This window comes from Polypterus senegalus, chromosome 16 (assembly GCF_016835505.1).
Source record: "Polypterus senegalus isolate Bchr_013 chromosome 16, ASM1683550v1, whole genome shotgun sequence".
Classification (NCBI taxonomy): Eukaryota; Metazoa; Chordata; class Cladistia; order Polypteriformes; family Polypteridae; genus Polypterus; species Polypterus senegalus.
In genome coordinates, this window is record NC_053169.1 from 57,139,442 (window position 1) to 57,399,896 (window position 260,455).

The 260,455-nt window shown below is 39.9% G+C and overlaps 2 protein-coding genes across 2 annotated transcripts; one reads left to right on the plus strand and one right to left on the minus strand.

The window, feature by feature from the left end:
• Nucleotides 1-31,026: 31,026 nt before the first annotated feature.
• On the minus strand, nt 31,027-102,320 carry pno1 (partner of NOB1 homolog). Its single transcript, XM_039737891.1, has 7 exons — nt 101,977-102,320; nt 98,390-98,539; nt 94,256-94,339; nt 80,891-80,951; nt 65,671-65,788; nt 39,594-39,664; nt 31,027-31,487 (listed from the first exon to the last, which is right to left on the minus strand). Exons 1-7 carry the CDS (start codon nt 102,172-102,174, stop codon nt 31,420-31,422), a joined length of 750 nt encoding a protein of 249 aa, XP_039593825.1. The 5' UTR covers nt 102,175-102,320; the 3' UTR covers nt 31,027-31,419.
• A 136-nt stretch (nt 102,321-102,456) lies between these two features.
• Nucleotides 102,457-207,418, plus strand: dnaaf10 (dynein axonemal assembly factor 10). The gene is made up of 8 exons (XM_039737890.1): nt 102,457-102,927; nt 127,140-127,240; nt 138,769-138,899; nt 163,318-163,419; nt 175,710-175,825; nt 194,111-194,245; nt 195,310-195,407; nt 207,030-207,418. Exons 1-8 carry the CDS (start codon nt 102,742-102,744, stop codon nt 207,235-207,237), a joined length of 1,077 nt encoding a protein of 358 aa, XP_039593824.1. The 5' UTR covers nt 102,457-102,741; the 3' UTR covers nt 207,238-207,418.
• Nucleotides 207,419-260,455: the final 53,037 nt, after the last annotated feature.

Consider the following 260,455-nt stretch of genomic DNA (forward strand, 5'->3'; position numbering starts at 1 on the left):
TTCAGGCTCGCACATCTCATCTCACATCTGCACGCCTGACGCATTATCAAAATGTTCTTTTAACTTTAGCTAACGTTACTCTTGAGCGTTGTACTACTTTGAACCCTGCCACTTTGCTTCCTACGGCAGATGATGGTGAACCCCATGATTGCGGGCAAGCCATTTTTCATGTTACTAAACCTCGTTCTGATTTAGCCGACATTCCTCTTGATTCAAGCCATGTTGTGTTTGTTGATGGTTGTTCCTTTTGTCTTCCAGATGGTTCTGCCTCTGTCAGCTATGCTGTGGTAAGAGATAACACTTTAGTAGAAGGTGCCAAGCTCCCTCCCTCTTGGTCTCCTCAGGCCACTGAACTCGTTGCATTGACACGTGCGTGCCAATTGCATAAGGGGGAAGATGTAACAATTTATACAGATTCAAGATATGCCTTTGGGGTGTGCCATGATCATGGCTCACTCTGGAAAATGAGGGGATTTAAAACAAGTACAGGAAAACCTATTCAACATCACACATTGGTTGAAAACTTGCTAAATGAAATTATGGAACCAAAACAAGTTGCTGTGGTAAAATGCCAAGCACACACAAATGGACAGGATCCTGTAAGCTATGGCAATGTGCAAGCAGACTACTGGGTGAAAGAAGCTGCATATAGGCCGAATGCACCAGTGCTTCCTATAACACTAGCCACTTCAGCGCAGGCTGCACCACTAAATCTAGATGTGACTTTTTTACAGGCTAAAGTGTCTCCTGCTGAGCACTGGATGAGGATTCGAGAAGGAGGACACCAGGATTCCAATGGAGTGTGAAGACACACACAGACTAACAAACCTTTTCTTTCAAGGTCTTCTTTTCCAGGATTTGCAAAAGCTGCACATGGTATTGACCATGCTTCTAAAGATGCGATGGTGGCATGGGTAGAACAATTCTGGAGAGCTCCAGGCTTCCAGCAACATGCAGCAGCGTACTGTCAAAAGTGCGTGATCTGCACAAAGTTTAACATGGGTAAAAGCATACTGGTAAGACAATCTGTTATCCCTCTTCCGGATGGCCCGTTTGACCATTTGCAGATAGATTTCATTGAGCTAACCCCATCAAAAGGTTACAAATATTGTCTCGTCATAATTGATGTGTTCTCTAGGTGGGTGGAAGCTTTCCCTTGTAGACATGCAGATGCAAAATCAGTGGCAAAGGCCTTGGTAAGGGAGGTGGTGCCCCGGAAACTACACTCAAACAATGGGTCACATTTTGTTAATTCAGTGATCCATCATTTAGCCGAATAGCTACAGACTGACTTAAAACACTATTGTGCCTATCATCCACAGAGTGGAGGCATGGTGGAAAGGGCAAATCAGACATCGAAACTGGCCAGCTGCCCTCCCACTGGTTTTGACTGCTATTCAAGGGCGAACACATTGACAGTTAGAACTCTCCCCTTTTGAGGTTCTGACAGGAAGACCAATGCCTGTCCTACTTCCTGGTGGGAGAATTGAACAGGAAACCATTGATGGGGATTTTTCTCATTTTCTTTCAGGGTTACCGAGGATGCTAAAGGGTGTCCATTCCCAAGTAAAGGAGTCCTGGCGAGTAGCCCCATCTGATGACACTGAGAATGAGGAAATCACCATAAGTGATTGGGTTTTGGTTCGAGACGCTCGACGAAAGCACTGGAACCAGCCCCGGTAGAGAGGACCGCACCAAGTTCTTCTGTCAAATCCTCACGCTGTGAAGGTTGAGGGCATCAATTCCTGGATCCATCTTTCTCATTGCAGAAAGACTTCCTTGTTAACAACACCATGAAAATCCAAAACTTGAAAAGACGTACCCACAGTGCTTATTTCTCTATTTATGGCATTTGTCTTGTACTGTATGAGGCTCTATCTATGGTCATACAATCTATTGACTTTTGCTCTCTGGGGAAAGCAACAAATTCCTCAGATGACTGTGTCCATTTTAATGTGTCTAATGTGCATCGGCTGAAGCGCTCTTTATCTTTTCAGGTGTCACCTTGGGTTCAGACAGATAACATGTGGTGGGCTCTTATGAACTATACTGTCTGTAAAATGAGAAATCCATCATGTTGTGTTTGCTCTCAATCATGACCCGATTTGCGGGTCGTTCCCCATGTATACAATGATGAGACCTGTAATACATTTTATAGATGGCTACAATCCCTAGACTGTGGGAATGATACCTCTACTAAGAATGTTACTGATTGGGCATATTATGAGTGTTTAAAAAGGGTTTGTATAGATAAGACTGGTATACCAGACCCTGTGTCCACAAACCTGTACACTTCTTATGGGAAGTTATTTGTATCAGCCCCATTTCTCATTACGATGTGATTATTCCCGTATTTGGCCACAAATTGACACCCCTACCCCGTAAGTTACTCAGATAACTCTAGGTAAATATAAATGTTATCAGAGGAATGGTACAAATCCGGTCGGAACATTCCCTGGAAACTGTTCCTCTATTGTTTCATTGAAATACAGGAATGAAAGTCAGTGTGATCCTGGTAAGTCTAAACCCACTACTTGTTCTCTTACTTTTCAGAATCGCTCATTGGCAGACAGCTTTTGGGCCTGTGGTCGAATGAGGGGGGCACTCTCCTAAGGGCAGGTCTTCCAAGTGACTGGCATGGGATTTGTGCTTTGGTAATGGTTGCTCACGACATTCTTGTTGCTCCCATTCTAGGCCCTTTTTCTTTACTTCCTTATTCTTGACCGAGACGATCCGCTTCTAGTGTTTCTGAGTATGAGTCTGACCCTAAAGTATACATCAATGAGATAGGGCAACCCAAAGGCATCCCACATGAGTATAAGGCTCGGGATGAGGTGGTTGCTGGATGGGAATCTCTTTTCCACCTCACAACAATCAGTGAGAATGTTGAATGGATTAATTATATATATATATATTATATTTAGCAGCGCTTCATTAACGTTAGCAGAAATGCTTTTAAGGCACTAGGTGAACAGCTTCATGCCACTGCTCAGATGGCATGGCAAAATCGTTTAGCATTAGATATGCTTTTAGCTCAGCAAGGTGGTGTGTGTGTTATGTTTGGTGAAGCATGTTGTACTTTTATTCCTAACAACACTGTCTCTAATGGGTCCTTTACTAGCACACTAGATAGATTGGAAGGTCTAGCTCTTGAACTTAAGGCTTATTCTGGTTTTGCCCCCTCGTGGTGGTTTCCTACAAAATGATTCACTGATCTTTTTGGAGAATTTGGTAGCTAGTTTGCTCAGATTGGGATGGTAATTCTTGCCGTCCTTTTAATTGTTGGTCCCATTTTTTGCTGTTGTATTCCTATCCTGCGTAATGTAATGTCAAATATGATGTCTAACACTATGATAAATAATATGGTTCTCTGAGTCTCCCCTACAAATCCAACTGTCCCTTCTCTGAATGATCTTAATGATTCTGAAGCTTTTCTTTTCCATATTACTGATATTGATGATATGTAAGAAAAGTGAACTGTGTCGGTTCAAAGGGAGGAGTGTTAAGTTTGAACCCTGCGCCATGTGTGCACCTGGCATGTGTCTGAGTCTCATATCCTTCTGAGCTTATGCTTAAAAGCTGAAGCTGTTATTTTATTATTCACTATGATAAAATGTATTTCTTGTTATTTATATAACCCCTTCAGAGAAATGTTATATTTATGGCATAACCATTCTTCTATAGTACTAAGTTTCCTGTTTTTTGTACCAAAGCTGGATCATAAAATGAATGAGGCCATTGTTCTTTACTTTTTGAAAAACAAGATGTATGTGGTGAAGTTCACACATCTCCTAATATAAAAATAAGAATGAAAAATATACATTCAAAAAGTCACGTACGTCCTAAACATTACTACCAATCAAATTGTGGTCATCTAAGATATCAACATCTGCCATGTCCTGTTAGCAACTAGGTGTAACCAATCATGTTAAAAGTTTTCTGAAAATGTCATGAACTCCTTTTAAAGAATTGTAACCTAATCAATGACTTGTATAAACACAGCGCAGAGGACACTTTTTTCTTTGTACCTTGTGATTAACATGTGGCTAACATGTAATACACTTGTTACATCTTTGGAGATTTAGATAAAGAATAACGATTGACGCTTTCTCCTGCCTGTGTTTTATTGCTTAAATGGGGGCATTCCAGTGAGGGGGTGTCTGTATTCATAATTTTCTTCCACAGTTTCCACAGTGTGCTCCAGTTTCCTTCCAAAGATATGCAGATTTGGTGACAGTAAAATGACACTAGTGTATGTGTGTGCTTGTATTCATTCACCTTGCGATGAGGTGATGCCTGTCCAGGGATTGTTTCAGCCTCGTGCCCAATGCTTGCTGCAATGGACAAATCCATGGATTGATGGATTAAATTAAACATCCTTTTCAGAGATATTGTGGTAAGGTGTCATCGGAATTTAATGGGCGTTCCAGGCAATTCACAACACAGCAAAGCCAAACCTGTTCTCACCGTGATGCTATCTCGCACTGCCACCTGGTGGATTCCTCCAGATTTCCGTAAAGTACATGCGCAAGTATAAACGGTAAAACGCTTGCGTAGCAGGAGCGTCCGCTGCAGCATGTGTCGCATTGTGTGAAGTATAAACCCAGCCTTAGACCTCCTAGTGGCAGTTGTTAATAAATGCTCCCATTTATTCCTGCTCTCAAGTTGAATACAAGTATGTTTAATGAACTCAAATGAGATTTGTACACTTTCAGCCATTCTTTTTTATTTCCTATATTGTTTCAACATACATTTTGCCTTATTAATCTATAGTATCATTTTCTCTGTTGCCTTAGTTATATATCACTTGCTATATGATTCTCAGAAGCAGTACGTTTGGTAGGTACTCACCACTGCATACTAGCAACACCCCACAAAACCTGTCATATTGGAGATATTCTGGCCTGGTCGTCCAGCTATTACAATTAGGTCCTTATCAAAGCTGTTCAGATCCCTACACTTGCCCATTTTTCCTGCTTCCAACACATCTCCTTCAAGAACTGAATGTTCACTTTCTGCCTAATATATCCTACCCCTTGACAGGTGACATTGAAACAAGATAATCATTGTTATAAACTTCACCTCTCAGTGGTTTTATTGTTGTGGCTGATTGATGTGTACATACATATACACACACACATACAGGTTTCTAAGCTCTTTTGGGGCTCCCCCCAATGGGATGACATGCCAAAGAGCGCCCCAAAGTGCGATTTTCTTGTCTATGGAAGACAGCCTGTCAGTTGCCGGGGGAACTGCGGGCTCCCACTGCTGTGGCAGCTCGCTGTGAAAACAAATCCGAAAAGATCGCGGTCACGCTATGAGCACCTGATGTCGATGGGTGATGCATGGAACCTTGTAACTGCAGAGAACAATATTACTTGGCCACTAACCTGGCCACGGCCCTGCCTGTCTGCTGTGTATGGTGTGTAGTAGAGTGGTAGATCCCGCTACAATACCATACAAAACCATGCTGTTCCTGTTTCAACCTGAATAAAGTTTGTTCTTCTAAAGTACTGAGACTCAGCCTCGTGTTTTGGGGTGTAAGACAGGGACTCACATGTCACATCATACCAGAAGTGGGGTCCTTGCACTGATGGATCCCCAAGAAATACAGCAAAACCCAGAGCAACATGAGGTTCCAGCAGCCACTACTGCTGATTTGGGGCAGCCATGAGATGTGCTGCCGAAGATGGCTCCTTCAGACGACCCTGAGTGTTTCCTGTTCTGCTTTGAATGTATAGCAACATTAATGCAATGGGACAGAGGAGACTGGACAGCTATTCTAGCCCCATTTTTAACTGGAGTAACCCTCCAAGCCATACAGAATCTCCCTCCTGAAAGACCCGATGATTATGACTACCTGAAACAACAGATCCTCTTCTGCACGGCTGCGAGTCCGGTGGTCAAGGGGTGCCAGTTTCGGCTGTGGCATATTGATCCGGATCGCCCCGTATGAGGACAGATCCAGGATTTAGTGGATGTAATTCAAAGCTGGAGCCGCGGAGACCCTTTCGAAAGCATGTGGAGAAGGTTGCTATTGATGCAGTTCTGCTGGGGATAGACAAGAACCTTTGAGATGAAATGCTACAAAATAATGCCCACTCGCTGCTGGATCTGACCTGCAGACTTGTGGGTGCACAAGCCACCTGGAAACAACAGGGTTACGCAGGCTTGACACCAATGTCAGTCCAGCCAGCACAGGCCTTCAGGGTTGCCAGTGTCGCGAGTAGAAGATGCCAGAGGGTGAACACCATAGTGCGGACTAAGCGCAGCTGCTTTCGCTGTGATCAACTGGGACACCTGGCTCAGGAGTGTCACCTCCCACCTGTTCCAACAATGGTTATTTGTCTGGCTCAGGTATGCGGCTCACAAGTTCCCCCCAGAATGTTAAAGGAGGACAAATTTAAGGTCTCTGTTACATTGGCTGGACGGGAATCTTTGGCGCTATTGGACTCTGGTAGTGACCTCTGCGTAGTCCATCATGACTTGCTCCAGCAGATCCCTTGTAAGGCCACAGACAAAGTGAACATCCGCTGTATTCCTGGGGACATTAAAACATAAAAGACTATAATACTCCCCCTGAAATTTAAATGGAATAACTTTAAGGTGTCAACTGCTGTATCAGACACCTCACCCTGGCCATTCCTAATAGGAAAAAGGAATGCCCTCTTCCCATGGGTCTTGGGTACCTGCAGAACATCTACCCCCATAGTGGATAGAGAGGGGCTCACTGCAGACAATGTCGGTCAAGGAAATGGATTGGAAATTGGACCAGAGATGTCCAGCGAGCTGGAGGACGAATCCTCAAGTGAAGTTCTGGGAATAACTGGCAAACTTTTCCTCGCCGTCACACACACCAACAGCCTCCATAGACCAGAGACTCAATATGGACCCGGACGAAAATAAAATAGCAGTGGGAGGTGAGTGCGATGCTAAATCAAACACGGAGGAAGAAAAGACTGGCATCCAGATGGAGTTTGCTCGCCGTCAACGAGCCGATAACAACTTGGATTTTGCATTCAGACGAGCCCATGTTGCAAATGACTCTTACTATCTGGAAAGAGAGGACCCGAATTTTAAAACACCACATATTTTGCTTAAGGATTGCTTTCTGTATCAGGTGATTTCTGATTGCATGGGTGAAGGACATAACAAGCAGTTGGTAGTGCCAAGTGAGCTTTGGGAGAAGGTTTTAAAAATTGCTCACAGTCACGTTTTGAGGGCGTCACCTCGACGCGAAGGCGAAGGAATGCATTTCGAAACGCTTTTATTGGGCGAATATGGGCCAGGACGTGGAACGATTTTGTAAGGCTTGTCCCGACTGTCAATTAGTTTCCGCCCACAGACCAGCCAGGGCACCCCTGGTACCGATGCCTATTTTACACGTCCCCTTTGCGAGGGTGGGATTAAATACTGTTGGCCCACTTCCCAAGAGTAAAAGAGGCTTTCAGTATATACTCGTGTTAATCGATTACGCCACAAGATATCCAGAAGTAGCAGTGCTGCGATGGGTGGACGCCCTAACTATTTCAAAAGCACTCATGGATATGTTCACACATATTGGTATCCCACATCATGAAGCAGCTATGCAAAAGTTTTGGAATTAAGCAGTTACACTTCATGGTTTATCATCCTCAGACAAATGGCCTGACTGAACGATTTAATAAGACCCTTAAACAGATGATTCGGCGGGTAGCCCATTATGATTCAACTTCCTGGGACACTGTAGTACCTTTTCTCCTGTTTGCTGTCCCGGAGGCCCCGCAAGCTTCCATTGGCAAAAGTCCTTGCAAACAATTATTTGGCCAGCAATTGTGTAGGGTGTTGGATATTTTTTGGAATGAATGGATGGGGACTCGTGAGGCAATCCCCGGTGGGAGGTTTGTTGACTTAATTATTTCGCTGCAAGAAAAGATTGCCAGATTGTCCTCTATTGCGGTGGAACATCAGCAGCGTGAGCAGGTAATGTAAAAATTTAATTATGACAAGATGAGTAAACTCCACGAGTTTAAGAATTGGGATTACGTGCTGGTGTTGATCCCATCCAATCCACAAAGATTTCAGCCGAATGGCAAGGCTGGCAGTAATAGAAGAGTGTATGTCCCCAGTGAATTATAAAGTCAGAATTTCCGGGTGCCAGAAACTGGTACAGATTTTGCATATTAATCTTTTAAAGGAGTAGCATGACCAACACAAAGTCCTGGTCACTGCTGTAGGGGTCTCCCCGACTAAGGTTGCCATTACGGATGATTTGACTGACACCCACAAAATGTAATTGCTATTGCTGATCGCAAGGAACATTTTTTTGACGATTGCAGAACACAAGATTGTTACTCTACCCGGTGTTACTATCCAGGTGCACCCGTATCGCCTACCGGAAGCAACAAGGAAAGTAATACATGAGGAAGTCCAACAGATGCTCCAATTAGGTGTTATTCGGCAAAGCAACAGAGAATGGCAAAGCCCAATTGTACTTGTCTCGAAGTCCAACAGTTTGGTTTGGTTCTGTATTGACTTTAGGGATTTGAATAAGATTTGAATAAGAGTTTGATGCATACCTAATGCCACATGTGAATGAGTTGTTAGAAAAGCTTGGGCGGGCTTCATATATCTCCACTCTTGATCTCACAAAGGGTTATTGGCAGATCCCCTTGGAGTAGTCTAGTTGTGAGAAAACCATGTTCGCCACTCCGGACAGGTTGTTTGAATTTATAGCCCGCTCTTTTGGTCTCCATGGTGCACTGCTGACCCTTCAGCGAATGATGGACAATCCTGTGTTCTCATTCACCGTACGTGGGTGCCTATCTTGTTGATGTGGTCATTTTTAGAAATGACTGGGAATCTCATCTCAACCACCTTGGGGCGAGGTTGACGGTCAACCCTAAAAAGTACAAGTATGTCAAAAACCCACTATCTGGGATATTTCATGGGGAAGGGTTTGCTCAGGCCTCAAATGGACAAGAATTGGGAGGTGCTTGCATATCCCCATCCCAAAACACAGAGGCAGGTTCTTGCCTTCCTTGGGCTCACAGGGCATTACAGGAGGTTCATTCCCAATTTTGTGCATTGGGCTGCCCCACCTTACGGACTTGACAAAGGGCAAAAAGAATTGTAGTGTTGTATGGACTGATTCCTGAGAGCTTTCGTGAACCTAAAGGCCGCTTTATCATCATTCTCGGTTCTGCTCAATCCTAACTTTCCGAAGGAATTTATTCCGTAAACAGATGCTAGCGCTTTTGGTTTAGGAGCAGTGTTCTCACAACATTTTGATGGGGAAGAGCACCCCATCACATTTCTCAGCAGAAACCTACTACCCGGGGAGCATAATTATTCCACTATTGAAAAAGTTGCGTGGCCATTAAGTGGGCAGTGGAGGCCCTCCATTATCATCTGGGGACGACATTTTACCCTGGTGACTGACCATGGCCCACTACAATGGCTGTACAAACAGAATGATACGAACATCCGGCTCACTCTGTGGTCTATTAGTTTACAGACATTTGCTTTGATGTCCACCACCATCCTGGGGCTGAGCCCAGCTTGGACAGTCATTTTGCCCACACCAGTGTGGACAAAGCTGAGGGGGGAGATGTAAGGTTTCTAAATTCTTTTGGGCCTCCCCACAATGGGACGACATGACAAAAAGCATCCCAAATTGCGATTGCAGCATCTATGGATGATAGCCTGTTGGTTTGAAAAGTTTGCGTGCATTCTTCTGAACTGTGCTTCTCTAGTCTGTCTGCTACAACAGACATGTATTTCCATGATGTAGCCTTTGTTAAGGAAATTTGCTTCCTTAGTTTGCTTTTTGTAAAATGAACATTAGATTGATAAAATTGTTCAAAATCTATTTTAAAAGAGGTCTTCTATATCTCTTTCATATCTACTGTGCCTCCTTTCCTGTCACACTGGAGGGTACACCCATCCATGGTTGAGCCTGTGGTATGGTAATGCATGCCCCTATCTGCTGTTTGGAAGATAAATAGTGGTGGTCTTTCCTCTTGGTGAATCAAGCACATTCAAGCACAATTGTTGATACTTTTAGACCCAATCCAAATAAAAATAATAGTATCTCGCAAGGCACGTGCAACAGTGTGACCTAGTGTTTAAAAAAAACTGTTCTATGGCACTTTGTTCTGTACTGTCTCATTAGAACAGTCTAGATGAGAGGAGGCCATTCAGTCCAAAAAGCTTGCCAAGCCTATCCATATAATTCTTCTAAAATAACACTGTCTTGTTTTAAAAGCCCCTAAAGTCCTACTGTCTACCATGCGACTTGGTAGCATATTTCATGTGCCTATGGTTCCGAGTTTGATCTTTTCTGTGGTAATCTATGGTTGCGAAAGCTGGACATTAAGGAAACAAGACAGTCGACAAACTGATGCATTTGAAATGTGGTTCTGGAGAAGGATTTTATCAATACCATGGACAGCAAGATGGACAAATAAATCAGTCATGGAACAGATCAAGTCGACAATGTCACTCAAAAGAACGGATTACAAAACTACAGCTTGAATACTTTGGACATACTATCAAAAGACAACAGTCACTGGAAAAAGATATCATATTTGGCAGAACAGAAGGAACAAGGTGACGTGGAAGGCTGGCAATGCAATGGCATGACATCATTACAGCAACAACAAGGCGGACTTTGGCCAAACAATCAACTAACACAAGATCGAGTTTCCTACAATTTATCCATCAAGTCGCAATGGTTCTGGATTGAGCCAACTGTCTGTAACCAACTTTAACTATGGTTCTCTGTGTAAGGAAAAACTTTCTAACGTTTGTGCAAAATTTACCCTTAACAAGTTTCAATCCACTGTGCTAATTCCCTTTATAATTTTCAACACTTCAGTCATGTCAATTCTTTATCTTTGTTTGCTTAAAGGCTCAGCTCTTTTAATCTTTCCTCATAATTTATCTGTCGCAGCCCTGGAATCAGCCAAGTCATACTTCTCTGAACTTTTCCTAGCACTGCTGTGTCCTTTCTGTAATCTGGAGACCAAAACTGCACACAATACCCTAGATGAGGTCTCACCAGAGAGTTATGATGCTTGAGCATAACCCCTTTGGACTTGTATTCTACACATAGCCTTCTTAATGGCTTCTGAACAGGGTCTGCCATTTGATAATGTTCAGTCCACTATGACTCCTAAATTCTTTTCATAAGGTGTACTCTCGATTTTCAGACCTCCCATTGTGCATTCAAACCTAACATGTTTGCTTCCTACATGAATACTTTACATTTACTGACATTAAATTTCATCTGCCACAGATCTGCACTGCTGTGTATGGTGTCCAAGTCATTCTGTAATGAGTCCACAGATTCCAGATTATCTGTCATTCCACCTAGCTTGGTTTCATCTGCACATTTAACCGGCTTGTTACTTAAATTCTTATCCAAATCATTTACATATATTAAAAATATCAGCGGCCCCAACTCTGATCCCCTGAGGAACACTACTATTAATGCCAGCTGATCCTGATAGGGTTCTCCATCACCCTCCGTTTCCTGTGTCCTACTCTGTCTGCCGGCGAGGCACTCATTTCCATAGCTGCTTCCTCCTCTCAAAAATGAAACTTTAAGAGTGAGGATTTAATACTGAAGGATGCCAACATGATTTCTTTAAAGCTGTTTGTTTAACGTATATAATAAGGAAGATATCTTATTATTATCCTCACATTTTTATTTTGACATTGAAAAATATTAATTGAAAATATATTAACAGGTGAGAAGCATTCCACAAGTTCTTACGTTTTCCATCAAACAGCTTGAAAATAATTATTGCTTTACTCATTGTTTTCATCATATATTATGACATTTATGAACGCAGTGCAGTTTATCTTTTGAGACTTAACATATTTTTATCAGTTAGCTTAACCTAATTAGTGTTGCCAAGTTACAGTATAAGTGATAGATTTTATTAATATATTTTTTCTGTTGCTTGTACTTGAGATCACTGGTACAAAGACTGAGGCAGACTTGAAACATACACTTTTGCACAATAAACTATTATTATGAATTGTAAGTTCTTGAAAACAGTCCAAGGTGCAATTTCCCATGAAGGGAAACACTAGACAAAGCTGCTTTTTACTTCCTGAACTCTGTTGGATGTACCTTACTGATTGTGTCCTGCTGACAACAAAAATAACCTTTAAGATTTCATATCACATACACTACTTGCTGATGGGATTCAATATTTTTCTGATTTCCTCTCATAATTATACATACACCATGCAACAACTACAGCTGAAACATACGTGGTGATCTTACTGGCACTACTACTAGGAAAGCAGCTCAAATATATCAAGTCCTGGGGATTCAGAGTCTGACACCTTATATTCCAAATCGTAACCTCAGATCCTCAAATGAGTATCTGCTTAGAATTCCAAGAGCAAAACTTAAAAGAAGTGGTGAGGCAGGCGGCCTTCTGCTGCTATGCACCTAAAATCTGGAATAGCCTGCCAATAGGAATTCGCCAGGCTGATACAGTGGAGCACTTTAAAACACTGCTGAAAACACATTACTTTAACATGGCCTTTCTATAACTTCACTTTAACTTAATTCTGATGCTCTGTATGTTCAATTATATACATAATAACTATTCATGGTGGCTTTAAAATCCTTACTAACCCCTGCTCTCTCATCCGCTTCTTTTCCCGGTTTTCTGTGGTGGCGACCTGCGCCATCACCACCTAATCAAAGCACCGTGATCTTCCTACATTGATGGATTAAAAGCCGGAAGTCTACGTGCCCATCATCATCTAGTCCTTCCACGAGAGCCCTAAATACAAAGAGGACTCTTTCATTTATGTTAGGTAGGATTCCCAGAGGGGGCTGAGCGGTCTCGTGGTCTGAAACCCCTGCAGATTTTTTTTTTTTTTCTCTCCAGCCGTCTGGAGTTTTGTTTTTTTTCTGTCCCCTCCTGGCCATCAGACCTCACTCACTCTTATTCTATGTTAATTAGTGTTATTTTAACTCTTACTTTTTTTTTTTCTCTTTTCTTCATCATGTAAAGCACTTTGAGCTACATTATTTGTATGAAAATGTGATATATAAATAAATGTTGCTGTATTTGTAAATAAAACATCCCTGCAAAAAATATCATTAGGATAAAAAGAACTGGTCACTGTGTAAGCATTTGGTTTCGGGGCAGAAAGGTGTGGCACGTAAACTACTTGTTGAACTAACAGAGATATGTTTGCATCTTCTTCACTGTGATATATGGCCAGCAGTTTATCCCGACCAATACCCCCAAACCGCCAGATGGATCCATCCCTGCAACATGGAGGTGCCCCGAAATCCAGCAGGGCATCATGGACCTTGGAGTTTTTCTTCACAGCCCTGCTGGGTAACGTGGGGGCCTCCAGGGGATGCTGCAGGGAGGTCCAGAGACTTGTATTTTCCATATAGCCTGGAAGTACTTCCCATTCGAGGGGATGGAAGAAATGATGTACTTCCGGGCTGAAGAAAAGGAGAAGTTTTCATCTGACCTGGATGTGCTATGAGGGAAAAGAAGCATTTCTGGGTCAAGGACTATAAAAGGACTGTGGGAGATCCCAGCAAGAGAGCCGGAGATGGGAGTTTGGTTGACTAAGCTGCTGGGAGTGGAGGATTGTGTTATTGTATTGATTTATTATTGAGAATAGTGGAGGTGGAGGTGCTTTGTGCACAATTTATGAAATTAAATTCATTACTGAAGTTTTACCTCGTGTCTGACGTGTTCTCTGAGGGTTCAGGGGTCGACAGCGCCCCCATCTGTCACATTCACATAAAACTTGCACTGATAAAAAAACTTAATGAAAGCAATGACTAAGGAATGAACTTTTGTTGGTCCACGAACCAAACATGGCAGAAGATATCACATGGAAGGCATTGAAGTGGATTGTTGAGAATTGTCATGTTTCTTTCATCTTAAAAATGTTGGGAAATTAAGGCATTTTCTAAATAAGCAGGATTCTGAGAAGTTCATTCATTTATTTCTAGTAGGATTGACTACTGCAATTCAGTGTTCACTGGCTGTTCAAACTGTTCTTCTTACAGCTTCAAGTAAATCCAAAATGCTGCTGCAAGAATTATTACAAGAACAAGAAAATATGAACTTATAACTCCAGTTCTTAAATCCTTACACTGGCTCCCAGTTAACTTTTGGGCAGATTTCAAAATCCTCCTTTTAACATATAAAGCCTTAAATGGCCAAGGTCCGGCTTACCTGTCTGAACTTATCATGACTTACAAACCAGAGCGCACATTAAGATCTCAAGATGCCGGTCTGCTTAGGATTCCAAGGATTAATAACAGTGGGAGGTCGAGCTTTTAGTTACAGGGCCCCTAAACTGTGGAATGGTTGGCCTGCTATTATAAGAGATGCCCCTTCGGTCTCAGATTTCAAATCCTGGCTAAAGACTCACTACTTGTTTAGCACAGGGGTCTCCAACACGTCGCTCGCGAGCTACCAGTAACTCGCAACCTCTTTCCAAGTAGCTTGGGAAAGGGTTAATGAATCCAACATAAATTTGAAAACTTAGTCAAATTAAGGGTGGGCGATCTTCTCATAAATTCATATCCTGATCCACAATCTGAATTGTAATCTATCTTTTCAATGTGGCATACACTTAAGAGAATATCCTCCAATTCATCAAGACCTACAGTAAGTAACACTTTATTTTAAATATCAAACAAAGTTTAATTCAATTGTTCTCTCATTCACTAGCTAATCGGAGTTAAGGAACGCGCCCCGAAGCTGACAAGTGAGTGAGGAGACTCTGCTAAGCTCCAGAAATGCTGTTGAGACTTGAACTGCACATTATTTTGAACGTTTACTAATATATAAAATGCAAGGTCTGTATGTCTGACCACTTTTCACAAAAGGAACTACTTAACGGATTTAGATTGGGCTGTTTTCTGTAATTTCTTTGAACATTCCGGTTGATTTTGGGACTTCATCCATTTCTCTATGTATCATAATTCGGCCCGCTGCACGTTTCTTGGCTCTGAGCAAATAAATCGGTACTGCAAGAAACTGTGATTGGCTATTAGTAAACCTTCAAAACAAAGTGTGGTTAAAGTCTCAACAGCATTCTCAGCATTTCTGGAGCTTAGCAGAGCCAGATAACTAGAAGACTCTTCAGCAAGCAGCTCTGAAAATGTCTGCTTTGTTTGGGTCTCCATACCTTGGCGAGTCTGCCTTTTCTGACATGAATATCATGAAATCAAAGTTCAGAACAAGACTGACAGACGGACATTTAAATGACTCCATAAGAGTAAACCTTAGTGGCTCCACTCCACCATACACCTCTCTTGTTGACTCCATGCAGTGCCAGTCATCGGACTAACTAAAAAATACATCACACATGCAACTGGACATGTGAATAAAGTGAAAGAGTGGCATGGAACAAAATTACAAACTAATAAGAAATACCTGTATATTTGTAATTGCATTGTTTTGACAACATTCATGTTTTAATTCAATAGTGTGAGATACTATGAAGATAAAATGCATACAGACATACAAAATGCACATGCAGGTGAACTAAATATTTATATGTGATATTTTAATACAAAATGTGAGTTATGGACACCAACATTTTGTAAATGTTCAGGCAAACAAACTTATTCAGTTTGTTCGGGTTGAAATAAGCTATGAGAATAAATGATACAAAACATAAGTAGCTCTCAGCCATTTTCATTTTGTAAAAGCAGCTCTCAGAGGGAAAAAGGTTGGAGACCCCTGGTTTAGCATATCCTGAGTAGAGTTGCTAATGAACTGTGCAGACTGCATCTCTGTTGTTAGTCATTAGCACAAAAACATAAGTAATATGATGGTTATAATTTGCTACTAATCCTCACCCATTCTGTTTCCCTTCTCTGTACTTAAATGTGGCACTTGGTGCCAATGCCCACCTGCCAAGTTGTTCTGCTTGCCTAAGGAAAAGTCATCTCTGATGGAGGATGGCAGGAATCATCAGGTAGATATACTGACTCAGCAGTGGAATGGCCAATAGGGGTCTCCAGGACTCTGAACAAATCCAAATCGTATTATGTGATATCATCTGCTTTTGAATACTGCTCTGTACTTGTAATATTTCTATTGCATTATTATATTGTATTGAGGATTACTTGTGTTCTGTTCGGTGTATTGTATTCTTTTTGACACAACCTACCTGGAAAGGGGTCTCTCTTTGAACTGTCTTTCCCAAAGTTTCTTCCAATTTTTGTACCTACAGGGTTTTTTTTGGGAGTTTTTCCCTTGTCGTCTTCTTAGAGAGTCAAGGCTGGGGGGCTGTCAGGAGGCAGGGCCTGTTAAAGCCCATTGCGACACTTCTGGTGTGATTTTGAGCTATACAAAAATGAACTGTATTGTATTTGCTGAATGTTGCAATGTTGACTTCCTCCCTCATTTCATCATCCTCCTTAATAAAACCCCTGTGTGCGTCTTCTGGTGAGTGCGCATGCACGGGCCGCACCACACATTGTACCGTGCCCCGCCCATGCGCTCGGCACGTGGACGCACACACACTGGAAGCTGGGCACACAGTGAATGGCCTTGCCACGGCCGCGCATGATAAGATATAAAGGACACCATTACTGGGGAGAGTGCTGATTGGGTAGTCGCGGCAGCGCACATAAAATCCGTTGTTGGGGAGACGCCACGCCACACATACAATAATCAGTTGCACGCCCCCACAGATTAAAATACTTGCTGGGGAGACGCCACAGGCACGATTATCAGCTACACGCCACACATTAAATCAGTTGCTGGGGACACTCTGCTGATTGCCCAATGTTGTGACAGAAAATTAAAGTCATATTACGGACAACAAAGCAAGTATTACTGTCAGAGAAAATGAAAGACATATTAAAGGATGCATATTACAGCCACATACAAGCCAGTATTACTGTAGGAGAAAATATTACGGACGTATCTACTAACAACATGCCACCCAAAAAAAGGACACGTCAAGTAGGACAAAAGACACGGACAATCAAATCCTATATAAGCAACATCTCCTGGAAGAACGGTCAGCTCAACAAGTAAACATCAACCAAAGAAAGGCGGAAAGACAAAGAAAAATACGAGCAAATAGATCGATTGAAGAAAAAGAAAATGACCATCAGAAAAACGTTAAAAGAGAAACTTAGAAGAGCAAACCTTAGACAAAGTTGGCATTTACTTGCCAGAACGAGTATTCAGCCACAGTCAGTTTTATGTTGCATTATCAAGAGTTAGAAGTTTTCCAGATGCTGTTGTCAAGGTTGTAGATGGTCCTGATCAAGGCAAACTGTTGCCAAACTCAGACAGAATATTTACAAGAACTGTTGTCTGTAATGAAATTTTATAGAAACATTTCATGAGGTAAAAAAATAGAACATTTTACCTAAATATCATCTTCAGATATTGTGTCTTACAGATTGTTACAAAGTTTTAAACTAAGGCAATATTAATTATACTTACTGTATTGTCATGTACGTTTCTACTTTATTTTTATTATTTTACTTTAGGCTTCTTGAAAAGATATTTTTGACAAACAAAAAATGAAGACAAGAAACAGAATGAGGTCAAGGTCCCTTGCCATTTAATACAGACTGTTCCTGCTAATGTTTATGCACTACTGTTCTGTCAAGTTATATATAATAAAGTAACCTGATCTGATTTATCTGTAATGGCAACTGTTTATTTTGCTTGGTGAGAAGACGAAATACTCTACTCCATATGCTTTATTATCTTTTTGGATTGAGCAACAACTGACTTTGCCTTTCTCTGAAGACTCAAACCACAAATGTATGTGAACAGAACAAAGTGAGAAAACATCGCCCGTGAATACAGCAATCCACTGATAACTGATTAACACATACCTGTATACTTCAGGCAGCCATGACAGTGCAGTGTCAGTAGCCCCCTCTCATCCATGCAACCCAGGAAACTGCTTGGTTAACCTTCCCAGGATTTACTCATTTACATCTGCTAGGGTGACCTGAGAATGTTCCAATGATATTTCTCATTATTTTTCTCTTTTTTTTTTTGTTCAAGTGCTACATTCATTCTTACTTAGTTATGTTCAATACATGAAAATATAACGTCATAAACTGAAAACCAGAACAGCCAAATACAAAGCCTCAAGTATATAAAGATGAATGCTGCTCAAGTTTATAGGTTCCAGAAAGCTGCTCCAAGTGTGGCTTCTGCGAGATGAATGCCGCTAGATTCATTGCTAAACGTGCTTTTGGGAAGGAGGGTGGATGCACAGATACATCTTGCACAAAACTGTTAAGCCCATTTATTTATCAAGCTGTTCACCTAAGAATACATTTGACAAAACAATGATAGGAGTCTTTTATAACTGATTCACTTGTATGGGCGTCAGTCTTTGTAAATCCTAATACTCCCAACTGTTTTGGTATTTTACTAGGAAATATTCTGTCTAAGCAGATCAATGCCAACTGGAAAAATTCCTTTGAATTATTCTACATCTCAATGTGGGTTTGTTCAGATCGGTAGACTTCTACGATGTGCATGTGTGAAAGTACTGTCCTAGAGTTTTGCATATGAATGACTATATCCAAAAACAATGCTGTGAATGATCTAATGACAAGTGATCTGTGTTAAAATAAGGAGAATTTGACTGGGTTACTGGCAGTAAGAAAGCCATTCCTAAAAGCACAAAATAGGATCTTGAAATATTGGATATGGACTACTAGAGACTGGACAAAGTCTCCTCTTCACAGCAGAAACTGAGACTTGCCTTTTTTTTTTAACCACTGTTAAGATGTGGTTGAAGCTGTTGTGCTATGAGGCGCCTATCATGCAAGCTAGTGACCCTCAGAAACCCGTCTTCTTATTGGGTTGTGACTTTGGGTCTGTCAGATCTCTTCCTATCAGAGTTTCTTCCATTATCTAATTTTTGGATTGTGTAGAACACTGTACTCTGACACTTTGATTTATTTTGCAATTTCTCTAAATGAAAGGCCTGCACTTTTAACATTAGAATTATCGAAGCCTACAAAAAACTCGTAATCCCGGCCCACTTTAAATCCCTTTGTACCTCTCTGTCAGTGTCTTCTGAGTTGTAAATGTGTCAATCAGTACAAGCACCCTGCTAATCCATCAACACTTCCTCCCAACTACCGCAACTCAAGTCACAAAGAAGACTCTCATTGCTCAAGTGGTTTATCTGGGAGTGAGGTGCCTAGAATTGCACAGGGTAAATAATATATCGTCATTTGGAACAGATACATTTCATGTGTGTTCTGTGTCTACAACAATCTATGTAATTACATCGCTAAAACAGAAATGTTTATGTTTTAGTAATCAATGACAAAATGTAGACATGAAGTGTATAATGTATAAAGACTGAAGTCCAAATATCAAATAAACACTTTCACAAAAGGTGTAACAAAACAAGTGTGCTTTTTATCTATACTAATAAAAGGCAAAGCCCTCACTCACTCACTCACTCACTCACTCACTCACTCACTCACTCACTCACTCATCACTAATTCTCCAACTTCCCGTGTGGGTGGAAGGCTGAAATTTGGCAGGTTCATTCCTTACAGCTTCCTTACAAAAGTTGGGCAGGTTTTATATCGAAATTCTACGCGTAATGGTCATAACTGGAAGCAGTTTTTCTCCATTTACTGTAATGGAGATGAGCTTCAAAGCCGTGGGGGCGGAGTTTCGTGTGACATCATCACGCCTCCCACGTAATCACGCAGTACATAGAAAACCAGGAAGACCTCAAAAAAGCGCTCAAGAAAACATGCATTATATAATTGAGAAGGCAGCGAAACAATAAGAAGCGAGCGAGTGACATATACAACCATATTCATGAGTTCTGCTACTTCGGAAACAAAGCACGATGTAAACCTACACTTTAAATTAAGTTCATAGACAGGCTGCCGCTGGCGTTTGTAATTTAGTGCCTGCCCATATAAGGCTGTCCGTCAGCGGCAATCCAATAGCAAACTGCCACGGGTAAATATTCACGGGTGAAGGACTGTGCTTATGGAGAGGAAGATGAGATGGTCAGGGTGGTGTTTGACACAAACTCAGCGAAACTGCGAGAGAAAGTTTTAAGTGCCAGGACTAAGGTAACATTAAATACAGCCATGGACATAGCACGAGATGGCACCAGCACAGCTGGGAACCTTCGATGCAAGTACACCGAGTGGCTCACGTGAACTGACGCAGTGCACAGATAAAAGCAGCAGTTCCAAAGAGCTGAACAAAAACTGAATTACACAATTGAAAAGGCAGCAAAAATATGAAGCGTCTGATAAGCATATTCATAAATGCAGCTACTGTGGAAACAAAGCACACGGTGGAAAAAGTCAATGTCCCGCTAAAGGAAGACAGTGTAAAAAACGTGCATGCAGTGTGTCAGGTCTCAGATAAAGAAGAAGACGAGCTGTTTATTGATGCAGTAAGAAACGAATCGATGAATGAAACCTGCCATCTTTACAACGATTGACAAACACGGAATGTAACTTGAACACAACACATCCTACAAATACGAACCTGATTGAAAGAAATAATGATAATCAAATCCTTGATGACAGCAACACTCAGTAACACTGACAAAAATACTGTATATTGACAGTCATGTTACGTTATTTTTAAAATGTTTCCTTTTCTTTTTCATAGCTTTTTTAACACACTACTTTTCCGCTGCGATACGCGGGTATATATATATATATGTATATATATCTCCCGATCTACATACTCGAATAATGGATACTTTATTCGCCATCAATGATTGTTTTGGTAAAGCCATACTCAGTGTATTCATTAGATGAACGGTAAAAAGTAAGAGCGAGGGGAGGATGACTTATTGCGGCATGCAGGCTGTAGTCTTGCGTCAACTCTATCTGAATTGCGATCACATTTGAAAAAATATATCTTTTCAAGTTCTATTTAGTCCATATGTGTCAAACTCAAGGGCCGCGGGCCACATCCGGCCCGGCATGTAATTATATCCGGCCCGCAAGATCATTTTATATACTGTATTATTGTTATTAATGGCCGGGTATATGAAGCGCTGGTAACACAATAAACTACAGATCCCATAATGCAGCGCTTCAGCTGCCTTGCCGAACACTTACCGCGTTAATCAAGTCTACCTTATGATGCTGCAAGTTATTGTGAAGCTAGAGTTATTGCGCACTGAGTTTGCACGGCGCTTTGGTGACTTTGAAGAACAAAAAAAGTCCGTCTACATGCGGCTCGAACCTTGTGCATGTTTGGTAGCACATATCTGTGTGAGAAGCTCTTCTCAGTGATAAAGACTAACAAAACAGCACACAGGAGTCGCCTCACTGATGAGCACCTGCAGTCCATCCTGAGAATCTCCACAACACAGAACTTCACACCAAACAGAAACGAACTTGTGGCCAAAAAAAGATGCCAGGCGTCCAGCTCTAAAATGACATATGAGCAAAGACAACTGAATGATTTGATTTGTTATTGCACGTAAGAGCGGGAGTCAACCGTTTTAACAAACAGCGTATTGCACTGATACGAAATAGCTGTATGTGTATATATGTAGATATGTATATGTATGTATATATGTGTATATGTATAGATATGTATATATATATATATATATGTTTATGTGTGTGTGTGTAAATATATATATATATATGACAACGACACTCATTACTCACAACAGTGACAAAACAATTACATTGACAATCATGTTACGTTATTTTCAAAATGTTTCCTTTTCTTTTCATTGCTTCTTTAACACACTACTTCTCCGCTGTGAAGCGCGGGTATTTTGCTAGTTCAAGAATATAAGTGAAGAAAAAGAAGTTGCTTTAGGGCAAGTCAATGACACAACTGCTAGGATAGTACAGCGGTAAAAGTTACTGACTCATAATTAAGAGGTCGCCGGTTCAATTTCCGAGTCCACCAGTTACTATTGAGTAGTCATCTACTATTTTTATCACTATTATATGATAAAAACATACATTTGATTTTAATCTGTAGAAGCCAGTGTAAATGTATGGTACTTGTAAAAGTTAGCTTTTTTTTTTCCCCCACTTTTATTCCCTCAGTCCCAATCACAATACAATCCGACCACCACAAGATCTGAGGCTGTTAGTTTTTAAATGAAATTGGTAATACAGTAATCCCTCCTCGATCGCAGGGGTTAGAAGGTAGATAGGTGAAAATCCGCGAAGTAGAAACCATACGTGTGTGTAGTTATTTTTATATATTTAAGCCTTATAAACTCTCCCACACTGTTAACATTATTAGAGCCCTCTAGACATGAAATAACACCCTTTAGTCAAAAGTTTAAACTGTGCTCCATGACAAGACAGAGATGACAGTTCTTTCTCACAATTAAAAGAATGCAAACATATCTTCTCTTCAAAGGAGCACCGTCAGGAGCAGATAATGTAAGAGAGAGAGCGCTTACTAAGAAAAGCAAACAATCAAAAAATCAATACGTGCTTTTAAGTACGCTGAAGCACCGCGATAAAGCGGCATTTTGTAGAGGAGCGTCCGTATCCTCTGTGCAAACAGCCCCTCCGTCAGGCAGAGAGAATGTCAGAGAGGGTGAGAGATAGAGAAAAGCAAACAATGAAGCACCGCGCGAGAAGCATATCATTGAGGAGTTTTAGTTAATATGTAATATGTGCTCTGATTGGGTAGCTTCTAAGCCATCTGCCAATAGCGTCCCTTGTATGAAATCAACTGGGCAAACAAACTGAGGAAGCATGTAACCTAAATTAAAAGACCCATTGTCCGCAGAAATCCGCGAACCAGCAAAAAATCCGTGATATATATTTAGATATGCTTACATTTAAAATCCGCGATGGAGTGAAGCCGCAAAAGTCGAAGCGCGATATAGCGAGGGATCACTGTAACTGGATGTGAGTATTGTTTGAGACAATGGAACTGGAAATTCTCTGATCTGAAGGAAATGCGGTCATTGTTTACAACCGAATGAAGGTATGTGAATGAATATGAATAATGATGCATCAGTGCCACAATGTTTTCCAAAATATACTATACAGGTCATAAAATGAATTATTCCAAATATCATATATACCTGTGTCTTTTGTCAGTGCAGCTTTGACATCATGGACCATAAGGTGCATACTAATTCAGCATGACCAGGGACACTCAATAAAACTGAATAAAAAAATTCAAGTGACAATGAGATACCAAAAAGGCAGATTCACCAGTGTTTGTGTGTCAGCTATTATCCCTCCAGATCAGAAAATTTTCAAATCCATTGTCTGAAAACACCACTCACATCCACAGTTGTTCCCAGTTTCATATAAAAACTAACAGCGGCAGATCTGTGGTGGTGGTGTGGGTTGTATCATGATCATGATTGAAAGAATAAAAATTGGTTGGGAGAATGCTAACTTTTATAACAACCATGCATTGTATCTTGTATCACTCCTGTCCCAAAGGTATCACGTCCTAGTGAGTTGAATGACTTCCGGCCTGTTGCTCTGACGTCACATCTGATGAAGTCCATGGAGCGGCTGCTGCTTCACCACCTGAGGCCACAGGTCCGCCATGCCCTCGACCCTCTGCAGTTCACATACCAGGAGAAGGTGGGAGCGGAGGATGCCATCATCTATATGCTACACTGATCCCTCTCCCACCTGGACAGAGGCAGTGGTGCTGTAAGAATTATGTTTTTGGACTTCTCTAGCGCCTTCATCACCATCCAACCTCTGCTCCTTAGGGACAAGCTGACAGAGATGGGAGTAGATTCACACCTGGTGGCATGGATTGTGGACTCTCTTACAGACAGACCTCAATATGTGCGTCTTGGGAACTGCAGGTCTGACATTGTGGTCAGCAACACAGGGGCACCGCAGGGGACTGTACTTTCTCCGGTCCTGTTCAATCTATATACATCAGACTTCCAATATGACTCGGTCCTGCCACGTGCAAAAGTTCGCTGATGACACTGCTATTGTGGGCTGCATCAGGTGTGGGCAGGAGGAGGAGTACAGAAAGTTAATCAAAGACTTTGTTAAATGGTGCAACTCAAACCACTTACATCTTAACACCAGCAAGACCAAGGAGCTGGTGGTGGATTTTAGGAGGCCCAGGCCCCTCATGGACCCTGTGATCATCAGAGGTGACTGTGTGCAGAGGGTGCAGACCTATAAATACCTGGGAGTGCAGCTGGATGATAAACTGGACTGGACTGCCAATACTGATGCTCTGTGCAAGAAAGGACAGAGCAGACTATGCTTTCTGAGAAGGTTGGCATCCTTCAACATCTGCAATAAGATGCTGCAGATGTTCTACCAGACGGTTGTGGCGAGTGCCCTCTTCTACACGGTGGCGTGCTGGGGAGGCAGCATAAAGATGAAAGACGCCTCACGCCTGGACAAACTTGTTAAGAAGGCAGGCTCTATTGTAGGATTAAAGTTAGACAGTTTAACATCTGTGGCAGAGCGACGGGCACTAAGCAAACTCCTGTCAATCACGAAGAATCCACTGCATCCACTGAACAGTGTCATCTCCAGACAGAGGAGCAGCTTCAGTGACAGACTTTTGTCACTGTCCTGTTCCACTGACAGACTAAAGAGATCGTTCCTCCCCCACACTATGCGACTCTTCAATTCCACCCGGGGGAGTAAATTCTAACATTAATTTTATTTTAATTCTTTTCATTTTTATTACTATTTAATTTAATATTGTTTTTTGTATCAGTATACTGCTGCTGGATTATGTGAATTTCCCCTTGGGATTAATAAAGAATCTATCTATCTATCTATCTATCATTTACACTGGCTGATACTGATTCAAACCAAATGTATGCTTTTAATATTTATAATAGTAATAAAAATAGCATCTTACTACTACAATATGGTAACTGGTGGACCCGGGAATTGAACCGGCAACCTCTTAATTATGAGTCAGGAACTAGCAGAATACCCGCGCTTCGCAGAAGAGAAGTAGTGTGTTAAAGAAGTTATGAAAAAGAAAAGGAAACATTTTAAAAATAATGTAACATGATTTTTAATGTAATTGTTTTGTCATTGATATGAGTGTTGTTGTCATATCTATATCTATATATATATATATATCTATATATCTATCTATATATATATATATATATATATATATATATATATATATATCAAAATACGAGCTTGGCAGCGGAGAAGTAAAAACAAAAGGAAACATTTTAATAATAACGTAACATGATTGACAATGTAATTGTTTTGTCATTGTCATGAGTGTTGCTGGCATATATATATATATATATATATATATATATATATATATATACATACATACATACATACATACATACATACATACATAGATATACAGTGGTGTGAAAAACTATTTGCCCCCTTCCTGATTTCTTATTCTTTTGCATGTTTGTCACACAAAATGTTTCTGATCATCAAACACATTTAACCATTAGTCAAATATAACACAAGTAAACACAAAATGCAGTTTTAAATGATGGTTTTATTATTTAGGGAGAAAAAAGTCCAAACCTACATGGCCCTGTGTGAAAAAGTAATTGCCCCTGAACCTAATAACTGGTTGGGCCACCCTTAGTAGCAATAACTGCAATCAAACGTTTGCGATAACTTGCAATGAGTCTGTTACAGCGCTCTGGAGGAATTTTGGCCCACTCATCTTTGCAGAATTGTTGTAATTCAGCTTTATTTGAGGGTTTTCTAGCATGAACCGCCTTTTTAAGGTCATGCCATAGCATCTCAATTGGATTCAGGTCAGGACTTTGACTAGGCCACTCCAAAGTCTTCATTTTGTTTTTCTTCAGCCATTCAGAGGTGGATTTGCTGGTGTGTTTTGGGTCATTGTCCTGTTGCAGCACACAAGATCGCTTCAGCTTGAGTTGACGAACAGATGGCCGGACATTCTCCTTCAGGATTTTATGGTAGACAGTAGAATTCATGGTTCCATCTATCACAGCAAGCCTTCCAGGTCCTGAAGCTGCAAAACAACCCCAGACCATCACACTACCACCACCATATTTTACTGTTGCTATGATGTTCTTTTTCTGAAATGCTGTGTTCCTTTTACGCCAGATGTAACGGGACATTTGCCTTCCGAAAAGTTCAACTTTTGTCTCATCAGTCCACAAGGTATTTTCCCAAAAGTCTTGGCAATCATTGAGATGTTTCTTAGCAAAATTGAGACGAGCCCTAATGTTCTTTTGCTTAACAGTGGTTTGCGTCTTGGAAATCTTCCATGCAGGCCGTTTTTGCCCAGTCTCTTTCTTATGGTGGAGTCGTGAACACTGACCTTAATTGAGGCAAGTGAGGCCTGCAGTTCTTTAGACGTTGTCCTGGGGTCTTTTGTGACCTCTCGGATGAGTCGTCTCTGCGCTCTTGGGGTAATTTTGGTCGGCCGGCCACTCCTGGGAAGGTTCACCACTGTTCCATGTTTTGCCATTTGTGGATAATGGCTCTCACTGTGGTTTGCAGGAGTCCCAAAGCTTTAGAAATGGCTTTATAACCTTTACCAGACTGATAGATCTCAATTACTTCTGTTCTCATTTGTTCCTGAATTTCTTTGGATCTTGGCATGATGTCTAGCTTTTGAGGTGCTTTTAGTCTACTTCTCTGTGTCAGGCAGCTCCTATTTAAGTGATTTCTTGATTGAAACAGGTGTGGCAGAAATCAGGCCTGGGGGTGGCTACGGAAATTGAACTCAGGTGTGATACACCACGGTTAGGTTATTTTTGAACAAGGGGGCTATTACTTTTTCACACAGGGTCATGTAGGTTTGGATTTTTTTTCTCCCTAAATAATAAAAACCATGGGCGGCACGGTGGCGTGGTGGTAGCGCTGCTGCCTCGCAGTTAGGAGACCCGGGTTCGCTTCCCGGGTCCTCCCTGCGTGGAGTTTGCATGTTCTCCCCGTGTCTGCGTGGGTTTCCTCCCACAATCCAAAGACATGCAGGTTAGGTGGATTGGCGATTCTAAATTGGCCCTGGTGTGTGTTTGTGTGTGTCCTGCGGTGGGTTGGCACCCTGCCCGGGATTGGTTCCTGCCTTGTGCCCTGTGTTGGCTGGGATTGGCTCCAGCAGACCCCCTGTGACCCTGTATTTGGATTCAGCGGGTTAGAAAATGGATAATAAAAACCATCATTTAAAAACTGCATTTTGTGTTTACTTGTGTTATATTTGACTAATGGTTAAATGTGTTTGATGATCAGAAACATTTGTGTGACAAACATGCAAAAGAATAAGAAATCAGGAAGGGGGCAAATACTTTTTCACACCACTGTATACACACACACACACACACACACACATATACATATCTACATATATACTGTATATACACATATATATACAAATGTACATATATATCTACATATACTGTATATATTAGGGGTGGGACTCGATTAAAAAAATTTATCTAATTAATTAGAGGCTGTGTAATAATTAATCTTGATTAATCGTATGTAATCACACATGAAAATTTGCCCCAAAACGCAAATATTTTTTTTAAATTTAAAAGGGTTTTAGTGGGCGACAGAATCAAATAATAGACATGGACATAAATATTGTAAACTCAAGCTGTTTTAATTTCTGAAAATAAAAATGCTTTTAAACTGCATTTGAATTCAAAACAGAAACAAAAATATCATCCCTGGTTAAAATTGGGCAGACTTAAAAATAAAGTGGTAGTTTAAGTACTTTAAGTACATTTGCAGAATAGTATTGTCTTTAAATAATAATAACCAAGATTTCAACATAAAGTGCAGTTTTTCTTCTTAAAATAAGTCAGAAACATAAAAGGTAATTTGACCAGCTTACTCTTTAAACTCTGAGTAACATTAGCCAAAATTATTTTGTACATTAGGCTAAAACAGTGTGATCATTGAACATTTTGTAATTAGATGTATTTAGAATTACTAACGGTCACGGAAGTCCAATGATCCCCAGTAAGAGCCACAAAGTCCGCTTTCTGTAATGCATCTAATTTTGCTTGCTTTTCAGTGTGCACAAAACCATGTTTTTATCAAGGCTTCGCTCGGGTAGTCGAAATGATCAGTCGTATGAACGCGCTTCATTCCGACTCTAACATTTTTGTAGCTGTGATGTGTGCATCAGTGTAATGGATGTACCAGGAAATCATGCATTGACAAAAGTTCCCGTTTGCTTGGAATTGAAAGTGTGATTAAATGCGTTATTTTTTTAACGCGTTATGGAGTACATGCATCAAAGCTTCTCAGTTGTGCTTGTGCTAAGAAAAGGAAACATTTTAAAAATAACGTAACATGATTCTGCGTTAACCGCATATTTTTTCATACGCCCCAAACCAAGGAGATGCGAAGGTAAAATGAATCAGTAGCGCGCGTACATAGTCAGTGCATCCATTCTCTGGAATCGAACCTCGGATGTCGGCGCTAGAGGCGAAGCCTCTACAATTGCACCACGGCATGTGGCTTGTTTATTTGAGAGTATGTAGATCAGGTATATATATATATATATACCCGCGTATCGCAGCGGAGAAGTAGTGTGTTAAAAAAGCTATGAAAAAGAAAAGGGAACATTTTAAAAATAACGTAACATGACTGTCAATATACAGTATTTGTTTTGTGAGTGTTACTGAGTGTTGCTGTCATCAAGGATTTGATTATCATAATTTCTTTCAATCAGGTTCGTATTTGTACAATGTGTTGTGTTCAAGTTACATTCCGTGTTTGTCAATCGTTGTAAAGATGACAGGTTTCATTCATCGATTCGTTTCTTACTGCATCAATAAACAGTGCGTCTTCCTCTTTATCTGAGATGTGACACACTGCATACACAGGTTTTTTTTTTACACTGTCTTCCTTTAACGGGACATTGACTTTTTCCACCGTGTGCTTTGTTTCCACAATAGTTGGATTTATGAATATGCTTGTATGTATGAGACGCTTCATATTGTTTGCTGCCCTTTCAATTGTGTAATTCGTTTTTTGTTCAGCGCTCTTTGGAACTGTTGGTTTTTGGCTGTGCACTGCGTCAGTTCACGTGAGCCACTCGGTGTACATGCATCGAAGGTTCCCAGCTGTGCTGGTGCCATCTCGTGAAATGTCCACGGCTGTATGTAACGTTAGCTAAGACCCGGCACTTAAAAGTTTCTCTCGCAGTTTCGCTGAGTTTGTGCCAAACACCACCCTGACCATCTCATCTTCCTCTGCATAAGCACAGTCCTTCACCATTGAATATTTAGCGGCAGTGTTTCTATTGGATTGCCGCTGATGGACGGCCTTATATGGGCAGGCACTAAATTATAAACGCCAGCGGCAGCCTGTCTATGAACTTAATTTAAACTTTAGGTTTACATCATGCTTTGTTTCCAAAGTAGCAGCACTCATGAATATGGTTGTATATGTCAGTCACTCGCTTCTTATTGTTTCGCTGCCTTCTCAATTATATAATGCATGTTTTCTTCAGCGCTTTTTTGAGCTCTTCCTGGTTTTCTACATACTGCGTTGATAGTCAGTTCACGTGATTACGTGGGAGGCGTGATGATGTCACACGAAACTCTGCCCCCCACGGCCATCCAGCTCAACTGCATTACAGTATATGGAGAAAAATAGCTTCCAGTTATGACCATCACGCGTAGAATTTTGAAATGAAACCTGCCCAACTTTTGTAAGGAAGCTGTAAGGAATGAGCCTGCCAAATTTCAGCCTTCTATCTACACGGGAAGTTGGAGAATTAGTGATGAGTCAGTGAGTCAGTCAGTGAGTCAGTGAGGGCTTTACCTTTTATTAGTATAGATTAAAGCGCACTTGTTTTGTTATAGGTTATACATGTAGAGGGTTAATAATACATTGTCATCTGGAATACAACTCCAGGCACTTTACTACAAGATAAACACAGAACTTTTTTTGCGAATTGAGCTGCAGTGGTGGACGAGGAGATGGGATAGCAGGCTGGTTACGCTGATCAACACATTTACAGCATAAAAGATGCTAACAGAGAGGTGTGAAGGGATTTAAGGTGGGCCGGGATTACGAGTTTTTTCATAGGCTTCAGTAATTCTAGTGTTAAGGGTAATAAAGCTCTGTCTCCTTTCATTTATTGTCATTTTACTGCCATCATCACTGGAATTTACAACTTTCTACAGTGTAGTATTTTCCAAGAAGTACTTCAGAGGGTATAGTCTATTCTAACTCTGCTTTAAGGCAGACTGAGTGTTTTTAAGTAATCAACAGAAGTTGGGACTACTGTGCAAACTGTTTGCTTCAACATTAACTGCTGCAGAACATCTGTAGGTTGTAACCTATTAGTTGTTCCCTAAAGAAGGCCCATTTGTAACATTGTGATATTCCATTTTTCAGATTTTGCTAACCTTAACTTTAAATGTAATCCTTTGGCAGTTTACCACTTATCTTTTCACCATTTTAGGTAATTCATTGCATTTCAAATTATTAAAATTGAAGAAAAACCAAAAATAATAAGGCAGGGGTCAACAACGTTGGTCCTGAGAGGTTGTATATACCAAATATATCTCATTCTTAAATCCCAAATACATAATTTGTAGCCTGAAGCAGATGGATAAATATCAAGCCTTTGCATTTTCTTTTCAGTTTTCTTCCAAAATGCTATTAAACCCAGGTAGTTCAGAATGAACACACAAAGATGTAAATGGAAAAATGGTAGATGGGAGAACTGCTGGTTCCTTTGTAATTTGTAATCTTATAAATAAGGTAACTGAAAAGAGTAAATTCATCTGTATAAGACTAAATTAAGTAATTAAGGGAGTGTAATCTTAACAAGTGAGACAACTAAAATGAAGCATCAAAATTCTGCTTGAGCAGTAAGTGCTTCAACAGCAATAATTGATTCTCATTATGAAACTGGGCTCGACCAAAAACTTTCAGCTGCTGTGGTCTTCCAGGGCTGAGTCTGCAGATGCTTGGATTAAGGCATGATCTAACATCAGACAAAAATCAAGGGAAAAGACTTTTTTACTAGTCATTTCCATGACAATTTGCAGAATAACAGAATATACAGTAGAGGACTGGATCTCAGGAGGACAAAAAAAAAGCTTAGCCACAATAAATGCATGTTTATTGATTTTGTCTGTACCAGTGATAATTATACTGCAACGAATATCAATTATGATTCACAAATTTAATGCCAAATCACATGTAATTCAGCTTGTAGGACTCAGTAACAGTAAGCATAAATGACATATCTTCTTTGATTTTAGTAGTTGCCTTTATTGTGCCTTACAGAATGTTATGCTTTCATGTTGTTCTGCATACTGTACACTTTAAAATTTTAAACAGAATGCCTTTCAAAAATGCATAGATTATGTTGTATTTCATCACAAAATAAACCTAATAATAAGCAGGCAGTTAACATTTTTACAGGTGCCTAAACTATGGATTAGCAGAACAATTGCCTTTCCTTAAAAAACAAACAAACAAAAAAAAAAGACATTTCAGAATCGCTCTGATGTACGGCTTGCCACTGCTCGAATGCTCCCATAAACCTTTGATGGAGGACTACCTGTTAAAGAAAAAAATGAAAATAACTCAATTTAGCAAAAGTAACACAGCAACACAACAGATCTCATAATACACGCTTCACTCAATTTATTTAGGTCAACATTCTAATATAATTCACAGTCTCCACATCCTTGGATTCCTCTACAGGCCTGGCACATTTAAGAAGCAAATCTCTGACCCAATTCTGAAACCAAAATAAGTCTACAAGACAAACCCTCAAAAAAAGTTTTAAGGAGTTCTGGAGCATCTTTTAAAGTTTTTGTGCGAAACCAAGAGCTTTGCAATTTGTACTTTTGTAGCAATCTCCAATTAAATTCTACTTACTGTGCAAATTTTTTTTTTCCAAAATTCTTAGATTTCACTAACATGTTAGGATACGATAATACTGTGTTACCTGGATTTGTATTATACAGAGTGAGGTCTGAGTGACTGTTAGCTATTTTAAGCTAATCGGTTTTCAAATTAATAAATGGTTTCAAGACCATTGGTCAAGAAAGACTAAATATAAGGTGTAGCATTATACCACATCAATACTGGACATTATTTAAGATTATTTTTGTCATCCTTATGTTAGGTCCAGATATGAGGACTAGGCTCTAATTCTCCTCACAAGAGAGCCATGTCTTGTGCTTGAGACTGAGGTTTCCTTCCTAAATAGAGAGAACAGACTGTAAGACATTCCATTTCACAGTGATGTCTTGTGCGTTTCCTAAGCTGGTATGTACAGTGAAGTCCAACTATAAAACTATTCTATTTTTTTTCATAAGTCATGTCATATTGGTAAAATTCCCACCTTTGGAAAAAAAAATAATGTTAAATGTAAAAAAGTTTACCCAAGTCAAATAGTACATAATCAGATGGACCAGACTTTTCATTAATACTCAATAATGCTTGGTGAAATATAATCAGCATTATTGTATACAATTTCTAAATTGTTAAATACCACCTTGACATTGCCTGTCACTGTTGATGATCAACGTCTTCACTCACACAGACTTCAGAAAATTGTTAATCAAAGTAATTAATTATTTTATTGTCTATATGTTTTATTTGTCCATTATCATTTCTCATACTCCATCTTCTTCTTGATGATTCTTTGACTACTAAAAGAATCTCTTTGGGTCACCTTTTTGTCTTTCTTTTGGTATTGCTTTCTACCATATTAGGAAATCAAATACTGTTTTTAGCCAATACTCTCAATATACACATGGCTTACATTGGAATTATGTGGCTTATACAGATACTTTTTCTTTGAAACCTTTTTAGCTTTTATTTATTTGCCATAGGACTCTCCTTAATTTCTTTTATGTAAAAATCTTTTAAACCTGATTCCACATTAAAAGCTTATCCCAGTTTGTCTTTTCTTCTCTTTTGACTTTTCTTCTGCTGAAAATTTGCCCCTCCAAAGTTAAACTTAACAGTCATAGGCTTTGCATATGCACCCTACAAAACTCTACTGTGAAATGTATAACATTATGTACACAGGAGCCTAATGGTGTAACCATCTATTTTATACTTGCTGTTGTCCTCCAGATATAACCTATAACAACAGCCTATAATGATGTTCTCAAAATCATGCCATTGAGACAAGCAATTTTTCATGTATTACTTATTTTGCTTTAACTTTTAGCTGTGGACTACAAAATGTTTAAGCCTATTTACTTGTTTGTTGCTGTTAAATTCTCCTGAAAAGCATTAACTTGTCACGTAAACCTTTTGATTTTATAACTTTATATTGTCACAAGCTTAGCTTTCCTGTTGTATTTGGAAAAATAATTTTGTTGAATTAACACACAACAGCTGGTTCCAGTTTCATAAAGTGCTTCAGACAGTCTGTGATGTCACATGCATCTCCAAATAAATAACATTCGAGCTATAGTGCATCTTTACGTGATCCAAATCAATAACATTCGAGCTATAGAGCGTCTTTATGTGAAAACAGCAGTGTCAGATGAGGAGGGGGGGGGGATCATGAACACAACCGAGAGAATGGAAATGAATTAAAAAAAAAAAAAAAGGCTAACCTTTACAATTTTCATGCATTTACACTGGCTCTTACAGACTGACTGAAATCAAATGTATGTTTTTATTCTAAAATAGTTCAGTACATGCAATATTATTTGAAAACGAACAGCGTCAGATTGGGTTTGAATACACGCTGACGCTGTTACAGAAGGCGTCAGCTTATTCAGTGCAGCAGTTTCAACGCACAGTACATGCAATATTATTTGAAAACCAAACAGCGTCAGATCAGGCGCATATTCAAACCTGATCTGACGCTGTTCGTTTTCAAATAATATTGCATTAGTGTGATGATGTTTTCACATATATTGTCTCTTTCTTTCATCTTGCAGTTTGCGGATTTTTCGCTGCTTCGCGGGTTCTGTGGACAATGTGTCTTTTTACTTCCTGTACATGCTTCCTCAGTTGGTTTGCCCAGTTGATTTCATACAAGAGATGCTATTGGCGGATGACTGAGAAGCTAACCAATCAGAGCACGCAGTTAAGTTCCTGCGTGCTGAATGCAGTGTTAAACAGGAAGTCTCGTCTCGCTCATTCAGCATCAACGTGTTTCGCTGTGTAAAGAGTTGTGCTCTTTTGTGTTTATCTTTGTGCATAGTCAAGCCCTTCATTATGGCTCCAAAACGATCTGCTACTGCTTCAGGGGCCGTGCCCAAGCAAAACGGAAGATGTTAACAATTGCCGAAAAGGTAAACGTTTTGGATTTGTTGAAGGCTACGATTACTTTTATTTAAAAAGTAGGAAAGGAATATAAGATCTACGGCCGCAGTGTCCTTTTAACCAGGGTGCAAAACGAGTTGTAAGTGGATGTAATAAGGCAGTAGTCTGGATGGAATCTGCTTTAGGGATTTGGATTGAAGACTGCCAGAAGAAGAACGACAGTGCTACACAATCGCCTTAAGTGGCTCCTTTGGAACAGCTGTAACGCTCTCCTTTGTTGTGCAGTAAAATTAAACTCATTGTTATCTGACAAGTCATCGTGTCATTGTTGGTGAGTAACCATAATTAATTTTCTACTTACAGTACTTAGTACATGTACATATGTTTACTGTCACTGTACACACATTTACTGTATACTACTTTTCTTGCATTGTACGTATTTATTGCTGGTGGCCTGTCTATCGTAATGGCTGTAACATATGTGATATCGGAGACACTCTATATCTTTAAAATAATATTTAGGTTTTACTGTATATAAATACATAATTTCAATGAATCTTACCTAATATCTAAGAGCATCACTTTTCCCACATTTTGTTGTTACAGCCTTATTCCAAAATGGATTAAATTCATTTTTTCCTCAGAATTCTATACACAACACCCCATAATGACAACGTGAAAAAAGTTTACTCGAGAAATTTACAAATTTATTTAAAAAAAAAAAAAACTGAGAAATCACAAGTACATAAGTATTCACAGCCTTTGCCATGAAGCTCAAAATTGAGCTCAGGTGCATCCTGTTTCCCCTGATCATCCTTGAGAGGCTTCTGCAGCTTAATTGGAGTCCACCTGTGGTATTTTCAGTTGATTGGACATGATTTGGAAAGGCACACACCTGTCTATATAATGTCCCTCAGAGCACAAACCAAGCATGAAGTCAAAGGAATTGTCTGTAGACCTCCAAGACAGGATTGTCGAGACACAAATCTGGGGAAGGTTACAGAAAAATTTCTGCTGCTTTGAAGGTCCCAATGAGCACAGTGGCCTCCATCATCTGTAAGTGGAAGAAGTTTGAAACCACCAGTACTCTTCCTAGAGCTGGCCGGCAATCTAAACTGAGCGATCGGGGGAGAAGGGCCTTAGTCAGGGAGGTGACCAAGAACCTGATGATCACTGTGTCAGAACTCCAGAGGTCCTCTGTGGAGAGAGGAGAACCTTCCAGAAGGACAACCATCTCTGCAGTAATCTACCAATCAGGGCTGTATGGTATAGTGGCCAGACGGAAGCCACTCCTTAGTAAAAGGCACATGGCAGCCCGCCTGGAGTTTGCCAAAAGGCACCTGAAGGTGCTGACAAAATTCTCTGGACTGATGAGACAAAGTTTGAACTCTTTGGTGTGAATGCCACTCATCACCAGGCCAATACCATCCTACAGTGAAGCATGGTGGTGGCAGCATCATGCTGTGGGAAAATTTTTCAGCAGCAGAAACTGAGAGACTAGTCAGGATAAAGCGAAAGATGACTGCAGCAATGTACAGAGACATCCTGGATGAAAACCTGCTCTAGAGCACTCTTGACCTCAGACTGGAGTGACAGTTTATCTTTCAGCAGGACAACGACCCTAAGCACACAGCCAAGATATCAAAGGAGTGGCTTCAGAACAACTTTGTGAATGTCCTTGAGTGGCCCAGCCAGAGCCCAGACTTGAATCCGCTTGAACATCTCTGGAGAGATCTTAAAATGGCTGTGCACCGACGCTTCCCATCCAACCTGATGGAGCTTGAGAGGTGCTGCAAAGAGGAATGGGCGAAACTGGCCAAGGATAGATGTGCCAAGCTTGTGGCATCATATTCAAAAAGAGGCTGTAATTGTTGCTAAAGGTGCATCAACAAAGTATTGAGCAAAGGCTGTGAATACTTATGTACATATGATTTCTCAGTTTTTTTATTTTTATTTAAATTTGCAAAAACCTCAAGGAAACTTTTTTTCACGTTGTCATTATGGGGTGTTGTGTGTAGAATTCTGAGGAAAAAAATGAACTGAATCCATTTTGGAATAAGGCTGTAACATAACACAATGTGGTAAAAGTGATGCGCTGTGAATACTTTCCGGATGCACTTTATGTATATGTGTGTGTGTGTGTGTGTGTGTATATGTGTGTGTATATATAAACTGCTCAAAAAAATTAAAGGAACACTTTGAAAACACATCAGATCTCAATGGGAAAAAGAAATCCTCCTGGATATCTATACTAATATAAACTGGGTAATGTGTTAGGAACGAAAGGATGCCACATCGTTTGATGGAAATGAAAATGATCAACCTACAGAGCCCTGAATTCAAAGACGCCCCAAAAATCAGAGTGAAAAAATTATGTGGCAGGCTAGTCCATTTTGCCAAAATTTAATTGCAGCAACTCAAAATTGTATGCAGCACTTTGTATGGCCCCTGTGTTCTTGTATACATGCCTGACAACATCGGTGCATGCTTCTAATGAGATGACAGATGGTGTTGTGGGGGATCTCCTCCCAGATCTGGACCAGGGCATCACTGAGCTCCTGGACAGTCTGAGGTGCAACCTGGTGGCATTGGATGGACCAAAACATAATGTCCCAGAGGTGTTCTATTGGATTTAGGTCAGGAAATTGTGGTGGCCAGTCAATGGTATCAATTCCTTCATCCTCCAGGAACTGCCTGCATACTCTCACCACATGAGGCCAGGAATTGTCGTGCACCAGGAGCCACTGTACCAGCATAGGGTCTGACAATGGGTCCAAGGATTTCATCCTGATACCTAATGGCAGCCAAGGTGTCTTTGTCAAGCCTGTAGCGGTCTGTGTGACCCTCCATGGATATGCCTCCCCAGACAATCATTAACCCACCACCAAACTGCTCATGCTGAATGATGTTACAGGCAGCATAATGTTCTCCATGGCTTCTCCAGATCCTTTCACTTCTGTCACGTGCTCAGGGTGAACCTGCTCTCATCTGTAAAAAGCACAGGGCACCAGTGGTGCATCTGCCAATTCTGGTATTCTATGGCGAATGCCAATCGAGCTGTATGCTGCTGGGCAGTGAGCTCAGGGCCCATTAGAGGGCATGGGGCCCTTGGGTCACCCTCATGAAGTCTTTCTGGTTGTTTGGTCAGAGACATTCACACCAGTGGCCTGCTGGAGGTCATTTTGTAGGGCTCTGGCAGTGCTCATCCTGTTCCTCCTTGCCCAAAGGAGCAGATACTGGTCCTGCTGATGGGTTATGGACCTTCTATGGCCCTCTCCAGCTCTCCTAGAGTAACTGCTTGTCTCCTAGAATCTCCTCCATGCCCTTGAGACTGTGCAGGGAGACACAGCAAACCTTCTGGCAATGACACGTATTGATGTGCCATCCTGGAGAAGTTGGACTACCTGTGCAACCTCTGTAGGGTCCAGGTATCGCCTCATGCTACCAGTAGTGACACTGACTGTAGCCAAATGCAAAACTAGTGAAGAAACAGTCAGAAATGATGAGGAGGGAAAAATGTCAGTGGCCTCCACCTGTTAAACCATTCCTGTTTTGGGGTCATCTCATTGTTGCCCCTCTAGTGCATCTGTTGTTAATTTCATTAACACCACAGCAGCTGAAACTGATTAACAACCCCTCTGCTACTTAACTGACCAGATTAATATCCCATAAATTTCATTGACTTTATGCTATACTCTGATTAAAAGTGTTCCTTTAATTCTTTTGAGCAGTATATATATATATATATATATATATATATATATATATATATATATATATATATATATATATATATATATATATATATATATATATATAAAGAGAGAGAGAGAGAGAGAGAGATGAAAAAGTTTGGGAACCCCTCTCAGCCTGCAAAATAATTTACTCTACGTTCAACAAAAAAAGATAACAGTGGTAAGTCTTTCACTTCCTAGGGACATAGTGGAGCAGTATTTAGCTGTATGAAATTAAATCAAATGTGAAATACTGACTGCGCAAAAATTTGGATACCCTTGTAATTGTGCTGATTTGAATGCATGTAACTGCTCAATACTGATTACTTGCAACACCAAATTGGTTGGATTAGCTCATTAAGCCTTGAAGTTCATAGACAGGTGTGTGCAATCATGAGAAAAGGAATTTAAGGTGGTCAACTGCAAGCTGTGCTTCCTTTTGACTCTCCTCTGAAGAGTGATAGCATGGAATCCTCAAAGAAACTCTCAAAAGATCTTAAAACAAAGATTGTTAAGTATCATGGTTTAGAGGAAGGCTACAAAAAGCTATCTCAGAGGGTTTAAACTGCCAGTTTCAACTGTAAGAAATGTAATCAGGAAATGGAAGGCCACATGCACAGTTGCTGTTAAACTCTGGTCTGGCAGGCCAAGAAAAATACAGAAGCGGCATATGCGCAGGATTCTGAGAATGGTTACAGATAACTCACAGATCACCTCCAAAGACCTGCAAAGTCTTAAAAGTTCAAATCAACAAAGTGCTGCAGAGAGTTGGTATATCAGGAAAACAATGCTGAGGATAGAACTGCCAGGCCAGAGGAAAAGAGGAAGGACAAACAGGAGGTTTATGGATGTAGTAAGGGAGGACATTAAGGCAGTCAGTGTGGTAGGAAAAGATGTTAAAGACATGCAAGGATGGAGAAAGTTGATCCGTTGTGGTGACCCCTAAATGGGAGTAGCCAAAAGAAGAAGTTACATGAATATAGATCCGCTGTCTCAGACAGTGCACAACCAGTGTTGCAGGTCTTTAGAATAAGCAAAAATCACTATTTGTTTGTAATAACTGAAATACTGTGATACCTAAAATAGATTTACATTTAATAAAGTCAGAAAATGTGGATCAATAAAGCAATCCGATTACCAGGTGAATAGGGGCAATAATATATAATAGAGCTTTATTTTGTTAAATCTGCACAGTACATAATTTTTTGTGAGAATCAATATCTTGATACAGCAAACCTATCTATAATAAAACATTATAAGAAAGTCGAAGTGCACGTGTTTGTGCCAGCACAGACACGCTTGGTCAGAAAGAGTTATTATCGGCAAAAACAATGAACTGGTCATAGACTTTAGAAATATGGAAGACCACCATGCTCTTTGAACACATCCCAAAAAAAAAAAAAGTTTTATTGGGAGCGTAAGCAGCTTTAATTTTCTTTGACAGACCATATTCATTTAGTTTAAAGTGGCTACAACACATTTCGGCTATGGTATGGAGGCTCACCATTTCCTATTCCCACACACATTCACAGAAAGCATGGATTTATCCAACTGCCCTCACTAACGTCTACAGGGACAGGTAGTAGGTATTAAAATAATCTTGAGATTGTTTATAAAAAAAAAAATATATAAAATAAATAATAATTTCACACAAAAGAAAAGTTCCACATAAAATTAAGACATTTTCTTACCTAAAATTAGATTACAGATTGCTGTGCGGGCCATCTTAATATTCTGAAACGATCCTAATATGTGAATTTTCCTGAAAAACAAAGTCATAGTGATAAGACCTAATAATTTTTTACAGAAACAAGATGCTTTTAAGCAAAAATCATTAAGTTAAGCGCTACGTGAAAAACAGACAAAATAATACAGAACAATATTGACCAATTGGACAGTGTTAATGAGAACATGCCATTCAGCCCAACAAGCCCACCAATCCTACAAAACTGCATTAAGGCTAAATTTGAAGTCCTACTACTACACTACTTGATGATTTATTGTACGTGTCTGTGGTTCTTTGTGCGAAGAAACCTTTAAGATTTGTTCCAAATTTGCCCTTTATAAATTTCCAACTGTGTCCCTGAGTTCTTGCTGAAGGCATCATTATAAAGCAATACCAGGTATCCACTGTACTAATTCATTCCATAGTTTTAAACACTTCGATTAGGCCACCCTTCAATCTCGGGTTTACTTAATCTGAAAAGGTTTAACTCCTTTAAACTTTTCTCATAGCTCATAACTCTCAGTTTCAGAATCGGCCCTGTGGTTGTCCTCTGGACATTCTCTAGTGCTGTGGTATCTTTTTATTTTTTAAATACGGAAATCAAAACTGTGCACAGTACTCCAGATGAGACCTCATAAATGTTTTACACAGGTAAGCATAACTTATAAAGATAGCTAACAGAATGTTAAAAGTATAACTTCTGTTCTCTAGACTATTGTCAAGTCTGCTATGACTCCAAGGTCCTTCTCATTAGGTGTACTTTTAAGTTTCAAACCTTAAACACTATACTCATATCTAGTATATTTTTACTTCCTACGCATAATACTTTAAATTTACTTACAGTTTCTCTGTAAGGATTCCTCCGACTCTATATTATTCACACTTCCACTTGGTTTTTCATCATGTGCAAAATTGGCCAGCATGTTTGTATGTTAATTTAAAAGATCAGTAAGCCACAGCACTAATCCCTGAGCTGCACCACTTCAACATCAACTAATTCTGAACAATAAAAGAATGATGACTAGCCAGGCAGAACAAAATGCCAAACCCTAAACCTGTGACTAGCAGAGCCACAATGTACAGCTGTACATATCTTTTTACTCATAGAAATAAAATGAAAAATACATGAAAACAACAAAAAATAAGCAAATGAATGCCATAGGTATTCTTAGAACAGAACCATTGACAAGGCAACAGTGCAAAATGCAAAAGACACTTTCTGTTTTTCATTGCATGTCAAATTATTTTGAGGTCTGCTACTCTGGTGAAAGTTTTCTTGTAGTGATTTTGTGTTAAAAGGCAAAGACATCATTAATAAATGAATTTAAATATACTGTAGCTCAATGGAGAAAAAAAATTAACCATTGTTTTCTTTGCTTTTTATCAGCTTCTTCAATCATGAGAGTGGTTCTTCTGAAAAGGTTTCACTCACCAAAACCCTTTGTCCCTGGTTTTTAAGCCAACTTGTATTCACCTACATGCAGTGCCATGCATTTACAATTTTACTTCGATTATTAGCCCCTCATATGGTACCTTATTAAAAGCTTTTTTGTAAGTAAAGGTAAATAATATATGCACTTCTGCAGATGCATTTTTTCACGTTCCCAAATCAAGCAGCCACTGAGTCGGTAAGGTAGGATCCAGCATGAGTGAAACACGTACCAAAAGAAACTCCACAGTCCAATAAAATGAATTAAAGTTTAGTGAAATTAAAAAAAAAATTCAGAAAAAAGTTTACACACAAAGAATAAAAGGCAAAAAGGGAAAAAGATTTCTTTTCCATTTCATTACAGTCTTAGCTTTCTCATGTTAAACTTCAGTTACTTTATACTTAACAGTTGTGTTACTTTTCTATGGCAACCTTACATAGGTTTCACTTCAGTATGTTCAATACTGCTTTAAACTGTTTGCATTCCATGCCTAACCAATTGTCAGGCAGATCATAGACTGAACCCGGCTCTAGTCAGAATAACAATAATTAGAATATTCCATTTATAATTTAGCTTGTAGGGGTTATAACAGAACCTTCCTCTGACAATATATAGGCAAATGCTTTAACATAACTAGGTAAACACTTCTATCAATTTAACTTAGCCTAACAAACTAACAAATGGTTCCTAAAACTTCTGATCATATGCTTTTCTAACTTCCAAATAGATTTACTGCAAATTAGAGAAACAAATGCCTATGCACCCGCAACCCCCAAATCTGATCCATGCTATCTAGCTTCTGATACACCTTTTATTGACAGGATACGATATTTGATCTTTTGTTTAAAATAGTTTCCATTAATTTGCCAGTGATGCAAGTTAAGACTATAAGCACATTAGATGCTTGGATAAGCTGGAGCACTCTTTTAATATAATGTATTAAGGTATTATTTGCTAGCTTCCATTTCTTAGGAATGTCCTCATTGTAAAAACAAGCATGAAAAGGTTTATATATGAACGTACTAGCCTTGTTAAACACTCTAGGACAAACATATTTTGGTCCTGGGGCCTCATGTATAATATACATTGCTTAGAATACATTTGCTTTTGCCATAAAGGCAAATAAGTGCATACACCAAAAACAAAAATTGGACTTATAAAACTATGTACACCAGGTACCACATTTCCAATGAACTTAAGACTACAGTATGTATGTAATATATCATCTACGAGAATATCTTAATTGCTTTAACGATATGCGAGTTGACATTATTGAGTATGCCACTCACCATCAAACATAGCATGAGAGTCCAAACATTTGCTGCGTCATGTACCCTTGTATTCTCAATTAAGAATAATGTGTGGTCCCATGAGGCAAGTTTGGGGACAACTATTTAAAAATAGTGAATAGTGGCAAAATCCTGCACAGCAAAAGCTTACATACACAGGGCTTTTTCCTAAACACCCTCCCCCAGTTTCTCTAGCCTGTGACTTTTAAACTGCTGGGGCTCAGGGAGAGAGCAAAAGATACTGAACAAAAAACTCAATGCTGAGAGAAATTTAAAAGCTAAAATTTCTGCTCTTGATTAAATAGTACAAAGAAACTAATTTGCACATTTAAATAAGCACTGTGCTTTTGTCTGCTATGGTATCTTTGATACGGGAGTATTGAGAACTGAAATCTGCATCTTCTGCAGCTCATTTTATTAGCTCTCTTAATAAGTCTTTTCACCTCCTTCTGTCATTGTGTGAAATCGTTTATATTAAATGCATATTTTGTAATTAATATTTTCACAAACACAACAGCTCAGTAATCAGAAGCTTTCTCTCTGTCAGATCAAATTAATAAGAGCATCTGAGCTCTTTCAGTTTAAAACCACTGCCCCTACTTTGACTGCTATCTTCATGACACATTGGAGTGCTTTACTAATGTGATACTCAACGAGACGTCTAATTGTTCTGACCAAATTTTAAGCAAAATTCATTCATGGTTGTCTCCAGACACATCTGATACAGCGAGACTACATGTAGCCTAGTAGGACAGACTATTGCGCATATGCACCGACAGCGCAAGCAGTATGCTAGCATAGGTGTACATGGTGACCGTTCCTCAAGGTAAGAGCATAATTAAAAATGAGTGAACACACAAAACACAGAAACCATCAGCCTCCCAATCCACATTATTAGATTTAACTGCTAGAAGTGGATCATCCTAACTTGCCTGGAGGTGGTTTAGCTTTGAAAAGACAAATGTTGCTCAAAAGACGACAACCTGCAAACTATGTTGGAATCAGGTTGCTGTTAAAGACAGCTCGACAAGTAAACTTATTTCACCATGTGCGAACGAACCACCGCACAATCTATGAAAAGCTTTGGCAGTTAGCTGTCCATAACATTGCACCTAAATATTATACTTTTTTTAAATACTACTCACCCTACGAAGTCTGTAGTGTTGGCGAGGAAAACGTTTAAATCTCATGGTTTTGTGGAGAAATTAAATATTGAATAATTAACTCAACAGTGTAGATAAGCAATCAATGCAGTACAGTGTCAAAGGATGCAAAAGCAGTCCTTGAAAAAAGGAGAAACAATTCTCACGTAACTCATGTCTTACTAGGCTGACCCTCCTTTTAAGGCGACCGACTTTTAAGTTGACCAATTCTTAAGGCAATTCAATATGTAGCTCAATTTGATATTTTATACAAAACTCATTAATTTGGTTATATTGCATTTGAGCGGTATTACTTTAATACTCATAGTTTGTTATTTTTGTGATGAAATTTAAACTTTTTTTCTATATTGAGGTCGCCCTTTTGAACCCCCTTGATATTTACTAGGCGGTGAGGCATTTGTACTCCATCAACATTAATTATTTCCAGAGACATAATTTCGTCTATTTTTCCAGCACATCGCGCACAAAAGCAAGGGAATGATGGGAGCACCAGAATTCTGCTCACATCATGTCGCTTCGTACCGCAAGCTGCAAGTAGTAAGTCTGTGATAAGCGGAATACCGCTACACTTTCCACTCACGGGACGGAAGGACAATCCCGACCGCTTTTATATAGTAAGAAAGAAGAAGAAGATGATATCGCACAGTCTGAAGTAGAAAATCATCTTTTACCTGGAAAAACAAAACTACAAATCCCACTGTGCATTGCAAAATGGATAGGGAGTGTGTGAAACTCCGCGCCTGCGTAGCACTCACGGGACGTTAGGACAATCCCAACCACTTTTATATAGAAGGATAATCCGTATGTCAAACATCCATATATATGGTCAAAATGTGCAAAATGAGCGCATTCTTTGCTAAAATACTATTAACAGTTGCTTCATGAAAATGGCTGTATCAAATGTAAAACACACAAGACATAATTTTCACAATACTGTGTGCTTGAAACAAAGACAGTTTTCTTCACCAGTGTGTGTGTGGGTTAGAAGCACCTTTTGAAAGTTCATGACCTAATCACCATATAAATTTGGACTTGTTGCCGAGTGACATTTTTACTTCCAAACCATGGGAGGAGAATGCAGCTAAAATAAATAAGTTGTTGGGGGTGGACTGGGTGTACTGTTTTTCTGAAAAAAGGCTCAAATAATTGGTACTATTGCTCAATTTTTAAGGCCACAGTTAATGTAAATATGTTAATGATCATTGAATTAGGCTTATGTTGACAAGAGATATAGCGATTCTGTCTCATAGTAAGCAGTTTCTGAGTCGTGTCCCAGGTGCTTTCTGTTAACTTTAGACAATGATACCAAGCCTTTAACACTAGAATTACCAGAGCCTACTAAAAAGCTCGTAAATCCGTCCCACCTTAAATCGCTTCTTAAAATCGTTCACAGCTCTCCACCAGCGTCTTTTGTCATCTAAATGTGCTGATAAAATCAGACAGCAAGCAGCCGGCTATTCCATGCCACCACCGACTTAGAACGTGCACAAACTTCTCCCAGCTCATGCTTTGATTGATTTTCTGGGAGTGAAGTGGAGTTTTAGAGTGGAAATAAAAGATCGTTGTTTGGAACACACGCATTTCATGTCTGTTCCGTTTCTACAGTAATCTGTGTAAATACAGTATATTGTTAAAACAGAAATGTTTTTTATATTCTACTAGTAGATGACAAAATGTAGGTATAAACTATATAATGTATGAAGCCTTTAGTATCAGAGAAATACTTTCACAAAAGGTACAAATCTAACACAACAATTGCGCTTTTATTCAAAAATATAACTGCAGAAACAAAAAGCCGCCTTAACATGGGACATTGACAAACATTTATTATGACTGCCTCCGTGGCGCAATAGAATCAGCTGCCGACTGCGAATCAAAAGGTTGTGAGTTTGATCCTGCACCACTCTGTTTGGAGAAGTAAACTGCTCTTAGTCTTACTATTTTAGAATAAAAACATACATTTGATTTCAGTCTGTAACAGCCGGTGTAATTTATGATACTTGTAAAGGTTAGCTTTGGGTTTTTTTTTTTGTCAGTTTTATTATCTCATCCGCGTTCACAAGCCCAAACACACCCCACCCTCGCATCTGACACTGCTGTTTTCACATAGACGCGCTGTAACAGAGGTAAACTCAGCTCCCTTCTACATTGGAGCAAGAATGCACATACTATTGCTTGCATACTAAAGTGTCAGCAGGCACTTTTCATGGCATTACACACATTTTTGAAAGTCCCCTTTGCACACTACTTGTGACTTTAGGCTTTAGGAAGTAAGTAAATAAATAAAGGTAAATCTTTAGGTTAAGGTTCTTGTGCGCACTGAATAAGAGACAAATATACAGTCTGACTGAGAGAATCAGACTGAAAAAAGCAAACATTTTGAAATGCCATAGTTTTACAGCTGATCGGACGCTGTTCGTTTTCAAATAATATTGCATTTGTGCGATGATGTTTTCACATATATTGTCTCATTATTTCAGATGTGTAATAGAAACCACAGCATAGAGAGAAGTGTGTACAACGCTTCTTACAGGAAAAGGCGATGGAAAAAAAAAAGATGATGCAGCATCAACAAGCTTCAGTTCTTTATTTACCTTTAGTTACCTTTATTTATTTACTCACTTCCTACAGCGTAAAGGGCACATGTAAAATGCGGAGCTTCCCATCATTTTATGACACGATTTACAGTAATCCCTCGCTATATCGCGCTTCGACTTTCGCGGCTTCACTCTATCGCGGATTTTAAATGTAAGCACATCTAAATATATATCACGGATTTTTCGCTGGTTCGCGGATTTCTGCAGACCATGGGTCTTTTAATTTATGGTACATGCTTCCTCAGTTTGTTTGCCCAGTTGATTTCATACAAGGGACGCTATTGGCGGATGGCTTAGAAGCTACCCAATCAGAGCATGTATTATATATTAACTAAAACTCCTCAATGCTATAAGATATGCATCCCGCGCGGAACTTGATTGTTTGCTTGTCTCTGCCTCTCTCTCACCCTCTCTGACATTCTCTGCGCCTGACGGAGGGGCTGTGAGCAGAGGTGCTGTTTGCACAGAAGCTGTTTGCCTAGTGGATATGGACGCACCTCTAAGAAATGCTGCTTTATCGCGGTGCTTCCAAAAGCACACTTATTGATTTTTTGATTGTTTGCTTTAATCTCGCGCTCTCTCTCTCTCTGACGTTCTCTGCGCCTGAAGGTGGAGACCGCGGCAAACTTAAAAGCACACGTATTGATTTTTTGATTGTTTGCTTTTCTTTGCGAGCGCTCTCTCTCTCTCTCTCTGAAATTCTCTGCTCCTGAAGAGAAGAAGATATATTTGCATTCTTTTAATTGTGAGAAAGAACTGTCATCTCTGTCTTGTCATGGAGCACAGTTTAAACTTTTGACTAAAGGGTGTTATTTCATGTCTAGAGGGCTCTAATAATGTTAACAGTGTGGGAGAGTTTATAAGGGCTTAAAATATATAAAAATAACTACACAAACATATGGTTTCTACTTCGCGGATTTTCATCTATCGCGGGGGGTTCTGGAATGCAACCTCCGCGATCGAGGAGGGATTACTGTACCTTTATTTCTTTACTTACTTCCTAAAGTCACAAGTAGTGTGCAGAGGGCATGCTCAAAACTGTGTGTAATGCCACGAAAAGTGCCTGCTGACACTTTAGTATGCAAGCAATAGTATGTGCATTCTTGCTCCGATGTAGAAGAGAGCTGAGTTTACCTCTGTTACAGCGCGTCTATGTGAAAACAGCAGTGTCAGATGTGAGGGTGGGGTGTGTTTGGGCTCGTGAACGCGGATGAGATAATAAAACTCACTAAAAAAAACCCCCAAAGCTAACCTTTACAAGTATCATAAATTACACCGGCTGTTACAGACTGAAATCAAATGTATGTTTTTATTCTAAAATAGTAACACTAAGAGCAGTTTACTTCTCAAAACGGAGTGGTGCTGGATTGAACTCACAACCTTTTGATTCGCAGTCGGCAGCTGATTCTATTGCGCCACGGAGGCAGTCATAATAAATGGGTGTCAATGTCACATGTTAAGGCAGTTTTTTGTTTCTGCAGTTATATTTTTGAATAAAAGCACAATTGTTGTGTTAGATTTGTACCTTCTGTGAAAGTATTTCTTTGATACTTCAGGCTTCATACATTATATTTTATGCCTACATTTTGTCACCTACTACTAGAATATAAAAAAAACGTTTCTGTTTTAACAATGTGTTTACACAGATTACAGTAGAAACGGAACAGACATGAAATGCGTGTGTTCCAAACAACAATCTATTATTTCGACTCTAAAACTCCACTTCACTCCCAGTTAATCAAACAAGGCATGAGCTAGGAGAAGTTTGTGCAGTTTCTAAGTCGGTTGGGGGATGGAATAGCCGGCTGCTTGCTGTCTGATTTTATCAGCACATTTAGATGACAAAAGACGTTGGTGGAGAGCTGTGAACGATTTTAAGAAGCGATTTAAGGTGGGACGGATTTACGAGTTTTTTTCGTAGGCTCTGATAATTCTAGTGTTAATGTTAGCCACAAACTTATTACACTTCCTGCTCCACACACTGCGACAAGCAAACCCAGAAAAGCCCACTTCCTTAAAACCCCAGCAGTACTACTCCCAATTGGGATGCAGTACCGTAATACTAAAAATTGGAATGTACATATAAAACATAGAACTTAACTTAAATTCATCTTTTTTTTTTTTTTTTAGAAAAAAATGCAAAACTTGCACTAACTTCAACTTACATGCACAGTAGAATAATACCCAAACTCCAAAAAACAAGTGGTTATACTAGTTACTTAATATGCCATATTCCTTCTTTAAGTGCTTTTCAAAGTACAAAAGGAGATGTCCCTTTTTCTCTAAGTCAGTCATTAAGCTGCTCCTTTGTAGGCAACCACAAAACACATTTGACATTTTTATCTTGAATACGTTTTTATCCCACTAACTTCAGACAGTCTTTTCTCTGTTACTGACTTGGTGGATTGAATTGCCTCTACCAGTTGTCTGTAACACAAATGACCTGAAGAGTATTTTTTCTCCTACCAAAGTACTACATACTACTCTTCTAATTCTTTTTGACTACTAAGCGATGAGAACTTCCCTACTTATCCTACCAAGATAATGAAGTGTCCTCCATGTGCGCCACCATCAGGAAGGTTCCCAAGTGAGGAGTCACTGAAAACAAGTAATCTCAATGACTGTTCTCCTCCTAGGTATTGAAACTTCAAGTCCACTTTCACAGAATTAATTTTGATAATGACCTTGTTGGCTTCATGGATTATTTGTTCAGTAGCAGGTTTTGTGCTGAATACAAAGATACAGGCATCAAACACTGCTGCTTCAAGACAGTATCTGCCATATTTTTGACTTTAGTTGTTTCAGATCAAGTGCAGTGTAGATATCCCTTTTAATGGCTCTAGAAAGTTCTTCAACAAAGGGTTGAAGAGTCTGTGTAGGTTTACTGCAGTACACAGATTACTCCATAGTGATTTACAAATTCCTTTACCCACATAATCAAGGTGATCATACCCTTCATGCCCAGTATGAAAAGCTGATCTGAGATATGTGTAATGACTGTGATAGAAAAGTTGTCAGTAACTGCCCATATAAAACCATCAACATGGCATGCAAGTATTTCAGCAACAGTACCATTTTCATCCAGGCAGTAAAAAAACTGCATGATTCATTTGTGAAACCTTTCTATCTGTCTTCAGCATCATCTCCCTTACTTTATTGTTCCAGTAAAGTGATGCATCTGTGAGACCATGCACATTTTCTGTAGTTTTCCTACACTTTTAGTTCCAATAGGTCAGGTGTGTCCAACTCCGGTCCTGGTGGGTCGCAGTGGCTTCAGGTTTTCATTCCTGCCCTTTTCCCAATCAGTGAGCAGCTTTCACTGCTAATTAATTTCTTTTCCCTTCATTTTAATAGATAGATACTATCTTAATCCCAAGGGGAAATTCACATACTCCAGCAGCATACTCATAAAAAAACAATATTAAAGAGTAATAAAAATGCAGGTAAAATAGCAGTTTTTAAGGTTTCAGTCCTCTGAAATGATTCGTCCTTTCATTAAATGGCAGCCAAACAGAAATGAGATGTGAAACAAGCTGACAGATGACCAGCTAAATTGGAATGTGAAACGCCAGCCAAATTCACTCCAACCAGTTTCTTAATGAGAAGCCAATTGTTGCTGTTAATTAAAGCTGTTATGGAAAATAATAACTTGCTGCTACAGCAGACTGCCGATTTTGTGTTTTTTCTAAGATCACCGTCAAGATGTTTTGGTGACCTGAGCAGACCGACATGACCGAGACCTTCACCTTTCTTTATTTTCAGGTGAGCTGGTCATGTGACGGCTTGTTTTGTGTCTCACTGTTTGGCTGCTCATCGAGGAAAAAGAAACAACTAAGGAGTCTGAGTCATGTCAATTAAAACTAAGACAAAACAATCGGCGGCAAAAACAGCACACTAATTAAGAAGATGGTTAGAATGAAAACCTGCAGCCACTGTGGCCCACCAGAGCCGGAGTTGGACACCGCTGCAATAGATGGATGAAAATACAGTAATCCCTCGCTATATTGCGCTTCGACTTTCGCGGCTTCACTCTATCGCGGATTTTATATGAAAGCATAACTAAATATATAAAGCGGAATTTTCGCTGCTTCGCGGGTTCTGCGGACAATGTGTCTTTTTACTTCCTGTACATGCTTCCTCAGTTGGTTTGCCCAGTTGATTTCATACAAGGGACGCTATTGGCGGATGATTGAGAAGCTAACCAATCAGAGCACGCAGTTAAGTTCCTGCATGCTGAATGCAGTGTTAACCAGGAAGTCTCGTCTCGCTCATTCAGCATCAACGTATTTCGCTGTGTAAAGAGTTGTGCTCTTTTGTGTTTATCTTTGTGCATAGTCAAGCCCTTCATTATGGCTCCAAAACGATCTGCTACTGCTTCAGGGGCGCCCAAGCATAAACGGAAGATGTTAACGATTGCCGAAAAGGTAAAAGTTTTGGATTTGTTGAAGGCTACGATTCTTTTTATTTAAAAAGTAGAAAAGGAATACAAGATCTACGGCCGCAGTGTCCTTTTAACCAGGGTGCAAAACGAGTTGTAAGTGGATGTAATAAGGCAGTAGTCTGGATGGAATCTGCTTTAGGGATTTAGATTGAAGACTGCCAGAAAAAGAAAAACGACAGTGCTACACAATCACCTGAAGTGGCTCCTTTAGAAGAGCTGTAACGCTCTCCTTTGTTGTGCAGTAAAATTAAACTCATTGTTATCTGACAAGTCATCGTGTCATTGTTGGTGAGTAACCATAATTAATTTTCTACTTACAGTACTTAGTACATGTACATATGTTTACTGTCACTGTACACACATTTACTGTATACTACTTTTCTTGCATTGTACGTATTTATTGCTGGTGGCCTGTCTATCGTAATGGCTGTAACATATGTGTTATCAGAGACACTCGATATCTTTAAAATAATATTTAGGTTTTACTGTATATAAACTGTGTTTATATACATAATTTCAATGAATCTTACCTAATATCTAAGAGAATACAAAGGGATTATGCTGTATAACTGTGCGGGGAATATTTATAAACAGTGTGGGAGAGTTTATAAGGGCTTAAAATATATAAAAATAACCATACAAACATATGGTTTCTACTTCGCGGATTTTCACCTATCGCATGGGGTGGAGCTTGGGTCTGGAACACAACCCCCACGATCAAAGAGGGATTACTGTACAAGAAAGTGTCATACCCTGTAGAAAAGCACTTTTCATGTCCTTGGAATGAACTTTCCATTGTTTTGTCTTGGTAGAGTCCTATGTGACTCTCCCCTTTAGTACTCTTTATTGTGTAGACTTTATCAGAATGTGTCAAAACACATTGACTTGCCACTGTTTACAAGATATTATAATTTAGCACTTCTCCCTACCTTCCTTTCGACATCTATAGCCTCAGGAAATTAGCTACAGTAAAAGGACAAGCAAAAGTTAAGTTACAATTTCAATAAATTCTTATTGATAACATACATAAAATTATAATAATGAAGAAATTACATGTGAATATTGGCAACTATACAACCTGATAAATGCTAGATGTGAAGTTTCAGTCAGCACACAGACTTAACAGTTGTTAAAATTTCTCTGGTCAAATCATTGATTCTAGTCAGCTTTCTTCAGGACAGGCAGCATGCCTGCCTTAATACGGCTGCCCAGTTTTGCTCCACACTGTGTTCTCTTCACGGCTATGACGTATGAGAGACAAAGGGAGGGGTAAAGTGACCAACTTTATACATGCCTATCCACATCCTTTGGCCAATAGGGCACTGCGGTAAAGAAAGGCCTCAATATCACAACTAATCTCAAATTGCCATACTTTGGACAAACGGGTAATACACTGCCTTTTCACTCTTGCCCTCAAGTAGCAGATACCATTTGTTCAGTTGAAGCTTGCCAGCTAGGTAGTTTAATAGCTTTTGTGTGTGTGGGGGTTTGGAAATGTCTCATAGTCTCCAAGTCCAAACACAGTCACCCTTTCCAAGCTGGTCTGATACTACACCCCCTTCACCATAAACTCCTCATCTTAAGTCATTTGTAAAGATTAGGGATTGGTTAGGTAAATATCAAAGCACTAATGTTCTCATCAATGAAATATATTAGTGTTTCTGGAGGCATGTTTTAACATTTGGTTTGTCCAACTTGCAAATAAAGACACACCAAATATTTATCAACTGATATACTAGAAACCAGTCTACCACATGTATCTTTGACATACGACAGCTAAAAGACGACAGAAATTCTGATGAACATGTTGGTGAATCACTTTTGAGCTCATTTGTATCCTGCTCCTCAAACCCTCTTGCCATGCTTTAGGCACTATTCCTACTGAAGCCTTTTTTAAAGTGCATATCCATCTTGTGGAAATACTTTTCTGACCAGTGTTTTCAATCTCCTCAAAAACATCATTATTTTCCCAGCTGCTTATCTCTTCCTGCTTTGCTGACTCAAATGATATATCCTTGATTTAAAATGTGTTTTTCACGCACAAGTCACATAGTTGCAATTGATTTAAGTTAAATGGTTCAGGTTGCAGACTATCCACTATTGACATGTCAACAGACCCTTCTGTATTAGCAATACTGTCATGATCTATAAACTCTAAATTTCTATTTTTTCCTGATTCTTTACCAGCCTGACCCAATTCTTCAGGTGTATGCCACTATCTCAGAGGTTTTTTTTTGATACAATGACTCTGTCTAAACCGGCATATTCTATAGGGACTGAAGAGTTTAGAGTCTCCTTTTTGTCTTTAGTGTCTTTATTATGGGATATAGTGCTAGAGAAATCTCTTCATCTCCTTCACCGTTGGGTGGAGTGGTGGCTTGGGATTTGCATTGGCAATTGGAAGGTTGCTGGTTTGAATCCTGTAAATGCTAAAAATGACTCTATTTCGTTGGGCCCTTGAGCAATACCCTTAACCTGAAATTGCTCTGTGCTGGGTATGACAATAATCTGCATCCAGCCCTGCATGTAGGCCCTCCAACTTGCAGGGAAAAACCTGGGGGTTGGTGGCAGAATTGGCACTCCAGCCACCATATATTTAAAAAAAATCACACTGGTTCCGTTCCAACTGAACTAGTGTAGTGCCGAGGTGTCACCCTTTGCATGGCTGCACTCAGGTCCTAATCTGGGATCTTGAATTGGTTCATCATGTGGTGGGTGTGGCAATGCGCTGTATCAGCGCATACACCTAACTTCCTCCTCCTTCACTGTTGGTAGTATGTCGATTGTCACCTTTATCAAGGACTTTGTGTAGTCTAGAATGGTGTACTATTACAAGAGTACATCCATGTCTGACAAATATCACAACTGTCCAATGAGAACTCCAGGTCATTCTGCACACTCAACTCTTTTGTACACCTTTACGACATTAATGTGTCTCTGAAGTGTTCTCCGTATTCTGACTGAATACTCTGCTTCAATAAATGCTCTTCTTGAAGCATGCAGCACTGAAATATGTTCTTCTACTGACACATTCCTAGTGGTATCTTCTACAGGGGTGATCAGTCCATGAGAACAGAAGATTTGGATTTTGGCCAAACACTAGCTGTTACCAAAAAATATTGTATATTGTCTTTTTTTGCCATTAGTGTACAACCAAAAGCTGTTTCCTAATCACATCCAGTATCCTTTCTCACTTTCAGTATAATTAACTGAGTGTCAGATTATGTCTCTCAACTAGTCCATTACTCAAGGGATTGCATGCAGCTGCGGTGTTTGTTTCAATGTTAAAATTCTCTGCAATATCACTGATTTCATCATTATTAAATTCCCTACCATTACCACTAGTTTCTGAGGAACTCCATGTACAATAATCCAAGAATAAATCTTTCTGATGGTCTCTTTGTCTTTCCTGCACTAAAAAGTGTAAATGTATCAATCATGTAAAGATACCATACTCCTGTTTAATGTTCACGTAAGTCTACAGTCACAGTGTCATTGTATTCTTAGGCTATCAACAAACAGCTGGTCTGGTTTTGAGTTTGCCATATTCCAGGCATGTCTCACAATTCTCAATTTCTTTAAGGAAGCATACTCTGCATCTTTGTTTCCTAAGGAATGAGGAAATTTCTGTAATTTATTCACTGAAGCATTTCCAAATTGCAGGTGAAGTCTTGACAAAACCTTTTGCTTCTCTCCTATACCCCCATTTTCCGAGACTGTTTGACACTGGTCATCAGTTTTTTCTTAAAGTGAGATTTTATGATATTTGTACAGTAGAGACCAGGGGCCTCATGTATAACGCCGTGCGTAGAACTCGCACTATAACATGGCGTAAGCACAAAAGCCGAAATGTGCTTACGCACAGAAAAATCCAGATGCACGAATCTGTGCGTACTCCAACTTCCACATTCTTCCGCTACATAAATCCCGACCAGCGTGAAAACTAACGCTCGTGCACGCGCATTATGTAACGCCCCAAATCCTCCCAGAATTACGCCTATTTGAATATGCAAATCAATATAAATCTCCCTTAAGCGCAGCCTTCTGTGAAAAGACAATGGGAAAAGCACGGGGAAAATATAAGAATTTCAGCGAATACCAAGTGGAGGCAAAGGAAAAACATACTATTTGTTCAAATAAACCGTGGTATAATCAACAAAAGGAAGTTGATCGAGTGACATAGCGTGTTGGAGAAACTTGAAAGCTCACATTCACAAATCGCACAGTGCCGGAAATAAAAAAGAAGTCACATATCAAAGTCGCCGTGAAATGCCGAGTTGTAAGCCCACTGTCTGAATGTCATATGAAAGCTTATTAGGGTACAGAGAAAAAAGGCACACAGTGAGGAAAAAGCACAAAATGTCAACTTCAATCTCGACATTTCCACTTTAATCACGTAGTTTATTTTGTCATTAAAGTAGATCATCATAAACTTCATCTTAAAATCGTTTAATTAACCAGTTTCTCAAATCACATCGTAATTAAAGTAGCACGTTAAATGCTTTGTTTTGTATTTGATCTTCTATGTGTGTGAATCACTACTTGCTTTTTAAACCGGCTCTCTTCCTCCAACTGGACACAGAATCAATTACATTCGTAATATTACAGTTCTCTGAATAACTAAAACACTGAGATGTATACGTGATATCATTTTCATGATGATAGGAGTTAAAGCACGTTATTAAACATGTGTTTCACTTCGATGAAATAATTTATTGCAGCAGTACAATCAGGGGCGGCTCTAGGCTTGTGGTGGCACTGGGCAGAGGAAGAATCGGTGGCTCCTTCGCCTGCCCGTCAGTAAGGTAGCTTATGCACAGTGGATGGCTGCATAGCCGCCTCGTGCTCATGACACAAGCATTTAACTTTTGCCGAAATTTGTCGCTGTGTTTTTAGCTGTGTTGTTATTTTCTCTTTCTGTTTTATATTCAATATATATTGGCGTAGCCGTCACTGCAGTCAGTGCTTTTTTTTCTCCAAGTAACCGATCGCCATACAATCAGCTCTGTAATAGACGTTAAGCCATCTGTAAGCTTAGAGCCGATTCTTCAAAACGTTTAAAGAACATTGAAATGTCTTCGTAGTACATGTTTAATTATTCTATCCTTAATGACACTCCCAGTGAAGAATATAGATTATTTAAATGAAGTTAAAGTTTTATCTGTATAATTTAATAAACATATTTTGCTGAATTTCACCTTATAAATGATATAGTTTCTGTACTGCGAGGTCCGTACAGGAAAGGCTTTAAAACATTTTGCAGTGGCTGAGACAGCGTGTCCTTGGAGCTGTATACCGATAATTCCCTTTCCGATCAGCTGCTGCTGTGATTCACACTCAGATACAGTGATATAAATACTCTGAGTGGTGCAGTGAGAGAAATATTGAAAAAGATGATCCGCTGTGGCAACTCCTAACAAGAGGAGCTGAAAGAAGAAGAAGAAGAAGAATTAGAAGTGAGAGTAACAACGCTAAAGCAGTTTTGGTATTATAATAATCACTGGCTGATTAAACACCCTTGCTTTATGATTTTCCATGTCTGGACAAGAACAGGCCATTCAACCCAACAAAGCTCACTTAACACCAGAATCCCTGAAACATAGGACTTTTTTTCTGTTGCCCTTGACCTCCTTAAATTTTCCTGACATAACCCAAGAAACTCTAGCTCCTTATCACTAAGAGTCCGCTTTTTGTTTAGCAAACATGTTTTTTTTTGTCTTCACACCTTAAAGCTTATCCCAGTCCAAGCCCCTCAGACTTTACCATATTTGTTCAAAATTTTCGCTAACAAAATTAAACTTCAATCAATCACCTCTACACACTGAATTCTATCCTCATTATTACAAAATATTAAATCTAGACAGGCTTCCCCCTGCGTTGGTGCTTTAACATACTGCGTTAAAAAAACAGTCATTGATAAGTTCTAAAAACCCCTTTCCAGTTAATGATTGGAAGTCCCCCATGGCTATAATATCTCTATGTCTAATATATAGACTGAAAAAGATTTTAAAAACAGGATTTTGTTTTAATCCAGCAGTGTCCAAGCTATTTTACAAACAAATGTCTTGCAAAAAAAATACTTAAAAGTCTAATGCAAAGACACTTGCAAAAAGAAAAATTAGTGCAGGTGTTACTTATAATATTGATACGGGTTTCCAAATCAAAAGTAAAGGAAAGAACAAAAACTCTTCTACCTCCTTCGTCCAGCTACAATATGGATCACGGAGGACAGGCTTAAAAAAATAAATCAAAAAATAAAAAAATTACAAAAAGATTAAAAACTAAACACCTACTGTATACACCAAAGACAGTTGATATCTCCACTACTCAGTTAAGCAAATCAGTAATACAGATCTGCATTGAAGACTGAAGACCCGATCAAAAGACGACCCCTGGGGCCTCATGCATAACGCTGTGCGTAGAATTCACACTATAACATGGTGTGCGGAGAAAAACGGAACTGTGCTTACGCACAAAAAAATCCAGATGCATAAATTGCCCACATCCATGTTCTTCCACTACATAAATCCTGGTCAGTGTGAAAAGAAACGCATGAGCACGCGCCTACTGTCCTGCCCTGTCTCCCACCAGAATTACGCCTCTTTGAATATTCAAATCGATATAAATAGCCCTTAAGCTCAGCGTTCTGTGAAAAGGCAATGGCAAAAGCACAGAGGGAAATAGAAGAAGTTCAGTGAATACCGAGTGGAGGCAAAGAAAAACATATTATTTGTTACTAGTTTCTCAAATCCCATCGTAACTAAAGTAGCACGTTAAATGATTTGTTTTGTATTTGACCTTCTATGTTCTCTATGTGTGTGAATCACTACGTGCTTCCGGGCTTTCTCTTCCTCCGACAGGACACAGAATCCATTACATTCATAATATTACAGCTCTCTGAATACTGAGATGTACACTTGATATCATTTTCATGATGAGAGGAGTTTGACGGCGCTTAATACAAGCTAAATAAGTTCTCAGACTGTTGAGGGCAGGTTTGGATGTTGCATGTCCTGCAGTATAAGTACAGTTTGGGTTTTCAGACTGACAATACAGACAGCTTCACCTGCCAAAAATGCACAGTTAACTTATAGCTGGTCAGGAAAATATGCGATTTGAAGAGATAGTTAGGAAGCTGATAATGGTTAAACAAACCAAAATCTAGACTGACCATTTGTTTAGACAATTCAAAAACTTCTGATTCATCTTTAGTCTCTACAGGCCACATTGAAGTCAGTGTGAGGCAAAAATCAGCAGCATCAATTCAGCTAGAGGGCATGTGGGGAACAGTGAGACGGGGTCATAAAACGTAATTTAGTCCCTCAGAAGCTAAATTGGACATACAGTCCGACAATGAAATATCTACCTTAATGTTGCATGTTAGCATTAACAATATTTGCAGCAATCTAAGATATGAGAGGAATTTCATATCTTCAGGGAACAAAGCTAACAGAAACTGCTTGAACCTGTGTCAAGCCTAAGGCTGGGTGATATGGACCAAAAATGATATCTCAATATTTTTTAGCTGAATGGCGATATACAATATATCTCTCAATATTTTTTCTTCAATAAAGTATTAACAAAAAAACTGTTCTGAGTCAAAGCCACACGTCCCATATGTCACACAGACACTTTTATTAACCTACAACTGTAGATGTACATGAGAAATGGCTCAAAAATAAACTGCTGGCATATATTAAATAATAAGGCTCCTTGAACAAAATGATGTTCTTTTCCTGCATAACAAGAGACTCACAGCTGTGCAATTAACAAAATATAAACAGAAAAGATACGGAGCAAAAATAACAACAGGCTGACTTGTTCTTTAAAAAATGGGTTTCCACTGAAGTAGAGAGTTTTTTTTTTTAAAAAAGTGTTTCCTCCTGTGTGAGTCCTGTACAAACATCTATGACTTTGTGCAAATAACAAAATATGTAACAACTGACAAAACAGAACAAATGACAACTTTCTTACACAGAGAAATGACCCGGGTGATGCAGGCATCATCCATACCAGGTCCTGTAACACACAAGTACACAGCGCATGCTCCCCTTTACATTCATGTTTCTTCTCAGCTGGGGCACTCATTCAGTGTCACAATCCTCAATCTAATGCACACACACTCCATTAAGGCTGATAGTTTATGTAACAAATTTTCAATTTCATAAGTGTCAGCTGTATAATCCTAAACATTTCCAATAGATTGCCTTGTGGTCAATAGGCATATTTTGCTCTGTAAGTGGTTCTATAAAACTTTTCAGTTAACTCGTTTAGGGTGGGAAGAGGGCAAAAAAAGCTGCAAATGTCGATAAAACTTACCATTGAATGGCATCGACATTAGGCGAAAGAGTGAAGCCGGATACTCAGTGTATGACATTTTGTGTATATTTTATTATTTTGAATTGGACTCTGACATGTTGGACTATGATTTGGTGCAAGTGATCTGGAGATCAAGATCTAAAAGAAAAGTGAGGTACTGGCATCAGCTGATCAATCCCCAGCTGACGTGCCCAGCTGCTGCAGCTGCCAGATCTCTAACGCACAGTGACAGCACACTGCATGCAGCAATAAATGTTGATGTTGATTTATATGAGAAACTATGGCCCTGTGTGCTTTTTAAAAGGTTTTACTTATTTGTTAAATTCAGTAGTTTTCCCAGATTGCCAATAGCCTGACTTATAGTCATAATCATTAGAACAGTCCTATCCACTCTTAGAAAGTTAAAAGTTTTGAGTTAAATTCATATTAATGTTTTCTTAATTTGAATAGAATATAAATTTCTTTCATAGTCATAACTTATTGTATAGTCTTTTCCCCCTATAAGTTAGCTAAAGATAGAACCTTCTTACTATAATTGAGATACAGTGTGATAATAAGCTTAGTTGTGGTAAGAACAAGTCCCAGTAAAGAGGGACTTGAAAGACCCATTTTCATGTTAGAAATGGGATAAACATTCAGTTTTCTGACCGTTTGAAAATGTTTCAGAAATGTTAAGTAAATAGTAATGATTTCAGATGTAACAAGATGAGCTTAGAACTGAACTATTCTTAACATTAATTTTTCCCTTTTTGCTATTTTAATTATTTTTTTTTGTGTGAACTGTTTTACTTTGAAACTTAACTAAACTTTTATAAACGAAGATATTTTGTCTGTGGAATCATTTCTGTGCGTCAGGCTTTTGTTGAATCCCATTTTTTGAGTTGAAGCTGCAGAACTTTGGTAATTTTGTGAAAACGCAGCTACACACTTATTTCTTCCACAAAAACATCAAGTCAAGTCTTCAAAGACCCTAAAGTCTTACTGTCTATCACACTATTTGGTAGATTATTCCAAGTGTCTATTGTTCTTTTTGTAAAGAAAAACTTCCTAGTATTTGTGTGACATTTACCCTTAACAAGTTTCCAACTGTGTCCCCATGCTAAGTCCCGATCCACTGTACTAATTCAATTCATAATTTTAAACACTTCAATCATGTCGCCTGTCAATCTTCTTTCGCTTAAACTGTAAAGGCTCAGCTCTTTTAAATCTATCCTTATAATTCATCCCCTGTAGTCCTGGAATCAGCCTAGTTGCTCTTCTCTGGACCTTTTCTAGCACTGCTGTGTCCTTTTTGTTGCCTGGTGATCAAAACGGCGCACAGTACTCCAGATGAGGCCTCTCCAGTGCACTATAAAGCTTGAGCATAACCTCCTTGGACTTGTACTCGACACATTATGCTATATAACCTAACATTCAGCTTGCCTTCTTAAAGGCTTCTGAACACTTAAGCGAAGTTGATAGCTTGGAGTCCACTATGACTCCTAAATCCTTCTCATAAGGTGTACTCTTGATTTTCAGACCACTCATTGTGTATTCAAATATAACATTTTAACTCCCTATCTGTAATACTTGTAATACTTCACATTTACTGACATTAAATTTCATCTGCCACAAACCTGCCCAAGCCTGTATGCTATCCAAATCCTTCTGTAATGATACAACAGATTCCAAATTATCTGCTAATCCAACTATCTTGGTACCATCAGCAAACTTAACCAGCTTATTACTTATATTCTTATCTAAATCATATATATATATATATATATATATATATATATAAATATACTATATATATATATATATATATATATATATATATATATATATATATATATATATATATATATATATATATATATATATATATATATATATATATATATATATATATTAAATGTACTGGGTTGGATGGATGGATGGATGGAAAAATAGCAGCAGCCCTAGCAGGGACCCCCGTGGAACACCACTCTTAACATCGGTCAAATCTGATCTGGTTCCTCGCACCATCACCCTCTGCTTCCTGTGGCCAATTTTGCCCCCATGTAAAAACAGCACCCTGAACTCCCACTTATTTTAGTTTGATGCCCAACCTCTTATGTGGCACCTTATCAAATACTTTCTGAAAGTCAAGATAAATATCACATGCTTCACACTTTGATCCTATCCTTTTGTTGCCTCAATGCACAATTCCAGCATGTTAGTAAAACACAACCTCCCTCTTCTGAACCCATGCTGACTGTTCCTAAAAACTCCTGTCCTTGGTGTTGCTTGATTTTATCCTTAACAATTCCTTCCATTAATTTTCATGTGATGCATTTTAAGCTTACTGGCCTACTGTATAGTTGTTTGGATCTTCCCTGTCACTCTTTTTATATAATGGGATTAAATTTGCCATTTTCCAATCCTTCACAATCTCTCGTGTGTCAAAGGTTTCTATATGTACTCACTAGACTCCTTAACAACTTGAGGGTAAATATTATCTGGCCCTGGTGATTGATTGGATTTCAGCCTATTTAATCTGAGCAGTACTTCTCCTTCTACAATTTTCAAATCCCTCAGTATCTCCTTAGTAGTCCTGTTTACCTCTGGGAGGTTATCCACTTGATCACTTGTGAAGACCTCAGAAAAATTAAAGTTTAAGGATTCCGCTATTTCATTATCTGTATCTTTTAATTCCCCTTTACAATTTCTTATGCACTTGACTGCCCTCTCCTCCTTGACTGTTCTTTAACTACTAAAAAAAATGAAGGAATCTCTTAGCGTCTTCTTTTGCCTTATCTGCTATATTCCTCTCCAAATGTCTTTTAGCCTCCCTGATACCCTTCTTAATGGCTGCTCTCATGTTCTCATACAGTGTACCATTCACTTTGAAGTCATCAGTCTTCTATGCCTTATAAACCAGTTTTTTCATTTGCAGCTTCTTTTTAAAATCTTTATTAAAAACACTGTGGAGTTTTTTTTTTATTTCCTATTAATTCCAATTTTAGGTATGTATCTGTCCTGCATTACAGGTAAAACACTTTTAAACCTGTTCCACTGCTCTTGGACTGTCTCCACATTTAAAAGCTTATCTCAGTGTATCCTCCATAGACTTTGTAGCATGTGCTCAAAATTTTCCCGACTAAAGTTCAACTTAAAAATTTTAGTCTTTGCATTTGCACTCTTACAAAATACCGAGAACTGTATTATATTATGGTCACTTCACCCTAATGTTTCAATCACCTCTACACCCTCAATTCTACCTAGACAATTACAAAATACTAAATCCAGACAAGCTTTACCCTGTGCTGGTGCTTTAACATACTGTGTTAGAATACAGTCACTGATTACTTCAAAAAAAAAAAAAACTCTTGTGCTTCTCCATTTTTGAGGTTATCCCAGTTAATATTTGGATAATTTACGTCCCCCGTGACCTTGCCTTTTTGATATTACTAAAATGATGTTGAAATTACTGTCTGAATTGGGTGGTCTAACACACCCCTAAAATAATGCCCCTTTCCCTAAAATTGTCCAGGTGAAGCCACATGTTCTCACTAAGATGGGGCTCATCGTCCAACTGAAGATGACTTGCATTTAAATTCTGTTTTGACATAAACAACAACTCCACCTCATTTTCTGTTCTGTGTATCCCTCCATGTTACACTCATTCCCATCTTTGTTATACAGCTAGGTTTCCTTTATTGCTATATCATAATTTTGCTCTGCTACATACAGCTCCAACTCACTTACCTTATTTTTGATACTTCTAGTACTACTTTGGAGTAAAGTTGGACAGTTTAACATCTGCAGCAGAGCAACGGGCATTAAGCAAACTCCTCTCAATCATGAAGAATCCACTGTATCCACTGAACAGTGTCACCTCCGGGCAGAGGAGTAGCTTCAAGTGACAGACGTTTGTCACTGTCTTGCTCCACTGACAGACTGAGGAGATTGTTCTTCCCCCACACTGCATTTTTTATTACTCTTTAATTTAATATTGTTTTTGTATCAATATACTGCTGCTGGATTATGTGAATTTTCCCTTGGGATTAATAAAGCATCTTTTAAGGTAAGCTATTTTTAATATGGTACTCCTTCTACAGTCTTTTCAGACTGTTCAGCTTTTAAACAGCACGAGAACATGAACAAGAGAATAAAACTGAGATGTGTGTACATTGCAACAGGTACACATGTCGTAAATGTAGAAAGGACGGTCCTTGGGTGTGTGAGAACTGTTAACATTTGAAATTGATGATTGCATACAGCACAGAACAGATCTCTCTGTACTATTCTTTCCTCTGTATGTCCAGGAGTACAAAAGAAACACCGCCATGCACCAAAATGTGGAGACAGGGCAAGATCAGGGGAAAAAAAAAAAGTGGTCATCGATTAAAACGGCAAGATAGTATGCGAATGAATATGAATAATGTTGCATCCATGCCACAATATTTTCCGAAATGTACCGGGTGGTCCAGATGTAATTATGCAGATCCAGATCGTCTGGATGACTTTGATTTATGTGGGGATGATTCCAGTTCAGCGTGAAGATGATTCTACTGTATATGTAGTCAGTTTTCACACTTCTTGATGGTCTGGGATTTTTTGGGTGATTTTCAATGTAATAAACTTAATAAGTTAAAGCGTAATGAAAATTGCATAATTAGATCTGGACCACCCTATACTATACAGGTCATAAAATTAATAATTCCAAATATCATATATATCTGTCTCTGTTTTTTGTCAGTGGGCTTTGACATTATGGAACACAAGGTACATACTAATTCAGAGTAAGCAGGAACACTCAAAAAAATTGAATAAAAAAAAATCAAGTGACAATGAGATACAAATATGGCAGATTCACCAGTGTTTGAGTGTCAGCTTTTATCCATCCAGATCAGAAAAATTCCTGTTCCATTGTCTCAAAACTCCACTCAAATAAAAACTAACAGCGTCAGATCCCTGGGGTGGGGCAGTAGTATGTATCGTGATTGTGACTGAGAGAATAAGTGGAAAAAAAAAAACGCTAACTTTTACAAGTACATAAATTAACACCGGCTGTTAGATGCAAATCAAATGTATGTGTTTATTGTATAATAAACAATAAGAGCAGCTTGCTACTCAAAACGTTCGAACCTGGGGACTCTTGATTACAAGTCAGCAATTTTTACCGCTGCGCCACCGAAGCAGTTGTATCATCCTTGAAACTATTGTGAAAGTGTTTATTTGATCTTTGGACTTCTGGCTTCATACATTATATAGTTTGTCTACATTTTGTTATTTATTATGAAAATATGAAAAACTTTTCCGTTTTAACGATGTGTTTACACAGATTATTGCAGAAACGGAACACACATGAAATGCATGTGTTCCAAATAACGATCTATTATTCCCCTACACAATTCTAGGTACCTGACACCCAGAATATCAAGGCTGGAACTGGGAGAACTTGGGGTGGTGGGGTGATGGAATAGCAGGCTGCTTGCTGCTTGTCTTGATCAGCACATTTATAAGACAATAGACACTGACAAGGAGGTGCGAAGGGATTTAAGGTAGGCCGGACTTACAAGTTATTTCGTAGGCTTTGGTAATTCTAGTGTTAAGACAGGTAAGAACAAAAATGTAGTATGGAGGGGAGAAAGTGCAGCAAAGGGAGTGTAGGAGAAGAAGATGGATTTTACAGAAATGACTTGTGAAGTTATAAATAAGGACAGGATAAGAACTGAGACAATCATTAGTACAAGAAAAGTAGGAGAAACATCTAAGAAAATACAGGAAGGTAGGCTGAAGTGGCATAGACATGCGATGAAGACATACAATGAATATGTGAATAAGAGAGAGGTGGTAACAGAAGTACAGGGGAAGAGAAAGCCAGGGAAGTCAGAGCAGACATGGATGAATAGAGTAAAGGAAGACTTGAAGGAAAAGGGGTCTGACTAAAGAGTAGGTACGGAACAGAGCTGTCTAATGAAGGATAATCAAGCACCCAACATACCTGTGGGAAGGATTAAGATAAATGGCATAGATCTGCAGTAATTAAGAAGCAAGTAAATTTGCCAAAAAAGATCTTAAAACTGCTGCAGGTACAAGAGTTGATGTTGTATACATTATATTGTACTTCTGTCTATGCTTCTATTTATGGTGTTGGATACTTTTGTCATCCACATTAATAAAAAGTGTCTATATGTCCATCCAGTTACATTGTCGGTGTCATTCCAATAGATGGTACATTTCATGCATTAACAATACTTTTTACAAATAGCACATAAAATGCCATATAACAGAGATATGTACTACATGGTGCACTGAGGTCTACATTGATTATTTAGCACCCTGTTTTAGATGGGTAATAACAACTAGTATTGAATATGCCAACAATCCCTGCAGTGATATTTCCCGGAGGGAAATAAGATCTCATTAATTATTTGCAGGTTAGTACAGGTGAGACGGGATGCCCTCAACAGGGGCAGTCTTGGGTGAAATAGCACTATATAAGCAAGGTTATACCCTAGTGGAGATGGTACAACTGGCAATACTAGAGTCAAGCAAACTTATTTTCTACAGAAGTTCAATTGCTGAAATAGAATACAGGCTATCATGAAAAGTAACTGTAATTTGTACCATTTATTACTTACCATGTATTTTAAAAAGTCACACTCAAATTTACTTCAAAGCCCCATAGAGCAACCAAAATCAACCCCAAACAGCCCAATACCCCATCTGAGGTTGCAAAGGTTAATTAGTTTGCAATATTACACATATAACTGTGAAACACTGGCTGAGAAGGCCAAAGACAGATACATATAAACAGAAAATGATGTACTTACGAATCTGCAAGGACAATTCTTGTCCTTGACACATTTTCAATTGTAAACTTTGTTTTTCCTCCTTTTCCTGCTATTCTACCAATAGCCCTGGAAAGGTGATCTCCTTTTAGAGGCTTAACTGAAAAACAAAAATGTCAAGTTAAATGTCACTTCATAGTTAAACAGTTCCTTAAATAAACTGTCCAAAAACAAGGTTCACTGGTGAATCAAATTTATTTTCCCCCCACCGGAATAAACAGAAAACATAACTTTACAAATTTTGCCAGCTCCTCTAACTCCCAGTCAACCAAGGAATGAGCAAAAAAGCAAGAAAAACTCTGAAACTTTAAGACGAGGCTTACGACCAAAACTATAACATGAAACAACAAGTGAAGGATTGTGCAAACTTCCATATTAAATAAACAATGTAAGCAGCACATTTTAAAGTAAGCCTGCACAAGTAATCAAATTGAAACATACTGTAAATCAGAATTTGGCCATTTGCGATTACTATAATGGAAGAGACTGTGACTTACAGATACACCACAAAATATATAGCTCCAGTGTTGTACAAGAGCTGCCAAAGTCTGCACTTTTAAGAACTTTGAAACTCACCAGTTCATTTTTAGACAGAATGTGAACTTAATACCTCAAAGCAGGAAATGAACATGTATTTATGTATAAAATAAAAAAAAATACCAGTTCATAATATTAAAAATAAATTAAGTTATTGCAAATGCATTTTACTGTGGCAGTGTTCAATGTTCTGATTGAAAGAATCAGTTATGTGACTTACACACCTGTACACAAAGGTCATAGTAGCATGAATAATAATTTACTGTGCCCTCCATAATGTTTGGGCCAAAGACATCTCAGGGGTTTGTGATTATCCAGGTGTGCTTCATTAGTGAAGGCATAAGATACCTAGACTTGATTGTACCTATAGACTATCTTTGGAGTCTGTAGTTGCCATTGTTCAACATGAGGACTAGAGCTGTGCCAATGAAAGTCACAGAAGCCATTATGAGGTTGACAAGCAAGAGTAAAACATTTAGACATCAGTAAAACCTTAGGATTACCAAAAACAAATGTCTGGAATGTAATTGGAGAAATAATGCACTGGTGATCTCACTAATCACTAAGACCAAGGAAGAGCTCCAACTGCTGATGACAGAGGAATTCTTCTTCACTATGTTAAAGAAAAAATATATATACAACAAAAAAAAAGACAAGATTTTATTCAAAACCAAGAACATATCAGAGCAAATCAATGAAATTACTAGAGGAGACCAAGAACATGCCAGGTGTCCAAGCGAGGCTCTTCATAGGAAAAGGAAGGCTCTGCATTCAGAATTCAACCTCTTGACATCTAAAAAAACAGAACAACTCATCTCTAAATCAAGACATTACGAACGTGGAGAGAAAGTTAATAAGATCTTAGCTCAACAAATCCACAAGCAATAGTTCGCAATGCAATCCCAGCAATCACCAACACAGAGACAAAAATCATAACCTATTGAGTTTAAAGAAGACAAGACACAATCTTACACATTTTTGGAAGCATTACAGATACCACAAATAGATACTCTCAGTGCAGAGGAACTAGATAAACCTCTGGCGCTATCAGAATTACTAGACGCTATAAAGTCACTTCAGAGTGGGAAAGAAGCAGGCCCCGATGGCTACTCTGCTAAATTTTAGAAGAAATTCTCCATTAAGCTAGCTCCCCTCTTATTAGCAACATTTACAGAAGCTAGAGACAATTAAATTCTACCTCAAACTTTTCACTAAGCATTAATCACCATCTTTCCTAAATAAAATAAGGACTTATTATAATTTGCATCATACAGACAAAATTCACTTCTGAATAATAATGTTAAGATACTCTCCAAAGTCCTAGCTAGAAGGATGGAGAAAGTGCTTCCCTCAGCAATATCATCAGATCAAACTGGATTTATTAAAGGCTGACACTTAGCTTCCAATCTTCGACACCTGTTTAATATAATATATTCACCTGCAAAGTCAACCATCCCAGAGATATTATGGATCAAACTACTGTACACCAATCCAGAAGCTTCAGTTTGTATTAACAACATTAATTCAGACTACTTTAAACTAGAATGTGGTACCAGACAAGGATGCCCCTTGCACCACTGCTTTCTGCAATCGCCATTTAGGCGCTGGCAGTTAACTATAGAAATGCTTATGAGATAAAGGAGATTATCAGTGAAGGACTTGAACAGAAAATTTCTCTATACGCAGATGATATGGTACTGTATATATCAGACCCACAAAATACTGTGCCTGCAGTCCTAACAGCACTTAGAGAATTTCAAAAGATTTCTGGTCTCAATATTAATTTGACTAAAAGTGTGCTCTTTCCAGTGAATTCTCAAGGACACAATGTTAGATTGGACAGCTTCCCTTCATCATCGCAGATCAGTTTAAATACTTAGGGGTAAACATAACAAGTAGACATAAAGCTCTCTATCAACAAAATTTCATTGTCTATATAGAAAAAATTAAGCAAGACTTGCATAGATGGTCAACCCTTCCTCTCACTTTAGCTGTAAGAATTAACATTGTTAAGATTAAATATCCTTCCTAAGCTTCTCTTTTTATTTCAAAACATTCCAATATACATCAATAAATAATTTATTAAGAAATTAGATTCAACCATAACCTCCTTTATTTGGAATTCAAAACATCCATGTATCCAAAGAGCAACCCTACAAAGACCTAAGGCAGAAGGTGGCATGGTTCTACCCAACATTCAATTTTATTATTGGGCAGCAAATATACAAGCTATAAAAACCTGGACAAGGACACAAATAAGATGAACATACACAGGCTTGGTCGGCAAAATAAATAAAATACTGCAGTAGATCTTTATATTCTTTACTTTGTACCCCTATAAATGCAAGCTATCGTCAATATACTAACAACCCAATTATGCTTCACCCACTCAGAATATGGAACCAATCTAGAAAGCGTTTTAAGATGAAGCTTTTATTTGTGGCATCTCTTCACGAGAACCACCTTTTTCCACCCTCTCAAACATGCAGTTTTTAACGTCTGGAAAACATTTGGGATTAAATCAATTAGAGATCTGTACAAAGACAACATCTTTGCATCCTACGAACAATTACATTCCAAAGGTAACTTCGCAATAATACATTTCTTTTACTTCCTTCAAATAACAAACTTTGTTAAACACAACCTGCCCAATTTTCCTCAGCTCCCACCTAACTCTATGCCGGAAAAAGTATTGGTAAGTCTTAGGACTCAGACAACATTTCTGTAATATATTAAACCATTTTACAGTCCTTCCCTTTCAACAATCCAAGAGGACAGTGGGAAAAGAATCTCTCATTCAATAGTTCAGAAAAGGAGTGGAAAGTAGAAATGCAGAGAATCCACTTGAGCTCCATATGCGCAAAGCATATAATTATTATCTGTCTCACTTAAAATTGTCCAAAATGTTTCCGGGGCAAGATCCAACCTGCGAACGACGTAATCAAGTTCCAGCCTCACTGGGCCACATGTTCTGGACCTGCACCAAATTAACATCAGACAGCTTTGGCATCACACTCCCTCCTAACCCATTAACAGATGTGTTTGGTGTACTCTCTGAGGGGCTTAAAGTGGAGGACGACAAACAAACTGTAATTGCCTTTACTACACTAATGGCACGCAGACTCACCTTGCTCAACTGGAAGAATCCTAACTCTCCTATTCTATGTCAGTCTGCATTATTTGAAACTGGAAAAAATCAAATTCTCACTTAGAGAATCTGTGCAAAGCGTCTTCTTGTACGTGAATAGCAGATGGTGTGTGGATGTACAGGTAGTCAAAAAATTCAGTTTTTCCGATATTGAACTGTTAATGGCAAAATGCAGACCTCTTTACCTACTGAGGGAGTTCAGTGCTGTTGTATCTACTGTGTGTTTACATTTCACAGTGGGCGGACTGTGCAACTGCACTTGGGGCGCTGCATGATGTCATCAGATGACACGAGTCGCTCCACCCTGATGCAGTTTTCATTGTGGCCAGTGATTTCAATCACTGCAACTGGAGGAACACCCTAACCAAATATCACCAGTATGTATCTTTGCAAACAAGGGAGTGTAACATTCTTGAATAAGTTTACAGCAACGTGAAGGATGCTACAGAGAAGTGCCATGCCCCCATTTCGGTCAGTCTGTCAGTGTTCCTGTATCCAACCTACAGACAACTCCTCAAGAGAGCTCTACCAGTAAATAAAACAATCAGGATATGGAATGAAGATATTGAGCAAACTCTTCAGGACTGCTTTGAGAGTACTAACTACAACAAGCCAGGCCACACTGCCATATGAGCTTAATGAGTTCTATGCTCATTTCAAGGAGCTTAACACCAATTGCCATGGGTTGGCTACCAGTCACTGGTGGCTCGTATGATACACCATTGTCAGTAACACCAGCAGATGTAGGTCAGATTCTCAGGAGCTTAACACCAATCAACCCACTGGTGGCTCGTATAAGGCAGTAGTCCCGCAGACTCAATCTCAGTCGGGCAGTAGTCCCGGACTCAGGGCCTCTCATACTCATAGGAGTTGACCGGGGTCCTCATGGACATATTCAATCTGTCCCTGGCACAGGCATCCGTGCCCTCCTGCTTCAAGACCACTAACATCGTGCCCCTTCCAAAAAAATCCCAGGTGAGCTGTCTAAATGACTATCGTCCCATTGCGCTCACCCCTATTATGATGAAATGCTTTGAGAGACTAGTCATAGCACACATTCAGAAGTCAATTCCAGCAACCCTCAAGCCCTTACAGTATGTTTACCTCCGAAATCGGTCCACTGATGATGCAGTCAATGCTGCCACCCACAAAATCATCACACACCTGGAGAAAAGGGACACATATGTAAGAATGCTGTTTAATGACTATAGCTCAGCATTCAATACAGTTGTCCCATGGAAACTCTGCAATAAACTTGTCTCCCTTGGACTGACATCATCCCTCTGCAGCTGGGTGCTGAATTTCCTTACAAACAGACCCCAGCCAGTCAGAGTGGGGAAACCAAAAATCAGGTACAAGAACAATCAGCACCAGCTGCCCCCAAGGCTGTGTACGGAGTCTGCTGCTCTACACCCTATTTACCTATGACTGTGTGGCCTCATTAAATTTGCTGATGAGACTACAGCCATAGGGTTGATTACTGGGGGGATGGGGGCAGAATATAAGACAGAGGTGGCAGGACTCGTGGCCTGGTGTCAGGTAAACAACCTCTCCCTGAATACAGATAAAACCAAGGAAAAGGAAGCTGCAGCACACTACTTTACATCGGTGAGGCTGAGGTGGAGAGAGTAAAAATCTTCAAATTCCTTGTAACCCACATCAGTGAGGACCTGACTTGGTCTTATAATACACAACAATTCATTAACTGAGCACACAAAAGACTGTTCTTTCTGAGGAAGTTGAAGAAATTTGACATGCCAACCAAATTTTCACCAATTTCTACAGGGGCACAATAGAGTGTGTTATCATCTGCTCTAACTGTGCCTTGCAGTAAAAGGTGGCACTCCAGCATGTAATTAAAACTGCACAGCACATCTCTGAAGCATCCTTCTCCTCCCTACAGGACATCTACACCAGTAGGGCCTTCAGGAGGGCATGCAACAAAATTAAAGACAATACTCATCCTCAACACATGCTTTCACACAGCTTCCCTCAGGGAGGCACTACAGGAGTGTGAAATCACGCACCACAAGACTGACGCATAGTTTTTTTCCCCACAAGCAATCAGACTCCTCAACAATGCTAAAAGTTAAAGTCAACCCAAACCACAACTCATAGCCTCATAAATGGTACTGACTGCTGCAGTATGTCATCAGGCACTGTGCACCTTATTTTGTAATCTTATCATTGTAATTGCTATTTGTTTTTATAATTCTTTGGTCTTTCTGTCTTTGTATATGAAGGTGAGCAAACAAAGTAAGAATTTCATTATATGGTTTTAACATGCGTTTTTACTGTGTATATGACAATAACCTTCTTGTATCTTGTATATACAGTCATAGCCGAAATTATTGGCACCCCTGGAATTTTTCTAGAAAATGCACCATTTCTCCCAGAAAAGTGTTGCAATTACAAATGTTTTGGTATACACATGTTTATTTCCTTTATGTGCATTGGAACAACACAAAAAAAAGCCAAATCTGACATCATGTCACACAGAACTCCAAAAATGGGCAGGACAAAATTGGCACATTTTCAAAATTGTGGGTAAATCGTTTTATTTCAAGCTCGTTTGAACTCACCTGTGGCAAGAAACAGGTGCTGGCAAAATAGCAATTGAACCTGAAGCCAGTTAAAATGGAGATAAGTTGACTCGACCTTTCTGTTGTGTGTCCGAGTGTGCCACACTAAGCACGGAGAACAGAAAGAAGAGCAGAGAATTGTCTGAGGACTTGAGAACAAAAATTGTGGAAAAATATCAATCTCAAGGCTATGAGTCCATCTCCAGAGATCATCATGTTCCTATGTCCACTGTGCGCAAAATAATCAAGAAGTTCGCGGACAGAAGAGAAAAATTGACAAAAGACTGCAACGAAGGAAAGTCCGAATGGTGGATAAACAGCCCCAATAAACTTCAAAACATATTCAAGCTGTTCTGCAGACTCAGGGCGCAACAGTGTCAGCTCGAACTATTCGTCGACATCTGAACGAAATGAAATGCTATGGCAGGAGAACAAGGAGGACCCCACTGCTGACGCAGAAACATAAAAAAGCCAGACTGGAGTTTGCCAAAATGTACTTGAGGAAGCCAAAATCCTTCTGGGCAAACATCTTGTGGACAGATGAGACCAAGGTAGAGCTTTTTGATAAAGCTCATCATTCTACTGTTTACAGAAAACGGAAGGAGGCCTACGAAGAAAAGAACACAGTACCTACAGTCAAACATGGTGGAGGTTCTAAGATGCTTTGGGGAGGTTTTGCTGCCTCTGGCATTGGATGCCTTGACTGTGTGCAAGGCATCATGAAATCTGAAGACTACCAAAAGATATTGGGGTGCAATGTAGGGCCCAGTGTCAGAAAGCTGGGTCTGCGTCAGAGTTCATGGGTGTTCCAGCAGGACAATGAGCCCAAACATACCTCTAAAAGCACCCATAAATGGTTGAAGACAAAGCACTGGAGAGTTTTGAAGTTGCCAGCAATGAGTCCGGATCTAAATCCGATTGAACACTTATGGAGAGATCTCAAAACTGCTGTTGGGAGAAGGCGCCCTTCAAATCTGAGAGGCCTTGAGCAGTTTGCAAAAGAGTGGTCGGAAATTCCAGTTGAGAGGTGTAACAAGCTTGTTGATGGTTATAGGAAGCGCTTGATTTCAGTTATTTTTTCCAAAGGGCGTGCAACCAAATATTAAGTTGAGGGTGCCAATAATTTTGTCCAGCCCATTTTTGGAGTTCTGTGTGACATGATGTCAGATTTGGCTTTTTTCCTCTATTTTTTTGTGTCCAATGCCCATAAAGGAAATAAAACGTGTACATTTGTAATTGCAACAATTTTCTGGGTGAAATGGTGCATTTTCTGGTAAAATTCCAGGGGTGCCGATAATTTCGGCCATGACTGTATACACATATACTGTACATACATATATAAAAAGGATTAGGTAAATTGTGCAACCTTTCTATGCAATACTTAATTTTCCTCGACATTGTATGTCATATAGTATACATCTATAAATATTTGTTCGTCTTCATTAGGAGAATACAACAATGATACTCTTGTGTTAATTAAACCAATTTAACGTGCATATGTCAAACAAAATATATTGCCTACATCCGCTGCGGTAAGAACAGTAGTGGTAGTTCACTTGTGTAGAGCTCGTTAATTACCCCGATTAGGTGGCAAATGGGATTGCAACTGTCTCTCAGTAAAAACACAAGAGGTGTGCATCGTTGATCCTACTCTTGTGAAAAGTTTTTTTTTCCCGTTCCTCCATTTAATAAAAAAATTCCACCTTGGACCGATAGTGAGCTATAGAGGGAAGGTCGGGCCAACCACACGCCCCAAATTATATTGTGTATGTAAAGAGTTTCACTGTAAAATATAATAAGCTTCATATATGAGTGTTTGGAGACCCTGGTGTCAATTTGTATGGTAGAAAAACAAACTACTGCCCAGGAAGCTTAAATGTGCCCTTTCGTTTCTGATCTCTATAAATAGTTTCAGCCAATTAGTGCCTTCCAAACATGCAGCAGGACAGTGTGAACCTTCATTGTTAGCGGCATGGCTTCTTAGTTTCATTCACTTATATTTAATTGTTAGACTATTTACTGTTAAGTGCTGTTTGAGCTACCATTTACTACAACAGGAGGCTTACTTAGTTCTTAACTCAATATTGAAATGCACAAACAAGTCTCCTAAATTATTTATTGAAATGCCTACGTTTACAGTGTTCGTTTCAGGAAATCATAGTTTTTACTAGTTCCAATTATGATTTATAATTTCTCAGTGTCACATATTATTCGTTACTACTCACAATTCCCACTTCATTGCTATTCTGTTTTATATACTGTATATGCCAACATTTTAAACAGAGCGTTCATTGAACTGACTATAGCAGACTTTTCTTACAATGACTTTATTTATATGATATTAATAAGGTCAAAAATCAAGGAGACTAGAAGTTTGCATTGACTGTGCCGTTTCTTTTTTTATCATAACATTGTGTCAGTAGTGTGTGTGTGTGCGTGTGCATCCTGTTCTAAATGACAGCACCAAAGCTTTTTGATATTTCCTAAAGGCCAATGTGTCTTAGTTTGTTCATCAACATATTTTGACAGTGTATGTAAATCAGAACTATTATGAACATATTACCCATATTCATCTCCCATGTAGATATGTAACGTTTGACGAGAATAAATAAAACAATATATACAGTATAACAGTTATGTTGCATTGTTTACAGTCATATGAAAAGTCTGCGAACCCCTCTTAATTCGGTGGATTTTTGTTTATCATCGGTTGAGCTTTCAAAGTCTTATGGAAACAGTAATATTTCAGCAGAGACATTAAGTTTATTGGATTAACAGAAAATACGCAATATGCATCATAACAAAATTAAAAAGGTGCATACATTTGAGCACCCCAACAGAGATATTACATCAATACCATGTTGAGCCTCCTTGACACCTCCTATAGCCTTTGAGGAGTATCTGGATTATGGATGGAGATATTTCTGACCATTACTCCATACAAAATCTATCCAGTTCCGTTAAATTTGATGGCTGCTGAGCATGGACAGCCAGCTTCAAATCATCCATCCATCCAATCATCCCATAGATTTTTGATGATATTCAAGTCAGGGGACTGTGATGGCCATTCCAGAACATCGTACTTCTCCCTCTGCATGAATGCCTTTGTATATCCAACCCCTGCATAACTTCAACTTTGTGACTGATGCTTGAATATTATCCTGAAGAATTTGTTGATACTGGGTTGAATTCATCTGACCCTCAATTTTAACAAGGACCCCAGTCCCTGAACTAGCTACACAGCATGATGGAACCACCACCAAATTTGACAGTAGGTAGCAGGTGTTTTTCTTGGAATGTGGGGTTCTTCTTCCGCCATGCAAAGCGCTTTTTGTTATGATCAAATAACTCCATTTTTGTCTCATCAGTCCAAAGCACTTTGTCCCAAAATGAATCTGGCTTTTCTAAATGAGCATTTGCATACAACAAGCGTCTGTTTGTGGCGCAAGTGCAGAAAGGGCTACTATCTCATCACCCTGCCATACAGATGTTCTTTGGGCAAATTGAGCTGAATTGTAAAACGATGTACAGATACACCATCTGCACCAAGATATTCTTGCAGGTCTTTGGAGGTGATATGTGGGTTGTCTGTAACCATTCTCACAATCCTGTGCATATGTTGCTCCTGTATTTTTTCTTGGCCTGCCAGACATGCTGGGTTTAACAGCAACTGTGCCTGTGGCCTTCCATTTCCCAATTACATTCCTTACAGTTGAAACTGACAGTTTAAACCTCTGAGATAGCTTTTTGTAGCCTTCCCCTAAATAATGATACTGAACAATTTTTGTTTTCACATCTTTTGAGAGTTGATTTGAGGATCCCAAGCTCCACTCTTCAGAGGAGAGTCAAAGGGAAGCACGACTTGCAACTGACCACCTTAAATACCTTTTCTCATGATTAAACACACCTGTCTATGAAGTTCAAGGCTTAACAAGCTAATCCAACCAATTTGGTGATGCAAGTAATCAGTATCGAGCAGTTACATGCATTCAAAACAGCACAATTACAAGGGTACCCACATTTCTGCACAGCCACTTTTTCACATTATTTCATACAACTAAATACTGCTTCACTAAAAATCTTTGTTCGGAAAACACCCCAGTACTCCAATGTTCCTAGGAAATGAGACATACCATTGTTATCGTTTTTGTTGAGAATAAATTATTATGCAGGCTGAGAGGGGTTCCCAATCTTTTTCATATGACTGTATAATTAACAAAACTCATCGTTTACCTGAAATGTTCTACTTTGTATTTTTACGTTTGGCAATGGAATGCTTCAGTATACAGTCGATTTATTCCACTTCTGAAGGTGTACATTGTTAGTATTCTCCATTGCATTTGCCCTCAGTGTAACGTGTGCCAGTGTAACTGATGGGCGGCAGACAAGCTCATGTAATGGGAGACAAGGCATCTCCTCACCCTCATGCCCAGGCTCTTCTCATAAATATTCCTATCTTGTGCTTTTTCTCATTCCTGCCAGTTTACTATTATTATTGAGCACGTATGTAGAGGAAATGTGTGTCTTATTTTATGTGTATGAAAGAAAGGACGGTAAAGCCTTGAATTAAACTGAGTGATGATGCTTTGGGTAACAAGACAGGTAAGGAGCAGGAAAAAAATTGTCAGTGACTGAAGGGGATTGTGTAACTGGAAGATGGCTTAAGAATAAAGATATGTCAAAAGCTTAGTGTTTCAATAATTCTATTTATGTAAATGATTTACTTTGTTGTGCTGCAGTTTGGAAGACTACTTGCTATCGAGCCAACCCCAGCCTTTCACAAGATGCATTCACAAGGAAAGGATGGTGCTGACAAAGTCTGGTACTTTTTTGAAAGTTTGGCTCCAGATGTGCTTATTCAGCTGTTCATTCTTGTCAGTACTTGAGTGATCTTTATGGCCACCTCTGGATGAATTCGCAAAGTTTCTTTAAAACAGAATCAGTGCAATTTAGGGAAAGCTTCGGGATTTCTGCATTAATGGGGCAAAAGTTGTAAAGACAGTTGTGATTAGTTATACAGCACATGCTTTTACTCGCATTGCTTTTTGGAAATCAATAATACATATCGGCTACAGATGTGGGCATCACTGAATACTAAAAATGTTTAATGAGGAGTGTCTTGCGCATGTACTGGTGTAATGACCACGTAGTCTTTAGTGAAGTGTTTCTTAGCCTCTCTGATATGATCAACATGGGGTAGAACTGATTCTGGATTGTTATAATACATGCTGCCTTACGCAAAATATGCTCATGAATTTGTTACAGATTCTAGGTGGATGCAATTATACACCAAGGACCGAGGTGCCCCATGTGAATCGTTCATAATGTCTCCGAAACGTAGTGCTGGGCGGTATGACCAAAATTATCACTGTATTTTCCAAAATAATACTGGTTTCACAGTAGTCTACGGTATTTTTTTTCCCATGCAGGAGTGGATTTTCCACTGCAATTACTGCAGTAGACTGGCTAAGAACAACCTATTCCACTGTCATGAGAATTGCACGTTGTTTGTTTTTTTTTTTTTTTTACATTTTAATGTGCACACAAGTATTAATACAGATTTACATGGCCCCATAAAGTGATAGTTTTCAAGGGGGTGGCACTAATGAAGAGAAGGAATCACATTGCATGACAGTAGCAGTCAAAATATAGAACCTTTTTATTGAACAAATTTTGCAAACAACTTAAACTAAAATTGACAACATATTTTCAACAATCCAAAGAGGCATTTATACTTGGTAAAATATCCAGAGGTGCTTGTCAAAAGTTGTATCACACTGAACCTATCTTAGAACAGGAATAAATAAATATTTTTTGAAAACCAACTACACTTTCTGTTAATGTTAACAATCTCTGTCCAAAACTCTGGTTGTAACCCGATTTGGTTGTGAACCGAAGTAATTTCCCCCATAGGATTGTATGTAAATACAATTAATCTGTTCCAGACCGTATAAACTATGTAAATATATATTTTTTTAAGTTTTTAAGCACAAATATAGTTAACTATACCATAGAAAGCAGAGTGTAATAGTAAACTAAATGTAAAAACATTGAATAACACTAAGAAAACCTTGAATAACAGAGAAAACTAACACTGCACGAATTTGCGCTATAGCCTTATGACCCGCTCACTAAAAAGTCTTTTTTTAATGATTTTTAAGCACAGGGGAAAAAATGAACATTTGAAAAATCTGTAATTTAATAAACAACCAAGAAAAGTAACATTGCAACAATGCACGTGTGTGTGTGTGCCTGTGTGTGTGTGTGAGACGCACGTGTGCCTCTGTGTGTGTGAGACGCACGTGTGCCTTTTACGTGTGCATGACCCCGCGCGCGCCTGTGTGTGTGTGCGAGACCCGCGCGCGCCTGTGTGTGTGTGCGAGACCCGTGCGCGCCTGTGTGTGTGTGTGTCTCTCTCTCTGCACAGGAAGAGACTGAACACGTGCTGTGTGGCCCCGCGCATGCACACTTCTCCAGAAGACACACGGACACCGCACACTTGTGTGGCCCCGCGCATGCACACTTCACCAGAAGACAAACACACACGGACACCTGGACGCACACAAGGGTTTTATTAAATAGGATGATTCTCAAACTTTGTTCTCAGACTTTTATTTAGACATCACCACATTTGGACTCAGGGGTCACCAACTCCAGTCCTAGAGGACCACCATGGCTGCAGGTTTTCATTTTAACCCTTTTTTTTTTTTTAAATGAGGGCCCTGTTTGTGCTAATTAACTTCTTGTGAAGTGAATTAATTTTAATTGACTTCTCTTTTAAGATTTGTTCCCCCTGAATTTCTTCATTGTTCCTCTGAATTGCTTCATTTCTTTCCTTAAATGGTACCCATAGACAAAAAAAAATGTGAAGTGAGGGAGCCAAGAGAAGACTAACTAAGACAGGACCTCAAACTCCAACCAATTTTATTCCAACCTGCTTCTTAATGAGATGCCGATTCTTGTTAATTAAACCCGTTCTTTAATCCTGTGGCTTGTTGCTGCTCTCATGGTTCATTAGCCTTTACTGATGAAGCTGTTATTTTTCTCTGTTCTAAGAGCACTGTTAAAATGTTTTGTGGACCTGAGCAGATCAACATTCCTGAGACCTTCGTCTTTCTTTATTTTCAGATATTGTATGATGGACACCAATTGTTCTGTATCTCATTGTTTGGCTGCTAATTAAGGAAAAAGAAACAAGGGGTCTGAGTCTTCAAGAGCAAGTCAATTAAAATTAATTCAAAAGAAGTTAATTAGCAGCAAAGACAGGTCACTCATTAAGAAAACGGTTAGAATGAAAACCTGCAGCAATGGTGGTCTTCCAGGACCGGAGTTGGCGACCCCTGCTTGGAAGATTAACAGGGTCCTCATGTAAGTAAAGATGGAGTTTAGGCCCAAGAAAGCATGTGCACACTCTGCAGTCTTTGGGGTAAAAGAAAGGAGTACTTTAACAACCTCCAGTATACTTATTAGGAGCCCAAAGTAATGTATCAGTTAATAATAATAAGCACATCACTTTTAATGAGATTCCTCTTTGTGATATTACAAGACCAAGATCTGTTTGAAACAAAGTACTGTAGTCCTCTAATTTAGACAGGCTAATGTCCATTTCTAAAGGACAAACACCTGAAAAAATCTGCAACAGGAGCATTGTTGGAACACTGAAGCTATTATTACATGTGAGAAACAAGCTGCTGAACATTTTAGGTCATTTTCTCAGTGATAGTAAAGCTTCTCCATTGAAAAGAGTTACTTGCTACATCAATGCACATTGTTTCCAAGTTATATATTTAATGACATAATTCAGCACTGTATCACCTTTTGTTAGATGCCGTTTACTATACTAGTCAGACTGCACTAAAATATTAAATCACTTTCTAACCTTTTCAATCCAAAAATTAGGTTTGCATAAAACAAAAGGACCACGTTTATAAGTGGTTCCTGAATGCTCGCCGCATAAAGCACAATACATTCTTTAACTTGATTGGAATCCTGTCCTCTCTCTGCAGCTACTGCTAAATTGCATAATATCCTAGAGTTCCTTCTGTATTTTGAAAAATGGCTGTGTTAATCTTGTCATAATACTGATTGATATTGTACTTCCTTTCACTTGTAACTGGTATTGGAGAAGTAGTGGAAAGGTTCACCTTGTCTTCACCCATTTTTTCAAATCTGTAAATATGTATGTGATTATTTACTTTTTTTGTATTATGGTAAATCATGAGCAGATATTAACTTTTGCCATTCTTGCCCTTACTGTTCCAGCTGCTTTACAGCTAAAACAGCTATTGTTCCTCTTGTTTGCTTTATAGACTGCACAATTTTGCTACATTCCTCACTAGTGTGTGTGTGTGTGTGCACAGACCCATTAACCCAAAACAGGGATGAGAGGGTGAGAATAATATTCTCATGAATTTTTTTTTTAACAAATTAATTATTTATTAGGAAAATATTGCATGGATCAAAGATCCAAAATATACAATAGTCCACCAAGCTGCGGGAGTCTACAGTTTGGCCGTCTGGAATTAAAACTTCTTATTCCCTGGTGTTCAGACTACTGATATTTCCGTGGTTTATGTGAAAGAATGAAGAGGTGTACTAAGAAAGGGGGTGGCTGAAATACAACTTGAGGGAGGGGACAGCTTATTATTTGGCCATTATTATCTTACATCCCAAAGACCACAGATTGTCAAGATAGATAATTTGGTGTCAGCCAACTAACCAATTTAAGTGACATGCAGAAAAATTTGATGGCATGTTACTGCTAGATGACCGTCTGTGCTGTTTGGGTCAGATAACATTGGCACTTCAGTATTTAATACTGAGCTTTCAGCACAGTTAAAATAAAAATGTCCAGTAAGATTAACACTGCATCATCCTTCAACAGTGCAACTCATTTGTTTCAGTCAGGCAAGCACTAATCCTCATTGACACTTACCATCTGTGACATCGAATGTTTCAAGAAAGAGATCATCCAGTCTAATAAGAGCCAGAGCATCCTACACAAAATTAAAAAGAATTTAAAAAATTGTAAATATACAAAACATATTTGATAACTCTTTTATCTGTAAATCCAGCAAATTACCTTTCTAAAGTACTAGGTTTTCTCCCAGTAAAATATACTGAGATGTTGGAAGTATTTACTGATGCCACATGCACTTTTCACATAATCAAATTTCAATTTAATCCATAAATCTTATGAAATTAACGACTCTCTGTCAAACTAATTCAAAATAAAGGAATGTTATTTCTTAGGCACCAAAGATTAAATTTACTTCAGGCAGCTCAAGTTACACTGATAATTGATCAGTCTCATAATTTATCATCTTTACAGTCTGCACTAAACATTTGCAAAGTTAAGCATGGATTTCTTCATTATTGTACTGAGAAGGGTACTTATAATATCAAGTTAATTTTTTTTTTTTTTTTTTTAAAAAGGTCAACCCTTAACATGCACACGTACCGGTCCCGGTACACAACAACGATTTTACGACGTCACAATCATGTCACAGCCATGTGTGCATGCCCCTCTGTCATGCACCTCGACATACTACACATCAAATGAAAATTCAGAGTCTCGTCTTTCCGATGCTATAAACCATTTTGACACACAACAACCACAGCACTGACACTAAATCCTTTTTTTACAGAGAAGTAAATACTTTTAAGAGCGGACTTTTCCTACCTTTGAAGGCTCTCTGCAAGTCAAACATCAATATTTCCGAGCAATATTGATCTCATTCTGTCCGTAAGGCTCCAGGAATATAATCCAGTAAAACGATTAGGTCCAAAACACACGATAGATCCTCAAAGGGACAAAAACTCCAGAAAACGTTTTTTAACTCGAGACTAGCTCCGACATTTTCTTTCATTACTATTGGTCATATCAGACGTAATTTGTTTCTGTCGGCAATAACCATGCTAAAGCATGTTACACGGAAGTGTTAGCTTCTGATTGACACCGAAGTTGGCCAATTACGATGGGTCTGGGGGGTGACTGGAACCTCGTATAGCCAACGAGTGTCACAAACAGCTGAAAGATGACTCACAACTCCAAACCCTGGTAGAATCTACCAGTTTGATTGGACGCTGTGAGTGTCACTCCAAACTTACAGCCAATGAGCAGCTGAGCACGTCGATATGTAACTTGCCATACCAACTTGTAAACAAAACCGATCGAGCTGCGCAAGCTGGCATTTGTGCCAGTCTGCAGACTTGGTGCGTGGTTGTTTATTGTGATTTCACCTAGTTTTTTTCGCATTTTAAATATGGATAAAAGTACAGATAAACGTAAATATACTCTCGATGAAGTAGTAGAGGCATGTACGCGGCGTGACAGTTATCGATCGTACCAGGAGACGTCTAATGGCAGAGAGCGACATGTGACACGCCCTTGTGCTTTCTGCCTGCTAACGATTGCTACAATCAGTGGCACATGGAAAAACGCTGAGCTGTATTGTAACAGTTTGTAAAAAAATGTATATAGTTTGTGTGCATTTTATTAAAAAAAAGTAAAAAATAAAATATATATTTTTGGCCCATAAGACTTGTTTTGACTATTTTTATATTGAAATGTGTATTTTTTATTGTTTTTATTATGAATATGAATTTCCATAACTAATAGAGTGACACTGTATGTAGATATAGATTCCTTTAGGTGTAAGCTTTCAGTAGAGCCCTCATTGATATCTGTGGGTTGAAGCATTCAAAAGTTATTACACTTTTTCCATACGTTCCAAAATGTGGATAATGGATAAACCATAGGTCCCTCTAAAAAGCACCTGGACATGTCCACATAAAAACTGGTGTAAAAATGTCATTTTTACAGGTATTCTTTTCAAATTTGAAATGTGAGTAGTCAACACGTTATTCTGTTGGTACATAGTGTGTTTCTGTCCCCACCTACCTACTGCAGCTATAGAGGCCTTTATTTTCACAAAAAAAACTTAGGCGAGAACAAAAAAATTCATTTTTTCCTGTGAGATCTAATGTGCATAACTTTTGGTCAGTCACACCTAAAGTGATTCTGACTACTAAGGGTGAAACTAGAGAATGTTACCTTTACAAAGAGACCAAACGTGTTTATACTCCAGATAGTTCAATAACAGCAATGATTCTAATTTGGAGAGGTCAAATTACAAGCGATTTAGCAAAAATGACCCGCTTGATAAGGGGTTTTAACAGTGGATGCAGGAACAAACGAGATTGCAAAATCTTACTAATTTGGTGCAATACAAGTTCTGTCTTTTCTTTTCAAAAGAAAGCAAATTAATGCTTTCAAACCAGAACGTTCCTTTAAAATCATAAACTGAACAAGTGCCAACTATAAAAGTGGGTGTACAGTGCATCCGGAAAGTATTCATAGTGCATCACTTTTTCCACATTTTGTTCTGTTACAGCCTTATTCCAAAATGGATTAAATTCATTTTTTCCTCAGAATTCTATACACAACACCCCATAATGACAACGTGAAAAAAGTTTACTTGAGATTTTTGCAAATTTATTAAAAATAAAAAAAATTGAGAGAGCACATGTACATAAGTATTCACAGCCTTTGTCATGAAGCTCAAAATTGAGCTCAGGTGCATCCTGTTTCCCCTGATCATCCTTGAGATGTTTCTGCAGCTTAATTGGAGTCCACCTGTGGTAAATTCAGTTTATTGGACACGATTTGGAAAGGCACACACCTGTCTATAGAAGGTCCCACAGCTGACAGTTCATGTCAGAGCACAAACCAAGCATGAAGTCAAAGGAATTGTCTATAGACCTCCGAGACAGGATTGTCTCGAGGCACAAATCTGGGGAAGGTTACAGAAAAATTTCTGTTGCTTTGAAGGTCCCAATGAGCACAGTGGCCTCCATCATCCGTAAGAGGAAGAAGTTCGAAACCACCAGGACGCTTCCTAGAGCTGGCCGACCATCTAAACTGAGCAATCGGGGGAAGAAGGGCCTTAGTCAGGGAGGTGACCAAGAACCCAATGGTCACTCTTGTCAGAGCTCCAGAGGTTCTCTGTGGAGAGAGGAGAACCTTCCAGAAGGACAACCATCTCTGCAGCAATCCACCAATCAGGCCTGTATGGTAGAGTGACCAGACGGAAGCCACTCCTTAGTAAAAGGCACATGCCTGGAGTTTGCCAAAAGGTACCTTAAGGACTCTCAGATCATGAGAAACAAAATTCTCTGGTCTGACGAGACAAAGATTGACCTCTTTGGTGTGAATGCCAGGCGTCACGTTTGGCAGAAACCAGGCACCGCTCATCACCAGGCCAATACCATCCCTACAGTGAAGCATGGTGGTGGCAGCAACATGCTGTGGGGATGTTTTTCAGAGGCAGGAACTGGGAGACTAGTCAAGATAAAGGGAAAGATGACTGCAGCAATGTACAGAGACATCCTGGATGAAAACCTGCTCTAGAGTGCTCTTCACCTCCTTCCCGGGTGCGTCTTAAAAAAGAGCCAGCCGCCAGACCAGAGTCAGAAGGAAGAAGGACAAAGCCTGAGTAGAGGACTGGAATCAGAAAGACTATACAAGAATTGTTGCCATTAATTTGTTCGTCCCCCCCCCCGGTGCTGCTTTGACATCATGCACCAGAAGGCGTGAGCTTATTCAGTGCTAGCAGGAACACACAAGGGGCCGGTTGCTTGTACTATAACAAGCTTGACCTGGCGGTGATCAACACACATGAACTGTGCCAGGCATGTATGGGATCCACTGAGAAAAGAAAAGTGTTTATGGCTCACCTTGTAGGGGAACTTTGTCGTCACTTCTAAAAAGAAAAGGAGGATGCAACATTGGCAAGCTTCTGTTCCAAGACAGCTGCTTCTCCCAGGAAAATCAACTTAGTCCGTCAGTGTCATTCGCCCCTTCAATGTAATAGGAACCACAGCATAGAGGGAAGTGTGTACATTGCAACGGGTACACGTCGTAAATGTAGAAAGAATGGTCCTTAGGTGTGAGGCAACTGTTAACATTTGAATGTGATGATTGCATATGGCGTGGAACTGACCTCGCTGTACTATTCTTTCCTCTACATGTCCTGGAGTACAAAAGAAACAGCACCATGGGGAGGTTGGGAAAGATGGGAGGGTGGGGGCCACACACTCGGTCACTGATTACAACAGTAAGATGGTATACGAATGAATATAAATGATGTTGCATCCGTGCCACAATGCTTTCCGAAATGTACTATACAGGTCATAAAATGGGTGGCACAGCGGGTAGCGCTGCTGCCTCGCAGTTAGGAAACCCAGGTTCGCTTCCTGGGTCCACCCTGCGTGGAGTCTTAATGTTCTCCCAGTGTCTGCGTGGGTTTCCTCCGGGTACTCCCGTTTCCTCTTGCAATGCAAAGACATGCAGATTAGGTGCACTGGCGATCCTAAATTGTCCTGTGTGTGTGTGTGTGCTGGCACCCCGCCCGGGGTTTGCTTCCTGCCTTGCGCCCTATGTTGGCTTGGATTGGCTCCAGCAGACCCCCCATGACCTTGTAGTTAGGATATAGCAGGTTGGATAATAGATGGTTGGAGGTCATAAAATGAATAATTCCAAATATCATATATACCCATGTCTCTGGTTTTTGTTAGTGCAGCTTTGACATTATAGACCATAAGGTGCATTGCATACTAATTCAGCATAAGCGGAAATGCTCAATAAAATTGAATAAAAAAATTCAAGTGACAATGAGTTAGCAAGAAAGCAGATTCACCAGCATTTGTGTGTCAGCTTTTATCCATCCAGATCACAGAATTTCCAATTCGATTGTCTCAAAACAGCACTCACATCTACGGTTATTCCCAGATTCAAATAAAAACAGTGCCGGATCCTGGGGTTGCAGAGGTAGTATGTATCGTGATCAAGTGAAGAAAGAAAGAAAAAAACGCTAACTTTTACAAGTACTATACATTTACAGTGGCTGTTACAGATGCAAACCAAATGTATATTTTTATTGTATATTAAACAATAAGAGCAGCTCACTGCTCAAAACGGCCAATCTACGAGGCAGTCAGGATCGAACTGGGGGACTCTTGATTACAAGTCAGCAATTATTAAAACTGCGCCACGGAAGCTGTTGCATTATCCTTGAACCTCTTGTGAAAGTGTTTATTTGATCTTTGGAATTCTGGCTTCACACATTACATAGTTTATGACTAAATTTTGTCATTGTTTTAACGATGTGTTTACACAGATTATTGTAGAAACGGAACACACATGAAATGCATGTGTTCCAAATAACAATCTATTTCCAAAACTCCAGCACTTCACTCCCAGATAATCAAGGCATGAGCTGGGAGAACTTTGTGCCCGTTCGGTGGGGAGGTTGGGGGGATGGAATAATAGGCTGCTTGTCTTGACCGGCTCATTCACAAGACAAAAGACACTGACAGAGAGGTGGGCCGGATTTACGAGTTTTTTCATGGGCTTTGGTAATTCTAGTTTTAAGCTTAATGGAATAGTGAGACCAAACTATATGTGCAGTTTTGGTCTCTGTTGTAAAATAACTTAAAGAAAAAAAGCAAAACAAATAGCAGCACCAGAAAAACGCCAGAGAAAAGGAGCCAAGCCAATTCCAGGACTACAGAGTACATGTTAAGAGGAATGATTCATTTGGGTGTAAATCAACGAACCAACCAGAGTAAATGTATGCATTGAATGACAGTGTATGTAAATTCAATATTTTATCAAATAAACCTTTATTCTTTGTTTCTCTGATCATTCTGACCATGCTGCAACAGACTGCTTTTGAAGAATGCTCCCTCTAAGGCATTTTGCCGAGGAGTAATTAAAAGATACATTGAAAAGCTTTTCTCCTGCCTGCTAACTGATTTGTTCTGTTAGGGAACGTTTCTTTCTTTAATAAGATGTTAAATTTGTACCACATTAGTCAACGGTTTGTAATTTGACAACACGCAGAAAAATAAGAAAATCTACAGACTGAAGCCAATGAAGCTGTTGCATAGCAAGTCATGACTGTGTTTGGATATCAGGGTTTGTGGGAAGTACTCAGGATAGAATCACCAAGAAACGTTTACTATTGTCATAAGACAGTGGATATGCAGTAATGATATGTTCTACAAGCTGACATGAAAAATTTGCATGACATAGTTTCACCAGCTTTTTGTTTGTATAGGATGAATGCATTCCAAATGCACAGTTCCACCAGATCATACAGGCTTTGTGAAGTGAATGTGAAAGGAGAGCCTCAAAGCAGAGATCCAGACCGGGAAAGGCGATTTATAGCACCAATTCAGTAAACAAAAACAGCAAAGAAAATGGTACATTTAAATCACCACAACAGAAGGTTCGCTTGCATGCCTATAGCTGGACAGCGTTGAACACACGTGCTGCACCAAACAGCACACTTAACACCACTTGCGAGTGCAACACACAACATCCCTGCTGTGCCATCTGACAACGTAGCACTCCCAAACCCTGCTGATGTGCCCTCAATACCCACTGCATGACAAAAGTGGGAGAGAAGACCACTTAGCTGTTTTGACAAGTCTGTGCACTGTTGGAAGGGGCTGTCGGAAACAGTGACTTTGAAAATCTTTATGGCATTTGTTAAGTTGCCTTTGCCCAATGGGATAGAAAGTGAATTCTTGATCCGCACGATCTACGCTAAGGTTTTGTAACTGACTTTTTGCCTTTTGCTGCACTTTGTACAGTGCTAAGGCAAACTTCATTCTTGTCATTCCATTTCAGTTCTAGCAATTTACTCTTTTGCCAAGCAGCTAGTGCACCTCAATGTAATTTAGCTCTGCCAAAGTTTTCAGGCGTACCACGACGTTTGGATGCTCTGTTCATATGCGTCAGTCATTCTTTGCAGAAAGATGTCAAGTATCCCCTGGTGAAGTAGGGTATGATCCAGAAGAGCATCGATCACAGCACTTATGACATAGCAATTGCATACTGATTGTATTTCAGATCAAACATTGTCAATTTCTTTGTGCACAGAACTGAATTCCAAATTTATCTCATTTTAGATTCACAAAGCTCATAAAACTTGCCACATCTTTCTCTTTTTTACACGTTATACTGTATCCATGACAGTCTACCCTTATAAGCCATGAGACTGTCATTGATGCCGACTTCACAGTCTGGAATGTAAACACTCTGAAACTGCTACAACTGTTTGGTATATCTCCCAAAGTTTTTTCAGTTTGGGTGCTGGATGGGTATTCTCAAAGTCTTCATTGTTGGTACAGTGCAGATTTCATAATTAATGAAAACCTATACTCGGACATAATGGCTCCAAAGAGCAGCAGCACTTTTACAGCACGAGTGATTCTTGGTTCTAACGCTTGCACAAGACACATCTGTACAGTCGTCCAAGTGGTATACGGGACTAACGGTTTTAGCACGATTTTTGCTCGGTCTAACACTAACACTACTGTCAAATGCGACAGCAACATTGTCAGCTTCGGTCTACTGAACATCCGCTCACTCACGAGCAAGGGATAGTTCATTCAGGATCTCCTCATTGATCGTAAGTTTGACTTTCTTGGTAGCAATCTCAAGACTTTTCACAACTTAATGAATCCACCAGTGTTTGTTTACACTGGTCAACCCCGTGCCTCTGGCCATGGAGGAGGTGTCTCGATAATTTATCGCAAGAAGTGGAAAGTGCTGCTGTTGCCTGCAACTGCTGTTAGCTCTTTTGAATCAACTGTGCGTTAATTGTCTGAACCAGTTCCTACCATTATTGCAACTGTCTACCGTCCTAAATCAAACAAGGATTTTTTGAACGATCTTGCTACCTTTCTTACCCATTTATCTACAATTACTCCAAATATAATTCTGCTGGGGGATTTTAATATACATCTGGACAATATAAATATCCATCTCACTAGAGACTTTTTATCTTGCCTGGAGAGTTTTGGATACCAGGCAGCACACTGATGTTCCTACCTATTGTAAAGGACATAACTTGGGTCTGATCTGGTGCTCTGGAGTTGTTCCTCTCGCTCTTACAGCAGATGAACTCACTATAACCGATCATTTTCTCCTTTCATTCAATGCTAAACTTACTTTTTCTGTTAATGAAGCTCCCCCGTCGCATAGATTTTCGTAACATTAAGAATATTAACTTGAATTTGCTGTCTTCTAGAATTGATTTCCAAATGGCACATCTCCCTGCCTACAGAAAAGATGCAAAACGTGTGCCCACATCTACAATACAGACCGTATAATTATACCAAACTCCCGACTTGAACATTACATAAAGGGATCATTTTCCTGCAGATCATTGAGTGTTGTCTATCTAATTCTCTGCATGAAATGTCCTGACACTACACTCTATGTGGGAGAAACTGGACAAACACTCCGCCAGAGAATGAATTTACACAGATTCCACATTAAACATGGCAACACAGATGTTCCTGTAGCGGCCCACTTCAACAGCCATGGACACTGTGAGAGGGACTTTAAAGTCACAGTGCTTATGGGCAACTTCAAAACGCAGCAAGAGAGAAAAGAATGGGAAGTTAAGCTCATGTTAAAATTTAATACATTACAGCATGACTTGAACAGATACAAGAGTTTTATAGCCAGATATGAAGACTGTTTGCATCTCTCAGACTGACACAGACAACCTGACTACAGATCTGCATTGTTTTGAAAAACTTCACAAACTTCAAAGGACTTTATTGGACAGTTATCTTATCTAAAGATCTTGACCATACATTGTTCTTCTATCTCCTGTTAAATTAATCTTAGCCTGAATGAACCTATTAATTTTTTACATTTAAGAGTTTTCATTCAAAAATTTACCATTGTTGTTTCTTGTCCTAGTGTGTGGATATGAACACAGGAAAATTCAGTTTCTGTATTACATCTTGCCTGAAGAAGGGGCCCGAGTTGCCTCGAAAGCTTGCATATTGTAATCTTTTTAGTTAGCCAATAAAAGGTGTCATTTTGCTTGGCTTTTCTCTACATTCATAATGGCTAACACGGTACAACAACCTAGTACTACAAATGGACTTTTATAATTTATCCACTCCCATAGAACTGGTCTCATATTATAACACTTGTCTTAATTGTATTCCTAATTCTCTTGCTCTGCTAAAAACTAGATCTGTTTCTTTTTCTGCCCCCTGGTTTACGCCTGAACTTCAGCTTCTGAAAGCGAAGGGCAGGCAACTTGAGAGGTTATATAAAAAAGCTGGACTCTTTGTCCACAAAGAGATGTATAAAAATCATGTACTCTACTACAAGGATTGTATAGCCCAAACCAAATCAAACTATTACACTCAGTTAACTACTTGTAATACAGGCAACTCCAAGTCTTTGTTTTCATTACTTAATAATGTTACACAAACTCCAAATTCCTTACCATCTCACCTTTACTCAACAGCTTTCTGTAATTCTCTTATGTCCTTTTTTAATGAGAAAATCCAGAGGATACATCAGCACCTCGGTCCAGATCCTCTCTGTATTTCTTCTGAGCTACACTAGTATATTCACTCTTTTTCTTCTTTCCAGCTTCCCACTTCCTCGGAAATCTCAAATCTCATCTGTAACTCCAAGTCGTCTACTTGTCAGCTGGACCCCCCTCCCTACAGTTCTGGTTAAAGCCTCTTTGGTCCCTCTCATTTCTGCCATCATTCACTCTTCTCTTACTACTTGTATTATTTCCTCATCTTCTACTACTAACCAATAATTTCTGCTCTATTTCTAATTTGCCCTTAATCTCTAAAATTCTCGAAAAAATAGTGGCTATCCAACTCCACTCCCACTTATCTCATAATAATCTATATGAAAATTTCCAGTCTGGTTTTCACCCCCTTCACAGTACAGAAACAGCACTTGTTAAAATTACCAATGACCTTCTTATGGCTATTGAGTCCGGTCTAATTACTATTCTCATCCTCCTTGATCCGAGTGCGGCCTTTGATACTATTTGTCGTACTACTCTCCTTACTAGATTATCTCCGATTGGAATTATTCACACTCCACTTGATTGGTTTAGATCCTACCTCTCAGGCCGCACTCAGTTCATTCAGCTTAAAACCTTCACATCCCAACCCTCCACTGTTACTTCTGGTGTGCTCTAGGGCTCTGTCCTGGGGACTTCTTTATATTATTTACCTTTTTCCCCTTGGAAATGTTTTGTAAATATAACATTAATTTTCACTGTTATGCTGATGACAGCCAGCTCTACCTTGCTAGTAAACCCACCTCTTCCTTTCCACCACCTTCGCTTATTGACTGCATTGCTGAAATTGAATCCTGGTTTTCTTCGAATTTTCTTACATTAAACAGTGACAAAACTGAGATTCTCCTCATTGGTTCAAAATCATCATTATCCAAAGCCAACAAACTTTCTCTTATTATTGAGAACTCTGTTGTTTCCCTGTCACCTCAGGTCAAGAAGTCTCTTTCCAATCTCACATTAATAACATCACCCGGTCTGCTTACCTATGTAATATTAATCGCATCCGCCCCTCCCTCACTCCCGATACCACTGCCATTCTTGTTTTATTTACTTATTCTTTGTTTGGTGTCCTTGAGCTTTCAGAAAGGCGGCTTGTATAAATTAAATGTAGTATTATTATTATTTGCAGAAATTGTCAGATGATTCTACACTTTTGAGGTATATTGATAAAGGGGGATGAGACAGAGTACAAGGTTCAGAGTATTGTCTACAACTTTACATCAGCAAAACCAAGATACCAGTTGTTGAGTTTTGCTGCACCAAAGAGACCCTGTATCTGGTCACTATTCATGGAGTGGATGCAGAGGTGCTGCACTCCCATACGTACTTGAGGGTTCACATTAATGACAGGCTGTACTGGTCTGATAGCACACAGAAACTACATATGAAAGGGCACAGCAAGCTCTTTGGTCAAAGCAAGCAGTGACAACTTTCACAACTCTGTGATGGCCAGCGCACTTTATATGCTTTGTTCTGCTGAGATGGTAACATTTCAAGAGAGACCCACTAAATCAACAAGCTAATTAAAAGTGCAGGCTCAATTATGGGACATACTTCGCACCACCGAAGGTAGTAGCAAAACAGAGAATTAAAATAAAATTGAGTGCCATTATTAACAATGCTGAACATCTCACTGAATACTTCCAGCCAAACCATACCATTCAGCAGAAGCGAGGCAAGAAACACTACTGTGGCTCTTATACCAACAGCAATATATATGCCTGCATGATGCCTCACTGTGACTGCCAAGTCAGACATTTTTCTTTTTTCAGTTTTTTTTTTTTAGTAATTCTGGTGCGTGTTTAAATTCCATTTTGTGTGTGTGTACACATTTACCTATCTATTTAAAGAGCTTCTGAAAAAGCTAAAGTTTCACACAGGCACAAATAAAGTTCCATCTTTATGCACAGAATCAGATTCTCATCACAGTTTTGACTTTATTGAGAACAAAACATTTGCTGAAGGACTTGATTTTTAAGTACTGCTTAGTATAACTTTGAAGTGTTGTGGCATGTAGTTTTACAGCACAAGCATCATGGGGTCAATTAAAATACTGGTGTTTGCTGTATATACTGCCTATGTTATTTTTCTGGGCAGTGCTTTTAATCTCAATTTTAGATTATCTGCAAGATATTCTAATGTACCAATGAATAATTTTATGCTGTACTGCACCTTTTGGAAGTTTCAAGTGAAGCTTCGATGGAATCTCACTGAATCATGCTGCTTGTGTTGAGAGAAAGAGAGAAAGAAAAAGGGGGAAAAAAAAAGCTTCGTCAATTTGTGACTTGACCATGGTTATAATCCCTCCTGCTGCAACTCCCCAAACCCCCCCACCCGTTGAAAGGGTGGACAGGACAGTGCAATATTTTGAAGAGAGTGTGAGAAAAAAAATGAAAAAAAGTGATCGATGCAGGTGGGATTAGACCTTAAACATGTCTCATATGTTCACAACCCAAGTGTCAGAGAAACACTGGTTTAAGCAAGTGTGTGACTAGCACTGGGGAAGTTTAACATTATAAAAGGATTTGGTGCAGTGGATTGCACCTGTTAACTTGATAAGGAATTTCTCAAAAAGAAAATACTGACAGACAGAAACATGTTAAGGGGAAGTTTCACCCCAACATTAGACAGTCTGTCTTCAGAAAGAGAACCACTTGACCACCTGGACTAAATCATCAAATAGTGTTTATAGACATTAGGCCTTTGGGGACTTTCCAATCTGGACTCAATGTTATTTGGAAAATATTAAGTGGAAAAGATGTTGGTAAGACTTGTTGGACAGAATCACTTGCTCTCATCAAAATTGTTCTAAAATGTAATACAACTGTAAGAATACCTTGACACAGTCGGTTAAAATTTATCTGAAATAAAAACCTGCATCCTTACTTTCCTATGTTGCTGCTGTAATAATATTACATCATATTTCTTTAAATCTGAAATGGCCATACACCAAAATCTGGTGGGCTGCCAGAAAACTTTAAGCCATGTAATCCCAATAAAGTCCTGAAACATGACATTATCTTCTAAGGTGAGAAAAAGTTAAAACAATGTTGTGTGCAAAGTCAGGATGGACTCTACCCATTTGCGATGGGAAAAGAAATTTTCACTGATGACACTAGAACAGTTGTGGGTTGAAGATCGTTACCATGAAGAGTAATTCTCGCATGGCAATGTTTTATCTATTTATGTGTGGATCAGCTTTTCCAGTAGTATAGTATGCTATGTAGATAGTGAATACAGCTTAATGCATTGGTACCCAATCTCAACTGAATCGGTGTTAAATACCTATACCTCAAAATGTGGCCAGCCAGCCAGCCACTTTATTTTATATACAATTTGAGAAAATGCTACAAGCCAGAAAATCTCAGGATACTTGGAAAGGCCATATGTTAAAAGAGTCTATAGGAAAATGAAGACTTGTGTATCAGGATGGAAGAAACTGAAATGGAACTCTAAGAAGTGAGTTTTCCAAATCAGTTTAGTTCCATTCTGCAAGTACCTGTATAACATTTGCCAAACTTGGTGGTAACCCACCAGAATGAGCATGGTAAATTCACATGAATTACTGAGTAACCAGAGGTACAAACCTTCAAACACATGCTCCATTATAAAATGCCATGTATTCCTTTACCAAACATACATGGAATAAGTACATTTTTCTATTATACCAATCACTAATATTTTCATTAAATTAGGCTTGCTTTAAAAATATTATGTTGTGAACATTCAACAGTAGTCCTTGTTAAACTGTAGTATTAGCAAATAACAAAAGGAGACTCACTGATAGATTAAAATATATCATCCACTTGACCGGTATATCATTTCAAGAGTACTGTAATTTGCTTTTTTCTTTTACCAAGGCTAATACGTACCTCAACCTGAAATCCCAAAATAAAGGCTTTCACAAAGTCTGCAGCTTTTGTCAGTGAATTTATATCCTTTGTTTCAGTGCATGTCTGTTGAAAGAGAACATAAAGGCAGCAATCTTAGAATTTGCTATGCTTTGTAATTTTCTACTAAATAATTTGGAATATTACTCTTGCTTCCCTATTGGTCTTCTTGCACGAGCGCACACACACACACATTCATCTCCCATGTAGATATGTAACATTTGGTGAGAATAAATAAAACAATATTATATAATAGTTATGTTGCATTGTTTACAGTCATATGAAAAAGTTTGGAAACCCCTCTTAATTCTTTGGATTTTTGTTTATCATTGGCTGAGCTTTCAAAGTAGCAACTTCCTTTTAATATATGACATGCCTTATGGAAACAGTAGTATTTCAGCAATCTCGCTTCGGGATGCACTTTAGCATGACGTTCCCGATTTTCCCAAAAGAGTTCAGAAACCTCACAAATGAAGAAGAAGAAGAAGAAAAGGATTATTCGGCTTCTGATTGATAACTGTGCTGCCCACAACATGCTTCCGCATTTAGATAATGTCTGCGTTGAATTCTTCCCGCCCAATTGTACAGCAGTGCTCCAGCCATTGGGTTTGGGCATCATTTGCACCCTGAAAGTGTATTATCGCAAGGAAATGCTGAGAAAAATTCTCACCAGCATAACTTGTAGATAGAAGATTAAAATTAATGCGAAAAAAGCTATTGAAATGATTGCAAATGCCTGGACGCAAGTTAAAGAAAGCACTATAGCAACAAATACAGAATCTCATTACAACAAAATATTTTTTAGGTTCCTGGCAGTTCGTTGTAATGGAATTTTACCTGTATTTGCACTATAGGCATACAGGCACTATTGGGCACCCCACCTTTACCCACTCTGCAGACTCAGTGTCCAGCCAGGCTGGAGGAGCCCGAGGAGGAAAATCTGAGGCAGCGGTGGAGTGGCAGCATGTGGGGCTGAGGCAGAAGATACCCGTTGTTCAAGTTGGCAAATAAAGTGGTTGCATTCAAAGCCAAACTAGATTTATGGGGCAGACGCGTGGACATTGGGATTTTTTATATGTTTCAAACGTTACCAGAGGTTGTTAAAGATACCAAGCCATGGCCTGCTTTCTCCCATCTGGTGTATTATCACCAATCTCAGCTTTCAACAGAGTTTGAGCATTATTCCCAACCACAAAAGACCCCCAAAATGGGAAGGAATGGATCCGTGAACCACTTGTGAATAAGCCAGGTGAAATCAACTTTGTCTGTGCTTGAAGAGGATCAACTGCTTGAGTTTGCAAATGATGATGGCCTTAAAAGTATGTTTGAGACAACATCAAATCTCCATACATTTTGGATTAAAAGCGGAATATCATGAGGATGCCACAAAAGCACTGAAAAGTCTGCTTCCATTTCCAACAACCTATCTTTGTGAGGCAGCATTTTCTGCAGTGACATCAACCAAAACGATATCATGAAGTAAAGTGAACATAAGCAACACACTTCGCGTGTCACGGTCTTCCATCGTCCCTAGATGGGATCATCTGGTTGAAGGAAAACAAGCTCAGGGCTCCCACTGATTCTGCATTAGGGTAAGTTGTATAATTACTATTACGATATTATAACTTAATAATAGAAATGTAAAGTAAATTGTGTATAAAACTGCCGTCGCATTATTGGCACACAAATTAGCTATCTGCACAAGACAGAAATGTTGAAGCGAGCAGTATCAGATACCCTAACTACATTGAAAAAACTAAAAACACAAGCTTTAAAGCAAAATTGAGGGCACAACAATATCCTGGCAACTTTTACAAATCTGGACAACTTTTCTGCAAGTTTTCCCAGCATACCATGGACCGGACACGAAAAAGATACTTGCAATGACCATGTCAAATCTAAAATCCATCTCAAAAACAAGGAGAAATTAAGATCAAAAAGTTCTTCCCTTTTGGTAACAATAGAGGAAATGACAAAATTGTCAGATGCAAGATGTGTGTTTAGGGCGTCTAAAACGATCTGTGTAAATAGGAAATGACAGAGGAAATGCGAGGCAAGAAATTCTGAACACGCAGTTAAAACAGAAAATGCTTTCATATTGAAGTGTAGGATATGTGAAGACTGAAGTCCAAATATCCAAGAAACACTTTCACAAAAGAGTTAACAAGTATGCTTTTAATCAAGAGTAAAAGCAAAGAAAAAAGGAATTACTCAATTGACATATTGCTGAAATTCAACAATCAGTTGGAACAAAGTAAAAGACATTTGCATACATGCGTTTGCAGGTTTCATTTTCAACCAGTTGCCACAGTGGTAATGCTGTTCTGTCTTTGATCTACACAGATGGTGCAGTGGAAAAGCTACTGCTTAGCAACCTTGAGATAATAGGTTTGAATCTCTCGTTATCCCAGCAATCAATGGTTTGAGTAGTGAGCTGCTGCTATCATTATCATCATATAATAAAAACAAATTTGATGCAAGTCTGTAACATCCTGTGTAAATTTATGGTACTTGTAAAAGTTAGCAAAAAGGATAAAAGCAGACATACAAACCCAGCTCAATCATTTGTTCTTGGTGTCTTGTTGAGCAACATACACTGCAATGTCTATGGTAGATGTTACTTTTCCCCACACACTGACATTTACATCAACATGCCGAATGATTTTTTGGAGACACCCTTCAAATTAAGTGTTACTGAAATTCATCACACTTTAGTGTTCTGAGACATCAGTACCAATACCCAGCCCTACTAATATCTGAAACTAGAAATAAAACTCAAGACTCTATCCTCATTTAAATTTCAAAATACTACAGCGAGGGACTTTTAGCTATATCTACAGATGAATATTTCCAATAGGTCAGGAATAGGAACTCCGATTAGCTGAACTGGTGATGCTAAATTTTCCTCTGATGTATAGGTGTTCATTCTTCAATGACTTTGTGCCCTACCCGGGAATTGTTCCTCACTTTTGCCATATGCTTGCTGGGATAAGTGGGTATAGAAAGATGGAATTATTATTTGCACATTTTTGTGCAGTACTGTGTTTTTGGGGAGGATTTTCGTGGTGTAATAGTGCTATCAGACAATACAAAACATAATAGGGAGTCTTTCATGCTGATGTACTTGCCCCTGTACGTCCTCATCATGAATGCTGTCAAAGTATAAAAGGTTCTTTACAAATGGGTTAATCATGTCAATTTCTGATTAAACCCCCATTTGCAGGATATATATTTTTATATGAATACATTCATCAGTTTGGTCTCTCACAATAAAATTTGCCATATCCTAATGAGTATTCTGCTTTATTTAATCACGACAAATTTTAAGTAAATAAGCACCTGGAGACATAATCCCAGACAGATTGAAAATCAGCATTGTAATACTGGTAAGGAAATAACTTTGGTTTTCAACACACTAGTCTTTGTGCATAATGTATATTTGAACATGCAGTTGCTGGTATAATTAAACAGGTGAGGTTGAAAAATTAGCTTAAACATGAACATTTGATTTGTGCATGTCTGCAAATATCCCTTGCTTCAGCAGTCAGAATTTCACTGTCAGTAGCTCTATTCCGTGGACTTCATTGGTCATTTTAGCTATTAGTTTTCCCTTTTAGAACAGAGAGTGAAAACTGAAGCCAATGTGCATCTTTCGCCAAATTAGAAGGAAAATGTGCTTAAAATTTGTCATTTGTTCCTTAGTCAGAGATAGCCCAGTAGTTTTAAAATTTGAGCCATGGAGGATTTATCATGCTCAAATATTCAGCCCATCTTAAAATTCAGTGTCTATTTAGATTAGGGTAAAAAATAAATTTCGAAATGTGGTTTTGATGCACTAAAATAATCAAAACTTGTTAAAATTAACTTCATACTGTACACACGGGAAACTTTCAAATGCATTTTTGTTATTAACATAATTCAAAAAGTGACTTCAACATTATTTTAAAAAATAACCCAAGTACGAATTCCCTGAGGAAAATACACACACAAAGTTTGGAAATACACAGATGACATACACTCCGCAAAATAAGAGAATAACTTACACAACACACAAAAATCAGTGACAAGGCAATATGATCAAATAAAGTGAACATACAAAACCTATTTCATACCAACCTTAATTTCAACATTTCTTGTTTTCAAGTTGAATCTTATCTGGAGATGCAAATACTCCACAACTGGAGAAAAAATTTTCATCCAATTTTCTTTTAAGGGAGTATAGCGATGCGATGGTACAGGAATTCGACGCATATCATCCAATCCACCCTAGGTAAAAGCATTATAAAATAAACAATTAAGTATGTAAATACTTTTATTAGTGTTTAAGAGAATTAATGCGAGACCAAGCTCTTAAGCAACTGTACAGTTGTGCTTGAAAGTTTGTGAACCCTTTAGAATTTTCCATATATATTTTTGCATAAATATGACCTAAAACATCATCAGATTTTCACTTAAGTCCTAAAAGTAGATAAAGAGAAACCAGTTAAACAAATGAGACAAAAATATTATACTTGGTCATTTATTTATTAAGGAAAATGATCGAATATTACATATTTGTGAGTGGCAAAAGTATGTGAACCTCTAGGATTAGCAGTTAGTTTGAAAGTGAAATTAGAGTTAGGTGTTTTCAATCAATGGGATGACAATCAGGTCTGAGTGGGCACCCTGTGTTATTTAAAGGACAGGATCTATCAAAGTCTGCTCTTCACAACACATGTTTGTGGAAGTGTATCATGGCATGAATAAAAGAGATTTCTGAGGACCTCAGAAAAAGAGTTGTTGATGCTCATCAGGCTGGAAAAGGTTACAAAATCATCTCTAAAGAGTTTGTCTTCACCAATCCACAGTTAGACAGATTGTGTACAAATGGAGGAAATTCAAGACCATTGTTACCCTCCCCAAGAGTAGACAACCAATAAAGATCACTCCAAGAGCAAGGCGTGTAATAGTCGGCAATGTCACAAAGGACCCCAGGGGTAACTTCTAAGCAACTGAAGACCTCTCTCATGTTCATGAGTCCACCATCAGGAGAACACTGAACAACAATGGTGTGCATTGCAGTTTGCTAAAGATCACGTGGAGAAACCAGAAGGCTATTGGAAGAATATTTTGTGGACGGATGAGACCAAAATAGAACTTTTTGGTTTAAATGAAAAGCATTATGTTTGGAGAAAGAAAAAACACTGCATTGCAGCATAAGAACCTTCTCTCATCTGTGAGACATGGTGTTGGTGGTAGTATCTTGTTTTGGGCCTGATTTGCTGCATCTGGGCCAGGACAGCTTGCCTTCATTAATGTAACAATGAATTCTGAATTCTATCAGGGAATTCTAAAGGAAAATGTCAGGACATCTGTCCATGAACTAAACCTCAAGAGAAGGTGGTTTATGCAGCAAGACAACGACCCTAAGCACACAATTCGTTCTACCATAGAATGGTTAAAGAAGAATAAAGTTAATGTTTTGAAATCGCCAAGTCAAAGTCCTGGCCTTAATCCAATCGAAATGTTGTGGAACGACCTGAAGCAAGCAGTTAAGGTGAGGAAACCCACCAACATCCCAGAGTTGAAGCTGTTCTATACGGAGGAATGGGCTAAAACTCCTCCAAGCCAGTGTGCAGGAATGATCAAAAGTTACCGGAAACGTTTAGTTGCAGTTATTGCTGCTTGGGGGATGGGTTACACCAGATACTGAAAGCAAAGGTTCACATACTTTTGCCACTCAAATATGTAATATTCAATCATTTTCCTTAATAAATAAATGACCAAGTATAATATATTTTTGTCTCATTTGTTTAACTGGTTTCTCTTGATCTACGTTTAGGACTTGAGTGAAAATCTGATGATGTGATTATGTTTTAGGTCATATTTATGGAGAAATATAGAAAATTCTATAGGGTTCATAAACCTTCAAGCACAACTGTATATACTTTGATAAGATTACTCCTTCCTACATAAAAGAATATTACAGATAAATTACCAATTAAGTGTCATTTAATATAAAATGTCACTTAACATACAGTATACAGAGAACTATTAGCTTCCGGTAACTATTTCAAATAAAAGGTTCTTTATTTTAATGCCGGAGTAAATGAGTCTACCGATTAACAATATAAACTACTCGGACCTGTGAAAGAAATTGTTTATTCTAATTAGATAAACACTCTGATCTATTAGTAGAAGTAGACAATACTACTGGGTGTACTGTATAAATCACCAGTTTGCTTTTTGTGATTCAAATGGTCTTGCAGTTAGGAGCACTGTAATCAAAGGACATTTACGTAAAAAATATTCTTGTACAGATTAGAATTTGCATCTTAACTATGAGAAACAGTCAGAGATTTCTCCCAAAGAGCCTTTAGTGTTGTCTTGGCTGTATGGCTTCAGGGTAACTGCTGTACTGAAAGGTAAACCGTCACACCAGTCTTGTGCCCTTTGGACCAGGTTTTCTTCGTGGACCTCTTTGTAATTAGAAACATTCATCCTTAATGCAATTCTGATCAGCCTCCCTACCCAATTTTGCCCAGAGAAATCAATTTTTGCATCATAAGACCAGAGAATTAAATTTTCCTTAGGCTTTCAGAGTCCCTTAAACTGCCACACTACCAAACACCACATGACTCATGAAGCACTGCTGATAACGTCATACTCCCGACTGACTCTCTCATCTCAGTTGAGGATTTCTGAAGGTCTCTGACCAAGGCCCTTCCTTTCCCAGTTACTTAGTTTAGCCAGATTACCAACTGTAGGAAGAGTTTGGATAGTTCCAAACTTCCTCCTGTTAACAATTAGAGGCCACTGTACTCCTGGGAACACCCCAAGTTTTTTTTTTTTTTTTTAAATTCCCTTGTCCTGACCTATTCCTTGGACTTCATGGACATTTTCTTGTCAGGACATGCAGTGCCAGTTGTGGAACTTGATATACAAAAAGTATGTGCCTTTCTCAACTATGTCCCAATATTTAAATATGCCAAAGGTGGACACCAATCAAATGCAAGACAAATCAAGAATAATTAAAGCAAACAAGATTCTCCTGACCACAATATGAACGAAAGATCTGTTTTATACATTTTAATACATTTACAGAAAGATCGGAAATGTGTGTGGCCGAGTGTATATTAAAGGGCTAAATGGCTAATTTATCCATTTAAAATTATATCTACAACACAAGAAGTGTACAGAATGCGAAAGGATTTGAATACTTTCGAAAGCCACTGTACAGTATAGTTTATATCAGATACGCATACCATTATGCTTGCCATTCTCAAATTTACACAATCTCTATGTCCCTTGACAGCAGTCGAGACCAAGTTAAACGGATATTTATATTATCTCAATGCGTTACAGATATGATTAAATAATAACATATCCACGTAGACAGTAAAAACTTGCTTTCAGCGAAAAGCACAGTAAAACAGTAACTACGTACTGGTGAAGTCACGAAAAGCCCTTAACTTCGACAATATTTAAAAAAGTAAAACGTAGTACGAATTAGGTGGCAAGACTTACAAAACGTGGATCATATTTACAATTTGACTGACAAAACCTTAAAGTGCATATTTACTTAATAATTAAACTTTATTTCTACTGTTACGTTCTTCGAAGAGTACGCGGAATAATATATTTTGAGCTGCTGAAAAAGTTTTTACCACCAACAACAGAAAAATATCAAACCACTTACTTAACTACTACAGATTTTCACTTACCATTAACTTATCTCCTGAAAGCGGTGGAAAATCTGGCCTTTTGCTTGGGCCTTGTGCATCGGTTTCCATCTGGACACGTTCTAGTTTACGTTTACGACTCTTTTTTTCACTCACTGTTTTAAAGTTATCATTTTGACATTCACTTTCCAAGCTAACGTCTGTAGTATTTCTTTCCTTGTCAGTAATGTCCGGATCCATTGGTAGCTACTTAAGAATAACGTAGCAATCGTACTTTATTGTTTATTTAAAAATACAGAGAGAACCCTTTAAAGGTACTTACAATCGAATAATCAAAGTTAAGGCATGGAAACGCAAGTACCAAATTTTCACACGAGGACAGCACGCATATCGGGTTGCGACATACGTCATTTAAAAGCGACGGACCCACTGATTTGGTGCTATTACAAGCTTTTGCCCGATGTTATTCTACCAAGCGAAATAATATATACTTTAATTAATTATATGATTTACTTTAAATATGTCAGTCATTGAAAATATCCCTTTTAGAAAAAATAGTTAAAAGAGAGCGTAATCAAGGAAGAATTTTAAGTTTGTATAAACATTTGAGATCTGCGAAATGCCAGAATGTAAGCTAGCATATACAATAACACAAAGATGCGATCCTGTTAACTGTAACAGGCGCAAATTAGACAGCTAATATCTAGGGGGTCCTCGTTTCACCGTTTCTCCAACCTAATACACGTTGTGGTTACCTATTCCCGTGCTCCATAGTGGATAGTGTGATATTTTGAATACATTGCCTCAATGTCAGTCTCCTTGGACAAACCGCAGATTATTTCACATATTCAGAAAAGTCTGAATTATACAGTCTTTGATACTAAATGGATTCCATGTAGTGCTAAGTTTGTCTGTATGGGCAATTTCGCAAGGGGCACCGGCGTAATACAAGTGTACGAAGTTCAGCAAGGGGAGGTGCTGCTAATCAAAGAGGTATGCTATCTGATGTTTTAATTATTTATTTGTTTGTGTGTTTGTTTATTTGCTGATGTTAACATTTATTAAATTGAGTCATGACTAAGGTGCTTTACTGATATTAAAACTTGGAAGTGTAGACCGAAATGTTTTTGATAACGACATAAACGAATGGTTACCATGGTTACCGTAGTTGCCATAACTTTCCTTACATTATTTGGTGCAGCAGCCCCCACGCTTTCCCATATAAATCACTTTATTTTACTCTATGATTAACCGCTACTAGCCCTAATAAATCAGGCATTTTTTATGAAAATGTATTTGTTTTGTAGATGCAATTCTTGAATTTAATGATATTTGCTTATACGTCCTTGGAGAAAGTAAGCTAATACTTGCTTAATTTGTAGCTATTAGATTCGGAAAATGTTTCATAGAATGACGAATATTAATATGCCCGTTCAAATGTTATATGCACGGAAAAAAATTATACACAGCAAAGTAAAGCGTGACACAACAACCTTAACTCTGTATCTTAGTATTCTTAAATCTACTTATTTTGGCTATTATAGGTCGCAAGTAATTGTATTATATCTGTTTAAGGAGCTAGGAAATATTGTTCCACTATCTAGAAAACATAAGAGGGCTGAACTAAGTAAGCAAGAAATAGAGCATCCATCGCATTGCAGAAACAAGTTTATCAGTATGGATTTTGTCAGGGCAGATCATATCTTTCTGATATTCTGGAGTTTTAGGAGAAAGCAAAAAAAAGTATATATGATGAAATATATACACCTATTATTTATTTTGAATTTCAAAAAGCTTTTGATAAGGTACCTCGTTAGGGGCTTGTAATTATTCTAAATAAAGTGGACAGTAAAGGTGTATTGTAGATATACTATTGGTTAATCACCGACAGTGGATGACTATGGTGTTGGAGACTTTTTCATAATTAGGGGATGTTAAAAGAGGGGTTTCTGTTAACTGTACATAGTTGTATGCAAAAATGTGACACCTCTGGCCAAATTGTATACATTGTTGACATTTAAAGTAAGAAAATTGTAAATGCTACTTAAACAGCAAATAACCTTAAACAATGTAATTTCATTAAAATTTAATGTGCGGTTAAGATTAATTTGATGAATGAAAAAAATGTAAATTAAATAAAAGAGTAAAAGGCCTTCGTAAGACTACTAGCAAAATACCCGCGCTTCGCAGCAGCAAAATACTGCCTTAACATTTTTTATTAAGAAGAAAATTAAACCTTTTTAAACTGAAAGAAAATATGCCAATAATTATTTAAGGATCTCTTTGTATACCACATTGTGAGTTCGGCCCTCCGGTTGTAATATGACCAAGCTGTGCGCTGAGCTTACTCTTGAGCATGCAGCGTACAGTTGGCCATGTGAACAGTAATCTTGTTTCAAATCTCACAGCTTGGATTGCTGCTGTTATAATCGGTTTGAGTTTCATGGTTTGCTTCAATTACGACAGTATTTGCAGGACTTGTGTTGAAGTGACATTCGGCAACTGTCAAGCGTTGTAAGCATACAACCGGTTTCATCGATAACTTCACATCCAGCTTTTGAGAGTTTAAACATCCATAAACATGAAAGTGTCCATTACTGAAATCGTCACCTTTGAACCTAAGATGTTTAAGAGGCATTGGCAGTTGTCGAAAGGTGTAAAATATTTGGCCATTTCGGTACACTTGAAAGCGACAACCGAACAATTCAGCGGCAGCCATCAACTCACATGCAGAACCGTAGGTGAAGGGCTTCAGCATTTCACTCTTATAGTGCTCCTGTGTAGTATAATTATCTCCTGTACCGTCATCAGTCCACACCTTGAACCTGTCCCAGTCATTCAATACATAAGACACAATGTTCCTCCGGATATCAAAAGTGAGTAACAAAGAGAATGGAAAAGGTGGGTGCCATCTCTGGGCATGGAAACCACTCGGTAAGTGACAGTTCTTTGATCGATGGAGATCACCTCGATAGACATGTGAATGGGGGTACGGTTGGAATGATAAAGGAAATGGGTACCTGAACAATGTACAGTAAGTCTAAAATACCTACACAATAACTATAATCGTAATAAACGAACAATAAAACAGCGGAGAAGTCGTGGATTAAATAAAAAGGCTGTAGTTATCAGCAGGGAGATGTGAATCCCGTGGCGAAGCAAGGAAGGGAATGTAGAGACCAGAGTGATGGACGGCCTTATATAGGTAGGCAGCCAACAACGTAGGAGGCGTTGGGATGGAGGACCCAACGCCGCCTCACATGGTGACCGAGCTGCAGGCTATGGACGTATATAGCGTTGGGAACCCGCATACGTAAGTAACAAAGACGTTGAAAAGTTCAATATGGCGGCCGACAATGGCATCATACCACCAAAATAAGTACGTACATTGGTTTCGGTTAGCGCAGGGAAGCCGCCTACCAAATTTCGTGAAGATGGGGCCATAAATAAGAAAGTTCAACATGGCGGACATTGTCGACCGTTATGACCGTTACGCGTAGAATTTCGAAATGAAACCTGGTTAACTTTTGTAAGTAAGCTGTAAGGAATGAGCCTGCCAAATTTCAGCCTTCTACCTACACAGCAAGTTGGAGAATTAGTGACGTTGGAAAGTTCAATATGGCAGCCTACAGTGGCGTCATACCACCTAAATATGTACGTACATCGGTTTCGGCTAGTGCAGGGAAGCCGCCTACCAAATTTCGTGAAAATGGAGCCATAAATAAGAAAGTTCAACATGGCGGACTTTGTCGGCCATTATCGACCGTTATGACCGTTACATGTAGAATTTCGAAATGAAACCTGCTTAACTTTTGTAAGTAAGCTGTAAGGAATAAGCCTGCCAAATTTCAGCCTTCTACCTACACGGGAAGTTAAGAGTGAGGGAGTGAGTGCCTTTTATAGATAACCTAAAAGCTAGTCAAGATTGTAGATGATCTGAAACTGGGTGGAACAGCAGATAATTTAGAATCACCCAGTTAAAGTATTAAAGTTAAAAGTGCTTGTCGAATGTATTCCCTTACTCAGCAGTGTAATATGGACTTACTGTAGGTGTGCCTACTGAATGAATATTATGTTGAGTGCAAAAATAGTATAGGTTGTGCTTCTTTTAATTAAGAATAATGCAGATTATGCTGCTAATCATATTAGTTTAATATCAGTTAAGACAGATATTTTTATATGTATTCTGTCTAAAACAATTACCAATAATGATTTGTACCAAACAATTAATATTTTAATATAAGTGTGTTGTTACTGTATTGTATTTTGATGATTTAGCTCTAACTAGAACAAATCATGAATCAGATGTTTGCTGCTTTCATTTGCACTTCAAATATCTAAATGGATGAGGCTGATATCACATGTGTTTTACAAAGCTCTAAAGCAGGGGTTCTTAAAGCTTTTAATCTGAGGACTCAAATGTGAAAATCAATACTGTACTGGTGCCCAGGAAGAGGATTATTATCATAGTGGTAAATGAGGTAAATTACAGTGGCCATACAATTAAAAAGGTAAATGCATTTGTTTCCCTTCAGTCATATTTCTTATATGAATATTTCTAAAAGGGGAAAAGTGGGAGTCTAGTGTTTTGTTAAAAAAACAATACTCTGTTTATCCAAATTCAAACGATGTTACCTCATTACAGGGGGAGCGAATGTGCATGCATGTGCGCACAGTAGGTCCAGATCAGCTCTGCCAGTCAGCCTAACCTGCATGTCTTGGACTGTGGGAGTATATGGCGAGAACACGCAAACTCCACATAGAGAGCACCTGAGGCTTAAACTTAAAAGAGATATCGTTCAAAACAAGAAAAGATTTCTGACATGCGTCATTGCCAGTGGAATTGCATTTTTTAAGCTTTAGTTAAGCAGAGCGAGATTTTTATTGGGTGTGGAGTGAGGATTTGATAATTATTGAAAGCATGCTGTGAATGTCCAGTTTACTTTGTAATTTTTCTTATGGCACCAGTTAAGGAATGAAGTATTTAAAAAATGAATTAATCAATGCAGTTTGTTTACCTTGTCTTAAGCAACATTTAAAATATTTTTCAAGTGAGCTCCACTATTAACAATACATTTATCTAAATTTATCTTGGTAAATAGTTTAAAATACACTCAAAATATTTTGTTGGATTTACTTAACTGTGCAAATAAATACAAATATTTAGTATTGTCTCCTTAAATGACTTACACTCATTCAACATAATGTGGTCAAACTAGATCAAACACATTTCCTTATGTTCAAGAAACTAAACAAGCTCAATGTTGTTTTATTTTTCTGGATTTAATGTACAAACTAAATGGACTTAATAAAAAATATATCACAGTATTTTGTCTTTACTTAGCTGTAGATAGTAATACTAATTAATTACATCTAGTGTAGATAGATAGATAGATAGATAGATGCTATATTAATCCCAAGGGGAAATTCACAATAATAAATATTCAAGCAATATCAACACTATTAAATTTAGTGTGTAGTCATTCAGTTATTACCACATAAGCTAATCAAGTTATATTTTGGTTGATTGTATTTTCATGCAAATGTAACATTAATTAAATAACTGTTTTGGAAACAAAGACAAAAATGCTTTTCTGATGTAGGGTGAATGACATGCATCAAAAATAAGTCTCATAAATCGTCTTCACAAACCCCTTCAAAATGCACAGCATTTGGAATAAAATCAATTTACCAAGTCTTTAACTTTCCTTAAGGTGTGAGGATCCCTTGGAATGTGGTGTTAACAAAAGGGACCGTTCTTTATGGAAAATATAACACTTTATACAAATATTGGATAGTAAATGTACATAAAACAAACTTTTAACTGTATATAGGGAAAGTGGAAATACCATGTTTTGAGGATTAGAAAGTTATTAATTCTGAGTAAAATTAACATGAAATTAGTGAGTAATGACAATAGTCATGCTTAGGTTATGCTTCTGTTGAAAGAGACAGTAGTCGATATAATTAGAAAATGGTATGTTATACCAGAAAATATTGTTTTAAGTTCAACTAACTTGAATTGGGTGCATGAAGTGAACATCTCTAATAGTTTATTTGAGTGCTCTGGTTTCCAATTAGCAGTTCAATTAACCAGACAAATAAACTAAGTTATTCCTAAAAAAATATACACTATGCATACTTTATACGGATGATAGGATAAATCTTGCTTAATAATTCAGTGATAGTTCAGTTTGAAATGTTTAACTCTACTGATTAACACTGTATTGAATGTCTACTGCTTGTCTCAACGTTTTGATATTTCCTGACGCATTTCTAAATAGTTAAAAATAAACATGTCTTTCACAATACCAGTAGATTACATACTTTTTAATGCTGGTTTTCCAAAGTAAGAGACGGTGCCACTAATCCGTAGTATGTTTACTTAAGAAATGTAAATCATGTACTGTAGTTACAATTAGTTTTTATGAATAAAAAATATCACAATGCAGAAACTCTAGACATAAAGCGCTGACCTGGCTGAAATCAAATTCTTTTCCAGTAGCTATGTAGAGGGCAGACTAAAAAAAAAATCAAAGCAAGTTATTATTTTTAAGCAGTCATTACATTTTGATATTGTCATAATGTCCTCAATTTACCATGAGCATAAAGATCCTACAGTCCAGACTGTCAATCTGTCATTTCAAAGGACTGATTAGTAAAGGAGCTTTGTATGTTTCAACTGTACTAGCAAAACATATTTAGCTTTACATTATCTTGTTCTGTGGCTCCTTTAAGATACTTGGCACAAGTGTAGAGGCAGTGCTCCAAAAAGTAATTTGTTTTTGTCAATATCCATTTTTAAATTAATGTATATTAAAAACAGAGTTCATGTGAATTTTACAGATGGATCATCATTGTAGAACTTGATTAGTAATACAGTAGAGCCCCGCAAAGTCGCGGTTCAGGGTTCGCGGACTCAGTTGTTCGCAGATTTTTTCTCAGAACCTAACTATTAATTGTTAGCAGAAAGCACAAATATTCTCCGCAATTTTTTATGCCTTTTTTGTGGCAATACTGTGCTGTAGAGAGAACAGGAAGCAACCGCTGAGGGAAACATGGTTTGGGATGGTGAAAGTAGCCAATCCTAGAGTGTTATTCATTTCTCCTTGCTGCTGATTGATTGCTGCCCTGTGACGCGTCTCCAGGTGAGTGGGTTTACCACCACTGAGGGAAACGCGGTTTGGGATGGTTAAAGTAACCAATCTGAGAGCGTTATTCATTTCTCCTTGCTGCTGATTGATTGCTGCCCTGTGACGCTACTCCAGCTGAGTGTCCTCGTGTTTTCCATTTTGTTATTCTTAAATGCTCAAGATGTCGCCGAATCGACCCTGCACCTTCTAAAGCTTCTGGCACTGAGCCTAAGCAGCAGAAGAAGTGAAAAACACTCCAGGAGTAGGTTGAACTACTGGATTTGCTCCAGGAACTAAAAAGTTGCAAGTAGCGCACCACTAAGGCATTAATGAAAGCACCACACGCTACATAAAGAAGAATGAAGCAGCGATCTGGAGTACCGTATCTATAAGTTTCTGTGATAGTGCCAAAAAGGTAACGACCGTAAGGAATAAAAATATCCTCAGGATGGAATCTGCCTTGGCATTGTGGATCACTGACTGCAGGAAGAAGAACATCCGCTTGGACGGTAACATCATCCATGAGAAAGCACGGAAATTGTGCCAACAGTTCGCTACAGGAGACAATATAGCAACTTCTCATCACAATGTTCCTGAAACCTATAAAGAAAAGCCAGCACAAAACCCCACCAGAAGAAGACCCGTCCAAAAATATGACTCCTCCTGAAGCGCCCGAAGAAGAGGCGCCGCCCGAGGAGTTTTAAATCCTCTGCATCATACTGCACAGCTACTTCATCATCATCATCAATATCATTCATTATTGGTAAGTACCCATACATTTTACTGTATTTTGATTAAATGAAATTATTACGTATTTACTCTACTTATAATAAACACAACGACAGCGCATACCTAAGAAAACGTGCTTGCATGAATTACAGTACACTACGTATAGTGGTAACATCTGTATTTTATATTCTAGCACTGCGGGTGACATAGCAGTACAGTACTGTACAGTAAATGGGTTTACCTTTAAATTTTGTTTTTAGGTAATGTGTTAAGGTAATTTTTTTAGGTAATGTATTAAGCTGAGTTTGCAACAAAATTAAAGTGCTTTGGGAGCATACTGTATTTTCATACCTGTATTTCAAAATATTAAAAAAGTTACATTGAACATTTTCAAATAAAATGTTTTCTGCAGTTTACAAAGCGCTTTTTTATTTTTATTCATGTAAAGCTTGGGTCACAGATTTGTACAAGAGACAGGAAGGCGAGCCCAGGTTTTCAAGAAAAATACAGGTACTTTATTACTGTATAGTAAAGGCAGGTACAGTCTCAAGACTTCATTCAGAATAGGAACTTTTAGGATCCATGGCACAGGAGATTGTCCTGCTTTAGCTCCCATCTTCAGATTAGAAGAACACCAGTGCCTTGGAATCACTGACAATCTGTCTGGCAAAGACATATCAGTAGAGTGTGACGATGAGCAGATGAAAGCCTGGTGTGAAATGTTAAACACTGTGGGACAAGCACAGTACGTGGCAACCCTATTCCTGCAGAGGACAGCCAATTGTTTTGCCTTTGGTTTACTGTTTTCCTGACACAGCAGAGTAGCTACAGAGCTGTCCTTGTGTCACTGCCATTAGACAGGACGAATTGCCTGAGGCCCTGGTCACAATACTATACATAATTTTCTCCATATTTATTATTATGAAATTTCTGTTATAACGGATTTTTTTTTGTTCCTGTGAGTTTTCTTATAACAGCATTCCACCTGTAACTGTTAAATAAAAAATATAGTGTGTTACAAACTTTGCATTACTTTTTCTTATTTTGCATGAAAAACTGCACATTCAAATGACCAGTATTTGTTACTGAATCTTAATTCCTCATAGAAGCCTTCATTATATGTCCAGAAATACTGTCAAATTTGTTAATTTTCTTGTGTTTTATAAATACGTTTAGTCATTCATGTGCAGTGAAGTAAATAACATCCATCTCTTCTTTTTCTCTCCTCGAACACAAACCCTTGAAGATTTGCAGTATGAATACTAGCAGCTGTCTTTAGCAAATAGCTGTACTGAATCTTGATGAATCTACACTGACACCTTTATATATATATATATATATATATATATATATATATATATATATATATATATATATATATATATATATATATATATATATGTGTGTTTGTGTGTGTGTGTTTCTGTTACTAGGCTGCACACAGCACACTCTTCTGCTTGGCTGTGTGGTTGTGTCCTGGAAAAGGCAGGCATACCATGTTTGCTCCTTGCCTTATACTCTGTGCTACTGTGATAATCGTGGCCTCCCTGTGACCCTAAACTGGGTGGATTAAATTCATCCCTGAAGACATGCAGTATTAAATGTATGCGTATGAACTTTATTCAGTTCTTTTCACTTGATTACATTGGATAACAAATTGGACTGGACTGCCAATACTGATGCTCTATGTAAGAAAGGTCAGAGCAGACTATGCTTTCTGAGAAGGTTGGCATCCTTCAACATCTGCAGTAAGATGCTGCAGATGTTCTACCAGACGGTTGTGGCGAGTGCCCTCTTCTACGCAGTGGTGTGCTGGGGTGGCAGCATAAAGATGAAAGACGCCTCACGCCTGGACAAACTTGTTAAGAAGGCAGGCTGTATTGTAGGAGTAAAGTTGGACAGTTTAACATCTGTGGCAGAGCGACGGGCATTAAGCAAACTCCTGTCAATCATGAATAATCCACTGCATCCACTGAACAGTGTCATCTCCAGACAGAGGAGCAGCTTCAGTGACAGACTGAGGAGATCGTTCCTCCCCCACACTATGCGACTCTTCAATTCCACCTGGGGGAGTAAATGCTAACATTTTTATTTTTTTCATTTTTATTACTATTTAATTTAATATTGTTTCTTTGTATCAGTATACCGCTGCTGGATTATGTGAATTTCCCCTTGGGATTAATAAAGTATATATCTATCTATCTATCATTCTACATGAGTGCTTATGTTCTTTCTCACTAGCTGTCAACAAACGGTTAGAGCACACATCAACAAAAACATTTATTTACAGTGGTGTGAAAAACTATTTGCCCCCTTCCTGATTTCTTATTCTTTTGCATGTTTGTCACACAAAATGTTTCTGATCATCAAACACATTTAACCATTAGTCAAATATAACACAAGTAAACACAAAATGCAGTTTTAAAATGATGGTTTTTATTATTTAGGGAGAAAAAATCCAAACCTACATGGCCCTGTGTGAAAAAGTAATTGCCCCCTGAACCTAATAACTGGTTGGGCCACCCTTAGCAGCAATAACTGCAATCAAACGTTTGCGATAACTTGCAATGAGTCTTTTACAGCGCTCTGGAGGAATTTTGGCCCACTCATCTTTGCAGAATTGTTGTAATTCAGCTTTATTTGAGGGTTTTCTAGCATGAACCGCCTTTTTAAGGTCATGCCATAGCATCTCAATTGGATTCAGGTCAGGACTTTGACTAGGCCACTCCAAAGTCTTCATTTTGTTTTTCTTCAGCCATTCAGAGGTGGATTTGCTGGTGTGTTTTGGGTCATTGTCCTGTTGCAGCACCCAAGATCGCTTCAGCTTGAGTTGACGAACAGATGGCCGGACATTCTCCTTCAGGATTTTTTGGTACACAGTAGAATTCATGGTTCCATCTATCACAGCAAGCCTTCCAGGTCCTGAAGCTGCAAAACAACCCCAGACCATCACACTACCACCACCATATTCTACTGTTGGTATGATGTTCTTTTTCTGAAATGCTGTGTTCCTTTTACGCCAGATGTAACGGGACATTTGCCTTCCAAAAGTTCAACTTTTGTCTCATCAGTCCACAAGGTATTTTCCCAAAAGTCTTGGCAATCATTGAGACGTTTCTTAGCAAAATTGAGACAAGCCCTAATGTTCTTTTTGCTTAACAGTGGTTTGCGTCTTGGAAATCTGCCATGCAGGCCGTTTTTACCCAGTCTCTTTCTTATGGTGGAGTCGTGAACACTGATCTTAATTGAGGCAAGTGAGGCCTGCAGTTCTTTAGACGTTGTCCTGGGGTCTTTGTGACCTCTCGGATGAGTCGTCTCTGCGCTCTTGGGGTAATTTTGGTCGGCCGGCCACTCCTGGGAAGGTTCACCACTGTTCCATGTTTTTGCCATTTGTGGATAATGGCTCTCACTGTGGTTCGCTGGAGTCCCAAAGCTTTAGAAATGGCTTTATAACCTTTACCAGACTGATAGATCTCAATTACTTCTGTTCTCATTTGTTCCTGAATTTCTTTGCATCTTGGCATGATGTCTAGCTTTTGAGGTGCTTTTGGTCTACTTCTCTGTGTCAGGCAGCTCCTATTTAAGTGATTTCTTGATTGAAACAGGTGTGGCAGTAATCAGGCCTGGGGGTGGCTACGGAAATTGAACTCAGGTGTGATACACCACAGTTAGGTTATTTTTTAACAAGGGGGCAATTACTTTTTCACACAGGGCCATGTAGACTTGGATTTTTTTCTCCCTAAATAATAAAAACCATAATTTAAAAATTGCATTTTGTGTTTACTTGTGTTATATTTGACTAATGGTTAAATGTGTTTGATGATCAGAAACATTTTGTGTGACAAACATGCAAAAGAATAAGAAATCAGGAAGGGGACAAATAGTTTTTCACACCACTGTATATAGCTCATTTTCATACAAATGATGTAGCTCAGTGCTTTACATGATGAAGAAAGAGAAAAAAAGACAACATAAATAAGAATTAAAATAAGGGAGTGCGTTACAGTAATCTAGTTGACTGAAAACAAAAGCGTGAACTAATTTCTTAGCCTCTTGCAGTGTTATAAGAGGTCTAACTTTTGCTATATTTCTTAAGTGAAAAAATGCTGTCCTAGTAATCTGATTAATATGTGATTTTAAAATTCAGGTCAGAGTCAATAGTTACCCCTAAATTCTTTACCTCTGTCTTGACTTTTAATCCTAATGGATCATGTTTATTTCTATTACCCTCATTGTATACATTTTTGCCAATCACTAAAATTTCTGTTTTCTCCTTATTTAGATTGAGAAAATTACTACTAATCCATTCAGAAACACAATTAAGACATTGTGTCAGTGAATTGAGTGTTGGGGATGTCAGGCGCTGTTGATAAATACAGCTGTGTGTCATCAGCATAGCTGTGGGTAGCTCACGTTATGCCCCCAGATAATCTGACCTAACAGAAGCAAGTAAATCGAAAAGAGCAGTGGACCCAGGATAGAGCCTTGTGGAACACCATGTGGAATATCCTGTGTCTTTAAAGTATAATTACCACAACTAACAAAGAATTTTCTACCTGCCAGTTAGGATTCAAAGCAATTTAAGACACCGCCAGAGGGGTCCACCCATTGACTAAGGCAATTTCTAAGAATATTGTGATCAATGGTATCAAATGCAGCACTCAGATCTAGGAGGATGAGAACAGATAAACAGCTTCTGTCTGCATTTACCCGCAAGTCATTTACTACTTTATGTACATACTTTCATTATGTAAAGCACTTTGAGCTACTTTTTTGTATGAAAATGTGCTATATAAATAAATGTTGTTGTTGTTACTTTAAGGAGTGCAGTTTCTGTACAGTGATTTGTTCTGAAACTTATAAAGAATAGCATGTTTATTGAGGTGGTCATTTAGCTGCATAATGACTTCCTTCTCTAGGATTTTACTTAAGAAAGGCAGGTTAGAAATAGGTCTAATATTTTCAAAGGCAGAGGAATCCATGTTATTTTTCTTCAGCAGAGGTGTAACTACAGCAGTCTTAAGACAGTCTGGGAAGCACCCAACCCCCCGTAATTTAATGATGAGTTTACTATGTCAAGAATGCTATCCATTAGCACACCCGATACTTCTTTGAAAAAACTTGTTGGTATTGGGTCAAGGACGCAGGTGGAGGGTCTCAGTTGAGAAATTATGTTATATAAATCAGGTAAATCTATCCTGGTGAAAGAATTTAATTTGTTTATAATGGACTACTTGGGTTTAAGAGGATCAGTATTGGGGAGATGTACTTTATTATTTCTAAAATCATTTTTGATTAAGAAATACAGCAAAAGCCTCACAATTTTCACTGGAAGTATTTTGGAGGCATTCCATTGAGTGACCCGGGTTTATCAGACAATCATTTGTAGAGAATAAGACTGGGATTACTAGCATTGTTATTTATAATTCTATAGAAATAACACCACCTCTCAAGATGGACTATGTTGTTGTTGTATTCAGTTATTGTAACCTTCAGCATCTCATCGTGGATAATCAGTTTAGTTTTTCTCCATTTACGCTCAGCTGTCTGGCATGTTTTCTTTAGATCAGACACTCTTTGAGTCTTCCATGGTATAACAGTGCTAGAAGATTTTTTTAACTATCTTTTCAGGTGTGACTATGTCAGCAGCAGCTCTAACCTTAGTATTTAAATTTTCCACCTTACTATTTACATTATCCTCACTATTGTAGTAAGCACTACAAACGGACTGGTTTCTTAGAATGTTTGTAAATTTTGAAGCTGCTGATGAATCGAAGAAGCATTTTTTAACAATATGCTTCTCGTAAATATTTTTTATCATTTGTATATTAAATAGTAAGTGAAAATGGTGTGATAGACCAATATCAATGATCTGCTTCACGTCAACTTTTAGTCCTTTAGTAATTACTAAGTCTAACGTATGCCTTGCTTTGTGTGTAGGCTGACTAATGTGCTGGCTCAAATCAAGAGTCCAGGAGGTTCATGAATGTTTTTACTTTCATGTCACACTGATTATCGATATGAAAGTTAAAGTCACCAACTATTACGAATGTGTCATAGTTCATAATTACAATTGGGACCAAGTCTGAGAATTCCTCAAAGAAAAATGCATTGTATTTAGGAGGTCTATACACAGATAATAATAGAAAGTGAGAAACTCCATGAATAACAACAGCAAGATACTCAAAGGACTTGAATTTACCAAAACTGACATCGTCACACTTTAACCAGCTCGAGTGAATGTTTACTAAACCGCCGCCTTTCTTGTAATTCTGAGGTACTGATTCGATTAAAACAGCCGCACCATTGGAGCTAAGCCACGTTTCACTTAGTGCAATAAGATCAATCTTCTCATCACTAATAAGATTGTTGATGGAAAACATCTTGTTAGTTAATGCTCTTAACATTTAATAAAGCCATATTTAATGTTTCGGAAGAGCAGAACTGAGTTAGATGTGCATTATGGGTATTTGAGATAGAAATTAAGTTATTTTTATTAGCGCCACCCTGTGTGTATTTTTTGTTTAATCTATAATCTGTTTTTATAGTTTTAATACATTGTTCATCTAGAAGTATAATTGTAATTAAATTATTTGTGTTTATGCCGCACTGCCTATATTTTTTTTTAAATGCATTGGGGTTAGTTATTAGAGTATTAATGCAATGCACTTTTGAGGAAGATTTTGTTAACAGAATTATTATGTCCTAGCAAAACGTTACGGAAAGGGTTAGGAGTAAAAATAGAGAGTCAACAGAGACAAATTACCTTAGCAATGTTTCGGAGAGGAACTATTTGGATGCAGACCATCCCGCTTGAAGAAACGCAGCCTATCCCAGAAGAGGTCCCAGTTGTCTACAAACCTGATGTTTTGACTCTCTCAGAAGCCTTTAAGCCAGATGTTTAACACCAGCTGACAACTGTAATACTCACTCGATCTTCTAACGGGGACCCGAGATAAAGATTCTTGCAGCAGTGAAGTATGCCTTGAGAATCTCCGACTGTCGGTATCTCACGTTGTTTACCCTGGCATGTATTACAATGGATCCCACAGCCCTGTTCTTGTGTCTCGCGAAGACTGTCGGTGCTGGTCTCGTAACATCTCCGACACAAGCACCGGGAAATCGAGACAAAAGATTTCTGATTAGGGCATGAGATGTTTAGGTTTTGTATGATTGAATCACCAATTAAAAATACATCACCTGGGGTTGAAGGCAAAGTGGGGGTGCGGAGAGGGTCAAACCGGTTCTGGGTGGAGATGCTTGCCTGTGCAGATGGAGGTGTTCTACCCTTAACACCCCACCTGCATAGCTTGAAACAGGTTGAGTTCTTCATCGTTGACTGACAATGAGGCGCGGGGGTAAAGCTCACTTGGCCTTGAAAGTGAGAGCACAGCGTGGAGTCGATGTTACTGAACCAAGATTTGCTGTGAGGATTTCAGATGTCAGGGAGGATTTTTACAGCAGATGAGCCTTCAAATCCCTCAGGTGCCTACTTCTGGACAGGAGTTTCTGGATCTGGATGTTGATAGCCTGGAGTTTGTCGATGATGCGGGTCATCTCATCATCAGCCATTGTCTGCTTCTGCTTCCGATTCGTGCTCTAGGAAAGAATTAGAGAGAGAGAAGTTAGTTAGGTGTGCACCATGTCACACAGCAGAAGGCAGTGTCTTTAAAAAAGGCAACACTTCAGTGAAATAATGTATTTTTATGAGCTTCTATATTAACACAGTAATGCATATGTTTTTTGTAATGTAACATATGTCATTTTTGTTTCAGTAAAATGAGTATTGTGCTAGATTACTTGATACTTTAAAAAATGGTATATGTTCCAGAACAGATTTTGTTTAAAAATTGCTCATTCAGCTTATCTGTGGGTGACACATTTTTCATGGCATTTTCATTAAAACTTCGAGTTGGCCTGTTTGCAAATTACTTTAGTAATTTATCCATTAAATGTCGCAAACCCCTGGTGTTTTGATTTTCCAAATCTTCCTAAGCTGTAAAGCTTCCTATGTATGAGGGGCATTCAAAAAGTTTCCATACTTTTTTTTTTTTTAACTCTATTTATTAGGTATTTCAGAAATAAATTGCATCACTTTTTTCATTTGTGATGCAATTTTCCTAGCATCATACCAACTTTTTAATGCCTTTTTAAATTACTACTCCTCTTCACTGTTTCCAAAGAAAATATAAAAGTGTGTCATTTTTTTTTAACCTCCCTCGTATCATCAAACTTGTCAGTTTTACATTAATCCATTATTTTGGATCTTCTGTAAAACGGCGTTTGTTGAGCTGTTTTTAAGGTTCCTTACATTAACTATCAGACTTTGTTATTGTTTATTCATGTGTACAAGTCCAGAATTATAAAATTTAATTGGGCTGTTGTTGCCTGTACTTGATAAATTTATAACTGTGATGCAGCATTATAATTTTCAACGTACTATTCTACTATTGTATGTGATGTGTGTTTTACCAAATAGCCATTTGAATCATGCATCAGTGTGTACCTACTACAACTGTTGTTAGCTCTGCCAATCCTCCAACATACGTGTGAGGTCCCCTGCCCCAGTGTATTGCGGATGGCTTCATGCCTCCTATTCATTCAGTCCAGATCTTGAAGGAGGGGATAGTTTTTAGTCCATTATTTCTGGTGATATTTTAATGTTTACCATGGTTTTAAAGTACTTCACTTTTATATATTAATAGAAATGTTAAAAACCAGCAAATTCTGGCAAACCTTTTTTAAATAAGCTACTTATTGTCCATTTGTTAAAATCTTTCTTTTATTGTATGGGGATGTGTTTGAATTGTTTCAGTTTTTAGTCTCTGTGTATCATATACTGTATTTCAAGTTCAGGGTGCATTTTCAGAGTGATTGTAACTCAAAGAACATAGTAAACTACAACTTAAGTTTGATCAGTAATTTATAAGTGTTTCTTGTAATCTGTCTAAACTAATGGAGCAACTTAAATTCTTTATAATCCACATAAGTGCTTTAGGAAGTACAGTAAACCCTTGGTTATTGCGATTAATCCATTCCAGACTCTACCGCGATAAATGAATTTTCGCGAAGTAGGATTATTTGTAAATCGAATATTTTTGCAGTTAGAGCATAGAAAACCTGTTTACGACCTTCTAAATACGTTGTTTAACATTATTAGAGCCCTCTAGACATGAAATAACACCCTTGAGTCAAAAGTTTAAACTGTGCTCCATGACAAGACAGAGATGACAGTTCCGTCCCACAATTAAAAGAATGCAAACATATCTTCCTCTTCAAAGAGTGCGCATCAGGAGCGGAGAATGTCGGAGAGAGAGAAGCAAACAATCAAAAATCAATAGGGCTGTTCGGGCTTTTAAGTATGCGAAGCAACGCCGGAGAAATCAGCTGCAAGGAAGGGAGCAATGTGAAGGTAGTCTTTCAGCATTTTTTAGAGGGGCGTCCGTATCCTCTAGGCCAGTGTCCGAACAGCCCCTCTGCTCACACCCCCTCCGTCAGGAGCAGAGAATGTCCGAGAGAGAGAGAAAAAGCAAACAATCAAAAATCAATACGCGCTGTTCGGGATTTCAAGCGAAGCACCGTGTGAGAAGCACATTGTATATCATTGAGGAGTTTTATTTAATATGTAATACATGCTCTGATTGGGTAGCTTCTCAGCCATCAGTCAGTAGCATCCCTTGTATGAAATAAACTGGGCAAACCAACTGAGGAAGCATGTACCATAAATTAAAAGACTCATTGTCAGCAGAAATCCGCGAACCAGCGAAAAATCTGTGATATATATTTAGATATGCTTACATTTAAAATCCGCGATGGAGTGAAACCGCAAAAGTCGAAGCACTATATAGCGAGGGATCACTGTATATGGATTACTATGTTTCGCTAAGTGCTTCTTCAGCTGGCTACCTCTTTTTCCAACTGTAGCAATAGAAACAGAATACATTAAATTCATGTCACGACAATTTCCTAAAGTTCCAGGCAAGATGGCAAACCAGGCATACCAAACATTACAAGTTAATTTGGGTGTCCACTACGTTTATTCCAAATATTTCAATTTTTTCTTGCTGACATTTTAGAATAAATACGTTTACTACTTATTTCTTCAATATTAAATTGAAATATTAGGAGATGTCTAGTTATAAAGCTTTTTATGGTTCTGTTGATAAAGCACTCACACTTTGGATTTCAACTAAAGCAAAATTGCACGTGTGTCTGACATATGTAGCTAAAGCAGTTCAACTGAAAGTAGTAGAAATTAAAGAATGTAAAACTAAGCTGGCTCATATGGATAAAAAGATTTCCTTCACTTGATGAAACAAAATATTGACCTTAAAAGAAGTGCTCTTGATTTTGAGAGATATACACACCTGTCTAATCTTAAGATTTGTGGCTTACAGGTGAAAGAAAGGGAAGATATTTCAGCGACAGTTTAGAAATTTTGATAAAAAAATTGGCTCCTTTGGGGAAAACAAGAAAATAAAATAAAACAAATCTTGTAATTATACAGTTAACATATTCTTGGCAATTTGCTCTGGATGTTGGTTAAAGATTTGCAAGGTTTTAAGGATTTAGGGATTGGCTTCACAGAGTAGATATTTAGCATATAATTCCGCTTGGCTTAAGATTCAAGAACCGCAGACCTGCACAGACAGTGTGAATATAGAGTAAGCTTGGCATGCAAAAGTTTATTATGCTTGATTAGTTCTGAAGGTCAACATGTTTTTAATTAGAAACTTTTTTTTTTCTTTTATAGGGCCATTGACTTTTTCACCTTATCTCTGCAATTACAGTTACTGTTTTGTAGTATTGTGGCATTTATTAAAATTTTTATTATGATAATTTAGGTGATATTTGTGTTCTTTAAATCCTAATTTTGTTTGCTTTCTTTAAATACTACAGTAGGAATCATAAGGACGATATCAAAAGGAAATCTTTTATTTTTTTATTTATTTATTTATTTTTTTTTGGTAAAGATTCAAAAAATAATGTTGTATATGGTTTGTATTTGCAGTAAATACTTGAGCAGTAACTGTTGATTTATATTGAATTTTAAGAGGTTAACTTTAGTATATTGGCAAAAGTGTTTAATTACTCAATTTATATTGAATTTTAAGAGGGTAACTTTATTACATTGGCAAAAATGTTTAATTACTTATGTACAAGGTGTCCCACGGGTGGGGCACCACCATATTTCAAACTTGTTTGTGTATTTTGCAATAAAACCACAAGTTAATCAAAAGCAGTCTTCTTCTTCTTTCGGCTGCTTCCATTGCCACAGCGGATCATCATCTTCCATGTTTTTCTGTCCTCTGCATTCAAAGCAGTATGGTGTTTTAAAAACACTGTTTTTACATACAAAGGGTGTCTTCTTTCAAATAAATCACAAGTTTCCATGTTGTCTACTCTCTTTTATTATAAACTATGCTGAGGTTCAGAAGATTCTAATGATGTATAGTTGTCTGTAATTGGTCATTTGTAATACATATCACAGCTGTTTCTGTAAATGGCAGAAAATGTATTGTTGTGTGTAACAGCTCATCTTTAAACACTTGTTACACATCATTATACACAAAGCTTGAGTTGGAAATTTTTTATTTTATTGAGATGGACATGTCTAAAAAAAACTCAAGGTTACGCTTAATTTGTAAGCACTTCTTATTATGACGTTGAGGCATTGTGGTGTGCAGTTTTACAGTTCAAGCATAGTAGGTTCAATTACCATACCCAAAGGCTATCTGCCTTCCTATGCTAGTTTTCTGTGTAGTGCTCTTTGTTTCATCTTGAAGTACACCAACAGCATTTCCTAGCGTACCAATGAGTAATTGTTATGCTGTACTTGTGCCTCTTGAAGTTTTACATGATTTTGATGAAGCTGGTATGAAAATGTATGTATTTTGTGGCCACTAGGGGCTTTGCAGCACCCCAACTGCACAGACGCAAGTCCCAGAATAATACAAAAGGTTTATTTTCACCAGTACCTTACAAAAATGTTTCAAAAGTTGCATAAACGCAACTCTGCACAATTCTTCTCTTTCTTTGTCTCCTCCACAACCCCCAGGCGAGATTTGTCCATCCTTCACACCAGACTCCAACTCTCCTGAATGAGGTTGAATGGCTTCTTTAATCTTGGATCCAGGAGTACTTCTGGTGCTTGGGCATACCCCAATGGAAATCCCATAAAGTAGGGAGCGTAACTCCCTGCAACTCCCTCTGGAGGCACCCACAGACCCAAGCAAGGCTTCCCCACTGGACTACAGTTTCCAGCATTCCCTGCAGGCATCTGAATGGGTAATGAACCCAAGGGATGCTGCCATCTAGCAGGTTGGGTGAGCATACAGCTTTGAAATAGAGCGTCTCCCTTGATCTCTCCATTATATTGGCCCCGGGCCAGTTAAGGGAATGGGGCCAGTCCTTGCCGGAATACCAGATCATGTATGTTGTCTTTTACAATGTACAGTACTTTAGTTTATTCCAGAAATTAAACGCAATAAAAAAGCCAGGTCAGGTCAAGGTTGGGAGCACACATTGGTACAGTGCATTGCCAAACCCACCACATGACGAAACCGCTCGAGATCCGGGTTGACAACACCCAAGGCAGACACGTGGTCCAGTCCCACCATCCAGAAATGACCATCTATCTGCCGCAACCAGGCTTTACTTGTGTTTGCCCTTGGCCTGGTCCAGCCTCTCGGGTCTTCAACAATGTGGATCCTCTGAGGTGGATCACCCTCGGGGAATGGCTCCACATGGCCTCCGTGCCGTAATTGACACTCCCTCACAATGCAGGTAATGTTCCTCATTCCGGACTCTGTGAGCAACAAAGTCGATGTAGCGGTACCCAAGGATTCTCCAAAGAGACACAGTATCGAAGGAGTCCAGTCTTCGTCTCAGGTCACTGGATAGCGTCTATGTCTCACAACCATATAGCAAGACATGTCTATACAAAATGACAAATAAAAAAGCCACAACAACAAAAATAAATAAACAAATGTTTATGGGGCAGTTGCAACAAAAGGCACAAGAAGAAGGGTTTAGTGCAGCACAAAAACCCCAATCCATTGCGCAAGACTTAAGGTTGTACTGTTTTTTGGTAAACAGAAATTCTTTCAAGGACTGGCATGAAAAATAATTTTGAAAGTAAAGGTTTTGATAGGTACATAATTACAGTGCATCCGGAAAGTATTCACAGCGCACCACTTTTTCCACATTTTGTTATGTTGAACCTACCAGAAGGACAACCATCTCTGCAGCAATCCACCAATCAGGCCTGTATGGTAGAGTGGCCAGACAGAAGCCACTCCTTAGTAAAAGGCACATGGCAGCCAACCTGGAGTTTGGCAAAGGGCACCTGAAGGACTCTCAGACCATGAGAAACGAACATCTGGTCTGATGAGACAAAGATTGAACTCTTTGGTGTGAATGCCAGGCGTCACGTTTGGAGGAAACCAGGCACCGCTCATCACCAGACTAATACCAACCCTACAGTGAAGCATGGTGGTGGCAGCATCATGCAGTGGGAATGTTTTTCAGCAGCAGGAACTGGGAGACTAGTCTGGATAAAGGGGAAGATGACTCCAGCAATGTACAGAGACATCCTGGATGAAAACCTGCTCCAGAGCAGTCTTGACCTCAGACAAGGGCGACGGTTCATCTTTCAGCAGGACAACAACCCTAAGCACAGGGCCAAGATATCAAAGGAGTGCCCACAGGACAACTCTGTGAATGTCCTTGAGTGGCCCAGCCAGAGCCCAGACTTGAATCCGATTGAACATCTCTGGAGAGATCCTAAAATGGCTGTGCACCGACGCTTCCCATCCAACCTGATGGAGCTTAAGAGGTGCTGCAAAAAGGAATGGGTGAAACTGGCCAAGGATAGGTGTGCCAAGCTTGTGGCATCATATTTAGAAAGACTTGAGGCTTTGGTGGTGAGGCGGCCTTCTGCTGCTATGCACCTAAAATCTGGAATAGCCTGCCAATAGGAATTCGCCAGGCAAATACAGTGGAGCACTTTAAAACACTGCTGAAAACACATTACTTTAACATGGCCTTTTTATAACTTCACTTTAACATAATCCTGATACTCTGTATGTTCAATTCTTCATAATAACTATTCATGGTGGCTCTAAAATCCATACTGACCCCTACTCTCTCTTCTGTTTCTTTTTCCGGTTTCTTTGTGGTGGCGGCCTGCGCCACCACCACCTACTCAAAGCATCATGATGCTCCAACAATGATGGACTGAAAGCCAGAAGTCTACGTGACCATCATCATCAGGTCCTTCCATGAAAATATGATGATTTATGTTAGGTAGAATGCCCAGAGGGGACTGGGCGGTCTCTTGGTCTGGAACCCCTACAGATTTTATTTTTTCTCCAGCCCTTGGAGTTTTTTTTGTTTTTCTGTCCACCCTGGCCATCGGACCTTACTCTTATTCTATGTTAATTAATGTTGACTTATGTTTATCTTTTATTGTGTCTTCTATTTCTCTATTCATTTTGTAAAGCACTTTGAGCTACATTTTTTTTGTATGAATATGTGCTATATAAATAAATGTTGATTGATTGATTGAGGCTGTAATTGCTACCAAAGGTGCATCGACAAAGTATTGAGCAAAGGCTGTGAATACTTATGTACATGTGATTTCTCAGTTTTATTTTTAATAAATTTGCAAAAAAAACTCAAACTTTTTTCACATTGTCATTATGGGGTGTTGTGTGTAGAATTCTGAGGAAAAAAATGAATTTAATCCATTTTGAAATAAGGCTGTAACATAACAAATTGTGGAAAAAGTGATGCTCTGTGAATACTTTCCGGATGCACTGTATACATACTTAGTTACAAGTTGTTTACTTGTAATATAAAGTGTTTGTGTGAAAATTTCTTTTTTCTAAAAAACTGCAATTTCAGTACTTGTTTTGAGAGATTGTTTAGGTGTAAGAGAATAAATGTTTCTAAAAAGGTACTCACTGTTTCTAAATAAGGGGGCACCTTGTGCCAAACAGTATAAATTTCCAATGCTAATGAGTGTGATATCTAAATTTGGGCGGACAGACACATAGTGATGGAGAAGGTCACTGATGTAGTTTGGCGCAAGGTCGTTTAAGGCTTTGTAGGTTATTAGTAGGATTTTATATTCTATTCTGTAAGACATGGGGAGCCAGTGAAGGCAGAGCCGGATGGGTGTTATGTGCTCGCTCATGCTGGTTCGAGTAAGGACTTTTGCAGCCGAGTTTTAAATAAGCTGGAGCTGTGATATAAGATTAGAAGGGACACCTGCCAGTAGGAAATTACAATAATCGATGCGGGATGTGATAAAAGCATGGACAAGTTTCTCAGCGTTAGAAAAGGAGAGGAAGGTGTGAACACGGGATATGTTATGAAGGTAAAAGTAAGAAAATTTCTTAATGTGATTTATGTGGGTGGAATAAGAAAGGTAGGAATCTAAAATGACACCAAGATTCTTTGCAGTAGAGGCAGGTCTGATGAGATCACTACCAAGATTGACTGGGAAGGAGCTCATTTTATTAAGTTGCACTTTAGTCCTAATTTACAGGAGTTCAGTTTTGTTGCAATTTAATTTTAAAGAGTTCTGCTCCATCCAGGTATTTCACTGATAAAAAAGTGCCACTTATCAGTGCCATTTTAACAAAGTTTACTGTCCACTGTCAAATTAAAGAGCACCCTGGTAAAATGACAATAACATGGAATACACCTGCAACCTTAGAACACAGACTTCATGACATTGCTGTGCATGAGGAAACAGCAGGCATGCGGCTGCACATAATGTGTATTGATGGGCAGGACAGCATTTTGCATGAAGCATGTGTTGTATCAAAAGAGAAATGTCATACAAATAAATATGAACACAAGAAGACCCATGACAATAGCACCTTAGTGTGCCTGTGCCAAATCAGAATGGACAACTGCATAGATATCTTTGTAACAGGGGACCTACATCATGGGCTGATGAATTTAAAATATTTTTCCTGGTTTCCTTGCATTTTGATGATCGGTTGTGTCATATTCATTCCTTCGTTCATTTTTCTGGCACAAGCATAACCAGGCTCTCATTGAAGGTCACCGTTTGGAATACCTGGCCTTGGTGTCAGCCACTCCATGCACTTAAAAATATTTTCATATATACGTCTCCCATGTTTACTGTCATTTTTGCTGTGCATTCCTTACACCCAGTGGACCCATGAAATGCATAAAACAGCCTTTATGAGGCTCAAGGATTTCCAAGGGGGAGCCTGTTCTGACAACAATTAAAAATAATGGCCTTTTGCATCTGTTACAATATACGTGGCTTACATTTTCAATAATTTTGTTCGCCATTGAAGAACTAAGCCTATTTTTGGTCTCATCTGCGACCATTTTAATCACAGTTTGGAGCCCATTTATGAGGCTCGAAGATTTCCAAGGGTGAGCCTGTTCCGACAACAATAAAAATAATGGCCTTTTGCATCTGTTGCAATATACATGATTTACATTTTCAATGATTTTGTTTGCCACTGAAGAACTAAGCCTATTTTTAGTCTCATTTTAATCACAGTTTAGAGCCCTGGTTATTTAGCAATAAATAAAATATTACCAAATGTGATTTTGTAGTAAGTATTTTCACCTTTCACTTTAATATTTTGCATGCAAAATCTGCACCAATATATGCAAAATGTGTGTAATCCAAGGTTTTCTTTTCGATTTTCTATTGTAAAAGTGGTGTTTTTTTAAAGAATATATGGAAAGCATGAGTTTAATTGTACAGTATAATTTTGTTAAAATGTCTTTTACAGTTAAATAATCAGACTGACTATATATGCTGAAGAATGCAAAAGTAATTATTTCTTTTTATATAAACCACACAAGGGGCAGCACGGTGGCGCAGTGGGTAGTGCTGCTGCCTTGCAGTTAGGAGACCCGGGTTTGCTTCCCGGGTCCTCCCTGCATGAAGTTTGCATGTTCTCCCCATGTCTGCGTAGGTTTCCTCTGGGTACTCCAGTTTCCTCCCACTGTCCTAAGACATGCAGGTTAGGTGTATTGGCAATTCTAAATTGTCCCTTGTGGGTGGGTGTGTGTGTATGTGTGCGCCCTGCAGTGGGCTGGCACCCTGCCCAGGGTTTGTTTCCTGCCTTGTGCCCAGTGTTGTCTGGGATTGGCTCCACCAGACCCCCATGACCCTGTAGTTCGGATATAGCAGGTTGGATAATGGATGGGTGGGTGGATAAACCACACATTACAAATATTTTCAATCTTTTACTAAAACATGTAGTAAAACTGCAATTTTTGAAACTACTAAGCTTTTTTATTTGTGTTCATTTAACCAAAGGCATGTTTTTCATTTCACAGATTGAGAAATCTAAGCCTATTAAATGTGGGACCTTTGGATTTACATCACTTCAACAGAGATATTTAGCCACTGGAGATTTTGGTGGTGGTCTTAATGTCTGGTGAGTGATGTATTCTTTTGCCTGGTATTAAACATGTTAATCAATTCTTTTATCTTTTCTGATGGTAAAGATGAAGTAAAAGTGCTTTACTATATAATTTATGGATTGAGTTAGATTATTAGCAGTGTGACAACAATAGGGGTGCTTAGGAGCAGTTCTTGAATTCAGAAAGACACAAAGTTATGTCTCAAAAAATGTTTTTTTTATTATATGAAACTTTAACAAATAAGAGTAAAATGGAAAGATCAACATGCAACACAAAGTGCAAACAAACTAGCAAACACTTTGTCTCTCTTGGGCCTGTCTAAACAATATTTAGCTAATGACCCAACACATTCAAAGAGTATGCTCCTTCCTGTATCCCTGACTTCTTTTTTTTGTTCTTGTATTAGTCACTCTGTTCTATTTTGTTATTTGTGCCCTTGCCTCTATCTGCTCCTCGACCAACTCCTAGCTTGGATTACTAATGTAGAAATGGTATGAGAATTTAGTTTGGTTAAATAATTATCCACTTTGCCTTTGGCGATGCCATTTGCCACCAGGAGGCACTGCAGGAAGATATTATCCCTGCTAGGAATCTGTGCTTGCTGGTTTGAATCACATAAAATGCCAGAGGTGACTCTACTCCGTTGGGTCACTGAGCAAGGCCCTTAACCTGCAATTGTTCCGTCATGGGTATGACATTAATTTGTATCCAGCCCTGCAAGGAGGTCCTCCAACTTGCAGAGAAAACTTGGGGGTTGGTGGCAGGACTGGCACTCCAGCCACTGTGAAAAACCTCACACTGTTCAGTGTGATGCTGAGGTGTCACCCACTGCACAGCTGCACACGAATCTCAATCTGGGTGGTTTGCGCGGCAATGCGCCGTTATCGGCGCATGCTCCCAACCTCTCTTTGGGATTCCTTTCTGACCCGGAAATTCGTCCAATGGACCATGTCCATATCTGTGGATATGTGATACAGTAAGGAGAAGCAAAGGTGCGTGCACTTGATGAGTGCCAATTAGGGTGAAACACATGTTGTGTACTCTTTGTATTATTTGACAGGTACTGTATCACATATCTTTGATCTGCTTCTTGCAACTGAGAGAACATGGCGGATGTTTGCCGACTGGCCAACTGACCACAAGGTATTACCAGGTAGGTAGGCATCCAAATTATCAGATTGCGATTCACACTTATGAATGTAACATTCAGATCTTCATTTGGTCCAGTAGGCAAAACAGCTGCCATAGCACAACTTCATATTATGATTCAGACCTATGAAAATACATTACACAGTTATACATTGTACCCCGCCCCGGGAGAACTACTAAATCCTGGGTTTGCTGCACGATCATGTTGCGATGTTTCACTCACCTTTTGGGCTTTCTGACTCCCTCCCAATCGCACGTGTGTGACATGACCCCAACACCCATCACCCCCCATCCCAATAAGCCCAGACCCATCGGGTCAGGTGACTTGCACCGAGATGGTTGTGGGCACGGGAAAGAACATCCACGTTGGCCTGCAAGGAACTTTTACGATATATAACACTAAAACAATAAGGTTAAAGGTCTAAAAACCACCTCATGACACGAGGATTAGACTCCCGGTGAAGGGACATCCACTGTAAGGCAGCATGATCCATCACCAGAGTAAATTCCCATCCCAGTAGGTAGTACCTTAACTGCATGATAGCCCATTTAACCGCCAAGGCCTCCTGTTCCACCGTGGCATACTTGGTCTGTTTGTCCAGCAGTTTCCGGCTGGGGTACATAATGGGGTGTTCAGCACCATTGACGCATTGGCTCAACACGGCACCCCAGTCCTGTGTCCGATGCATCGGTCTGGATAATAAAAGAGAGAGAAAAATCAAGATATTTCAAAACGGGTGCTGACGTAAGGGCCACATCCCATACAACTTTTAAGGGTACTCTTTTCTTTGTCAAATCAGTTAATGGTGAAGCTATTTCCGAAAAATGGGGTACAAAATGGCAGTAGTCATCGGACAGGGCTAATTAATGATGGCATCGATTTTGGAACATGTAAGCTACCCCACCAGGTAGCCTAAATATGTGGCTTCTTTTAACCCAAAAAATCACTTTTCTGGATTAATATGAAGTCACGCTTTTGCTAGTGTGGAAAGCGCCATTTTAACCTGAAACACATGTTCCTTCCAGGTGCCGGAATAGATGACCACTTCATCTAGGTAGATGCCACTAAAGGAATTGTTGGGCCTTAGGAGTGTCTTTACCAGACATTGAAAGGTTGCTGGTGCCCCATGCAAACCAAATGGAAGGATCTTGTATTGCCAGTATCCGCTAGGTGTACTAAAATTGTTTTTTTGTTTAGCAGAGGCCGTTAAGGGAATTTGCCAATACCCTTTAGTCATGTCAAGAGTAGTTAGAAATTGTGCATTTCCAAGTCGATCGTCCACTTATGGCATTGGATACATGTCGAATGTAGAAACTTGATTGAGTCGACGAAAGTCATTACAAAACCTCCATGACCCATCTTGCTTGGGACCTAAGACAATTGGACTAGACCAGGGCCTATAACTTTCTTCAATAACCCCTAAATCTAACATTCGTCTTGCTTCCAATTCAACTTCCGCTTTATTTGCCTCCGGGAGCCCATAGAGTTTTTCTCTGTCAATTATCCCCGGGTCAGTAATGATGTCATGCTCAATCAGAGTAGTATGCCCTGGTAACTCGTTAACAACTTTCAGTACAGACAGTATAGCCATTTCTAGGTCCTGTTTTTGTTCTGGTGTCAAATCAGGTCTGAAATTAAGGTCAGAATGGGATATGAAAAGGGAACAAGGCTGGCGAGAGGGTCGATCAAGTTCCCTGTCCTTCCACAGTTTCAGCAAATGAATTTGATAAACTCATTCATTCGGTCGACAATTTGGTTGTTTAACCAAATAATCAACAAGTCCTTTTCTTTCCTTAATTTCGTAAGGGCCTTGCCAATGGGCCAATATTTGGAACGAGGTTGGAACAAGTACCATTACACGATTACCTGGGACAAATTCCCAAATGGTGGTATTTCTGTTAGAACAACACAACCTTGCTGTTTAAGCCATCTCTAAATTTTCTTTTAGAATGGGTCTAATACCGTGTAATTGTGCGATATACTCCAGTATATTTGAGGTAGGACGGACCTCCTCTTCCCAACCTTCTTTTAACATATCCAATAGGCCACGGGGTTGTCTTCCATATAATAATTCAAACGGAGAAAACCCTGTGGAGGCCTGGACTTTGATAGGCAAAAAAACAAGAGGAAGTAACTGATCCCAGTTTCTTCCATCTGCAGTAACTACCTTCCGTAACATCTGTTTTAAAGTTTGATTAAATTGTTCTACCAACCCGTCTGTTTGGGGATGATAGACCAATGTTTTAAGATGTTTTATTCTGAGTAATTTAGCCACCTCCCCGAACATCTCTGAAGTGAAAGGAGTCCCTTGGTCCATTAAAACCTCTTTGGGGATCCCAACACATGCGAATATCCCTACTAGTTCCTGTGTGATGTTTTTTGAATTAGCTGAGCACAAGGGAACAGCTTTGGGGAATAGAGTAGCATAATCCACTAGAAACAAAATCTATTTAAATCCTTTTAACGAGGGTTCTAATGGGCCTATGAGGTCAATACCGACTCATTCAAAGGGTATATCTATCAGGGGAAGGGGAACGAGAGAAGCACGATCCCTCCTAGGAATCTGATGAATTTGGCACTCGGGGCACGAAGCACAAAATCGTTGGACCTCCTCATTAATTCCCGGCCAATGAAATTGGAGTTTTATCCTCTCCAAAGTGAGCATGTGCTAGTTCACAAACCTGTCGCCGAAAACTGCGTGGAACTAGCAACAATGTTCTCACTTCACCCCGTTCTCAGCCACTCAATATAATAATTCATTTTTTATTTCAAAGAAAGGCATCGGTGGCTGGGATCTAGGGTTATATGCCCCTCGGTGGATACTATGGCATTCCTTGCAGATTTTAAGGAATCATCGTGGGCAGGGCTTCAACCACCACGTCCTCCACGTTAAGTGTACTAGCTCCCGCAGAGGACAATGGGACATAGGACCACTACAGGTACACAGTATGAGGGAGTCTATTGACTGTGTTACACGGCGTGGAGGCTGTCGGAGTAGAAGCACTCTCCATTATTAAGCCCAATTTTTTCTCCCGTACAGTTACATTTTTACCGCTACTAATGACTTTCCAATCTCTCCCCAATATAACGGGAAATGGAGAGTCTGGAAATACTGCCATGGTCATTCTTATCATGAGGTGATCCACCATAACAACACATTTGGCAGTCTTATAATACCGGATGTCTCCCTGAATACATTTCAGGCTAGTTTTAATTTTAAGCCATTGTTGCGATAAAACGAATCGGGAAGCAATAATGGAAATATTACTCCCGGAATCGAACATTGCTCTTACCTTCTGGCCATTTACAATAATTGCACCTGTATAGGGAAGAGATAAAGGATTAATCACAGTGGCACAGTACTTTTCCCCTTTGATCAGTGGGCAATTCATAGGCTTGTTAGTGCACATCGTGAACAGATGACCAAATTCGCCACACTTGAAACAGCATGGTGTATTGTTTGTCCTTTTTTTGGACAGCAGGCATGGGTGGTTGTTGTTAGGGCTCAGGGGTTGCTCCACGTACCTGTTGGGGACAGCGAGAGAACCATTCTGACCGCCCCGATTTGCAAGCCGACCAGTGATGTTCCACGATTTTAATCAAGGTGTCCATATTATCATAGTTTTGCCGCCGGATTTGCTGGGCGATCTCATCAGGGAGGGCATGCACGAAGGTCTCATAGGCTAATAATTCAACCATTTTTTGGGAGCTGTTAATGCTGGGCCATAGCCAGCGACAAACCTTGCTCCATGCTTCAAACGCCTGTGTTCTGAGTGGCCTTTTGGGGTCAAATTTCCACTCCCTCCATTCTCTTGCCTGCCATTTCGGAGATATGCCGTAGCATTTCTCTTCGCAGTACGTTCAAAAACTAAAAAATAACTTTTGATGTTATCATCTTCAGTTAGATAGGTTAATTGAGTTGGCAATGACCGAGCGGTCTCCGTCTGAACTGTTGCTGCTGCGCGAGCCTGGGATTCCGCCAGTTGCGTTCGGGTTTTGCCCATCTGCAGTTTCATGAATGTTGATAATATGGTGTTCAGGTCTTGCCCTTCACCCATTTTCGAGCAAAAAATCCTGCCGGCTATGCCAATTTTGGAGAATTATTCAATAAAGAAGAGAGATCCACAAAAATAAAGTTTTGGGGACCGTCCCTGTATATTGTCCTGCAGACAAATAGAAGCAAAATCGATGACAAAGTGGATATGGCAAGATGGCGTTTTTATAGAGCAATGCATTATGGTAACAGGAACTGGTTGGCAGGAACAGGAAGTGATGTCCATGGTGACAGGTGGAAGTGATGAAAAATGGAGTCGCCGGAAGTGATGTTATGGTGGCTATTTTGAAACCCAGAAATTGCCGCTATTATCTTTCTTCGGTTTTCCTGTTGGGAGAAAAAGTTCAGGTAAGTACCACGTGACAATCCTTCATTTCGTGATGTTTCACTCACCTTTGGTCTTTCTGACTGCCTCCCAGTCATGATCATCCTTGAGATGTTTCTGCAGCTTAATTGGAGTCCACCTGTGGTAAATTCAGTTGATTGGACATGCTTTGGAAAGGCACACACCTGTCTATATAAGGTCCCACAGTTGACAGTTCATGTCAGAGCACAAACCAAGCATGAAGTCAAAGGAATTGTCTGTAGACCTCCGAGACAGGATTGTCTCGAGGCACAAATCTGGGGAAGGTTACAGAAAAATTGCTGCTGCTTTGAAGGTCCCAATGAGCACAGTGGCCTACATCACCCGTAAGTGGAAGAAGTTCGAAACCACCAGGACTCTTCCTAGAGCTGGACGGCTATCTAAACTGAGCGATCAGGGGAGAAGGGCCTTATTCAGGGAGGTGACCAAGAACCCGATGGTCACTCTGTCAGAGGTCCTCTGTGGAAACAGGAGAACCTTCCAGAAGGACAACCATCTCTGCAGCAATCCACCAATCAGGCCTGTATGGTAGAGTGGCCAGACGGAAGCCACTCCTTAGTAAAAGGCACACAGCAGCCCACCTGGAGTTTGCCAAAAGGCACCTGAAGGACTCTCAGACCACGAGAAGCAAAATTCTCTGCTCCAATGAGACAAAGATTGAACTCTTTGGTGTAAATACCAGGCGTCACGTTTGGAGGAAACCAGGCACTGCTCATCACCAGACCAATACCATCCCTACAGTGAAGCATGGTTGTGGCAGCATCATGCTGTGGGGATGTTTTTCATACATTATATATTTATATATATGTATGTGTAAGAATAGGAACAGAAAACGGTGAGAAATGAATTGAGAAATCAAGAGGAAACCTTTGTGCCAGCCAATGTCTCCACAAGGAAATAAAAGTGGGTAAACCATAGGATCGCAATTCATATTGAGCATTAAAATCTGTTTACAGGAGTTGCCTCTCCTGATAGATGCAAATATCCCTTTCAGCAGGGGGTTCACCATCTTCTCCGACGAAAATCGCTGTAACATCGGTGTGACATGTCGGGGCATTGTATCATCGTAAATGCTGCCCAGGGTTTTACTTGAAAACCATTCATACAGATGCTGTTGGATTGGACTGAGCGATTTCATGCATGTGTTTGTATGATTTAGCGAAGGGGTTGATTGTTCTGAGCATGGAATCTAGCTGGAGAAGTACATTTTCGCTGCATGCAGAGTTTGCTTTATTTTGTAAGTGTACTTCAGTAGCTTGCGCTGTGTCAAAAATATACAACTGTCCATATCCAGGAGAGGTAGAAGTGTTAGTATATAGTGGAGAGATTTGGTGATAAATTTGCCCGTGTATTTTAAAACAGTATGGTTCGTGGCCAGGAGGTTGAGCTATCTGTGCACCCATGGAAGCAAATGCTAGAGAAGAGTTGTATTCTCGAATGTGTTCACGATAATTTTTACCTTCTGATGTTTGCTGTGTAAGAAGCTGTTGTAAAGACACAGGTGGCTCCCGCAAAGGTGGTAAAGCTACTTTACCATCGTGGCAGCACCTCGAGTACTTGTTGGATGTATTATGCTCAGCAGGCCAGTATAGTTCATGACAGTGTTTGCACTGTTGGTCTGGAGTCCCAATGTTGTACTATTGGACGGGAAGATAGGAATGAGGTGAAGAAGTACCTGTGGTAACGGGAAGACGATTGTGTGTGTATGTCTGCTGAGACGATGTTGGTTTGGAAACATTGCTTTGCAGATGTCGCATTGTAAGACTTGTGAATGTGTTTTGTTGAGAATAGTCGGACAATCCTGTGTAGTGAACTTCTTATTGCATTTCTGGCACTCGTAGTTCTTGGGAAGAATGCCTTTTCTTGTGTTTAGCAAGTGAGGTTCGCGTTTGAAAAGTTTTGTTGCAGGAATCGAACTGGAAGAATGTGTTAGTGGAGTGGGAGTCGGGTCATTTTTTAGCAGAGTGAATTTTTGTGTGTTTGTGAAGATAGTTCTGCGTTGTGAAACGTTTTGTGCAAGTGTGACACTGAAACAATTTGTCTTTGCAGTGAATTTTCTTGTGTTTGGCAAGGCTGGGTTTTGTTTTGAAAGGTTTACTACAAATGTTACAGAGGAAGGTTGTACCAATAGACGGAACTGTTGTGTTTTGTGGAAGAGAATAATGACTGAGGACTGATGTGTTGGTGTTATCAGACATTATGTGCTGCTGTGGAGACATCATTGGAATCGCTAGGAGGGCTTCATAGTGGCCATTGTCCAGTTGTCCTGAGTATAGAAGGTAAATGAAGAGAGTATTTCCAGAATTGTAAATGCAAGGCGAGATGTTGGGGTCGTGTTTGAAGTAAATGACAATGCTAGCATGGAGAATCTCTGAAAGATCTTGAATTTCAGCTTCACCACCATAAACTCCAGATGTTGCCATGTATTGATAGTACTCCTGACTTGTTGTGATAACTCGATTTGTGTTGGAAAGAACAACAGGAAGAATGTCTCCAAATCTGTCCCGGTGTGATGCAACAAAATCTATTGCCCTATGTCGTAGTGAGAATGCATTGCCTTCCTGAACCATTTGTGTCAAAAAAATAACCCACTGATAGGAACAGGTAATTGCCGGATCCGGGAATAGAGATGACGTTGTACAAAAACCCGTCGACAGTTGCAGTATAACGAAAATAGCAAGGTGTATTGAAGGCCGCAGTCAGCGTGGGGAAGTGTTTGGAAGAGAACAAATAGGAATCGAGAAATTCTTTGCGTGCGTGTGGGCGGGACCAGTTTTAAAGAGGAGACACAGGAATCGAGAAATGCCGTGTTGACGGGACAGGTTTTGAGGTGGATGCAGGACGAACCAGAAGAGAAATATATATATTATATTATATGTTACCGATAAGTCATTTCTGGCGTAAATTCGTTTGACTTCCTCGTTTCTAGGTACTAGGATTGCCCGTGTACTCATTTTTTCTGTTGATAACCATTTGTGATGAAATTCTTCAATAAGATTTGGACATAATACGTCTTCTTTAATTGGGAACCTAAACTGAGAAAAACGTTCAAATTTATAAGAGCTGAGCTGAGAGTGCAGGAGGTGTGTCTGACAATAGCATTCACAAGACTTAGAGGTGAGAGTAACATGGTCTTGTTTGAAAATGGTTGATAGGAGGGCATGACTTGAAAAAAATCTCATGGCAATATTCTCTTCTTGCAGGACTTGATAAAATCTTCCTAAAAGTCTTGTCGCGTCGAAAGATTTTTTTTATATAATAGAGAGATATCTATGCAGATGCTTTATACTTTTTTCTTCCATTAACTGATTTTTTTTTCTTTTCTCCCAGGGCTGAATATTTTTTCCAAGATGCTCGGTTTTCTGAAAAGCACACAAAGGAATAGTTTCTCACATAAATCAATATAAAACATCTGTCGCTACATGTTAGATGTCCAGCAGCAGCGCATGGCAGTGAGCGGCTGCCAGCCTGTTTTCTGAAAAGCACAAAGCAATGGTTACACACATAAATCAAGGTGGGGGAGGCGGCGGCAGCAGCAGCAATCGCTGGTTTGTACCTCTTGTCAATGTGTGTGGCAGTTTTCCCAGGTGAACATTGCCATACATTCATCAGCTATACAAACGTGTTCAGCACCACAAACAGCAGGGGACCAATCAGCTGATGCTGGTACTTCAGTTTTGTTTTCGATCTCGATCTCCAGATCACTTGCACAAAAATCAGACTCTGGCAAGTCAGAGATCAATTCAAAATAATAAAATATACGCAGAACCTTGTCCACTGAGTATTTTGCCTTGCACATTTGCTTTGCTGTTTTGCCAGAGGTCAATGCCGTTTTTGCTGTTGTTTGCTTGTCACTGCTTATGCACACACAGGGATTAGATGGTATAAGTCAGCAATTCTAACATTCTCCTAAGCAAAGAGGATCTATCTTAGCTGTAACTGAGAGTTTGTCCACTTTTGTCAATATCTGCCCTACACCCCTCCTGCAAACAAAAGTCAATATCCACCCTAAAAGAGTTAAAAGGATAGAAATGCCCTATAAGCAGTAATAAATAAGTCTTTCGTTATTATTATTATTCCAGAGGGTCACATGAGTTTTCTTTCTTGGGGAGGGGGAAGGGGAGAGCTCTTTTAAGGCTTGTTTTGAGATCATTGTTGGGTACATGGCTAATTATTTATACAAATTAGCCTTGCCCAGCCAGAGCACAGGAATCAGTGTTATATGTCCAGTGGCAGTACTCATAATGTTTTCATTATTGTAAGCTATTGTACCCCTCAAATGAAAATACTGCACAGCTATTTATGTATGTATTTATTTATTTATTGAGTACTGTTTTGGTTGGTGAAACCATGCATACCTGAAGCAGCTTCAAGAAAATATTTAATGAAAATGGTCACAGGTGAATCCAGTATATTTGGTGTGAAAAATGCTTTAATGAATTTTTGTCAATCAGCACTAGACTTTACTTAATGTTATGCTGGCCTGGTTTAGAAATCCTGTGGTCAGAAACAAAAACTGAACAATTTAAATTGTAATTGTAATAAACTTACTTTGGCTCAACAGTCCAATCTCACAGTCCCATTTAATAAGCAAGTATTACTCAAGGTTGAGTGTATTCTGTCAGGCGGGACTCATCCACTACATTTTCAATTTTAGTTGTTGCCATCAGGTCACAAGTTCAAGGTTCCCAGGATGAAAAAATACCTGTTCAAATACTCTTTTTTCCAATTGCTATTAATTTAAATAAGTTACATCTTTTATAAACACCTACAGACTTAAATTATAGGATAAACAGGTAGCATTTGTTTTTAGAAACTCTTAGACTTCTTAATGTTGTAATGAACAAAAACATTTATTTAGCAGTAGTTATTTTGGAAAACACCTTGGAAATGAGAGAGCTTGGAAGAGAATGACCATGTAAGGTCAAGCTAATTCAGAATGCCAATAATACACAAACATCAGCACTTTACCACAGTAGTGTGCAGATGGCTGTCTATGACTGCACAATACATTGGATCTTAAAGTAGATAGTCTGCAGCCACAGAAGATGGGAAGATGAGGTTACAATGTGTACAAGACAAAGAAAATTGTGAGATTTAAAAATTTGAAAAATGTTGCTTGGCTTGCCAAATCTGTATTTCCTCTGTGACACATAGATAATGGTCAGAATTTGGCATAAAAATCATGATAATATTCAATCATCGTGCCTTGTGGTAGACGTACAGACTAGTAATGTTAATATGTGTGGAGATTGTTTTCTTTACAGACATTATACCTCTTAAATACAAATTGAGTATAATTTGAATACTATAATGTACCTAAGTATTGTCACAAAGCAAACATCTTAAGCTGACCACCTAATCAGATGGTTAAGTGTATATGTAGGTGTTTAAGTTAATTATCAGCTCCAAAACTTTGTGGTTTGAGAATGGGTAGATTAGGCCCCTACAACCCCAAAATGTGATAGAGCTGATTGTGTAAATGTATAGATGAGTGATTGTATAAACTGTTTTAGTTAACTTTGAACATTCTTTTTATTGTAAAAAAATAAATAAATAAAAATAAATTTAACATTTGAAACAGAGTCTATATTTTTAATAAAAAATAAGAAGTACCTCAGTGTATGTTTTCTGCCTGTTGCTAACTGGCAATGCAGTGCTTCCTCCCAGCGTCCTAGACTAAATGCTTACACTCATTAGTTCAATTGTATTAATTTTGCTATTTCTGCAAAATATGTATTTGTTTGTCTGATTTGACCTTTGAGTCTGTATCCTTTGTTTTTTTCATCTTTTTGTGTGCATGTAAATCTCCACCTGGGAATAATTATGTTTATCTAATCTATTAATGTGTGTTTAAAATATGTATGTGTACTGGTAATGATCTGGTAGTTTACTGTAATTAATTATTTATGAGTTATCTGTAATTAAGTTATTTCATTTACAAATCTTATATTCTTTTTTCAATGTTTTACAGGAATCTGGAAACCCCTGATGTCCCTGTGTATTCTGTAAATGCACACAAGGAGATAATTAATGCCATTGATGGTGTTGGAGGCTTGGGTATTGGTGATGGAGCACCAGAGATTGTAACTGGAAGTAGAGATGGTAAAAAAAAGTCAATTTACTTCATAAAATATTAATGTTGCAAAGCTATACTAGGGGATTTTAGTGAGTATATGTTTTTAGCATTGTAAATAAGAGAAGGTATTAAAGTAGCATTCCTGAACCTAGAAATAGATTAAAGAGACATAAATGAAATAAGAAGCATAATTGCATGGAATGATGAGCTAATAAGGAGCAAAAAAGAACATTGCCAGCACTGAAAAAAACCCTTAAAAATGGGTGATCTTATTTCTACTGTAATGGCAAAAGGAAAATCAGACACATCAGAGATCACAAAATCAGTAGCCTGACGTTCCCGTGCTGTTAACGTTTCTAGTTGGGATTTCTAAACGCTGCCCTGCCCAACCACCACCTAAAATTCTGAGTGAAATCAAATTACCTCTTTTATTTGCTTTGTCCACTCTCATGACTTACTATTTGAATGAAACAAAAAATGATTAAAACATGTTTGTTCCATAATCATAATGATTTATGTGCAGAAATGTATTTGCTTGTGTGTGTGACTAATATATTATAAGACTAATAACTGCAAAGTGAATCGTAGAGCGTATGAGAACATGAGGGCAACCATTAAGAAGGGTATCAGGGAGGCTAAAAGACAGTTGGAGAGGAATATAGCAGATAAGGCGAAAGAAGATCCTAAGAGATTCTTTCAGTATTTTAGTAGTAAAAGAACAGTCAAGGAGGAGGTCAAGTGCATCAGAAATAGTAAAGGGGAATTAAAAGATACAGACAGTGAAATGGCGGATGCCCTAAATGTACATTTTTCTGAGGTGTTTACAAGTGAGCAAGTGGATAACCTGCCAGAGGTAAACGTGACTACTAAGGAGGTATTAAATAAGTTGAAATCAAACAAATCGCCAGGACCAGATAATATTTATCTTCTTGTTGTTAAGGAGGCTAGTGAGTACTGTACATATATAAACTCTTGACACATATTTTTAGGGAGTCACTGTACACTGGAGAGATTCCGAAGGACTGGAAAATGGCAAATATCATTCTATTATATAAAAAGGGTGACAGGGCAGATCCAAGCAACTACAGTAGAGTCCCGCTTATCTGACATAAACGGGCGGGCAGAACGTCGGATAAGCGAAAATGTCGGATTAATGGGAGGTGTTAAGAAAAAGCCTATTAAATGTCAAACCATGTTTTAATTTTACACATTATGAACCTAATAATCTTGTTTTACAACAAAACAGAAAAAATTAACTGAAAAAATGAACTTGCAGTTACAGAATTGTCTGAAGTTAAATACAGTATGTACTTAAAAAGTTCAGTCCTGTGATGATTTAAAGAAATTTTTGATCGTAGTCTGCTTTCCTGAAGAGTGCCGTTTCTTCGCTGCCAAGTCTCGCCATATTTGCAGCATCATTATGTCGATGCCTGTAGCTTCTTCTTGTTGCTCAATGTTTTTAATTGCAGTTTCTAGAGCCTTAGCTCCTTTACCCATATAGTCAACATCCATACAAGCGTATACTGTTTACTACAGCATTGTGACTGCGTGTGTGTGTGTGTTTGTGCTGAGACGTGCATGCTGTGACATGCGAGTCCCCGTCTTGCACCCGAAAACACAAAGCTGTCTCAGTACTTTAGCAACACCAGCTTTATTCAGCTTGAATCAATAACAGCGCGGTTATTTATTGTAGCGGGATCTACCATTCTCCTATACACAGCCACAGCAGTCAGGCAGGGTTGTGGCCAAGTAATACTGTGCCCTGCACATTTATAATGTTCTTTGTTCCTTGTATCACCCATCGACGGGAGGCTTTTACGGAGAACTGCTACAGTGCTGGGAGACTGCGATTGCTTTGGAACGCTCTTCCGCGTGTCATCCTGTTGGGTGGAATCCCACAAGAGTTTAGAAACTCACTCACACCAGCCGTGATTCATTTCAAAAGTAAAGTGCAGGTTAATTTGTTTTATGTATTATTACTTTATATTTTGTATTAATCATTTTTATATGAATAGTTTTGGGTTGTGGAACGATTCATCTGAGTTTCCATTATTTCTTATGGGGAAATTCGCTTTGATATATCAGTGCTTTGGGCTGCAAGCACGTTTCCGGAATGAATTACGCTCGCAAACCGAGGTTCCACCGTAATTAGCTGCGGTAGAGTCGGGAGGAACAAAGAATAGACTACGCTCACGCTTGCAACTTGCAGTTCTTGTTGCCAATTGATGCTTTTTTTTTTTGTGGTGGGACGCCGGATAATACGGAATGTCGGTTAAGTGAAGGTAGGATAAGCGAGACTCTGCTGTATAGGCCAGTAAGCTTAACATGCATCACAGGAAAATGAATGGAAGGAATTGTTAAGGATAAGATCGAGCAACACATGGCAAGGACAGGAGTTATTCTGAACAGTCAGCGTGGGTCCAGAAGAGGGAGGTCATGTTTTACCAAAATGCTGGAATTCTACAACAAAAGGATACAATCAAAGTGGAGCATATGATATTATTTATCTGCACTTTCAGAAAGCATTTGATAAGGTGCCACATGAGAGGTTGGGCATCAAATTAAAAGAGGTGGGAGCTCAGGGTGATGTTTTTAGATGGGTGCAGAATTGACTCAGACACAGGAAGCAGAGGGTGATGGTGCAAGGAACCTCATCAGAACTGGCTGATGTTAAGAGTGGTAATCCACATCAGTGCTAGGGCCGCTGCTATTTTTAATATATATAAATGATTTATATAGGAATATAAGTAACAAGCTGGTTAAGTTTGCAGATGATACCAAGATAGGTGAATTAGCAGATAAATTGGAATCCATTATATCATTACATATGTCATCCATATAATAATTCAAATGGTAAGAACCCCTTAGAGGCTTGCGGAACTTCCCAATATACAAAAAGGATGAGGGGGAGGAACTGGTTCCAGTTCCTTTCATCCTCGCTGACCACCTTTTGAAACATCTGTTTGAGGGTCTGATTAAACCCTCTAAACCCACTAAACCATCGGTTTGAGGATGATACACCAAAGTTTTTAAATGTTTTATTCTCAGTAATTTAGCTGTTTCCTTGAATGTTTCTGAGGTAAAGGGCATCCCTTGATCTGTAAGGATTTCTTTAGGGATGCCACATTGCGAGCAGACCCCTACCTACTTCCGTGTGATAGCCTTAGTAATAGCTGAGCACAACGGAACAGTTTCAGGATATCTGGTGGCATAACCCACCAGGACCATTATATATTTATGGCCCCTGGCCGAGGATCTAGGGGGTCCCACCAGGTCGACCCTGACATGTTCAAACGGAACATCAATCAGGGGTAGGGGAATGAGATTGCCACAGTCCCTTCTGGGAATCTGCCGCAGTTACCATTCCGGACAAGACATGCAAAAGCAGCGCTCCAGAGTCTTCGGTCCCCAAATGGGCTCCGAGGAGGTGAATATATACCAGCTCACAGACTTGCCACAGGTAAGTCTGTGGGACTAGCAACAGTGACCATACATCTCCCTCATGTTCAGCTACCCGATATAAGAGATCATTATTTAATACAAAATGAGGCATTGGATCCTGAGTGAGGTGGCCGTTTACCTGCACGACTGCATTTTTTATATATTTAAGGGAGTCATCATTCCATTGCTCCCTTTTAAGAGAAGCCGGGGTCTACCTGAATTGACATTGCAGTTGTGCAAGACAATCGGAGGTTTAACGTATCCGCACCCAACAGCCCGGGAGTTTTACGTCATTATTAAAGGCCGTATTCCTTCTCTCTTCCAGCTACAAACACGGTGTGGAGTCAGCCGAAGACGCCATCTTAGCGTCCATTACTAGGCCCAGTGGTTGTTTAGGGGGGGTTGGGTGTTATGCCACTTTTACTGTGTGGTGAGTCTCTCCCTGGGGACGGCGGATCTTTCATGACAGCCATCATCAGCTTTTTTACTGCCCCATCATAACTGACAAAGCACAAGGTGGATTTATACTTATGGTTGTCCCCGTGCACACAGGTTATACTGGTGTTATGTTTAAGCTATTGTCGCAGCAACACCAAGTGGTGGGCAACAATTGAAATGTTACTGCCAGAATCAAAGATGGCTACTGTTTTAATACCATTAACACCTCCCCAGTATGTGCAGCAGCCAGAGGGCCATCTCGACACCCCCGGACCCCTTGCTCACTGCAGAAAGATGACTGCTGTGGGCCAGGTGGTTTCGGGGATTGCTTCGTAGGGTGGCAACAGAGCCCCGAGGTACGGATACAAGAATGTCTGGGTCCACAAGGGGTCCTTTTCTGTTTCTCCCGGATTGGTTTACACTCTTATTGACTGTATGATCCCAGTTAACAAGACCTTATTCTTAATCAGCTGACCACAGGCCGGCTGGTCAAGGTCGGTCAGAACGTCTTTCAGAAGTAGTGCACATGCTACTTGTTGAACTACCTGTCAGTGTTGTTATACTCTGGTCGCAACCAGCACCCAACTTTCGTCCACAGTTCCTTGGCTTGGCTAGGCGTCGGGTCAAAGCATGCTTCAGGTTACCTCCACCAACACTAACTGACTCCACAGTGGGAGCGTGGGCACAGTAATCTCCCACCTGTCTCTTTACTTGTCTAGGGTCTTCTTGGGTCCGTTTCCCGATTCTTCCAGGAGGCCATCCTGCTGACTTTGCCAATGTGAAATAACCACCCAGACACGCAACGAAGGTTTGGGGCAGCCAACCGTATAGTTTCCCTGGCTGCAAACGGCTTTAGTTTGCATACAATGTGTACAGGTTCAAGTCTAAAACAGAACTGATCAAGTATGGAGGATGAGGGGTTTTTATAGGCGGTTCACAGGAAGTGACATGCTTGGGACCAGGACAGGAAGTGATGTCTTCAGAGCATAATCAGATACAGGCAGGACTTTTTTTATTTGGTCTGCGGAGAGAAAAGGGAGAGTTCAGATCAACCCGCCTACTCCTGGCCTGGCATGGAATTGGCATTTTCTGGTCCCTTGGCTGACTCTCAGGAGCATGTGTGTGACAGTAGTCATTAAACTTTATTCTTCGACAGATAAATATGTTTGCAAGATTAATACATAATAACATGAGTCTGCTGGACATCTTACCTTGTAAAACAGCGAATGTCTGAGCCAGCAAATTGTGAATCCCAAATAGCTGATTCATTGTAAGGGTCTCAATTTGTTTTCTTAGCTTGAGGATCTCCTCTCTGCAAAACATGTTTTTATCAAGCGCTAGGTCAACAACTGTTGGATCCGGAGCCGAAGCGTAGTTGCATTCCTCAAGGATTTTATCCTCCTCCTTGCCAAGTGTGTCATCCTCCATTGCTCGCATTCTCCTCTCCCAAACCCATGGTCTTTAAAGTGGAATGAAGAAGTTCTTAAACTCAAACAACATGGAACTGTTCACATCTTCAACAGTTGCTGCCCAGTCTTAGACCCTGGTCTAAAATGCAAGCGAAAAACTTGGGTATGCAGACTGACTGTAAAGCTCTCTCATCAGATAGCAACAATCCATTAGATCAGGTTTCCACATCAGTGAGAAATGTATGAAAACTGAGTACCTTGTTGTACTTATGGAAGCTTGGCTTTAAGGTACACAACAATGTTCATCTGTAGAGTTATCTGTACCCTGCAACTTTAAACTTCTTTTTCTCTAACATTCTCACCACTAAACAAAAATCATAACTGTAGTATGGACGACGGAAGTAAATAAGCTGGCTGAGATTCCACTAGAAGTATGAGTTAAATAAGTTAACTGCTTAATGAGAAAGTGGCTCATTTCAGTGGCCTAAAAAGCACACAGTGGCTGCCAAGCAGTTTGAGATGTGTGAAGGCCATCTGTCATTGAGGAGTGAAAAAGTCATACAGTACTTCTCTACTGCCTTGAAACACTGAATGACCTCATGCATCTCTGTATAAGTGGGGAATCATTTTAAACTTTTCACTTTGACAAGGCAGTTCGCACTAGAATCCATGAAGCCTACAAAAAAAATTGTAATGCCGGGCCAAATTCCTTCGCACCTAATCATCAACATCTTTGTTTTGCAAATGTATCATTCAGCACTGGCTCCAAGCAGCCTGCTATCCCATCATCCACCAAGGTAGCTGAAATCAAGTCAGACACAAATTCTCCTAACTCAAGTCTCTTTATTTAGGAGTTACATGTATGTTTCTGGAATTGTATAGGGTAAATAATATATTGTTATTTTGAATACATACATTTCATGTGTGTTTTGTGTCTACAACCATCTTTGTAAATGCTAGATGACAGGAAATGCGAGGCAAGAAATTTTGAACACATAACTAAAACAGAATTTTTTTTCCATGTTATAGTAATTGACAAATTGTTGATGTGAAGTGTATAATGTGTGAAGACTGAAGGTCAAATAAAGACTATCACAAAAGGTATAACAAAACAAGTGTGATTTACATGTTACTGGAAGTGTGTTAAAAAGTGAAGCCCAGCTCTCAATCGATACAAATTAGATACATCTGCTTAGCTTGTGCAGAGGTAAAGACTTTTGTGTTATAATCTAGAGGTTGCAAGTTCAATCCCGGATTCTCCTTGCATTTACTGTTTTGAGTAGTGAGCTGCTATTAATGTTACTACTATATAATTAAAACATACATTTGATTTGAGTCTGTAACAGGGATAAAAGCAGACATACAAATGCAGCTCAGTCATTTCAGGGATAAAGAGACATATGGATGCAGCTTAATCATTTATTGTTTCTGTCTTGTTGGATGTTACTTTTCCTTGCACATGAACATTCACATCAACCTATCATTTGAATGATTTTTGTATTGAAAAGTCCAAGAATAAAACTGAATTAAAAAAAATATTCAATTGACCTGTTGATGGTCCTCCCTGCGTGGAGTTTGCATGATTTCCCTGTGTCTGCGTGGGTTTCCTCCCATAGTCCAAAGACATGCAGGTTAGGTGCATTGGCGATTCTAAATTGTCCCTAGTGTGTATTTGGTATGTGAGTGCCCTGCAGTGGGCTGGTGCCCTGCCCGGGGTTTGTTTCCTTCCTTGCACCCTGTGTTGGCTGGGCTTGGCTCCAGCAGACCCTCATATCCCTGTGTGGTGTTATGGGTCCACAGCTCTCTCAGTAAAGACCAGATTTTTAAATAAATAATTACCGCGCTCGCTGCTTAGTGAGGGAGTTTGGTGGCTGTAGCTGATCTTGGGGCGATCTGCAGTGTGGGCGTTTCTCACCTAAGTGCACAGCTGAGGGACTGCCCACATTGGTGATTGTTCCTGGGGTTGCTAATGTGCTGCAGCTGCTATGGCCCCCCTCAATATATAGAAGCGAGAGTTGGCTGGAAGGGAAGAGTAAAAACAATAAATAAATAAGGAAAGAGAGAGAAAGATGGAGGTGACTGGAAAAAGCAGGATGCGTGCGAGAGAGAGCCGGTGCGGGTGAGCAAGCGGGCGAACGAGCACTCGCAGGCAGCTGAAGGGAAGCCTGGGTGTTAGGCCAACACCTGGGAGTCGTAGTAGTGGTTGCTGCTGCTGCGTGAGCATGTAGCGGGAGTGACCAATGAAGAAGAAAGACTGTCCGCGTAAGGCCAGGACGGCAGCAGGAGTCGGGAGGCTTGGTGGAGAAGTCCTTGGTGTGAGCGTCCTCGTTATCAAGGATTCCAAGTCTCTGGCCTGGGATGAGTGCCTGACTGAAGCCAGGATCGGGAGGACTCCAGACCTGTATGTGTGTGTGTGTGTGTGTGTGTGAAAGGACAGCTGCAGAGAGAGTAGAGTGTCTCACCTGTTGCAGGGCTTAAACGGGAGAAGCGGGTGAGACGCTGGTGTAAAAGAAGCACCGGGCTTATTGATTTTAAGGACTGCTTCCAGCAACATTTTAACTTCGGGTTTTAAGGATTGTCTTTCTATTGTTTTAACCTCCATGTTTGTTTTGTTGGATTGTTTATTTAATAAAGACTTTTGAATCACTGCACTATTTTGAACACTGTTTTTGTTGTCTATTTTAATAAAAGCACTTTTGCACATTTATACATCATCCCCTTGCTATGTTGTTGCCTCACTGTCTAGCTCATTTCAGTTATAACTATCAATGGTGTAGGGTTCAAGGGCTCCCTAACAGCGGATGGGAGCATGGAGCTGAACCCGCATCATCACACCCTGTAGTTAGGATATAGCGGGTTGGATAATGGATGGATGGATGGATGAATGACTTGTTGATATGAATGTCCACGTGTGAGGAAAAGTAACAACCTTTAGAAGTACCATAAATTTACATGGGATGTTACAAACTTGCATCAAATGTACGTTTTTGTTATATGATAATAATAATAAGGAGCTTGCTACTCAAAGCGCTAAACGTAGAGTCAATGCGGAATTCGAACCTGTTACCTCGCATTTGCTAAGCGGTAGCTTGTCCACTATGCCATCTGCGCAAACCCATGCCAGAGCTACATATTACCACTGTGACAACTGGTTGAAAATGCAACTTATAAACATATGTATGCAAACGTCTTTTACTTTGTACCAACTGATAGTCGGATTTCAGCAACATGACAATTGAGTAATTTACTTTTCTTCTGTTTTATTCTTCAATAAAAGCATACTTGTTTTGTTACAGCTTTTGCAAAATTATTTCTTAGATATTTGGGCTTCACACATCCTACACTTCACATCAAAATTATGTCATTATTACTTTAACATTTAAAAAAACATTTTCTGTTTTAGCTGTATTTTCGTAATTTCTTGCCTCGCATTTCATCCGTCATTCTATATTTACACAGATCGTTGTAGACAAGGAACACATGTGAAATATATGTATTTGAAATCACAATTATTTCATTACCTATATAATTCCTTACAAACACATCACCAGATAAACACTTCAACACAGACTTCATCTGTGAGGATTTCAGCAGGGTGATGCCTTCATCTGACTGAATGGGGGTGGGGGTGGTGGGTCGAGTGGGGTTGATGGCAGTGTGGCAGGATACGTTCTGCTAAACTACACATTTGCAAAATAAAAAAAATTTAAGGATGTCAGGGACAAAGAAACAAATCTTCAGTTTCAGGAAGTCTAGTGTTAGTTCCTGGATGTTTTCTGGAAAAGGATCAGTATACCTGGACTATAACACCCCAGTAAGATCAAAGAGCAGAGAAAAGGAGACAAATGCACAGAAACCAAGGAAGAAGCTGATGAAACTGTTCCCTCAACGCCAAATGGCTCTCTCTCATCTGGGATTGATGTACCTGTAATGAAGGTCTTGCCTGAAGAAGGGCCTGAGTCGCCTCGAGAGCTTGCATATTGTAATCTTTTTAGTTAGCCAATAAAAGCTGTCATGTTGCTTGACTTCACATTTCATCCATAATGGCTAACACAGTACAACACGCTACTACTACAGACAAGCCAAGCAGAAAAGAGTATGCTGCATGCAGTCCACTAAGAAGTCAATAAATAAAGCATCTTTTTAGTTTCAGACAAGTTATTTACTATAGATATTTTGAAACCGTATGATCTGGTGGTGCAGTGGGTAGTGTATATACTTTGAGTGTTCATGTTGAGTGAGGGAAACAGGAGATAGATATTATTTACTTCATAGCACATGAAAAACTAAACATTTTTTGTTAATTGAGAAGTATTACTGACACATTTCCAGCATTCAAAGATCTAGCTTGCTGCTTTCGGTAACATTGGGTACACACACGATACCGGCATATTCCGTGCCCTGCCGCCATGAGGCTAGAAAGACAACTTTGTGTTGCCAGTCTCCCAATGTTAAAAGATCTGTACTAAATTTAATAAACTTTAATCTGATTAAGATTAAAAGTATGTCTAACTTTTGTTTAGTTATTGTCACCTTATTGCAAATTATGTGTGTTTTAAACCCCTCTCTCCACGCACATGCCCAGTGTTACTACCACCACTACCAAGTACTGCTCTGATAATCACTGGATTAGGTGGTTTAATAAACAAAGGATATAATGTATACCTATTAATTTTGTTTGGTTCTTGTCACTTGACTGCACGCTGTGCACTTGCGTGAATGATGGTTCTGACCACACTTGGTAAATATCTTTTGTGAAATAACACAGTACTTTTGTAATATAACACAATTCTTCTCCGAAATAATTAAATACGATTTTTTTGAGTATTGGGAGTAAGCTTTCATACAAAAAAGTATTTACTCATCTAATTTTTTAGACTCCCCAATGCAGACAGTAATCTCAATATCTATCTTTTTAATAATATTTAAAACATGTAAGATATAAAGGGGCATATTGTAGTCATAAAGGACTTTAACTACCCAAATATTAATTATGCTAACTTTACAAATAGTGGAGTACAAGAGAAGAAGTTTATAGACGTTGTGGCACTAGAGGGCACTCCTAACCTCCCAAACCTCAACACAGTCGTAGGACATAAGTTCAGCACACATGTTTTTATTTCTCTTTTTTTCCCTGTGGGAAATGTCTTCCATGTTTCCCACCTGTACAGCACAGTTCATACACACAGCACCACTACACAAATACAGTTCTCTTCTTTCTCTTTGCCTTCACTCCTCCTCCAGCAAGCTTTGTTCGGCTCCTCCCACCTCAGGCTCCTGGAGTAGTGGCAGCTGGTGCCTTTTATAGGACAACCGGAAGCGCTCCAGGTATCCAGCGACCTTCTTCCCCCAGCAGTTCTGGGTGTGGCTCAAGTGCTGCCACACAGCTCTAACCAATTCCTGCTTTGACGTGGAACCCGGCAGATCTGCTCTAGTCTCCAATTCTCAGGTGAGAGTCCGAGACACCACTGCAATCCTGGGGGCTGCCACCTAGCACTTTGGAGGAGATAATGCCCTGAATAAGCTCTCTCCCGCAGTCCTTCCACTGTCGAGGCATCCTGGCTGGGCAAGGGCCCCGGCCGTCCACCTCAATGTTAATAAGTGACTGTTTTTTAACACAGTATGTTAAAACACCAATGTGAGGGGAAGCCTGTCTAGATTTAGTATTTTGCAATAACCAGGATAGAACTGATGCCGTAGAAGTGATTGAACTGCTGTGGTCAAGTGGCCATAATACAGTATAATGCAATTCTCAGTGTTTTGGAAGAACACTGATACAAAGACTAAAACCTTTAATTTGAACTTTGCTTGGGCAAATTTTGAATATATGTGGCAAAGTTTGAAAGGGATAAACGAACAAGCTTTGAAGTGTGGTGATAGTCAAGGAGCAGTGGAACAAATTTAAAAACGTGTTACACATAATAATGCAGTACAGGTACATTCCAAAAACTGGAATTAGTTGACAATTTATAACAACAAAAAGTTGGGTAAGCAAGTAAATAATAAAAGAAGCTTCAAAGGTATAAAACAGCTATGTAAAATAAATAGGACTAATAACTCCAATTCGAATTGTAGGGTGAATGAGAGCATGATCGCAACCATTAAGAAGGATATATGGGAAGCTAAAAGGCAGTTAGAGAGGAATATAGCAGAAAAGGTGAAAATTGACCCAAAGAGATTTTTTGAGTATTTTAGTGTAAAAAGAAAAGTCAGTGGGGAGCTGAAGTGCATAAGGAATACTAGAGGAGAATTCACAAATACAGATAACAGATGGTCCAAACTTGCATTTTTTCTGAGGTTTTCACATGTGAGGAACTGGATAAGTTCCCAGCAGTAACAGAGACTAGTAAAAGAGACACTGGGTGATTTTGAAATTATAGAGGGAGAAGTACTGCTCGGATTTAATAGGCTGAAATCAATCAAATCACCATGACCAGATAATATTTATTCTTGAGTGCTTAAGGAAGTCAGTGAGTACATATATAAAGTCACTGTGCACTGGTGAAATTCCAAAGGATGGGAAATTGGCAAATGTCATCCCATTACATAAAAAGTATAATTACAGGTAAATTAATGGAAGGAATTACTAAGGATAAAATTGAGCAACACATGGCAAGAATGGGAGTTTTACTGAGCAGTCATCATGGATTCAGATGGAGACCATGTTTTACTAACATACTGGAATTGCACATGGAAGCAACAAAATGATTAAATCAGAGTGGTACATATGATATTATTTATCTTGACTTTCAGAAAGCATTTGATCAGGAATTAGAGGATGATGGTACAAGGAACCTTATTAGAATTGGCTGGGCGCAAGAGGGCAGCCTGCCTGATTTCCACCAAGGACCTAGTGATACTGAGCTGGGAAGCTCAACCCTGTGGGGGTCCGTGGTCAAACCCAGGGGGTGCCTGGATGGTTCCTGAGCCCTGCAGGACCACACTTCCGTGACACCAGGAAGTGCTGCCACTCCAGGAACTGTGTACGCCCAGAGTGCTTCCGGGTACAAGGTGTGGCGGAAGTGCTGCCGGAAGACCATCACCGAGCACCTGGAGCACATCCAAGGCATGATAAAAAGGGCCGCCTCACTCCTTTCAAAGTGAAATAAACCATGTGTTGTGGACATTGGTGTCATGTCTGTCTGTGACAAATGCAAATGTTACCAAGCTAGGTTGATTGCAAGATAATCTAAAATCTGTTGAATCGTTACAGAAGAACTTGGACATCATCCAGGTTGGGGCAGATTTGCGGCATATGAAATTTAAAATAAGTAAATGTAATGTATTGCACATAGTAAGAAAAAATGCTAGATTTGAATACATATTGGGAGGTCAGAAAATTGAAAGTACACCTTATGAGAAGAATTTGAGTTGTAGTGGACTTGTCTCTATCAACTGTCAGACCAGACAGTGCTCAGAAGCATTTAAGAAGGCTAACAGAATGGCAGGTTATATAGCATGATATGCAGGAGGTTATCTAAGGATGTTATGCTGAAGCTTTGAGACATACTGGTGAGGCCTCATCTAGAGTACTATGTGCAGTTTTGGTCTCCTGGTTACAAAAAGGACAAAGCAACACTAGAAAAAGTCCAGAGAAAATCAACTAGGCTGATTCCAGGGCTATAAGGGATGAATTCTGAGGAAGGAGTAATAGAGTTGAGCCTTTTCAGTTTAAGGAAAAGAACATTAAGAGGAGACATGACTGAAGTGTTTAAAATTATGAAGTGAATTTGAAGGGTGGATAGCAGCACTAAGAAGAAGTCCAGAAAAGGGCAACTAGGCTGATTCCAGGGGTCTCATTTATTAAACTTTGTATGGATTTAAATGTGAAAATATGCACATGCCAACAAAAACAGGAAAATTTGTACTGCAAAAAAAAAAATCACATTTATATAATCTGATGTACACACATTTCTATGCAATTTACCGTTTATAAATAAAATCACCTTGTAAACATGCATATGTGAGCTCTGCTGAAATGCTGCCCTGAAACATCCATATATCAAGCATGCTAATCAACCTCATTCATATGCAATCACAATGCTGCAGAACTTCATTGGCTGGTAGAGCTCCCTCTCCCTACTGACACGTCAAGACCCCTCCACCTCCATTCAAGAATATCTGGTCTGGTTGTGCTCCATAACTGAGAGAACAAGATCGTGCACGGTATTATAGTACCTCTCCTCTGCACTCTGAGGGTCCAGGAATGGTATAAAGCACCGTCTTTTGAGTGGGTAGCTGCTATCACCAGGCATTTAATGACGTCATTGCTGATACAATGAATAGTACAGGTTATATGAAACACTGAGGGGTCAGCCAGTTACCTTATCAACAAGCCTGATTTAATATGTGAATCACTGGTTGATCCAGGCCATCGAGACACAATTTTTGCCAATCATATACTTGTGAATTAATGTCACTTTTAAAAGGGAACTCAAGTACAGTTTGTGCATCATATTCATTGTTTTTGAGGTGTAATATGCTTGTCATCTCAATGTACATTATATTAATGGCTTGGTGACATTTATTATGCATGCTAGTATTCATTTGGCTGTTTTGGCTACATTCCCCTGTTTGTTGAAGTTGTCATCATTTTCCAATTTTTCTGATATGTTTGCGTATGCATGGGTCTGAGTTGCCATAAACAAGAGCATGGCCCCACCCCCACCCCCAATTTCAAGGTATTTTTTTTTATAAATCCTGACATTTTTATGGGAAGTCACATAGGTATATTGCACACCTCTTTTTTTTAATGCATTGAGGCCCCATCTCTCCACCACACTACTTGGTAATTTACTCCACGTGTCTCTGGTTCTTTGCATGTAGAAAAACTTTACAACATTTATAAGAAATCTTCCTTAAAAAATTTCTAGCCATGTTCCCGTGTTTTTGGTGGAGAATTTATTTTAAAGTAACACCTGGGATCTGCTGTACTAATTCCTTTCATAATTTTAAAACATTTCAGTCATGTCACCTCTTAATCTCTGTTTGCTTAAACTAAAAGGGTTCAACTGTTTCAATCTCTCCTCATAGCTCATAACTCTTAGTCCCAAAATCAGTTTAGATGTTCCTATTTGGTCTTTGTCTAGAGATGCTTTGTCTTTTTTGTAATATGACGATTTAAAACTGAGGCCTCACTAGTGTATTATACAGCTTAAGCAAAACCTTCATTGTCTTGTGCTCTGCACATCCTAATATACATTCAAGTTCTGAATTATTGGCACCCTCCATTAAAATGAGCTAATATTTGTATATAAAAACCACACATGCAACGAGTGATATTTTGAGCTTAAACAAATGGGTAAGGCTCATGCTTTTATTGTCAAGCAGATTTTTGGAACCAGATAACAAACTTTTATAAAAGTGCAGATTTAAAAAATATTAACACCCCAAATTACAGTATTTGCTGGAGCCTCCTCTGGCGATAATACCTCCCACACAGTCTTTTTCTGTAGTGTTTAACAAGATTGGAGAAAACTTTGAAAAGGGATCTTGGACCACTTCCCATGCTGAGCATTTTCAACTCATTGAGATTCTTGTATTTTCTCTTGTGAGCTGCCCTCTTTAATTGAGACCACAAATTTTCAATTGGGTTTAGGTCTGGGGGTTGAGCTGGTCATTGAAAAACCTTGATTTTATGTTGCTGCAACCATTTATTTGTTGATTTGGATGTGTACTTTGGGTAGTTGTTTTGTTGGAAGACCTAACCACAATCCAGTTTTAACCTTCTGACAACCATTTTCAGCTAAAATGTTCTAGTATTGAATGGAATTCATTATTCCACTGACCTTAACAAGAGTTCCTGGTCCACTGGCAGCAAAACAACCCCAAAGCATCAAAGAGCCACTACCTTATTTTATTATGGATAATGAGATGCCGTTATTTGTGTGTTGTTCTCTTTTTCATCAAATCTGACAATGGTGTGAATGGCCAAAAGCCCAATTTTCTTCTCCTCTGACCACAACACATGATTCCAGTTGTAACTTCAGTGTTGCTTGATAAAGTTCAGATGCTGGGATTTGCATCTTATTCTCAGAAAGTGCTTCTTTCAAGAAACTTCTGCTCATGGAGGTTGGAGTCTCACTATTGATTTTGATGTTATGTGAATGAATATGAATAATGTTGCATCAGTGCCACCATGTTTTCCGAAATGTACTATACAGGTCATAAAATGAATAATTCCAAATATCATATATACCTATGTCTCTGTTTTTTTTTTTTGTCAGTGCAGCTCTGACATCATAGATCATAAGGTGCATACTAATTCAGCGTGAGCAGGAACACTCAATAAAACTGAATAAAAAAAATCAAGTGACGGTGAGATATGAAGAAGGCAGATTCATCAGCTTTTATCCATCTAGATCAGAGAATGTCAGTTCCATTGCCTCAAAACACCACTCACATCTACAGTTATTTCCAGTTTCAAATAAAAACTAACAGCGTCGGATCCCTGGTTGGGGGGGGCTGTAGTATGTATCTTGATCGTGACTGAGAGAAAAAAAATGAAAAAAAACTAACTTTTAAAAGTACTATAAATGTACACCGTATGTTACAGACACAAACCAAATGTATGTGTGTACTGTATAATATTAACAATAAGAACAGCTCACTACAGGAAATGGAAAATATAGGAGGCAATCAGGATCGAACCGGGGACTTTTGATTATAAGTGAGCAAATCTTACCGCTTCGCCATGGAAGCTGTTGTCTTACCCTTGAACCTTTTGTGAAAGTGTTTAATTGATCTTTGGACTTCAGGCTTCACACATTATATAGTTTATGCCTACATTTTGTCATTTACTACTAAAATATGAAAAACGTTTCTGTTTCAACAATGTGTTTACACAGATTGTTGTAGAAACAGAACACACATGAAATGCATGTGTTCCAAATAACGATCTATTATTTTCACTCTAAAACTCTAGCACTTCACTCCCAGATAATCAGGGAGAACTTTGTGCACGTTCTGCAGCAGTGGGGGGATGGAATAGCAGGCTGTTTGTCTTTATCAGCACATTTACAGGACAAAAGACGCTGAAGGAGAGGTGTGATGGGATTTAAGGTGGGCCGGATCTACAAGTTTTTTCTTAGGCTCTGGTAATTCTAGTGTTAAAGAAAAGATGCGGTAGCGACAGAAGGCCTTGTGTTTTGGACCATTGTCATGTTGGAAATCCAAGCACATCCCTTGCGCAACTTCCGGACTGATGAGTGCAAGTTGCCCTCTAGTATTTTCCAGTAAGATGCTGCATTCATCTTGCCATCAATTTTCACTAAGTTACCAGTGCCACTGTACCACACACAACCCCATAACATCAGAGATGTACCTCCATGCTTCATAATAGGGATGGTGTACTTTTTTTCATGGGCTTTGAATTTATGGTTGTAACTCCTTGTAACTCGACCATGCAGCCCATTTTTGTTCAAACACCCCATTATTGTGCACCTTGACACAGCAACACTAAGTGTTTGTAGAGAAGCCTGTATTTCAGCTTAAGTGGCTTATGGGTTTTTCTTAACATCTCAACAAATGATCCTAGCATTTGTGGTTGAAATTGTGTTTGGTCTACCTGACCATAGCTTGGAAACAACAGAACCCCTAACTTTTTTCACTTTTTTTATCATACTTTGAACACTACTGACATGTATTTTCAGATCTCTGGATATCTTTTTATATACTTTTCCTGATTTATACAATTCAAAAACCTTTTCCAGCGGGTCGTTTGACAGTTTTTTCGCTTTCCCTATGGCTCGGTATTCAGCAAAGTCAGTGCAGTTCTTCATTAATTTAAATTGACTATTTATACACTGACACTTATTATAATAAAAGAAGTTACAGGTGCGGATACTCTCCTTTAATTACCCCTAATCTAAACCTGTGTATGTAAACTTGTATGTATATTATCAGCAATAGCCTTCAAGGGTATGTAAAGTTTTCATCAGGAGCATGTGGGTGATTTCAATTGTCACTGTGATTTAAAAAGGGCACACACAATTATGTGATAATAAATTGCTTCGCCTGGGCACATGCCCAGATTAAAATGGAAGCATTCTGCTCAAAAAAATTAAAAGAACACTTTGAAAACACATCAGATCTCAATGGGGAAAAAAAAAAATCCTGCTGGATATTTATACTGATATGGACTGGGTAATGTGTTAGGAATGAAAGGATGCCACATTGTTTGATGGAAAAGAAAATTATCAACCTACAGGGGGCTGAATTCAAAGACACCCCGAAAATCAAAGTGAAAAAATGATGCGGCAGGCTAGTCCATTTTGGCGAAATTTCATTGCAGCAACTGAAAATCGTACTCAGTAGTTTGTATGGCCTCTACATGCCTGTATGCATGCCTGACAAGGTCATGGCATGCTCCTAATGAGACGACGAATGGTGTCCTGGGGGATCTCCTCCCAGATCTGGGCCAGGGCATCACTAAGCTGAGGTGCAACCTGGCGACGTTTGATGAACTGAAACATAATGTCCCAGAGGTCTTTTATTGGATTCAGGTCAGGTGAGCATGGGGGCCAGTCAATGGTATCAATTCCTTCATCCTCCAGGCATTGTTGCGCACCAAGAGGAACCCAGGACCCACTGCACCAGCATAGGGTGGTCAGACAATATGTACAAGGATTTCATCCCGATACCTAATGGCAGTAGAGGTCTGTGCATCTCCCTCCATGGATATGCCTCCCCAGACCATCGCTGACCCACCACCAAACCGGTCATTCTGAATGGTGTTACAGGCAGCATAACACTCTCCATGGCTTCTCCAGACCCTTTCACTTATGTCATGTGTGCTCAGGGTGAACTTGCTTTGATCTGTGAAAAGCACAGGGTGCCAGTGGTGGACCTGCCAATTCTGGTATTCTATGGAAAATGCCAATCAAGCTCAATGGTGCCGGGCAATGAGCACAGGGCCCAGTATAGGATGTCAGACCCTTAGGCCATCCTCATGAAGTCTGTTTCTGATTGTTTGGTCAGAGAAATTAACACCCGTGGCCTGTTGGAGGTTATTTTGTAGGGCTCTGGCAGTGCTCATCCTGTTCCTCCTTGCCCAAAGGAGCAGACACCAGTCCTGCTGATGGGTTAAAGACTTTCTATGGCCTTGCCTGTCTCCTGGAATTTCCTCCATGGCCTTGAGACTGTGCTGGGAAACCGAGCAAACCTTTTGGTAATGGCACGTATTGATGTGCGGTCCTGGGCACACAACAGATGGTGTCCTGGGGGATCTCTTCCCTTCCTGGAGAAGTTGAACTACCTGTACAACGACTGTAGGGTCCAGGTATCACCTGATGCTACCAGTAGTGACAATGACCGTAGCCAAATGCAAAACTAGTAAAAAAAAAAAATAATCAGAAAAGATGAGGAGGAAAAAAATGTCCGTGGCCTCCACCTGTTAAACCATTCCTATTTTGGGGGTTATCTCATTGTTGCCCCTCTAGTGCACCTGTTGTTAATTTCATTAACACCAAAGCAGCTGAAACTGATTAACAACCCTCTTTGCTACTTAACTGACCAGATCAATATCCCAGAAGTTTCATTGACCTGATGCTATACTCTGATTAAAAAGTGTTACTTTAATTTTTTGAGCAGTATATAGCCCTGTGGGAATCCAAGGTGCTGCTGCAACCCTGGGGCTGCCATCTAGCATTTCGATCCTTCCAATATATCGGCCTACCGGCAGGGGAAGGACCCTAGTCTCCACCCCCACTGTGTGATCAGTCATCACAGCACAATTGATTGTCCAAACCCCTGTTACTTGACACCATTCAGAACCTTCCCAGTCAATTCACTAGGGGTTCCATTTTTGTGAGTGGTACCAGAATTGCCTACCTGTACCGTGGCATCAACCAAGGTGGAGATTCCAAGCCTACACCTTTTCAGGAACTCTTTCACCCTCTTCATCAGTGCTTCGGTGGTCCTCTCGAACCTTTCCAGTATGTCCTTCGAAGTGTACATCATCTGTAACCAAGATCGTACAAGGTGGAGTACCCTCTGCAGCTCCTGTTTGTCAAACCTATTACTAACCATATCGGCTGGTGGCTTTCTCAGGGTTTGTACAGTCCTAGCTGCCAACCAAGAGCCATTGAGCAGGCACCTTTCCTACACACGTTCTGTCGGTTCCTTTTTAGGCATGCGGAAAGACAAGTTGAAGGGGCAGCCTTTCACTTGGCCTGCTGGTTCCGCCTGCACCCATTTATCGGGGATAACGTGGCATTCCCCTTCAGATGCCTTACCTGCTTCGGAGAAGGTGGCTTGAGTCATCTCCACCCCCTCCCCTCTTTGTGGGCTATCGTTCACTGGGCAACGGTCTATGCAACATGGGGTCACCTACTGCGCTGGGTCCTTCCTATGTCCTGCGGGCTGGTAATGTGCTGCTACCCTGCAAGCAGCATTTCGGTATCTTCAGTGCTTGGAGGCTCCGAGATTGCACTGCTGTCAGCTTCCTCAGGAGCGCACAGCATTTGCCAAAAGGACGTGCAGCTTCTCGTTTAGTAGGAGGTAAGTGATTTAAAACACTCATGGGACTTAGTGCTCCCACAGTTGGCACTTACCTCCTTCCTGGGTGTGCTGTTCATCATGCTTCCTCTTCAGCAAGCCTTGTCGCTCCCAGATGACTTGTACTCACCTCAGCCTTACCCTTGCTTCTGGCCTGGCCCTTCTTTGTCCTATCACGAATGGGGCGACATGTCACAGTGCCTCTTCAACTGGCATTGTGTGCACTCTGCCACGCTTCCATGTGCTGGCACTGCTGTGTCGGGGTAGCCACTGGATTTAAAGTGCAAGTCCCTGTCTCTCAGACAGTCAGGAATCCTGCTAACTACACCATTTGTGGTCTACAGATGCTGCTTCAGCCACCCAAACCCAATACAGACACCGGTTCAGCATACAATTTTTTTTTTCCTCCTGTAAAACGCTTTCTCCCATTTCCCACCTGCACATAACAGTTAGCACAAAGCACACTTCTTCTCTTTTCTTTCCCTCTTTCTCTCACTCTCAACTCCAGCTGACAAGCTTCTTCCTCTTTCACCTCCCTCTGGCTGTGAAGTGAGGCACCTCCTTTTAAGCCACACCCGGGAGTATTCCAGGGGACTTGTTAGGGAGGTCTAGAATCACTCCCAGGCATGGAGGAAGCCCAAAGTAGTGCTCTGCATCTCCCCTTCACGACCCCCACAGAACCCAACAGGGTAGTGCCAAACCACAACTCCCATTTAGCCCTGTGTGAATTCATGGCACCATGGCAACCCAGGGGGACTGCCACCTAGCAACCCGGATTAGATAATGCCCTGACCATTCTCTCTCTGTCTCTCTCTCATTAACCCCCTACCCCACACCCCGGTACTAACATATTATTGGTATTTGTGCTGGACAGGGCCCCTGGCCATCAATATATATATCTCCACCTGTGAACCATTAAGACAGTAGACCATTAAAGTAAGCCTAAATGTTGATCCATCACATAACTAAGGTCCCTGCTGTAATAAATATGCTTTCTGAGATTGGTTTGTAGGTGACCCATCAGGATTTACTTAGTCTTGCTTAGCATCTCAAAAGATACGTATTTGCTGCCCAATATTGGAAGTAATGTGCTACCGGGTTTACATAGTGACCTCCATGCATGTTGGCCCCTACAACTATTTTTGTCATTGAGTATATATGTAGGTGCATAAATTTCAAACTTAATTTAAACACTTTTAAAAGTTTATGCACTTAACACTATATGAAAACCTGAAGTAGTATGTTTTGCCATTTACCTTTTATAATGAAACTAGCTGTGTAAACCCATGCTGTTAAAAGCCCGTGGTCCTAAAAACTATTGAAAGCATCAGAAAAAAATAGATATGTAGAGATGTCAGGTAATTGAAAGGATCTACTCTGGGCATCTCTCTCCTAGGAGGATTCGTTTTGCTGACGTGCTTGCATCACTTGTGCATTAGTCGCGCAAGCAAAAGTAAAAGTGATACCGTTTTGCCAGTGTTAGCGGCTAAGCGACTTTGTCTTTATTCTGAGGTTTAGTTTTGCTGATGTTCTGGCCCTGCTTGTGTTATTTGCGACTAAGCGAATTTTATGTTCCCTCAAAGGAGGAGCCCCTCACTTCACCTCTCACTTCCGGGCTGGACAAACACACAGACTTCCACGCATCAACGTTTATATATAAGATACTCCACCCGGTACCGAAAATTCTAGACCAAGTAATGGGCAGGGACACTTCATGAAATCAAAAGATTGTATTTTGTTGAACACACTGCGCTATGCTAATTTTCTGGATATATTTATTTAGTAACTACAAACAATACAAGGCAAATAACCATTAAAAAAAAATGTGATTTTTGGTACAGAATTTCTTTACGTAATGTCTATTCTGAGAGATAAGTGTTGTCTGTAATAATATTTAATAGGGTGAAAAACAAATTATTAATCCTGTCATTATGCACAAGTAATGCAAAAATATTCAATTTCCTATCCAAAATCAATTTATATTCTTATATAGGCTGCTTATGTAAAATGGAAATGTTTGCTTTTAATTAATGAAGTATAAACAAAAGTCAAAATTGGTAAGTGGAGACTTAGTTAACCAATTTCAGTAAATTATGTTGTGTGAATTTTGTTATAAATTGTGCATTAACATCTTTGTCAGTTGCATTATCTGGATGAATCTTTTAACTCATATATTATCATGTATATATATATATATATATAATATAGTATATAGTGTATATGTGTATATATATATATATATATATATATATATATATATATATATATATATATATATATATATATATATATATATATATATATATACATATACAGGTGCTGGCCATAAAATTAGAATATCATGACAAAGTTGATTTATTTCAGTTATTCCATTCAAAAAGTGAAACTTGTATATTACATTCATTTATTACACACAGACTGGTGTATTTCAAATGTTTATTTCTTTTAACTTTGATGATTATAACTGACAACTAATGAAAGTCCCAAATTCAGTATCTCGGAAAATTATAATATCAATTAAGATCAATGCAAAAAAAGGATTTTTAGAAATGTTGGCCAACCGAAAGGTATGAACATGAAAAGTATGAGCATGTACAGCACTCAGTATTTAGTTGGGGCTCCTTTGGCCTGGATTACTGCAGCAATGCGGTGTGGCATGGAGTCTATCAGTCTGTGGCACTGCTCAGGTGTTATGAGAGACCATGTTGCTCTGATAGTGGCCTTCAACTCTTCTGAATTGTTGGGTCTGGTGTATTGCATCTTCCTCTTCACAATACCCCATAGATTTTCTATGGGGTTAAGGTCAGGCGAGTTTGCTGGCCAATCAAGATCAGGGATACCATGGTCCTTAAACCAGGTACTGGTAGTTTTGGCACTGTGTGCAGGTGCCAGGTCCTGTTGGAAAATGAAATCTGCATCTCCATAAATTTCGTCAGCGGCAGGAAGCATGAAGTGCTGTAAAACTTCCCGGTAGATGGCTGCGTTGACATTGGACCTCAGAAAACACAATGGACCAACACCAGCAGATGACATAGCACCCCGAACCATCACTGACTGTGGAAACTTTACTCTGGACCTCAAGCAATGTGGATTCTGTGCCTCTTCTCTCTTCCTTCAGACTCTGGGACCTTGATTTCCAAAGGAAATGCAAAATTTACTTCCATCAGAGAACATAACTTTGGACCACTCAACAACAACAACATTTATTTATATAGCACATTTTCATACAAACAGTAGCTCAAAGTGCTTTACATAATAAATAATAGAAAAATAAAAGACACAATAAGAAAACAAAATAAATCAACATTAATTAACATCGAATAAGAGTAAGGTTCAATGGCCAGGGGGGACAGAAAAAAAAAAAAGACGGCTGGAGAAAAAATAAAGCAGCAGCAGTTTTGTCTTTAGCCCAGGCGAGAAGCTTCTGACGCTGTCTCTTGTTCAAGAGTGGCTTGACACAAGGAATGCGACAGCTGAAACCCTTGTCTTGCATACGTCTGTGTGTGGTGGTTCTTGAAGCACTGACTCCAGCTGCAGTCCACTCTTTGTGAAGCTCCCCCACAGTTTTAAATGGGTTTTGTTTCACAATCCTCTCCAGGGTGCAGTCATCCCTATTGCTTTTACACTTTTTTTTTCCTACCACATCTTGTCCTTCCCTTCGCCTCTCTATTAATGTGCTTGGACACAGAGCTCTGTGAACAGCCAGCCTCTTTTGCAATGACCTTTTGTGTCTTGCCCTCCTTGTGCAAGGTGTCAATGGTCGTCTTTTGGTCAACTGTCAAGTCAGCAGTCTTCCCCATGATTGTGTAGCCTACAGAACTAGACTGAGACTATTTAAAGGCTTTTGCAGGTGTTTTGAGTTAATTAGCTGATTAGAGTGTGGCACCAGGTGTCTTCAATATTGAACCTTTTCACAATATTCAAATTTTATGAGATACTGAATTTGGGACTTTCATTAGTTGTCAGTTATAATCATCAAAATTAAAAGAAATAAACATTTGAAATACATCAGTCTGTGTGTAATGAATGAATGTAATATACAAGTTTCACTTTTTGAATGGAATTACTGAAATATATCAACTTTGTCATGATATTCTAATTTTATGACCAGCACCTGTATATATGTGTGTGTGTATATATATATATATATATATATACAGTATATATAATATATATACAGTATATATAAAAATCACAGTGTTGATTTTATTAGTGTTTTAAATTATGAAAGCTATTATTTACTGTCTAAATGTCAATGAAACGTGTTTATGAAAATCCTTCCAGAATGTATTGCTTTTGTCAGTTAATTGATGTTATGAATTTGCTCAAGATACCAAGTCTCTGAAATTCAGCAAAAATGGTTCCATCACTAGATGAAATACAGTGGTGTAGTAATTAACTTTTGCCACATAACCCCAGGCACCTACATTGAAATTCTGGGACACATTTGCATAATGTCCCTATGCCCTTCTGCTTTTTCTCCATGTATGCTATTTTTCTTCTGACATCTCATTTGTGGTTGTTTGGGAACTCTAAATTGATTCAGTTTGGGTGAATGTAAGAATGCCCACAACCCTGTTATAAAATAAACATGTTACTGTTACCCTTCTCTCCAATGTTTTCCTTTGAATGAAAATGTGTGTGTTGTTATTAAATAAAGGAACAGTAAAGGTGTGGGATCCAAGACAGAAGGAAAGCCCTGTTGCTAACATGGAGCCAGCAGAAGGTGAAGCAAAGAGAGACTGTTGGACTGTAGCATTCGGTAAGTTTAATTTTTAATTAGTTTTTATTGTAGTAATATTAATTAATAATAATATAATAATAGTAATTCTTTACATTTATATAGCGCTTTTCTCACTTCTCAAAGTGCTTTCCATGCAGGGACGACCTGGGATGTCAACCCATGATCTCCTTACTGAGAGGCAGCAACACTATCACTGCTGAATTTGTGATAATTTTTAAAATACAGTGGTACCTCGGTATACGTCTGTTTTGGAATAAGTCCAACTTGGTATACGTCCTGTTTGGACACGAAAACTTTTGCTTGGTATGCGACCTTTGTTTGGAATACAACTCGCGTGCTACCCTTGTTTACCTCTCTCGAGACAAAGGCACGACTGCCTACGAGCGTCAGTGTGCCAGTTGCTAGCATTCAGTGAACAACCCGCGCTATAACTCTCTGTGAATTTTCACATGTGTGATATAGTGGGTCCACAGCTCCTGTCAAAGGCCAGTTTTAAAATAAATAATCACCGCGCTTGTGGCTTGGTGATGGGGTGTGGTGGTGTTGTGTGGCTGAAGCGGTTCTTGGGGCGATTCGCAATGTGGGCGTTTCTCACCTAAGTGCACAGGTGAGAGACCATCCGCATTCATGATTGTTCCTGGGGCTGCTTATCTTAATAAATAGAAGCGCAAGTTGGCTAGAAGGGGAGGAAAATGAAAGAACGGATGGGAGGTTGAGAGAGAGAGAGAGAGACATGGTGCAGGAGAGCATTGCAGCTGAACAGGGAGCCTGGGTGTTGGGCCGATACCCGGGGAATAGTAGTAGTGGTCACTCCCGCTGAGTGATCATGGAGCGGGATTGACCGAAAGAAGGGTGACTCTCCGCGTAAGGACTTGGGCGAGTGTATTCCCCAGCGTAGGCGCCCTGGTCGCTGTGGATCCCAATTCGCTGTCAGGAGGAGCCTACCGGAGCCAGGGATCGGAGAGGTGAACTGAACAGCAGAGTGAAGGTCAGCTGCAAGTAGGACGACTCCCCTGTTGGGAAGCAGGGGGGCCACCAGGTAAAAAGGCACAGGGCTTGTTTTTTTTTAAAGAATGCGTCCTGCTGTATTTTAACCTCATTGTTTTTAAGAAGACTTTTTTTTATTGTTTTTAACCTCCATGTTTCACTTCTGATTTTATGGATTTATTTATTGGAACTTTGGACACTGCACTTTAATTTGAACACCTTGTTTTGTTAATTGTTTTAATAAAAGCACTTTGCACTTTTTCACCATCCCTATGCTTTGTTGTGCCTCACTGCTAAGCTCATCAGTAACATTACCGACGGTGTAGGGTTCAAGTGCTCCCCGACAGCAGATGGGAGCATCATTACAACATGATTTTGTGTTTTTCACGTAAATTTGAATTGATTGCATACCGTTTGCCGAGAATGACGGTATCAACGATTGTGAAAAACAAAGACGTTATTAAAAAGTAAAGTGAGGTTACATTTTCATTTATTTCATTTAATTGCTTTTGTATTTATGTATTTTAGTATTAAGCAGTATTAAAATTATTTTATACAACCCCATCAATGTATAATATGCCAATAACAATAGGATTTTTTTTCATGGGAACAAATTAATCATTTTTCCATTATTTCTTATGGGAAAAATTAGTTTGGTATACGTCCTGTTTGGTATAAGTCCAAAGGATCTGAAACGGATTAAGGACTTATACCGAGGTACCACTGTACTCAATAAAATATAATTTTCTTATATTATTTGTGAAAAATACCACTCAATAATTTGCACTGCATGCATTTTTAAAAAGTAATTTTTCATCACTGCTTATTATCTTTTTACCTTTTTATCTCTATTTTTCTCTATTTCACTGATCACTTCTACCACTTTCTTTTATGTGGAATTGCTCCCTGGACACTTTTTACTATTTTACTATTTGACATGGATTTTTTTCATTTTTATTACTATTTAATTTAATATTGTTTCTTTGTATCAGTATATTGCTGCTGGATTATGTGAATTTCCCCTTGGGATTAATAAAGTATCTATCTATCTATCTATCTATTATGAGTCACTCCTATGAATTATTGTTTAAACCATAAATCACTTTGCTTACTGTGCTGAAATTTATTTCAACCAAAACTGCAAACTTTGAAAGGAGTCACTTTTTATACTCTGGTATGCAACCATTTTGTTTTAATAATCTACTGTATGTTACTTAAATCAGAATCACTTTTATTCATCAATACTTAATGTACAGGAAATTGACTTGGTAGATTTGCTTGTAACATAACACAGTGTCACATACAAATAACACAAATAGCCTAAGTTAAAAACAAAAATTTCATACAAGTTGCAGAATAGAACAAATATAAAGGAGATGTGCGAATGATGATGTGAAAGTGTGTGTGTAGAGTGTGTGCACATGTGCATGTACTGTACATATGCTGTATACACCTTCATACAGTATATGACAGAGTGTATGAATATACAAAGAAGACAGGCTAAATTACTGGTTTGAGAGGGCTATAGCTATGGGAAAGAAACTATTGGTTTGTCTCTTAGTCTTAGTTTTAATTGATCTTAAGCATTTACCAGAGGGGTTTTCGAATTAGTGATGAGCTGGATGAGATGTGGGTGATCTTTTCACAGGGTTAGTGACATGAGATGTATACAGGTCTGCAACAGATGAAAGAGTACAGCCATTTATTTTCCTCAGCAGACCTCACAACACACTGTAATTTATTTTTGGAGGGTGCCGCTGCTGAACCAAACCAGACAACAGTGGAGAATATACTTTCAATTAAGGCTTTGTAAAATTGAACTGGTATTGGCTGGGAAATATTTAATTTTTTTAGTTGGCATGATAAGTACTACCACCGTTGAGCCTTTTTAGTGATGAAAGTGATGTCAATGTCCGGACTTTTTAGAGAGTTCTGCCCAGAAATGTGAAAAATTCCACCATATTTATTGCAGAATAATTCATTTCTAGTGGGGGAGGTTGTAACTGCTGTTTCAGAAACTCACTAACCCTTTCCACTATCTTGGTGATATCAAGGACTAGGTTGTTGTAAGCACACCAAGACATAATGAGATGAGATACCTCTTTTCTATAAGGTGGTTTGATGCGATTAGCAATTAGACCAGTAATGGTGGTGTCCTCAGCAAACTTAATTATTCTAACTGAAGGATCTGTGGACCTACAGTCACATGTATACAAGGAATATAGTAGGAGGGAAAGAACAAAACCTCGAGGAGGCTGTGCTAACAGGGAGACAGTCTGAGAGGTGGGAACCCAAATGAATATATTTTTTACGGTTTGTCAGAAAACTGTAAATCCATTTACACTTACAGGGATTCAGTTCAGTCTGTAGCAGTTCTGGGCGGTATACCGGTTCATACTGAAAACTGTTTTTTTTTTTTTTTTGTTATGATATGGATTTTTCTTATACCACAACACCGGTTTAAATTGCCTAAACGACATTCAGAATGTGGCACATCCGGAAACTGTTCTAGTGGGGACCTTTTTCACTACTACACTGCTAATCACAGAGGTGTTGCGCAGGGGCTCTTTTTCACTGTTACACCGCTAAATAGGTAGTGGTAGTGTAGGTATTGCGTGGTGAAAATGGACAGAGAACATTCCAAAACTGAAGCTGTAGCTGGCGATAAAGTTGAGCCTGATGACACAAACTTTTCAGAGGTTGCTTCCTAATAAGACAAAACCTCCAGCTTGCATTAATAATTCTTTTTTTGCTTGCATGTAGCATTTTTACAGTTCTACATTTATCGATATTTTCAAAGTGTTTGGCCAATTTTGAAGGTTGTCCAAGACTTTTAATTAGCTTTCTCATCAGTATCTTCTATGCCCATATTTTTATTGTCATCTGCACATTTTACAAGTTTATTATCTATAACAGCAGCTTTGTTATTAATACAAATTGAACTATCAGTCCAAGCATAGACACTGGAAGAGCTTCACTGATGACCTAAATTTTCTGATTTTAAAAGTGATGGCAAGATTTTGGACATAAGTTTAGAAATCAGAATCATCCATATTTCCCTAATGTATAAGAAAGTTGCTGGGCTATGTTTAGACTTATGTCAGTTGTAGCAGCACTGAAAGCCTCTGTCCATATTCACACAGTTGTTGGTTTATTTTATGAAGCATGTCAGGCCTTCAGTGAGCCCAGTCTGATTCACTCAGCCATCCACACAGAGACAAAACCAACTGAGGTAAAAAGCCTGAATGTATGAGGGGTGTTCAATAATTTATCTACCTGACTATGAAAAAAAAAAAATAGCAATCATGTTGAAACAAGTGTGGGCATGCTTTGACATGTCTCAAGGTGTTACTCATTCACAGTTGTGGCTCAGTGCAAGTCTAGCATTCCAAGAGACAGGATGTCAGGAGAGTCGTCGTGTGAATCAAGTAAGAAAATGGTAGATTTGGAGCAACGTTTAGTAATAAAAATTCTCACAAAAGAAGGGAAAAAGCCAAAGTAAATCCACGAACGCATGACTGCAGTTTATGGAGAGTCTGCCCCATCATCCTACAAAGTAAAATTTTGGACGAAGCGGTTTAAGTGGGGGTAGAGAGTCCATTAAAGATGTCCCTCACACTGAATGGCCTGCAGAAGCAACCTCCACAGAAATGTGCAAGAAGGTCGAAGATTTCATTTTGTCAGACAGACAAATTAAGGTTTCCTGAATAGCTAAAGAAATGGGTATCTCGTCAGGTACAGTTTGGAAAATAATTCATGAAAATAATTCATGAAAATTTGGGCATGTCAAAGGTTAGTGCAAGATGGTTTCCAAGAATGCTGACACCATGTCAGAAGGCCAGGAGGCTCCAGTGCTTTGAGGAGCATTTGGAGATGCTCTGTGAAGACCAAGTGAATTCTTTTCATCATTTGATGACTGGAGATGAGAGTTGGGTCTGTCTCAGAGATCCTGAGTCCAAAATGGAGTTAATGCAGTGGAAGCACAAGTCATCCCCCACCCCAAAAATGTTCAAGACAGAAAAATCTGCAGGCAAAGTTATGGCAACTGTCTTCTGGGATATTGAAGGACTTTTGCTTCTGGAGTTCATGCCACATAAGACAACCATAACTGGGGAGAATTATGCCATCACAATTGTTGCTTTGCGGGAGTCAATCAAGGAGAAAAGATGAGGAAAACTCACAGCAGATGTGCTGTTTCTTCACAACAATGCACCAGTTCACATGTCATATCAATCACAGGCTGCCATCTGAGAATTTGTAGCTGTAGCAGTTCTCCTGTTGGATGTTGGACGTTTTAGAGGATGATTTGGAGGAGCACGTTATCTATTAGGGCTATATCTGCAGGAGACGCCAGCTGATCCAGCACCTCTAGCTCAGGGTCGCTGAACTGGAGGAGGAGTTGGCTGACCTGCATTGTAATAGAGCATTTGCGGACCTGGCCCAGGTGTCCTTTGGAGAGATAGTGTGCACCCCCAAGGTGGCGCGGGAGGAGATTCCAGACCAGACAGGTAGAAATAGGTGGGTCACAGTCACAAGGCGTAAGGTAAAGGGTGCACAGTGTCCGGTGGCATCAACCCCAGAATTAGAAGAGTCAAACCGTTATCATGTTCTTGCTGAACCCGGAAGATAATTCTGAGGTGGTAGGCATGGATGAGGAGCCCCAACGGACCACCTGAAAACTAGTTCCCAGAAAGAGAGAGGTAGTGATAGTTGGGGACTCGATCATTAGGGGGATTGAAGCACAGGTGTGCTCCAGAGAGAGAGAGAGTCTCGCACAGTGTGTTGCCTTCTGGGTGCACAGGTGGGGGACCTACGTGGATGGGTGGATAGGCTGTTGGCCAGAGCGGGGGTGGATCTAGTTGTCATTATCCATGTTGGAACAAATGACATACATAAGGATAGTTTGTCAGTTCTGTGATCCAAATTCAAAGAGTTAGGCGCCAAGCTGAAGAGCAGAACTGACAAGATAGTTTTCTCTGAAGTTCTGCCTATGCCACACGCCAGTCCAGGTAAGATTGAGGAGATTAGAAGGCTTAACACGTGGCTTAAATCTTGGTGCAGGGTAGAAGGGTATAGGTTTATGGAGCATTGGGACTCCCTTTGGAATAGATGGGACATGTTCTGCTGTGACAGATTGCATCTGAATCAGAAGGGCATCAATGTATTGGGGAGGCATATTTGTAGGCTAGTCGAGGATTGTTTAAACTAGGGAATCAGGGGGCCGGGAGTTTAGGACAGACTAGGTTTAGATCTATGCATGAAGGTACAAACAACAGTTTAGAAATAAAAATGCGTAGTAATGTAAATTCTAAGCAAATATTTAAATGTAGAAGGAGTAGCACATTAAAAATAGCTTGCCTTAATGCTAGAAGTATCAAAAATAAGGTGAGTTGGAGTTATATGTAGCAGAATATAATTATGACATCATAGCAATAACGGAGTTATTTTAGGAGTGTGCTATAGACCACCCAATTCAGACAGTAATTTCAACACACATCTTTTTATTAATATCAAAAAGGCAAGTTTACAGGGAGATAGTATAGTGATGGGGGACTTTAATAATCCAAATATTAACTAGGATATCCTTGCAGATGGAGGAGCACAAGAGCAGGAGTTTTTGAAGTAATCAGTGACTGTTTTTTAACACAATATGTTAAAGCACCAACACAGGGTGAAGCTTGTCTGTATTTAGTATTTTGTTGTAATCAAGATAGAATTGAGGGTGTAGAGGCGACTGAACCACTAGGGTCAAGTGACCATAATATCATACAATTCTCAGTATTTTGTAAGAGTGCAGATGCAGAGACTAAAATTGTTAAATTGAACTTTGGTAGGGCAAATTTTGACGAGATGCAATAAAGTCTAAGTAGGATACACTGGGATAAGCTTTTAAGTGAGGAGACAGTCGAAAAAGCAGTGGAACAGGTTTAAAAATGTTTTACATGTAATGCAGGACAGATACATACTTAAATTTGGAATTAATAGAAAATTTTAAAAACTCCACAGTGGATTAATAAAGATTTAAAAAAAGAAGTTTTAAAGGAAAAAAAACTGCTTTATAAGGCACATAAGATTAATGACTGCAAAGTAAATCATAGAGGGTATGAGAACATGAAAGCAACCATTAAGAAGGATATCAGGGAGGCTAAAAGACCGGGGAGGAATATAGCAGATAAGGCAAAAGAAGACCCTAAAAGATTCTTTCAGTATTTTAGTAGCAAAAGAACAGTCAAGGAGGACGTCAAGTGCATCAGAAATAGTAAAGGGGAATTAAAAGATACAGACAATGAAATAGCAGATGCCCTAAACTTACATTTTTCTAAGGTATGAGCAAGTGGATAATCTCCCAAAGGTAAGCGTGACTACTAAGGAGATACTAAGGGATTCGGAAATTGTAGAGGGAGAAGTGCTGCTCAGATTAAATAGGCTGAAATCAAACAAACCACCAGGGGCCTCATGCATAACACCGTGCATAGTATTTGCACTATAAAATGACATAAGCACAAAAGCCGAAATGTGAGAAAAATCCAGATGCAGGAATCTCTGCATACTCCAACTTCCGTGTTCTTCCGCTCCATAAATCCCGGTCAGCGTGAAAAGTAACGCTCGTGCACACGCCTTCTGTCCTGCCCCAACTCCTCCCAGAATTACGCCTCTTTGAATATGCAAATCAATATAAATCGCCCTTAAGCTCAGCCTTCTGTGAAAAGACAATGGGAAAAGCACGGGGGAAAATATAAGAATTTCAGCGAATACCAAGTGGAGGCAAAGGAAAAACATACTATTTGTTTATTTAAACCGTGATATAATCAACAAAAGGAAGCTGATCGAGTGACATAGCGTGTTGGAGAAACTTGAAAGCTCATTTTCACAAAGTCACACAGTGCCGAAAATAAAAAAGAAGTTGTCAGATATCAAAGTCGCCGTGAAAAGGCGAGTCGTAGCCCACCATCTGAGTGTCATATAAAAGCTTATTAGGGTACAGAGAAAAAAAAAGGCACACAGTGGGGAAAAAGCATGAAATGTCAACTTCAATCTCGAAATTTCCACTTTAATCATGTAGTTTATTTTGTCATTAAAGTAGAACATCATAAACGTCATCTTAAAATCGTTTAATTAACCAGTTTCTCAAATCACATTGTAATTAAAGTAGCACGTTAAATGCTTTGTTTTGTATGTGATCTTCTATGTGTGTGAATCACTACTTGCTTCTTAAACCGGCTCTCTTCCTCCGACTGGACACAGAATCAATTACATTCGTGATATTACAGCTCTCTGAATAACTAAAATACTGAGATGTATACGTGATATCATTTTCATGATGATAGGAGTTAAAGCACGTTATTAAACATGGGTTTCACGTCGCAATGATTGTGCACGACCTTCGATGAAATTATTTATTGCAGCAGTAGTCGTGGGCGGCTCTAGGCTTGTGGCGGCCCTGGACAAAGAAAGAATCGGTGGCCCTTTCGCCCGCCAATGTCAATATGGTATCTTCTGCACGGTGGTTGGCCGTGTCCGTTGCGGACACTGCATAGCCGCCTCATGCTCATGACACCAGCGTTTAACTTTTGTTGAAATTTGCCGCTGCATTTTTAGCTGTGTTGTTATTTTCTCTTTCTGTTTTATATTCGATATACAGTATATTGGCGTGGCTGCCCCTGCAGTCTTTGCTTTTCTTTCTCTAAGTAACCGATCGCCACACAATCAGCTCTGTAATAGACATTAAGCCATCTGTAAGCTTAGAGCGCCAATTCTTCAAAACGTTTAAGGAACATTGAAATATCTTCGTAGTACATGTTTAATTATTCTATCCTTCACACCAGTCCCAGTGAAGAATATAGATTATTTAAATGAAGTTAAAGTTTTATCTGTTGTAAACAAGGCGCTTTATAGTGCCTGACCCAGCACAGACCACGCTGAGGCACGTGTTCACACTCACAGGTATTTATTATTTTTTCTTCAGCCGTGGGCACGTCTTCCCGTGTCCACGGCCCAACACAGTCCAAAGCACAAACACACAAAGAAACCAACACAAACCCACACTTTCCTGCTCCACCCCTCCTCCCAGGCAACCTCGTCCTCTTCCTCCTGATTCTGGCCTCGATTGCTGGGAGGCAGGCCCTTTTATACCCCACCCGGAAGTGATCCAGGTGCCTGACCAGCTGGTCTTAATTGCACCTCCGGGTGGGGCTGATAAACCGTCCATTATGGTGGCTTGCTCTCTGCAGCACCCCCTAACGGCCACCTCATCTCCCAACCGGGCTGCTGTGGTGGACTCCATGTCCCATGGAGCCACGGGGGAGATTGAGGAGGAATCCATTGCCAGGGAAAGTGCCCCCAAGCGCCCCGGGGGAGGTATTGCAAAGTCCATGATGGCTCCCCCGGGACGTATGCATCAGAGGCGTCCCGGCCGGGCATGGGACCCGGCTGTCCGTCACACTGTATAATATAATAAACATATTTTGCTGCATTTCATCTTAAAAATGATATCGTCAACCTATGTAGATACGCGCTTTATAAAGTGGAATATTATAACTGTAGTGCAGGTTTACAGTGAGGTAATTCAACTTATAAGTACAGATAGTTCTACAAGGAGCAATTGATTGAGTGCTTTTAAAGTTCTTGGGATGAAACTGTTTCTGAACCGCGAGGTCCATACAGGAAAGTCTTTGAAATGTTTTGCCGTGGCTGAGACAGCGTGGGCTTGATGATGTATACCGATAATTCTCCCCTAACGGGAGCAGCTGAAAGAAAAAAAGAAGAAGAAGATGGTGCAGTGAGAGTAACAGCCATAAAGCAGTTATGGTATTTGGAATACTATGGCTATTCCCTGGACCATTATATTGTTACAAGTTAATTACAATCAGATGCATTACACTAATAAACAATATGCGGTTAATTTCAGTGTATTTATAAAGCCGCATCAGGAAAATAATGAGTAACCACACAGGAACAGTACCATTGCTTTGACGCTGGGTGCCGCCAGTCTGCAAAACCGAGCGGAGAACTTGCGTACGACAAGGTAAGAGGTACCGTGGAAAAGTGCGTGGCTTTACGCCAAGTGTAGGTTTTATACAGCGCGATTTGAACGTGGAAATGTTCTTACACAACATTTCTGTGCATACGCACCGTTTATGCATGAGGCCCCAAGATCAGATAATTTTTACCCTCGAGTTCTCAAAGAGGCTAGTACATATATAAACCCTTGACATATATTTTTAGGAAGTCACTGCGCACTGGAGAGATTCCTGAAGGATTGGAAAACTATAGGGTCAGTAAGCTTAACATGCATCACAGGAAAATTAATGGAAGGACTTATTAAGGATAAGATTGAGCAACACCTGACAAGAACATGTGTTACTCTGAACAGTTAGCATGGGTGTTTTACTAACATGCTGAAATTCTATAAGGAGGCAATAAAAGGATACGATCAAAGTGGGGCATATGATATTATTTATCTTGACTTTCAGAAAGCATTTGATAAGGTGCCACATGAGAGCTTGGGCATCAAACTAAAAGAAGTAGGAGATCAGGGTGATGTTTTTAGATGGGTGCAGAATTGGCTCAGACACAGGAAGCAGACGTTGATGGTGTGAGGAACCTCATCAGAATTGGCCAGTGTTAAGAGTGGTGTTCCACAGGGGTCAGTGCTAGGGCCACTGCTATTTTTTAATATATATATAAATGATTTAGATAGGAATATAATTAACAAGCTGGTTAAATTTGCAGATGATACCAAGTTAGGTGGATTAGCAGATTATTTGGAATCCGTTATATCATTACAGAAGGACTTGGATAGCATACAGGCTTGGGCAGATTTGTGGCAGATGAAATTTGATGTCAGTAAATGTAAAGTATTACACATAGGGAGTAAAAATGTTAGGTTTGAATACACAATGGGCAGTCAAGAAAATCGAGAGTACACCTTATGAAAAGGATTTAGAAGTCATAGTGGATTCTAAGGTATTGACTTCTCGACAGTGTTCAGAAGCCACTAAGAAGGCTAACAGAATGTTAGGTTATATAGCACGATGTGTGGAGTACAAGTCCAAGGAGGTTATGCTCAAGGTTTATAGTGCACTGGTGAGGCCTCATCTGGAGTACTGTGTGCAGTTTTGGTCTCCAGGCTACATAAAGGACATTGCTGCGCTAGAAAAGGTCCAGAGAAGAGCAACTAGGCTGATTCCAGGGCTACAAAGGATGAGTTATGAGGAAAGATTAAAAGAGCTGATCCTTTACAGTTTAAGTAAAAGAAGATTAAGAGGTGACATGATTGAAGTGTTTAAAATTAGCTTTGTTAAGCAGAATGGCCTGTTCTCAGTGTTCTAATGTTCTAATGAATCTGTAGGTACCTCCTGCAGTTATTGAGTTGGCATTATGTTTACAGAACAAATTTATTAGCAAATTAAAAAAAGTGCGTAGAGTCATCAAACTGGTTCATCTTAACAGCTGAAAATACCAGATACTGTGTAGATAAGGCGGTGCTAGAATAATATTTTTAAATATTTTCCCTCCTCCTTTCTCTCTTTCAAAATAGACAGGGGATCACTCTCCATTTGTTTTCAATATTTGACATGGCAATTTGCCCTCTGATGGCTATCAAGTTTAATACTGAACTTTATTTCTTTCTATATGTTTTGGCTTTTTCTTTATTTTTTTAAATGCTGTACTTTGTCTTCATGATTTTTTTGAAGTCTCATTGTTAGATAGATAGATAGATAGATACTATAGCACGGTAACAATACCAATGACTTAATATAAATTTCCATGCTGAATAGGTCATTTCTTAATAATTATTGAAATGAAGTCTTTCAATATTTTGCAAAACATGCTCATCCTAATGTTCAAGGGCTGGAGCCTTAAGACAGTCAATGAATAGTAAAGAAAATGCAAAAAAATTGCACAGGTAATATAGTAATTTTGTCCATTTATTGGAAGAGAGTTGTTAAAATTGAAACAGCCATTTGGAACGCATTATATTCAGGTGGATACTCTTGCCACAGGCAGCTAGGATGATCATGTACAATTTTCATTGTATCTAATCATTAAAACACAAAATAAGTAAATTATTTGTATCTGGATTCCTTTTAGAGACTAAACGCATAATAGTGTTCATAAAAACAAATTACTCTTTTGCACATTTCAAATGTTTATGTAGCTTTTGCTTCAGAGATATGTATGAGGTTGATGTTTAACGTCATTTTTACTTTACTTAATAGCTTCTTTAAAGTTTTAAATTATTGTTTTCATTCAGTTATCTGACATGTTTTATTATATTGAGAAATATGACATGGACATTTGTACTTTACTACCTCTAGGTCATGCTTTTAATGAACAGGATCGCTGTGTCTGTGCTGGCTATGACAATGGTGACATTAAACTTTTTGATTTAAGGAATATGTCGCTAAGATGGGAAACCAACATTAAGAATGGTGTAAGTATCAATGTATTCTCTTTAATGGATTCTTTTATAGTAAGCAAATACATGCAGAAATATATGCTTCACTTTTGGACACTGAATAGTAAAGCTTATTTTTTAAAACACTAGGCGTTTGGATGCATAACAGTAAAGCAAATATTTTTAATTTGTTCAAGACGTACAGCTGCTGATTCTTCTACTACTACAGGTTTCCTTATTACGACCACAAAAGATTTTAATGTCAGTTTACATTGAAAACCTCAAAGTAGATGGTTACAAATATTATGTAGTTAAACAAAAAATAACAATGGATATGCACATGGAGAAATACAGAGAGATCGTTTTCCATTAGTATAACAAATGTTCTAAAGATTGTAATAAAGGTAAATGCAATGTATACGTTTACTAAGATAAAGTCTTATGACAACAGTAAAAACGAAAATGTAATCTGGCATACATAGAAAAACATTAATCCTCTGAGGCCCTGTAGTCAACAAGAAAATACAAGTAAAATTCAATAGACCCAGACCAAAATGTCATTAAGCTTCTTTGCAACATCCAATGGCAAAGGTTAGTGTCTAGGATTCAGCTGAAAACTGAAAAACAGGGTTTGACACTTACGGTGCTTACATCTTTCACTCATCTTGAGCTCTTATAGTGTGGTTGGGTTGGATTAAAGAAAGCTACACAATGACAAGCTATTCCATATTCAAGAAAGTTGCAATTTGTTTGAATTTTCTTTCCAAATCATTAATAAAAATAAATTGTTATACTACTTTTAAGGCATCTTGTTTATGACATTCTTTGGCAACAGGGAGCAATGTAAGGGTAATGGGAATGATAACATTGTGGGGTCCATATGCAAAACAAAACAACATTGTAACATCATGAATGTACCAAATTTATGTACCACATTTTTTAATTTTTTTAGTCCTTTACAGAAGGCTTTTTTTTGTTTATTTTTCACCCACACATGAGCAAAAGTAATTGAGTGTTTGGAAAAGTTGCTTGTAGACAAAACTAGTGTTGCAATGGAGCAGAAAGTAATAAGAAAAGTAGTAAGTACAGTAATCCCTCGTTTATCGCGGGAGATAGGTTCCAAGGCCTTCCGCAATAACTGAATTTCCGCGAAGTAGGAACAGCATATTTATTTAATTATTTAATGTGTATTTGGACGTTTTTAAACCCTCCCTGTACTGTTTACAACCCACCCTTTACTCTATTAATAACAGGGACAACTGTTAAGCAATATGAAATCGGTGGATAAGTTTACAGTTACTGTATAGCGAAGTACACGTACCTATATATGACGTGATGATGGTGATGAATATGCTGTACAGTAAAAATGATGACGATGAAGGTGATGTTGACTTTTACTGCGCAGCCGATGACTGTATTTTACGTCTCTTCAGACGGCGGTGCCATTTCCTGGGGCACCTCTTCGACGGTTTCCGAAGGTGTATCCGTAGTAGTAGTTGGAACTGGCTCTTTTTTGTGAGGCTGCAAAAACATTGTGATCGGCAGTTGCTGCCGCTGCTTCTTTTTCTGGTCGAAGAGCAGCTTGTAGGCAGTCATGACGTCGTCGACCTTGTTGCAAAATTGTACTGATCGAACCATATCGTCGTCCCATTCCTGTGACCGCTGTTGCAGATCCTTAGCCAGTCTGCAGCCACAGCCGCGAACGTTCTCCCTTCCTTCAACATATCCAGAAGTTTCACCTTCTCAGTGATCGTCATCATTCTTCGTTGGCTTTTAGGCTCAGCACCAGCCTTGGAAGAAGGAGCACGTTTGGGAGCCATTGCAGGGGTTGAAAATTGAAGCAAAGTTCAACACAAAGAAACCACAAAAAAATCACACACAGTACAGTGTAAAGTAAACCGCTCGGCGAGAAAGTTTGAAGCGAAATGGCCGCTACAGAGAGACAAGGGGAGATGCTGTGGGATCTGGGCATCAGTCAAAGCACCAATCATGGGCCCGATTAGAAAGCATGAAGCTGTGATTTGTCTTTTCCCTCCCATGTACCAATCACAACCCGTGTTACAACGCACTTAGTCACTGAACTTGTTTTGTTGTTCTTAGACTAGGAAATACTACTACTATATTTAAAAACCCGCAAAGTCGTGAATCCACGAAAAGTAAATCGCAAAGTAGCGAGGGATTACTGTAGTAGAAAGAAACTGGAATATCTTTTAAGTTAACAAATGACGTTGCCTAGTTTTAAAGTAACAGCAATTCTTTAGTGGGAAGAAGTTAATGCATATAAAGAATAATTGGATAATGCACCATGTAGCACTCAAACGGTAACATGTCAACACTAGTAGAAAGTAAGTATATGTGGGTTAATTCCTTTGGAGGAAAGCATTTATTTTAAGTACAGGCAGGCAGCTGACTTCAAAGTAGTTAAGAGGGGGGCTCTGTGGTAAGTAAACGGGTATCTTCCAGGGAAGTGCTGATCAGGTACAATCTGCAGTAAGAACAGACAAGTGAATTAGGAAATAACTAGCAGTAATATTTTGTAAGCAAGTTTTCTGAACAAGGAAGTAGTATATAAAAAGTTTTAGCTGATAGAACAGTTCTTAGCTGTTAGAAAAATTATCTCAATTAAGAGGCCGACATCATGAGGGTTCATTAATAAGAATACAGTTGGTGTAAGTGGAGAACTTTAAAGTAAGAAGCAATAAGTGGGGTGCACAATTAGGAAAAAAGACAGGGAGAAGGTAAAGTTAATTACTTCAGAAAAAGACACAGCAGGCAGTCGAGAGGTTAAGGGACCCCTAAGATTAAGGGAGAGAGGGCTTAAGAGAGAAAAAGTTATTAAAAGAGATTAAGGTGCCTAAAGGTGTTAAGTAACAGCAGTAGACCTTTAATCCATTAATTTATTAATTTTAATAATTTGAGTTAAATAATTTAAATGTAATGAATAGAGTTGAGCTGTTTAGTAATCCAAAGCCACATTTTAAAACTAAGACCAGTGCAAATTAAGTTCTTTTGGATGTCAGTTTTTTTTGTAGGACAGCTTAGAGGAGTCAGTCCTCCTTGAAAGCAGCATTTGCAGGAGATGCCAGCTGAACCAGCATTTGAGTTCTGGATAGCAGAACTGGAAGAACAACTAGCTGGCCTAACATTACAGCAGCGAATTGGCAGACTTGACCCAGGTGTCCTTTAGAAAGATAGTATGCATCCCTAAGTTGGCACTGCAGGATACTCCAGAGCAGACAGATAGAGATAGGTGGGTCACAGTTGATAGGCGTCATGCAAAGGGTGTACACTGTGGATACCAACTCTAGAACAGGAAGTGTTGAATCATTTTCTGGTCATGGCAGAGCTGTGAAAACCCTAGATAGTGGGGGACTCAGTCACTAAATAGGGAATTAGTAGGGGATTTGAATTGTAGGTTTGCTCCAGAAACAGAGTTTTGCACAATAGGTTGCCTTCAGGGTACACAGGTGAGACCTACCTGAAAGGTAGTCTGCCAAAATTAGGGTTGTTTTTATTTACAAAGCAGAATTGGTATGGCATCGGAGTACTACTATCATGCATGAGTACCTAAAGAGGAAACACGTGGGAGCAAGTGAAGATGGGCCAGGAAGCAAGTGAAGATGGGCCAGGGTTCTTGCACACATTGCTTAGTAAACAAGAGACCACTTACGAGTCTGTCTTCCAGTCCACACTGTGTTTATTTGCTTTCAGACTTAATGTGATTCTGCCATACTCGAGCACACACTCATCATGTACAACTGTTATCAACAAAGGAATAGAAATAATGGATAGCTTGTATGCACAACTTGGTTTTATTATTATACTTTGCAAGTGTGAAAGTAACCTCAAAGACAACTTTAGGGCTATTGTTGAAATGGTAGTCCTGCTGTAGATGTATTATTTGAAATCCGTCAGTTTGATATACAGGCTGTTCCCCAGTATGAATGAGATCATTTTCCTGTCATTGAGTTGAATTTGCAGTTGAGTCAGAACAGATATTTATGGTTCTTATTTAACATCAGTTAGTCAAATGTTTGTCATAATATATAATAAACATTTTACCTTTCTACACATAAACTTTCAACACAGTGTTAAAGGCAACTTGATCTGATTTAAAACCATTCATTCCTAAACCTGACAAAGTGCTGGTGCCACACAGTATTTTCATGTGAGGGTACCCTACTGTGCATGTGACATAAATTTCATCCGGAGTCCTTTTTTGCAGACCCTAGCATCACAGCTACCCTGCCTCCAGAAATCTGTAACCATGTTGCCATGTGCATGTCGGCCGTGGATGTGCTAAACAGGAAAATATCCATTCATTGAAGGAACGTTTGTCTGAAGTGTTGCTCTTTGCACCTACATAATCCAACATTAAAACCACACAGTGATAGCCAAATGTGCACAATTTCATACTGAGAAAAATCGCCCAGAGACTGGGCAAAGATGAATGACCCAGTTTTACCTTTTTTTAATTGACTGACGATCCACTGGCAGCAATTTTACTTGACTCACGCCTTGGCTTGGGGCAAAGCAGTGAAGAAGATAACAGAGATGTAGAAGCTGAAGAAATCTGTGGGTAGGTTTAAGAAATTAGATCCTGGCATATTTTAGAGAGAAAGAAGCTACCAAAGAAGAAAATCCACAACTTCACATTTGTGGAAGAATAATAAGGCTAGATTTCCCGCTCTTGCCAGGCTGGCAAAGACCTCCCTATGTATCCCTACTCCCTCAACACTATCTGAGCATCTCTTTTTCGGTTGTAGACAGCATAACTTCCAAAAAGAGAGCTAGACTTAGCCAAGAACGTGTGGACATCACTACTCTTTTGTATTGCAACTCAAAATTCATATAGATCCATTTTCTTCCCTGGTAACACTGATAAAGCAATTTAAGAATTTATTTTTAAAGCCACTGATGTAGCAGTTTCAGCTATAGTTTGGTTTTTAAGCCACTGTTTGAAAAAATCAACATAACTAAGTTGGTCATTGTTATGGTGTACAAAATCTGTACATTTTGGTTTCCATTATATTTTGTTCAAGACAAGACAACAGATGAAATTAACAAATTAAAGCAGGTTTTCTTCCCTTACTCCTTAGTTTTATAACACTTGTTCATAGCTTCGTGCTAATTTGGTTTTATAGCCCGGGAAAGGATGCTGAGGTGGTACCTCAGGCTATTATGGATGGACATCTGGAACAACAAAGTTTAGTTTATAACCTGGGAGTGCTACCTCAAAGTACATCAAAGGTTTTGTTGTGTGGGAAAACGGACATTGAATTAATTCATCAATCATTTTGACAGCCAGCCAATCAGGTGCATGTGTTGTGAAACCAAGGCTTGACATTTCATAATAAATATGCCTTGGTTTGGAAAGAAGAGGAGAGAAGCAAAGGGAGAAGAGAGAGAAGCAAAGGGAGAAGAAAGAAGAAGAGGAACGGACGAAGACGGCCCTGGTCGTCAGAAAGGCATCATGAACACCGACTGCTAAATCAAACGCCTCCCTGGGACATTCATCCTTGTCATCTGTAACTTTTTCGTAAGCTTTTTCTAAAGACTATATATATTCAGACTTTCCTGTCACTACCTATTTTTTAGTATTCTTTGTTCTTGTGGTATTATTATTATTCTTGTAATAAATACCATGCTGCTTTTAACTTTCAGTGCTTTGTCTTAATGTCTAGAGTGATTGAAGTAATAAGTTAGATTTCTTTGAGCACCTGGTGACAGCCGGATTTTTGCCATTATTTCCGTGCTGCGAGGTTTATATGGCTGAGAGTGAAGAGCGCTATACTCAACAGAAGGGACAGATACGATAAAGAAGGTATTCTTGGCTGATGAATGGCCTATAGTCAAGAGTGCTGAGTCTTTGTATGTTTAAATGTATTCTTGTAGACCAAAAGTAATATTTAGGTCTGAGATATCACTAAAACATCGTATTGTTGTTCGTGCCGAAAATACGTAAGTGTCTTGAAGTGCTGAATGACAGGCTGTTATTCCTATAGCACTTGTGTGGTTTAAAGTGCTAAGGGTTAATCAGCGTGTGTGTGTCATTCATGGAGCACAGTTGTGGTTAGGGTCTGTGTGTGTGTTTATCTGTGTGTGTGTGTGTTCATCTTAAAGTGCAACAGTAGACCAACCCGATAACGAACTTGACGAGAACACTTACCCTTGAGGAAACAGGTAAAAGGGCAAGTAGAGGGAAATACCACGATAATACATTTAGAGGGAAATACCACGATAATACATTTTGGCGCTGCGAGCAGGATTAACGGAGTAATCATGTGTTGCATTTTGTGTGTTTGGTTTCATTTTTCAAAGACAGGGATGGATCGTCCACAGGCGGCAAATATGCTGTAATCGCATGCTGGCATACAGCCGGCACATGTCAGCGTGCATCAACAGCATTTGTAAAGTTTTTTAGGTATACGGTAGAATCAGCTGTTACAGCTGTGTTTTCTCCGCTAAAAACGGAGGCAGCAGCCACAACTTTAACGGCAACGGGTGTAGAGAGTGAAGAATCGCAGGCCGTTGCGCTAGTCAAAGACGCAGAGAAGCCGTCTCTGCATAAAGTGGAGGCAAAGGCGGCTAAAATAGAAAACATACACTTGTCTGCTGGTCAGACAGGTTATGTATTGTTAATTATTATAAAGCAGATAGTTGTGGAGGCAAGACAGATGAGAAATAGATGGCCAAAATGTCGCAAGCAGCTAGCAGTACACTTAGAAATGTATAAAGAGAATGCCACACAGATTAAGCAACGATTGCTCAGTGTTAAAGTGTGTGCTTTGATTTCGGGGTCTTTTGACCCTGAGAAACAGGAGATAAATACAGGATAACTTAGTTTGTCACAGATCGCTGCACTCTCATATTTGCTTGCTGATAAGAGAGCCGCTTTTGTTGAAAGGCAAGGACACGCAGCTGTTACGCTGCACACCGGAGCGCAGTTTATAGCAGAGCAGATTGCTGATGGGACAGGAGGCAGTCACTCAAGTATGCTGGTTGTTGTGCAGGAGAAACAGGCAGAGGTGTTTTATGATAGCGAGGCGAGCGGCTTGCAGCAACAGAGATCAGCGGGGGAGGAGCAGCTGTCAGGTCTCAGCGAGGGCTGGAAAGAAAACCCCCTGAGGTCAGTGTTTTAAAGGTGGTCCCCTGCAAATGAGATAAGCGGAGTGAGAGTGTAGAGCTGCACAAACTGACCCTTGTTTTAAGGAAAAAGCACGTTTTTAACTTTGATTTACATTTAACACTGAAGTAGCATCGATCCTGATAACTTTAAAGGTGAACAGCTGTTACAGGCTATAGGGCAGTGAAACATCCAGCAACAGCAGTAGAAATGAAGCTGGTTATTAGTAACACACCTTTCAAAGCCCATGTTGATTAATGCTGCTTAGAAAACAAAATTTACTGTCTATTGGAGAGGTAGAGTACAAGGAAAGCTGCTATAATGTGAGGGTTATTTGTATGTGGTAATGAAGGAAAATGTAAGTGACAATTCGGTGTGCATTTGTTTAGTGATGGACAAATGCAACAATTGGTATGAAAAATGGCATGTGGCATTATAAAAACAGCCAATGCCAAACTGTAAGTGAAAGAAAGTGAAAAGAGTTAAGTGTTTTCTTCCATTATTCTATACTGAACTGCATTCTCTGTAGCCATTGTAGACTGCAGGGCATGAGTTGAATAATGTGACTGAAAACTAAGTGAATTAAAGAAAGAAATACTGAAGATGAAAGCAAAGCAAATGTGAATGGATTGAAATGGCCATTTTAGCAGTTAGTTTGATTGAAATTCTTATTGGTATTACAAGCAGCACATTCATATTGGGGAATAAGAAAATGGAAGGCAGTGGCTTACCATCCAGTTTCTGGCACTCAGCATGTAGGGAAAATGTAGCTAGTGAGCTGAGTTGAAAGCTGTTGCTTTGATGTTACGAAGGACATACAGAAAGGCCTGTTGTGATTCACACTAACAGCTGGGTAGTTTTTAGGGTCTTTGTTACATAAGCACCAAAGCAGGAAGAAAGACAGGTGCCACATATTTGTTAAGTCTGTCTAGTAGGTAAAGAGCTCTAGGAGTATTTGTGAAGCAGGGACAGAAGGCAGACATTTTAATAAAATATGTGAGCACTCTCTCTTTCTCTCAATTAGAAATGAATATTATTTCATTCACTCTGGTTGTGGACAAAGTATGGCAAGTTGCAGCACTATTAATAATTACACCTGATAACAAGGTCTGGATTAATAGTCTAGGAAGAACATCATCCAGAAAATGAGAAACAGTGGCTGCTAGAAAAAAGGACAAAAGACTTGATTTGACTGAAAGCCAGAAAAATACTGTTTTGCATCCATTTCTACAGACTTTATTAGAACCAGAATGAACTGTTTATGTTTGGACTGAATTTGTGTGCGACAAAGTTTTTATACTATGACCTGAAGCAAGCATCAGAATCCTGCTGAAAGAGGCCAAGGGACTGCATCATCATCATCATCACCACCATTGTCGAGCACTGGACTGAGGAAAAGACACCTGGCCTTTGAGAGGAGCTGTGAAGTATTTCAAATGTCCTTGGTGAGCCAAATCTGCTTGAGGGACTGAGTACTTGGGCAGTAGGAGGTGACTGGAAGGGCGTGGGAACACACTACCAACCCGGACGGCCAAGGGTTTGAAAGACTCACAGTTCATCTTTAGTTTGTCTGACCAAAATAGGGGTGGAGTGTTATGGTGTACAAAATCTGTACATTTTGGTTTCCATTATATTTTGTTCAAGACAAGACAACAGATGAAATTAACAAATTAAAGCAGGTTTTCTTCCCTTACTCCTTAGTTTTATAACACTTGTTCATAGCTTCGTGCTAATTTGGTTTTATAGCCCGGGAAAGGATGCTGAGGTGGTACCTCAGGCTATTATGGATGGACATCTGGAACAACAAAGTTTAGTTTATAGCCTGGGAGTGCTACCTCAAAGTACATCAAAGGTTTTGTTGTGTGGGAAAACGGACATTGAATTAATTCATCAATCATTTTGACAGCCAGCCAATCAGGTGCATGTGTTGTGAAACCAAGGCTTGACATTTCATAATAAATATGCCTTGGTTTGGAAAGAAGAGGAGAGAAGCAAAGGGAGAAGAGAGAGAAGCAAAGGGAGAAGAAAGAAGAAGAGGAACGGACGAAGACGGCCCTGGTCGTCAGAAAGGCATCATGAACACCGACTGCTAAATCAAACGCCTCCCTGGGACATTCATCCTTGTCATTTGTAACTTTTTCGTAAGCTTTTTCTAAAGACTATATATATTCAGACTTTCCTGTCACTACCTATTTTTTAGTATTCTTTGTTCTTGTGGTATTATTATTATTCTTGTAATAAATACCATGCTGCTTTTAACTTTCAGTGCTTTGTCTTAATGTCTAGAGTGATTGAAGTAATAAGTTTGATTTCTTTGAGCACCTGGTGACAGCCGGATTTTTGCCATTATTTCCGTGCTGCGAGGTTTATATGGCTGAGAGTGAAGAGCGCTATACTCAACAGAAGGGACAGATACGATAAAGAAGGTATTCTTGGCTGATGAATGGCCTATAGTCAAGAGTGCTGAGTCTTTGTATGTTTAAATGTATTCTTGTAGACCAAAAGTAATATTTAGGTCTGAGATATCACTAAAACATCGTATTGTTGTTCGTGCCGAAAATAAGTAAGTCTCTTGAAGTGCTGAATGACAGGCTGTTATTCCTATAGCACTTGTGTGGTTTAAAGTGCTAAGGGTTAATCAGCGTGTGTGTGTCATTCATGGAGCACAGTTGTGGTTAGGGTCTGTGTGTGTGTTTATCTGTGTGTGTGTGTGTTCATCTTAAAGTGCAACAGTAGACCAACCCGATAACGAACTTGACGAGAACACTTACCCTTGAGGAAACAGGTAAAAGGGCAAGTAGAGGGAAATACCACGATAATACATTTAGAGGGAAATACCACGATAATACAGTCATGTTTTACTAGAGAAAAATTAGTTTGTTGCACTTTAAAGTGTTTTTTCACACACTGTCTGTTTTTACTCTTTTTGTATATATTGTAGTTAGAAGAATTATAATTAACTCTTGCTGAACTCTTCATGAATATTTTCAATAAAATTTTGGTTATAAAACTAACATTTTTATATTCTAATTAACAGATCGATTGAAAAAGTAATCGATAGATTAATCGATTATCAAAATAAGCATTAGTTGCCGCACTAATTCTAACCCCAATTTTAACTGCAAAATATAAATAACATAGTAAAAACAGCTCGCCTTGCTTGAAGCATTAAAAATAAAATAAGTGAATTGGAGTTCTATGTACAGAGCATAATACATAGTATTATTAATATTATAGCAATAAAAAAGATGGGGATGAATATAACATAGATGGGTATAGTCTATGTTACGTATTATGTAGTAAACAGAACAGAATTGAAAGTGTAGAGGTGATTGACCCACTAGGGTCAAGTAATATAATCATAATATATTTATGTATTTATTTATATATATATATATATATATATATATATATATATATATATATATATATATACAGTGGTGTGAAAAACTATTTGCCCCTTCCTGATTTCTTATTCTTTTGCATGTTTGTCACACAAAATGTTTCTGATCATCAAACACATTTAACCATTAGTCAAATATAACACAAGTAAACACAAAATGCAGTTTTTAAATGATGGTTTTATTATTTAGGGAGAAAAAATCCAAACCTACATGGCCCTGTGTGAAAAAGTAATTGCCCCTTGTTAAAAATAACCTAACCGTGGTGTATCACACCTGAGTTCAATTTCGTAGCCACCCCAGGCCTGATTACTGCCACACCTATTTCAATCAAGAAATCACTTAAATAGGAGCTGCCTGACACAGAGAAGTAGACCAAAAGCACCTCAAAAGCTAGACATCATGCCAAGATCCAAAGAAATTCAGGAACAAATGAGAACAAAAGTAATTGAGATCTATCAGTCTGGTAAAGGTTATAAAGCCATTTCTAAAGCTTTGGGACTCCAGCGAACCACAGTGAGAGCCATTATCCACAAATGGCAAAAACATGGAACAGTGGTGAACCTTCCCAGGAGTGGCCGGCCACCAAAATTACCCCAAGAGCACAGAGACGACTCATCCGAGAGGTCACAAAAGACCCCAGGACAACGTCTAAAGAACTGCAGGCCTCACTTGTGCATATATATATATATATATATATATATATATATATATATATATATGCACACAGTGGTGTGAAAAACTATTTGCCCCCTTCTTGATTTCTTATTCTTTTGCATGTCTGTCACACAAAATGTTTCTGATCATCAAACACATTTAGCCATTAGTCAAATATATAATATACACAGGGTGGTCCAGATCTAATTATGCAGAGCCACATAACCTCGATGACTTTAATTTATGCAGGGACAATTCCAGTTCGGCACAAAGGCGATTCTTCATGTCCTCAGTTCGCGGTCCGGGGTTTTTTGGGTGATTTTGTATGTAATAAACTTAAAAAGTTATAACATAATGAAAATTGCATAAATAGATCTGGACCACCCTACAGCGTATCACTTTTTCTAGATTTTGTTATGTTACAGCTTTATTCCAAAATGGATTAAATTAATTTTTTTTCTCCGAATTCTACACACAACACCCCATAATGATAACGTGAAAAAAGTTTTACTTGGGGTTTTTGCAAATTTATTAAAAATAAAAAAACTGAGAAATCACATGTACATAAGTATTCACAGCCTTTGCTCAATACTTTGTCGATATACCTTTGACAGCAATTCCAGCCTCAAGTCTTTTTGAATATGATGCCACAAGCTTGGCACACCTATCCTTGGCCAGTTTCGCCCATTCCTCTTTGCAGCACCTCTAAAGCTCCATCAGGTTGGATGGGAAGCGTCGGTGCACAGCCATTTTAAGATCTCTCCAGAAATGTTCAATCGGATTCAAGTCTGGGCTCTGGCTGGGCCACTCAAGGACATTCACAGAGTTGTCCTGAAGCCACTCCTTTGATATCTTGGCTGTGTGCTTAAGGTTGTTGTCCTGTTGAAAGATGAACTGTCGCCCCAGTCTGAGGTCAAGAGCAGTCTGGAGCAGGTCTTCATCCAGGATGTCAAACAAATTATAAAACTTAAACCATCTCAAATGTGACTGAAAACAGATGAAACAAATTCTCCCTGGTGTAGGTACATTTTGACACAGACTTAATGCTCAGGAAAAAAAATTATAAAATAATTGAATTTTAATAATCTAAAACCAAATTATAATGACATGTGAAGTGATTTAATAGATGGCCAGCTACGTTTTTTCTGGAGTAACACCATTTTTTGCTTCAGAGATATTTTTTTGTAGTGGTTGTGGACTGCCAGGGGGTGCACCTGCCTCCCTAACCCGAAACAGAAGGATGCTAGACACAAGTGCAAGCACACTCACACACACAGGTTTTATTCTTTTTCCCTGTGGGAAACGCCTTCACTTGATTCTGGAACACTTGAGGTACAATTGGTTACAGTTCTTTCTTCCAATTGGAGCGCGGGCAGGTGAAGTGACTTGCTCATGGTCACACAGTGTCAGTACCGGGATTTTAACCCATAGTTTTAACTGCTACACCACACTTCAGTACTTTCTTTAAACTGATATTTTATTTCTTGATTTTAATGATTTAAATTAAGTCATTTAAATGTTGAGCAGTTAACTAATCCAAATCCTTATTTTAATAATTAGGCCAATATAATATAAGTCCAGTTTGATGTTGGACTTTTTGGAGATTGGCTTTGATGAGCCATTCTTTCTTGAAGGCTGCATTGCAGAAGATGTCCATTGATCTAGCATGGCGAGCTTAGGATTGCTGAATTTGAGGAGGAGGAGGTAGCTAGCCTGCATCACTCTAAAGAATTGGTGGACCTGACCTAGGTGTCCTTAAGAAAGACAATGTGTACTTCTAAGGCGGCGTGGAAAGGTATCTCCAGACCAGAGACATAGAAATAGGTGGGTCACATTAAGACATAAGTGCAAGGGAAAGAATACATACTGTCCAGAGGCAGACATTTTCAGGACCATTAGGAGCTGTATGGTGAGCCCAAGCAGATCATTTCAAAATCGGTCCTCACAAAGTGAGAGGTTGTGATAGAGGGAGATTGCTAGGAGAATTAAGACAAAGGTTTGCTCATGAGTCAAAGAGTTTGTTACAGTATGTTGCCTTCCAGATGCACTGACAGGAGACCTCACTGGAAGTGTGGAAAAGCTTGTTGCTTTATTTGACCCCAGGGAGGAAATAAATAAATACATAAATGGTTAGATACATACATAAATATACACACAGTTTGGTCTGAACAAACACCAGAATGATTATAAAGCAAGAAAATTAAAAAGAAAAAAAATCTTACTGATATTGCACTTTTAATTAGGCTAATGAGTTGATGGGCCTCTCGTGAAGTGATGTTACCAGCCCAGCACATCACAGCATGGCCATCACAAAGTTATAGAAGATGTGAAGGATGTCACTTCCTGCATTAAAGGAGCTCAGTCTCCTAAGGAGCAAGAGCCTGCTCTGCCTTTTCTTCCTCTGTATTCTGAGACCAACTTGTAATTAATGTGGATCCCCAAGTGCTTGCAGCAGTAGACAACCTCTACATCCACTCTTTGAAGAGTGACTTGACATAGAGGCTTTTTGTGCAGAGAAAGTCAATAACCAGTTTCCTTATTTTGCTTGTGTTAAGATGCAGACAATTCTCTTTGCACCAAGAAGCAAACTTCTCCATCTCACTCCTATTCTCTGTGTCATCCTCTTTATCAGTGCACACCATAAGTGCAGAATCACCTGAGAATTTCTGTAATTGACATAACCTGGTGTTACATTTGTAGTTGGAGATGTGCAGAGCAAAGAGAAAAGGAGACAAAACTTCCTTGTGGTGCTCTAGTGTTGTTCACATCCATATCCGAAACACAGTCCTTGAGTCTCACAAACTGTGATCTGCCTGACAGATAGTCCATTTTCCAGGTCACCATAGACTCATCCACCTGCATATCTCCAAGTTTACCCCTTAACAGGGAGGGCCGGATGGTACTGAAGGCATTGGAGGATTTAAAAAACATAATCCTCACAGTGCTGCCAACTTTGTCCAGATGGCAATATGCCTTGTGGAGCAGGTAGGTAGGTAGTTTCATCCTCCACTCCAATTTTGTCTAATAGGCAAACTTCAGTTGGTTCAGGTGATCTATCCACAACAGGACTCATTTAGTCTAGGACCAGTCTCTCAGAGGTCTTTATGATGTAAGACATATAGTTAGTGCCACTGGTATGTAGTCATTTGATGAAGAGGCACCTGCCTTCTTTGGAACAGCAACAGTGCAGGATGTTTTCCACAGTAGTGGCAATTTTTGAAGCCTTAGGTACAGACTGAACAGGTGACAGAGAATACCACAAAGTTGGTCAGCACAGGTCTTAAGAACTTGAGGACTGCCTCCATCTGGTCCTGCAGCTTTTCCTGTGTGTAACTTCCTCAGTTGTCTCCTTACTTGGTCTTCATTTATGGAAAGTCTTCACTGGTGATCAGAGGTGGACTTGTCACTCACCATTCCAGTTGACCTGGAAGGAATTGTTGATATATTGGGATGGTGTGGGGAGACTGGTCATTGGAAGAAGGTGGCAGTGGGAAGGAAAATCTATTAAAAATTGTTAGCTTTGTCCACATCCGTTTCTAGCACCTGAGCCCAGGATTGCTCAGGTTCCGTAACTATACCAAGACCATTACAGACATCCTTCAAGTTATTCTAAGTGAGTTTGTTTTATGTTTTAGCTTTTTAAGTATCCTTTCCTTCACACAATTTTTTCTTTAGTAAAAGCTGTATGACCTTCAGAGACTACAGGCCAGGTTCATACATTAACAGGAAGGGCCAAACAGAAATGAAGCAACAAATACTGTGCGCATAGTTACTTAATTTCTAACCAAAATGAAAGTGCCAAAGTAAAAAAAATGTAATACAGCAAATTAGCTTATTTTAACGCTGGAAGCATCAAAAATAAAATAAATGATTTGGACATGTAGTAACAGAGCAGATTGTGATATTATACCAGCGAGAGAAAGATGTGTAAATAAGAAAGGTGGGTATGAGTATAACATAGATGATTACACATTTTTGGGAAGGATAGACAAAAAATAAAATACAGGTTACCATTTTGTGAAACACAATTGAAATGTATGTCTTCCTCAATTGGAAAAAAGGCCACATCTTAGAGAGGACTTCTTGAGTTGAAAAGCAGCACCATGTGTCTATGTCTAACATTCTCTTTGACTTTCTCTGTTATGATTGACCATGAACCCCCAGAAGTTTATTTTCTCCTGGGATACTTTTGACTGGAGTTTTTGTTTTCCTGTCCTCCATTGTGAAATATCTATATGTATAATTCCCTAAGGGCACGCAAGACACTGAGCGCAAGCAAGACACTGAGGGCACGCAAGACAGAGCCCCGCCCACCAACTCTAAGACCATGGGATACGCTCGACAGAGCCCCGCCCACCAACTCTAACCCTCTACCGCCTCATGGGATACACACGACAGAGCCACGCACACCAACTGTGACCTTACTCCCGAGTCCAGCTTCACTCTCAAGGCACGCAACAACTCATCAAATACAGCCTCAGTCACTTTCGTGTGTGCAAAAGTCCACATGCACCTCTGAGCCACGTTGACTTTACACCGCACGCAAGACAGCGAGCCATGATCGCCAACTCACAGAGCCCTGCCCGCCAACTCTAACTAAGGGCAAGCAAGACAGAGAGCCACACCCACCAACTCACAGAGCTCCGCCCACCAACTCTAAGACCATGGGATACGCACACATTTAGTGTATTAGTGTATAAATAGATATAAATAATTGCATGTAAATGATTCGCCAAAATCTGTTGTATGTAAACGATACTGTTTAAAACGGTTTCCACGTCTACCTGTATTAGTTTAAAAGGCACTTTTACCACTTGCAGTAGGGTGGAGGCGCTGACTTACCATGTCGACTGGGCAGCACAGTGAATGCGGCATCTATCTATATACAGTGCATCCAGAAAGTTTTCACAGTGCATCACTTTTTCTACATTTTGTTATGTTACAGCCTTATTCCAAAATGGATTAAATTCATTTTTTTCCTCAGAATTCTACACACAACACCCCATAATGACAACGTGAAAAAAGTTTACTTGAAAGTTTTGCAAATTTATTAAAAATAAAAAAATTGAGAAAGCACATGTACATACAGTAAGTATTCACAGCCTTTGCCATGAAGCTCCAAATTGAGCTCAGGTGCATCCTGTTTCCCCTGATCATCCTTGAGATGTTTCTGCAGCTTAATTGGAGTCCACCTGTGGTAAATTCAGTTGATTGGACATGATTTGGAAAGGCACACACCTGTCTATATAAGGTCCCACAGTTGACAGTTCATGTCAGAGCACAAACCAAGCATGAAGTCAAAGGAATTGTCTGTAGACCTCCGAGGCAGGATTGTCTCGAGGCACAAACTGGGGAAGGATACAGAAAAATGTCTGCGGCTTTGAAGGTCCCATTGAGCACAGTGGCCTCCATCATCCGTAAGTGGAAGAATTTCAAAACCACCAGGACTCTTCCTAGAGCTGGCCGGCCATCTAAACTGAGCGATCAGGGGAGAAGGGCCTTAGTCAGGGAGGTGACCAAGAACCCAATGGTCACTCTGTCAGAGCTCCAGAGGTCCTCTGTGGAGAAAGGAGAACCTTCCAGAAGGACAACCATCTCTGCAGCAATCCACCAATCAGGCCTGTATGGTAGAGTGGCCAGACGGAAGCCACTTTAAAAGACACATGGCAGCCCGTCTGGAGTTTGCCAAAAGGCACCTGAAGGACTCTCAGACCATGAGAAACAAAATTCTCTGGTCTGATGGGACAAAGATTGACCTCTTTGGTGTGAATGCCAGGAGTCACGTTTGGAAGAAACTAGGCACCGCTCATCACCAGGCCAATACCATGTGTACAGTGAAGCATGGTGGTGGCAGCATCATCCTGTGGGAATGTTTTTCAGCGGCAGGAACTGGGAGACTAGTCAGGATAAAGGGAAAGGTGACTGCAGCAATGTACAGAGACATCCTGGAAAACCTGCTCCAGAGCGCTCTTGACCTCAGACTTGGGCGACGGTTCATCTTTCAGCAGGGCAGCGACCCTAAGCACACAGCCAAGATATCAAAGGAGTGCCTTCAGGACAACTCTGTGAATGTCCTTGAGTGGCCCAGCCAGAGCCCAGACTTAAATCCGATTGAACATCTCTGGAGATCTTCAAATGGCTGTGCACCGACGCTTCCCATCCAACCTGATGGAGCTTGAGAGGTGCTGCAAAGAGGAATGGGTGAAACTGGCCAAGGATAGGTGTGCCAAGCTTGTGGCATCATATTCAAAAAGACTTGAGGCTGTAATTGCTGCCAAAGGTGCATCGACAAAGTATTGAGCAAAGGCTGTGAATACTTATGTACATGTGATTACTCAGGTTTTTTATTTTTAATAAATTTGCAAAATCCTCAAGTAAGCTTTTTTCACATTGTCATTATAGGGTGTTGTGTGTAGAATTCTGAGGAAAAAAATGAATTTAATCCATTTTAGAATAAGGCTGTAACATAACAAAATGTGGAAAAAGTGATGCGTTGTGAATACTTTTCGGATGCACTGTATGTCTATGTTTTCCGTAGCCTGCTACAGGAAGGTACTCTCTCGACGATTGGCATTGGTTTCGCTCCTTGCTATTTTCGTTATACTGTGACGATGGTTTTCTAACCCTTTGTTATACTATATTCCTTTATCACCATTTTCCGTTCCTATTCTTACACCGCTGTATGTTATGGCGGCCTTCAGCTAGTACTGCATAATTCAACAATTAATTAGTGGATGGATATTATTGGGTTTCATTTATGTTAATCAGTTTCAAACTACTTTACTTTTCTGTTAAAACAAATCTGCATCTTTATGTGTGCCTATTATGTAATACATAATTTTGCAAAATGTGTAAGTTATTCTACCCATGCACTAAGTAAAGAGCATTATTCAACAATTGAATTGAAGTATATGGTGATTCTGCATTGCCCTGTAAGAATAAATGGGCATGACTTTGTGTTTTGCACCTCATACAAATGGGGTAGCCTTCTGCTACATTTGAGCATGTATTAGACAAAGGGAGGTGTGAATAAATTGAACTCTTGTTTCAGCAAAACTGAATTGCAATATAAATATCTCTGAGGAGTTTTTCTATTCTACTTAAAGTGCCTTATTTTCTTTTTCTTTCTATCTGAAGGTATGCTGTGTTGAGTTTGACAGAAAAGATATCAGCATGAATAAGCTTGTTGCTACATCACTGGAAGGCAAGTTTCATGTGTTTGACATGAGGACCCAACACCCATCCAAAGGCTTTGCATCTGTTTCTGAAAAGGTAATAGTAGTATCAACAGTATTGATTCTTGTCCTTTAAGTTTAATAGAATTATTTATGTATAATTATTTTTGGCCATAGTTCAATATCATTTATATGATATCTATGTGACAAATTACTACCAACAATGTATCTGTTATACGAGGTGTGGCAGAAAAGTAATGAGACTGGCAACACTTAAGCGATCTGGCAACGCTGCGCTGTTGTCCTTGATAGAGCACGTGTATCAGTACCCTCCCATAGCTCAGTGCGAGTTTCAACTCCTTCCGTTAACTACGTGATTTTTGTGACTGCTATTAGCGAAGTTGTGTTTTTGGTTGTGCGTCACGCAAAATGGAACAGCGGAATTTGGAGCAACATTGTGCCATTAAACGGCAAGTGTGACGTTTGAAAAGTTAAAACAGGCCTATGGGGAACATTCTTTATCCCAAGCTCAAGTTTTTCAGGGAGGCCTTCAACCGAAACCAATGAAAACATCGAACGTGTGAACACTCTTGTAAGATCAGACCGTCGTTTAACATTAAGAATGTTGAGTGAACAATTAAATTTGAACAGATTTACCGTTCATCAAATTTTGACTGAACATTTGAACATGCGAAAGGTCTGTGCCAAAATGGTGCCGAAAAACCTCACAATTGAGCAGAACGTCAATCGAAAAAACGCATTCTTGTGGTTCCCCAGCGCCCTTATTCACCTGACCTCAGTCCGTGTGACTTTTTCCTAAACTGAAAAATGTCCTCAAAGGACGTCATTTCGGAACTTTAGAAAACATCCAAAAGAGTGTAACGGACATGCTGAAGACCATACCGGTTGAAGACTTCCAGCGCTGCTACCAACAGTGGGAACAACGTCTCCATCGGTGTGTAGCTGCCCAAGGGAACTACTTTGAAGGGGATAACATTGATGTTTGAAAAAAATAAAAACTTTGGTAAATAAAAAATCAGTCTCATTACTTTTCTGCCACACCTCGTATATGGCTGTTTATATGACAGATCACATCTTAATGAAGATTTGCTAGTAGCATTTTGACAAAAAATATATATTTGTCATTTTTTTTTTTATCAGGCTCATAAATCTACTGTCTGGCAGGTGCGCCACTTACCACAAAATCGAGACATATTTATAACAGCTGGTGGATCAGGCAGCCTAAATCTTTGGAAATAGTAAGTTCATTTACAGTAAAGGATGATGGCTTTGTTTAATTACTGTATTTAAGATGTGCTGTCTTTCTGCCTTCAGAATTGAAAATATGAGATTTATTTTACCATATATTATTAGACAGTGTAACATTATCTGTGGTGGGCTGGAGCCCTGCTCAGGGATTTGTTCCTGTTTTGCACCCTGTGTTGGCTGGGATTGGCTCCAGCAGACCCCCGTGACCCTGTGTTAGGATATAGCGGGTTGGACAGTGGATGGATGGATGAATGTAACATTATAGTATTCTATCTGTGGCAATGTTATTTGCAATCTAGCATGAAAAATACACTAAAATTCAATGCACATTCATGTACATTTATTTTTGGCACATGATTTCATTGATTTTTTTATAATGAAGCACACTACATTTCTTTCCATGACCACTCTTTACTTGTGCCAAAGCTAAATGAATTCAAATTCACATTCAAATAAGCATCAACCATAGTGAGAGTATTCTGATCATACTTGTCTGTATGTTCTCAATCAGCATCTAAATATACATTATTTAAAATAAGTAAATATTGTAAAAGGCACCAAGAGCCACCACACAGGATGTGGAATTTGAGTGATTAGAGAAATTGTCCTTTTGGATTGTCAAAAGAAGCAAATTACTTCCATCTTCCCAGGTACCCCCTTACACTGGCTGTAGTCCAAGGCCATTCTGCAGGATGCCCATCTCCTAGAAATGCTCTCTAAAAAGCTGTGGAACACATGGAATGCTTCTAGGGAGTTTCTGTGTCAGCCCACCAGCTCTATGCTCCTACTAGCTGACTTACCCTGTTACTACATTTTTTGCCAAAAAAAAAAAAAAAACAGATCAGAGATGTGAGAGACGACTTTCACCTTATAGCCAGTATGTCAGAAATAAAAAGCAATCTCTACAATTTATGAACAAAGTTGATAAATCGGTAAAGTCTACATTAAGTAACTTTCACTTTAGCTGTTATGATCTGGACATGGCGATAGTCTGTATACACACATATATATATATTACCAGATGGATTCCAGGCAAATCCTGGTACAAGCCATAAGCCACCTGGTTCACTCACTTAGTTTAGAATACAGTAATCCCTCCTCGATGGCGGGGGTTGCGTTCCAGAACCCCCCGCGATAGGTGAAAATCCGCGAAGTAGAGACCATATGTTTGTGTAGTTATTTTTATATATTTTAAGCTCATAGAAACTCTCCCACACTGTTTATAAATATTCTCCAGATAGTTATACAGTAAACCCTCGTTTATCTTGGTTGATCCGCTCCAGACAGATAAATGAATTTCCACGAAGTAGGATTTTTTATTTAAATCTAATATTTTTGCAGTTAGAGCATTGAAAACCTGTTTACGACCTTCTAAATACGTTTTTTAACATTATTAGAGCCCTCTAGACATGAATTAACACCCTTTAGTCAAAAGTTTAAACTGTGCTCCATGACAAGACAGAGATGACAGTTCTTTCACACAATTAAAAGAATGCAAATATATCTTCCTCTTCAAGGTGCGCCGTCAGGAGCAGAGAAGGTCAGAGAGAGAGTAAAGTAAACAATGAAAAATCAACAGGGCTGGTGCTCTTTTAAGTATGCAAGCACCGCGATAAAGCAGCGCAATGAAGGGATCAATGTGAAGGTAGCCTTTCAGCATTTTTTACAGGTGCGTCCGTATCTTCTAAGCAAGCAGCCACTCTGCTAACAGCACCTCTGCTCACACCCCCTCCGTCAGGAGCAGATAATGGGGCCAATCATACGCCTCCCTGATGGTATTGCATGATGGATAAGTATCTGCCTGTATTTCTCAGAGAGAGAGTGAGAGACAGAGAAAAGCAAACAGTGAAAAATCAATACGGGCTGTTAGAGCTTTTAAGTGTGCGAAGCAGCGTGAGGGAAGCATATCGTATATCATTGAGGAGTTTTATTTAATATGTAATATGTGCTCTGATTGGGTAGCTTCTCAGCCATCCGCCAATAGCGTCCCTTGTATGAAATCAACTGGGCAAACAAACTGAGGAAGCATGTACCATAAATTAAAAGACCCATTGTCCACAGAAATCCGCGAACCAGCGAAAAATCTGTGATATTTATTTAGATATGCTTACATTTAAAATCCGTGATGGAGTGAAGCCGCGAAAGTCAGAGCGCAATATAGCGAGGGATCACTGTACAAATAGGGGAAGGTGCAGCTGAATGCCTGCATCCCTGTTAAGTCTTCTTTCTTAACATGCCCTCAATGCTTTCTACCGATTTAAAAGATTTTGCTGGTCTTTTTTATTATAACTAGAAAGTCATAATATCCAAACACTGACACTGATAATAATGAAGTCCTCTGAAAGACTGGCTGTCTCCTACATTAAAGCCAAAATCTCCACTTCCCTGGACTCATATTACTTTGCTTTCATAGCTAATAGATCTACAGAGAATGCCATCACTGTACACAACCTTCAGACATTTGGAGGGACAGGGCACTTACATGAGGATGTTATTTGGGGATTATGGCTCTGCTTTTAATTCATTTGTCTCCTCCCAGCTCACCCACAAACTGCACCAGTTGTGTCTTAGCATACCACTTTGTAACTGGATCCTCATAGAGTGGCAGAGCGCCATCAGTATGGTAGGATTCTCATCTCTTTTCCACCATATCCCTGAACACGGGCACACCGTAAGGCTGTGTACTGAACCCCATTCTCTACTCCCTCTTCACTCACGACAGTGTACCTGCATATACTACCAATACCATCATAAAATTTGCAGAAGACACAACAGTGATTGGGGTAATTTCCAATAATGTCAAAAGCATGGAGGTGGAAAAATCAGGTGAGATGGTGCACAGTAAATAAACTGTCACTCAATACAGGAAAGAGCAAGGATTTTAGAAGATCATATGATGAGGATTATGTTCCAGTTTTCATCACTGAGAATAGGGTGGAGTGTTTGTCAGGATTTAGGTTCCTAGGGATATACAGTGGATACGGAAAGTATTCAGACCCCCTTCAATTTTTCACTCTTTGTTATATTGCAGCCATTTGCTAAAATCATTTAAATTAATTTTTTTACACATTAATGTACACACAGCACCCCATATTGACAGACAAAAAAAAGAATTTTTGAAATTGTTGCAGATTTATTAAAAAAGAAAAACTGAAATATCACATGGTCCTAAGTATTCAGACCCTTTGTTCAGTTTTTAGTAGAAGCACCCTTTTGAGCTAATGCAGCCATGAGTCTTCTTGGGAAAGATGCAACAAGTTTTTCACACCTGGATTTGGGGATCCTCTGTTATTCCTCCTTGCAGATCCTCTCCAGTTCTGTCAGGTTGGATGGTAAACGTTGGTGGACAGCCATTTTTAGGTCTCTCCAGAGATGACCAATTGGGTTTAAGTCAGGGCTCTGGCTGGGCCATTCAAGAACAGTCACGGAGTTGTTGTGAAGCCACTCCTTCGTTATTTTAGCTGTGTGCTTAGGGTCATTGTCTTGTTGGAAGGTAAACCTTCGGCCCAGTCTGAGGTCCTTAACACTCTGGAGAAGGTTTTTGTCCAGGATATCCCTGTACTTGGCCGCATTCATCTTTCCCTCGATTGCAACCAGTTGTTCTGTCCCTGCAACTGAAAAACACCCCCACAGCATGATGCTGCCACCGCCATGCTTCACTGTGGGGACTGTATTGGACAAGTGATGAGCAGTGCCTGGTTGTCTCCACTCACTGAGGAGAGGCAAGACACATGACAGCCCGCATGGAGTTTGCTAAAAGACACCTGAAGGACTCTGAGATGGTGAGAAATAAGATTCTCTGGTCTGATGAGACCAAGATAGAACTTTTTGGCCTTAATTCTAAGCGGTATGTGTGGAGACAACCAGGCACTGCTCATCTCTTGTCCAATACAGTCCCCACAGTGAAGCATGGCGGTGGCAGCATCATGCTGTGGGGTGTTTTTCAGCTGCAGGGACAGGATGACTGGTTGCAATCGAGGGAAGATGAATGCGGCCAAGTACAGGGATATCCTGGACAAAAACCTTCTCCAGAGTGCTAAGGACCTCAGACTGGGCCGAAGGTTTACCTTCCAACAAGACAATGACCCTAAGCACACAGCTAAAATAACGAAGGAGTGGCTTCACAACAACTCCGTGACTGTTCTTGAATGGCCCAGCCAGAGCCCTGACTTAAACCCAATTGGTCATCTCTGGAGAGACCTAAAATGGCTGTCCACCAACGTTTACCATCCAACCTGACAGAACTGGAGAGGATCTGCAAGGAGGAATGGCAGAGGATCCCCAAATCCAGGTGTGAAAAACTTGTTGCATCTTTCCCAAGAAGACTCATGGCTGTATTAGCTCAAAAGGGTGCTTCTACTAAATACTGAGCAAAGGGTCTGAATACTTAGGACCAGGTGATATTTCAGTTTTTCTTTTTTAATAAATCTGCAACAATTTCAAAAATTCTTTTTTTTGTCTGTCAATATGGGGTGTTGTATGTACATTAATGAGGAAAAAAATTAATTTAAATGATTTTAGCAAATGGCTGCAATATAACAAAGGGTGAAAAATTGAAGGGGGTCTGAATACTTTCCGTACCCACTGTATATCTTCAGGGATCTTTCATGGACAGCTAACACCACAGCACAGCTGAAGAAAGCACAGCAACAACTGTTTTTGTTAAGAATATTGAAAATGGCTGGCTTTTCTAGACAGGTACTTCAAACCTACTACTGCTGTTCCACTAAGGGGATTTTAGCCCATTGTATTTGTAGGTGGTATCACAGCCCTTAGGATAATCGGAATATAGCTTCTGGCTCTGAAGGACATTTATAGCACATGCTGTCTAAGGAAAGCCACCAGCATCTGCATGTTATCCACTCACCCATGCCACAGTCGGTTTGAACTTCTCTCATCTGGCAAACGCTTCAGAGCTTTTCCTGCACAGACCTTCATGCCCAGAAACAGTTTCATCCCAAAAAATCAGTCCATCAAGTGCTCCAAGTAGAACTATTTGTACTTATAATTACAATTACCTCACTCTAAACTGCACTACAACCGTAATATTGCACAATCTGAGCCACTTTATGAACTATTTGCACTGTCTGCACTATATATACATGTATATTATACTTATTCTTTAATATGTGTTCGAAGACCAGTGCAGCCTGTCATTAATGTGGTCTTCCAAGTACTTGTAAAAGAGAACCTGCATCCACTCCATGAATAGTCACTGGACATAGTGGCTCTTTGGTGCGGCTAAAATCAATAACCAGTTCCTGGGTTTTGCTGATGTTAAGATTCAGACAATTTTCTTTGCACCAAGAAACAAAGTTCTCCACCTGACTCCTATACTCTGTCTCTCCTCATATTGTACGTCCAGATTCACCAGAGATTTTCTGCAGTTGACATGGCTTGGAGTTTTATTTTTAGTCTGAGGTGTTCTGAGTAAAGAGAAAAGGAGACAGAACTGTTTCTTATGGTGCTCTAATGTTGCACACATCCATATCAGACACACAGTCATTGAGATTCACAAATTACAGTCTGCCTGACAGATAGTCCATTATCGCAGACACCATAGGCTCTTCCGCCTACATTTATCTGAGATTACCCATTAACAGATATGGTTGGATGGTATTGAAGGCACTGGAGAAATCAAAAAACATAATCCTTTCCGTGTTGTCAGTTTTGTCCAGGTTAGAATAGGCCTTGTGGAGCAGATCGATAATTGCATCCTCCACTTCAATCTTTGTCAAATAAGCATCCTTCAGTAGCTCCAGATGGTCTGTCACAGGAGGATTTATATAATCCAGGACCAGTCTGTCAGAAGTCTTCATGATATGAGACGTAAGTGCCACTGGTCTGTAGTCACTCAGTGAAGAGGCACCTGTCTTCTTTGGAACAGGAACAATGCAGGATGTTTTCCACAGCAGTAGCTATGGAAGCCTTAGTGACAGATTAAACAGATGACAGAGGACACCACAAAGTTGGTCAGCAAAGGCCTTAACAACTCGAGGACTGACACCATTTGGTCCCACAGCTTTTCCTTTGTGTAGCTTACTCAGTTGTCTCCTTACTTGTTCTTCAGCTATGAACAGCCCACACTGATGCTCACTGGCCCAATTCTAGTTGACGTGGTAGGAGTTGTTGATACATTGGGATGGTGTCAAGTGACTGGTCTTTGGAAAATAATGGCAGTGGGAAGAAAAAACTATTAACAATTGGTTCAGGATGTTAGCTTTTCCATATCCCCTTCTAGCACTTGAGCCCTGGATTGGTTGAGTCCTGTAATAATGCCCAGCCCATTCCAGACATCCTTCATGCTATTCTGAATCAGTTTTGTTTTCTATTTTAGCTTTTTAAGATTCCTTTCCTTTACTCTGCTTTTTCATTATCACATACTATATGTCCCTCAGTGCCTCTTTTTCATTGATTTAAATGTTTTCTTTTTGTCATTCTGCAGACCTTTTGTCATTCCAAGTCCCTCAATATTGTCCCTATATGACTCAAACATCATTTCCCAGTCTGTTATTTGGAATCCATCATTCAGAATCATATCAGCGTCCAGGCTGCATTTCCTCACTATTCTGGTGATAACAGGATTCCGTCTAATAACAGGCTTGTAGCTTGGAATAAGACGAATCAGGTTGTGGTCAGATTTGCCTAAAAGTGGCAGTAGTTTACATTTAAAGGCATCTTTAACATTTGAATGCAGCATATCCAGCTTGATATTTCCTTGAGTGGAACAACTCACAAACTGATAGAAATATCTCATCGTTCCTTCCAAAAACACATGGTTGAAGTCACTACATATTATAACTGCAGGGTCAAAGTAAGTCATCGTTAAAGTGTTGGTGACAGAACAAATCATTTCTTTTGCGGAGTCCCCATTTTCAGAGGGAGGAATAGTGAGAAGTCAAACAAAATGATGCCTTTTATTGGTTAACTAAAAAGATTACAATATGCAAGCTTCTGAGGCAACTCGGGCCCCTTCTTCAGACAATGTGTAATACAGAAACTGGAATTCCTTTTGTTTATATGGACACTAGAACAGATACAGCATTGGAAAACATTTAAGTAAAACATTTTAGATGTAAAAAAATGAATAGACCTCTCCATGCTAAGATTCATTTAGCAAGAGAGGAGAACAATGTATAGTCAAGATCTTTTGATAAGATACAGTGCATCCGGAAAGTATTCACAGCGCATCACTTTTTCCACATTTTGTTATGTTACAGCCTTATTCCAAAATGGAATAAATTCCTTTTTTTTTCCTCAGAATTCTACACACAACACCCCATAATGACAACGTGAAAAAAGTTTACTTGAGGGTTTTGCAAATTTATTAAAAATAAAAAAACGGAGAAATCACATGTAGCCTTTGCTCAATACTTTGTCAAGCAATTCCAGCCTCAAGTCTTTTTGACTATGATGCCACAAGCTTGGCACACCTATCCTTGGCCAGTTTCGCCCATTCCTCTTTGCAGCACCTCTCAAGCTCCATCAGGTTGGATGGGAAGCGTCGGTGCACAGCCATTTTAAGATCTCTCCAGAGATGTTCAATCGGATTTAAGTCTGGGCTCTGGCTGGGCCACTCAAGGACATTCACAGAGTTGTCCTGAAGCCTCTCCTTTGATATCTTGGCTGTGTGCTTTGGGTCGTTGTCCTGCTGAAAGATGAACCGCCACCCCAGTCTGAGGTCAAGAGCTCTGGAGCAGGTTTTCATCCCAGATGTCTCTGTACATTGCTACAGTCATCTTTCCCTTTATCCTGACTAGTCTCCCAGTTCCTGCCGCTGAAAAACATCCCCACAGCATGATGCTGCCACCACCATGCTTCACTGTAGGGATGGTATTGGCCTGGTGATGAGCGGTGCCTGGTTTCCTCCAAACGTGATGCCTGGCATTCACACCAAAGAGTTCAATCTTTGTCTTATCAGACCACAGAATTTTGTTTCTCATGGTCTGAGAGTCCTTCAGGTGCCCTTTGGCAAACTCCAGGCGGGCTGCCATGTGCCTTTTACTAAGGAGTGGCTTCTGTCTGGCCACTCTACCATACAGGCCTGATTGGTGGATTGCTGCAGAGATGGTTGTCCTTCTGGAAGGTTCTCCTCTCTCCACAGTGGACCTCTGGAGCTCTGACAGAGTGACCATCGGGTTCTTGGTCACCTCCCTGACTAAGGCCCTTCTCCCCCGATTGCTCAGTTTAGATGGCCACCCAGCTCTAGTAAGAGTCCTGGGGCCTCATGTATAACGCCATGCGTAGAACTCGCACTATAACATGACGTAAGCACAAAACCCGAAATGTGCTTACGCACAGAAAAATCCAGATGCATGAATCTGTGTGTACTCCAACTTCCACGTTCTTCTGCTACATATATCCCGATCAGCGTGAAAAGTAACGCTCGTGCATGCGCTTTATGTAACGCCCCAACTCCTCCCAGAATTACGCCTCTTTGAATATGCAAATCAATATAAATAGCCCTTAAGCTCAGCCTTCTGTGAAAAGACATTGGGAAAATATAAGAATTTCAGTGAATACCAAGTGGAGGCAAAGGAAAAACATACTATTTGTTCAAGTTGTACCGCTCTCAGATCCGGCACGATTATAATACACACTGCCATATTTGAGAGGCAGCAAAAAGAAAAAGAAAACAAATAATCCGGGGCGCGAGTGACCAACACTACTTTTCTACTTCACCACTTCAATTATAGAGACACACCAGTGAAAGCAGGGTCAAGCAAAAATGATTATTGGCAGACAATATATAGGATCACTGCAACAACGAACAGACCTTATATACATAATATCGCACTGCAGCGCTTCCCTTCCCCACACAAATCATAACACCAACACTTGAAAACATACATTACTAATAAAGACTTGAAAATGGAAACAAAACAAAAAAAAACAATGGATTTATAGTCTTTTAAATCTTATCTGTACGGAGCGTCGAGCTCAGTCTGTAGTGGGGAATGAGACGCCGACCATATCTCTTGTTCCAGGAAACGTTCTGATTAACTGTTCCTTGTGCTGGCCCATCAAGTCCTCTCCCGTATTCTTTCCTCCCGAAAGAAAAAATAATTTGCTTGGAAATGAACCCGGGTTCACCTGACGATATCCAAGAGGTGTTAATCCTTTCCCTCGTGCCTTTTTCTGTTATGCCCTCCTTCTCTCTCCTAGCTCCTTCTCTTCCCTTTTTTCCCGCCACCTATTTACATTCGGATAGCTCCTCCCCGTACAGTCTGTTGGCCCTCCAAGCCAGGTGCTCCCCTCCCTCTGTATAAAGGGCCGGCCCTAAACATAAAGGCATACCACAAAAACAGATATGGGAAAAGGTACAAACGTACAGGTACATATCCATATTTCATTTGACCGTTACAGAGTAAACCGTGGTATAATCAACAAAAGGAAGTTGATCGAGTGACATAGCGTGTTGGAGAAACTTAAAAGCTCATGTTCACAAAATCGCACAGTGCCGGAAATAAAAAAGAAGTCACATATCAAAGTCGCCGTGAAAAGGTGAGTAATAGCCCACCGTCTGAGTGTTATATGAAAGCTTATTAGGGTACAGAGAAAAAAAGGCACACAGTGGGGAAAAAGCACAAAATGTCAACTTCAATCTCGACATTTCCACTTTAATCACATAATTTATTTTGTCATTAAAGTAGAACATCATAAACTTCATCTTAAAATCGTTTAATCAACCAGTTTCTCAAATCACATCGTAATTAAAGTAGCACGTTAAATGCTTTGTTTTGTATTTGATTTTCTATGTGCTCTATGTGTGTGAATCACTACTTGCTTCTTAAACCGGCTCTCTTCCTCCGACAGGACACAGAATCCATTACATTCGTGATATTACAGCTCTCTGAATAACTAAAATAATGAGATGTATACGTGATATCATTTTCATGATGATAGGAGTTAAAGCACGTTATGGAAAAAGAATCGGTGGCTCCTTCGCCCGCCAATGTCAGTAAAGTAGCTTATGCACGGTGGATGGCCACGTCCGTTGCAGACACTGCATAGCCGCCTCGTGCTCATGACACAAGCATTTATCTTTTGTCGAAATTTGTCGCCATGCGTTTTAGCTGTGTTGTTATTTTCTCTCTCTGTTTTATATTCAATATATATTGGCGTAGCCGTCACTGCAGTCCTTGCTTTTCTTTCCCCAAGTAACCGATCGCCACACAATCAGCTCTGTAATAGACGTTAAGCCATCTGTAAGCTTAGCCGATTAAATCAAAACGTTTAAAGAACATTGAAATATCTTCATAGTACATGTTTAATTATTCTATCCTTAACGACACTCCCAGTGAAGAATATAGATTATTTAAATGAAGTTAAAGTTTTATCTGTATAATTTAACAAACATATTTTGCTGCATTTCACCTTAAAAATGATATCGTCATCATATGTAAATACGCACTTTATAAAGTGGCCCAGGTTGTGAGATATTATAACTGTAGTGCAAGTTTACAGTGGGGTGATTGTACTTATAAGTACAAACCGTTCTACAAGGAGCAATTGATTGAGTGCATTTAAAGTTCTTAGGATTAAAGTGTTCCTGAACCGCGAGGTCTGTACAGGAAAGGCTTTAAAACGTTTTGCAGTGGCAGAGACAGCGTGTCCTTAAAGCTGTATACCGATAATTCTCTTTCCGATCAGCTGCTGCTGTGATTCACACTCAGATACAGTGATATAAATACTCCGAGTCGTGCAGTGAGAGTAATATGGAAAACGATGATCTGCTGTGGCAACTCCTAACGGGAGGAGCTGAAAGAAGAAGAAGAAGAAGAAGTGAGAGTAACAACGCTAAAGCAGTTATGGTATTTGGAATACTATGGCTGTTCCCTGAACCATTATATTGTTACAAGTTAATTACAATCAGATTCGTTACACTAATAAACAATATGCGGTTAGTTTCAGTGTATTTATAAAGCCTTTTCAAGTTTCTGATGAGATTTTCAATACAATGTGGCATGTGAACCTTACCTTAAACAACATGATTTACCCAAGGAGTCAGTTATACATATGTATACAGTTTTATTCTGTGCTGTTCATAAGAGGATTTATGTATTTATTGCTTTTTACATCCTGTAGTACACTGATGTTACTGAAGTATTTATTTCTTTATCTTAAAGAAGAACCTCTGCACTGTTTTTGTAGACTGACTAGACTGTAGAGTTTTCTGCACTAATAAATGTAAGCACTGAGCACCTTGTTCTTTGTCAACATGTTGCAGCTCACAGTCAGCCATCTTCCTCTTCCACTTTAGTCCTAGGAGAGGGACAGGGAGAGAGAGGGAGAGCACAGAGGTTGGTCACCAGATTTCATGTAAAGATTTCATATGAGCATGAGACCATTTTTCTTCATACAGAGAACCATAGAACCTGTAATAAATTACCAAGTAAACAGAAAAGCGGGATTGGCAAGTTCGCTGAATGGTTTGTTCTCATCAAAATTGTTCTATTGAGTTCTGGGATCTCCTTCTTAGTCCTGCCGTTTTTTCACAGAGGTCAAATAAATTGATTGCTAAGCCACACACTGAGTTATAAGTGCTGTTAGTTTCTTCAGATTTTCATATTACCGTAGTAACTCTCATTCATTCATCTTTTCTTTTCAAGTGAATATCCAGTCCAAAGAAGCAAAAAAGATGCAGATAACATTGATATGGGAGTTGCTGGACTAGTTGGCCTCCTTCAGAATGTCACACTTTCCACACAACCGATTTCAAGTCTGGACTGGAGTCCTGATAAGCAGGGCCTCTGTGTCTGCTCAGCCTTCGATCAGACCGTGAGAGTTCTAATTGTTACTAAACTAAACAGAGTATAGGCCTGAGCAGCTAAACTAAATATTTGGATTATGTGTTATGTTTGTTCAATTTCCGAATTGAATTTGTTGTACTAATATATTTCTTTTCCTTAGACAATGTAATTATTTCTGACTGTTTAAAATGTTAACTATTCAAAATTTGTAATTTGCCAACTATGCTATTTTTTCTGTATTTTACATTCTTTACTAATAAAATAGTTTTTCTAGTTACTTGTTTCATTTTTGACTGTCATATCTTTTTGAGGTGTATATTTTTTTTTTATTTTAATTAATTTTATTACAATCCATACAAATCAATCAAGTTTTTACAAAAAAGAATTATGTTAAGAACAGATCGATCCCCACCCCTGAGAGAGAGAGCAAGCCAAACGGTGTAAAATTTAAGGCTTGTAAAAATACCTAAATTAATAAATTCTCTGTGCTTTATAAACTTATTTTAAAATATTACTGATTAGATCCTGCCATGTTTTGAAAAACGTCTGTACGGATCCTCTAACTGAGTATTTGATTTTTTCCAATTTCAAATAATATAACACATCAGTTTCCCACTGACTTAAAAGAGGAGAGTTTGGGTTCTTCCAGTTTATCAGAATGAGTCTTTTTGAGGTGTATAATAGTTGATGTTTAATGTTTCATAATATCCTGACCTATTTCAGCTACTTATATCTGTAAAGATGGTAAGCATGAATAGCTGAGTTCCAGCCATCGGATTCTTTGTTTCCCTAAATAGAATTCAACCTCACCCAATTTGTGTTGCCAGCACTGGGTATGTTGGTTTATCTTTCTGCTTAAAGTGTCACTGGAATTACTTCATGGGGTTCCACTGCCAGCAATGGGTTGAGTATCTGTATTCTAGGGAAGAAGAAGGGGGGCCCGGGACATCCAAGTTGTGTCATCTGAGCTAGGGTTGCCCTTGATGATGCCATCAGATCCTGAAGGGGCTGGCACCTTGAGTAGCCTGCCGGCGTGCCACCGAGTCCCATCCAGTAACTGAAAGGTTGCAGGCCCAAGCTGGCTCCTAATCTGAAAGGGTGACAACCAGAAAGAGTGAAGCTTGCCAGAGCGACATGGGCGGCAGACCCTAACCCAGTCCATCACCTTGAAATTGGGAATCCATATTCTCCTCTCCTTGTTGAACTCATGCTGGGACTTTGCTTGTCGTTTTTGCATGGTTGACTCAATTGACTTTGTGGTTGTAGGGGGACGAAGCCTATGCAAGGGTTGTTCCAGCTCATGGCCTAGCCATAAGTATGGCTGGAGAAACCCCAGTCGTAACAAGCTGAGCAGCTCTATAATGCAACAGGGTCTGTGACGGTGCTTCATTAAAAGAGAAACCCTGTGACAGGTGAGCCCTGCGGCCATTTTGTAGGCTTTGATTAAAACGTTCAACCCCTCCATTAGCCTGGGGGTGATAAAAGGATGTTTTAATGTGGCGTATACCCCGGTTTTGCACAAAATCAGTGAACACGGCAGATGTGAACTGTGGACCATTATCCATTGTAATGCATTTGGGTAAACCCCAGCGAGCAAACGGTGTGTCCGGGTAAACCAATGAGGGACTCTGCTGTGACTGAACCCATGGGAATGACCTCCGGCCACTTTGCGTGGGGGTCGTATGCTACTGCCAGGAAGCGCTGGTGATGTGGCACACCTTTTAATTCACCACAGATATCAACTTGAATGTGTTGCCAAGGCTGATCAGGCCAGGCCCAGGGTTGGAGATGAGACATTGGTGGGGGTCCAGTCTTCCCACTTATTAAACATGGTGCACAGTTACGCAGCAGCTCCTCTAAGTCTCGGTCAAGGCTAGGCCACCAGACTCGGCCCCTGCAGTGTTGCTTTAGTTTTACAATTCCAACCCGACCCCTGAGGCTGCTGGGCACAACCATGCAATGTCCATGAGCTAGACAAGTCTCATTCCAACACAAAATCTCATCTTTAAATCGGATGTAAGACTGGAGGTTACGAGGCACTTCCACTGGCCAGCCATTAGCAGTATACTGTCGTAGGTCTGTGAAAACTGGACCCAATGCAGATTCTTTTGTAAGTTCCTGGAGTGATACCGTGTCTGGGAGTGGAGAGTACAGCAAGTGAATCGGGTCCTCCTCGATCTGTAGAGCGGTAGGTGGATGAAAAACAAAATGTGACAACAAATCAGCCACTACATTGTGCCGTCCTGGGGTAAACTGTAACTTAAAATTGTACCACTGGAGACGCTCACCCCAGCGGTGCATGCGCAGCAGCCTGTGATCTGAACCAGCAGAGGACATCAAAGATGTCACTTCTTAAAGTAAATGGACGCCCGTACAGGTAGGTATGCCACTTTTCACAGGCCCATACACATGCGAGTGCCTCCCTCTCCTCTACTGAGTGTTTCTGTTCAGCTGGGCTCAATGTACGGGAAGCAAAAGCCACAGGCTTCTCCACTCCATCTTGTATCAGTGAAAGAACTGCACCTACTGCTTAAGCAGATGCATCACAAGTTACAATAGTTGGGCTGTCCACATTAAAATGTGCCAAGACTGGTGAAGTAGTAAGCGACTCTTCAAGTTTGCAAAAGGCTTCGCCGACCAACTCCAGGATGCCTCTTTTTTAAGCAAGGGGCGTAGTGAGCGCAGAGTATTGTGGCATGAGTCTCATGTAGTACCCTGTCATCCCCAGAAATGAGGCCAACTGTGAAGCTGAAGTAGGTGCTGGAACACGCTGGATGGCCTCCACATTCGACTGAAAGGGTGATAAACCTTCAGTTGACAAGCGGAACCCAATAAAGTCCACTTCATGTGAATTTAAGGTAAGGTTGTGGTGGCTAAGAGCTCCAAAGGTTGCTTGCAGACATTCATCATGGACAGCATTAGCTGGGCCATGGACTACAACGTCATCCAAGTAAACAACCACCCCTGGAATTCCTGCCAGGGTAGTGGACGTCATTTTTTGGAAGCAACCGGGAGCAGAACAGAGGCCAAATGGCATTCTGGTATAACGAAAAATTCCAACGTGGGTGGCGAATGCCATCAAATCCTGCTGTTCTCATGCAGAGGAACTTGAAGATAACCTTGACGAAGGTCGAGCTTTGAAAAAATCTGGATCTAGCCATGGAAGTGAGTGGTGAGCTCTTCGATGGTTGGCAAAGGGTAACGATCAGGGATGACAGCCTGATTTACTGCCCTTAAATCCACACATAACCGCAGCCCTCCTGCCTTTTTTTCTGCTATGACCAAATTCGATATCCAGGGGGAGGCATGGATTGGCACTATAATGCCATCAGTCAGGAGGTGTTGTAGTGCATCCCGCAGGGCTAGGGGCACACGCCACAAAGGCTGAATAACAGGGGTGGCACTTGTATTAAGCAGGGGCTTGTGCGTAAATGCGTTAAGATGTCCTAAGCCAGTGAACAGGGTAGGCCATTTCTGATGCCACAGTTAGTAGTGCGAACCCTAGACTGGTGAACAAGTCCAGGCCCAAAATATTGTGAAAGGAAAATCAGACGCAGTGTTTTTGCCATACGTTACAGTGCAGCACACAAAACCCATCACCTCAATTCTGGAAGTGCCATATCCGTAGAGAGAAAGGTTACGTGACTGAAGTGGTAAGTGCGATGAGAATGTTGTATAGCTGGCCATGTCCAGAAGTGACACTTTAGCTCCTGTGTCTAGCAGAAGACGGATGCAAACATCATCCAGGTAAACGGCACAGGAGTGAAACCGAGGTAGAGAGGAACAGACTGTGTGAATAAGTGCAGAGGAAGACTCAGCCGAGCGTTGTTTTTGCTGTGTACAGTTACATTTCCAGGGTCCGGCACTGACCTGCACCATTTTGCGAAATAATTGGGTTTTCGACACCGACTACATATTTGTCCTCGTGCAGGGCAGTCCATGGCACGAGACACGTGTAGTAGAACCACAATTGCCACAGCGCTGGCGAGACTGAGCTGTATGAGGCCTCATCTGCTGTACTGATGCCCGAGACTGACAGTCAGATGCACAGTTACACTCCGCGCCCTGTCGCTCATTCACTGTCTGAACAGCAGTTAAGGGATTGGCAGGAGGCATCTGTGTTTCACTTACGTTATGTGCACATTGAGAAGCTCATTCTATTTGGCACACAATAGTCAACGCTTCACAGAGCGTCAAGTCATCATCCTCCAAAAGAAGCCTCTCACGCACCCGAGGAAGAGTAGCCAAATTTCCAAGACTCGACTAAACCCTTTAAGTCAGCAACGTACTGCAAAAGAGACTCGCCAGCACGTTGTGTCCGCTGACGGAACTGTAGCCGTTTCGAAAGGACGCCCTGTTTTTCTGTAAAGTGCCCTTCAAGGAGCCCAATAGCAGCTTTGTATGTGTCAGCGTCGCCTTCTGAGCCGAGGCAATGCAGGAGAATGGCTCTTCTTCTAGCAAGCTGGTACGTTTGAAATGAAGACTTCCATCTGTCCCACGGAACGGGCGCTTCGCCCGGCTGAGGCAAGAAAGGCTCGGGAGGTGGCAGCCAGGGCCGGATTTACACATTTCTATGCCCTAGGCCCCCCTCAAAAAGTTGATTTATAATTTTCAATTTAATATGTAATAGTTTATTTTTGAAACATATAAGCACTAGATAGATAGATAGATAGATATGAAAGGCACTATATAATAGATAGATAGATTGATAGATAGATAGATAGATACTTTATTAATCCCAAGGGGAAATTCACATAATCCAGCAGCAGTATACTAATACAAAGAAACAATATTAAATTAAATAGTAATAAAAATGAAAAGAATTAAAATAAAATTAATGTTCGCATTTACTTCCCCGGGTGGAATTGAAGAGTCGCATAGTGGGAGAGGAACGATCTCCTCAGTCTGTCACTGAAGCTGCTCCTCTGTCTGGAGATGACACTGTTCAGTGGATGCAGTGGATTCTTCATGATTGACAGGAGTTTGCTTAGTGCCCGTCGCTCTGCCACAGATGTTAAACTGTCCAACTTTACTCCTACAATAGAGCCTGCCTTCTTAACAAGTTTGTCCAGGCGTGAGGCGTCCTTCATCTTTATGGTGCCTCCCCAGCACACCACCGCGTAGAAGAGGGCACTCGCCACAACCGTCTGGTAGAACATCTGCAGCATCTTATTGCAGATGTTGAAGGACGCCAACCTTCTCAGAAAGCATAGTCCGCTCTGATGCCCGAGACTGACAGTCAGTCAATCCTTATAATCTATGAACCACATTATATTTTTAATTCAAAACTATACTACTTATGAAATTGCATAACATTAACACCTACAAAAAAACTTTCCATCAAATTTCTTCAAGTCATCTTAAATACCTACCAGAATTTCTTCCTTCGCGCTTTTGTCCATGAAAAGGCTTCAGTTGTTTCATTGAAGTCGACAGATCTTGTTAAGTCTGCTTCAATGCAAAGAAGTACAAGGGCATTCAGCTTATTTTGCCGCATTGTAGATCCCAAATGATCCTTGATTCTTTTCAGACAAGATCTCTCAGCCGAGGAATTTGTCTCTGGCGTGCAGTCAAACTTTCCTAATAAAATGTCAACGTTTGAATAAACTGTCTGTAGTCCTTACACTTGTAGCCACTTGCAAAGTGCTAAGGGGTTTGTAGTCCCAATGCTGCAATCACTCACTCATTGTCCAGCCCGCTACATCCTAACACAGGGTCACGGAGGTCTGCTGGAGCCAATCCCAGCCAACACTGGGCACAAGGCAGGGCGCCAGCCCACCTCAGGGCACACATACCAAGCACAATTTAGGATCGGCAGTCTACCTAACCTGCATGTCTTTGGACTCTGGGAGGAAACCCACGCAGACACGGGGAGAACATGCAAACTCCACGCAGGGAGGACCCAGGACACAAACCCTGGTCTCCTAACTGTGAGGCGGCAGTGCTACCCACTGTGCTACCCACTGTGCCACCGTGATGTTGCAATCAGTTATGTGAGATTTCAGACGGACAAGTTCATCTCATAGAGCGGCTTCCAGATCATCTTTGAACACCAAAAGCAGGTCTCTTCCATCTTCTTCAAATTCAGGAGAAGTCAGCGACCAGAATTTTGTAACAGCACCAAATCTTTCGCCAAACAACTGACCTTTTCTCAAGTTTTGCTTTAAGGTTGTCAGCATATGGAGGTAAATTTAAAACACATCATTTGATATGGCCTTTTCAAAATAATACTGAAAATTTTGTAAAAATGTGGTTGTTATTTTCTTCTGTATATACGACCCCCACTGCTGCACCCTAGGCCGTGCCCGAGGTTGGCCTTACGGGAAATCCGACCCTGGTGGCGGTGGCACCAAAACAAACGGAACATTTTAAGCCATCCTTGTTCGCCAATTGTAATGTTCTCTGGGTTTGAGTAGCAACACACTCAGAATAACGCATCGAAAGCTGTTTATTTTGAACCGTTTAACCAACTCTCCATACGGCATGTTTTTAAACCACACCCTTCCCTCAGGATGTCATACGTCCCATCATACGCAGACCATAGTAATCAATACCTGAACATAAAGTAATCGACAACAGCATTATTGAACAGTCATATACAGCTGAGGCTGACGGTGACGATCGTTCACGTATTTCAAATGGTGTTTCTCTCATTTTTAGTGTAAGCTTATTGAACTGAAGAACTGTCTGCCAAGTGTATAGAACTGCATCTTGTAGCTGAAAAGCAAAGCAGAGGTTCACTGGGAGGCTGCTCACTGTGGACAAAAAGGATATAATAAAATGTAGAGAGAGACACAGGAGGAATCGGAAGGGAGCGCGTAAAGTGAAGAGAAAATGTGGGCAAGAAATGAACAGTACAAGCTTAGAATAAGGTGACCATCCATCCCCGTTTTCAGACGACTGTCCCCACTCAGAAACATGTCCCCGTTTTAAGATTTTGTCCCTGGTTTCAGCTGGTTCACTTTTTTGAATGTATCGCATCACCAGGATAATTTGAACTCGGCGCGCATGCGCGTGTTTTGACGGAGATTTTGATTTACCGCATTCCTGCAACTTTGGCGAGATGTCACGTGATAAGCTTTCGCATTGTATGTAGTCTACGCTCCTCTAGGCTCCCAAATACCCCCAGCGTACGAGAACTTGCGTAGTTTATACAAAAAAGTTAGTGAGCATGCGCAAGTCTGAGGCCGCCTCTAATGGCGTTAGCGTCTGAAGAGTAAAGTGATTAGGGAATAGCTTGTCATTGCGTAGCTTGCTGTACACGCAGGACCAAAGTGCTGCCTTGCAACCCCAGCCCAAGAATCGCCTGTGCTGAAATAAAGAAAAACATTTACCACGAGTTGTTGTTTATTCTTTTATTCATCTGTTTTCCTTTACGATATATCCATTCACACGTTAAAAGCGCCATAGCTAACGTGACCATACATCCCGTTTTGAACAGGACATCGCCCATGGAGGTGCCAGCGATATTGAGCAACATTTACGATCAGAAAAACATAAAAATTCCGATATTGCTGCCGCTTCGAGTTCTTCGATGCTTAATTTTTTTAAGAAAAGGGATTCACCAACTTCGAAAGATCTAGAAGTTTTTGCGACGGAAGGCGCCTGAGCTCATCATACGGTGCAAGAGAACCACAGTTTTCGCTCAAACGATTGTGTTTCAAAGTTAATTCAAACATGTTTTGAACAGAAATCTAGATGTGCACGTACGAAAACAGAAGCTATTGTTGTAAATGTGTTAGCGCCAATAGTAAGAGGTGAATTAAAAGATATTGTACGATATTAACTGATGCTTCAAACCACGGGTTCAAGAAAATATTCCCTGTTTTAGTTCGTTTCTTTTTACCATACTGTAGCGACCTGGGGTCGAGTCTTGAAGTTTTAAAGCCGCTTTCTGCCGTGCACCTCTCCCAAGCTGTCGGCTAGCGGATTGCCAGCGTTAAACACGCAGCTTTACCCAGCTCTTCAAGTAACGAGCACTCGTGTCCCATACACCACACAACTCCGAGCGTCTCGGCATTAATTGCTTAGATAAAATCTTAGCAATGAATAACAGCTCTGTCCTGTTGTATCTCTATTCACAGATAGCCAGTAAACAAAGCTCGACATTATTGCACTGCCATGGTCAAGGTCATGCACGAAGACACATTTCACATAACGTACTTTTACAAAATAAATAACCCCGGACGGCGATGACCCAAACCCACCCAACTAATTGAACACAACAATTATTTACAAGTTAAGACATTAATAAATACAACAGGAAAAACATGATAAAAAGCAGTGAACGTACAACCTTCCCACAATGCATCACTCCGCAGCGCTGACTGCCGGGTCGCTACATAGCCCCCTCCCAAGAGGGTTTAGTGTCCTCACAACCCTAGTCGTTACATTCAAAGTCTAATAAATATCCCGGTCGGCGACGAACACGCTTTGGCCTGCTTGACTCGCCACTACTCGTGTCAGGTTCAGTCCGGAGACTTTCAATGTCTGTCTCGACACCGAGTGTGGAGGTTGGAGAGCCACTTTGAGTTCCAATTCCTTCTGGTGCTGGGGCCAATGGGTGGTATGGTGCTAAACGATCTTTATGTAGCACCACCCGCCTGCCCTCCAGGCATTCGGACTCGAAAAACAACTTCCGAAATCATGTCCAGAATTTCTCCCGGTCCCTGCCAATGGTGTGTCAGTTTTGGGGACAACCCCCGTTTCCTTTGTGGGCAAAAGACCCACACTTTGTCCCCTTGCTTGAAAGTTGGACCATGAGCCCGAATGTCATATGCCCGTTTCTGACGGGCTCCAGCTCCCGCTAGTGCCTCCTGGCCAGTTGATGCATGTTCAGCCGCTTTTTTAATCGCCGGAAATAGTCCGCTCGTGACCGCCAACAAGCTCAGGTTCAGGGGGCGAGCCAAACACCAAGTCCACCGGCGTCGCATCTCTCTTCCGAACATCAGCCCCGCCGGTGTGCACTGACTCGATTCCTGAACGGCCGTCCCTATACGCCCACAAGACCAGAGGCAAATGTTGGTCCCAGTCTCTCTGGTGTTGACTAGTGAGGATGGCAAGTTGGGCGGCCAGGGTGCGGTTAAACCGTTCGACCAGTCCATCGCTTTGAGGGTGAAGGGAGTGGTTCGGTCTTCTTCACCCCAGCCGCTGACACACCTCTTTAAACAAACGGCTCTCGTTCCGCCCTTGATCGCTGTGCAGTTCATTCGGCACCCCGAATCGAGTGAACATCTTGTCCAGCAATTTTTGAGCGGCTGTGGAGGCACTTTGATCTGGAATGGCATATGCCTCCGCCATTTAGTAAAGTAGTCCATCGCCACCAAAACAAAACGATTTCCTGCCTCGGTGATAGGGAAAGGACCCAGTACATCTACCCCAATCCTCTCCATGGGAGCCCCGACAAGATACTGTTGTAGTGGCGCGTGAGAGCGTTGGCCAGGTCCTTTCTGCGCCGTACAAACGTCACAGCAGTGGACGTGCATCTCCGCATCTTGTCGACATCCGGGCCAATAGAATCGCTGCCGCAGCCGACGACTGTCTTTGCATTTCCAAAGTGCCCAGATCCAGCTGCTCCATGAACCCAACGGAGGACCGTTGTGCAAAAGCCTGGGGAACCAGAAGTTGCAAACGGTCAGTACCCCCCCTTGGTGCCTGCCATCTTCTGTAGATCACACCATCGTGCAACTCCAGGCTGCCCCACTGCGAATGTAACAACTTGAGTTCCGCCCCTGGGAAGACACGGTTTGCCAATCGGGCATTCCTGGGTCTCCAGCCACCCCTTACCTCCTAGCACTTGGTCGCCTGCTTGTAGTTGCCGTAACTGGTCGATGGTGAATGGTTCCCCTGCTCCATCAGTGTCCTCTAGCCCGCTGCTGATGATGATGGTCCCATACCCCTTTCTTCTTGCCGGCGGCAATATCGACAGTCGTCGAGGACGCATGGTCGCCTGGAGAGGGCATCAGCATTTGCATGCTGCCGTCCTGGTCGGTGTTTCACCTCGAAATCATACTCCTGAAGTATTTCTATCCACCTTGCCCTCAGGTTGCCGGAAGTTTAACAGCCATGTAAGGCTAGCATGGTCAGTTCGAATTGTAAACTTAGTGCCCAAAAGGTAAGGCTTGAAGTGTCGTACTGCCAGGATTACTGCCAATAGCTCCGCCGGGTAACGCAGTAATTTTTCTCCGTCGACTGAGGCTGCAGCTATAGTAGGCCACCACTCTCTCTCCGGTCTCCCCTCTGGGAGAGTACTGCGCCAACCCCACATTACTAGCGCCAGTGTCCAAAATAAAGGGTTGGTTGGGGTCAGGGTAAGCCAGGACAGGTGCACTGGTAAGAGCAGCTTTAGTTGTTGAAAGCGGCGGCGCAGTCCTCCGCCCACCCAAACTGTTGGCCCTTACTCGCCAGCTGGTGCAAGGGGCTAGCAATGGTTGCAAAGTTTCTCACGAATCTCGGTAGTATGAGGCTAAGCCCAGAAAGCTCCGCAGCTCGGTGATGTTGGCTGGTGGGGCCAGTTGCTCACGGCAGTCACCTTGCTGGGTCGGTAGCCACTCCACTCTCGCTAACCACATGTCCCAGAAACTGAGTCTGTCGGGAGAGGAGGTTACATTTCGGGTTCAACCGCAACCCGGCGCTACTAATGGCTGTCAAGACTTCGCTTAAATTGTGGACAGCCTGATCAAAGTCTCTGGCATGGATTAGCAGATCGTCCAGATAGACCACACATCGGGTTCGGGGAATGTCTTTTAGGACCCGCTCCATCAGTCTTTCAAAGGTGGCCGGTGCGTTACACAGTCCAAACGGCATCACCTTGAATTGCCACAGCCCTTGTCCTATGGTGAATGCGGTTTTGTGTCGGTCCTCTGGTGCCAGTTCCACTTGCCAATACCCACTGCGCAAGTCCAAGGTGCTGAACCAACAGGATCCAGCCACATAATCCAATGCATCATCGATGCGTGGCAGTGGGTATGAGTCTTTTCGAGTGACTTCGCTTAACCTCCGAAAGTCCACACAGGCGCCAACCCCGCTTTCTTCCGTACCATGACCATTGGTGCAGCCCAGGGCTGTCCAAGGCTCAATAACGCGCTGGCTGCCATCTCACAAATCATTTCCTCGGCAGCTTGACGCCGCAAGAGGCAATCGGTGGGGCGCAAACGAATGGGAGCGCATGGCCAGTGTCTATGTGGTGTTTCACTAAATTCGTTCTAGTACAGTCCTCCTCTCGAGCCGCAAAATGTCCACAAAGTCTCTCAATAGTTGTTGAAGTTGCTCCTGCTGTGGCGCTCAGATGTTCCCCACTTCGACGCCCAATTCCTCTACAGCGCAGCTGTCTCAGCTGATGGGTGGTCGCGTGAGGAAAACCGTTGGGAAGCACTGGTCTGAGCTGCAACATTCTCCTGGGGGTCCCCTTGAGTCTCTGCATCTTCCGAACAACGGTCGGGAGCCGGTGAGCCGTGGTATCCAGGCAAATCCAAGCCAGCAGCCCTTCCAGGACGGTTCCAGCCCGATTGGAGCGGCACAGTCTCATTACCTAGGCAGAGGACGGCCCTAGACACATCAACACATGCTCCCCAGTGGGCCAACAAGTCCAACCCAATAATGCACTGGTCTTTAATGTCCAAGCCAGAATTTGGTTGGTCTGGCTGTCCCTACCACCACAGATAACAGTTTCTTTCCGGCATTACTGTCCTCACCCGAACGCGTGTAGTTCGCTATTTGTGGGGTCCAGCCCTCGGAAGAAGACTAGCTGTTTCTGGCAACACTCCTTTTCTTAGCAAACAAATAGTGGACCCCGTGTCCACTAAGGCACGGCATGGCCGTCCATCAATAGTGCAGTCTAGGTATAGTCCAGTGGAAAATCCACAGCCCAACTTTGAAGCAGTCTTTGTTGAGGGGTGCTGAAAAACGGAGCGAGGGTCCCCTCACGGCCTCACCCCGATGTCGCTTCCCTGCGGTGATGCTGTACGAGGCAACGGACTTGGGGCAGGGCAATCCCTGGCAAAGTGCCCTGGTTCTCCGATCGAAAACAGCAGTCCACTCGTTGTCTCTGTCTGGGGTTGATGTTGATTGGGCGCGGCTGACCTCCACTGCCTCAGACAGGTCCCCTTCCGCCCTTCGTTCAACGGCTCTTGTTAGTCGACTCGGTCGTGGCGTTCGCTTGTCGGTGACTCAGCCTGTAGTACGCCTTCAACCCGCTCAGCCTCTTTTAGTGCCTGCTCAAATCTCGGGTGACGATAGACAGACATGCTGGCGAAGACGTTCTGGTGTGAGGCCCCGCAGGAAAGCATGAAGGCCGAGTTCTTCCCTCACTGCTGTCGAGAAAGTAGGGTAACCTTTTCGTGTATATACCCTGACGTCAGCGGAAAGGCTCCTATACTCACCTTCATGCCGACGCCGGCTAGTCAGCTTGTCTCTGTTGCATTCTGCTGAAGTTCTTTGTCCAAAGCGACGGGTGAGAGCAGCGTGAGAGCCTGAAGATCATGACACTCTTCCGATGACAGATCAATGAGTACTTGAAGTGCGGGACCCTCCAAGGCAAGGGCCAAGTGTGTCGCAGCTTCCTGGTTCCACTCATTGTGTATCGCGCCAGATCCACTTGTGCGAGGTATGGTTCTAAAGAAGTCAATCCGCTGTATCGCGGCAGCTTAGCAGGTGACCGTGAGAAACGGACCGTCCAACTGGTAACCTGGGGTATCGCTGCAGCCGACGGCCCCTCTGGCCATGCTCAGAAGATCGCAACACTGTCCGGGGAATACTGGTACCATCAGGCCGGTCAGGCGCTCTAACGTAACGCTGTTCTCTAAGATGGCACGCTCCAATTCTTCAAGACTCTGTTCCATAACGGCGTCTTCTAAACAGCCTGGTCTCCCACTTCTGACACCAATGTAGCGACCTGGGGTCGAGTCTTGAAGTTTTAAAGCCATTTCTGCGCGTGCACCTCCCAAGCTGTCGGCTAGCGGATTGCCAGCGTTAAACACGCAGCTGTACCCAGCTCTTAAGTAACGAGCACTCGTGTCCCATACACCGCACGACTACGAGTGTCTCGGCAGCACGCAGCTGTACCCAGCTTCAAGTAACGAGCACTCAATACACCGCACGACTCCGAGTGTCTCGGCATTAATTGCTTAGATAAAATCTTAGCAATGAATAACAGATCTGTCCTGTTGTATCTCTTTATTCACAGATAGCCAGTAAACAAAGCTCGACATTATTGCACTGCCATGGTCAAGGTCATGCACGAAGACACATTTCACATAACCGGTACTTTTTACAAAATAAATAACCCTGGACGGCGATGACCCAAACCCACCCAACTAATTGAACACAACACAACAATTATTTACAAGTTAAGACATTAATAAATACAACAGGAAAAACATTATAAAAGCAGTGAACGTATTAACCTTCCCACAATGCATCACTCCGGCAGCGCTGACTGCCGGGTCGCTACAATACGATGGCACACACGTCAAACGTTTACAATTTCAAGACCAACCGGGCGAAACATCAGATGTTATTGTCAATTATCTAATGAAAGTATTGACAGAAACTCATTTGACTTAAAAAATCGTGGCATTTTGTGGAGATAATGCTAAGTGCAATTTTGGCGGATTGAAAAGACGAGGCGTCAACAATGTTTATGCAAAACTAAATTTATCTCTCGGAAGAACATTGATGGGAATCGGATGTGGAGCTCACGTGACTCACAACGCCGCCGACTGTCTACCTGTAGACTCTGAATGCGTGGACTGCATCCACATTTCTATATCTGTAGTGTCCGCGTGGAAGCTCTGGAAGAATTTTATAATGAAGTTGACACAGAGTATCAGAAATTGCTAGGCTATGGTAAAACTAGGTGGCTTGCGCTTATGCCAGCTATTGAAAGAGTTTTGAAACTGTACAAGCCATTAAAAAGCTACTTACTGAGTATCGATAAATGTCCAAACATATTGAGAACCTTTTTTTAAAACCCTGAGTCTGAATTATGGCTTTTTTTATGCATTCACAGTCAGCAATAAAGATCGAGGGTCAGAGTATTTCTGCAATTGAAGCCATGAAGGAAATAAATCAACTTAAAGACAATGTGGCCTTGAAACAAAGTACTCTGTTTTTCCCCACTCCGTTCGTAATTTAATGGCAAAATTGCAAGAAAACGGCTGCAGTGGTGTTGATGAAGAATATATGAAAACTACAGCTGCTGAGATCTGTAAAATAAGCAAAGAATATTAGGAGCAGTAGACTTTGTTCTGTGAAGAATTAGAAATATTTGAATGGGCGAACTTAACCAAAATACCAACGTGGGAAGAAATTCAAAGTTTAATGGATGTCTTGATTGAACCTTCCTCTTATGTTAGCTTTCTGTTACTCTCTCTTATGTTAACAGGTTGGTCTTTAATCAGCCATATTACCCTCAAAACAATTATTTATCATCCAATTTTTTTTTCTTACCTCTTGCTTACTTTGTTACGCTTCCTTGTCCATTAAAAGAATGTTTTTAATATTTTTGCTGTGACCTCATGAGCTTTTACTTTAACAGCATACCTCTTGTTTTCAATTTTAAAAAATGATTAAATGAACCTCAAGAGAATTATTTAAATAAATAAAAGGTTGTTATGTTACCTGACTATTACTGAGGGTATTAGAACACATCTCTTAAATAAATTTTTATATATATATGTTTATTATGGTAGTTAATTACTATAGTAACATCTATGGTGTTACAAGTCAAATTTGACCCATATATATTTATTTCAAAGAAAAAGGCAAAAAAGTATTTTCAAAAATAACTTTAATATAAATGGAAAGCTAAACAAGTAAATCTCAAAATGTGGATTTGCCAGGTCAAACAAACAACGAACAATCAAGCAAATCAAACCAATAGAAATGAGGCGCTAGTTCCAAAAACGTGTTTGTGTGCACGAACATTATGTGCATTTAGATGCATGTGTGGCAAAAAGTGACACCGTTAGTGTGTTCTTTGCAAATCTATTTTTTGCAGTAGAAGCAGAGTACGTTTGTCTTTCTGTCTTTATTGCTGGGGCAGACCTCACAGCTCTTTCTTTTAGAATCAGGTGGTCTCAGTGGGTTGTGGCTGTGGTTGTGTAGGTTGATGTCGATGCAGTGCTGGCCGAAGAGGATGCTGGCACTGATGCTCTTTGTGTTGCTGATGGTGTGGAAGGAGTGCTACGTGAGCCATGCAGTTGTCTGACCAAAGCTGCAGCGGCTGAGTCCCGGGGCACCCGTTCCCTTCACTCAATGTGTGCCTTGACAAGGGAACTTCCTAACTCCTCAAGAAACCTTCTCAGCTTGTTTTTTCTGGTTGAGTTCCACGCTAGGTGAATGAAGGTCCACAACACAAATGCATTGTATGCAGACACATCTAGAATGTTATAAAACACAACCACTGGCCATCTCCTGGTCATTCTCTGGCAAGTGTAGGTGGCAGTCAGCTTGTCCAGGTTGTCCACTCCACCTTTGTTTTTATTATAGTCCAAGATAATTATGGGCTTTTTGTCACTTGCTGATGACACAGCTGCGTCTTTGTGAAAAGTGGACATAAGTATCACACTCCGGTGTTTTTTTGGACAATATGAAACAACCGTGGTGGTGTCTGTAAAAGCAAATCTTGAAGAAAGTGGAGTTCTGTCCTTCACCTGCAAAATTTCAGCAGGCAGCTCAAGTTTATTTTTTTTTTACTGTGCCCACCATGGTAAGTTTCCACCTGAGAAGTTCTTGTCCAAGGTCATAGCTGGTAAAGAAATTGTCACATGTGATATTGTGACCCCGCAGTCCAGTAGTCATATTGAGGACTACACGTTTTCCTTGATTTTTCTCAGGAATGCCACTTGCATGTTTTCCTGTGTAAATCTGCTGATTCCATGCATAGCTGGTTTTTGCATCACAGGCTGCCCAAATTTTTATGCCGTATTTCCCTGACTTACTAGGCATGTACTGCCAGAAAGGGCATTTTCCACGGAAAGGGACAAAACGTTCATCTACTGTTACCTCTGGCCCTGGGTTGAACATCAGTGGAAGGAGCTGCACCCACCTTTCCCAGACATCCCTGATGGGAGCAAGCTTGTCAGATTTTTCTCTAGTTTCTCTGTTGTCAAATCTAAGGACGCTTGATATCAATCGAAATGACTGAAGTGACATTGTTGCCCGGAAAATATTTCTGTCTGTCGACGCATCCCAGAGGCTATCAGTGGCCTCATTGCTGGACTTGTAAACACCAGCAAGAAGAAGAACACCAGTGCTGTATAAACATCCAGGTATTCCTCATCAATGTCATTCCACATGTCGCCATGAACCTTTTTTCCTTCAAGGTTTGTCATAGCAATCATGACTTTCTTTAGTGACAATGGCATAAACAGATCAGGACATGTCTTGATGTCACTTACTCTCGTCACAGCAAACCTTGTGATTCCAGGGGTCATTTTGATGACATTTGCAGCAGCTGCCCTGCCATGTAAGTCAGGAGGTACTGAGCTCCAACACATGTTACCGCTTTTGGATTTGAACGTTTCAGCAGGAGTGAGTGCAGCTTCAGCATCGGTGACCTCCTCATCAGACTCATCAGATGTGGCTGTGCCTTCTGGTAGATACTCTACAATGTCTTCCTCCTCGGAAACCTGCTCCTCTGTATCACTATGCTGTCCTGTGTCCTCTGCCTCATTTTCAGAAAAGAGCTTGGCTTACTGGAAATCTTCTTCTCATTTTTGAGATGTGTGCTCTGCAAGTCACCAACGCTAAACTAAATTTGTCTTCTGCAAGCCTTACATGTCTGTCTTTGTTTGTTCAGGTAAGGAGACACTCAGGCAAAGAGAGAAGCCCCTCAAAGTGTGCTTATGATTTTTGTTTTGACCCCAACTATTGTTTTATAACCTTAAATTATAACTCTGTCAAAACTGACCCTACCAACACAAAGGTAATCATTTTCACCAGAGCATTTTATAATTTAGTACAATTGGTTTTGTTTTTTTGTTTTATTTTAATTCAATACAGATTCCTGACAAAGTCAAAAAGCAATAAACAAAATGAGGTAGCACTCGTAGTTTTATGCATTTAAAAAGTAAAACGGGTCGGTGCTGAGCCTAACACAAGAGGGAGGTGAAAAGGGATTTGTTAATTGTAACTAAGATACAGAAGTATTTGATGAGTATTCGCTTATTTCTAACTACATTACACCACAAAAAGTAACAGAATGGAACAAGATGTTGGGCGGAATTGTTCAAACACTTTCACACAAATAATTTGAATCATGCAAACGTTCGTATAATTATTGATTATATTTTATGTCTGCCCACCCGTAGAAAAGGTCTTTTCTCTTATGAGTAAGTTGTGGACGAGCGAAAAAACACAGTTGCAAGTCGCAGTTCTTAAAGCAGTGTTAATTACCAAAGTAAATTTTAAGAAATCCTGCCAAGAATTTCATTCTTATTTGAAATCAACACCAAATATACTTAAGCAAATTTGTTCTTCAGAAAAATTTAAGACCACATAAATTATTTATTTTCACGTGTTCATTCCTGTTCTTTTCATTAATAAATAAAAACTATGAAGAAATATGCATTTTCTTGAATACAAATATTATTGCCTAAAAATTAGTAGATGTCTCGTTTAGAGGAAAAAAATAAATGGTCACGTTAGGTATGCCTGGTACTTCAGCTAGTCTTTACATAAATCTACAAGATTCATTTTCAAAAGAGAATAAAAGGTACAGGATATCTTAACAGATCATAGAACTGACCATGGAGAGGATTCGACCCAATAAAATACAATTCAATTTATTTTTATATCCCAAAATCACACAAGAAGTGCCACAATGCCCTGCCTCTTGACAGCCCCCCAGCCCTGACTCTCTAAGGAGATGAGAAAAACTCCCAAGAAAAACCCTTGTAGGGGAAAAATGGAAGAAACCTCAGGAAAGGCATTTCAAACAGAGACCCCTTTCCAGGTAGGTTGGGCGTGCAGTGTTGTCAAAAAGAAGGGGGTCAATACAATACAATACACAGATCAGAACAAATCCTCAATACAGTATAAAAATAAAAATTTGACAAATATGGAGCAGAATTTAACAGTAGATGATATCACATAATATGATTTGAATTTTTTAGAGTCCTGGAGACCTCAGCCATAAAGCTGCCTCTCCTAATTGGCCATTCCACAGCTGAATAGCACTAATCCGATGAAAGGACCCCTCTACTCCACGATTCCTGCGATCCTCCATCACAGTTGACTTTACCTTAGGCAGGCAAACAACTTGGCAGGTGGGCTGTGGCGCCGAGTGCCACATTTGAGTATCGAGGAGAGAAACAGCATAGGTGAGGGTTAGTAACAAATTATAACTATCATGCTACTTATGTTTTAGTGCTAATGACTAACAAGAGAAATGCAGTCTGTACAGTTACTCAGCAGCTCTAGTCAGGATATGCTAAACTGAAGTAGCGAGTCTTCAGCTGAGATTTAAAAGTTCAGGCCGAAGGGGCATCTCTTATAGTAGCAGGCACACCATTCCACACTTTAGGGGCCCTGTAACTAAAAGCTCAACCTCCCACTGTTATTTTATTAATCCTTGGAATCATAAGCAGACCGGCATCTTGAGATCTTAATGTGCGCTCTGGTTTGTAAGTCATGATAAGACAAGTAAGCCGGACCTCGGCCATTTAATGCTTTATACAGTGCATCCGGAAAGTATTCACAGCGCATCACTTTTTCCACATTTTGTTATGTTACAGCCTTATTCCAAAATGGATTAAATTCATTTTTTTCCTCAGAATCCTACACACAACACCCCATAATGACAACGTGAAAAACATTTACTTGAGGTTTTTTCAAATTTATTAAAAATAAAAAAACTGAGAAATCACATATACATAAGTATTCACAGCCTTTGCTCAATACTTTGTCGATGTACCTTTGGCAGCAATTCCAGCCTCAAGTCTTTTTGAATATGATGCCACAAGCTTGGCACACCTATCCTTGGCCAGTTTCTCCCATTCCTCTTTGCAGCACCTCTCAAGCTCCATCAGGTTGCACAGCCATTTTAAGATCTCTCCAGAAATGTTCAATCAGATTCAAGTCTGGGCTCTAGCTGGGCCACTCAAGGACATTCACAGAGTTGTTCTGAAGCCACTCCTTTGATATCTTGGCTGTGTGCTTAGGGTCGTTGTCCTGCTGAAAGATGAACTGTCACCCCAGTCTGAGGTCAAGAGCGCTCTGGAGCAGGTTTTCATCCAGGATGTCTCTGTACATTGCTGCAGTCATCTTTCCCTTTATCCTGACTAGTCTCCCAGTTCCTGCCGCTGAAAAACATCCCCACAGCATGATGCTGCCACCACCATGCTTCACTGTAGGGATGGTATTGGCCTGGCGATGAGCGGTTCCTGATTTCCTCCAAACGTGACGCTTGGCATTCACACCAAAGAGTTCGATCTTTGTCACATCAGACCAGAGAATTTTGTTTCTCATGGTCTGAGAGTCCTTCAGGTGCCTTTTGGCAAACTCCAGGCAGGCTGCCATGTGCCTTTTACTAAGGAGTGGCTTCCGTCTGGCCACTCTACCATACAGGCCTGATTGGTGGATTGCTGCAGAGATGGTTGTCCTTCTGGAAGGTTCTCCTCTCTCCACAGAGGACCTCTGGAGCTCTGACACAGTGATCATTGGGTTCTTGGTCACCTCCCTGACTAAGGCCCTTCTCCCCTGATCGCTCAGTTTAGATGGCCGGCCAGCTCTAGGAAGAGTCCTGGTGGTTTCGAACTTCTTCCACTTATGGATGAAGGAGGCCACTGTGCTCACTGGGACCTTCAAAGCAGCAGAAATATTTCTGCAACCTTCCCCAGATTTGTGTCTCGAGACAATCCTGTCTCAGAGGTCTACAGACAATTCCCTTTGACTTCATGCTTGGTTTGTGCTCTGACATGAACTGTCAACTGTGGTACCTTATATAGGCAGGTGTGTGCCTTTCCAAATCATGTCCAATCAACTGAATTTGCCACAGGTGGACTCCAATTAAACTGTAGAAACATCTCAAGGATGATCAGGGGAAACAGGATGCACCTGAGCTCAATTTGGAGCTTCATGGCAAAGGCTGTGAATACTTATGTACCTGTGCTTTCTCAGTTTTTTTTATTTTTAATAAATTTGCAAAAATCTCAAGTTAACGTTTTTCACGTTGTCATTATGGGGTGTTGTGTGTAGAATTCTGAGGAAAAAAATGAATTTAATCCATTTTGGAATAAGGCTGTAACAGAACAAATTGTGGAAAAAGTGATGCGCTGTATAAATCAGTAAATATAATACAAGACAATAAACCAGAGTATATGTCTATACTAATAAAAGGCAAAGCCCTCACTGACTCACTCACTCACTCACTCACTCACTGACTCATCACTAATTCTCCAACTTCCGAAGAGAAAATTTCAGCTATTCAAAAAGTTCCCCAAATTCAGGGTTTTTTAAATTTAACCCCTAATGGCATAACTGGGGGTATTTTTCCTATACGATGAATAGAAGCATTAAACCAGTATTTTGAAAAACATTTTTAAACTTTACCACATTTTTTTTCCAAAAGGAACACCCCAAAAAAATTTGGGGCCCTTTTAAACCAAAAAATTTTAAACCTGTTTTTCCAACCAACGATTTTGAGGGTTTTTTCTGGGGCCCTTTTGAGGCCTATGGCCTAATATTTAAACGCTTAGGGTGGAACCATTTTGGGAAACTCGGGGGCCTTTAAAAAATTTAAGAAAACCCCCAAAAATTTCCCGCACTGGAACCCGGGGGTTCGGAAAATTTTTCCAGACCCCCAGTTTTTAAACCGGAAAACGGTTTTTTTGCCCCGGTTAAAACGGGAAAATGAAAAATTTCCCCATGAGCCCTTTCCCGAAAAAAACCACGACTTTTGAATTTCTTTAAAAAAAAAACAATGAATGAGCCATGGGTATTTGCGGAAAATTCCCCCTGTCTCCGGGGCTTTTCATCAGAAAAAACAAAAAGAGAATAAGGGGGTGGGGTTTACTTTTTTTGCTCATTCCCTTTTAAATGTTTTTGTGACGGACATTTTACCCTAAAGGGAAATAACGTTTTAAAATTAAGGGGGTTTTTTCAATTACCATTTGGGGAGAAATGTTTTGAGAATCCATATAATATAACCCGATAATTAATGTTTTTAGGGGAAAAGGATGGGTTTCAAAAACCAATTTTTTTAAAAAAAGGGCAAAAAAAAAAATTTTATATGTCCCGATTTAGCAAAAAACCCAAAAAACCCCCCCCGGGGGAAACAACCCCCCCCCTTATTAAAAACGGAAAAGGGGCCCTGATTTTTAACCTGATGGTAGAAAGGGAAAAAAGGTACGCGATAACTAAAACTATTTAAACAATTAAAGAAAACCAGCAAAGTGCCTTTCATTTTTTTCCCCCTTGGTTTAAAGAACGGTAGAGGAAAGGGGCGATCACCTAAAACCAAAAATTATTTTAAAACAATTCTGATTTTCGAAAAATCTTTGTGAATTTTATTTTTAATTTTTTAAAGATGATTAAAAGACTAAAATTTAAATTTTTGGGGGGAATTATTCAGGCAGGGCCAACCAAAAGCAATTTGGGAAAAAATTTTTTTTTTAAAGGGGGCCCAAAAACGGAGGAAAAAAAAGCAAATTTTTTTTGGGAAAAAATTTTGAATTGGGGAATCCACCTTTAACCCCCATAATTTAAATTTAAAGGGGAGCCCCCCAAAAAAAACACAGGGCCAAGGGAAAACCAATCCTGGGGAGGGCCACCCCCCCCACCCCCCAAAGGGGCACATTTTCCATTTAAAAACCCCAAACCCCTAATATTCTTTATTAGGAAAGGGCCGAAAAGGGAGAAATTTTAAACCCAAAGGACAAAAAATGGGGCCCCCAACAGGGGCAAAAACCTTTTTCCCACGGGCCCCCCCCCCAATAGCTCCCCTTTAAAATTTAAAAAATTTTGACAAATAAAAATTTTTTTATTTTTAAAAAAAAAAGAACTTGAACAAAACTATATTATAATACCCCCCAAAAACCCCGAATGCAAAAAACCAGAGCACCGAACAAAAGGTTATTCTTTTGCCTGCCCTTTTTTTTGGGGAAAAAAAAAAAAGAAAAAAAAGTTTTTATTTTTTTTCCCCCCTTGGGCCACCCCCCGAAACCTTGCCCCCCTTTAAAAAATTTTATTTTAAAAGGGGCCCTTTTTGCACCCACCCCGGTGCTTTCCCCGGGGGGGGTAAAACTGGTTTTATTTTTTTCCCCAGGGGGGCCCCTTTTCCCCCGCCCCAGGCCCCCCACTCCCAAAAGCCAAAAAAACCCTTTTAAAACCCTTTGGCACCACCACCCCCAGGAACCCCCCCCCTTCCCCATTCTGGGCCCCCATTTGGGGGTTTCCCCTGGCCCCCCGGAGGGTTTCCGGTCCTACCCTTTTAATTTAATTTTTAAAAAAAATTATTTTTTTTCCAAAATTTAAAGGGAATTAATTTTGGGTATGTCCCCTGGACCATGGGGGAAAAGGGCCCCCCCGAGGGGTTTTAGGTCCCCAAAATTCTTCCATTCTCGGGTGAGCCCGGTTTGGGGGGGGGTTTTGGGGGCCGGCCCCGGGGTTTCCCCTTTTAAATTTTTTAAAAAATTTTAAAAATTTTAAAAAAAATTTATTATATTAGCTTTTTTTTTTGTAAAAATTTTTATTAGAAAATAACGTGACAAAAATTCAGATTAGGGAAAAAGAAGATTTTTAAAATTTTTTTCTTTTTTTTACCTTTCACACATTTTTTGGGAAGGAGGTTTTAAAGGAAAAGAAAAAAAGTAAAAGTTCCTGTTTACAAAAGGTTGTTCCCAGGACCTGGGAGAGTTTACTACCCCGCTTCCTGGGGGGTTACGGGGTGCTGGTTGGGAAAAAACACGCCCCGTCCAATTAAAAATTTACAAAACAAAATTAAAATAAACCACTTGCAACGCGAGCCAACCAAGGGGAAGGGTTTCTTTAGGTTAAAAAAAGGGGAAAAAAGAAAAAATTTTTTGGTGTTCCCTTTTTTTTTGGGCTTGGGGCAGAGGTTAAGGAAAAAAAAAACATTTTTCCTGCCAATTTGTCTATTTTTGGGGAAAAAAGGGAAAAAGGCCCAAAAATTTTAAAACCCACAACAAATAAATTTTTTAAAATTTTAAAATCCCCTTGGGGGTATCCACTGTAAAACGCAAGCTTTTTTCCAGGAAAAAAACTTTTATACAAAGATTTTTTTCCCATTGCTACCAATTAATTCCCCTTAATGTAAAAGTGAGTGATTTAACGAATTAAATAAAAAGGAGGTTAGTAAGGATAAGGGTTATTAGTTTTTGTTTTTTCATGAAATTTTCCCCGAAAAAAATTTTTTTGAGAAACCCTTGATGTCCCTTTTTCCGTTTGTTGGTGGGGAACGGGGCAAATTCTGTTTAGGGGGGAAAAATGTGTTTAAAAAAAACAAAACTTTTAAAAAATTAAAAAAATATTAATTTAATTTTTATTTAATTTTTTTGGGAATTCAACTAAAGGGATGACCACACCCCGGGGTTGCCCGTGGGGTAATCGGGTATCTTATTGGGGTGACAAAACCCCCCGGGAAAAATTTTTAGAAAAAACCCTATGGGATGCTCGGGGGTTATTGTTTGGAAAATCGGCAGGGTGCCACCTTTTCCCCTTTGGATTTTAAAAAAAGGGGCAAAAAGACTAACCCCTTAAAAAATTAAATATTAAAATTTTAATTTAAAATTTTTTTAATAAATCAAATTACATTTCCCCAAAAAAATTTTAAGGGGAAACCCAACTCAGGTTTTCCCCCCGCTTTTAATGCCAATTCTAGGCTTATTCAACAATCAAAATTTTTAAAAGGGGCCCCAATTTTAAAAGGAAATTTTCAGTTTAATTTGTAGCAAATCGACAATTTGTCCACCCCAACCCCGATCTCCCGGGGGAATTGGGGCTTTGGGGGGTTTTGCAAATGAATATTGTCTTTCCCCTTTGAAAAAATTGAGGACGGTGTTTCCCTGTAAGTAGCCATCGGGGGGGGGTGGCAGAAAGGGTGGGGGTGGCAAACTCGGTAGGGGTTTTAAAAAATGCCCAATTGGAAATAAGGGGCCCCTTTTGCCCCGCATCCCCCCATTCCCACCCCCCAAAAGCCGACATGGTCCAAAAATACCACTATTTGTTTCGAAATTCGACCCACCATTTGGGAATTTTCCGAAGCTGACCACAACAAAGCAACATTTTTTTTTCACTTTTTTTTATCGACAAAATTTAGTTTTTCCCTTTTTTTGGGGAAGATAAAATTGGGTGGGCCCTTTTATTGTGATGCCTTAAGGTTGCGGGGGTTTTGGTCAAAACTTTTTGAATGGGGGGTTTAAGAGGGTTTTTTTAGGGTTCCCCCATTTTATGTTTTAGTGCTAATGACTAACAAGAGAAATGCAGTCTGTACAGTTACTCAGCAGCTCTAGTCAGGATATGCTAAACTGAAGTAGCGAGTCTTCAGCTGGGATTTAAAAGTTCAGGCCGAAGGGGCATCTCTTATAGTAGCAGGCACACCATTCCACACTTTAGGGGCCCTGTAACTAAAAGCTCAACCTCCCACTGTTATTTTATTAATCCTTGGAATCATAAGCAGACCGGCATCTTGAGATCTTAATGTGCGCTCTGGTTTGTAAGTCATGATAAGTTCAGACAAGTAAGCCGGACCTCGGCCATTTAATGCTTTATACAGTGCATCCAGAAAGTATTCACAGCGCATCACTTTTTCCACATTTTGTTATGTTACAGCCTTATTCCAAAATGGATTAAATTCATTTTTTTCCTCAGAATTCTACACACAACACCCCATAATGACAACGTGAAAAACATTTACTTGAGGTTTTTTTAAATTTATTAAAAATAAAAAAACTGAGAAATCACATGTACATAAGTATTCACAGCCTTTGCTCAATACTTTGTCGATGCACCTTTGGCAGTAATTCCAGCCTCAAGTCTTTTTGAATATGATGCCACAAGCTTGGCACACCTATCCTTGGCCAGTTTCTCCCATTCCTCTTGCAGCACCTCTCAAGCTCCATCAGGTTGGATGGGAAGCGTCGGTGCACAGCCATTTTAAGATCTCTCCAGAAATGTTCAATCAGATTCAAGTCTGGGCTCTAGCTGGGCCACTCAAGGACATTCACAGAGTTGTTCTGAAGCCACTCCTTTCATATCTTGGCTGTGTGCTTAGGGTCGTTGTCCTGCTGAAAGATGAACTGTCACCCCAGTCTGAGGTCAAGAGCGCTCTGGAGCAGGTTTTCATCCAGGATGACTCTGTACATTGCTGCAGTCATCTTTCCTTTATCCTGACTAGTCTCCCAGTTCCTGCCGCTGAAAAACATCCCCACAGCATGATGCTGCCACCACCATGCTTCACTGTAGGGATGGTATTGGCCTGGCGATGAGCGGTTCCTGATTTCCTCCAAACGTGACGCTTGGCATTCACACCAAAGAGTTCGATATTTGTCACATCAGACCAGAGAATTTTGTTTCTCATGGTCTGAGAGTCCTTCAGGTGCCTTTTGGCAAACTCCAGGCAGGCTGCCATGTGCCTTTTACTAAGGAGTGGCTTCCGCCTGGCCACTCTACCATACAGGCCTGATTGGTGGATTGCTGCAGAGATGGTTGTCCTTCTGGAAGGTTCTCCTCTCTCCACAGAGGACCTCTGGAGCTCTGACACAGTGATCATTGGGTTCTTGGTCACCTCCCTGACTAAGGCCCTTCTCCCCTGATCGCTCAGTTTAGATGGCCGGCCAGCTCTAGGAAGAGTCCTGGTGGTTTCGAACTTCTTCCACTTATGGATGAAGGAGGCCACTGTGCTCACTGGGACCTTCAAAGCAGCAGAAATATTTCTGCAACCTTCCCCAGATTTGTGTCTCGAGACAATCCTGTCTCAGAGGTCTACAGACAATTCCTTTGACTTCATGCTTGGTTTGTGCTCTGACATGAACTGTCAACTGTGGTACCTTATATAGGCAGGTGTGTGCCTTTCCAAATCGTGTCCAATCAACTGAATTTACCACAGGTGGACTCCAATTAAACTGTAGAAACATCTCAAGGATGATCAGGGGAAACAGGATGCACCTGAGCTCAATTTGGAGCTTCATGGCAAAGGCTGTGAATACTTATGTACCTGTGCTTTCTCAGTTTTTTTTATTTTTAATAAATTTGCAAAAATCTCAAGTTAACGTTTTTCACGTTGTCATTATGGGGTGTTGTGTGTAGAATTCTGAGGAAAAAAATGAATTTAATCCATTTTGGAATAAGGCTGTAACAGAACAAATTGTGGAAAAGTGATGCGCTGTATAAATCAGTAAATATAATACAAGACAATAAACCAGAGTATATGTCTATACTAATAAAAGGCAAAGCCCTCACTGACTCACTCACTCACTCACTCACTCACTGACTCATCACTAATTCTCCAACTTCCCGTGTAGGTAGAAGTATGAAATTTGGCAGGCTCATTCCTTACAGCTTACTTACAAAAGTTGGGCAGGTTTCATTTCGAAATTCTACACGTAATGGTCATAACTGGAACGTATTTTCGTCCATATACTGTACTGTAATAGAATGCAGCTTGATAGCCGTGGGAGGTGGAGTTTCGTATTAAAGCATTTAACCAATCACATTTCAACCATCATTTGTTGCCAGTCAGAGAAGCTACCACAATCAGTTGTGGAGGCACTCTAACACAGAATAAATGTCGATTAACCTGTTGCTTCAACCAATCAGATTTTGAGTTGGTGTCAGTAGGGCCCTTTAGCAGGCGTATGGCAACGTCACCGTATTCAGACGCATTGATTGGATAGAAGCCATTATGAGGAACTCTATGAGGCCATTGAACGAACCGCAAACGCTCCGATCGAAAGATTGTCGCGCGCACTATGGCCAACTCGGCAGGATTCTGGACAATATTATTTGCCAGACACAAACCAGATTTCAAGACCATGAAAACCTGATGTTTGTCACGCTCCTTGAGCCCCAGAAGTTTCGGGAATATAAGAAAAATTTCACGCATGCAGCCTTCTCCAGTTTAACACAAGAGCCACAGAGCGGTTTTTGATATGTCTCAGCTAACAACAGAACTGACTGTAATGTATGCCATGGATGACTTTGCAGGAAAATCTCCCACTGATCTCCTGGACTTCCTTCATCAGAAAAATCTGAATGAGAGCATGGGGCAGCTGTTCACATTGGTATATTTGGCGGTGAGCATTCCTGTGTACACTGCTTCTGTCGAGCGGACATTTTCAGCCCTAAAGCGAAATCAAACGTATGCCAGAAATTCCATAGGGCGGGTTCACCTTTCAGCATTAGCTTCGATGGCGATAGAAAGTGAGGTTTTGATGGAACTGAAGCGCATGGATAATCCATACGACAGAGTAATTGAACTGTTTTTGAGGAAAGAAGGATGGATTTTGTTTACAAATAATCCGAATTTTTGGTGAGTAAAATGTTGCGATTTTCCTAAATAATATATATATATGTACACCCCGATCTACATACTGTCAAATAAACGAACCACACACCGTGGCGCAACACGAGAGGCTTACGCTGACGTCTGAGTTTGATTCGAGAAGGTGCAGTGAGTGTGTACGCCTGATGAGTCCAGAATTAGGGCAAAACACGTGCCGCGTACTGTTTGCATTATTTGACAGTAAAACTATTTCAGCATATTCAATATATGTAAATACTGTATATCAGTGCTTCCTGATTCATTTTACCCTCGTACCCCCTTGGTTTGAGAAGAACTATGAAAAAATATGAGGTTAACGCAGAAAAACAGATCACCAATTGAAGCTTTATGAATAATGGATACTTTACCAAAACAATTACTGATGGCGAATAAAGCCATACTCAGTGTAATCCTCCTTCCATTTTATAATTTTTCCACCACTAGCCATGATTAAATGAACGGTAAAAAAGTAAGAGCGAGGTGACTTATTCAGGCAGGCAGGCGACAGCTCAATAGCTCGAATTTGGATATAAGTAGGTTCTATTTAGTCGCCAGAAATATCTTTGGTAGGAATGAAAGTTGAATTTAGTCTTTAAATTTCTATGGTAAAGAAAAAGTTATGCAATGATGACTACATCCATCCATTTTCCAACCCGCTGAATTATAACTACAGGGTCACGGGAGCCAATCCCAGCCAACACAGGGCACAAGGCAGGAACCAATCCTGGGCAGGGTGCCAACCCACCGCAGGACACACACAAACACACCAAGCACACACTAGGGCCAATTTAGAATCGCCAATCCACCTAACCTGCATGTCTTTGGACTGTGGGAGGAAACCGGCGCAGACACGGGGAGAACATGCAAACTCCACGCAGGGAGGACCCAGAAAGCGAACTTAGGTCTCCTAACTGCGAGGCAGCAGCGCTACCCACTGCGCCACCGTGCCGCCCATGATGACTACATTTAACTTACATTCCTACCAAACATATTTCTGTCGACTAAATAAAAATTACTTATATTTAAAATTTAAATAGAACTTGAACAGATACGATAGTTCATAATACCCACACAGCACTACAGTAAGTGCACATAAGACCAGGAGTCATCCGTTTTAACAAACAGCGTATTGCACTGATACGAAATAGCCTGCCCATTTAATTATTTAGGAATGGATAAATAAATTAAGATTTTGTACAAATAATGTTTTTCATTTTTCTTCCTCGATGGATTCTGGCACCCCCAGCAACAGCTGCTTGCACCCCAAAGGAGCTATATAGATATATATTGTAAAAGGCGCTATATAGCACCCGACCTGGCACAGACTTACGCAGAGGCACGTGTAAAACAAATAGGTTTTTTATTTCTTTTCTTCAGCCGTGGGGCACGCCTTCCCCATGTCCCACAGGCCCAACACAGTCCCAAAAGCACAAAACAGACTTTATACAACCCTTCCTGGCACCACCACTCCTCCCAGGCAACCTCGTCCTCTTCCTCCCGATTCTGGCCTCGACTGAAGGAGGGTTTGCCCTTTTATGGTCCACCCGGCAGTGCTCCAGGTGCCTGACCAGCTGGTCTTAATTGCACCTCCAGGTGGGGCTGGGAAGTCGTCCATTGTGGCGGCTGGCTCTCCGCAGCACCCCCAGGCTCCCCGGGGGAGGCATTGCACTGTCCATGGTGACTCCCCCGGGATGTATGCAGCAGAGGCGTCCCGGCCGGGCATGGGACCCGGCTCGGCTGTCCGTCACAATATATATATATATATATATACATATATATATATATATATATATATAGCTATTAATATAGATATATATATATAGATATAGATAACAGTGACAAAACAATTACATTGATTACATTGACAATCATGTTACGTTATTTTTAAAATGTTTCTTTTTCTTTTTCTTTACTTCTTTAACACACTACTTCTCTGCTGCGAAGCGCAGGTATTTTGCTAGTGTATATACAGTATACACTGTAGTAACAGACGCCTTCCCTGCTTTACAATGGTTCCCCGGATTCACACAGGGCACCATGGGACTTGTAGTTTGGTATCTCAGCCCCGCTGGGTGCCGTGGGTGTCACCAGAGGGTGCTGTGATTGTGAATGAACTATCTGCCTGACTCGGAAGTGCTGGCAGGCCATGTGGACGGAAGAGCAGAAGCACTTGGACAATATATAACCATCTTAAGCACAGTCAGCGAGCCAGAGTCGGGTGGAAGGTGTGCTTGCTGGGAGGTGTGGAGGAGAAAAGAAAAGAAAAGGAGAGGGAAAAAAAAAAGAATAATTATGGATGATTGCCTGTTTACTTGTGGCTGTGGTGCTAGAGAGCCTTGTGAAGAGCCTAACAACAATAAACACGCTCTTCCTGCTTTTAACTTGTGTCTGTCTATTGGGTTTGAGGAGCAACAACGCCCTCTAGTGTTCACTATATAAATTTTAAAACCTACAACAAATACATTATAATTATAATAAAAATACGCACAGCATTGGGCAAAAAACGACGTAGCTCACACTGTAAAGCAAGCAAGCTTTCCTTCCACAGGTTAAACTAAACTTTCTATCACATATTGATATTTGTTTCCTTCATTAGCTACACACATTAATTAACATTACATGTACAATAGTCAGAGATGATTTAACTTGATATTAAAATAAAACTGGTAGTGTTGAGAATTTTGATCAAGGATCAATGTGCTGCATTATTAGTTTTGTGTTTTTATCTATGAAAGGTTTAGGCCTAAAACAACGTTAAAAGGACACCATTTATTTTGTTAGAGAGGCCTCTTGCCTACCTGTCCTTCTTACTTGCTTTGTTGTTTGTGAGTCGAGCTGTGAGACGAGGTCATCATGCTCAGGGAGGAAGCAAACTGTGTTTTGAATAAATGCAGGAGCAGAGCTTTTTAAAGACTTAACAAACTGCATGATCTCAATTTAATTGTTCCTCATCTTAATTGTTAAGTTGGGAGTTGATTAGCAACTGAAAGGCCATTGACCTTAACAGCCCAGGGTTAGGCCTTAAGAATAAAGGAAGGGGTAATCAGGTGATGCTTATCTCCGGATGACAAATATGTCCTGCCGGCAAAAATATTGTTATTGAAAGAAGACCGCTATGGGGATGTCTTCAGGGGCAAGATTATTGTTATGAGAAGGTCTGGAACAGGGGTGCCCACACTTTTTCGGCTTGTGAGCTACTTCTAAAATGACTGGGTCAAAATGATCTACCTACATTAAAAATTATATATACAGGTATATATATATATATATATATATATATATATATATATATATATATATATATATATATACACACACACACATATACACTCACCTAAAGGATTATTAGGAACACCATACTAATACGGTGTTTGACCCCCTTTCGCCTTCAGAACTGCCTTAATTCTACGTGGCATTGATTCAACAAGGTGCTGAAAGCATTCTTTAGAAATGTTGGCCCATATTGATAGGATAGCATCTTGCAGTTGATGGAGATTTGTGGGATGCATCCAGGGCACAGAAGCTCCGTTCCACCACATCCCAAAGATGCTCTATTGGGTTGAGATCTGGTGACTGTGGAGGCCATTTTAGTACAGTGAACTCATTGTCATGTTCAAGAAACCAATTTGAAATGATTCGAGCTTTGTGACATGGTGCATTATCCTGCTGGAAGTAGCCATCAGAGGATGGGTACATGGTGGTCATGAAGGGATGGACATGGTCAGAAACAATGCTCAGGTAGCCCGTGGCATTTAAACAATGCCCAATTGGCACTAAGGGGCGTAAAGTGTGCCAAGAAAACATCCCCCACACCATTACACCACCACCACCAGCCTGCACAGTGGTAACAAGGCATGATGGATCCATGTTCTCATTCTGTTTACGTGAAATTCTGACTCTGCCATTTGAATGTCTCAACAGAAATCGAGACTCATCAGACAAGGCAACATTTTTCCAGTCTTCAACTGTCCAATTTTGGTGAGCTCGTGCAAATTGTAGCCTCTTTTTCCTATTTGTAGTGGAGATGAGTGGTACCCGGTGGGGTCTTCTGCTATTGTAGCCCATCCGCCTTAAGGTTGTGCGTGTTGTGGCTTCACAAATGCTTTGCTGCATACCTCGGTTGTAATGAGTGGTTATTTCAGTCAAAGTTGCTCTTCTATCAGCTTGAATAAGTCGGCCCATTCCCTCTGACCTCTAGCATCAACAAGGCATTTTCGCCCACAGGACTGCCGCATACTGGATGTTTTTCCCTTTTCACACCATTCTTTGTAAACCTTAGAAATGGTTGTGCGTGAAAATCCCAGAATCTGAGCAGATTGTGAAATACTCAGACCGGCCCGTCTGGCACCAACAACCATGCCACGCTCAGAATTGCTTAAATCACCTTTCTTTCCCATTCTGACATTCAGTTTGGAGTTCAGGAGATTGTCTTGACCAGGACCACACCCCTAAATGCATTGAAGCAACTGCCATGTGATTGGTTGATTAGATAATTGCATTAATGAGAAATTGAACAGGTGTTCCTAATAATCCTTTAGGTGAATGTAGATATATATATATATATATTGAGTATAACTGAATAACATTTATGCCACAATAACAATTCAATACATTTATGGTCACTACAGTATTTGGATTTAATAATCGTCATGTGGGAAAAGGCTGACTCGCATAAATAAGTAGAGCCGAATAATGCAGTCAAGGAGCTTTTGAATTGAAGTGAAAGTGAAAAAGGAAAGTGAAAGGAAGTGAAAAATGACGGCTCTCCGATTAACTGCGATTTTAGTTCCCTCTCCTTCTTCTTTCTCAGATCGGTTTTTTGAAGGACGCCAGTTTGGTAGTTTTTATGAACACTTCGTAAGCGCCTTTCCACATTTTCCTTCTTTGGAGTAGCAATGATAGATTGACAGATCAGACAAACGCACTCCGATTGTGACATTATGAGAAAAAAAATCCTCTTCCAATTCCACATCCAGCCCACACCCTCCCCAAACAATTTTTTTTAAATCCCTTCTTTAGTGGATATAAATTGGAAGGCTAACTTGATCACAGCCGGAGTTTTGCTGTAGCTCGCGCGTTTGATCGTGAGTGCAGGATGACCAGTGTGTTAGAAGAGAAGAGATCTCAGACTGGCCGCCCTGTAAGTCAATCAAGTGTCAAATGCCGTAGGGAGGATATATGATAGACTAACGTTGAAAAAAAAATGTTTTTGAATGCAACGCGATCTACCTGCACTACCTTTGTGATCTACCGGTCGATCGCGATCAACGCATTGGGCACCCCTGGTTTTGAACATCAGGTGATTGTTATGGGTAGAGGTGCTGAGTGGGGACAACATCATGGGAAACTCTATACAGTAGATGTTGGGAAACTAGTCTGGAAGGGGGCATTTTGAGATAAGAGTTGTAATATATTCGGGGCGCTCTGGACACTCGGGGCTCACTTCATGAATTGAGACGGGCTTTATGTGCTCTGCAATTGTTTTCTATGCTGTGTAATAAAGTCTTAAATTCTGCCTGCCTTTCTGAAAACTCTGCCTGCTTTTTCTAAGATTTCTGCACAACAAAATTGGCGACCCAGGTGGGACTAGAAAAAGGCTGAAGCTGATCCAGAGGCTGGGACTGGGCTCTGAGAAATGGACACAAATGGTGGCCACTTAAAAGGGTAAGTAAATTCCACTATAAATTGTGTTAGTTTCACGGAGATCCTGTCCCTCCAACGGAGAAGCTGCAAAAGAAGCCTTTCTAGATAACAAACTGAATTGTGTGGAGAGGGAGGAAGGGCAGCCTGAACTGAGGTAAGAAAAGCCGGCACTATAACAGTGTGTGCGTGTGTGTGTGTGTGAGCGTGAATCTGAAAATTGGGAGACTCGAGTTATTCCGTGAGCTTGTACAGGGCTGGTTGCGAGTGAATCCTGTGTGTGCTCTCATCTGTAACTTGGACCGTTCTCTTTGTGCAAGGCTTAGGACAGAAGGACAGGAGGCTGCAAGGAGTTGTGCGAGAGAACGAGTCAGTTTAGAAGCGGGTCAGGCCCCTGGTGCACTGGGCTTTGCCCTCCCTTTTTGCAGCGTCCCACATAAAGTTTACAGGCGAGGGGGCCGACAAGGTTGGAGTTCTATGGATACCGCCTTGGATTAGAGACAAGGGTCTGCATAGGTAGGCGAAATTCCTGTGGTTGCCACACTTGGCTCGCCATAGAGTGTGAAGTCAAGGAGGTTGGGACCGGGCAGGTGGAGTGAGTGAGCTAGTGTGAGGGATAGAGAGGGAAGCAAAAAAATACATAAAATCTATTAAATCTTCTAAAAACAGACCAATATATACAATTTAGTGCAGGGAAAGCTCAGGGAGGTATACAGTAGGTTTCTAATAGGGCTAGCTTAGACATATATTCATATTAGGCAGGTTAGGATAGGATAGAATAGGGGTTATGGAGTATGTGAGGAAGCTGTGACAACTGACAAAACATAGATTCATATACATATTTAAATGCCCCATCCCTGAATACGAAGTGATTGCATGAGCTCTGTTATCTCTCAGTGATAGTAAGATAAGCCACAGAATCGGAGACAAGTGTGAATGTGAAAAAGCTCTGGGACCCGAGTAGCGGGTAACAAGAAACACAGTAAAGTAATTAAACACATAACTAGTGTGAGTGGGATTCTGTAATCAAGTACTTATCATATAAGCATGTAAGAAATTTTATCATGGCAGTGTCACTATTAGGAGGTACAGCAATTAGAGAAATGAAAGTCAAAGTAGTTCAAATAAGATAGGTATAAATTGCAAACATTATATGTATATGTATATGTGTGTAGTCGTGTGAGGAGGTTTGTGAACCCCTCTTAATTCTTTGGATTTTTGTTTATCATTGGCTGAGCTTTCAAAGTAGCGACTTCCTTTTAATGTATGACATGCCTTATGGAAACAGTAGTATTTCAGCAGTGACATTAAGTTTATTGGATTAACAGAAAATATGCAATATGCATCATAACAAAATTAGACAGGTGCATACATTTGAGCACCCCAACAGAGATATTACATCAATATTTAGTTGAGCCTCCTTTTGCAAATATACCAGCCTCCAGACGCCTCCTATCGCCTTTGAGGAGTGTCTGGATTCTGGATGGAGGTATTTTTGACCATTCTTCCATACAAAATCTCTCCATTTCAGTTAAATTTGATGGCTGCTGAGCATGGACAGCCTGCTTCAAATCATCCCATAGATTTTTGATGATATTCAAGTCAGAGGACTGTGACGGCCATTCCAGAACATTGTACTTCTCCCTCTGCATGAATGCCTTTGTAGATTTCGAATTAGAACATTAGAACACTAGACGAGAACAGGCCATTCAGCCCAACAAAGCTCGCCAGTCCTATCCACTTATTTCTTCCAAAAAAACATCAAGTCGAGTTTTGAAAGTCCTTAAAGTCTTACTGTCTACCACACTACTTGGTAGTTTATTCCAAGTGTCTATCGTTCTTTGTGTAAAGAAAAACTTCTTAATGTTTGTGTGAAATTTACCCATAACAAGTTTCCAACTGTGTCCACATGTTCTTGATGAGCTCATTTTAAAATACAAGTCTCGATCAACTGTACTAATTCCTTTCATAATTTTAAACACTTTAATCATGTCATCTCTTAATTTTCTTTTGTTTAAACTGTAAAGACTCATCTCTTTTAATCTTTCCTCATAATTCATCTTTTGTAGCCCTGGAATCAGCCTAGTCGCTCTTCTCTGGACCTTTTCTAGTGCTGCAATGTCCTTTACGTAGCCTGGAGACTAAAACTGCGCACAGTACTCCAGATGAGACCTCACCAGTGTGTTATAAAGGTTGACCATAACATCCTTGGACTTGTAATCCGCACACCGTGCTATTTAACCTAACAGTCTGTTAGTCTATTTAACCTAACAGTCTGTTAGTCCTTGGACTTGTAATCCGCACACCGTGCTATTTAACCTAACAGTCTGTTAGTCTATTTATTCCCTTTGTTTTTTATATTTTTTATTGATTTTTGTTTGAGCCATGATAATTGTGACAAGTAGGTGGGTCTTTAGCTAAACCAAAGGGGGAATATGTTGAGAATTTTGACAAAGGGTCAATGGGCATTTTTAGTTTTGTGCTCTTATAAGGGAAAAGGTTTAGCCTGGGAAAAAAGTTGGACACCATTTATTTTTTAGAAGGCCCTTGCCACCTTCCCCTTCTTCTTTTTTTTTTTTCGGTGAGCTGTGAGACGGGGCATCATGCCCCTGAGGAACAAGCAGGAAAATTTTTTTTTAAATGCAGGAGCAGAGCTTTTAAAGACTTAAAACTGATGAACCCTTCCTGTGTGAGTAAAGGGTAAGATTTGCTAGCGTAAAACATTAAACAAAATTTAAAAGGGATTTAGAACATTAGAGCCATTAATACCATAGGAAAAAATTAAACAAAATATATTATGATATTAGGTTTTTAACACTAAAAAATTAAACACAATTTCTTAATGGCTTCTGAACACTGTTGGGAAGTTGATAGCTTGAGTCCACTATGACTCCTAAATCCTTCTCATAAGGTGTACTCTCGATTTTCCGACCGCCCATTGTGTATTCAAACCTAACAATTTTACTTCCTATGTGTAATTCTTTACATTAACTGAGATTATATTTCATCTGCCACAAATCTGCCCAAACCTGTATGCTATCCAAGTCCTTCTGTAATGATATAACGGATTCCAAATTATCTGCTAATCCACCAATCTTAGTATCATCTGCAAACTTAACCAGCGTGTTACTTATATTCCTATCTAAATCATGTACGTATATATATTAAAAATAGCAGTGGCCCTAGCACTGACCCCTGTGGAACACCACTCTTAACATCGGCCAGTTCTGATGAGGTTCCTTGCACCATCACCCTCTGCTTCCTGTGTCTGATCCAATTCTACACCCATCTAAAACCATCACCCTGAACTCCACGTTCTTTTAATTTGATGCCCAACCTCTCATGTGGCACCTTTTCAAATGCTTTCTGAAAGTCCAGATAAATAATATCATAAGCTCCACTTTGATCGTATCCTTTTGTTGCCTCCTCACAGAATTCCAACATGTTAGTAAAACACGACCTCCCTCTTCTGGACCCATGCTGACTGTTCAGAATAACTCCTGTCCTTGCCAGGTGTTGCTCAATCTTATCCTTAACAATTCCTTCCATTAATTTTTCTGTGATGCTTGTTAAGCTTACTGGCCTATAGTTGCTTGGATCTGCCCTGTCACCCTTTTTATATAATGGGATGATATTTGTCATTTTCCAGTCCTTTGAAATCTCTCTAGTGTGCAGTGACTTCCTAAAAATATGTGTCAAGGGTTTATATATGTACTCACTAGCCTCCTTAAGAACACGAGGATAAATATTATCTGGGCCTTGTGTTTGGGTCATTGTCTTGTTGGAATATCCAACCCCTGCGTAACTTCAACTTTGTGACTGATGTGACTGATTCAGGAGAAAAAAACTGCCAAAGAAGTAAATAATTTTATTTGACAACATTTCTCAAAGATTTCTCAAAGTAAGTTTAAAGCCATGATTTAAATACGTTTCATTTGGCTTTGGTTTCGTTTTTGCAGTGTACAAGGATTTGATAGAAAGAAAACAGATTTTTATAGACAATGAGAAGTTGGCTTTGGAAAGTGAGGAAGGTGTGAGTATGTGAATTGGGAAGATGTTGCGAGAGAATTTGAATAATAAAAATGTAAGAGTAGTGTTGAAAGAGTTAACACAATCTGAATATTTGTGTTTTTTGAGTTAGGCCCTATTGAAACATTATTACAGCCATATTTACAGTTTGCTGAGCAAAACAACCTTGACAGAGAAAAGCACTAAAAGTAAAATTAGGCGATATAAAAATTTGCGAGTATATGTGTGTGTGTGTGTGTGTATATATTTCTGTATATATTTGTGGGGAAAGAATATAATTAGATGAGCTGAAAAGAAATGTGCAGTGTATTCGACTTGAAAGGTACCTGGCACTCCGTGAGTGTGTCTGTGCTGGACTTATTCAATGTCTTTTCCTCATGCAGCCATGGCCTTGGTGTAAAGTCATCTTTAACTTCTGATCTTCTTACCGGTGCTATGTGAATTGAAAGAAGCTTTTTGAACTATTTGTATGTGAGTGTGGATAGAGCTGTGTGTGTGTGGAGAAGGAAAACGAAACGTGGACACCTCTGGGTAACGTAGTTCATTTGTAATTTGCTAAAATACATTATGCACATAAATTCTCAAATATTGGATATAAATTTCTAGATCTCTGAGGTATTTTGGCTTAAATAAATTTGAATATGTGTAATATCTGGTAAAATGAAAACATCTTCATTTTTAATTATACAAATGCTTATAAATATGTAAGCATATTTCCTTCCGACACTGATCAAGTCTTAGGGAAAAATATTCTTTTGATAACTATAACATACAAAGGGAGACCATTTCTTTCAATTTCCTTCTGTCCCTTTCTTTTTTTTTTCTTATGAAGTTGTGCATTATGGGGATTATTACAGTGGAGTGTGTGGTGGCGCAGTGGTTAGCACTCATGCTAAGGTTCAAGCTTACATGTTATTTGTGTTGAGTTAATATTCTCTGTAACTGTGTAGCCTTTTTTGGGAATGCCGTCTTGCTGTGGTATCGTACCGTGTGGTTTCTTGATAGTTGGATTTGTCCTTGTTGTTGCAGAATTGGATCGCCACGGAGTCTCCTTGATCTGGAATCCAGCGCCATTTAGAGCTGAGCAGGACTGTGTTATGTTTCCTACGGTTAACACCAGCTAGCGTCATGAGAGGCTGTTTTATGTTTGTTTGTCCTGATTAGTAATGTTAAGTGAGAGTGGGACCTTCTCTTCTTCAGAGTTCATTTCATTCTGTTTCCTTTGCTGCATTGTTTCCAAATACAATGTGTGAGTAAATAGATGTCTTGATGAGTGGTGGCTTGAGAGAGGGTCAATGTAAGCCTGAAGGGTTATTGTATGATATCGCTTTAACTAATAATAATAAGTAATAATACTGGGGTGAGGCTGAGTGTGTTAAAATGGTTTGGGTGATTTTGTGTTTGTTATATAGTGGATTAAAGGGATCCCAAATAAGTATAAGTGTGTTTGAGAGAGTTTGTGCAGAAATATGTGGTGTTGTTTGAAAGGATGAGATGATTGACATTAATATTGATGTGCGTGAGAATATAAATGTTTAATAATTTGAATTAAAAAAGATATGAACAGATGGTGTAGAAAGGTCTGAGATTAGGCTTGATATTGTATGAGCAGCCCTTTCACTCGAGTACTGGCCAGACTCAAATGCAGGGAGGATTTGAATTAAAAAGAGTACATTTCAATGGAGGGAGACATTCTTTAAAAGAGTAATGAAGCTGAAGAAAAACACTTGCTCTCAGTCCAGGTAGTGTTCCATGCTAAGATGTGCTATAAAGAAGAGGAATTAAGGGAGGGTTAACTAACAGAAAGGCAGACTGTGCTTTTTCTACTGAGTCAACATTCTGGAAGATAAAAAAGAAAGAGTCTGGAGGACAAACTGGTTTTGGCAGAAAGTTCTGGGGAGAAGAAATCAGTGTATGTAACCATAATACATTTAGAGTATATTCATAGTTTGAGATACTGAGAAGATTAGCTAATACAGAAGTGGACTCTTCATTCTGAATACGGGTGGAAATGTGTTCATTTCCTAGAGGGCATTAAAAAAAAAAAAAAAAAACAGATTTTGCATTATGTGGCATTATGATATATTGATTTCTTTCCTCATCCCCTTTTTGTGTAATAAGTAACTTACATATTTGTATGAAATAGAATGGAATGCTGGTGTTTATACCACTACAAAGCTGAAGAAAGGTTCACTTTTATATTTGATGCTTTAATGAAACATTGAATGAGACATTTTTACTAAGATACTTTAATTAATAAAATAATTAGTAATGAAAGAATAAATAAATAATACTTGAGATACATGTAAAGAAACTTTAAGCTTTTAGAAGGCAGGTTTTAAGGGGTTAAAAGGGATTCCAAGATCATTTTTGCTGATAAGTCATCTTTCAAATAATTTAAGGGATTTTGAGTGGGAAGGGATAAAATAGTTCACTTCACTGACCTTGTTCATCTTAGATATGGTCCAGATACAGTCAAATAAGAATCTCTTGTGTAAAAGGGATACATGTTTTTGAGCGCCCTGTGGTGGGCTGGCGCCCTGCCCGGGGTTTGTTTCCTGCCTTGCGCCCGGTGTTGGCTGGGATTGGCTCCAGCAGACCCCCGTGACCCTGTAGTTAGGCTATAGTGGGTTGGATAATGGATGGATGGGTGGATGTTTTTGAGACTGCACATATTTGAACAGTGTCTTAAAGTTAGAGAAATGTAGAAGGGTATGTGGAGCCTAATTGTTTTAGTTATTTTGACTTTGTTTCCAAAAGATAATTGTGAATTTATCCATCCAGACTGTGGATTTCTTCTTGATTTCTGATTGCCATGCTGACTGAGAGATGTTCTCTGGAGGACACTGGTATACATTGCCATCAGTTTAGGGGAAGGACACAGTGAACATGGAGACAAATGTGTGTTTTACAATAATTCGCTGAAATGTCTTGCTTGTTATGGGGACCTCCACTTTACCTAACACTCTGCCTTCTTTTTCCTTTTGTTTGTTCTCCATTTCTGGACATATTTGAATTTTCTGTGAGGAATACTGACATTCGGCTTTTCTTAAATTGTTGTGTTAATGGGATCAGTGACAGGGATTTTACTGTCGATACCCTCGTGCTCCACATTTCCTCTTAAATTTAATTGATAATAGCATGATTGACACAAGTGTCAATGGGGGGGGTTGTTATGGTAACTTAATTTTAATTTTTGAAGCCATTTTTCAGATATGTGCCAATACCCCAAAGCAATATTATTATGATTCATTAATAAGTACATTCCCCTTGATATAGTTGAACCTAATTAAATTAAATTAAAAACAAACTGCCCCAGACATGAGCGGAGACGGGACTGAACTGACCATCTGTTTTACCGCTAGCGATATTTTGATATGAAAATAGATCTGACACCTTATGAGACATTTTTGGGATCCATAAGTAGCTATCGATGAAGAATTGCAATGCTAACTAACATTAAGTGAAAATGTTTAAGTCTTTACACCTGCAGGTAAAAGCTGTTTTTTCTAGATGACAGCATTTGAATTAAACCCGGAGACTGGGCTGTGATAAAGGTCTGTAGACAATGGAATCATCCGAGTCTGAGGAGAAAGCAGCCATACCAAAGAGGGGATCATGTCGTTGATCAGACTATCGACCAACTGACTACTGGACAAAAATACTCAAATTCCAGCCCAAGGCACCATGGATCCTTGCTGCTAACAGCTAAACTGTGCGGATGACAGTTGATGCCAAAAGATCATCATGGGTCCTGATGATATCCGTCCGCTTCAGAACAAAACTTCTGGATATTGTCTCTTTTGTTTTGGGGTATTGGACCCCAAGACCTGCTTAAATTTTCACCAGAGAAGAAATGTTTGTCACCCTTCTACTCTGCAGCATTCATTGTTCTTTGCCGGAGCCCACTTTAATAAGCCACAGTTTGCTTACTTGTTTGACAACCAGGTGCTTGAATTCTTCCTCCTCTCATCCGCAGCAACATCATTCCAAGAGGATTTGAGCCTTGAAGTTATGGAAGGTATAAGAGGAATGACTAATTATTTGAAAGCACAGTGGGGCAAATTAACTCTTTTCATAAGCAACATGTATCCACTGAATATTCAATGAGAATACTGTATGATTATTATAAAGTTAAAGCATCTAGGGTTTTAACTCATATAGCAATTGGGATAAAATAATTAAACATTATTTTTAAGCCCATTGATACTTAGTATGAGAAGATAAGTTACATTTAAGGACATAATCAGGAGTTAATTAAAATCTAATCTAGCACTGCATATCATGTATACAGTATTTGCGATTACATTAAGTGACTATCATCACAGTAGCATTCCAACATTAGTAGGTATAGCCAGTCCAGTTTAAATAAAATAATGAATGACATGGAGCTTAAAAGAACATCCACATCTATTCGTATAAAATGATACAGTTTAGGCTGATATGTTGATGGTGATACAAGACAAATGATTAAGTATTATAGGACATAAATAAACTAAGTAATAATTTGGCTCAAAGGAGATGAAGAGTCTTATGCATGGAATGGTGAACGTGCCGTTTGTGAATTGAAAAGCCCAGATGCAAACCGAAGACCCCGGCTGGTGACAGAAGATTTTAACCTTAATAAGAAGTGTGGGTATACAGTAGCCCTTGTAATTTAAATGTGACCTTGGAGAAGAGCAAGTGACTTCATTTCAGATAGTAGTGCTGACATCATCTGAAGGGAGGATTGACACCTACTGTCAGTATGATAACTGGTTGCTTTAATGTGATAGAAACCTACGTTAAAATACCACAGCTGGATGTAATTTGAGCAAGTTTGTGGATGAAAGCATCAGGATGATGAAGTGTATAAGGACTTCATCTCTGTTCATTATTGTGAACATCAGTGGTAACATAAAACTGGAAATGTTTAAATTTTTAAGATATATATATTTGCTGTCTGTGTTGCCACCAACGGTATTATTAAATTGTCTGATTACAGATAAACATAAAAAGTTAGGTTCATTAGTTCCTTTAGAAAAGGGGGAACAAAACTATGACATGGATTAAGTAATTGATTGATTATAACATTACTTCACCACCTTTAGGATTCAGGAGGGTGTGGGACATTTGTAACACATGATTTATGTATTTAGTGGTCACCAATATCAGAAACAAAAGGAAGGCCAGCATAGTTACGATTAGCTCCATTTGAACCTAGAAACTTGGGGATCTGTTTACCAAAACAGGAATAATTCTCTTGCTCACACTCTTGTGTCCCTGAATGGTATTTTGTTGCCTACTGACCTTATTCAGAACATTTACTGCCAAAATTGCCATGAAACAAATGACTGTGCAAATTGTTGAACTACACACCCCAGCAGCAGATGATCCTATTCACTTATTGGATGATGTTTTGGAACATGAAATGGAAGAAAACCTCCTGGGTGACGTGCTAGTAACCGCTCTTCAGGATGGGTGACCCTCTACGGCGTGCAGAGTACCTGGGCTGAAGTACCTTTACCATCAATGTGCCTTCCAGGATTAAAGCAATGGATTGAAAGACTTTTTGAACTTTGCTATTTGCTTGATAACTAAAATGTTGCTGTTTGATCAACGTCGTCACTATAGATGTACTCTTGATTCACATTTGCTTTTTGATATTTTTCTTATTGATTTATGTTTGAGCCATGATAATTGACTGACAAGTAGGTGGGTCTTTAGCTAAACCCAAAGGGGGGAATATGTTGAGAATTTTGATCAAGGATCAATGGGCTGCATTATTAGTTTTGTGCTCTTATCTATGAAAGGTTTAGGCCTGAAACAACGTTAAAAGGACACCATTTATTTTGTTAGAGAGGCCTCTTGCCTACCTGTCCTTCTTACTTGCTTTGTTGTTTGTGAGTCGAGCTGTGAGACGAGGTCATCATGCTCTCTGAGGAAGCAAGCAGGGAAACTGTGTTTTGAATAAATGCAGGAGCAGAGCTTTTTAAAGACTTAGCAAACTGCATGTAAGGCCTTTGCCTGTGTGAGTAAAGGGTAAGCATTTAAGCTAGCGTGTAAAACATATAAGCAATTAAATGGCATTTAGAAGCATTAGAGCTCATTAATACCATAGGCAATAAAATTAAACACAATATATTATGATATTAGTTAGTTTTGAACACTAAAATTAAACACAATGTATTATGATATTAGTTAGTTTTGAACACTATAGGGACTTAAGAGCTGATTATTGAAAGCTAGGGGACTTTTTCCTGAACATGTGGCGTGACGTAAGCAGCAGGTTGGCCTCTGTGAGACCCCTGGGAAGCTGTGTGCCATGACTTAAGAGCGCTGCTGTCTGCGTTCATGGGCTCTCTATATTAGCACGTACGTATATGTTCTACAGTAGCATTTGCAATATTTCTTTATATAGCTTAATGAAAATAGATAATAATAATAGGATATAGTAGTACATATGAGTGAGCTTAAAGAAGCAATTTTTGAAGGCTTGTCTTTTTTCTTTTCTTTCAAGCATGAAGCACTGTGTCATGTCAAGGTTGTTTGTAGCTTAGCCCTTATCACTGAAGCAGTGTGCCGCCGCTCACTGGCACAGCCGCCTATTATGTTACCCTTAGCCTTACAGGATGCCAGTGCAACAAGTAATTGTTTATTGAATTATTACTTAGGCAGTCCAGTTAGTTTTTATCTATGGTCCCCCTGAGATAATAGCAGAAGCAACAAAGATTCAGGATATTCAGCAGTTGAAAAAATCCAAAGCTCCCTGGAAGTTGTGCACATTAAAAATAAACAGAGCATATCCTAACATGGATAATTAATGTAATATATTTAATATTTCCAGTTCATAATTCAAAGCTTATAAGACTTTGTAGTTGCTTTAGCTTTGAAGGATGAATATATGCCATTCTTGAGCTATGCGAGTCTTCACTGAATTTTTGTTTGCCCAAACAACAAAGTAAAACAACACCTTATATTTTCCAAACTAAGATATTTTTAAACTGAGAGGTTTTTTTCATTTCAGGAAGTGTTTTAAATATTGCACTCAAATGAAAGATAGTCAATGGGGCTTCAAAGTAAACAAAACCTTGGAAGCATCTTGTTAGCACACAGACAGGTAGCAGCAGAGCATGAGAGTCCTTCTGAAGCTTTTACTGAAAATGAGCCAAACATTCCTTCACATAAATGCCCATTTCACCAAACTCCAATGACTTACGGTCATGGCCGAAATTATCGGCACCCCTGGAATTTTCCCAGAAAATGCACCATTTCTACCAGAAAATTGTTGCAATTACAATTGTTTGGTATACACATGTTTATTTCCTTAATGTGCATTGGAATAAAATAAAAAAAACAGAGAAAAAAAGCCAAATCTGACATCATGTCACAAAGAACCCCAAAAATGGATCGGACAAAATTATTGGCACCTTTTCCAAATTGTGGGTAAATTGTTTTATTTGAAGCATATGATGCTCATTTGAACTCACCTGTGGCAAGAAACAGGTGCTGGCAATATAGCAATCACACCTGAAGCCAGTTAAAATGGAGAAAAACTGACTCAACCCTTCTGTTGTATGTTTGAATGTGCCACACTAAGCATGGACAACAGAAAGAAGAGCAGAGAATTGTCTGAGGACTTGAGAACAAAAATTGTGGAAAAATATCAACAATCTCAAGGCTACAAGTCCATCTCCTGAGATCGTCATGTTCCTTTGTCCACTGTGCGCAACATAATCAAGAAGTTCACAACACATGGCACTGTAGCTAATCTCCATGGATGTGGACGGATAAAAAAAAATTGATAAGACTGCAACGAAGGATAGTCAAGCTGTTCAGCAGACTCAGGGTGCAACAGTGTCAGCTCAAACTAACAGTCGACATCTGAACAAAATGAAATGCTATGGCAGGAGAGCCAGGAGGACCCCACTGCTGACACAGAAACATAAAAAAGCCAGACTGGAGTTTGCCAAAATGTTCTTGAGGAAGCCACAATCCTTCTGGGCGAACGTCTTGTGGACAGATGAGACCAAGGTAGAGCTTTTTGGTAAAGCTCATCATTCTACTGTTTACAGAAAATGGAATGAGGCCTACGAAGAAAAGAACACAGTACCTACAGTCAAACATGATGGAGGTTTAAGATGTTTTGGGGATATTTTGCTGCCTCTGGCACTGGATGCCTTGACTGTGTGCAAGGCATCATGAAATCTGAAGACTACCAAAAGATATTGGGGGCAATGTAGGGCCCAGTGTCAGAAAGCTGGGTCTGCGTCGGAGGTCATGGGTGTTCCAGCAGGACAATGACCCCAAACATACCTCTAAAAGCACCCAGAAATGGTTGAAGACAAAGCGCTGGAGAGTTGTGAAGTGGCCAGCAATGAGTCCGGATCTAAATCCAATTGAACACTTATGGAGAGATCTCAAAATTGCTGTTGGGAGAAGGTGTCCTTCAAATCTGAGAGACCTTGAGCAGTTTGCAAAAGAGTGGTCGGAAATTCCAGTTGAGGTGTAACAAGCTTGTTGATGGTTATTGGCAGTGCTTGATTTCAGTTATTTTTTCCAAAGGGCATGCAACCAAATATTAAGTCCAGCCCATTTTTTGAGTTTTGTGTGAAATGATATCAGATTTGGCTTTTTTTTCTGTTTTTTGTGTTGTTCCAATGCACATTAAGGAAATAAACGTGTATACCAAAACATTTGTAATTGCAACAATTTTCTGGGAAAATTCCAGGGGTGCCGATAATTTCAGCCATGACTGTAGATGAATGGGAAAAATCCTTAAAATTAAGTTTTTAGTTTAAAGTTTTTTTTTAATATTCTCCTCACTTGAGCATTGAAGTTTAAACAGCAGCCTTGGAGAGCGTATGCTGGCGTGACTTACTGCCACTGGTCTTTGGCTGTATATATCTGTGCTTTTCTTGTTATTCATTTACTTTCCCAGGACGCTGATACTGCAATAATTAGTTTTCAATTAGAACTGAATAATAATATGGAGACAGAGCTAATGGAAGAAACAGGGAGAGCAAAAGCATATTGAGAAAAATACTAGACCTGGATTTCCTATGAAGAGATTCTTTCCCAGTGCAACCCCCAAAGCCCCATTTTACTTTACACTGTCAAAAATGCGGGAGTGTGGTGGTGCTGCTGCTGGTTAAGATTGAGATTTAACCTAATGGTCAGAGGTAAATCTTCTGGATTAATTTGACCTGATTCTTGTATGCCACAATTCATGATGTGAATAGTCTCCTGGTTAGATCTGGAGCTGAAACACCTTCATTAACATGGAAGGAATTAATTAACTTGCCTTGACTTGTGAAAATGGATTTTAGCTGACAGTCTACAAGGTATTATTTACCTCATGATATAGGTTTACTATGCGTTACCAAAAACTAGAATGCATTCCACATCGACATGAGGTTTTTTAGAGTTTGTGTAATGTACAAAATGCAGGGGAAATATACTGTAGTATGTTTTATTTCTGTTTTTATTACTTAACTAGACAATTACACACAAGTACTGAATGTCTGTTATGATGACTGATTTCAAAGGCAGCTGAGTGAACTGAAGTTTGCACAGACACTTACCTGTTTTTGCTCTTCTACTTTTAGCCCAGAGGAAGCGGACCAATCAGAAGAGCCCTGAAGATGCCTCCTGTCCCAACTTTTGTCTCACCTCTTCTAGTATTCCTAGCTTATATAGCCAGTGATTGACAGACCATTTGTCACTTGTAGACCATGCTGGAGCAAGGCACACTGGTATTCTCTGATGCTGTATAGTTTCAAAGCTGTTTTCTTTAAAGCAACAGAACAAGGCCCCCAAACTTTTTAATGTTTTCTTTGTCACTTTATATTACAATATATAGCAACTGTAATTTTATGGATTTTTATTTGGTACAGGCAACTAAAAATGAGGCTGACAAGTTACCAAATCACAATGTGATTTTTAATATGTTCATTTTTCTAAACTATATTTATTACATAGGATTGGAAGTCCAATAGGATTACACTCCAGTAATTTTTTAACGGTGAGAAAAAAAATCATTCTGATAGAGAAAGCTGAAAAAGACATCTTTTTTTGCAATAATATTTTTGCTCAACATATTTAACAGAACATGAAAAGCCTTGAGAAGGCTAATTAAAGGAAAAAAACAAACAAAAAGGACAGCAGTCCGATAGTTGGACAGCACAACAAAAAGAGCCAGGAAACGACATTAACAGGGCAACACCAAGGGCCAGAGTGTGGGGTGAGGTGACGAGGCAATCGCCTCAAGTGGCAAATTACTCAGGGTGGCATTTTCATGTAACTTTTTTTTTTTTAACAATATGAAATAACAATACAAAAAAGTTAGGTATCAACCCTAAGAATTACACACACATTCACTGCCTTATTTTTACTTTTAAAAATGGTGAGAAATATTTTAACTCTAAAACTTTCAAATTTAGCATAACACAGTTTTCAGCACCTCAGCATACTGCAATTGTTTGAGAATTAAAACGGCAGATATACATTTTAAAGCTACATCCCAGTCCATGGTATTGGCCTCCATGTTTCTATTATCTACCCGAATCTGCAAAATTAATTAAAATGAATGAATCACACAAATATGACCTTATAAATATGAACAGTAGCTACATGCTGGCCTCAGATTCTTTACAGCGCAGGATGTCTGTGAACTGCTCAGCAGTGCTCAAAGGCTCTCTCGATCAGTACTGCCAAATGTCTCTCAGAAAATGACGCATTTTAGACAAGACATTTCAGAAAACATATACTGTGGAAACTGATTTTTTTTTTCATTTTTACATTATTGTTAGAAGAATCAAATTTATGTCACAAGTATAAAACTTCATCAAAATTAAATACATCTAGTGTTATAACTGGGAGGAAGGTATTTAAGGTGGCTTACAACAATGGTGATAGCATCATTATACCGTAAATATATTTTTTTTAACTTTCTAGACCCATAAACTGTAAACACTGTAAACTATATTTAGGCTTTTGAACTAAACTGACCGGCCTAACCACCATAAACATTTAATGACATCAAAGTGTAATGATTATCTCTAACATTTAGCCGTGATTCCTCTTTGTCCTGTTGTTGCTAATATAAGCAAATAACAAAATGTTACTATCCAATGAAAGCATGCCATTAGTGTTTCCACCTACAGAGAACTCTTTTAGTGTGACAGGAGAAGTAATGCATGTTAGCAGTACAATCAAGTGCTGACTGATAGTGCTGAACAACAGAGGACGAGGTTTTAATTTAATTCTACTTGAGAGATGTTTCTACATCAAATTAAATCAGTCATCAACAGTGCATTTCAAGTCTACAGTTGCAATCCTGTTTAATTGTACTTTGCCAAGCACATCTGAGTCTCCTGTTCTATGCCAGCTAGAGGATTATTACTTCTTATTATTCTTACTGGATAAGACAATAATTTATCCCCAATGTTTATGACTGGTCAGTGCACTTGTGTATCCCTTTTCATATATTTTGAAAATGCCATTTTGTAAATTTTTCTAAATTTCTGGCATTTGTTAAGGTGTCAGTCGTAAGTGATGTCTGTTAAAGTCTTAGAAGTTTGCACTGTGCCTTTTAGCTGACAGGAAGGAGTTTGAAACGAGCAAAGGTGTTTAGACAATGTAAAAGGCGCTATATAGCACCCGACCCGGCACAGACTACGCTGAGGCATGTGTACAAAACACACAGGCTTTTTATTTTTTCTTCACCTGTGGGCGCACGCCTTCCCCGTGACCTACAGGCAATACACAGTCCCAAAGCACTTTAATCCCACACAACAACCCTTCCTGGCACCACCACTCCTCCCAGGCAACCTCGTCCTCTTCCTCCGGATTCTGGCTCCTCAGTGGTGGAGGCTGGCACGTTTTATACCCCACCCGGAAGTGTTCCAGGTGCTTGACCACCTGGTCCTAATTGCACCTCCGGGTGGGGCTGAAGATTCGTCCAGCCAGGCTCTTGAGTCTTGGCAGCACCCCCTAGCGGCCACCCCATCTCCAAACCAGGCTGTAGAGGACTCCATGTCCCATGGAGGCATGTGGGAGAGTGGGAAATGAACATTGGCCAAGGAGGCTGCCACCTAGCGTCCCGGGAGAGGTATTGAGCTGTCCATGGTGGCTCCCCCCGGAACATATGCAGCAGGGGCGTCCCGACCGGGCATGGGACCCGGCTGTCCATCACAACAAGCGTGCAGGATGAGTGTCATATTAAACATTTGAATTGTTTTTAATGCCTATTTTGCATTTGATTGTTTTAAAGGTAATCTTCTTTTATTTTATATTTTTCCAAAAAAAAAATTCTCAGTTGTCAGAGAATGCACTGAGCTGTGAATCATCTCATGCCTTCTAAGGATAATAGGGTGTGTGTGTGTGTGCTGGGGTTGGGTGATGATGTAAGGCCTGGCAGTTAATGAGTGTCAAAAATGCATTTTGCCTCAGGTGACATTATTACACATGCCAACCCTTGCAAAACCTATCCAGCTCTTGATCAACTGAAGTACGGTAAGCCATCTTTAAATGGTACAGCTGGGTGAGTTGTTAAACCCCAATGCAGAAAGTTCTAAGTGAACTAACTTAAAAATGACACCTAGTTGTTGTGATCCAATCATCTGTCTATCTATCTATCAACCTGCTAGGCAAAGTGATAAGAGTCAGGAGAACTCCAGTGGGAGGCCAACCACAGTTATGCAGCAACAATTGCTAACAGCAGTTATCCTCTGCTTGCAGTACAAAGAAGAAGAATCTGAGGTGACAAAGAAACATGCACAGGAAGAAGTGAGGAATAAGATTTAGCTACATAAGATCAAAGAAAAGCAACTGGGGGACACTGCCAGAACATGTGTACGAAAGCATCAGGAGCATTTAAGGAACAGAAATACCAAAGTGGGTCTGGAACCAAGCCCTTTCAATGATGGTTGTATGGGGTTGCATATAATCTATGTATAATTCTGAACTGAATGTCCTGGTGAATAGAGTTTTAGAATGAATTTTTAATACAACTCAAAGTCCTGCCATGTGCAAAAGTTTGCTGACGACACTGCTATCGTGAGCTGCATCACGAGTGGGCAGGAGGAGGAGTATAGGAAACTAATCAAGGACTTTGTTAAATGGTGCGTCTCAAACCACTTACACCTGAACACCAGCAAAACCAAGGAACTGGTGGTGGATTTTTGGAGATCCAGGCCCCTCCTGGACCCCGTGATCATCAGAGGTGACTGTGTGCAGAGGGTACAGACCTATAAATACCTGGGAGTGCAGCTGGCCGATAAATTGGACTGGACTGCCAATACTGATGGTCTGTGCAAGAGAGGACAGAGCCGACTATAATTCCTTAGATGACTGGCATCCTTCAACATCTCGAATATGATGCTGCAGATGTTCTATCAGATGGTTATGGCGAGCGCCGGGGGGAAAGCGTTAATATTATACAAAATTATTGTCTGTCTGTTATACTTTCATTGTTATCACTCTTTAATTTAATATTGTTCTTTATCAGTATGCTGCTGCTGGAGTATGTGAATTTCCCCTTGGGATTAATAAAGTATCTATCTATCTATCTATCTAGCGATTCAGGGCATTTGTCCTAATGTTATTTCTATCTATCTATTTCTGAATACAGAATTCCAGTACACGTTTGTATGGGAAGGAAGATCACAAGACCATACATGGGTTTATAGGAAGGTTTGTGCATCAAGGAACAGAGAGAGGAGCTATAGGTTTGGATTTAGCTGATTAAGAAACTGCAAATATGTCAAAGGGGTAATGAGGAAAGGAAGAAGTGAGAGAAATTGCAGATCCTAACCACAGCCATCAGCTTGAGATTAAAGAAAGAGGAATCAGGAAAGGCAAATCTGAGCTGTAAAGACTAGAACAATATGAGCCCTAATTTACTGAAGATGTATCCTAATGTGAAAATACCACTTCTAGATCAATTAGGAAAAACAATGGGCTTGCCACCTACATTTAATGCTGGGATGCTGAAAACATGGGTATGGAGATGCCATTTCAGAAGTGGTTAAAATAATTTGTCTTGCATTTTGAAAGTATACAAATATTCCAGCATGTCTTTGGCTGCTAATTTTGTTCAAAGTCTGGTTTCTTGGTTCATAGAGTACTCTCCTGCACGCACTCACAATGTGTACTCCCAATTGGCAGCAAGGCAGGTCATTGTTGCTATATTATTCGGTGCTATTACCTTACCTTGTCTCTGCAATGTGGTTGCACCATCTGCTTTGTTAACTGATAAATGCAAGGATATAAGTTTCTATCCATCCATCCGTATATTTTGTACCCTCTCTGTGCAATAGTTTTAAATAAGTGCAACATTACCTTCTGAACTGGGAATCTTATCATGGAAATGAGACTTCTCTCAATGTGTGGAAATGGACACTTGCCACTGAAAAGGCTAAAAATAGGACTAGAGCAGAGGCTTGGATGTGAAGTGGATATTTACAGAAATAAAGGATACAGATTAATGATTCCTTTGTCATAAATCAGGCCACCCCAAACAATAACAGACAACAATCACTGACGACACTTGTTTTTAACAAATATGAGAACTTAGTGCAAATGGCTTCAGAGTCAACCAGTAGACAAGAGTGTGATTGTGTTATGCAAGCACATGATATTAACTGTCCACTAAAATAGTCTACTGGTTGCTGAAGGAAGTGATATGGGCAAATATCACACATGGAAACAGGTATATTTAGGGCAAGAAAATTGTTTTAAAAATGCTGCAAATCTCAAACTGGAGCAACATGCATGAAGAGCCATTAGAACAAAATGCACTATTTATAAAGAGACTTCAGAAGGGCAAAGGGAAAGAAAGATTTGCATTTGGGCAGGTTATAGTTGAAATTTTAAGACCTTGGGGTTGATGTACTATAGTTCTACTAACCATTTTAAGAAGCAAGTCTTTCTGCAGATGCTGGGTGTCACAGAGCAAGATGTAGAGGACAGGAAGATATGGAAAAAGATGATCCGCTGCAGCAACCCCAAACAGGAACAGCCGAAAAAAGAAGAAGATACTTTTTTGTGGATGACAGAGTTAGATTATAATTCTTTTTATTTCAAACTAACAAATAAGGTGCCTGCACGCTTCAACAAAGACTTTTCTTTCTGCCTTACTTCCACATTATCTCACACATTGGATCATGATCATTAGAGATCATGATGTTGCATCCCTTACATAGATCTAGCAGTGGTTTCAAATGCAGAAATGCTGTTTTGTTGTCAAGGGTCTTGTGTGACCCTTTTAACCCTTTATACTCTTTATCGTGCAGACTTTAACAAAATGCTCTAAATCCCATACTTTCAGCCTTTGTATGTTACACTACCCTTTATACCTATGCCTTCAGGCCACAAGATGGAGCAATGGAACAGGCAGGATTGACTTACTCTTTAAATTGATTATATATTATAGATAATATGTCCAAATTATAAGCAAAATAAAATGAATGTGAAAAAAAAAAACATTGCAGCCTAAGTACCCATGCATCTTGCATAAGCAGATTTTGACTTATCTTCAGTCTAGCTTTGGTCTTTGCTACCACATGACCTTTGAAAAGAGTATTGAAACAAGCTGCATGCCTTTCTCAATACGGCTGTCAAGACAGTGTTGCCTTCATTATGGAGAAATGGTGAGAGAGAAAGTGGTCTTCTCTTCTTGGCAATATGGTGAGAGAGGTGGGAGAGCAATTTATACCGTTTCAGTTATACATCCTTGACCAATGGATGCAGTGAACTCCCTTAGTCCAGCAAATCCTTTTTTGGTATTGACCAATCGAATACGTTTATTTGTCTCTTCTTGGGCCATTCACAAATGAAACAGCACATGCAACTCCTTCCCAGTTCACTTAACAGAGTGTGTGTAATAAACATGAAAGAAAGGAAATCATTAAACCATAAAACTGTTGGCTCTTACTGTAAGACTTAAACTTTGGAGATAGAAAACTGGTTTGTCTAGCATCATGACTCTTTAACATTACAGGTAAAGACACACAAAATTATCAATTTATATGCTAGATATTACTTATTTTACATTCCACTACAAATACCATGTTGACCAAAGTACTAAACAGAGATACATATCTAACACATAAATAATAGAAATAAATAAAGA

Coding starts and splice junctions, on each gene's coding strand:
- pno1 (XM_039737891.1), bottom strand. CDS start 102,174: ATGGATCCGGACATTACTGACAAGGAAAGAAATACTACAGACGTTAGC. Junction 80,952..94,255: donor TTTTGGGATTTCAGGTTGAG/GTACGTATTAGC, acceptor AATTTTGTGTAG/GATGCTCTGGCTCTTATTAG. Junction 31,488..39,593: donor AATCTGTAATCTAATTTTAG/GTAAGAAAATGT, acceptor TTTCTTTAACAG/GTAGTCCTCCATCAAAGGTT.
- dnaaf10 (XM_039737890.1), top strand. CDS start 102,742: ATGTCAGTCTCCTTGGACAAACCGCAGATTATTTCACATATTCAGAAA. Junction 138,900..163,317: donor TGTAACTGGAAGTAGAGATG/GTAAAAAAAAGT, acceptor TATTAAATAAAG/GAACAGTAAAGGTGTGGGAT. Junction 163,420..175,709: donor CTGTTGGACTGTAGCATTCG/GTAAGTTTAATT, acceptor TACTACCTCTAG/GTCATGCTTTTAATGAACAG.